This window comes from Battus philenor, unplaced genomic scaffold (assembly GCF_028537555.1).
Source record: "Battus philenor isolate CCGP_79_NKW_IND1 unplaced genomic scaffold, ilBatPhil1.0.hap1 SCAF_7, whole genome shotgun sequence".
Classification (NCBI taxonomy): domain Eukaryota; kingdom Metazoa; phylum Arthropoda; class Insecta; order Lepidoptera; family Papilionidae; genus Battus; species Battus philenor.
In genome coordinates, this window is record NW_027181737.1 from 10792909 (window position 1) to 11034473 (window position 241565).

Genomic DNA, 241565 nt, shown 5'->3' on the forward strand with positions numbered 1-241565 from the left:
ATTACAAAAATATTATTTATTATACCCGTACAGCAAAATATCGATAACGATTTCGTTACGAGTTACAAAGATCTTATCGATATACGATTTAGTTAGTTCGTAATGATTTAACAGGCATTACAAAGTTCTTCATTAGCTTAACTGTCGTATAATTGTTTCATGCGTAAGGGATAAGCATTCTTCTCACAATCCATCCGATCATAAAATTGATATTGCTTATTCGACATAACGCCCGAGCAAACGCGGCGAGCAAAATCTTTGTCAACGTATTAAACTTTGACCGAATTATCATTTCGAGGGATGGGTTCACATCGTTAAATGTTTTCGTATTGCAATAAATATGTCGGTGTTCCGCGTTATGCGGCCGTGTTTGGTAACAACGCAATCCGTATCGAATGTTAATTGTCGGACACTAATAGAGCGTGCAGGAGGGCGTGCTGCACTTCGTTGTGACGTCCTTCTGTATTTTGCAGGGTTTCATACTACATTTTATTTAGAACTAGCTGTTCCCGATATACCTCTTACTGTATTAAGTTATTGACCGGTTTCAATACAGTAAAAATAAAAAAGAAATAAAACATATTACAGCGTAGTTACTTTATTTATCGATTTAATGCGTTAATGATGATAGCTGGGGCCTTAAAGCTCTGGAGTAGAGATTCCGAAGGTCAGAAGACGCTGGTTGCCAGCCGTTTCTTACAAGCCTTATTGGAAATTTATGGGGAGAAATATTTACAGCAACGAATAACCCAGGGCTTATGTCTAAATGTGTATTTTTATGAATCAGTTCTCGAGTTATGCGTTTAAAAATACTAGAAATGAATTAAAGATCATTTTTATTTGTATAGATTATAATTAGTTCATAGGCTAGTAATTTTGAAGGCTGCGTTCCAAAATTAAAGTTTAATAAATTGTTTCAAACATAAATTGGTAAAACGTTATTTATATATTTATATAAATATACCTTCCCGTTCATGTGTATGATTGTACTGAGAGGAAAAGACGTTACGTATTTATTTTGTTATACAAAATATATGATTTTTTTTACAAATAAACTCTTTATAAATAAATTCTTGTACAAATAGAAATGAATATATTTTAAGCGTAATATTATGAATTTTACTTACCCTGACAGCGTAAAATTCAATTATTAATTTTTTGTGTAACCCTTGAAGCAGTTGTTTCGTAGACAAAGTGTTCGTACGCAAAAAAAGGCTACAAATATTTTTTTTTAAGATTTGCCACCGTTAAGTGGCAAGGATCATCATTTTGAAGTACCTATGGTACAAACAAAGTAAGCAATGCGTACAGAACAGTTTTTTTTTATAATAATTTGCACATATTTCTATTACGAATTATGATTTAAAATTATTGTTGTTAATGCTGTGGTTTGGAGTCATTTGAAGTGTATTTAACTATATAGGATGATTAGTTTAGCTTTAAAAAGGTTGTATGTTTAACTAATTTGCCAGTTAAAAGCTACAATGCTCTTGTACCTATTTACAAACAGCATGTATAAAGTGATCATTATGATATGTTATGTCAAATTTACTTTTTTTTCTATTGAAATGCAACAGGTCCATAACTTCTAGTAGTGCAAAATCTGCAGGTACAGTAAACAATAATTAATTTTATTATATCGCTGTCCGAGTTCTGAAAAAAACTTTTTCTTACTATATTATGTGTTATCTTTATATTATTATTATCTCTGATATCATTGATTTTTGGGTAAGCTGTATCATACATTAATTGACAGAAATTAATTATTTCATAACGCTTTTTACACGTATTTCAGTTTTACCACTATGTATAATGTGTAAAGGTTAATGTATCTTTAAAGTCATCAAGATTTTAACTCGATTATGCAAACTTTGTAGTAGTGAAATTTCGCCATTATTATGTTTAATACATATCTATAAAGGCATGTTAAATTTTTTTGCAATCAAGTAGTTTGTAGAAAATATTTAACGTGAACATCAACAAATAAACAGTTTGTGCACCTAAACAAATAAACACCGTTATTGTTGACCAGTGTTACCATCTATTGGCCTCTGTTGTCACATCGCCGGTGACAATAGGAGTCAATAAATCTGTGCACAATGTTACGTCACCGCATTTGTTACGCAATTAATGGTAACTTATTTATGAATAGTAATTTTTAATACACATGGGATATATTCGTGCAAAAACACATTTGTATAAATACAAATTTACGAGGAATTTTTTTGGTTATTATTATAAAAATTAAAAAAAAAGAAAGTTTTTGCAGTGGTTTGAATGAAAGATGTGTGATGTTTAACAATCCACACTGAGTCCCCGTAATAGATTTCGGAGCGTATATCCTAGTGGGTTGGCAAGTTGTAGTGGTTCTAGAGTGGGCACCACGGATCAACAGGCGTAACGTAAGAAGTCTCCCCGTAAGGAAAAAGACCTTGTTAAGGTCGTCGGAAGAAGCTGAATTCATGTCGCTTCTAATCTGCTCTTCTTCAGCTTCTTTTTAGCCGATAGATGCCCACTCCCACACATCGGTTGCACGAGCGATCTAATCGGTCCTATTGGAAATCTATTGGAGAGGCCCACTGCGTGGCCGGACCTCCGAGGACGCTTCTCCAGAACCTTAAGTGGACATCAGCTCTGCGTGCTATGTGGGTTGCCCACGCCCACTAAACTTGTCAATACTTTGAGCTATAGTGGTTACTACTAATCATCTAAGGGTCTCCGTATTCCTGATTCAATATCGTGGACAAAACAAGAGATCGTTCAAACTATTGGGATATTCAGCATGTTTATATCAAATTATATGAAATTCTGTACTTAATCTGGATATATTAATGTAGCATATTAGTATAAGTCATATAAATATGTAAATAGTAGCTATTTTCTAAAAATATAAGGAATCATATAGAAATATCATGAAAATACTTTTTGTGCTGGCTTTCTCAATAATATTGTACAAACATCCATTGCTTAGAAAAGAACAATAAAAAATTCCAGTTCAGACCTTAAAACAAAATAGATTAGAATTGAAGCTCGTTGACATTACCGCCCTTTAAGAAAGCTCAAGGAACTCTGAACAAAGTTCAATCGATACAATTATTGTAATAAATAGAACCATTAATAAATGAGACTTTAATATAAGTTTTATACATGTTACTAAATTATATAAAATAATATCAGTTGTTAATTTATAGTGTGCTTGTTTAAAATTAAAAACAATTTTTTTTTTAATTTAGAAATTTCGTGAAATATTTGAATAAAGTTTTCGTTGTAAAATCTATTTAAAAATCATTAACGTATCATTCGACTCATGCCCGCCTATTCATTATCTTGTCAAAATATTTCACCGTGCCATGGAGTTTTTTTGCCATATTCCTGTGAATTTGTTCAATTGTTGCTCTAAAATGGTTACGTCTCTATCCAGTGACAAAGGGATACATTTGTCATTGTCCATTAGAAGATATTGTTAGGATATATATAATAATAATATGTTATTGTTGCGAGAATGAGTAATCAAACTTGCGAATGCTCAGTATTTGACTAATGTCTATTATCGATATAGTATAAAATTTGTAAGCTTTCCTTTTAATACAAATAACAAGCAAGCTGTTTACGTTTTTCTATTTCACTAAGAGTCGAATTGTGTCTTCTGACATAAATATGTTTATAAACAACATACTTTATCTATTCAGGCCTTTATAATTAAAAAAATTGCACTACAGCGTATTTGTGCTTTACGCACAAAGTGGTTGGAGTAATATTATTAGGAACGCCCTTCAAATAGTAATAATGCAAATAATCATTATCACAGTACATATTTGGTTTATTTTCAAAGATAAATCATTTAATTTTATTTATTTGTGTTACCTTATTGTACGTCTCATAAACAACTTAGAATCAATACAATTTTTTACACAGTAGAGAAGTGTAAAAAAGATTTTTATTTTAACAGAGAGGTGTCGTTGTTTCAGCACATAGACGCCTACTACAAGGCATAGACCTTCCTAATGATAGTTATTGTGGAATAAGCCATAATTGCCACGTTTGACAGGCGGGTTGGCGAATGTAGAGTAGGTTTATCTTACGCAGAGGACGCTGCTACCTAGCTTCCGGTGACTTGTTTGTAAGCAGTGGCAACTCTATATAATTAATGCACAAAGTGGGAATTACATATAAGACTGTATCCTTGGAATCAAACCCGTCACCTATGATTGTAATTCTTAATTGTCAACTGAAGGACAATCACAGCTTGACGGATGTCGATTGATAATAAGTTATTGACATAAATATATTTAAATTTAAATGGTCATTATGTTGTTTTAATTTCTTTTTTTTTAAAGTTATGACAAAGAGTGTATTTACTTAATTTGATAGCAGTGTGTGAAACCAACTATAGGCATAATGTGCTAAAAATTCTTAACATTTATAGATAAAAGTTATTTTTAGTAGTTTATGACGTAATGCGAATTTATTTTAATACGCCTTTGTAAATTTGTACATATGTTTTCTAGAAGTATTAGGAATGGGGGTACATCGCAAATATGAACAAACCAATATATGTAACAAACATTTATGCCCTTGAAATGTAGTAATGATATCGATATGTTATGTTTACAATTATCTACTAAGTTATCCATATTATCCGAAGTTACGAGTAAATAGACGGATGTTATTTGCTATGAGATGATTGTTTTTTTTTTCTCATAACAACAATTCATTACAATATGCACGATATGTAGTAACGGGAAGTAAAAAAGTGACTTTGGTATGAAATAAAAATCGCATTGTAATCCGGTATTGGCTACAGATAAGGAGGGTTTGTGACAAGGCAAGAATTATGTGCTCTAGAGGGCAATTTTTCTTTCCCGGGATTTATTCGCGTAATTTATTGAGGATCTGTCTGTATCTGTACTAACCCGGTGCTGGCAACGTTTGCAATTAAGAATTAGATAGCGTTCGTTCTAATTACTATCGCGCTAAAAGTATATCCAATAACTTTGCTATATATAACTTGAAAGATAATGTAAATAGCATGATATTACTAGCTCTATCTTTATTCTCTTAACGTAGTTATTAAAACAACATAAAGAACCTGGTATGAAACTTTAGTAAAACACTAAATTAATTAATTTTCATTGTTTTTAATCAAAGATAAATCATTTGCAAATATGAATAATGTTTCAGCTATGGAACTATTTTCTCTACATATGATAATGTATAAATAACCAATGTATCTTATTAAATAGTGTAAAACTGATATATTTACTAACATCTCCAATCTCAAATCTCAAATTTACATAATAATCAATTAATTAATAACTTATGTGTAATATACGTTACTAAAATTAATAATAAGATAATAATTAATTAATTAATAACTTCTTATTTCGCATGATGTTTTTGTAATCCATATATAAATGTTTAACCAAAAAGTTTAACAACTCCGTGAAATAAACGAGTGCCCCTCGCGTAGAAATTGAACGCGCAGAATTTTTAACGGACGTGCCTCGCCATGAATTGCTAGTGACAAAAGTGTCTGTAACAGCAAGCGTCGAGAGTCGGCTTAATGCCGGCTCCCACCCCTCGACCGCAGTCGTAAATTTAGGGTTTCATAAAACCAGATCCGAGATAAGACACAGTGCGGAGAGAGCGTCCCGGATCAAATGCGAATAGCGAGCCTCCAGATCCCGCTCCTCATAGACAATAAAAATAACACCCGCGCATCTGCGGGGGCCATTTACATCGATGCCACGAAATTTGTCTTGTTTACATAAAATACGTCCGAGCGATAGCGATCGAGGATTCGCCAGAACTCGCGGCGAAAAAAGAAATATGTCATTTTCACAGCGAAATACGCACTAGCCGAAACACGAAACCGCGCCAAAGCCTAGAAAAAAATAAACAAAGTGAACTGTCAAGAGGCGTACAAAGGAGCATTATGATTTTAACAAGTTTCGGAATTGTTACACTATTATGAGGCGTGTATTATGCTTTTGAGCCATAGTACGGGTATTTGGAATCCTTTGTGGCTCGGTATTGACAAATAGCGAAGATTTACTTTGAATGCAAATATAATGGGGATTAGGGAGAGTGTTTCTTTTTTCTTTGCAGATCTTAAGAGGCGCCAGTAGTCTGGCGTAGCTTGAACGCTCGCAGTTTGTTACGGTTCCGTGTACAACAAGTAAAAGTATTGTAAATTATTGAAGTGGAAGCTGCAAGTAGCAATGCTATTAAGAAGCAAGGAAAGTAGGTTGCGCAAGATGCAACAAAAGGATTCGTTGTGGGTGTATTGAACAAGCGTAGCTTTCTAGTTGCGTTATTAAAACTTTACTTTTCTTTCATCGACCAACTCGTAGTTATCACATTAATCGTAAAAACAATCTAATTCAGTCAAGTCAAGAAATTCTGAAATAACATGTAAAAAATACAGTTACGTAGGAGTTAAAAAATGCGGCTTGTGAAAATATGATCCAAATATTTATTCTTTCGAATAGGCTTTGATAACTATATACGAGAATTTAAGACATTAGTATAATGTACATTAAAATTTATTATATACATACACCACAGCCAAGTTTAAATCTACAAAACCAGGCTAGAAATTCGATAGTTTCTCTATGAAAGCCAATTTAACAAAAGAAAAAACCTTTTATAACTATATCGCCTGTTTGTCACCTGAAATTCAGCATGACACTAATGTGGGGCATATTTATTCAGATATATGTTTTTTTTATCTGCTCAGAAGAGCCAGCTACAAATTCAGCTTTTTTCTATTTTAAAATAAAATTTAACAATGTTTGATGTATACGTCATGATATCATACACGCAAATGAGTCAACTAATCAAATTCCACACATTTAGATGAACTAAAAATACTTGAATACTATTTTACTTTACTTAAGTAATTTTTAGTTTTAAATAAAAAACTACGAAAAACATAGGTCTAAGATATGTTGTGAAATTCTATTACAAATGTAATATATACATACACTTAGACACATAAAGGATTTATTAACTTATACAAACGATATGAAAGCGTTAGGAGTATACTTTTATTTCTTGTATTTATTATGTGTGTAGTGACACACATTTCTATGTAAGTAATCTGATTTTTCATAATCATCTTTTGTTTAATTTTTTGTTTGTTATATATTCTTAGTGTATTTAGCCCTAAATCGGGTTGTAGGCACAGCTATGTGTCGAGGACATATATTTAAAGCTCCAGTAGATAGGGGTGCAATAATTTTGACAATGACTAGCAGCCTTGCCCGGGCGAGGCGTAGGCGCGGGGCGGCGCGCGGGGCGAGGGGGGCAATCTGCGCACTAAATCACGCTACGAATAAAATTTATGGCGCCGAGATAAAAACTCGCAGCTTTTCTCTTTTACGTTCCTTCCCCGTCGCCTACCCCACCCGCTTCGCCTCTCCCGTGCGGAAAATCCATAGGGATTTTTCCAAGTGTTCCGGCGACGGCGTGTGTGGGGTCGAAGCGATTTTGTTTTATGCTTATTGCCGGCTGCGATGTTTTGTTTGCTAACTCGCGCTGATAAGGGACGCGAAGATCGTCTCGGCCGGACTCGGCGCTTGTCACGGCCGAGGGTTCTCTGAACTTATTAACGCGCAGACGTAAACAGAGACAGCGCTTTTATTTCATTTAAACCACTTTGTTTGAATTATAAAACCGTTAGACCTTGAATTAGTAATTTAATTACCCTCAGACGAGTTTATTTACCTACGTTTGGAATTTAAATGTTTTTATATTCGAGTAATCTTGCGAAAAACTTCAGCATTCCAAATTTATAGTTATACATTTTATTAGGCTATGAATAATAAATATTTTAAATCAAATTCTCCAATGTCAATAGTTGATGAGAACTGAATATATTAATCATCACCATCATCATCATTTCAACCACTGTTCGTACTCTGTTGGACATGGGCCTTCCTCATAAGGTTTCATCTTTCGACGACCTTACCTATTTATTAATTTTTCAATATTATTACATTTTTGAAAATAAGTTTTTATATTTTTGTTTGTTAAACTAAAATTTTAATTTATACCCATTAAGCAATTACTGAGTAAATTTTAATAAAGTATTATTAAAATGAATGTTAAAAGTCATATTGTAAATGGTAAACAGTTGAAAACGAAAAGTGTTTTAAGAGTTATCAGGTAATCGGTATATATTAATCGAAGAAAACGTGGACATATTGCATGTAATATTTAAGTTGGCCGACACGACCTTGTCTCATTATCGTAAGAATATTAAAATTGTTAACATGACCAAAATAAACAAGGCCTGAAGAGCTTATAGCATGTTATAGCTTGTAGCATAAAATTATCGCGTATTAACAATATCGACATCTTGCAATTGACTTGTGTCTTATCAGAAAACATACATAAATCACATTTTTTATAACTTTTAAAAGTATCATAACAAGGTAAACGCATAAAAATATACAGCGGATATATAACTATATATTACTTCCCTCAACAATACAAGCAACATGTATAGAAATGACTTTATTAATTACTTGTTTTCTCTAGTTATTTATATGTATATCAGTAATGGAGATCTGTTTTAGTTTATATAAGTCAAATAAAAATTAGTTCACCAAACCGACGGAAGTGATATTAAAACAAATAGATTTCCGGTCAATAAATTTTTAATTTAAATTATTGGTAATATTAGTTTTTCACTCTGGGACCTTAGTCTTTCAATAAGCCATGGAGTGAGTTATGGTCGAGATCTCTTTGAAATCGAATTTCAATCGAAAAGGTTAGCAAAATAGTCTAGAGAAGTGGCAAGTCGGAGTGACAGTGAGCAGACCAGAAGCGCGGAGAAGAGATGATAGTTGCAGTCTTAAGGATCTGAATTGGAAACTACAGACCGGCAAAGGTAGCGCAAGACGTTCATCCATAAGGTAGACGATATCGTTAAGATTGTCGGAAGTGGCTTCATGCGGGCCCTTTGAAACCAATTCTACTCAAAATCTATGGTAGAGGCCAGCAGTGAACATCATGAAATTAAGTTTATGACAAACCCAAGATCAACACGGTCCTCTCAATGAGAAAATACAAAAATATCAATATTAAAACGAATAAACTGTATATTTCAAAAGTTTTTTACTTTTACATAGCCTTACAGTTTGCGTTAATGTGCTTAATGATTCAATAAGAACTATTCTTTGCTATTTGCTATTTATTAAGAGAGAAATACCAAGATCCTAAATACATAAGAAAGTGACAAGTCGTCAAAAACAATGTGAAAATATAACAATTTTAAAACAATTAAAAGCGTCGATGATTAAATTCTAAGATATTGAGTATTCATAACTTTAAACAAAAAGATTCCGTGCCGCTTATCGAAAGTCAACGTTCGTTCTGGACGCCATTTTTGTGGCGTGATGTTGCCAGCTTCGTACAGCTCGTTAGTTAGACCGATACATTTACTTAACCGCTTAATTTAATGTCATGACGTGTAATGAAATTGTACTTGTACAATTGACATTTTAATATCGTTGTGGCTATTCAAAACGGAAAGTTGAATCTGGGCACAAACAAAAACAGGTATTTTATCAAGACGAAAAAATTTGATTCAAACAGAAGCAATTTATATAGAAATTTCATTGTAATATTACATAAAATGGTATTAAGTTTATTAATAGACAAGTTAGGATTAGTAGCTTCATTGATTAAAAACACAAAAGATCGAACGTTAAAGACAAAGGATCATATTTTAATATTAGCGTATTAAAAATGTGAAAAATTTGTCAAATGAGTAACATTTTATAGCAGCTGCAAGTACAGTATTTGAAGGTTTGGCTGTAGCAACGCAAAAAAATCTACATTCATGTCATACCGATTGTTTTATTATCTGTACTCAATCAGTGTTTACATTATGAGGACGGCGTGATCCACGTCAAAATAATGTCCTTATTAGACTACAAAGCGACATTTTCAAAGGAGACGGCAAAAAATGACAAAAATAACCACATCGAACCGAGAGATTACTCGAGAGCAAGGCCATCTGTGGATATTGAGACCATCTTACACGAGATAGCTTATCGGCCGATCTCGACTCAGATTTTGTGAAGAAAAAGCGAAAGAAAAGGCTCCTATTTATAGATGAAGAGCCATAGAGTACGGCGCGCACGCCACAATCGCATTAGGTCGGCGGCTGTCGAACGACGATGATTTGAATTTCCATTGTTTATGGTGGCAGACATGTGTCAAAGTTCGATTGGAATTTAAATTCGGCTCCTTTGTTATTAGTTTTTTTTGTTGAGTTGTAAACACGGCACCGTGATGTTCCAATTGGGTTACCAGCCTGCGCTGATGGAAGGTTGTATCTATGACTCCTCTTGTAACTGGGATGATATTTTTGACATTGGTATGCGGTATGAATAATTACGAATCATGTTCCGAATGAATCGACTGTACTTTTCTATTTTCACTGAACGAATATATCACGTTAGATATAATTCCCTGATCGGGATATCAAAGCAAGTAGGCATCTGCCAAATTACAAAATTTAAGGCGGTCATGAGCGAGGGCACGGTACAAAGCGTCTACCATTTTGTTCCGACACTTTTCAAAATTGGAACGTGACGGTTGCAAGCGCTCCCGACCAGAGACAATAACACGAAAAGGAAAAACGTAAACGGCCCTATTTTAAATAGAGATATTGCTAACACGGAGACATTAAAGCGCATTATGCGGTCAAGGAATAATGAATTATGATATTTTGTATTCGTTTTACGAGAAGGTTGATATTTGTCTGCTGTGTAAATGTATCATAAGTCGTTATGGAGTTTTGCGTTGTTAATTTAAAAGTGCGTTCTTGAACCCTTTCAGAGGCATTGTATCTTTGTACGCTTTGTACGGGAGATGGTTTATCTGCGTCGCGGGGTACATAAGTGCTGTTTTTTCATTCCCGTAATGCTTTTACATTTCAAAGGGGTTAAATGTTATTCAGACTGGCTGCCCGCTTAGAAAACGTGTGGGTGTCGTGGGGACCGGGAAATACTTATTTACTTATTCTTTAAAGGGTTTTATGTTTACATTGGTATGTTTATATCCAGGTGCAAATTGTGCAAAATTTGCGAACATTCGCATTTTTTTCTACATTCAATTTATTTAAACACTCTGATTACTTTATTTATTTATTGTTATATCGTACATCCATAGCACATCTTACTATCACATTTTAAAATAATAAACCTAAACAGTATGTCTGATTTATACGACTAGCTGTCCCCCGCCCGCTTTGCTTAGATTGCCGAGCGTTTTTGGGTAGGATGACATTAAAATCCATTCTTCGTAATTTTTACCATAACCATTCGATTTTTTTACCCATAAGAGCTATACTAGTTTCAAAATATGCATTTTGTATGAACCCCCTTGTAGGTACAATTTCATAAAATCATAAAGCTATATCGAATTTTATGTAACCCTTATGGTTCCAGATATATCACTGATGACTTAATTAAGAGTCACCAGACAATATATATATATATATACAAATATATATGTATATATATATATATATATACACACATGTATGTGTGTTTCTCAAATGAAAATATCAATAGAACTAAAACATAATACTGTTAAGTTGAAGATAGTACGACATACTTAACCTGAGGCATTATTGAGACGGTAGCTCTGTATATGTCAGGAATATCGTTATATTTTAAATTTAAATTTAGAATATTTTTGAGTTAGATATTAGTCAAATATTTTTTTAAATAGTATTCTAACGCCACTACAGGAGTAGTAAGGTGAGATATCCTATAAAAGTTTTGATTCAAAATCCGCTACTGAAAAATATCGCTACTGAAACCATTTCAACACTACGCCACTTCGCGTCATAGTGTAGCATGGACAAGTGGTGGCTAAGCAAAAAAAAAAAACAAATCAAATCATGAGGATACCCTCCTACCTGATTTCATCTACGGATATCGGTAAAAGAAAGTAACTAGCATACGGTTTGGCAAGTTAAAGTAGCAGTGGGCAAATCACACCACGCAGAACAGATGACATCTGAGGTCCAAAGGGTCTGACGCATCACTCACAAGGTGGAGAGACGAGAGAGTCATAGGAAACGAAAAGCCGGTTTTATCAATAATCTTTGTGGGAAGGCTATGTCTAGTTGTAGATCTCGTAGGGCTGAAATGGCGATGACGATGATAGACACTGATGACATTCGGGCACTGTGATAGTACTAGATAAAAAGGTGGTTTGTGGAAAAGTGGGACTAAGTAAGCATTTGTACTTAGAATGGATATGTATGAATTGTAAGGCCATGCGTGTTATGTATTATGAACATTCATCTTTTAAATTATTCCTTTCATTTTTTTTCGATAATTTGAAGTTTCAATAAACTATAATATTACAAATCTTTGAGAATATCCGACGTAGGCACAATTACACTTGTTCGAAACCATTTATTTTGACTGAAAATTGAAATGCTTCTTCTATATGACAAAAAATTGACGATGGGATGCGACAAATCGTTTCAATTTGTAATAACCAAAATGTCAATGAAATCATTAATCATAAAAGACGACAAGTTGACAGTTGTGTTTTAGAATATTCTATTTTTACGAATTAAAACATTGCCATTATAAAATATATGTATTAATAAATCTACACTGAGTCCACGTGATGTATATCGATTGGTATCTACACTCTAAGAGAGTAATGTATTCTAGTAATGAGCGCGTTACAATGTTAAAGTAATATAATATTTGTTTACGGAAAAATTATTACCTTTTGTTGAGACTAGATTTCCAATGTTAAACTTACATAAACATTGCTATATATAATAACTAATAATTACAATATCATTTCGTCATTTTTAAAACCATTGATTTTTTGGTGTAGTTATTGATAACAAAAGATAATATATATACATTCACCCTTTTGAAGCTTTTACGCCTACAACCAATCGCACTTAATATTTTAATATAAACTTTAATTTATTGATTTAAATTTTATGAAAATTATTTCAAATAAAAATTTTTGAATTTTACCACGCGAATACTTTTAAATTTTGAATTGAAACTTACTAAATATTAGGAAATAAGGACCATAAAAGAAGTAACTACTTCAAGATCTTTACGAATCAAAGAATATAGAATCTTAGTTTTGTTTGATGTTTATTTAGTGTATTGTCATTAGCTATTAATGCCCAACACTAGCGAGATAGTGTTGTGCAGAGTGGATTTATAGCGCGCGCTATGTGAAATAAATCATGAGGAGCAAATTAAGTTTTTGCCTTATACAACGTTTCTGAAAGATCAAGTTTTTGTATTGTTTATTACGAATTATATTCCTCACTTTGTTAAACCCTTATTTTGAAGTTATATAGAGTAATTGGTTATAAGTAAACTATCAATATTTAAAAATGTATTGCTTGATTGTCAGCAAAAAGCTTGTATACCTATTTTCAATTAACATGTTAAAAAAAATCACTCTTAAGAATGTTACACTAATTTAATTTTTCTCTTGAGTCATGATATTCTAATAATTTTCTGCAGTATAAATCTTGCGAGGACAGGTAGTAAAAAATATTTTTAATGTATTATAATCCGAATTTTAATAACGCTTTTTACGAAATTTCATTATTTATTATGTTTAAAACCATTGATTTTCAGAGAGGGTGAATATTAACTGACAGTAAATAAGCAATACATTCAGGCCTTTAAAGCTTATGTACCTGTAACCAATCAGCCTGTATATATTGCTCTCACAATATTCTTCTCTATTTTAATAATTTATTAATTGTGATAAAGTCTGTATACAAATAAAGCTTTTTCTTAAATAAATCATACGGTTTTAGTGTCATAAATCAAATTTACATAACAGATAAAAATTTTAATAATATAAAGTAATCGTTGTCGTTGTTTTAATCCGTAGACACCCACTGCAAGGCGTAAGCCTCCCCCAAAGATATCAATGTAGGGATATACCATCGCCATGCTTGAAGGCAGATTGCCGATCGCAGTGTGGCATTATGGTACGCAGACGACACTGCTACCCATCCTCTGAAAACTTGTTTGTGAGCAGTGGCAATCTTATATAGTTAATGCACAAAGTGTGAATTATATCTAGGACTGAGTTCCGGGAATCGAACTCGCGACCTACGATTGGAAGTCACAGCCCTCTACCGCTGGGCTACCATTGCTTAGTAATAAAAGATAGCTCCGGTACATTTTGTTTCTACTTTCTTATATATTTAAAGTAGACATAAGTAATATTTTTTATTTGTTTTCTATCTAAATTAATAACAATTGAAGATGTAATATATAAGTAAAAGAGTACGAAATATTTAAAATTATATGATTTTTCTCGCTTTTTTACTAACTAATTAATTGTCGTCGAGATACATTGTAAGCTTGATATTTGCAATGTTCTCAATGTAATAGTTTAACTGATACTGTAGCGGTAATGTAAAATGTTCAACCATAATCATCTGTTCTGCGTCATATGTAGCCTGCCTATTCAAATTGTTAATCCCTTGGGTCATATCGGTACTTTCGTTTGTTTAAGAATTTCTTTATCCCTGTTAGAATATCGTAGAGAAATTAGGCGCATAGCCCTCACCATCTCTAAATACATATTACGGAATTTGTTTTTTTTTTTAAAACTTAAACATAAAACTTTCGAGGTGTAACTGAAGCTATTAAACCACTTTTGGTTAAGTGCGCTGAGAAATAATAAATAATAAAAATAGTTAAAATAGAATACACATTTAGTAACATATATGTAATGTAAAGTATGTTTGTAATCTAAGAATTAAAAGATCGATTTCATTAACGCGCATGCGCAGAGAATTTAAGCAGTATTTTCTTCTACGAGTATTTAAAAAAAATGACTGTCTGATGTTCTGTAATTCACCGAGCGCATTTATATATTACGTTGAAGACTAAGTTAATGAACTTTAATAAAAACTTCTTGTTAATTTATTCAAAAAAATGTGAAATATATTTCAACAAATGTTAGATATTTTAATTCTGCAGTGAAATACTCGACGTTTCTATTATGGAGATAAGTTACGATTTAAATTCGTGCTCCCTTTGTGGCGAGAAAGAATTATCTCTTTTTTACAATTAATCACGAGTAAAATGCGTCAGTTAAATAAGATTGGAAATCCAAAAGTATACAAAACGAAAGAACTCTTATTATTTTGCCGCTACATAGGTACGTAATGTGTATTAAAAATAAGTCATGAAGTATTTTATTGCCTGAATAACGTATGTAAGCATTTTTATTTATATTATTATCGAGATGGAATCAAGAATGAGGTTGAAGTGGCAGGCCACACAAACTGATGGCCACTCGAGCCCATAGATTCTGAAGTGGAGATCACGGACCGACAAACACTAAGTAAGACGTCTCACAAGGTGGGCGACAACCTCTTTAAGGCCGGAAGAGGCTGGAAGCAGTCCGCTTCAACCTGTCGTATTGGAAATCTAAGGGTCAGTCTATGTTCAGCAGTGGTCTGTCATCACTCATATGATGATGGTGATGATTTTATTATAAACATACATATAGAATTTCGAATAGTAAAATTATAATCAAGGTAAGTATGGCAATACAAAAATTAAATTATTTTCGTTTTAAAACAATTTCAATATTTAAAACCAAACATTTATAGTTTTCTGTAATATTGAGTATATTGTTCCAAAATTCACTAATTTGAATTTATTATATTTAAATAAGAACAGGGTATCACAATATATTATGTACAGTTAGTGAATGGCCGCAATTATATGCAATATTAATAGTATGTTTATTACATATAATGAACTCACGAATTTATGTAAATGTTGGTAATTAATTTTAAAGTAATGATTACAATAAAAAAACGAGTTTTAATAATAAATGTAAATAGAAACACTTGGAGTAGAATTCTAGTTTTACTTAACAGAAACTTACCTGGCACTTGAATTAATATGTGTCAATTACAGATTATATTTATATATCTTCATATGCTATCATTTCAGCGATAGGTAGGCAGTCGAATTTTACGCCAAAGACTGTTTACATGCCAGCGATTTTGAATTTGGAATTAAATATATTTTATTGTATTTTTTGTCAGCATCATGCACTTTTTATTACTTTTATGCAAATAAGATACAATAACGATTCTAAACTTGGCAATATATGATATCAAAAATAATTAACGTTACCTTATTCCAAATATAAGAAATATTAAAGTTTTTGCTGTAAGAAACATTTTTAATTGTAATAATGTAGCGTAAGTAATCGCAGTGTCAAAAGATCGAATTCTACTTATATTGCCGCGAACCTTTTGGCTCATAACGGTAATAAGATGTGACCAATAAAATAAAAAAAATCACATAATTTGTTAAAAGTTATATGGACATTCAAAATGGATTTTTATTACTTTGCTTTTAAAATGTTACTAGTCGTTGCTTCGAATGCCATCAGTTTGACCACAGAGGATTTATGACATGAATACTTGATATTAACAATCTATTTAATTAAAATCTTCACTTAATTTGAAGTTTGTTTTTGAACGATGGCTCGTATAAAAAATCCTAATTTGTAAAAAATTAATACATTATTCAGTTTCAATAATTAAATTTCACCTTAAAACAGTCTTAAAAAATCTTGAAATTGTTAGGTAACTCCAATAAATATTGTTTAGATATTCTCATATTTTGGCAAACATATAAATGATATCTCAATATTGTCACTTGAATAAATAATAAACGAAGATGTATGTAAGCTACTTTATGAACTTTACAAAGTAAGATTTATTCATTACGTTATTAATAAATTGTAATAGCTGTACACGTATTAAAAAAGGGTGGAAGTCGTAGACTTAATGGTTAGGTAATTTGTAAGCATATAGTATGAACTATATAAAAATCTCTGATCGCAGTAACAGCTTAAATATTAATATTGTTATTGGCGTCCGTCTGAAGCATATTGATATTTAAAATCATAGCAGAGAGTCAGTGGATCTAGCATCGTCAGACATCCATAACGAAATATAAAAACGCCTCCATTGTTAGTGTCTCCCGCCATCCATCAAACGCGGCGCGCGACTGACGCACACCATCGCACTCGCCCGCCCAAAAAGAGAAAAAGAAAATTTAAAAAGAGAACACTCCCATTGGCGACGCCCTCATCGGCCGCCTGCCGAGGAGCCGACCAATTGCAAGCCACGATACCGAGTGCGGAGTTCCATAGCCGAGCGCCTCCGAGGGCAGCCGAGCGCGCTCACAACAAAAAGTCACACGACTAGTTTAGTGTCGGGTCGCGTCCCAAAGACGCCGCTTCACGTATCGCGCGACCGGAGCACGACGCCGCGCTTGCGCTCTCACATGGACTACATCTCAAACAAAACATTGTTATCCCGTTCCGATCTAACTAGGAACTCCCATCCGACGCCGCTGTGACCTGTGATATTATTTTTGCACTAAACAATCCATCAAAATGGACCCGCTAACGTCATGGAGCGTACAAATTCTGTGTGTTTTTATGTCTCTACGTTTACAGTGATAATCAGTGATAGTGAACGACGTTTGAGTGACGCAAGCTACTTAAGGACACTCAAGGTAGAGCATGATGTACTTTTATTCTTTAAATTAATCAAAAATACAGATAAATCTTTAAAAATAATGCAGAGAAATCTCTGGATAGATCTGAAAAAAGATTTGACAAGATATTTTTTTTAAATGTAAAATATGTTATACAGTTACATGCTGTGTATTTCACTATAATGATTTTTATACTAGGAACCTTCTTACGTTAAAAAATGTATTTTTGACAATATAGTAATCATTATTAAATCAACTAAAGGCACTTTGAATAAAAAAAAATAAGATTTTTATAAACCTAAATAATGTTTTAATATTTTAATGTTGGTAATTAATTAAAGATGTCGATGTATACACGAAAGTGTACACCCGACGGGAAATATTTATTACTTTAGCTGCACTGCATCTGTGTATTTATAAATAGAAGGGGTTTTAATGTCCTTCAATATAAATGAACAATAATTATTATATATTGATAAGTGAAATTATTGGAAAAAGTGTATTCTATAATTCAACACCGTATATCAGTGGAAATATTACAAATAGAGCAGCAGAAACAAGACCCAGAGTTTTCAAAGATAATTAAAAAAAACTAAAGGAGTAAAATAAGAAATCATTATAATTTAAATAAATTGACATTCGTATTAAGTAATTCATATTTTCTAAAGTGTAATCTATAATAATTTTATTATTCTATACAAAAGACTTAAACGTCATTTGCAATAAATCAATCACGATAATTTGAATGATGTTTCATTTATTTAGAATTAGAAATGGAATTTTTGAACACCATTTAGACAATTTGCATACAATACGAGTATTTTGGCAGAGTAATTAAAAATAATAATAATATTATACAGCGGAATGAATATTAATCTTGAAAATATATGCATCGCTATTTAATGTAATATGGGAATTCTTATAATTTATTTTAGGTAATGTTTAAAAGTGATATTTAAAAGCAATAACAAGCCGTAAAAAATATAAAACCTGTACCAGGGTATATATTTAAAAATGTTTATTTTATAGACATCTTTTATCTATAAAATATACCTGTTATTTGTAGAAGATACTCGGATTTTTAAGTTTAATGTAAAAATTGTCCAATAAGATTGTAACAGCAGCAAAATTATTTTACAGATTTTCGTATTATCTGCTCAGTTATTGTTAAACAGTTTAAGGTTTCATATGGTGTTTGCAATGGGGTTGACATAGCCTAACAAGAATAAAACTTCAAATTAAAAATAAAATAAAAAATAAAAAAATCTGGTAGAGTTGAAAGATCTGTTTTGCTTATTGAGAATTGTAATTCGCTCCGCAAACGAGATCACAAATAAGCAACAAATCAATGTCAATGTCATGAAGTTTTTCCTCGAGTACAGATACAATATTTTGGGACGTTAGGATTGGCCGCCATGACGATTCGCGTTTAAAATTTGAATGCGGCGAAGATGCGCGAACGCTGCCATCGATTAGCCGTCGATAAGCCTATGCTTGTGTGCGTCGGCTATGTAAATGTTTCCGTTCGTTTTATATATGTATGAAGGCACTTGTATCCTGTCTGAACGACGATTTTAATAAATCAAATAATATCGGATTAAAGTTAAACCAACTCACGGATGGAGTTCAGTAACATCTGTACTTCATAATGTAGTTGCTTTGTTAGAATACTTGTTTTTTTTTAACTTACAATCTTTGTATTAAGATGAATAACTTTATATTATTTGTAATAAATTTATATTTTACGTGAGCCGCATTAATTTACACTAATCATCGGTGGAAAAAATTCTACTATATTGACGATTGACAAAATATATTTTACATATACTTACGTACAAGTATTTTGGTTTTATTTGCAATCCGAAAGTACACATATTTTATGCCGCTGTACTTTACCATCTAGGCCTAGAAAAAAAAGCCTCGTGTTAATATTCTGCATTTTTATGATAATCATAAAACAAAAAAATATTATTTTAAAGTTAATATGAGTTATAATTAATTTAACAGATACGGCTTTATTTTAAAGCTTTATTATTCAATGCGCGTGTATTTTTATGAAGATGTAAAAGCTTTACAGGGATGGATGTATAACTCATTTGGTGTTAATTAATATATGTTATATCCTACCCTAAAATCAATGGCTACAGATATAATAAATAATATAGTAAGAAAAACGTAATCCAAATACAAATAAATGTATATTAAAAAAAGAGCAGTGATAGCCCAGCGGTAGAGAATTCAAACTTGCGATCGTAGGTCGCGGATTCGATTCTCGGGATGCAATCTTATATAATTCACACTGCGCATAGTGTAAAGGATTACCTACTTATAAACAAGTTTACAGAGGATGGACAGCGGCGTCCTCTGCTGATATAATACTGCAATTGCCATCCTACCTGCCAATCTTTGGGTGAAGCCTATGCCATGCAGTCGGCATCTAACGGCTGAAACGACGATAACAACGACATATTAAAATATTTATTGTTTGCACTTTGTCCTCGCACACTTTGACTTCGACTGAAATGATGATGATAATGATATTAAAATTAATATTTTTTTACTTTAGTATTACTAATAATATAGTCACTAGGTTACTTGTTTAATTATCGACGTAGTACGGGTTAAGATGTAGTACAAAGCTGAGTAAGGGTTTCAATTGGTACTTTTTAACACATTCAATGCCGCTGTCCCTGTAGTCTATCAAATGCCGGCTTTTGTTAAACGTACAAGTGTCTGTACAATTTGAGTGTTTGTACTAGTTGTGATTAAGTACTTTGTGTATTATGCGCATGTTTTGATAATTATTATATGGAAGCCATCTTTTGTAGAAAAAAAGAAAAATCACGGCGCTGTGTACTCAGACATGTACATCTCCACGGCGCCGTATATTTGGCATTAAATGTGTTAAAGTGTTATATTGGTATTACTTTTATAATTTTAGGCTTAATTTCACAGATCTTACTTGCAATAACTTGAAAAGAATTAACGTTTTATTAATTGAATTAATTTAGTCAAATAAAAAGTCATTTGCTGTGTGTAAAAAAAAATAGCCGAATCTGGTTCGATATTCTGGTGTTTCAGTATAAGTTATACATTAGAGAATCATGCAATCTGTATTTTTACAGTCAAGGTAATTAATGTGTTAATTAGTGATTAATTAAAGCTTCCCTTCTTGTTTCTGCATTTATAAAATAGATATCATGGAGGGATCACTAATTACTTCGCTGCCCTTATTAGGTAATACCGATCAGTAAGCAATTATTAATTAAACTTTTTGCTGTAAAAATTTCCCGTCATATGATTGATTAAACTACTGACGTTGGCTGTGTTTTTTTGTGTCGTCAAAGGAGTTCGCGATTTCGTTATATTTAGATCCGCGAAACAGATAAGCGGCAAGAATTAACTTTATAATTCAATACGTTCAAGTACTTATAGATATGAAAGTGATATCATTTGATTTGTTTCGTTTTATCGTCGGTATTTACAACGATTACATTTCCGCCGCTTACGCGTAATTAAAATAAAAAGCAGATATTGTCCTGACGATATCGTATCAGTCGGTAGTAACTAACATTCTAATTCAAAATATCTTTATTTAAGTAGGCATTTACAAGAGCTATTGATTCGTCAATTATTTTAAGGCTATATAGCGTGGGCTACCATCGACTCGAAATTCTGATTTTCTTAGAAGAACCGACCAGAAACTTAGCAGTTGCTATTTTTAATAAAAGCAATGTTTGATGTATACTTTATAATATTAACCGTGTAAATAAAGCAAGTTCGTCATTTCGTTCAACAAAAAGTCTTGAAAGCTATAATAAGATTTATTTGATGATATCGTTTTAATTTTATATGTAAAACTAAGAAAAGAAAGGTCTTAGATATGTTATGGAACTTTATAATTGGACCGTGAAGTATTTGTTAACTTGTGAATGTGAGCTTTTAAAACTAATTCGTTGATGTTGATCGAAATGTTCATTAATTATAAATAAGGCATGTTTTAGTTATAAAAACGAATGTTATTAATTTGTTACGAGATTAAAGATTGAATATATTGAATTAAGTAATAAACATTGTCTCTGAGGACATAGGCCTCAATCGTAAATTACTTATAATTTTGGTTGAAAGAGGCCTGCATGTATAACGACCTTAACTAAGTCGTTTATCTTCCTTATGGTTGGACGTCTTATGCTGCGCTTGCTGATCCTTAGACTTAAATAGAAACCTTTAGGCCCCAGCGGCCATCTGCTATGCGCGCTACGTGGCATTACCACTTTAACTTGACAATCCGCTGGGTTATTTCAAAAGAAAGCCCGAGCAAAGACCGTTTAACAAGAAAATCATACACCAAATAAGAATGTCGCTGCTCAACATAGGCGAAATATTAGTAAAGAATAAAAAAATATATAAATATTATTGTAACACAGTTTTATAATAAAATGGAGTAATAAAAAAATGTACAACCATATTTCCTATTGTCATATCTGTAGCTAATCTTTTTAATGTAGCGCGTAAACTCACAGCTAACTAGTAGCTTTTGATTTAAGACTTAACAATTATTTATATTGTCTCACAAACAGTTATTATCTGTTAAATGAATTTCTAAACGCTCCGATAAACGTCAATCGAGGGATTAAACGTTGTCCAATAAAAAACTGAAGCAGATCCCAATAAATTATTCAATCTGGTGTTCATTTTAAAAGGCATCGATCAAGCCCTATCGGTTGCGCGTCGTTGGAACAAAAATAACGTTCGGGTTTGTTACTCCCGCTAAAGATTAACTATAAACCGCTTACGCGTCATCTTTTTTCGTGGCCCGACAACGATTTAAAAGACTTCCGATCCCCGCAGTTTCGACACCTCGGTAGTCCATTATTATCTTGTAGTGTCCTAAATTACAATAATTCATAACGACTACGTGGACGTTTTTTTAAAGAATATACTTTAGTATCATTTAGTTATTATATTTAATATTTTTTTTGTTACAGCATGTAATTTAAAATTGACAATATATTGTTTTATTATACGGTAAATGGTTTGTCATATGGACAGTAAAAATATTTTGGTCGATCCACGGAACCTATCTATGGTTGAATCTCGATAGAAGCCCGAGATAATGTCGAACACATTTTTTTAGATTTGGGCCTAAACGGCCGGAGGCCCGGAGGTCTCCGAGGAATCAATTATCTTAATTGGAAGCTGGTCTAATCTTATTAAGAGTACGCAGATAACCCGCGAGGTGTAAGCTAACATGTTTGTATTGTACCACCATTATTATACGATACTATTAATTTTCTAATGCGCTACGTGGAATGTTCAGCGGACATTTTTCCGCTATTAATACATTGTTATCTATAAATACGTGGGAGAGTTATTTTAAAGAAGTGAGACTAGTTGCTTACTTTGTTTAAAATAAAAAATTAAAAGGTTATTATTTAAACGTTAATTAAAATTATTTTTGAGTACTAACTATTAGTCCGTTTCCGTTCAGGACCTATTACTAGATTGAGATTTTCGAAAACTCACTATCCCTTGAGAATAAAATGACAAACGGATAAGCCGCCGTTACAATTTATTACCTGTCATGATTTTTAGCATCTGCGCCTACATCTTGTTAGTTTTTTTTAATATTATTTATACAGGTATTGTGTCAGAAGATTAATAAAACAATGATGTAAAAAAATAATGTTATATTGCTACTGAAATTGCTGAATCACATCTTAGCTATGCGCGGGGCGAGAGGGGGGGGGGAGGTCACAAGGAGGTACAAGGCTTGGGCCTCCTAAAGACGGGGGATATACCGTAATCGCTATAGTGGTGGGTTAGCGATCGCAGTGATCATCCGCAAACTTGTTTACGAGCAGTGGCGAACCTATATAATTGATGCGTAAAGTGTGAATTATAGAAAAATGTATCCGGGAATCAAATCGGTGAAGTCTCAGTTCTCTACCGCTGGACTACACTTTTGTTGTACACAGTACACAGTATTTACACACACACATACATAATAAAAGATTATCTTTGTAAATTTAAATCTCCTTAAAATGTATTACTACACTTTTGGAAAGTATGTCTAAGTAAAATTTTAACGAATTAGATTTTACAACACAAACGCAAAGGACAGTTTTTTTAGTTTATAAACCGGATCTAGTGAAGTGGTATTAGGCAAGCCACATAGCGCGCACAAAACTTTGGATGCAGGTAGTATTTAATTGGTCTTATTGCAAAATCTAAATGGGAGGCCTAAGTTCAAGGTGTCAGTGTATACATCCTACGTATAATGATGATGAACCGGATCTTGACTAAAAACTTATTATTAAAGTTAATATTTCGTTCTTAATTTAAACAACTAATGCTTTAGTTTAATAGAAATAATTTAAGGAATTTACTGTCTTAATAAGTGATTGTAATTCGATAGTACTGCGGCCGAGTCAGACGGGTATGATAACTTTTTTACACCTCGAGTGCAGTGATTATGTTACGCCTCAACTGATAACGTAACGCAGTCAGTCGAGTCGCCGACTAGCGTTTGTATTTGGTAGCTTCACAAATTGACTAACCATACTTTATTTCGTTTTTGTTTTTTAGTAATTTTATTTATAGTATTTATGGATTTTTATTATAAAATCAGCGGCCTCAACAGATTCACAAGGTCATAAGTTATTGATCTATCGTGTTCCAATAAAAAAAAAACAATTTTCTTTTCATTGTGAATCAGTTATTTATTGATTTAATGGCTTTGTCAAGAAATAAGTCTCCAGGCCTTCACACGACAGAGATGATTTGTGTAATCATACAAGCTTTTTTTTTTTTCGTGGTTTTGATCGTAGTCAAATTTTTAACACCTAGGGACATGTTTTAATTTGCTCCATGGTTTGTATGAAAAGAGTGTTATTATTATTTGTCCATGTTTTCGATTTTGCATTTTTATGTTATAAAAATCTCCTTCGTGCTTCCATTAAACTAAAATTAATTAAATTGGTTCAGGAGTTCTCAAGTTTTGCTCTCAGCAACATTTTTGAAGAACAAATTTTATTTATTTATATGTAATAAATTGACCAAATGTGCTTAAAGCGTAATAAAAGTACTATAGCAAAAGATGAAGGTTTTATAGTGAACCAAGCAAATTGTAGAGAGGAGACCATAATGTGTGAAAAATATAAGTACTTATCATTGATATCAGAGTTCGGGCAATCGGCAACGATTTACAATGTCAAGTGTGCTACTGCGCGTCGTGGATGCGATCACACGAGCGAGATTCCGATGATCTAGATACCGATACAGGCGCCTGTAGACGGTAACGAAGTACGGTGGCATTAGTAGCGCTGCAAGCGAATATAAACCTTAAGGCTTTTCTTACAAGCACTATTAGTTACTACAAAAGACTCAATACTTACATCGCATTATTTTGTGTCGGAAATTAATTTACCATATGATATTAGATACTTATAATCAATTTATATTACACAAAGGTAGAGGCGAATACGGTATTACCACGATACCAAGTGATCCTCCTTACATATTGGCACTACAAAGAGGTATCATCTCATATCTCGTATTATGTGTATAAAATTTGGGCAACCTGAACACTTTTAGCTAGTCATTGTCATTATTTTAGTCAAAGAACGTCCTCAATAAAACTGGTAGGAAGCGGTGACCATTTAGTGTCTTACAATGACTTAAGCAAGGTGGTCTGTCCACCTTTTGGGCAGACGTCTTCCGCCGTGCCAGCTTAAGGATCCAGCGGACTTCTGTTCTGTGTGCTATGTCGCTAGGCCACTGTCACTTCAACTTGCCAATCCGCTATGTTGGTTACTTTAAATCGTTTATAGATCTCCTCAATTCTCATATTATCTTGTAAAGAAATCTTGAGGATAACCTTCTCCATGGCTCGCTAAGCAATTGTTAGCCTGCCAATGATGATTGAAGTGAGAGATCACGTTTTTGTATCGTAAGTGTGGTATAGTATGTTTAATACAATGAGTAAAATTTAAAACAAATCTCTATCCTATACTGTATCGTAGCACGTTCAATTGTTTGATTTATTTATACATTTAACAATGAAGTTGTATCAAAATTTGATTGAGCGATGAATAGTGGTTAATATTTAAAGTAATGTTATTCCGAGAGCATGGCCGGTTTCTGCGACTGTACGTACGTGTCCGTGAGGTATGCTATTACCGCATGGGTTACCATCGATCACCGGTATCGGTTACACGGGGCCGTGATAGAACCAGTTGTCACATGCGCCTTCGCACGGAGCAAATAAAGTCGTGTACTTCGAATTAACGGCCGCACTGAGAACCGTGTTAGCAGCGGCTAAATTTAATGACGTCTAGACCCGAGCCTTTTGGCCTCTTATGTATACGTGTACGTTTTTACTTTAAATATGTTATAATAGTCTCGTTGGCTGTTAATATTTTAATTACGTGGTATTCTTTTTTTAAATTCAAATTTAAAAATTTATAATTAAATCATTAAAATAAGTCAACTACTATTTCGGATGATAAATCACTCAGAAGACTAAGCGAAAGAAACTCAGCTAAAAACATTTACAATACAACATCAAGAGATCTTCTGAATGTTCATTTGATGTAAATGTTGTGCCTTGGAAATGTCACCACGGTTACTGAAGCTTTAGAGAAATTACAAAAGTCTCGCTATAAGAAAGTCGCAAATGCCTTTTTTATTCTTCAACAGTAATGACGTCTTTGAAATAAGTAATTATTCCTATGAAAGTCCAATTTTGTTTTGGATCATTAAACAATCCTGAGTTCTATCATCCATAGGTACTACAACGTTAGTGAATAATATGTCTTTAATCATCATTTTAAGTAAAGAATCAGATTGTTTGAATAGTGATGTGTTTTGGGACCAAAAATATGAATCCGTGATAATTACATTAATATGCACTAGTCTTGCATTGTAGAAAATCGCTTTGGCCCACTCTTCAAGAGTAGGCTTGTAGATTGAGATTGCCTATTACAAATATTTTCCCACCAATTGTTCAACGAGATTGTAACTAAAAAGCAGTTTATATTGAGTAAATCTATATTGAATGGTCGAACAGCTGTGTTTCATTATTACCAATTTTAAATCTGTAATTTTATTTGATACTAGCGGTCCTGTAACACTTGTACTGTCGAAATTTATAAGCTAGTCGAACTCCAATAGTAAAAATAAATTAATGTTAGATGTTTCAAAGTGATTACTTTATTTATTGATTTATTGTAATTGATAAATATTAACGATTTAAATAGTAGAAAACATTTACAACTATAAAAGAATTAGGTAGTCTTTCTTAAGTTGTACCGTAATACTGGGTAATAAGGATTAATATTTATATATGTATAAATCCAATCCGAAGCTTACATAGAATCATGCAGCTTTAAAATAATCGATTTTAATTATTCAATAAAAAATAATATTCGTTTATCTTCCTCTATAAGGCATTTGCAGATAACAATCTCAAATAGATACAAGGTGTTTTTAAATAGTGGCATTAGATTTGGAAATAGCTGATAAGTGCCCGAGCGTGTGTAAAAGATACGCTTGTATGTTGCCAATGATAATTTACTTTATCGAGTTTTTTATTGTCGTTGTTGCTATCACTTTTGTGCTATATTTATCTACATATTCAGCTGAAACTATGCCCTTATGTTCAAGTATATTATAAAGGTTTTATTCTTCTTTAAAAATATCATAAGAAATTGTTATTATTACAAGTATTTTAGTTTGAAATTAACAAGGTAAAATATTAAAACTCTTTGTTTATTTAAGGTCACCTATGAATGATGGAATATCTTTAAAATATAAAACAACACGAACGGCTGCGTTTTATGTGAAAAGGCAACTCCTGTTGTGAGTTATCTCATACTTATCGCCGATATTACCAGGAAATAGCACGAAATGAAGGCAATTTGCGATAAATATGTGATTTCTTTTTATTTTATCAGCAAATCCTTTTTTCAGTCGATTGCCAGATTGCGGTGTCACCGGTTGTGATAGACATTTGGTGGACGCTGTATAGTCTGTTGAAAATTATCTTCATCGCCGAAGATCCCATCTTATCAGCACTCGTACTGGTGAGATTTAATTTCAAGTGTTTTGCATTAATATCTCTAGTTGATTATGATCCTCTAGACTATAAAATGTTTCACATATTTTTTCGTGGATAATATCAGTAGAGTAAAAATATTCTATTTTTATGACTGTTGATATTGGATGCAGTAAATATTAATTTTAAATTACTTTAGATAAAGTTTGAAATAAGTCGACTTTTTTAGAAATTTAACTAATAGTAATATACAAAGAAATTATATTATAGAAAGAAATTAAATTATATTACAGATATAAATCTAGTTTTATTAAATTATATTAATATTTTTAAATAAATATCTAAGGTTTTTAGCAAGTGAATATAACGTACTTTTGGCTTGAATCTTGAAGAACTCTAGCAAAGTTTTTTTTTCTACAAGAGAACGAAAACGCAACGGAAATATTTGGTCGCTGATGATAACGTTAGGCATATGATCTCGATGATTTAATATTGGCGAACAAATACTAAAGTCGCGGTTATCGATTATTATCTATAAGATGTTCGTATCTAAAACGGTTATTGAAAGAATTGTATCTAATCGATTTTAAAGTTAATATTCAAATATAATGTAGTATATTTTTAAAGAATATAAATGATTCCTAATCCCATCACCGATGGTAGACGTGTCGTGGTAGCTCCTCCGACTAGGTTGACTGTACTGTCATTACATAGCCAGGGTTGCGGGAATTCGCTGGACGTTGGCAGTTGAAATGATGATGATTTACAATAAGACCGTTTGAAACTGGCCTCCATCCAGCGTTTTCCAACGACCTTAATCAGGCCGTCTATCCATCTTGTTGGAGGTGATCTCAACTCCAGCTCCTTAAGGCATCTGCGTTCATGTTTTCTGTGCGCTATATGGGCGATCCCCTGCGACTTCAACTTTCTAGTCCGCTGTGATATAAATAATAAAAAAAATCAACTATCAATAGTGTAAGGAATGGAACCAAGTGCATAAAATCGAAAATAAAATCGGTTAGTTTTATTGGCTTTAAGCGTTCGATTAAAATCATAACATATTAATTTTAGACACTAATAGCGATAATACAAGTTGATACTATCTCTGCGTATCCTTTACATATCTTATCTTGACACAAATTAATGGACACTATGTAGTTGCCAATGTTACTATTTTAATTACCGCAAACAATTTTATTTTAACACAGTAGCAAAAGAGTTAAAATTTCATCTATCAATTTATGCAGATCATGATTCGTTGATTATTTTTTTTAAACAAGTAGCAGTTATGTAATTTTAAAATATAAATTACCGATGTTACTAGTTAAACATGGGTCATTTTTAAATTTTTTTGTCAATTTCTATATCAATATGGATCTCTATAATAAATGATTTCTATAATGAATGAATTATAATCAATTAAAAATATATCCGTAGATGAACTAAAGTATATGTCACTACATAGCCCAGAGGACTGGCAAGTTGACGTGGCAGTGAAGCACATAGGGCGAAGAATAGATGGTCGCTGGGGCCTAATGGCTCTGGAGTAATCACGGATCGGTAAGCCGGACAGAGGATACTTTCAAATTCGTCGGAAAATGGTGGATGCAGAATACATCCGGGAAACCTATGTTCAACAGTGACCGTACTATAGTAGACATAATTAAGACAAAGATGTTGATGAATCAATAAAATATATTTTTTTGTCTTGAACTTTGCTTCTTGCCGACAGCTTTGGGCTGGCAGAGCGCTGAAGACGCTTGACCTAGACCTCTATAAAGTAACAGAAGTGAAGGGCTCTCTTTGGTGCCATAGCATAGGCCTATATGATATTTATTTCTCCGGATTGATAGGCTGCCTAGCTGTTAAGCTTAGGTAGACGTTCCCTGTCGAACTAAACAAACAACATTAAAGGATTTAAAATAAAATTGTTCTTTTGTTATTATTACTCAAAAATAAAACATTTATTTTTGCCTCTTTGTTTTGAAGTCATTGGAAACCTAATTTAATACTTTCCTTTTTTTAAACAATTACAATAGTTAGTTGCCGCTTTGTTATCATTAAATTTGAATTTATATGAAAGTTAGCAATGTATTGTCGCTTGAGACGTCACCTGCTCGGTCGTAATTGCATCTAAAAAACTTGAACTACAGAATAATTGCGTATGTATGGGCAAATGCTTCAGTATTGTTAATTGGTTTTATTTATTTTTTATAATGATAGCACTTTACCGCGATTCAAATGTCAAGTGATGTAGCCTTCGTTGATAAATCGTATTAGCCCAGTAATATCCAGTTGACTGTTAAACACACTTTTTAATGCGACGGAATTTTGAACAAAGAAATTAATTCAAACCGTGTCATAAATATAAACATTTCTCTTTACATTTTTATGTGATTTTTGTTATCTAAGTTCCATCGTGTAAATGTCCTTTTTACAAGTATTTTTGCAGTAATTGACCACTAAAAAATAGCTAAAATCGGACCATATAAGTAACAGACAGTAACGGACAAATAAGCTTTCATTTAAGATTATAAAACTATGTCTTTTACAATCAAAGGAACTATTTTCATAAAAATTCTTTATTTTATTGACATTTGGAAAACTGTCGTTAAACCCTTATTATCATATAATGTTATAGACAGGGCCTTATTGGCGTGCTCAATTAACGAACAGTGTAGACTATAGATTTATCTAAGAGATTGAATCAAAAATAGGGTGATTAGATGAATGAATATGAAGAATGCAGGGCGCATAAAGCGCAGAACAGGCGCCCGCTTGGGTCTTAAATTCCGGAGTAGAGGCCACGGACTGGCAAGCGCAACGAAGAACGTCCACTCACAAATACGACTTACGGCTGGATAGACAGAACGAAAGTCTCTGTTCAGCAGTCTTCAGGACGAACGGCTGAAATTATGATGATATACTACCTTCACGATAAGGAATTTTATAATGTTTTATTCCATCTATGTTTCTATGTATTGATATTGAACAGTTTTTTTAATTGAAACTTCTAAATTTAAACAAGAGCGCTATAACCGCAACTGTTTAAACGTTTGCCAAATGACAATTTTGTGTAATGCTAAATGTCAGTTGACTGATTTCGACAAGACGGTTGCGGCAGGTGGCATATAACGCTTATTGTTTATGACGGAATTAAGAGATCGTCGCTGCATCACAACGACTACATTAGAATTGAACACCGATATAAAGCATCAAATATTTACGCTCACATTATAATACGAATAACGAAGCTACAGGAGTGCACAAGTCAAGTATAAGAATCTATTTTGTGGGAATAGTTCATTCATAATAAACGTTTATTTTTGTTAAGAATGTTACTAATTTTTGAATCTAATACTATACCAGATGGATAGTAACACTTCTATTCAATTTGTATTGTATTGATATTAAGTAAATATTTACAGCAATATATTAACACAGGAGTTGTAATTGAGTAAAAAAAGTTCAATCTTATTAGAGGGATTGGAAAGTAATATCGCTTACATAAGTTACAATCACACGACTACATTTTTAACTAGTTTTTATTTCTAATCAACAATATATTCACCTTCGTTATCAACAACCTTTTGCCATTTAGTTTACAACGTGTTCCAAGTACGTAATAAGCTACCAAATGACAATAAAATATCGACATGCGCAGAAACTACATTATTTTTCGGTCCCCCTAATAGTTAAGTGTATAAAATATGGTCAGTTACTCTTCGTTGTACAATTAGTGAGTAAGCCTACCAAAACATAAATAAATAAGGAAAAAAATTGATTGAAAAAAGGATGATAAAAAACTTATAAATAGAATGAAGTCAGTCTTGTGTACTTTTTGTGAATATATGACCTATGAATTAAATGTAAAAAATTATCGTAAATTTAATTCTAGACCAGACTTCTTGACTTATTTGGAGTATGAAGACCAACTTGTTTTAACTTGAATTCTCATCAAAGTCAAATGGTATATTGCAATAATCAACACATACTTATAACGCAGAGTTATCACCCTGGTGAAATTATAGTACATAGCGGCCTGAAACAAGAATCCCTATGGAGCCCATAAGCCAAAAAGAGTTTTTAGGCTAAGTGACCTCATCATCTTACCCCCTACTGGTGGAAACCAGATAAAAAAATTCAATATCATATATCTGCATATAAAAATGTTACATATAAATTTTAAAAGAAATAATCTGATATATTCGAAACGAATATGTTATGTTGTAATTTTACATTAATGTCTTATTATATTACTTATCTTTGCGACAATGTATTTATTTGCGGTGAATAATTTTATCGTGTGACAACATTCGTACAACAACTATGCGTACAAGAGACACCGTGACAAAGCATAAAAAAATATGTAATCTTACTCTAATACAATTCTTTTATAAAAAATAAATTTACTATCCACGTTACAGATTGATATAATACAGATTAATAGATTTAACATTTGAAATATATGTAGATAAAGAGTTCACGTTTTGATAATTAATGTGATGTTTATAATAGTTATCTCTTATAATTAGAACTACATGCTAATTCTAATTATAAGAGATAATTTTCGTTGCTCGTATAAAAATGGTTTTATATAGAACAGATTTGTAAATGTAATTTTTTTTTTATAATAGTGTAATAAAAATAAACATTTTCATTTTTAAATCTAGCTTACTGAGTTGCATTTATAACTTCGTTTTGTACAAATAAACTATTACACTTAAAACTGCGATCGTCTTTAGTTGCATGCTAATCGAATTACAAAAGATTGATTTGGTTTAATGATTATAATAACTAATAACGAAATCATAGTTTATGGATTTTCAAATATAAGGCGAATCAAATAATCCGTCACTTACTCGTGTGTTTCTTTTATAAGTGCGTGAGGACTTAATTGTACATTCATGACGCGCACGTTTTGATATTACCATGTGGACATCAATTTACAATGCGATTTGTTTCTAGGAATTTTTCATGTACATAATTCAGTTTTTAAATTTATCTTTAGTTTTAGTACATAAATGAAATCTCAATTATTCTTAATATGAATTGATGATGACAAGTTTAAAAGCTATCACCTTAATATTAAATAATCGTTTTTTTTTTACTTTACCAACAAATCGGTAGCCTTTATAGATATAGGCATGTTTGTAGGTATATTTGATACCTAGATACGCCGCAGCGATATCTATAGTTGAGTTTAGTGGCAATAAAAATCACAGCTCGCTTGGCTAACAACGCATAATGTGCGGTTCCACTTTATCGCAGCCGTATCGAGTGTTGTTTGTGGTATATCGGTTAATCAAATTGGGAGCGTATCGGTATCGCGGACGTCTTTCGATAGCGCACCACCTTTATCTTAATTGATTGTCGGTTTTTTTTGACAAAATACCGGCTTAGGCATTACCGTTTCGTTTTGTTTGATGTTGCGCAAACGACGTCGCCTAATACTGCTTGTGTGTTTCAGGTTCGATTGGGGCACTTGGGCCGAGGCAGCGGCGTTTGAGCGACTATGGTGCGGAAACTGGGCACGGCCGCGATCTAGTGCTTGACTATTGCCATGCGGATGGAGGAGTGGACTGTTAGTGCGTGTTTATAAAAGCGATGCATGGTTTGTGAGGTCGGAGCGGCGGTCATGGACATGAGTGGCGAGGGTGGAGGCGCGGGCGTTGGGGCGGGCGCTTTACAGCAGCGCTGGTACGACAGCCGCGTGAACGGCAGCCCCGCGGCCGCCGACGTCGGAGACACCAACGGAGACGGCTTCTTCCACTCGCCGCTAGAGGGCGGGCACCACAGTCGCGCCCGCTACTACCACCAACAAATGCACGCCCCCTACTCGACCGCGGTCGGTTCGCACGGTAAGTTCCTTCAATATTTCTTACATATACTTTCTCGACTGTAGGTGGGGCAAATAAAAAAAATAATACCACTTCACATAAATAACTGAAAGCTAAAAGGCATCGCGCAATACCGGTCATCGTGCTATGTGGAGATCTGCAGAAGAATCAAAGTCATTACCGTATTTGGGTGAATTGCTCGTCTGCAGTGCCAGGCAAGTCGCCAGTGCAACCGACGGCCGGTGAGGCTGAAAATTACTCAAGTGACAACCACGACGTGGCGTGAGTAGACCCCTTCACTAGGTGGACCGATTACATCGTTCTCTCTTTGCGGGTGGCCTATGCCTTGCAGTGGTCGTTTATCAGCTAATATTATGATGAATACGATGACCCTTTTGACGTCACTATGGCAAGAATTTTGACCAGTAGCTATGAAGGTTTAAAAAACAAAATTTTCTTTAGATATCTCTTAATATCATAAAATCTCCGACGTCGGATTTGGACCGTTGCTTTTAATAAAGTGGATTAATGGTGGTTAAGGAACAGTGTATCGCGTAAGTTCAATAAATCACCGTCATCTCTTTACGTTAAAACGTAAGCAGACGTCGGGTCAGTAACAATTAAATATGTGACGGCGGGCGATTGCGCGAGGCTGTCAGTATTCAAAGCAAATTGGAGCCGCGCGAAGCCGTCCTGGAGTTATCGCACATCGCACGGTATCTCTCCTGACGTCCACAATTAATTCCACGGACCCGACCACTCAAAATTGCCATTCTGTAAGTTGACAGCTTAGGTAAACACGACCTAAAATCGGCCACGGCCGTAAAAGAGAAAAAAAGTATATTTCCATAGTTTTTTGTTTTTTCCATTTGAGGTTTAAATTTTATGACCGCTATAAAGTTTTTCGTGGAGACAGGTGGCTCTTCTTTAAAATTTCACTGCTCGCTCAATGTGGGTCCTTAAAGGCTAGATTGGCATGCGCGGTCCGCTTAATTTATTAAGCGGTGCTTCGGTAGTGACACTTAAGAAACTGTGTCACTTCTCGGAATCGGAACTGGGAATCGATTTGGTCGCGTTCGCTGCAGTTATGTGCTGTAGTTTATGTGCGCCCTCCCTTAATCCGATTTTTAGCCTGTTTGTAAACTCGACTCGTTATCGTGTTACGCGAAGGGCGTTGGCGGCTTCTTCTCACTTTGATTATATCTAAATCTGGTAAATCCGACCGTCGACATACGGCAGCGGCGTCGCTATTGCCCGCAATAAAATTACGTAAAACATTGATTTTCAACTTGTTTTTTATTTCGCGTGTCAACGTTCATCAAATAATCGGTAACATATTGTTGTTAAATCGTTCTCTTTAAATGTTTATATTTCAGTTTCGGAGGCCGTTGTCACTTGAGAATGGTCGCAGATAGTATAATATATCCTCACGACAGCAAGGTTTCAATAAACAAGTACGATGACAGCAAGAATAAAGAGTGCAGTATATTAAGTCTGAAAAAAGTGTCAGTTAATATTATTTTTAAAAGCTACCAAGGCTGCGGCGGAATATGTTAAATAATTCTTTGCACGACACTTTGTTTACATAGGGAAAACTGTTTTTTAATAATATAATTTATAAACCGTAAATTAATAACTGTTAATAACGACACATTTGATTTCACTATCAATGTCATTAAGTAAATATTCAAATAAAGAATCTTTGCTTCGCTTGGATTCCTACCACGACGCCTGTAGGTACTTGCTTCGAAAATTGAGAGCTTTGGAACGCAACAACTTAAAAAAAAACTAAAAGCAGACTTCTACATTCCTCGGATTGGGTCTCCTTTTTTATACAAAGTGTGTCGTCTCTGTAATAGGTGAGTGTAATGCGATACGAGCAGAGGGCATCCGATTTGACACGCACTCTTTAATTTATGGTTTGGTGACGCGATTGATGATATGGATAAAATTATTTATTTCACTTCGTTTAAGATGAAACTTTTATAGGTTACTTTTTATTTAAAATACTCTTATTTTAATTCAAAGTTAAACTTAAAACTATTTTTTATCTGTACTCTAAAAGTCACAGGAGTTTATGTTTCGGAGGGTCCTATTAGAATATTTTTGTTCCAAAGCCATGCGTGCGTCGTCCAATAAGACAAACATATTTATACAATTCGGCGTCCAGTATCAGCCGTCCATCGATTTCACGCGTACTGAGCAATGACAGCCGAGTTCGCTTCCTTGGCTCCGTACGTCTTAATATCAACTTTACATTAACAGAATATATTTTAAAATCCCATCGCTGTATTTGTTTTTAATTTTCTGCTTTTCGATAATTGTAAAGGAAAAATTCTGGTGTGTTTTTCTTGAGCGCCTAAAGTTCAAAACTAAAATTCATTTTTTTATGTACTAAGTGTAAATAAAATTTAACGACATTCGTGTGAATCTTGTCACATGTTATGTAGTTGAGAAAGAAATAACGGATAATTTGTTTTTGAGTACCATTAACGGATCCTCTCCAATTACCGTTTTCATAGAGGTAAGTAAATGAATGTCGTATCGAGACCAATCATCACTATACCAATTAAAATCGACTAAACATTCGTTTTACTTAAATTGCGGCGACCCGGGAACAGGCATTACCTGTCTATTTTAAACTTCTTTTTCTCCTCATTTCATTCTCTGTCCTCTATAATTCGTTAGCGCTGTCTTCGTTTTCCGATCATGCTTTTTATTCTTTTAAAATTCTCGTTAAAACTAGATGTTGTCTTTAGTTATATGGCGCATGTGAGCATTATAGCGATGGCTATTCTATTTATTCGTTTGTGTTTTAACAATGAATTACAATTACGAAAAAAAAAGACGCCGCTTTTGCCTAATGCAGCGTATGCCATTATGTGTTGAGGTGAGCGAGGAAATGCGTATGTGGGTACGTGGAAATGCGTGTGTGCGTGTTCGTCCCGCAGATTGGTGCAATTAAAGGCAGGGGCGGAGCCTGCGCCGGCGCACGCGGAGACATCTCCTCCCAGCCGCGCGATGTCTCAGCCTCGTATAAAAATAATGACGCTTTGAACCATTAATTATTTCCTCCCTGTTCGTACACGAATTAATAAGCCGACGGCAATTCTGTTTGCGAAAATAATCACTAAATTACCCTCGGTTTCGGTTCGGCGAGGATGAACCTACTTATTACATGCAAGATGTTATTTTATACGACCATTTTTACTTATCTGCAAACGCGTTGCACGTATACAATTCATAAAAATTTATAGAGGAACGTAAAATAAATATTAATCAAATGTAACTCTAGCTTAGTTAAGAAAATATAATTTCAGGTAACAAAAAATTAAGGAACTAATTCCTAGTCTGATGCATAAATTCAATTAATTTGGGTTTCAATTAGTTTGTTTTTATCTTTTAGTAATTATAGCAATCATTTAAAAACACAGTTTTAGATTATTAATAAAATTCGTAATAATCAATAACGTGAACACAATAAATCAAAATTCGATTTAAAGTTAAAAGCTAAAACTAACGTTACTTATCTTTATATACGAAGAAAGATCTAATTTCACCACGAATATACCAAAAATAAAACAATGTGAAACTTTATAAGGACTTAACACCATCTCATAGATTTTAGGAAATAAAAACTGTTTTCCAGTTTAAGCTGTGCAAACTTTTTCGAAACCTCTTCTATTTACTTGTATAACAGCTTGTTTAATGAACTATTTCTCATTTTATTACTCATTTTCGTAAAACAAAAATCTAGATAATAGTATTGTATTAACTTTAACAGATACAAACCGCGTGGGTCACTAAACAGCAGAAAATAAGGAAACTTTACCTTCAATCTTATAGAAAAATTTCAGGTTATACAAAATATATCAATGTTTTTCTAACCTTAAATATTATTATCACTTCATATAGAGAACATTTTTTTATTTGTAATTTCAAGTTTTTTTCTACTAAGGCACTCTCCTATACATAAATAAGCTCAAGTCGGGCGTTTGGAACCCTTGTGGTTTTAAGTTGAAAGATGCATTTATAGGCGAGCTCAAATTGGGTTCTTGTGCCATTCTTCTCTTGTCGTACACAAGTCGTCACTGGTAATGATCCAATGGAGAAAATAATATGAACAATTGAATAAAAAATAAAAAATAATATAAACAAGTTTTTGTTCTACGAATAAAGGTTGTAACAATGTTATTCTGCTTGTTTATGTTTAATTCTCTTTAAAAGATAAAACTATAGAATCCCAGATTGTTCTTAATAGGACTTAATTTGCTAAATATCTACGACTTGTAGACTTAATTTGAATTATACGATAGAGTAGTGCTAATTCAATTAGCTTAATACAATATATAAATAAAGGCTCCTTGGAATACTAGGCATTGACATGCCTTCCACTAGCGTAGACCAAGTTGGGCAACCCTACAAGAAACCAATATCACCACTGTCCATTATTTAAATGATCCGATAACATTATTATTTTTATTCATGCATTTCTATAATCACGCTGTAATTTAAGAACGACTACCGACTAAATTAATCTTCTTTCTATAACTTTGCTAATACTTTGTAGAAGATTGTATAGAGAAAAAAATTGAAAACAGTGCAGAAAATTTAAAAATTATAATTCCTTTTGAAACTTGCGCAATGGACAGTTCTCTATAAGGTTCATATTGATTCATTCCTAGGACAGGACGTCGGTCAGGTTAGCTAGTATGAAATAAATCTGAACGTGTATTTAATCATACTGACAGTTTGTTGCTGTTTGTTAACTCAGTTTACAGAAAATAGGTAGAAAAAGTATTCATAATTTAGGAATATTTTAGCAAAATGTATAATTGACTGATTGTACGAGAGCTATGATAAAATACTTAATACAATAAGGCACCCGGCTTTTGGTTTTTGGAGCACATGTAAATACTCTTACCTTTCCACTAAATGCGCAAAGCAGATTTTAGTTTTTCGGTTATATAGCTAGGAAAAGTGGTGACAACTTGGAAAAACTTTTATCATCGCATAGATGGACGGCGATCATGAGGCCGCAGCCCCACACGTTGGTTAGATTAGGTCCTAACAAACATCGACACCACAGTAACGAAGTAAAATAGACCGTCGAAGACCGACACAGATGACATAAGATAGAAAAATCATAAGAGTCACGACGAGGGATCCGAAGCAAGGAGGCGTAAATACGTAACAGACAAACTAAAGTTATATAATAAAAGAGCTAAAAAAACTATAATTTAATTAAGAAAATGGTATGATTGTATGCCGTTTGCGATGTTTGCATAATTATAAAAAGTTAACAGTTCTTGGCAGGAGTAAGTTCGCGCGTAATCGCTACCGGGTAATTTATGAAATTACTCAATTTCATTCAAAAATCTCATTACCTACGCCGCGCCGGACTGGAATTGCAACTTGCAAGAACGTATACACAATTACTTATTTGTGTTTCGTGCGGTTTATTTACGTCATGCTATGTCTTCTGGTATTCGAGATAAAAACTAGAATGCGAATCGTCGGTTTGTTCACGTATTCCTATTTCTTAAACACATTTGTGCAAGTTTTGTCTAAATTGTCTTAATTTGTTATAATTTTTTATACTTTTCACAAAAACATAGCCTTCACGCTACGTTCACGTTCATCGTTCACGACAAAAAATGAATTTTCTATAAAAGAATTATATGTTTCAAAAATCATTACGTACACGAGTAAAGTTTCCGCTGTACATACACACAGTGCAAAATTTTTATTTATTCTTAAGCAATTTTCATTTTACACCCCGAAACTCCATAAAAATAGTATAGTATAATTTAGTTTTTCAATTTTATTTTTTATTCTTTATTTTTAAAAATTAATGGTGTCGGGAAGAAATTGCCGTTAGCGAAAATTGATGATAAAAAAGCTACACTAAAAGGAACATGACAAAATAAGATTAATAATTAATTAAAATCTGTAGGTAAAATTTATGTGTGCTGTAGTAGACACAAAATAATAAATACATAGTGATTCAGTGATCAGAATCACCTAGTGCGTGAAACACTGAATTTCACATATGACCCGTCAAACTGTCACTGTCAGTTGACAGCTGTTGAGGCTGAAAGGTTCTTGACTGGGAATTGAATAGAGGTGGGCTGCCCAAGACTAGTCAACGTGATGATTTTTGAAGCAGGCTTATGCCTTGCAGTTGGCGTCTATCTGTTGAAAAGAAGAAGAAAAGACTATCATTAGCTGATCAGTGGAAAAATCTGTGTTTAAAAAGTAAGTAAATATATAAGGTGAACTGTACGAAAAACATATTATTAACTTTGGATATATACATATTTCACGACATCCCCCGGTTAGCATCGCCCACGGGCGTTCGCGCGGAAATCGAATATTTCTGTGAAACTTTCCAGACTCGGAGCATGTTCGCTTGCAAACTCTACTGAATTCGATTTCTGTGCTTGAGATCTCTTAGATTTTCCATTCAGACGATTAATTTAATGTAACTTTGAGTAAACGTTTCGAACATAACGTTTTACTACTCTTTTAAATTAGTTATCTTAATTAGCTGTTGTACAAATTAAAATGTTGTTAAAGGTTGTATAAAAAACGAATCTCATGTCATTTTTAACTTAAATATTTATTTATGTTTTTAGGTTTAATTATTTTAATAATTCTACAGATATTTAAACGTAGTTCAGATAGAAGTAGTGTTGTTAAGTATTTTATTTGCAAAAATCGGTATAACATTGATTTTATATAAATCTTGAAATTAAAAGTAATACCTCGCTTAAATTTATGTTTAATACTATGATATAAAGAGTTGTGTGTACTAACTAAACTTATTAAAATAAGTCAAGATAAAATCTGTCGATTGTTGATGTGAGTATGTAAGTGCTATTAAGATTCAATTTGAGTTCCTTTCAAGGAGCGTGCGTCGATACTGCATGCTCTACGGTAGGATCGTAAGTCCATAAGCAGAAGCACCTCACGTTTAATTAAATCAAAGACGCCCGTTAGAACGGCCGTTTATACACCGTCACAATACATTTAACAGCGGCCGCTTTGTGGCGTGTAAAAAAACGCTGACTTGATTGCGACTGCGTGTGCGTGGATTGCTATAACATTTCTTACGACCTATTAAACGATTAAATTAGTCAACCCTAGATTGTTGATTTCTGTTTATAATACATTTGTTCACACATATAAATGAATTCACACATAAGTGAAACCTTTTTGTTTGGTTCTAAAAACAAAAAAAGAAATTTTTATTTCTATTTCATCATTGTTTATTTTAAGAATGTAAATGATTAGATGTTTTTATTATCTATAGGAACTATTATTTAAATAGTGAATTTCACAAGAAGACCAATTTTAGGCCTATTATTAAATAATAAATTATCGATTTGATAAACTTATTTTAGTATATTGGACGAGAAAGATATCCTAGTAGATTGAAAAGTTGAAGTAGTAAGCTAAATAGCTCGCAGGATAGATGGTCGCTGGAACCTTAAGTTTTTTGGAGTGGGACCACGAATCAGCAAGCACAACAGACGATTTTGTCATTGTCGTTAAAAACGCTGAATGCAGATTTCAAATCTGTCCTGTTAGAAGTCTAAGGTAACCTATGTCTAATAATGTCCTATGGTAGAAAAAATAATGACGATTAGCGAAACTAGCGTAGATAAAAATGTTTTGTAATTATAAATATAAATTAAAATAATGGTATAGGCATTGTAATATGGTCAGTAATCAATTTGAAATAATTCGTTGCGTTAATAATTATTCAGTTAGACTGTAGGTAAAGCTTGCATGCATTGCTCCACTGACGTAAACTAGAAACTAAATTATACCATAGTTTCACTGTGTGCTGCCGGTTCGGTTACAATTAGAAAAATCGATCGCCGCCTCGCTACCAACAAACAGCTAGAACGGAAACCAGCGTCGGGTTTTATTGGCGCTCTTTGTGGAAACTTCGCCCTCTCTGTTGTATCGATTGCTTTTCAACACGGGACGAGTTGACCTAATTACTTAAGTTTTTAAATCGCTTAACATTTGTTTTTAGATCAATTTGAAACTTGCACAAAGTTGCACCTTATGTGAATGTTTTTTTGAATAGTTTTACCGTACATTTAAGGTTTTTATTATTTGATTCAGGTTTGTTATCGTTATAATTGTATTTATTTAAGCTCGTATAAGAATACAGAACAATATATATATATATTGTTCTGTGTTGTTAATGTTTCTGACTTTAACAATGATGTACTCTTTTTAAAATATTTTCTTGATTATTATATATTATACAAATAGCGTACCAACATAAATGAGTTCATAATATAAATAAATCTTTAAACAACGTATTTTCTTGTATATTTCTTGTAATATGCCCTGGTTTTAGCATGTTGAAATAAGTAATATTAATATTAAAATATTAATTTTGAACTATTATAAAAACTAATCGAATGATATATAACACATCCTCATCTTGCAAACACTTTAATGGCTAAAGGCGGAGGATTCTATGGAGGCTTTATACCCGTTATGTACTTATAGCGCAAAATTATGGCCTATAACTGTAGGGCTGGTGCATAGTTCGAAGGCAACTCGGATATCGACGAAGAGAGCCATAGGACGTTCACTGATGGATATAGGCTTCCTCAATATATTTCTAATAAGGTCGAATGGAGGCGGTCTGCACCCAGCGTCTACCGATGTTCATCTTGTGGATAAACGTACTGAGTTACTATTGCCGGTCCGTGGTCTGTGTGACTTTAGATCCTCAAACACTTAGCGGTTGTCTGTACTGTGTGCTGTATGACTCACCCACAGTCAGTTTAACTTGTCAATCCGCTGGGCAATGTTGGATTAAAGAATTCGAAAGAGAACTAAAGTTGTCGCTACAGTTTTCAAAATCTGTGAACTGTCGTATTAGTCGTCCCATCATATTAGTGTTTAAAGTGAAAGAGTCATGGAGTGGAAGCTTCATATAGGCACAAGAGGTGTAGACACCACCAGATACCACCACCGATGAGCTCCAAACACGTTTTACGTAAACGAAGACAATAAAGAACGTGGGGAAGAAGGTAATGACTATGTATGTCTAGCAATCCGTGGACGTAAGCTAATGATGATGAATATAAAATATTTTACGAAATATCTTATTTTGCAGTTAAAGGTTTAACAAAGTTTTCTTAGTAGTGATTGAAGAAAACTTACTCTAGAGTAAAAATTAACAAGATGCACAAAATAATTGGTTATAGGTGTTAAAACCTTTAATGAGGTTAATGTATAGATCATTTTTCTTTACAATTACTTTCAATAATCCTATGATATATTTTAAATATGTTACGTTATTTTTTATATTGGAATGCGGATGGACATATAACTTCTTGCAGTACAAAGTCTTGAGGGATGGATAGTAAATAATAATTAACAATATTTAGTAAACTGATTTTTAAGGTATTTTCTTACCACTCATTGATTTTCGGATAGGATTACCAATATATTAATTAACAGCTAATAAGATATACACTCCTTTAAAGCTTTTACACCCATAACCAATCATCTATTTTATCTTCTGCTACAATGTGATTATGTTGTGCTACAAACTCCCGATCAATAGCAAACACCGTTTGTAATAAACAATTTGGAAACAAAGTAGCTACGTAGATAACTGAATCGAAAAGTTCCACGTACCCGCACTTTGTTGTGAGTAATTAATAGATTAAGCATAAAAAATGATCCCTCGGTAGTTGGTTCTCGCGCCATTGCACACACGGTTTACTAAAGAACTTAATGTATTCATATTGCTTTTATATCTTTCGCGTGATTAACTTTGATTGATCGCATCCAAATATTGATATTTGATATTAAAATCTGATGATCGTCGCGTGGGAGAAGTACACAGCGATTCATTCATATATCTCAAAAGTGTTTTTTTTTTCAATTATCAGAATTTTTTTAATATTACTATTATTATTCACAAAAGTTTTAATTAGAAATTACTACATTAATACTTTGTGTTAGTTATAAGTGTAAATGTTTCAAAGAGCTAAAAGTATAGCTTATTTACGGCCAACGTATGGAACACTATCTAAATAATTTCTAAAAAAAATAATAATAACGTAATCATAATATAGTAAGAAAAAGCGTTTTAAAAATTCGGATTACTACGTATTAAATAATTGTTCTTCAGATCTGCTTTTGTAGACTTTGTACTGCCAGTAATTATTAGCATGTTACATTGCAATAGAAAAAAGTGATGCGTATATTCAGAGTGATCACTTGAACCATACTCTCTCTTTTAAAGCTTTCTTATATAAAGAAATTATAATATTGCTAACCAAAGACTAATTCCTCGTTATTTAGCTAGGTTAGTGAAGTTACTTTTAAAGGTTTTACAAAAGAATATTCAGTCTAAATGTTTTTATCTTAGTTTATTTTTTAAATATGTGAACAGCCCGATCAAATTTAGAATTTGGTATGGGTCTCGTTTCCGGTCGATTGGTGCGCTGAAGGTGATGTGGACGGAGCTTGATCGATGAAGGTAGCGAAGACGTGCGGTGAGCTCGCTTGAATTCGTCCTTTCATCGCAAACTTAGTTTAACAGACAACAGTGACACGAATATTATATTTTAGATCTTCGTCCTCGGTAATAAGGACATTAAAATAATAATATTGAATTATTTAGAGGTAGTATCTTGCTTTTTCATAGTGTGGATGAGCCGGTGGTTATGTCACGATTTGTCATACATAGCAGTGCGGTTACGGACGGCACTAGAGGAATGTCCACGATTTCGTCTTTAAGCAGAAGTTATGACAAAAATGCCATGGGAACGGCCATTGAACTACGGTCCCTTTTTAATTGATTGGCCTTTAAAACCGCTTAATGGCGATCGTGTAGTGAGCCCGAAGCGGCTTGCGGTTTGGCCTACAAACTAGCGTTAGTTTCGTTTTGTAATGAACGTGACTCAGTTGTATTTAAAGTGAAAGTTATTGTTATAATGCTGTATTCATTTGGTGCTTAAAGAGAAAAAATGTATATTGAATTATGAGGACCTAATTTATAAAGCAAAAAAAGTACAATTTTAGTCGCTCTAATGAATTGACTTAGCCTCTAGCATAATTTAAAAATACCAAGTATGGAGGAGTTCATTCGTGGCTTGTTTATACGTTTTTAACACTTATAACAAATTATAGCCGGGCAATTTAAAGAGAACGTTCGCGTTCAACGTGCAAGCGAAAATTACCTTAAATGAAAAATTTATGTTCTCATTGCACCGCAATTTGTACTTTAAAGCGTTTAGAGCAGAGGGCGTTAGCGTCGCACCACTCCGTTCCGAGTGGAAGCCTATTTTCGCAGCACATTACTGAGGATGAATGATTTCCTGGGCCGCCATGATTTATGTCCCGTTGTTTTGTCCGCGCTACCAGCGGCCAAAGAGCGGGCGACGTAGACTCATTACTAGGCGGCTGGTAAAGAATGGACAATCCTTTGTGTAAAGAAAGTATCGCATTTGTCTTTCTTTGTTGTGTTCGGGACGCCGTATCGCTGACTACAAGGGGTGTTATCGTTGATCGGCCACCGAGAGCTGTAATTAAAGTACTATTCGTAAAACGCCCGCGTTCTCGCCCGAAACATCCTTCCTCGTGTGCCATTACATTAATCACAACACGTTCGGTTTATAGCGTCGTCTATGTTCGGAAGGCTATTCCTTCCGACAATGTTTTTCTTATTACCTACTTTCTGCACAAAGTTAAAGATAAATTTATTTTACATAAAGTAGATATATTCGTAAAATACACTTTACTTTTCAAACATTTGTTTAAATAATTCTCTGGCTAGTCGTTAACTAACGTTGTTCGGGTATTAATTACCGGTTTTTTACATGTCTGCAGTTTCATTACCATTATTTATAAGTCCTTAATTATTTCTACGCTATTGTTTTGAAAAAAAAAAACGATTTAAAAACTAAATATTAATGGCGTCTTAGTCGTAAATGAATAATCCGTGATAACGCTAACTTGACTTGCATGCTAACAAAATATGTACTGATTTAGTGTTAATAAATCGTAAACTTTCTAAAAGGCACTTTGTCGCATAAGCTTTAATTAATTTAAAAAAATGTACCACAGGTTTACTTTCGTGAATTAGTGTCGATTTTTTTCGCTTGAATGTGTAATATGGGGTGATTCGTATCGTTCAATTTATACGAAGAGTTTTATAATGAAATACTTTCATTTATTTTTTTAATTAATCATGTATTATTTAAAACATAAATGTTTGTGTGAATATCTTTCATCAAAGGTTGGTTTTTAGATTAAAGGTGTTCATGTCCAACTAATATCGTTTCAATATTTACTACCTGAAACTATTTCAACATTATTACGTAATATTTCCGTAGACAAATAAGTACATAAACCAAAAAAAATATTTCCTTATTAAATAATTGAACAATAATTATTGGATTCAGATGTCTAACGTTAAGGTCAACATAACAGCAATAATCTATCAGCATAGTCCGAACACCGACCGAGTGACCGGCGCAGGGTACAGTCGCCGACACCGCCGAGATAATAATTTACAAGTAAAACATAGTTTTACATGTTTTGATAATTCAATCTTAAATCGATAACATTGATTTGTCATAAGTTAATTTATAATTCTTTTTTACATAAATGTTGATTGGTTATAATGTAAAAACTTTAAAAAGGTATATTTTTAACTCAACTGTCCGCAAAAAGTCTATTTCTAATCATTCTGTATAAAGCGATAATTGAGAAATAACGTTTAAGTTCCAGCATTAAAAAGTCTGGAGGGTCAGATATAAAACAATAATTAATTTTAAAATTTACTTAATCTAATTATGAAAATGCTTTTAATTAATATGTTATTTATTACTTCTGAAACCGTTAAGTTTTGGATGAGATGTACCATATATTATTTGACAGCAAATGAGCTATATATTCAAAGTATTAAAGCTTTTGCACTCATAACTAATCATTCTGTATACTGTGCTTAAACATTTATGTTCTCGAGTGTACGTTGTGTAATAAGTGTGTATGGCGGTTTGCGGACTAGCTCGCAAAATAACTGTTATCAATGCAATTGCGCTTCGGGTGCATCCTGTAAGTATCGAATAGTTGTAGCGATGAGTTTGTTACATCATGAATATAATATGGTATTGTTACCCATTTTCAATAAAAAAAAAATTTCAAATCTACAAAGAAGATACTGAACACAAGCCGCTTCCAATCGATTTTGTTGGAAAACTATGGCAGCGGTCCATATAGCAGTGGAGGAAATGAATTTGATATATGTAAAAACAAAGTGAGCAATCAGCTCTATTTGGATGCGACTTGCATTAAAATTTTACTATACATATCTCTGACACCGAAAAATTTTTGAGAATGTCAAAAGTTATTTTAATTATCTGTAAAATATCCGTTAATTTTATAATATTTGTCTGTTACAAAAAAGAAAAATGGTGCATACAATTCCAAAGATTATGTATATAAGCGCTTGTGATGTGAAGAGTGTTTAAGTTTGCCAAGCATCGACTATCACAATCTTCCCCGACCGGTTCATTCATTTTGCGAACAATCACGCCGTACTGTGTCCACTGGCAACTCCTGACAAACAGTCTCACTACAAAACAGATTAAAATGTCCAATAAGTATACCTAGCAAATGATTTATCATTTCATATTCCAATTATCGAAGCATTAGCGAATTGTCTTTCTCTCCGCATTGAATTGTATTGACATTGGATAACTGCGCAGTTAATCATTCTACGGCTTATTGCTATACATGACAAGGTGTTACTGGGATCTTATTTATCAATGTCGTAATATAAAGAGATTTACCTAACAATACACAGTACAGCTGTTTCTCCACTTCATTAATTTGATTCAGATTTAATTTATATTCACATGTATAAAGGTGATTGGTTATAGGTGTAAAATCTTTCAAGCAGTTAATGTATTACACATTTGTAAGCAAAAGCTTTAACTTCTTCACATCTTACATAAAGTGATCGCACCGAAATTGATTTTATTATTTAGAATATGACTGGTCAATAACTTTCTGACAATACAAAATCTGCAATGACAAACAGTTAACAATAAATACATTTAAGATCTAGAAATTTTTAAAAAACACTGTTTTTACTATATTATCATTATTTATTACTTTTGATGATTTTTGAGTAAGATGTCGTCGTCGTTTCAGTGCATATATACCCATTGCAAGGCGTTGACCTCCAAAAATATCTATGGGGAAATATACCATAATCACCACGTTTGGCAGGAAGGTCGGCGATCGCAATGTGGTATTAGAGTACGCAGAGGACGCTTCTGCCCATTCTCTGGAAATTTATTTGTAAGAAGTGATAATCCCTCATAATAAATGCATAGAATATGAATTATCTTTAAGACTGTATCCTAGGTATCGAATTTGCGACCTACTATCGCAAATCTGAGTCCTCTACCACATGGCTACCTTTACTCATAAAACTTTTACTCTCCTTTTTACAGTCACCCTGTATAGAACAAAGCCATTATCACCGTACTTATTTTTATATGTAAATGAGAAACAAAACAAAGGCTCAAGACTAATTAAAGCGTTCACAAAAAATATAAAGGTGGTTTTTGTTTGATCGACTAAGCCTGTATTAAACAAGGTTATTGCCTGAGGGTAGACACTCTGTTGTCACATTATCAAGTGAGGTCAGTAGACTCTGTTCGCGTAAGTTTTAAAGGATTAAATTATGATGATCGTTGAACAGGCTGATACAGGTATGTATTGGGCACATATTTAAACATAAATCTACTAACTGTGATGTTGTGAATATATATATAGGTGTGGTCAATGATGGTGGATTATATTTATAAGTCGCGGATTGATATAATTTTTTAATGTAAATAGATTACCATGGTAATATATATAGATATAGAAAGATCAGGTTCGCCTAACTAATAACCACTGATAAGCAATGGATTTGTGTTATTGAAGTCTCTATACTAAGAATGTTTCTTCTATTCGGTTCACAAAACTAATTGAGTATACAAACTATAAACAATAAATAATTTAGGGACTTGTTGTTACACTGTGATTATTGTGATCTAGATGATTATTTCGACCTTTTTAAATTGAGATATTTTACAAAATGACTATAGAATAACATAAGTGCCGTTTTATTATATTACAGACGGTTGAATCTTAGGATCTATAGTTTTTTTTTACGATCTTATTTCATGTTTAGTTGTTTTTTTTTTTAATTTTTAGATTATTTATCATTAGTGTAGTTGTTATTGTTCGTAATGTTTATTGGGTTAAGACAGTAAAGTTTGTTTTCTTTGTAGCGTGTGGTAAGTAAGGTTTAATTCGATAAGCGGTAGTGGTCAGTCCGTCCCTGCGGTCTTCGGACTCGTATTTTTGTGGCGATGCCGTAATGCGCAAGTCACGAGCGGTTATGTAAGCAAGCTGCCGAGCGGCGCCGTCATTATAGGCATTATTACAGGAACACTCGCCATCGCCCAGCCATTGTCAAGATTGTGGGGTCAGAGAGACCCCGGTCCGATGTTAACCAACTTGTAATTTCGCAACAAGTATTCCTATAACCCAATAAATCGTAGCTTGTAAAACAATTTACCGGCATCCACGTAGGAGCACGAGATGTTGGCGAGATCACGTCCGATGATAGACATCGTGACCGACGCACGGTTATTAATTATGGAAATTACTGCGACTCATGTCGAGCGCGTCCTTACTTAGCCGCGGCTCTATTTGTTGTGTCACGGTCGGATTTTAACTGTTCGCTGTGCTTCTTAAATTGATATTGTGTCTACTCCTTTATTTCGTTCAACGAGTGTCCGTTGAGTTGCCGGGTGGTCATTTTATAGCTGTAGATTGATATGCGATACAAAAAAAAATTCACCTGATAAACAATGTCTGTAATCGATATGTATATGTAGCCTTCCCATATCAAATATAAAAAAGAACGTCTTATTTCAATTTCGAATTTTCTCATTCGCATATAATAACATAAGTAGTATGATAAAAAAAGAATTGCTGTAATAACATTACACAAAGCTGTGTGAAAGTTTGTTTACTGGACTTTGAGTATAACGAAACTACTTTGTTTATGACAAAAACAACTGGCCAAAAAGTAAAAAAAAATATAGTATTCACACGAAGACAATCAAAGAGCTGAAAGAAAAAATCAAAGAAATCCAGTCCGAAACAAAAATGTTTTATTGGTTAAATAAATATGAATTATTTTAGCTTATTTAAAAAAAAAAAAGATTTTACGACCAGCATTCCATAATAGGCGTACATATCATTATTTAACTGATAATGATAATAACAAATGGGAGATAACGGTTAAATTTTCTTGTAATGATATTTGTTATTGGAGTAAGTATACAGGGTGCTTGGATATTGGTGTTTGAATGGGTGAAAGTATAGCTCATTTGCTGTCAATTCATGTACGGTACACTGTGTTCAAAAATGAATCGTTTCAGAAAATGAATAAGGTAATGGTAATACAGCATAAAATTCGCATTACTATATATTAACTATAAATATTCTCAAAAATTTCTCCCTACAGACTTAGTGTTGCCAGAAGGTATTGTCAGTCTTAATGATATAAAAAAAAATTGTAATTTATTTTAGAGTGGCCACCTTTGTAGCTTTTACACTCAAGTCCCTGTATCCCTTGTGCCTCATCTTTAGCTTTGTACAATTTATCCCCGAAATCGTCTCATACATGACTATCCAGATTTATCAGACACTGTATTCGCTGGCTATAGCGCTCCCAGAACAATAATAGTAACATGTATAAAGCCATCTTTTTTAGTTGACGCAGAGATAACTTAAAAATAACTGAATTTATACAACCAAAATGTATATCGAGATTAGCTGAAACACTAACCATAAATATGTTTTAAAAAACTGATTACATGAAGGGAACCCGCGATCACAAAGCGGCTATTACAATACAGGCCTTATAGGAACTCGTCACTGGTTTAATGGGATCTACGATGAAGATAATGCAATAAAGACGAATAAAATAGGTCAAAGTCTAGCACGTATGCGCTTTATGCAATTTGACGTAAGCACTTGATGCATTTAGCGATTGTAATAATCTTTCTTCGTTGCAAATAATTTTCCATAAAAGGTTTTTTTTCCGAGAATAGAACACATAAAACGTTTCGTTCTAATTTAGTATACCCATATCTTCTTTATATATTTAAATATTGCGTAATAGACCAGTTAAACTAGTTATGAAGACATTTAAAAAAATAATTATGTCAGTGATTTATATTTTTTTTAAATCCGCTGTTAGTTTAGTTTATAAGTGGGGAGCACCAGCTCTGCTGTTTAGGCTCTAGGAAAAACTGATGAAACTATGGTAGTACGCGAAAGTTATCCCGTAGTTTTTAAAACAAGTAAGAAAAGGACTAATATATAGCTACTTCCGCTATGTAGCCGTATTCGTGCAATAAAGTGCACCGCCCGCCAGCCCGCTGATAAATGCGCATGCGGCAAACAATACGAATTACACAACTACGAGTACTTCCTTTAATTCACTCAACACGTGTATCACCCCTCCAAGGGGCATCCTCAGGAGTAATGTCATACCGACCAGTGCCAAACACCGAGTCAAAAAAAAGACAAATGCATAGTATGTCGGAAATAAAAATCATTTCGCGGAAGATGCTAGTAATATCTATATAGTAGTATCTCAACTGGTGGCTTCAGTATCTCAACATTAAACTGTCGCATCAAATGTAGCGGAAATTTTCTAGAGGCAGGTTGTTCGTAGTGCGCCGGCATAGCAAAGCGTCGGTCTGTTTGATGTCGGGAATCACAAGTGTAGCGTGACATATCCGACGGCCAACGGTTGCCGCAGCCATTTTTTTTGGATCTATGAACTCTTTTTCGTGTCTATGTCACGATTACTGAATGATGAGCACTGGCGTTGCTGTCGTAAATTAAGTTTCAAGTGGCTTAAAAATAAAATATATAACTTTCTCCTACGAATTCTCTTTAATTTTTAAACGTGCGTAATAGAGTAAAAATAAAAATTAAAAGATTTCACAAAGTCGACATACTGTGATATCAAATTTCAAATTTAAACTCAAAACATCTTAATCCAAGTAGACATTTACACTCACTTTTAAATCGTCGATTATTTTAACATTAAAGGTGGTAAACTACTCTCAGCTCGGAGTACTGATTTCCTGAGAAAATCCGGCCAAAAACTTTACTTTTTTATATAAAATGTAACAATGTTTGATATAAAGATTATAATCAACATAAAAATCAATCATATAAATGAGTTAAAAATCTTCAATGGCAATATTCACCTTAATCAAAAAATTGTTTTAATTACAGTTTAAAATTTTATCTCTTTCTCTCTAGGTTCTAATCCTATCTCTTTGAAAATAAATACCATCTATCTGCATCGAAATTTTTTAAGTTACGTCATCCAAAACCTCGATTAAAAAATTAAAAAGTAGAGTGCAAACATTAATAGGACCAAATCCGTTCGACACTTGACACCGATGTCATGCACGATGCGAAAGATAGGAACGGGTGCGGCAACATAATAAAGATGAAGGTTTCTCCGTGTAAGGATCACGATCCTCAAGCAATAGGATAATGACACGAGGTGACAATTCTTTGATAAATTTAAATGTTTTATTCACACAAAAAAGTTTGACAAAAGTACGCAAGTCAAACAATTCGTAGATATCAAATTTATTATGCGGCACCTATTCGCCGAATGAACCCAAATTCCACCTAAAAATGAAAACACAAGATGCCACTTCCTTCCTCGCTCGGAAACGAGAGAGAGCCATTGACAAGCGTTCGAACAATGAAAATTTATTAAAATGCAATAACAATAAAATTCATGTCCGGACATTAGTGATGTAAAATTATTCTTCAAACGCCACTTAATGAGAAGTGATGGGTTCGTAAGAAAATAAAAAAAAACAATGTACCCACCCCGGGTTCCAGCGAGTAGCACATTGTGTATGCAGGGCGCATGCACTTAAAATTACATGCCCTGTATGCAAAGAAATTCCTTTCACGGTGTCGCCGCGGCCGAGAAGAAATTGTGGTGTCGTCAGCTTACATCATTATCGCGACATGTCTATTTTTTATATTCCAGTTTAAGGAGTCTGTCGACGCAAAACTCGGATAAGTTTTTTAGCTCAGCGGAATTTATTGCCTCAGATGTTTTTCAGTAGTACAGAGGTGTAAACTTTATATAACGTTTTATGGCCGCGTATATGTCAATACCAGCTAGATCTTTTATTACAATAGATTTTTAAACAAACAACTATAACGCTGTTGAAAAAAGAATTCATTTTAATTTATTAATATAGTATACCGATCTCTTTCGGTTCGGCTTTTATTGGCGATATCGATGTGAAATTAATGAGATGGAGCTATTAGGCGCGAGACACCCACGACGACAAGTATTCGACCTCCGATCGGCTTAGCGGCTTCTGTCGCCTTGAAATCTCGACTCGACGAAAGCACGATGGACACTACGCTTAAACACGATATGCAAATGCGTAAACCATATATTTAAACTAAATCAGTTTCATTATAATATATCCAAATAGATGGCATATAAATAGTTTATTAATTTCCATGTAAAAGGAATTTTAAAGATTATTTAAAAACTGGTATCAATGGTGTTAATGGTGAATTTAAATTATAAATCAAAATGGTTAATTGAAAACGGGCAGTGTTACGTAACAGCCGAAATGCAATCCGGATATAAAATCGGATGGTCTCCAGCGCCGGTACGACGGTTCGGGCGGCCGATTCTTCCGCCGCGCCTAGTTGATATTCCCGGGGCCGCCCGTCACACGTCAGCCACCCGTAATAATAAGAATTGTAATATAAAAGCATTATAATCCAATCAGAAGTTAACGCGAGGTGTGACCGCCCGCGAGAACGACTTACAATTCGAGACGCGCCCGATGGGGTCGTAAAACATTTTTTGGACGCACAACACTTATGAGAATTACAAGGACAGTGTATTGATTCGGATAATGTGCTACATAAATGTGAACGGCGACGTCATGTGTGGCGCAACGGTGAGAACCGAGCATAAACTACAAGCGCATGTGGAAAATTCTATTAAAATTCTCGAAACGATTTTGTTTCATATTCGTAAATTGTAAAGAAATATTTTTCAAATGAATGACGCATTATACGTAGTTAAATAAACATATTTCGTCGGTGGACACTCCAACTTACAACATGTCCGATGACTTGCATACGTGTTTTAGTTCAGTAGTTTGTAGTATCATTTATGAATAATGGTTCATTATATAGCTGTATGGACTTAACGTAAATAGTTTATTGTTAATAAACAGCTACTATTTTTATAACATTCTCGTAGATGATGTCGTTACTAATACAAAAAGTTTAATCATCACAGCTTTTGTAGTGGCCAGGTGTTGTAGAGCTTTAAATATAAATACAGCGACACTTTCACACTTCTGTTGTAGATCGACAATAGCAATTATTGAATTCGGTTCGGTTTTCGGCATTTTTGGATTAAAATGATTCGTATATTGAGTGGGCAACTCTAGACGAGACGAGACTTTGCTTGTGTGACCAAGCACTTCGCCAAAGTGATCCATGAGTTCAGCGGCCCCCTAATCCAATAAAAAATCAATATAATGGTCCGAGGTAAGTTCCCCGAGTGAGCTTTCGAACTTCATTATCATCATTTTAGTAGTAAGATGTCCACTATTGGACATTGTCCTCCCCCAAAGATTTATAATACACGGTTGAAAGTGAACTATATAGTCTACATAGCGCGCAGAACTGATGATGGCCACTGGGTTGGCTGATTGCTTAGCGTTCTGCTGTGGAGACCACGACCCGAAAGCACAGCGTATGGCGTCCACCCATTTATGGTTTAAATCATAATTATGATGTAACTTTTCGCTTGTTATCTTGAATAAATTTATATATAATATATGTACACCTATTACCTGCTTAATGTTATTGAAATATCATATCAATTTTGGCTAAGATTTTTGGTATAAGAAATTTAATTTTATTAACATATTCATATGCAAGAGTAAATACAAACGTAAATAAACAATAATAGTCATAACAACTTTAATAACGATTACGTTTGTTATGATTTATTTTTAACCGCAAAATATTTTTCCTTATACGTGATTAACATCATAACTTCCTCATAAATCACTTTAATCAGGTAAACATCTCGAAGTTTGCACTGTGTGCGGATTGATTAAGTTGTTACTGGCAGATAACAGCGACTCAATAATCATATCGAAGTGAATGAATGCCATAATTCGATTCATAATGGATTCTGACGCGTGAAGTGTTAAGGGCCGAGAAATAGACTGGCATGCGAAAAACACGTCACAGTTATCACAATTATCCGTGTTACGTACTTTTAACGTTAGTAGCGATTATATTTAAATACATTACAGCCAATAATGGCGACTTCAACTTCTTTTTCTCTAGCCTTTCCATATTATTATTGTAAACTGGAAACGCTCTCGAGTAGCAGCAACTTACGTAGTAATACCTTTGATCGCAGATCGCGGGTTCGATATGATTATTACTACACAAAGATGAAAGAAATAGCGAAGAAACCTAACGTTTTAGAGATAAAAATCCTACATATTATATCTGGCAACAAGCGCATGTGGTGAATTTAAACCCAGTTTTTTGTTCCAACAGAATGTTTCCAAATTACGACTAATAACAAGAGTAACAGAAAATCTCTTTAGCAGAAATATTAGCTGGTGACGGCGTTAGTTTGTGTTGTCTTTTTATGATTTGTGTAGATGTTTAAACAAGTTAAGCATGATATCGGTTCAAAACGGACGCTGCATTGCGATGTTGGTAGGCACCTAAAATACTCTGTGCCGATACGACGATCAATAAATTAAAATTAATTCGGCGTGCGAACGGCGAGATCCGATGCGCGATACCGACGCCTACATTTATCATTCGCTAACACGTCGGACATTTCACAGGGGACGATTGCTAGAGGAATTGAACCTCTAATACAAAGCGCGAGGGGTTAAGCGGGCTACAGTTGCAATGCGTGTAATGATCCGTCGCGGGAACAAAGGATAACACGTCTAAAGACGATATGTGGAAGGGATAAGTTGGCGTATGTGCGGGGGTCCAAGAGCTGGACACACGCACGCGCACGCTGCTCGCATGCGGATGCGAGGTGTAGCGATACGGGCCTGAATCGCACAGACCGGCCGACGCTGCCCGGCCTTGAGCCCGACGAGGAAAGTTCTCACGATACCATCCACTACGCTGACCTTTTTAAATTAGATCAGTAAATCACGTCTTTATATCCGAGTTCTTCTAGGAACTAATACCAACCTATGTGGTATGTCTACATCATCGTACAGAAAGAAATAAATACGAATATCAAGTGGAAAGCCACTTGACGAGACAGAACTTGTTTACAGGGTTGTAACGATGTTTTATTTTTCTGTTGAAAAAAGATATTAACTCCCGGCGCATTCTCGCTGTTATTCAACGAATAATAACGAGCGTTATGCTTAGGATTTCTCTACGAGGACAAAGAGGGCATGGGACGCATGGAAGTAATCGATATGGCCTAGGAGATTGACAAGTTGAATTGGCAGTGGGCAGATCGCAGAGCAGAACAGGGCATCAAAGTTCTAGAACGAAGACCACAGACTACTTAGAAGTAGCAACCGTATCTTAAGACTTCTAACCACAAGGACAGAAGACCTTGATAAGACGCGGAATACAAGCCGTTTCCATTCGGTTCTATTGAAAATCTGCGCGCGGCTAATGTCCAGCACTGAACGTTCTGCGGCTGAAATTATGACGATACTGCGAATTTTAGTGCGCAAACTGTACTTATTGAAGTCTATTTTGAAAGGCGTCGTGGCTACGCATCCTATTCTTATGGACTGGATCTATCTATATATATTTATAAAAAATAATTTGTACGATAATGACGTGTTGGCCATGCTCTTAGTATATTAAGAGAAGAAGCACAAACTTCATATAGTTGTCTTATCTCGTATCAATGGCGTGGCTTATTATCACACTAACGTACATATAAATGTAAGAGATATGCGAACAAAATCTGCATAATATATATAGAAATGGTTTTTGTTCCTCCTTCCACTCAATGTGTTCATATAAAAATATTATTTTATTGATGCTAATTTTGTTAGTATGATTATGATAAACCATACACTACGTATAATAGTAAGTATTTACAGAACTGTATACTTTATATTGTAAACGAATAATATTGTTGTAAGAACATATACTAAGGGTGGCCTTTATCGATGGACGTTCTACCGAAGTTCAAGACAGCAATAAGATGTTTTCTTTTTTTTTTGTGTGGTGGACTTCACGGTTTTTACAGGGACTTTTCTCGGCATAGTATCACCTGGAGAGCACCGTAAGGTACCATAAGAGGTTCTGACGTCCCTAAATCAGTTTGGATGAGAACCGCGATTAGCGATTTAAAAGGGTAACTCTGGTATCTCCCTAGAGGACAGGTTATTATGTTTTCGAAGGATTATCTCCAAAGTAAAAAAAGAAACGAAATATATCTTACAAATAGGTGATAAGATAACGTTTACAAATAAATTACATTATTTAAGACAACTTTAACTTTAACTTTGTGGAATGAATGCCAATCAAACTCAAAATATTTTGATTCAAATAGATATTTACACAAACTTCTTCAAGTTAATTATTTTATATAAGTTGTAACCTACCACGAAGCTCGAAATGCTGATCTGCTGAGAAGTGTTGGCCAAACTCAATAGTTACTTTTAAAATGAAACTTAACAACGAATGAATTTATATATCATTAATGAATAAACCATGTAACTGAGTGAACAGAACAAGTTGCATTTTCCTGAGCCAAAAACAAACAAATATGATTTATTTAATAATATACTTTTAATTTGATATTTCATTCCGCAACATGCCAAAGTAAAATCGTAACTATTTTTAGTTAAAGGGGTTGTAACGTAACCGTTACACAAACAAGCGAACGCATCGTTGCTGGCTTCAACAACACTTGCAGAGCCCTGCAGCGCGGTGTACAGATAAGATCTGGAGCTGCATCTGCCGTCGAGGGTTGCATGAGGGCAGGGGTCGGGATACAATTCCGGTGCTTTGTTTCCGCACCGACTGTGAGAATAAACGTGTACATTGGTTTTGATTGGATTCCGATTTATTTTTATACATTATGTTTATTATTTACAATAGCTATTATATAAGTTAAAACAAGAAGAAAAAAAGTTAAAACAATTCCATTATATATATGGACAATTATAAACTCTAAATAAAATTAGTGAACATTTCTACGTCATTAAACTTTAGTTGTTCCTGAAAAATCGATCAATTCATTTTCCAATATGCTTTATTTTGTGAAAGTTATAGTATTTCGCAGTTTATTAGAATAAATAAATTTATCGTATTTCAGTGTGATGGTTCTATTTATTGATTGATTACACGATGATGACTTACAAAAATAAATTTTCTGTTTCGAACACTGTAAGACTAGTAACAAAGTGATTATGCATTCCACATTTTTTGTTTGGTTAAGCCCTAGCCTAGTCAAATGCATTGTTTTAATTTACATTGAGGATCGTAACGAAAAACAAAAGTGTTCTTTTGGTTTATTCTTTGCAGTTTTTTCATTTTTTGCTTTATAAAACCATACTCGTACTGAAAATTTAAAAAGAATATTAATGGAATTTGTTGGGATATTCTGAAGTTTAGTGTTTATCGACTCAATTGGCGATTAATTTTTATTTACATACATTAATCACGATACTTCTATATACTCCCTACACATAATGGGTTCATAGTACACTGTGTATCTAGCACAAAGGCCGAAACTTTACAGCTTTCTAATGAATAAAAAGCGCCGGTAGTAGCCGGTACCATGAAACCGTTCCAACTCCCGTTTAAAAATGTTTCGAGGGTAAAACCCTTGGCGGTTGTTTCGCAGTTTGTAGTATCGTGGTAGAAGGCAGGTAGGGCATGTGGCAAGATGGAGCGATAACAGGAATTATTCATACGCGTTATCGGTCCGCCATCGCTGGTGGCATTGTGAGCGAGGGGTAGCTACCGCTTGTGGACGCTGTCACAACGCTGCCGTGTGCGCTCTGTCTAATGTGACGTTGTAGATTGATTATTGTTTTTTTCGCATAGTAATGAACGGAACGATTTTTAATCGAATATTTTCATTCATTATATTTTAATTCATAAAATAAAAATGAAATCGGCTTTACTACTTTTGAAGTGTCAATGTAATTTATATTTTTTATATTCACATCGCTCGTGCAACCGCCTTTGGGTTCGAAAAGTTCTCGAGCGGCAATTCAAGAGTTGGTAGATCCGCGACTAGGCCCTTCACTAGGTGGACCGACGACAGTAGGCAAGGTCATGGGAAGTCGCTAGACGCGGGCAGCGCTAGAGTGATCATCGAGGCGATCTTTTGGGCGGAGTCCTATACTTTGCAGTAGGCTTTTATCGGCTAATATGCCGATAATGATGATATTATTATATTTCTAAAAATTATTAAACAACTTAACTTTATGTAAAGAAGCGAATATTCTGTTCGTTCTAATGTGTCCTGGAAAATTTTGTTCATAATTAGTTTACGAAACAATTAAATTTTACTTATTCATTCCTCGTAAAGACCATTTCTCTGTGTCACGCTCGTAGTTGGGACGCGATGTACGGGTGCCCTTGCGATAGGATCGCTGGCTATCTCCAGTGCGATCGACACCTGGGTGCGAGCCATGCGGGCTGTAGCAAATATTCGGGTAACATTGTTCGCGACATGTTTTGATTCTTCTTTTGAGCTTTGTATTATTAATTAAAGTGCACACATGCATATCATTAATATATTTACTATTTAATTTTGTTTTAATAAAGAATGTACGTGCTAAGTGCAAACCTTAAATCCCTACGGCAATCTGGTCCATGTCTTCTTGAGCGACTGTGGCTTAGAGACCTAAAGTGAGCGATCATGTTTCTGTGCCGTAAATTATCTCTCGTAACATACATTCGACGAGAAGACCTTAATAACGTTAATACAAATGCAGTAGATATGTATATTCTCTCATACCAAATTAATATATAATAATTATTTTTTTCTTCTTATCGTTTTAAGATTTCCAAGGATTAGCTCGGAAGGAACAAACGAATGCGCGCATGATTTGCGATTTAATATATTGTACCAATGTATAAGTAATATCGGTAATGGATTTATAGACCGTAATCTCATCTTATAAACATAGGTTGCACAGTGAGGTAACTGTTACTAACTAATCGTTTGGTACCCGCAGCGCACCGCGGGGTTGCGTCAACAGCGTACGCTCTGCCGCACTAGCGCAGGGGTAGTGTACTCCCTAGGGCAGAGCCTCACACCCGCCAGCCAATCCGACCTACCCACCGGCCAGACAACACCGGCACCCTAACAATCATCGCGCCCGTACATATGCTCGCTTTCACTTCTATAAATAATAATTGCCGAATGTATTTTGTTAAATTGAATGGGGTGTGAGTCGCCTCTCCCCTAAACTTTATTTAAAAATTGTATATAACCTTCTCGGTTTCAAGTTATGTACCGCTAATATAAAATAATTAATCAAAAATTATGCTTTTCACTATCAGTTTATCTCTGATATAGGGTGATTGGCTAAGGTGTAAAAGTTTTAAAGAAATGAATGTATACCTCATTTGTCAACAAAATCTTCAAAGCCTAAACACCTATTTCCAATCATTTTCTACAAAGGTATCACTGTAGAATCTAGAGTCTAGAATATATGACATTGAATTATTCTTCTGTTGGAAGATAGGTCAATAACTTCTAACAGTACAAAGTCTGCAGGGACAGCTGGTGAACAATAATTAATTTTAATGTGTAATAAATGGAATTTTGATGAAGCTTTTTCCTATTATTAAGTTGTTTCTGAAAAAGTAGTTTTTTCTACAGTGTGTACCATACATTAGTTATTATCAAATGACATACATATCCACAGACCCTTTAAAGTTTCTACACCTACAACCAATAAACGTGTATATTTCGTAACTTAGGATGAATTACAGCTTTTATTTACTTCAAGCTTTATACCTGATCGGATGATAAATGGCTCATATGTCAAAAAAGCTTCAAACAACGAATTCAGATGCATAGGAGAAAGAAAGCGTATATATTTTTATTAAAAATATACAATTACATATTTAATTTACATTAAAATAACCTAAAGACGAATTAATACTGCTATCTGTTGTATTGTCCTATAGTCGTGTATTACTTAAATTTTATAATAGATTACTTAAATTGATTTTGTGTTAATAACAGATTTATCGATTCGATTTGATATCGAGAAAATATTAAAATCATTACTGGATTTTAACTCCTGCAATTCAAAAAAGTTTTAAATAGAATATTAAAACCGTTATACAATTACTCTGAAAAGGAAAATAAATGTTAATTATGTTTATGAGTAAAATCAAAACCGCGCGGTGTAAATATTAATCACCTTTTAGCTGTCTAATTAATAAAATTTTCAACTGGCCCACTATTTTAATTGTCCGCCGTTATGACACCGCTTTTGTAATAATTTCGGTAAGAGCGGCCTCTGAGCGGTTCAAACAACCATTATTTGTTTATCAAATACACATTAGAGCTTGCAGTGGAACGGTGCAATTATAATTTTCGGTAATAGAGATGTCGTGTGAAAGAGCAGTCGTTAGAGACGAATGATATTAATTCAGGCGAGCGACAAAACGTCTCGGCTGTCCATTGTAATGATGGGAGCGTGCATTTAGCCGCTGCCCGCGTCTGTAGCGACGGTTGTGATGCTTTTGCCTTTAAATCAATTTAACATCGTTGTTTTGTCTTCTTTCTTAATGTTCCATTTAACATGTTTAAATTATAATCTAATATCAAATCAAATTGCGCAGAATCTTTATTTTTAGCAGGTAAACGTGCACTGCAAAATATGTCTCCCTGAAACAGTAAATCGATCTTGCGTTACTCGCCTTCACCGACATCCCGCGACCTTGAATATTTTGTATGTTCACCCAGTAGAGGCCTACTCACGCCGCGTCTACCGACTCGTGGTGGCTACTAACCTTTCTGCCCCAACGGCCATCGGTTCAGCGAGCGATTTGCCCTGCCCACAATAATAAAATAAATAGCGATCACAAACTTTTTGTTAAAGTATATTCTTCGTTTTCGGAACAAGGTATACATGCGCTTCTATAACAAAATTTCTGAAGAGTAGTAGTAGTCTATTTGCGAAAGAATTCAAAGCTTTTTATGGCAACATTGATCAGTTAAGCATATCGTAGTATTAAAGTTTATTTAGAAGATAACCATGGCTCGCATTAGGATCATGCTAAGTTTCAACACACGAACAGACGATTTTCTATCGAGCCTCTTATCAAGTTGTTCGCGATGTTATCAACTTTTCGAAACTGGCATAGTAAAAATAAATATTGAAGTTTACGTTTGAACTAATGTCTTAACTTATTGTCAAAGTGCTTAGCAAAGCCTATTAGAAATTATAAATATTTTTTCATTGTTTGATTGTTTGGTATGTCTACAGGTCGGACGCTGAGCGGAGGCGGAGGGCAGGTGTGTCGACCGCACTTCCACACGCCGCTGCATCCCTGGTTGGATTCAAAGGCGCTAGGCGGCGGAGCATGGGGCGGGGGCTTCCAACAGGACGCCGCTCAAGCCGATAAGCCCCTATCACCTGCTCAGCACCACCATCCCCATCCCTTGTTTTCCTTCCCTCCGACGCCACCCAAGGATTCGACCCCCGATTCCGTAGCGGCTGCGGCGCTCGGACAACAGGACTACCAGGCAGCAGTCGCACATGCGACCGCAATGAGCGTCGCGTTCATGCAGCAACAGGAGCTGCCATTATGCGGCGACGTGAAGCCAATGATGGGAGCGCCGCCCTCCAAGCAGCGAGAAGGTGCGCAGACCGACTCGTGTCCCCAAGAGTCGAGCCAGCCCTCTGGGGAGTACAACGCGCAGTACAACGCCGCCGGCGGCGACTACTACAACTACCAGGGCAAGGGCTACGGCCAGCAGCCCAGCAAGCCGCGACCCAACAAGACGCGAACGAGCGCCGGTGAGTCCTTGCACCGCTCCCGCTCGCACGCTCCGCACGCTCGTCCGGTCACCGTCCGGTATCTCTAAAACTAATCACTAATTATTCGACAGTCTTCAGTAATCGTCAAAGTGAACTACAATTAGTATTTTGAAGCGCCGTTCAAATTAGAAAGTAAGCTAACAGAAGGTAACATACCGTTATAAATAACCGATTCCCGTTAAGAAGCAGTGTAGTATTTAAACACGAAATTGTTTTTGATCTATTGTTTATAAAATAATTAAAATACCCGTTTGTCTTACCTCAATATTCTTCTTATCAGAATATCATGAAGCTTTAACTGCTGTATTTTGAAAGCTAGTACTGACTGAATAAAAAGTGAATGTAATACGAAAACAATGGCATCTAAATTTTAGGCCCGGGACAGTTCATGTGCCCGTGATCAAGAGAAAGAAGTCTGATTAAATCAACGGCAAGTTCGAACTTTAGTTTAATTCGCGAACATCGAGAACTGGAACAACAGAGAGAGAATACTGTTGTATAAAACTAAATTTAACACCGCGTTAAAATAAGAGAACGGCCTGCACTTGGCTGGCGCAATAAGGCTTACGCTAACAAAGTCTATCCTCGCTAATCAGACAATAAATCAAGCGGACCTTAAGCCCGTTAATAGGCGCTGCGAAACGGCAGCAGCGACCGCCTAATTAGAATCTCACCGCGGATTGTCCCATCGGTTGCAGTATTCTTTACGATAAACCTATCTAGATTATTATTTAATTTGACGTTACTGAATGGCATTGTCGAATAATTATTGGACGAGATGTGATCGGATAAGCGTGTTATCTCGCACTGGGGGTTGTGGCGCTATCATATCTCCTCGTACATCGCTGCAAAACCACGCATTGGGAAGTGGTTTAGGATTTTGTTCGTGACTAACGCTTTTACTAACTGGTCTGGTGACGGTGCAGTCTAGATACGTATATATAGTTAGAAACGAAACTGATGTCTTTAAATTAATACGTTCGATTAGTAAGAATTATTAGGTCTATGGTCTATTAGCAAATAAACTTGAATAATGATATGGTAGCTGATATGATGATGAAGATGAAGGAGAAGGAGGAGCTGCTACTCCTTCGTCTTCACCTTCATATCAGCCGATAGACGCCCATTGTAAGATATAAGCGTCCCTCAAGGATTGTCATGAAGACCGGTCTTCTGCCTGCATCCAGAGACTTTTCGCAACCTTGACTATGCCGTCGGTCCAACTATTGAGGGGCTTAACCTCGCCACGTTTACCGTTTACCTCCTTAGTGTTATATAATCAAGTTCGGATTTATTGCCATACAAAAGATAGTTCAAAAATTTCACAGGTAATTACAGGCACACAATAGGTAAAAGCTTATAGGTGAGCCAGAAGATCCTTTCGTAAACACCTAGTACAAATACCATGTCTAATTCAAAACTGCAAGTTGCGGACGGTTTTCATTGTTTCACGCGACATGTGAACCGGCACGGCGGTACAGAAAACCGGCGGTTCCCATTACTTATCTAATTGAACCGCGCTATTGTTTATACGCGAGTAATTAAACAAATGCTTTTAACTAGATTTCTACTAAATTTCCGAGAGGATTTTCGTAATCGACGCGATGAGGTATTTGCCCATTTCATTTGCAAAACACTCGTATGCATTGCAACATGCGCTGTTGGCCGCTTTAAAAACTTCTGTTCCGTGATATATGGACTAAGCGAGCGGGCAGTTGCGGGCAGTCGCGGGCCTCCGCTGTACCGTTCAATCGACCTTTAATAATAAACCGACCATTGTTACTGCCGACAATTGGATGCAAAGTTTTCGCAACCGTAAACTTAAAGTTATTATGACGAATGTAGTACATTGCTAAGAATTACTCAACAGTAATTGTATTACGGCGGGCTAAAGTCGGCGTTTTATTTTATGCATAAATATACAATTATAACTCTCGTTGTTGTTGAGCTTCGACAATGGAGAGAACAAAAACTAACGACCGCTTATTGTTTCTCATTGCGATTGCTAATTCGGGCTACCATTGACGTCATTATGTTTATTCAATATTTTGTGAAATTTTTAAGTGAATCAACATTACGTTTCCATCTCACGAGCTTCTAATCTAATCTAATGTAGTTCTCAGGGAGTAATTAGGTGGGATGCAAGGCGGTGTGATTATGCAGGAAAAGGAAAGCTCTTTTGCTCTTTCATCAAAACGTTGAAAGTAATGCATTGTATATTATTAAGCACCGTTAATGTCAAGATATGTTTGTAAAAGAAATGTTTTGGCGTATCAAAACATTATATCATGGTTAAAGATTTAAAATAACTCAAAAATTTACGATATTCTTGCGATAAAGCATTTGTTAAGCCATCGATATAAAGAAATAATCATAAAAATAGTAAATGTAAATTTAAATGTTTTAAATGGAATTGTCAAGTATTTAATTTTTTATTCGATTTATTCTTACACTATCGAAGTACTAAAAAAAGTACAAATCTCGGTACGTATTAGATAATTGTTTCTTGTTTTGTTTGTTCTATCAACTGCATATTTCTGTAAAAAACTTAACGTTAATATAACAATGTAATATATGTTTGTAGATCTGTATCTTTTATAAATTTCCAATACAATAGATTTAATCTTAACATACAACATGATTTCTTGCTTTTAAATTTAATGTTTCAGCGAGTACATATTTCATTAATGAATATGAGATATTTTTTTTTATTCATAGCTTTCAGTTTGCAAATAACGTTTTTTGCTTTTACGCTATTAAGTCTGCTATTTTTACAGCAGAATTGGTAGCTAGCGAATAGAAGCCAAGTTTATCAAAAAGTTTTAGTTATCCGAATTATTAAAGCATACCCATAGGTATGTGCACAGATAGCAAAGTAAGTGGATATTCAAATAGGTCGCGTGTACCGCGAGTGGCGGTGCTAATGTCGGCGTATCGGGCGCCGCGGGTACGGACTGCTAGTTCCTTAGTGGAAGCAATATTATGATAATGCGGCTCGGCCGGATGTGGCCCATTCCATTGTTGCCGATCGCTTGACCTCGAGCCTCCTAACGCTATGTGCTGTGGAACAAGGCGCGAGAGGAACTTCAAGCCTTAGAATATTGTCACCTACTTTTTTGTTGAGAATTTTACATCTGATATGCGAATTAGCTTAAGTAATTTCAATGACGTAGCAAATTTATTTCTTATTAGCTGCTCCGACATGCTACGTGCTTTTAAAAGCCGTTGGCCTGCAGAGCATCGATTTAGTACTTTAATAATACGAATACATTTATAAACAGGTTTTATATTTCGTACACTGTTAGATGTACTAATATCTAATTAGAAGAAGATAATTCTTACGGGCTCTTTTTTGTTTACTTACTTATTATTTTACTTTGCTCTTTATGCTTGTGATGAAAAGAAAAATGTTTTAATTTTCATATTTTTATTAATATAGATTTGGCTGTCGTTGAGATGTTATTCTATATTTGACAAAAATATTAAGTTAAAGATAGAAGGTAACATTTTTAATATATAGTTACTGCTATATTTGGTTTAGATATTACCTTAGAAGATAAATATAGAACTTTGAATTCCATTGCATCAATTTTCTACTTTCTTGACTTTGTCTGCGTTGACTTAAATGTCATTTGTTAATATATTCAACAATAAACGTTCTACCGACAACGTAAAGCAAAGGGTTCTGTTTATTCCGCGCAGTGCGGTCACGTTGAATCTTAAAGTTATTGTAATATGGCTTATTGTCTAGTGTTACATGCGTCATAAAATTATATTATTTGTCTGGATGTCTGTATGCACCTCACGTATGTTGCTGCAACAAAGATGTTTCGCGGAGAATTGCGCAACCAATTAGCCGAGTGGTACATTCGGGAAAACAGTTGATGGTACTATTCCATTGTACAACTTATACCATTCTAGTCCTTACTGCTTCGGGATACTGACCGAAATTGCAGGCGTTGTTCTAAGTAGTAGTTAGCTAAGTTAGCGTGTATATACTCCACGGACGGCCGGGTAAGAGGAATGAAGTCGAGACGGCTCTCTTAATGCTACTTATATTATTACTTTTTCACTTCTTATATTGTTTAGTAACAATTATTACATAAACTATATTGGTATGAATCGATAAGTAGAGCTGGAACATTTTATTCGGAGCATAACCTTGTACTCTAAAACGTACACTAGAAAAAAAATGTTTTCGAATTACAAATCGTAATTACAATTGTATTTAATTCAAGAAATAACTACTATTTTTGATTCTTTTCATTGTTTCGTTCTCCTTTTCATTTATACTGCGTCCAGCTTTAAAATAATCTTCCCTCAGTCAGCAAATCGCTATATGTTCAAAGAAAATATTCGTCATATTATATACTATTTGTTTATGTAGTGTACAGCATTTTAAATGTATTGTTTTAACACTTTTTCTATCATGACTGTTAATTTGTTTCTAGTTATCGTTGCCCCACTCCGGGTTCACTGGTCAAGGATGCCTCTATGGCAATTCCAAATATGTATTAAAAGTGCAAATAAGGGAATAAATAATTGTTAAAGTAAGCGCGTTGGAAAATTAACAAACGAATGTATCTAGTCGATTTTATCTGCTCGTAATAATTTAAGCAAACGAGATCCTGTTAGCACAGAGGAAAAAATGTTAGATAAACAATTGTTTTACGTTTAATTTACCATTTTGATTGTTTCCAAACAGCACAATGTGAGCCGTTAGAGCGACGTGTTTCGAAACGAGCATCTAATGAATGTTTTTGTGGTTGAAAATCGTACCGTAGGTACAGTGGAGCCGGCACGCTTGGCTGCCTCTGCTGTGGGATACAATTGCACCGAACGAAATTTGCATTCGCTTTCGGCGGAACTTCAACAATTAATTCAGTAATAAAACTGTTATTAGAGGATGACCTGCAGTATCACACGTTTGTAAAACCGTTGGAATTTTTAGAGATTCGTAATGTTCACTGTTGGGAACACACGACCAAGCGACTAAGTCTACCACGCGTAGTACGAATTGGTTAATGTCAAAAAATTTTCAATGTTTTTTCTTAAAATAAACCAGGAATGAACCTGGTGTTTTCCTTCACACGTTAAACATTATCAACATAAATATCATTGTATCATTGCGCAACGGATTTTGAAAAGGGCTGTGATCGGGATTTCTTTCGGAGATTGAATTAAAATTGAAGAGGTTTGTAGACGAACAAATGTAACCAACCAGCCCAGTAGATTATCAAGTTCAAGTGGTAGTGGTCAAGCCATATAGTGCGCAGAACAGATGGCCGCTGGGAGCTTCAGCTTCTGAAGCGGATGAAGGCCGCTTCGAATCAGTCTTAAAAGAAATTTATGGGAGAGATTTATGCCTAGCAGTGGACATCTTATGACTGAAACGTTGATCATTGTAATAACTGCACAGTTTGTAGTAGTAATATGCACAAATAGTGACTCAGATTTCCGCAAACATTGCTCACGAAATTAAACTTTATTCGCTAAGAATATTGCAGATTATTTTTATATTTTGTTCCGATATTTTTGAGTGATTTGTAGTAATGATGGCTTAGGTGAACTTATGTTTCCGGTAACGTCCATGTAGGTTGTACTCAAGACCTACTCGTGATGATGATGCAAGAAACACTTGAAACGTGACAACATAAAAATAAGTTATAAGTGTAAAAGCTTTAAAGACATGAATGTATAGCTATTTTCTGGCACTAACTTGGCATTTTATCGTTTTGAAAACATTGGCCAGTTTTTTATTCATTCTTTCAGTTGTAGGATATCCATTGCTAAATAGACCCATATATTCATAAGAGGCTCTGTTAGAAGCGGTTTGCGTTTCTCGACGTCCTTAACAAGGTCGTATATCCAGCTTACGGGTAAACGTTCTAATTTGTGCTACGGAACTTTTATATATGTTCTTACAGTTGTTCAAACAGCGCTTGCTTGATGTTCTTAAGTAGAATCTTCTGAGAATATCAAGTTGAGAGTTGTGAAACTAAGCATCAGAAGTTACACTCTACGAATCCTGTATTCGGGCAGCAAAGCCTCATTAGCCGCTGGTGACCGTGCGAGCGGCGAGTTTAATTACAGCAAGCCGGTGCACTGCGCTCGTCACACGTAATTATCTGAATGTATGCTAATAACAAATGCAAATATGATCGCTCGCCCGGCACCGCCGGCGCTGTGAAAAATGACTTCATTTCTTTACGTTGGCCTGACGATTTAATTTCAGTTACCACTGTCAAAATAAAACTGCTCATCCCGAAGTCAAAACGCAGCGTCAGCACGATTGTAATCCCAACAGATTGGTTTCCATTAAATTTCAATTAAGGCGTAATAGCGGGCTTTGCGCAACAGACGAATAATTTTTGAGCAATAATTTAATGGTTTGTATGCAAAATAGCCTCACCGTTACATGTTGATGGGCGGCTGAGCGCGTCACGCTACGCGGGATCGGACTAGTCCTTCATTTAAATTACATTACACAGGAACACATTAACGTGTCTGCTGCCGGGCGTCAGTCGTTTTTCTCGCGTCTAATAGCGGACGGTTTTTATTTATTTGGAACGCATCGATAGTTCCGTAGGGTTTGCGCGGTCAGCGGAATTGCGGCGTGGATTAACCGACGGGTCGGTTTCCCCACGCGCGAGGGGCGTGTGAAAAGTTCGGCGAGTACTCGTCGGCTCGAGAGTGCTCGGGAAACTCTCGAAAAATAAAAACCGCCCACTCGGCTACGTAAATACGGCAGATGAAAATCTTTTATCGCGGTCACGTAGCGCCGTCGCGTCACGAGCGTCACTCGGGGCAATAAAGACCGCGCCGCATTCTAATTTTGAACAAACGCTGGAATTTTTTCGTACAAACCTCATTCTTTCTGCAATGGCTCTGGATAGGTTTATCTCTAGCTGGACGGGCACCGTTGCTCGTGTACTAAATCATATCTTTATTCACCGTCAAACTCACGTCCGTTATCTCGGACGGCACTCAGATCTGTCGATAGCCGAAACGTCGGTGGAAATAAAGAAATAATTCTCACAGTGTTACCGAATTAACACCGTTACGATTGAGATGGAACCGGCTCGGACAATTATACGGCCGGTAATTAATCAGAAATTCTATTCTCTTTAATAATACGTGTGATTCCATAGCAGCGCGGCCGGTAGTAAATCTTGTAAAGCACCGCTGGCTGTGCCAGTACTTTCCCGGCCTTTGTCAATAGAGACGTAACGATCGAACGGAGTCACTCTCGGAACGAGAGACACCTTCATAAAACTCCGAACTGTGTAATATCCTATCATTTTTCTTAATAATCGTTATTGGTGTTTATTTATTAGAAACTTCGGAACAAATTATAGGCTTTGTCGACGGAATAAAAAATAAAGGGTTAGCCCAAAAAGTGAGTCGTCGGTTCGATCGCAATAAGTTTTCGATAAGGTCCGGGCGATTTAATTGCCGGTTGTGATCTGGTTTTACATAAAAAAAAGATGAATGGCCTCAGTGCCTTAAGCACGAAGACCATTTTATATTTTAAGATGTTTTTTGTATAACGTTTATTGGAGCACTTTCACCTTCCTTGTTAGTTCCTGCGCGGTTTTCATTATTTATTCAGTGCATCGAGTGCTCTACCCGGGGACTTGGTAAATCAGATCTAAATACATAATATTATAATGTTTTAGATACCTATCGAAACCCATGTGATGTAATCTGCAGGGCAATAAACTGTACGTATATCCGCAATACGAGAAGCAAGGTATTTTTATTATTATTGTTAGTAGACCGTATCTTTTTTACATCTTTAAAATCTCTCTCTATATATATAAAATGATAAGTGAAACAAATGAGATTTTCATAAAAGATATGTTTTTATTATATATCCGATTAAGTGTTAGTAGTTATTTCTTTGTTTAATTGGAAATAAAAGATGAACGCAAAGGTGTAACGAGATGAGCTTTTAAATTCGATCTCGGTAAATCATCGCTCTTGTAATGGAGTTTAGAGAGAGCTTGTGGGCGGTGCAAGCGCATCCCATATGCGTATACATCCTCTCGGTAACAATGTGAACACTCTTGTGAAATGGCTTGTTTTCTTTAAAAAAGGATTGAGAGTAAAAAACTGCAATGTTTCCCGGAGGGCCGCTCGTCTTGGGGTCAAATTAAGTTTTACGATATTATGCATGAATTAATGGAGAAAAAATTTAGAGCATGTATTCCGTAGATAACGTTTTTCGACTTCGTATTCTGTGAGAACAACGTTATTGTTTCGTATCAATTGATCAATCTATAGAGCTTATTTTTAAATGATTTTTTTTAATTCTTAATCTGTTTACGGATGAGATGTTATGGCTTGCGTTGAATATTGTTTAAGACGTTTGTACCTACATCAGTATATAATTACACATAGTGAGAATTAGCATGTAGGCAATACTTTGCTTTATGGCTTCGTTTCTGCTCTGTTTCCCCGGTTAGACGCTCTCCAACATTTTTGCAACTGGCATTGTTTTATAACTATCTGCTTTCGTTGCTACTCATTCTAAAAGTATAAAGTACTTTAATTTAGTACTGGTATTATAACACATGAAATTTATATATTTTATTATCCCATATACCTTTAACTCAAAGTAAAACAGTTTCGAATGACAACCATTATAAATATATATTCAAAACACTAAGTCAATGCACAAAAACGACTCTACACATTTAAAATTAAAATTGATTACAGTAAATAATTAATTATTAGTTAAAAGCGAGGAACGACGTCTTTGCATACTTATAATTACATACAAAATTATTTTGGGATCGCTGGAAGTATGGTGTTTGATTTTTTTTTGTCGTAGTAATATTAAAGTATGGTGTTGATATGATTGAATAGGCTATTTTTTTCATTAGACATAAAGAAGGGATGTTTGCATGTAGGCAATGGAATGTTATAAACTTTCTCCTTATTTTACTTTGCGTGTAAAAAAATCTTGATATTTTCGTAGGAGCGCATCGTGCGCTTTCCCTTGTTAAGTATTTATTACATTATAATTGCGATATAATTAGTTTACATTGCTTTTAAAATTGTTATGATGTATTTTTTAGAATAATAATTGAATGTGTTATTTATTTTTGCATGATAGTTTAGTTAGTAACATTCGATTTGTATTGTTTCTGAATGTGATTTTCTCTCGTCTTCCACAGCCTGCCAGGAGACAGGTAAATTAATATAAAGAAACGCTATCCCTTTTTATGTTTCCGTATTTCATTATTGATTTGTTTTTTGTTTCATTTTACAATATACGTACAATATACGTTTCCTTTCATTTTAATACACAAAGAAAGTCCAATAATAAAACATCCTTTCGCTTTTATATATTCCTACATAAAACTTGTCACCTGTTTATTTTTATTTCAACTTTATTTATTAAGGATTGCTAATAAAATTAACAAATACAAGGCAATTAGAAAACACAGCACTAATTGCAATTTCAATGACAGGCAACCATAAGACAGGTTAAGTTAACAAAAGAATTAAAAAAAAAAACAAAAATCAGATTAACAATAAATCTATTTACTTACATACCATAATCTGACCCAAAAAGTTAGTAGGCAATTATTATTCTTTAGTTAGCTTACTATTGATTATTTATGTATATACTCGTATTATGTCAGAATGTTATATATCAATATATTCTAAATCAATTCGTTTGAATGAAAATAAGGGATCATGGTAAATGTGTCAATTATTACTTTCATACACTGCTAGTTATAAAAGGTTTTATAAGAGGATTTGACTGTTATTTGTGTGGTGACAGAGGGCCGGGAGTGCGTGAACTGCGGCGCGACGAGCACTCCTCTGTGGCGGAGGGACGGCACCGGCCACTACCTCTGCAACGCCTGCGGCCTCTACTACAAAATGAACGGACAGAACAGGCCTCTCATTAAGCCAAAGCGAAGATTGGTGAGTGTAAGAATCCGACCAATTTGTTATATAAGTGTCGAAGACTTTTTATACAGATTGATTTATTATTTGTGTCTAAATTAATGGGATTAGTCGTTTACTTAGTTGAAGATTTCGTGTGAATTAATTTAAGACTGTGTTTAATATTGAAAAATGGTTTAAGAATTATTTTGTTGTTATTAAAACTAAAACTAGTAACTTTACAAAAGAGATAGGATATTTTGAAGAATAATTAAAGTTAATATGATGACTTAACGCGAAAAGTATTTTGCCAAGATTTTGGGAGCTTAATTTTGTTAATTACAGAATTGAATGTGTGTAACGGTTTATTATTATTTGCCCGCTGGCCCTTCAGAGCCACGTTGGAACGTTGCGTTACTTATCCTATTAGAGACAGCCAAACTTTTAGATTGACAAATGATAGTTTCCGAGAGTGATCTTTTGTTTTGGCTGCAACTCGAGATGCATTTAGGATTATGATTCAAAAGTGCTTGTGAACATTGAAGTCCTAAAATCTGTTAGCTTGATCGACTCCTGTGACCAGTTTATTATAATACCGAAGAGTTTGTGTCATGGTCTTACTGTGACGAGTAATCGTAAAAAATATTCAATTAGGAGAATATTACATTAATAATCATTTTCATTATCACAAGAGTCGTACGTAAGTCGTGTTAAAAAAACATAGAGTGAAATTGTTAAATTTGTAAGTCGTAAACGTTTTATAGTTTTCTCAAATTGCCTTTTTAAATTTACATTAACCTAACGCTATGATCTATGACCGCTAAGGCTACGTACATACAAGATAAGAAATCGCGGTAAAGTCGGAATTGCGCGCGTTGAAGACTCACAAATTGGGGTCTAAATAGAACAGACGGTTCGCGGAAACGGACGTGCCGGGCTTTGTGCAGCCGCGGCATCACTAGCTTAACGTTTAATCTAAAGTCGCTGGACAATGCGACAGTCGGCTGGACATCAACCGGCCGGCGCGAGCCTAACGACTGGCCCGTGTTCGTAATAGTACAATTTACCTCGATACTCCTCGTAGACGTGAACCAGCGAAATTACTGTATATTCATTCTACTCTCACTAAATCATGTTATGCTAGTATAACCGCGAATTTCGATGAAAGGGTTTCTTTAAAGTAACGACTATAAGCGTAGATAAGCTTGTTCAAGATAATTTATTTACGTATTTAAAATAGCTATTGATTGTCAGATGCTTTTTGCTAGAGCACCATGACAGTAATATAAATAATATATTGTAATTAATTATTATCTGTTTAAAGCAGAGAAACTGTCTTTTAATTTCGAATCTTTCCTCAAAATTAAAGAAAAATTAGACCATATGGAATCGAATAACCTCATTGTAGTTTATTTTTATATAATTTGAAGTTTTGTTAAAGAAAATAAAACATTAAAAGTCATCGAATAGATGATAATAATTATAAAAACAAAACATGTCTGATAATATTATTATTCATCACTTTTGTGAATCGAAATACATAAAATAGCTTAAAAAAACGCGCATTGGTTTGAATGTGTCTCTGTATCACTCGAAATCGTCATTAGACTAAGTCACTACGAGGTATGGTCTTTAGTCTTAGGACTTGCTTTTTTAATAATCGCCTAATTTTTACTTGGTAACATATTCATAATGACATTACCATTGTTGTCTTTCCAATTCGGCTGCGGTATAACAACCTCATCGAACGTGATATTTTTTGGATTTCACCTGGAAATATCACGTGAAGTGGTAATCCAAATTTAAAATTACAAAGTCCTGAGCAATATCGCGTCTGAAGTATACACACGATTTAGCTAAAATGAGACATAAGATAACGTCTCATTGAACTACTTAGTAATAATTTTAAATTTTTGTTTTAAAACAGGGCCAGCTTACGTAGAAGTAATGTTCAAGTCTCGGCTAATTAAGTATAGTCATGGTTTTTAAACTCTTATATGCACGCGGCTCACTTTTAATATTTAAACCCAGTGTACTGTACCGAGCTACCGTTACGTGCCCACAGAGATTGAATCCTCACTCTTAATTTCATCGTGGGCACTACGAGGCGAAGCCGGATTCGCTGCAACATACATTTTATATGCTTCATGCATATTTTTAACATTATAACCTTTAATAGATCACAATAATCTATGAAGCTACCTTCTATAGGGTAAATTTGCTAAATTTTGCTAATTATTGCAACAATTATCCAGTAATTAACCCTTTTAAATTATAAGATATACACAGAAGATGATTTTCAATCAAATGTGACCGCGATGAAGTATCATGGATAAAGTATAGCCTAAATTACTGTAGTACCAGTTGTTTAACCTATTTAACTAATTGGCTTTCTTCTTTTTTATCGTAAACATAATTGCAGTTTTGTTTAAACCTATTTTTCATATCGTAAACCTCAATTAATCTCCTTTTGTTAACTAAAATGTTTAAACTCTTCTAAAACGTTTTATAATATAAAATATATTCACCGAATGAATTCACGAATGCGATGTATAATGTAATTATATTAACGCTCAGAATTAGAACGGCTGTTGTAATAGAATATTATGAAATGCGACACAGAGCAAACCGGCAAAGAGATTAGAACGTTAAAACAAAGAACCAAAAAATAATTTTAATAAAGACAATTACACTAAACTAATTGCGTGGACGCACTTGTTTCGAAACATAAAAGTGGGAATCTTTTGACAATATCAATTAGATGGCTCACTCTTTGACCATGGAGCTTAGAGTCATCTAATAAAATGTATGGACAATGGGTTCACATTATTACATTAATGAGACGATTTAGATTGTTTCTCTGCTTGTGAGTTTCGTAAATTTTGTTATACACTAGAACAAGGGGAATGTATGTTTGTAAACGCGGTAATAACTCCGGAGTTGAATGATAAACATTGTACAATAAAGTACATTTAGCCACCGACTTGTTTACGGTAGAGATCGCATCGCGATAAACTTTTTATAGTACGAAAGCTTTGCACACTATAATTTTTTTTGTTTAATATGAGTATTAACAGGGACGCGATCGTAAACCGCTTGTCCTGTTAAGCGTAATTACCTTAACCGATGTACTAGGCAACGAGTAGGTGATATTGCGATTCTACAGCTATCGGTTGTTTTTATTAGAACATGCTCGTTTTTACTCGGCGGTACAATTTACATAGAAATCGTGGTGCTACTGGCACAAAAAGTAATCATTTAAATATATTCTAGTTTCTGTTCAGACGTGCGCGTTCATTGAGAAAGAAATAATAAGAAAAAAAAAAACAAAAAATTTTAAACACTTATAAAAGTTAATTAAGATGTAACCAGGGCACCTTTGCACAAATTAAATACTTTAAGGTTTTATATGCAAGAATAGATGAGAATAAAAGATCTACTACTCATATACCCGTACCGGAACCGCTGTACCGCGTCTAAGGACTGCCCAGCGACAGGGGAGCTAAAACAAACAGAATATGAACACCGCCGTCCCGAGCGTTAACCAAGGACTTGTGTAAAGGAGAAGCCGTTTTTTCCCCCTTTCTCCTCCCTCTATCTCACCGCGGGCATTCCCAAGGCGCGGTATAGTACGTCTCAGTTGCACTATAGTAAAATGTGTGTTCGTAAAGTTTAAGAAAATATTGCAGTTGTAATATATCATATATTTTATACCGTAAACGCATTGCTTTAAACTTAACAAGAAGAAACAAGCTTCTTATATTCTTTGGATATTATGCAAATTTAAAATTATTGAAACAAAAGTTTGCGCGTAATGTTACCGCTTCTGGTTGAGGTGCTTTAAAAGTAAGGAATATGCTACATTAAAAGCAGAGATAATTACATCGATAATTTTTAATGTTAGTATAATAAAAATGTATGCAGTAAATTTTTAGTTTTAGACACATTTTATAAACTACACTATCAATTTTAATTATGAAAATTTTCTTTAAATAATCTAGTAAGTGTTAGTACGTGACTTCATCATCATTATTATTTTAGCTGCGCGATGCTAGTTGCCGCACATAGGCCTCACCCTCAGATTAGATGCGGCCAGCATCCAGTGTTTTCTGTCGACCTCAACAAGGTCACCTGTCCACCTTGGAGGACGTCCTTCGCTGCGCTTGTTGGTCCGCAGTTTCCACTACAGAATCTCAGCTGCAATTCAAGCGCTATAAGACTTGCCCCTTTCTACTTCAACCTGCCAATCCGCTGGGCTATCTGAGTGAATTTCGTTGGTGGACGGATCTCCTTATTCCTGCATAAGCATATTGTATATCAATGTCGTCATGAATACAGATGAATGAACTCTTTGTGTATAATTAGAAATTAGTTGAAATCAAATTATATGTTCGCGTTATTATTTTGAAAATTTTTTTTCCTGACGGGTATCGTTTAGTTTGTAAATGCTTCCTCTTGTTAGTATTAAACAATAGTGTGATCGCTTCTTTATACGGCAATAAAATTGTTCAGAAGTGTACGCCATAAAGAGGGCTATGTGTTACGAGCGTTATCCAGCAATATATTTGCAATGCGTTTGCGCTACTCGTGCGGGAGCTGGGCAGACGTACGCGCATGCGTGCCGACTTATCGCCTTTTATTTGTATGTACCACAGACGTGAGCCAACGGGAGAAATGTATGTTGAACTTTTAACCTTATTCTGTTGCCGTAAGGTACAAATTCATTGCGTGTATGTATGTAATACATGCAGTATATCTTCCAGTGTAAATGTTGGTTCACGGACGCGAGAAATTTTTGATGTACACTCAGATTTATTTTACCTTACTGCCAGGGTAAGTCGTTCACTAATATTGCAATAAGTGAGAATAAGAACACGTAAGCGGCAGCAATTTGCAATTTATTTTAGTAATTTTATTAAATATATATTAAAATATTTATTACAATTTCTGTTTTCTTTGAATTAAAAATATATCTATAGTACAGACCATATTTTGTTATAAATACAGGTTACGTTTTCACGATTGTTGAAATTATTTTAATTTATTAATGTTTTTATTGTCAGGATATGTGATCACATGTGTACCCTGGAATCCCGCAACTTAAAATACTTGTTAACGACGATTTCACAAGCGCCGTGATCTTAGAAGAAACTATCATAAATTTACTCGATTTTCTTTTATGATCACTTTCAATATTCTGAATACAGTAGTTAAAGCAATACATTCCTAAGTACTGTACTCTAATATAATTTTTGTGCTAGTTTTTGTTTGATAAACTTTTTATATTTATTTCATGATAACTCTGAGTTATTTGACAAGTAACAGTACACAGTTGTCTAAAATTTTATTAAAACCTAATAAAATTGCATTTGTGTTTCTTATTAGAGCCGTTAATTGAAATGATATGAAAGTTTATATTTCTGGCATCAGTCTAGCATAATCACTTGTTCGCGTCTTGCTAACTCATTCAACATCGCTCCATTCAGCGAATCGGCTTGAATAAAATATATCCCACGCCTCCTTTCGCGGTGCGCATTCGTTAATAAGTGGTATTAGGTGCTATCTAGTTTTATCACAACATAATCTATACCTCGTACCTACTCCAAATGCATTCGCAATAACTCGAATCGGAGTGCTAGCGGTCATGGAACTCGCCTATTTGGCATTCACCGACCAAATAAGTGCCAAATATACTATCACAATGCGAATTCTATGGCCTTACGTTGACAGGAATCGGTCCCACACTGTCTGACGTGCGGCTCGGCTGACGTCATCGCAGGCTTTATATCTATTTGTTTTTATGATGTAACTCTTCAATATGCAAAAGCGGGGCCTGTGTAAGGCTTTTGTAGTTAAAATTCAAGTCCGTATTCGAGAGCCTTAAAAGTTCTAATTCATATTACTTTTGACACCAACTAAGTGCGTTGTTGAGACATGTAACGTTTTTAGAATATGATATTAGTACTAAACAGAAATACACAAATTTTACAATAAATCTCAGGGCATTACTCGAAAAGAATCACTAGGCATTATATTTATTTACAAAAACCTTTTTACAACTTATCATTAATAACGTAAGTTTAACAACACTGGCCATTAAGTAAATGGAATAATTCGTATTATATTACTAGAGGACAATGATTTACTAAAAAGTTTTTAGTGTATTTTTATACTGTAAACGGTCAAAGCTATTTGATATTTTCTGGTCATTTTATTAAGGCTTTAAAAAATCTCGCTTTTTATAAAATAAAAAGTTAGTCATTAGATAACGCATGCAGTTCACATAATAATTTTTCTAACTAAATCTTAATTTACACCGAAGCAGAGCTATGTTTGCGGTTTACTGTACAACGTCAAAATTTGAGACACCGTGCTATTCACCAAGATACACTCTTGCGAAAGGCCTTCAGTAATGACTTGTCGTCACATGTTCTTTTTTCCAAACGACAATTATAATACAATTTAATTCATAAACGAAAACAAATTTACCTTCACGAAGTTTCTGTTCGATTGATATTTACTTGTCACGCGAAGTCCTGTGGTATTTTAAGCTGTGGTGAACAAAGAATTATTTGGAAGGATGGAAAAATTAAAACACACAAATCAAATTTAGTACTAAAATAAAGATAACCTGTCTTTAAAAGGATTAACGGATGCGGAGATACTTATGAATGCATGTTAAAGTTGCAGAGGGCGAAGCCCTAAGGTTTTGGAATTGATACCACGAACTGGAAAACGCAGAGTAGGACGTCCATCAACAAGAAATCTTTAGGGGGAGGCCTATGTCGAGCAATAGACGCCTTGCAGCTAAAATGATGATGATAAAGAAGATTAATATCGATTTAATTCACTCGGGACTTAGATTTAACAAACGTAAATATCTGTAGTGTTGATAAGTGATCTAAAAATCTGAAAGCCTGTTTTTGTGTTGCTCTTAAACTTGTTTTAATAAGTAACTTTCTAGTAATGTATCCAAATCTTGTTTTGTCAACATTAGGCATCTTTGATTAAGATTTTTACGTTTTTATTAAATGCTATCGAAACATTTTCTAATCTTACTTTAATTCCCTCATTTGTCGATGGTAATTGTCATTACATGTTTTAACACAGCACTTAAGTTGAAAAACAAAGATGAACAATAACTTAATTGGATGCGTTTGTCGGATTCGAGTTGTTGAGTATTTTTATGTTTTGGTTCGGTAGTGACGGTCGCGTTGTCGCGGTGGCGGGGCGACTTGCCGCCCATCGATCACCGCCACCCGTCGTATAAATCCTGCTTTTTGGTGTGGCACAAAGCATAAGCTGAAGCGATACGGCTTTTCAATTTTTTTTATTTTATTGAATATGACTTGCAAGCCTAGTAGAATATTAAAAATTGTAGTGGGTGAATCTACGCTGAGTGTACAAGTTGATTATAGTTGTAAAAGTGTTAAATGGGTAAATGTATGGGTCATTTGTTAACTACAGGCTTTAAAGTTTTTACACATATTTACACATACTTTCTATTGCGGTACGCCAATAACTTCTGAATGGAACAGATAGTAAACAATAATTATTTTTAATATGTATAAATCCGTATTTTTATATATGAACCATTCATGATTTCATTTTGGTAAGGATATACCATACATTAATTAACTGCGAATGAGCTACATATTCACCCCTTTAAAGCTTTTATACTTATAATCACCTTGTATACAGAGCAAGAAGCACTTTAAATTCTATTTCTTCAATTCTTAAAGAGTGTTTGTACTCACTAAAGTCCGTTTGCGTTAAGAGTGAAGTAAATCATCATTATTTACTGACCTACCACCACTCATAGCTTATCAAATTGTCTTTAATTCGCGTACATTACATTACATATGCGTTCAAAATTATGCATTGAATTGGTCAGTTTAAACTTAAATTTATATTTAAGAAATACTGCTTCTGCAGACATTGAGGACTCTATATTATATCTGCGGCGATAACTTTAATAATAAGCTAACATAACTCGTTTGAATTCAGATAGCCTGGAGAAAAGAAATCCCACGCTAGAAGCCGCAGGCAATGATCTGATAGGGAGCCACTCGGAATACATCACTCTTTGATGCCTTGTAAACTAGAGAAGGCAGAATAGACTGATGAAACATCACGTCACATCATCACATAAATGGATAAGAACTAAAAAAAGTTTTTAGAAGAAGAAAAAATATAAAAGCGGTAGAGGACTGGGATTTGCTATCGTAGGTTGCGCGTTCGATTTCCTGGTTGTAATCTTTTATAATTGACAATTTGTGCATCAATTATTTACGATTGCTATTGCTCACTAATACAAGTTTCCCGAGGATGGGCGGCAGCGTCCTCTGCGTATCATAATACCACACTGCGATCACCAACCTTAGGTGTGGTTATGGTATATCGCCCCCTAGACATATTTGGAAGAGGCAACGCCCTGCAATGGGTGTCTGTGACCTTAGACAAAGACGAAAAGTAACTGGAAATTATCAAAAAATGTCTGTTGGTTTAGCCAACTATTCGAATTATGAAAATTTCGTAACTTGACACAATGGTTTGGATTATGTAATGGTTTCGTTACAAACTTGTTACAAACGTCATTGTTATTCATCGCGGTATAAGATAAGTTTTATAAATAAATTTCGCTTATTTCTTAAATTATGTCATATCTTGCAACGTTTTATCGAAAAAGTTAGGTTTAATATAAATTTAATTAAATAAAATTATAATAGGTATTTCTTTGTCCACGTTTCTGTCTCGCTGTACGGCACGATACAAGTTTTTAAAAACTGGTTACAATGTTAATTATATATGTAATTGGCCGCGAGCCATTTATATGAAATGACAAACATTTGGTCGTGTGTCGCTGCGAAATTAGAGAGTTTGCGTGTCACGTGATCTGGGCCGCCCGCGACCTCTGACAACAGATCCGAAGATAAACTGCCTCACGCTGATCTGTCATTGTTGTTGTACCGTTGAATTTATAATGCAATTTAAATATGATTATTGTGTTGCTTGTCTAATTCAGTTGCTCAATTTTAATTAGCGAGATTCTATCAAGCAGCCTCGACTGTTACACGTCGGTAAAGGATTTTATGATATACTATCATCATATTTTACTGTCAGAACTGATTTGGTATTACTATTGCTATGTATATATTTACACATTTATATGTGATATAAAAATATGTAAGAATTTTCATTAGCGAATTTGTTATAATTTCATTATATTCACTTTCAAATAAAACGTAGGCTATTAGACCTAGTGTAGATAAACAAACGATTTCATAATTTGATAAACAATTCTGATATAAATTATTGATTTTTTCTTGTTCAGTAGTAACTTGATAATATTTGCATACCTAATTTTGAATCATATTCCACGTTATACGTTGGTCATGTTGTTACAAAAATTTATAGTATCTGAAGTTCAAAATCAATTACAACTAACTAGTCGATAGTAAAACAGTTAATTTATGTAATAAAATTAAGCTCACTGTTTACAGCAAACTCCTATTGAGTAGTTTAATAACTAGGAGAAGGTTCCAGATCGTTCGTAGGTATTTATTTATTAGTTTCTCACGGCGGAGTATGGACGCAGCTCGTGCACGGTGAGTGACACTAGGGTCCGTTCGCACCGCGGGGGCTCGCACTCACATTTTTATCATTCCCGACTTCGGATCTTCTTACCTGCATGAAGGCTGTGTATCGATTGGTCCTGCAGAAAGAAGTCACACAGATTCCAAAGTTCGATTCCTAGTAAAATTTATTTATTTTTGTATGATATTAATTTCGAGGCAAACATTTTAATATATTTTTATCATCAGCCAAGAGAAGCCCATTGTAAGGTATAGGCTTCTCGTAAAGATTGCCACAATGACCGGATTCCCAGCACTGGCATCTAACAATTTCGCGCGATTACAGTTTAATATCTTGACATAATTATTTATATTATCAAAAAATGTGAAGACACAGACGGTAATGACATTATTATAAATAGGTTTTTATTCATGTTTATACGATTAATTTTATTGTTTTAAACACTGTACAACAATTTATGTAAATTTAAATAGAGTTGTGAAGAATAAAGTTTGAGCCAAACATCGATATTCTAAAAAAGATTATAATTAAATTACTTAAGAGGGAACACATTAAGTAAAGCTACACCGCTGTAGTTGCTCCGGCGCACACTCGCATCTCTTTTATTGCATTTCCATAAACACGGACCCTTTTTTTATCCCACGAGTTGGGCTCGAGGAAAAAAATTCCACTTTTGTCAACGCCTTGATTGATATGGTAACCTTCCCTTGTTTTAGCAATAACCCAAAGCTCTCTCGTTAGTTTTTTTCTACCCTCGCCTCGTACATTTTTATTTGCCACGTCGAACAGGTTTGACATATCACTAAATTTTGTAAGAAAAATTACAATTCCACGGACTTTTATACCGGTGGCCGGGTATCGGGAGGTGTTATAAATTTTCAATTTTTTTTATCTCCGAGTCACCGTTCATTGTGTGGAACTGACCGTTTTTGTGTACGTATTTTTATAGTTTTGATCCTTACCTGTGCTAGGCGCCAGTGGCTGCGTCGTTTATGGTCAGGATATTGGGACTGTATTAATGTCCATATTAATAACAGGGAAACGAACCTTGAGGGTGATCATAAATTGTTGCCCGGGTCGCTTTTTACTGTCGTGTCAAAATATGGGCTGACATTTTTTAATGGGCGTATCTCATCCTATTGATTAGTTTTATTACAACGTTTATTAGCCGTGTGATTATTTTAAGCTACCGCTCTTAGTACAGGCGGTGCGATAAAATTAACATAACTAAATAGTCGATTAGGGTCGTAAGTATAAATGCACTTTGTTAGCTTTTAAAATGTAAGATGTACTACTTTTTTGTACATAACCCTTTTTAAATTTGGATCAGGTTTACTTTTATATTATAATCCGATAAATTTCGAATACAACTGGCGTGCTATGCAAGCGCGAGTAGTCGATTTCACGCCATCGAGCGGAGAGAATCGATTGCCCGCCTGTCCCACGTGTCCCCGTTCGGGATAAGCAATAACTATGCTGCCCTACGAAATAATTACACCGACTTCTGATACTACATGTTTAAGACATACGAAGAATTTGAATAAAAAAAAAATCATTAATTTTTTTGCGCTATCAATTGTGCGAAAGATTTCTTTGTCGTTTCTTCAACACAGCGTCATAGTCAAACATGTCAGTTGCTGTCGGTTTTCCTCAGACTTTTCTGTTTTCAGTGTGAAAGTATAGTATATATTAATGCGCGTTCAGCAATTGTGTTCCAAGCGCAAACAACAGCCGCGCACAATCATAAAGTCATCAAAATGAAACGTTCTTGTGTTACACACTAATCGTTTCGTGCGTTGTGCTGTTATTTATCGGTAGCAGTGGCCGACCGACACCAGGCCTGCTGATTTAGAGCCTCAAATTGCACGGCTCGGGAGCTCGGCCCTCTCTTCAACTTTATTTATAATCAGGACTCAATAATCTGAGTCGATGTTTATACTGACTCTTCAATAATCATGCTTTGCTCTCACTTCTTTATTGAGTAAGTGTTATTTAGATAAATTTAAAGCAATTTCTTCTTTGAAGAATGATTCCTTAAAAACTGACATACTTCTCAACGGTAGATTATAGCGATCAAAATAAATTTTCTAGAAACCTAAGTAAATTATAAAACCTGTCTCTAGATGTAAATCGAAAAGTGGCGTAATCAAACAAAAAATATAATGATATTATTAAATTCAGGAATTATATGACATGTGAAAGTTATTTAAGTAATCTATAATTATTAATATAACATTATATCAATAAATAACCTTTTAGCATATGTTAATTTTATCAATTCAAATATGAAGTCTACAGGTAGCTAGTATTTAAGTAAATGTATAACTAACTTATGTAATTTGAAGGATCTTAAAGCCGAATCTTTAAACATCCTTTAATTGTGCTGCATCGTCCGTTGATACATTAAAGCAATTAAGTTTCGTGCGAGTGTTTGAATGACACGGGAGACAAGCGAACTACCGTATTACGTTATAATCTGGCCTAAGCCCCCGGTCCGACTGACAGCCGCGTAAGTGGCCTCACTACCGAGCGATGCAATAACCAAAAGTCGATCTAATAAATAATTCGATGCGTCCATCGACTTCCTGCCGCCAATTAACATAGCAGGAAGCGTGAGCTATCATTAGGCCGTCAGTGACCAACTGTTCGCCGCGGCCCGAATCACGGCGACCGCTCGTATGCAATTAGCGTGCTCTATAAATACAAATAAATAAAGAAGCGCTGCGAGGTGGCAGGTCGCAATTTGGCGGTGTCGGACGCGGCCAAATTGTCGGCTTGTGTGTGCCTCTGACTAATGACCTGACTTTCCTACTGCGCATTGCTAGTAACACCAACTAAATTATTTCCCCCTTATCTTGTGAAAATATTAATAACATTTTTATATTTTCGTAAAGTGAACTCAACATTAATGTTCATTTATTACTATTTCATTCATTAAACATGTTACCGTCCCCAACATCGACCTAATATTGACCGGTTTTTTTGAAAATCCATTCTTCCTTATAAGGGAGGCCAATAACATGTAAGTGTTTTAAGACTGAAATAATAATGAATATTACAAAGAAGAATTACAATTTTTTGATTCACGAACTCGTGTCGTTTCTTATGCGATTGCATCGAGCGATTGATTCGTGAAATAATTTTAAATGAATTTAGACAACAAGAACGAGTGAGGAAGAACAAGTTGAAGTGGCACTAATTATGAGTATTTGCATTCAAGTTCGTTATCAGTTACATTATTTAACAGTTTTATGTAGAAGTATACATTACGTATCATATATGTAACGGCAAGTATTACATACACAGTGTCAAAGCATACATATCAAATAGCAATAATTAAAAATATATTTAAACGTTTTGCACTGACATATAATTTTAATAAAGTTGAAAATTGACGAAATTACGATAATGATGAAAATTGAAGAAAATACGATAAATTGTGATAACTTCCTTAATTTGAATTTTATGTAACAGTTTATTTATTTAGCATTTGGAATCCTAAAATATTTGAATTTTCGTTATTCTAAAAACGTATTTAGGTTGTAATTGAAATTTTAAAATATTATAATGTCAGTTTTTGGTTATTGAAACGAGATACTTTTATTGATTTTATTTATTAAAGTCTGTCGTTAGTGTTACACCATTTACAATTCCAGAAAGTTTGGATTAATGTTTTTAGTAATGTTTGGAGTAATGTTTGGATTTATTTTTGTGTTTTTACGTTTATTTTTGTCCGGAATCAGTTAATAAATATTAATATATGATATTCATCAATAAAATATTAACATTAAAAAAACTCGTCGATGGTTTGTCATAAATGTTCTATAACAAAATGCAACTGACAGCTTATGTAATGTTGTCTATGTTTTGTTTAAAAAAATACGTAAAATTAACGTAAAATGAAGTTTACCGATCGATTGACCGATCGATGTGAGCCGATACTACTGGAAAACACTGTTCTAAAGATCGCCACGTTAACTAGTCAGTGACTTTTTTGTATAACCAAAGAAAATTTGAAGCTGCTTAAAACCTAAAACTTATTATTCTGTTTTTTTTTTTCTAAATTTCCTGGAGTTGTTCAATTATGATTTGAATCTTTGCGCGGTAGCGACGACATTCTTGATAAGGAAGCTACCGCGGCCGCCAGTTCACTTTAGTCCTGAGTTTCGAGGTCTATCGTGAAGTGTATCTACTTAACGGGACCCGCTAAACGTTAGCGGTCGGCGCAGGCCTCTATTTTGTCAACGTGTGGTGTTATCGGCCCACGCGCGCCGGTTACAAGCCACCGGGGCCTGCTCCGAGTCTTTTGTCGCTTCCGCGTCTCTTCTTGGAAAATCCAGACGCCGTCCAATTGGTTCGGCACGTTCTAACTCATTCCATAAGATTTTTCGTAAGTTAAAATATGATTACGATTATACACTAATCATTTCGGTGATCGGTTATAGGTGTAAAATCTTTAATGGGTTGAATGTAAGGCTAAATAATATATAACGTAATAATAATACAGTAAGAAAAATGGTTTAAATTCAGATTGCTGTATATTAAAATTAATTATGTTTACTATCTGTCTCTGCATATTTTGTACTACGAGTAGTAGTTGACCTATTACATACCAATGGAAAAAATAAATTATGTAACGTATTTAACGAGTGGTAACTTTACACAGGGTGATTGGGAATTGATGTAAAAGCTATCAGCTATATATTCACCATTTTAAAGCTTTTTAATAAATAGTCAATTACCATGTAAAAAACTAATAGAATATTTATATTCTCACATTCATAATTACTAATGAAGGAACTAATTAGATCTTCACGGTATCAATTTTTTTCATAATACGCCAGTCTTATAAAGCGCTTAATAGATAAAGCTTGAATATTAAAGAAAGTTCGTATCTTGACTACGAAAAAATATGTAACAATTTATATAAGCACAAAACATGAGTGCGGTCTTTATTGCGATGTAAATCATGTTTTTGTTATCGTACGTGAAATAAACACTGTAATTAATTTAATGAGACATAAAAAATGATTATGAGGATTATACTCGGAGCTTCGCTGCGAGATCAAATGAGAAATGAGAAGAAGAAAAACCAAGGTTACCGACGTAGTTCGAAGAAATACTTGCCAGAAGTGGCAGAGGGCGGAGCATATCGTTCGTGCATCCGAAGTCCGTCGAGGTGAAAGGTTTTCGGATGGTGACCACGAGCTGATAGAAGCGTCGTAGGCTTTCCTTCTACTAGGTGGACTGACGACACAGTCAAGATCGTGGAAAATCTCTGCAAGCGTAAGACCGGTCACGGTGGCAATTGGGGGGGGGGGGGAGGTTGTACTTGCAGTGGTCGTCTATCCGCTGACACGATGAAGGTGATATTTTATCCATCCATTTAGCTCATTTTATGTTCATAATTATTTACGATAACTAATTTAAATAATGTATAGAATAAATGTTATTAGAAATTCGACTCAATTTTCTTGTAAAGACTACAAAAATATTATTATTTGATTTATGCGCAAGTAAAACAGTCTCTATTTTGCAGCGGAGGCGGCTGCATACGACACATTTATATGTATCGCCAGATCGCAAGGATGCCCCCGTAATTGACACAGAGGGATATTATTCGCGATGCATCTCGATGCCGGGATAGTATCGATTTTCACAGTGATATCTCGACAGGTTTAACACACATTTCAACACTTATTTTTTTGTAAAAAATCGATACCATCAATTGTTTTTAACAACTTAATTATTATACACATAATAAACTTATGATAATTTAAACTAATAATCCTGAATATTAATAAATTATTTATCAGGATTATTACTTTAAACTATCATAAGTTTATTATATCTAAGAATGTCTTTTAGGAAATCAGAAAACAGATTTTATAATACGCACTTAACAAGTAGATATTGTAATGAAAAATGTAATAGTTATTTTAAATCTAGAAAAAGAAAACAATTAAACAAAAATAAACAATTATAGAATAATTTTTATATCTGTGGCTTAATTGATATGACCAAATAAGTTAGATAGAACTACAGCTTTTCCTTTATATATACGTTTTGAATTGGTGATAGGATTAAGAATACAGGCAAAAGATACAATCAATAGTGTTTAAAATCATACTTTACAGCTGTTTATGTAATACCGTGTATAAATCATGTAACCATAAGAACTACAGAAAAACGGGACTCGCTAAAATATATAAACTTGTTTCCTTCTTTCCTTAATCTGAAAATAAATTAGATGTGTACATGCGTTGTGATCACATTGTTGCAGCGTGTTAAAGACCGGTCCGACGCCATGTAACGAGGCCTCCGTATACAATAGACCTCTTAGCGTCATGTGGACGCATGTCAATCCAGACTCGGACTTTGACGACGCCTCCAGTTCCAGCTTACCCTTATTATCCTTACGCATGACACGGTTATCTGAATCGAAGCGACTGCTCAGTTATTCTGCCATTATTAATAAATTAAAAATTAAATAATTACTGCATATTTTTAATTAATATTTGTAAAATTACGGTGTACATGTTAATTGGTTATAAGTAAAAAATATTTTACTCTTATTTCCAGTCACCTTTTATATAGTGATGATCAAGAAATACGTTACATTAATATTTTTTTATTGGAATGGAACAGATACCAAACAATGATTTGTTTTAATATGTAGTAATCCAAGTTTGAAAATGTTGTGAAAATAATTTTTTCACTATATTGACATTACGTTTATTATTTCTGAAATTCCATTAATTTTTCGATGTGTACAATAAATTAATTAACAGCAAATGAGCTATACATTGAACCTTTCAAAGCTTTTAAACTAAATCTATCACCTGTATAATTTGTGTACAAACAGATGGTGATATTGTTTAAAAGATATCGTTAAATATTAAAATATGAAATGGTTTTGCATCAAAAAGACACTACAAGGATATAAATAATATAATTTAAAAATTATCAGAGTAGAGTCGCGAAACGTTTATAAAATTGATCGCATACGCGAGTCGAACAACTATGATGATAACAAAAAACAAGGCGAGTCAGCTCGATTCGTATGAAAATAAAACATATCCAGGGAACTGACGTGCGTCCGGCGTCACTTAGCAGCGCTGGAATGATGTGACAGGCCTTGCCGAACCGAATTTCTTTTTTATATTTTAAAATTAAAAATAGAACAAAAACGAATCCACTCACTGAATCTGTTCCATTGTGTTCACGTTTAGGAAAAATTTAAATGACCGAACGCCGTCCGCTTTTTTGAGCTGCTGTATCTCGAGTTCGGCGTTTAAATACATACGGTTTCGCGGTTTAGCGCCATGTTTTTTCCATTTTGTGCGCATTTCGTTGCGCTGGATGTGTCGCGATTCCGTTCATTTTACACGATTGAGCCCCTGGGGGGCGGAATAAGTCGTACGTGTCAACGTTTTCACAATCCGAATCACGTCCGCAAATCCAGTCCTTCCCGGGCATCATTACCGCTACATTTTAATAATCTTTTATTATCCTCTAAGTTATTCGAGTGTTTAAAAATAAATCATGTGGCCGCGTATCGTGGTGTATTTAGCACTGATTATGCGGGAGCGTTTCATTAATCATACAGTTTTTTGTTTGTCGGCATCTGAGCGAAGGGCGCATCCATTGCAGATATTTAGAGTGGCAATATGAATGTATTTATTCAGGGTCCAGGGCGGCCTCGGCCTAACAATGCTACGCTTGTCGCTGCCGCCGTGCCGCGACCAGGGCTGGCTCAGGAACAACGATGTATGGTTATTGTTATGAGAACTTAAGCGATAAACTTGCCCTAAAGTATGTTCAAGACAAGTTGTTTCAATAATGTATAATAATTGTTAATGGATATTGAAGCTTATTGAAAGATTAGAAATCGGTATAGTTAAGAAGCATTTTACTATCAATTACAGCAATGTGCGATTAAATACTACTTATTTTTTACTTCTTTATTACTTCTTGAGAGCGAATGGCGGCGCTGAGGACGCAAACGTAAAACCATCTTTTCTCAAATTTCTCGTGTGTGACTTGTGAACGCATTCCACTGTCTCACCGCTCACATACCTCAGGCGGTAACTAACACTTTCGCGCACGCTTGAGAATCTTACTTTTATGTACACAGTTTTATCAAAATGCTCAAAATTCCTCGTACCTAACTTGTCTTATTAAAGTTTTTCACCACCAAAAGATAACTTTAAATATAATTATCTATACTTTTATACACTTCGATTTCTCATTTCTCTAAGGAGAATCTTTATGTCATAAGAAAGAACTTTGTGAGGTTAAATAAAATATTGAGATTTATTTTCGTTTCTGGCATCTATGAATAGTTTTTCGCTTGTCAAAATTATCAGGTGATAGTTTAGCTGTACTAATTGACAAAACAGGGCAGCCCTATATTTGCTGAACGTGAATCAGGGCTGACACCGTAGCCCGGTGGTCCGCACGTCACCGAACGCGCGTGCGCGGTTTGTTCAACCCTTTGTATTTACATAAGCCTTCTCAGTGTTTTACATATATACTATATATAAGTGTTAGGTAGAAAAATAAACATAATTTTTTTAAGACAAATGCCGGAAATTCCACAAAGCTTTGAAAAACCTTATATTTCAAATCTACATCGATTAGCCTACCGTTTGAAATTTACAAGTTATGGAGCTACAAGTAGCACTTATAATTTATGTTAATAGCAGTTCTTAAGTTCAAATTTTCGGTTGATTTAAATAAGATTGCTAAGTGTCAACACAGTTGCATAAGGCAGTTGTTGTGCGAAGCGACTGCTATATAAATATCATTGTGTTTTATTTTAACACGGCAATATTGACCTACATAATATTTTGTCACTGATTATATATAATACTTATAAGAAATTTCTGTTTTCGTCCTGATTTATTACAATTCATCTGCAATTTGGAAAGCTTAGAGTCGTGAAATATGAGATTGTTTTAGGGATAGTAATTTCGCTAAACAGCGGTTAGCTAAGAACGGATATTAAAAATTCTACATCCAAGGGAGTTGCAAGGGTGTTCAAAAACATATTTTCAAACTATATCTCTTCTAGATATAGTAAAACTTCGATGGGATATTTATTTTGCCATGTAATGTTACAAAAAAATGATTTTCCGTCCGTGTGAAGCGGGTGGGAGACAACTAGTATTCTTAAGTATTAAACATCGGATGTGGTAAAATAATAATATACAGAGCAATTGAAATAAATGAAAAAGTTTTAAAGCCTTTTGCTGACAAATGAAAAATACATTCATCCCTTTGAAGCTTTTATACCTATAACGAATCACTCTGTATAATGAGTAGTTTGTTTATTAGTTCATAAACTATTTTTGTAATTTTTTGTTGAAACACTAAGTTTAAAACTTGGTCGAATGATAGAGATAGAGAAGTATCTAAGCTAGTATTAAAGGTGTAATTACAGCAATAAGCTTATAGCATGCTACAACTGTTGCTGTTGGCGCTAAGTGCTATTTGAAAACAATAGTTTTGGTGCGGCGCGTTGGGGCGCGGGCGGGACCCGAGGCTTGCTCATTTCGCGGCGTCCGCCATTGTGTTCGCAGCGCTCGCCATTGTCCGCGGACCCTATAAATTGGGCCGCGTCGTTCTACACCGGTGACAGGTATATTTGAGTGGTCGATTTTGGTCGATAATTAATCCGTATTGTTAACTGGATGGGCCACCCTTGTTCGGATGCACCGCCTTGGCATGTTGTCTTGTTTGGCCCTTATTTAATTCGCTGCGACGAATGTTCGCTGAAGAATTTTATGGCTGCCTGCTAATGTTGGATGACTTTTCATTTAAATGATGCTCGACATTTGTTCGCGACGTAGGCCTCGTCCTCTCATTAAAAGATATTAAAACATACGAATACCAACTCGCATGTATAAATTTAAGTATAATGCACAAGTCATGATTACTCTGTTTATAACTATAAGTGTATAAGTAAGATGAAAATTGAAACATTACTTCTGCTAAGTTATTTTATATCTTAATTTTATCTAAACGGAACGCTCGCTTTGTAATTGAAATACAAATGAAATTTATTGTTGTACAAACCTTGATATTTGTTCTATACTTTTGTGTACTGTATCAAACGATTTACACGTTCTTATTAACTATATATAATTATTGGTAACCATAAGGTTTACAGACTTGAAATTTAGTAGGAACATTCCTTTTGCCGGATATAGGTCAGCTAAAAATCGGGGCGTTCATTAATTTCGCAAAGCGTGGGTAGATAGCTAGTACAAAATAAGGACAAAGCTATTTCAAGACGAGCGTTGTATTTAGCTATTTTTTTTAAATTACCTATTTGTTGTCTTAAAGTGAGCCAACATTGAATATAATTTCACGGTCACTTTAAGTCAGCAAAGCTCTCCGGTTAACATAACTGTTGTAAACGCGCGCTTTTTGCTCAAGTAGTCGTACATTCAAGTTAACTCATGTGTTACAATTGCAGGAAACTTTTAATTTGCGGAATGTTCACAAAACATCAATACATTTTTCTTTCGTGTGGCTATTTTGCTGTTAAAACCATTCGCCCGGTCTCTATAGGTTCTTTTATTACTTAATATTTCTTTACTACATCTACTAAATTATTAACTTCTGGTTTATTATAATTATTGTTCAAGAATAACATGTGCCATGAAGAGTCCTCGGTTCATTTTCAATAAAACATATTAATATCTTGTGTAACTTACATTGCTGATCAAAAGACTACTTCTTCTGGATGTTTTATTTAATAATTTTTATTACGAAGTATCTTATTATAATGTTAGGAAAACAATCATCGTTATCAAAGAGTGACTATTGATATTTCTCAAACAACGTGTTTTAAATTTATTATTAAGTCTGTCAGATTTATTGAAATTGTGTGTTAAACTATCGATTTACTGACAGTTTAAAATAAATATTTCAATATATAGATTAGCTTGTACTCTTGTGTGAGCAACCGTGTACGGTAATTATCATGATTGTTAAGATATTTCTTAAAAAAAAACTTGCATAGTGTGAAGGATTTAAGTGATAATTAAGTTTGGAACTTAATTGCATTACGGATATTGTGTAAGTGGCCACGAAAAAAAATTATCTAAAGGATCTTTTGAGATCAGGATGCGTTTGGAACTCTGGAAGATTTTTATGCACATCGTCATAGAGGAGCTCAATCTGATATTAGTTTCTCAAATTGATTCCTCCTGGCATTCTTCACACGATGTACACAGGTGGTGACTGATCCTCTTAAATAATGATATTATTAATGAATAAAAATACTCGTTAATATAAACCGTATTAAAAATTAAATTCCTGGTCAGAGCATCTTGGTCAACGTAACTGAACTTAAGCGCTATTACAAATTAATGCTGAAACAGGAAGCCTTATTACCTATCTCTTGGTTTGGTCTTGAAGTCATTTTGTGATAATTGTTTGCAGTGATAGAGATTAATATTTGGCTCAGAGCCCCAGCGGCCATCTTCTGCATTCTATATGGCCTGCCCACTGTCACTTCAAATTGCCAATCCACTGGTCGTTCGTCTATGAATCGCCTCAATCTCTTCTCTTTCGTAGAGAGATCTCAAGCATAGTCTTCTCCATTGCTCGTTGAGCAACAGTCAACTTAGTTTCAGTAAAGATGTCTAAGTTAAGCGCCTTCATAGCTCTCATAAGTCACATCTAGTGAACTTGCCGACAGGAAAATAAAATTAAGGCGTAACAAAAAAGTTGATTTATGGCCATAATAAACATTGCTTGAATTAGGCGAAGCATAGTAAATACTCAGGAACGTAAAATGGCCTTTGCACTATTACGGAGTTTGCACCTGTCTCATGTTAAAGCTAACCGACTTTCTAATTGTATTGATTGTGCTTTGTAATGAACATTATACATAGTTGATTAAAATTCAAATATTATATTAATTCGTCTAGCGTTACACAAGCAAGTCGATTGCCATTTTTTTAATTTTATGTATATAGAAGGGGTATTAATATAAGCGGAAAAATAAACAATGTGTTTTCTTTAATGAATATTTTCGGGTTGTTACGGAGACCTGCTATATATAATAATATCTTGTTATAAAGGCTTTAACAGGTACTTTATAATATCTCTTTTGTATAATCTAATAATTTATAATTGCCATGTAATTCGATAAGTTTAAAAAGGCTTCTTAAACAAAAACTGGTAAATGATTTTTAAGTAATGGTAGGACTTGGCAAAGAACTGCTCAAAGTATAGTATTAATTAAGTAATTAATTTAGTATAGTACTGATTACGAAAATAATTATAGGAAAAAATGACTGGGTTTACAGTGGTCTCAGATCAGGCCGTGCTAAGGAAGGGTTCCAACCTCGTAATCACTTATTTTAGGTTGAAAGTATGGGTGTACCCAATTTGAATATTGAGAATTGTAGTTACTTTAAAAAAATTTTGCTCTTCTAGTATTCTTCTCGTGAATTAAATAATCTAAAGTGGATAAAATTGAGGCTAAATAAATATATATTTTTTTTGGAGAAACAGTCAAAAAAGGAAATTCTAATATCCTGCATGTCGAATATAGAATATATTTAGTTTACATAAACATGAAAATACAATTTATGTAATGTTATTTTTAACAAGTTGTGTTAATATATTTTTATATGAAACCTATCTATCGCTTACTATAGACATACAAAATCAAAAAATATTTGTCATAATTTTTTATCAAAGTGTAATTACTTGTTTTATTGTGAAGAGAGCCAGTGGCGAGGCGCTCATTAGTTCGGAGGCCTGCAGAGGCCACGTCATGTGCATTAAAAGAGCACCGGTCAGTATTACGTCGGAGCGAATGAGTGGCTGTCAGGCAACGACGCGTGCACCGACTACTGTCCGATGGACGTCCCTTGCCACGCGCATTCGTCCCGGACGTACGTACATGCGAAGAAATACTTGACCCGCGAGGTTATTGTGAAGTTAAAAACCTTATCCAACGACTTACTTTACGAAAAAATACCTTCAGATATTCTCCTTCCAGGGCCGTGCTTTAATATTTAACTACCATATTATTTGCTAGTGCAAAATTTATTATTAATATTATTGATAGTTATTATATTATAAAAACAAAATTAAAATAAACTCGTAAGGACTAAATTTCGTCTTCAAAAATTTAACAAATCCTTCATCGGCTTGATTGTACAAATGTATAATAAAGTTAGACAGAATATCTTAGACCGTCCTTTTCTTACTTTAAAAAGTATATTAATTAACAAATCTCACTACGTCATGGAAAAAAATTTGCAGTCCGAAATAAAACTGAAAACCGAAACATGGTTTGTTGACTGGTCTACACTGTCAATATGATATTACATATTGTTAAGTTTTATCTAAACTTCAAAAAGGTAATTGCTTCTGGCCGGCTTTTCTCAGCATATCATCATACTGAACCGATGATAGCTTACTATTTTAATTGTTAAAATAATTGACGATTTAAAAGTGCGTTTAAATGCCTACCTACTTGAACAAATATATTTAAAAATTTAAATAAAATTGCTTTGAGTGACAAGACCGCCCATTGTACTTTTTTGTTTATTATAAATACAAGTATTTATTTTTGACGAGTATAATATAGATTATAAAAAAAATGTTTCGGAGTGACTTACGATCATAGTTCGCGGGTTTGATTCCCGGGATGCAATCTTATATAATTCTCATTTTGTGCATTAATTAATTAGGACTGCCACTGTTCCCTAGTTTGCAGAAGATGATCAGCAGCGTCCTCGGCATACCATAATATCACACTGCGATCGTCAACCCGCCTGCCAAGCGCCACGATTATAGTAAATTTCCCCATAGATATTCTTGGGGGAGGCCTATTCCATACAGAAGGCGTCGATGAGCTTAAAAGAGATTTTGTACAGCTGAACCAGTAACAAACAGTGTTACAGCTGACAGCGTCCTTCTTCTTAAAAAGCGAAATAATTAAATGATACATTCATATTTATGTTTATCATTTGTGTTATCATATATACTCGTATATATACATACCACATGTGTACGTCATAAGAATAATATTAGAGACCCTAATTTAGTGTTGACGATATAAAAATATTATAACTAGAAACCCAAATTAAACTTTCTCTAATCAGACTTTTGTCACCCGAACATCATTTGGAGTATTTATTGGGGGGACAGCATGTGTTTATATTGCCATCAGTATTTGCTGGCAGAATAGAGAATATTGTAAAATTCACGAAGTATCCACCAATGTAGGACTGTACATTGTACTTTATCGTCCCTCGTTAAAAAAATGATCCAATTAAGGGCGCAACGAACCTTCAATAAGTTACTGAAAGCGAGTTAAAAATCTCGCGCACACCCATTGTAATAACGCATGCGCTCTCAATATTAAATTTTAACAAGGTATTAATTAAAAAAAACTAAAGCGAAATATCTTTAAATTTTCTCAGGGCGCGGCCCCCTCTTTGTTTTGTTTTTAAATCATTTTATTCGGCGCGGGTAGAGCGGCTTGGAACGCCCACCGGTGATTTAAAATTTTGATTTATCGAAGCGAACGCAGCGCGGGAGAGCTTCGCGCGTGCGTCGGCGCAGGGTAATTATAAATATGACGCGGTGCTAAACTGTGCGAACTGACCCCTCGATCTATACCCAGGGCTGTCTTTCTATTCTTCCCCTTAACTCTATAAGCTTCACAAAAACATACTTCACAAAACTTTCACAACACATTATATGTATTAGTCTTTTTTAAACAATGTGATTGAACTAAAACTGTCCTGTTAAAATCAATAAAATTAATTTCATAGTAATATTGCATAATAATTCATTAGACATATCGTAATTTGACAACCCTACGCGTGGCTGGTTGCAGTGCAACTCGCAGTTATGTCCGCCTCAATGCGATCGAGTGTACGAATAACTCTTGGCAAATCGCATTATTTTTAATCTCGCTGTAGAACGTATATTCAAGAAAGAACGTACATTCTTTTGAAATTACTATATACACAGCAGGTAAATTTGATCCTACTAACTTACGGCTAAAATGAACCTTGACCATCTATAACACGATATTTAATACTGTGGCCAAAAAGTAAAGGGAATTTTGTTTATAAAATGTATTTTTTTTATTAATTCATTTAAATCAATTTCATCTCTTTCAAAGTATATATACCGGTATAGTCTTCAAGACTTTCTTTGTTTCGATTTTTATCTACTCTGTAGTGTCAATAATTTCGTAGTCGTCTATGCATTTGCCTTTTGAGTTTACTAAATAGCTAGAAGACGCACAGAGCCAAATCATGCGAATACGGTGGTTGCGGTTAGTGTGAGTGAAGTTATTGACGCCTTTTTTTTTAAAAGATTGAGTGGTTTTGGCACCAATCGACCCACGACGCGTTTGAGACTTTTACATCCTTCAAAATATTTTGAGCCGAGCCAAATGATATTCAAACTTTTGACATAAAGATGCCTGGCAAATATTATAGAGTTCTATCAACCTAGGAAAAAAATATTTGTCTTCCTAAGTTTTAAATGACAATTTCACCTTACCTTTTCACCACAGAGTATATCATTAACAGATAACACTTATAAAATGTAACATTCAAAACTGTCATAAGCTTTTATACTCATGACATTTTACCTAAAAAACGAATCGCTAAATGCGTTATTATGCGCAAACGTTGAGAACTGTTGGACCAATTCAGCTATTTTTTTCTTTCGTGGCTCTTCTTGCACACAAACACTTAGAGTAAATGAAGATACCTGTCTCTTGCTATCAAACAAAAATGACATGTACCGTAAAGCATTACAAGAACAAATAATATAACCACATTGTTAAAGTCATGGGGTTTTCAGAAATTTAAAATGAAGTTAAGCTATGACAATGAGTATAATTTTGAAGAATTAGCAAAATTACACTGTAATTGAAATTAATCGACATTAAATCTATAAAGTGACAATTGTTAATAATTTTCCACAGATCTGCAGCGTAAGTGTTTTGACAGTATGAAGTCTATCACGGCACTAGTTATATATAGTTTATAAGTAAAATTTGTTTGGCGAACCTTCTCCTTGTGGTTAAGTACATTTTTAAATATGGCTTGTCTTTATGTGGCTGTTAATGCATATTAAGCCGCCACGGGTGCCGGAATAAAATATAGTTTGCGTTCTTTTCCCCGGATCACCAAGCAAGTGCCTGCACCGTCGGTACGTCGGTCGCGGAGGACAGCTGCGTATTCGTATTTACGACTTCCCTGCTCGCAGCTTTGCCACAAAACCCGGCCACTTTACACTCGCTACTCTGCCTGCACCTGTTTTGTTTGATTAATTGCATCGGTCAATCATACTGTCGAATGATTACCTTAATAAACAGAGTCACGATTGCCACAACATATAGCGAAATTTTTTAACAAAACAATTACATTATCGTGTTATTTTCTTTAACATATCACTTGAACAGTGTTAGCCAAGTTGACTTAATTTTGTTTTATAATAAATAAATAAAAATATTACTCCGCCCCTCTAACGAGGAACGAAAACATTTGTTTTTAGTCACACAGGCTTATTATCCTAGAACCAGAAATATCAATGATGTGTCAGATAGGCCTGCATCGTGGATTCCGATCGTAGCCTTTCTTTGAGAGGATGCTATTAAGCTAATGATGTAAACATTAAGCTAATATTTAATCGCTTCTTTTATGTAACATAATTGCGATCTTAAATAATTTTAGATCCATTTTCGTCATCATCATCATCATTTCAGCTTTACGAGGTCCACTGCTGAACATAAGCCTCCCCCGTAGACTTCCAAAAGAACTAGAAGTAATCGGCCTACAGTCAGCGTCTTCCGACGACTTGATTGTGGTCGTGTATCCAGTTATTTAGCCGCATTGTTTCTACATAGTACACACATTCTATCTAATCTGCTATTTTTAAAGAAACTTACACAATATTTGGAAACTCTTATAGTAGTAGACTGTAGAATGTTTTTGAATTATTTTTTCTAATCACATTGCAGTGGATTCCAATTTTCGAGATAGAGACATCAGAATCTTATTAGATTATAAGTAAACAACTTTATAAGTATGTTGTTGCTAGAAATAAATTGTCTTATTTATTAAGATCGAGTGTAATGAATTTATAAAGGTCACAACGCACTGGCAATAAAAAAGACAAACGTTATTCGGTGTGAAGTGTATCGCAATTATTATGGTTGTTAAAGGTTACCGCAGGAGGTACCGATATTTATGTAATTAAAGAAAAAAAACAAACACCATAAATACGGTAGTCTCTTTGTAGTTTATAATGAGTAGCTTTTGAGTGTGTTAGATTCACTGTGGATCGTATTCAACTATCCTTCCAATTAACTTTGTTTTTGTGTATATCATCTAACAAACGCTTATTTTTTCGCATTAATTAATCTTTTTAGAAATAGGCATTTTTTCAATTGTATAATTATAAAATATTTTGTTTAACTTGCGTAAAGCTCAAAAAGAATTTCATTTCGACATTTTTAATGTTCGTATTATAAAATATTTCATATTATAATGCAATAAACACAAGATAAACACCAGCTTCGATACGGTGTTTATACTCAATAATGTTATCTTTCGATTACTTTTTGCTTAGTTCTTTTAAAAGTCAAAACATCGATATAAAGTAAATTGAAATATATATTTTCACATAGAGTATTGCCAAGTCCGTAACGTTGATTTTAACTAGAAGGATCTGGGAAGAAACTCAATAGTTACTCTTTTAACGCCAGTTTTACAATTTTTTTCTTCTAATAAATCGTCTATTTATCACGTGACAAATTATAATCAGCAGTTGTTTAATAACAAGAGGTTAAAAATATATCGAGCCTTAAAAAAACCTAGTGAAGACCCAAAACTCGTATAGTTCTAAAGAAATTGTTACCTTTGCCTATTAATTACAATTAAATATTCATACTTTTATATAAAAAAATATAAGAAGATGAAAAATACGTAAATTTAGCGAAGAAGTTTGCTGAATGAACACAGGCAGGTCAGACGTAAGAATGTTAGAAACACAGTAGTGCGTGAATCGATTGCCCCCCAACAACCGAGTCGCTGTTATTCACGAGATCGCCTTGTATCCAATTTGAAAACGCCCGCACTGTCCTCTTCCATTCAATGCAAATTCACACGTTATAAGAAGCGATGCCACGCAGAATTACCAACGTTTAGTCGCCTCCGGAACATAATTTTAAGTAACTCGCTTCTTTGTAATTTCACCGAACTCGAGCGTTCTGGATATATTATTGTTATATATTCTACTATAGAACTGAACTTTTTTGACAACTGTTAACTATAAAGTATTTATTCATATTATTATATAAATTATAATCCACAAAGGATGATACAGTCAGTATTTATGCAGGTCACGGAGAATGCCAGAAGACCCCAATTTGATTGAAATTAGAATTAGGTTGAGCTCCCCTATAATGGCATCTATCTACTTAAAGCCACGACGGTTCCAAATGCGTCTTGGTCTGAGAAGAGTCCTCAAAAAACACAGTCGGTTTTTTTGTAGTCATTTTCATAATATTTTTAACACAGTAGTAGAGCAATTTATTCCCATGCTTTATTATCTATTTTACTTTAAGTTTTAGTGTAATTACCTTCTTAAATTTATAACATGATATTTTAGAGGCATTACATGACAATATATTATAATACCGTACACAGATGCCCACAAAAGATTTACTTATTTTATGAAGCATATAGAAACATATAATAAGCTAATTTTTATTTCTTATCTTTGTACAAGCCCATAAACAGGCTGTTGTATATTAATTCTAACATAAATACAACAACTATTGATTCTATACCAGAATGTGATGAATTAGATATAGTGATGGCAATAACGGTGCTAGCCCAGCGGTAAGGACTGAAACATGCAATCGTGGGTCGCGAGTTCGATTTTCAGCATACGGGATAATAATTTACATTTTTTGTGTGTGCATTAATTAGATTGATTGCCACTACTCATAAACAAATTTCCAGAGGATAGGCAGGATCCTTCAAAGCACCTACCAAATGTGGCGATTTTGGTACATATATCTCGCCATAGATATCTTGAGAGGCCTATGCCTGGCAGTGGGCGTCTATGGGCTGAAACGACAACGATGACAAGAATTATATTTATAAAATCACAAAATGCTTAGACCAGCTTCAGATATTATCATATGGTTAGTATTTCTAAACCAGAATCGTAATAATGTTTTGTGCCATTGTTTCGCAGCACGCTAATTACAACTATAATTAGTTCTTAACAGTAGTTCTTACGTGAAGAAACATCTAATCACTTTTATTGGTCTGTAGAGAGAAAATTACCAATAATAGAATTAACAATATAAATCCTTATAATACATTCTGACATCAATAAGACTAACCATCAGTTTTAACCATGTGTAACTGTAAGCTAAGTTAAAAAGATTCTTTTTGCTGCAAACCGCATTGAACAATTATTATTGTATTGTAAAAAGTTGTTTTGATCCAGAAGTTTAATTATTCTACTTTAAAAACAAGAACAATTAAAGTTTCAACATTTTCAACAGAAATACGTAAATAGTATCGTAAGCTGCCACACCATTATAGAGTGGTACGCGATTTGCAATTAAATTGTTCATTTTATCGCTAATTGGTACTTTATTTTCTTCCTTGTGCTAAATTAATGTAAACTTGGTCATAATTGGCAAGGGCCGTCAAGTTTTTGCGGGTGAAGACTATGATGTACGGGTTCGGTTGGACGCGCGCTGCGATCCATCTTGCGCCCACGCATGCGCCCGTCGATTCTGTTGCATTTGAAATGTGTCCATTATATTCCCTGCTATATCACTTCACTGTTTTTAACACGTTGATTATCAGTCCTTACTCCATTATTGTTTGACAATATTTTTATACTGACAGGATATTTTAATAAAAGTCAATAAATGACAACGTATACGACACACGTTTATAAAGTGAACTACTATTTTTGTTACGTTAGTTCCATATAATATAGCAAAACATTGCCATTATACTACTGGGGTGATTGATTATAGGTATAAAAACTTTATAAGAATCCACATGTATAGTACGCCCTAATTAATTTATGGTACACCCAATCCAAAAGTTGGTTAAAGAAATGATAAATAACTTCATGATAATATAGTAGAAACAGTGTTATAAAAGTTGGAATTACTCTGCATATTAAAGTTAATTATTAGTTATTATCTGCCCCTGCACACTTTGTACCTGTAGTTGTTGGCCTGTTGCATTCCAATAGCAAAAAATAATGTAAAATATTCCAGAATGATCACTTTATACAGGCTTTAAAGCTTTTTTTCTGACAAATGACCTGTACATTCAACCATTTAAAGTTTTTATACTAATCATCCTGTACGTACATTAAAAATATAAAGAAGTTTTTATGGTGTATAGTAAACTAAACACTATGACAACTAACATACTGTAAGCTATCCGTTTTAAAATACCTATTTTATTGAAATAAAAAATCAATTTTGCGTGTGGAAACGCTGCGTGTGTTGTCGACGCGACATCCTTTTATTTATATTATACGGTGGCGCCATCCATCAACGTCCGTGTGAAATAATTGCCTGGAATTCTAATAGTTTTTCTATCAAAGCGGGTAGTTAAAAAAGTGTTATTACTTTATAATTTAAACTCCAAATTTTAATAACATAGTTACGGTCTTCGATATTCGCAGTCAATATTTTTTTTGTCAAATGTGTAAAAAATCCCAGTGGTATCTTCATATCTAAAAGAAGATTCCAATGAACATTTTTCTTAATCTTAACAACTTACATATTCAAGTAGATTTTTTTAAATTACAATTCATAACAAAATTGGATATAATACACTTTAGTCTTTATTTTAATTCATAAATAGTTCCTAGTAAACATTACATGACAGAGAGCCGAATAGCGACGGCAATAATCAGGTACTGTTATCGGAATATAGTATATTATTTCTGGTATGGTTATAGTGTATCCGTAGTACAAATCTCGGGCAACATTCAAATTAAATAAGTGCAAAATGGTTGGGCAGAGTTCCGAAAAATACCATCCATCTTCTCGTCCAGTATTCCCTAATGCCTAACGACAAAGGTCTGCGACTACTACAACTTTATGAATTACGGCACTGAAACGTAGTCTCTAACTTGGGGTCTCATTGACAAGCTTACAGTCGCTCAAGGATTATAGAGAGAGATGATCGGGAGTTCTATGTGAGATCGAATACAAAGGTTCGTAAAGGAAAGAAAGTAACTGATAAAACTGAAATGAATAGTGGATTGGCAAGTTGAAGTGGCTTTGGGCAGGCCTCATAGCACGTAGAACTGAATGCTGATAAGACCTTAAAGCTTTGAAGGATACCGCGGACCGGTAGGCACAATCAGCGTAGGACGTCCATCCACAAGAACAGAAGACCTTGTTAAACTCGTCGGAAATTATTTTGGATATTTATGCGGTGCCCTATACCCAGCAATGGATGTCGAAATGATAATACTGTACGAAACCATAATTGTAACGAAAAAGGATAAATTTAGATAATTGTCGATAAGTACAGATTTCGAAAACTAGAGCTCGCGCGAGATGAATCATCAACGTGACGTTGGCGTGACGGCCGCGTGTCGATTACGATTACGATGCCCGTCGATAGTTATCTCATTCGGCGGCCGATTTGACGTGTCAATCCGAGCGCGGCTCGTATCGATCCATCGCTATAGCCAGCAGTCGCGCTTTGTTGTACCCATCGCTGGAAATTCCTCGTGCAAGCGGTTTGCCTATTTAGACACCAAACGAAACGATGAAGAAAATATTAGACAGCATATCTCCCCTAGCTATTTTAACAGAAAGTTTAATTTCCTCTTACCTCATATCACTCACTACTGTGGAGGGTTACCGATTTTGGAAAGTTTGTTGTGCATTAAGTACCGGTCTTTGCTTACTCTCAGTTGATGTTGATGCTATTAGTCAGAGGACTTTTATTGCTTCATCGGGACTGAACTCACGTAGCGGAAGGGTCCGTGAACTTAGACCCGGTCTTTGGCGGTGTGTATTGCTTCGGTTACTGAGGTATGGAGCATGGTTCTTACCTGATTGTACAAATGCGTTGGGCTACCGGCCTCCGGTTATCAAAAATTTTTCCAATTCATCACAGCTTTTCCTGTCAATATAACTGAAAAACTAAAATATCAACTTTTTGCATATAGGCGAGTTGTGATAAATCGATGCGTTAGTTCCACGAGCAGGCTAATTAAGCAGTTAATTCATTCGCGCACTTAATTTCAATATTTTGTAATAAATATAGTCAGTATTATAAACAAATTGTCTCGTGGTAGATCAGTTTAGCTAAATTGACCATGATTTGACTGTCGGTTAGAGCAACGAGAGATTCTAATTCTAAGTTACATCATCGTTAGTTAAAGCACCGTTATGTTGGTAATAAAGTTAGGTTAAGTGAGCCCTAAGTCTTTAAAAGCAATAAAGAAACCAGGAGATTGTACCAAGTTTTATTGTGTCGATTGTGAATACAACATAACCTTTATTTGATATCAAGAAAAACTGAATTCGGATTATTACAAAAAATGAAAAAAAACGAAACGAAAAGGTATTGAAGATTTTGCAAATCACCTAATTCTATATTTTACGTTCTACTTAATGGATAGTTCTTTTGTAAATAAATTTTATATTCATCACCATAGATCACTCTAACCTAAATACATTTTCTTCTTTTGTATTATATATATGTTTTGTAACGCATAACTATGTTGTTAATTCACAGAGAGTTTTGGTTTTAATTTCTTTCAATACTATGTAATAACTGCTATCTCCAGAAAAGCTCGCTCAGTGAGCTCAATTTAACAAAATGAACAAAGTTATACAAACATAAGAACATTAAAATGAACATAAGCGTTAATTATAACATAATTAAAGAAATTATAAACGATATATACTTAATTGCACGACAAGCGCTACTTATCGCAACGAGAATAACATGTCTATCAAAAAATTATACATTTGACACTGTCAGCTTAAGTTTCTATAAAACATATAAATACGACATAAAGTAATAATGAAGATTATCAATTCAATTAAAGTTGCAACCCTGCTCGAAGCGAACGACGAACTAAAATTTATACACACGCACCTACATTAGTCAATTAAATTGGCGTAGACGCTAGTAACGTGGAACACGTGGTCGCTATCTCGCGATAGCATTATTTACAAGGTCTAGGGCCGCACGACTCAAAGGTCACGTCTCCAGTTAATACCTTTACAAGTCGCAAGTCAAATGTTGGCGTACAACGTGATTCAGTTTAAGGAGCGGCCACGGGCTCTCGTGAATGTCATTTACTTTGTACTTTTGTCACGTTCGACTCGATTCATTTCGGTTCTGTTCTGATCAAATACGAATCCGACTTTAAATACGTATTACACGCGATTTTAAACTTGCAAAACACAACTATGTAGTTACTATACAGGGTCACTGGTTATAGGTGTAGTTTTAAATGAGTTAATGTATAGCCTATCTGCTGTCAATTAATTTATAGTGCATCCTATTCAAAGTCTAATTCATTAATCAAGGTGTCAGAAATAATAAATAACGTCATGCGTAAAAATAGAATTTACAATTTGGATTACTACTATATTAAAATTAATTATTTTTTTACTGTCTGTCCCTACAAATTTTGTATTGCCAGAAGTTAGTGGTCTGTCGCATTTTGAACAATAAATTAATCTTACATATTTCTGAGTAATTACTTCATAAACGGTCATTGAAAATACGTGTAAAAGCTTTAAAGCATTTTGCTGTAAAATGAACCATACATTCACGCCTTTAAAACTTTTACATCTATAACTAATTACCCACTATTCATATTGATTGTTTTATAGTATTATTAAGGAAAGAGAATTGTTTAATGAAAAACGCAATGAGGTTTTCGTCGAAAGTTAAGTAAGCGATCGATTTCCGTCTTGATTTATTTAAGCGTGCTTAAATAAATAGCTTAGTATTTTCCCAACATGGCTACCATTGCGACGGCCAATAGGAAAGTCGGGCGCTAGCAGCTTTAAATCTTCGTGTGAAAATGTAACAAATTACGAGATCCATTCTTCGTTTTATCAGTTTCGGAATAGCCTTATGTTATGTTACAGCATTCTAGGCAATAATTATACATTACGATAATTCTTTTTAATTCAGATATTAAGCCTTCTAACCGATTAACGGTAAAATAAGTTACGCTATTAATATAGAATATACTCATAAACAAGCTAATGTTTATCAGATTGTATTCTGGTGTAGTGTTGAAACAGCTATATAAATTACAAACTTAGTTCAGCTTCAAGAGCCACCCCCGACAAAGCCGAAGTTCTGTCGACCCCTCTATTATAAGAGTCCTCGGGTACATACCGTTTATGCCTACACAACAGCCACTATACAACCGCCGTATTGCTGTAGATACAGTACAAACTCTGATGGTGTGAGTGAACACGATGAAAATCTTTATTTTCACGCTATATCTCTCTTTATCTAATCGCCCCGGTCAGATAAAGACAGAGCGCCGGAAAAACTGGCGAGGGGTGAGGGGTAAAGGCTACATCGATTCCGCGCTTTCACTGCTAGGGGCCGTGTAAACCTTTAAAACAGCACTGCTGCCGCCCGATTGTCATCTCTAATGCTATCACACAAGAAGGAAATTTCCGTGCGCGGAGATCACTGGTAAATGGATTGCCTCCCTCTTGGGGGTTCTCATAGTGGGATCTAGATGGCGTAGATATGCTGATATGCGGGTTTGTGTGTGTGTGGTAATGTGAATGGTTGACTCGAGCGTGTGTGTGTGCGACGGCGAATAGGTGTATTTTCTGGGTACGAAGTTATATTGGTATGCAGCATGAAGGGACGCTTCCGATGGGTTAAATTTTGCTTGTGTTAGCAAATATATGAGGGGTTGTAGGTAACATCCCTTTTTGTAATATAATTTTATGTTTGAGTGTAGATAGGTGGATAGATTAGGCAAGACGGAGGCTGTGATTTGATTTGATTAGGAGGTGTTTGCGTTAGGGTCGGGAGAGATAAGGCTGATTGGATCGCGAGGAGGTTGGGAGGGCCCGCTCTTTATGGAAATATGTTTTTAATGCGGGTGGCTCATTGAATTAGTTAAGTTTGAGGGACGTAGGGCGAAAATAATCCCTTTAAGTTGCGACAGTGAACAGACTACGTGTTCAATGAGTACGTTTAATCAATTTCTCTTGTTAAACTCTAATTTGAAATTTAATTACAATTCTCGCAAAACAGAATGTGAATTGTATCATGCAAAATCATAATATGTTTTCTATTAACTCTTTTGTACAATATACGTAGATTTTTGTATAAGCCAGTAATATAATTTGGCTTTGGTCAGCAGAACGCGAAGAATCGATTTGGCTATTTGTCGACGGTCATAGCTTAGAAAGGTAAACATCAATATGAGTTATGTAGATATTAATACACCATAAAATAATTGACAAATTTCTTTTTTCAAGCTAATAATTTCAATTCAGTAGTAGTATGTAATATTTACGTTATGTTCGTTTACAGTGGGCTTTTTTATTCGGCTAGTTAAACGATTATAAAGATATTTACAAGAACTTTGATGGTTATGGAAGAAAGCCTGTCCACTTCTACGGGCAGCATCGTTCCATTATGCTTTGCTGATTATATATCCGTCCAAACTCACAACAAAGGCTTGTTTTTGTTCCTGTCGCAGTACAAAGGCGGCCCTTGATGTTGTCGCAGCGCCCGCTCCTTTGAGTTTACACTACACTGAAAATTAGAGTACTACGATAACAATATGTACTGAATTTTGTCTAGTTGTTTGTTCGTGCTCTTTATCTCAGCGGCGACCGCCGCGAGGAATGCAGCTGACAGTGAGGCGGGTACAACAATTAATAAAATCCGGCGGGACAAGTGCCCGCGCCTGGCATCCCGGCTCACGTATTGGTATTTGAGTAGAGCATGACATAACTTACGAAGCTTTCACAAATCTCGCGCTACGAGCGACCCGAGTAAAGAATAATTTCGCTCGTAAAATTTACGACTTTTTCCACCCATTTCAGTGTTTGAAGAGCGAAAGTAATTCGGTCATAAAATTACGAGTAAACAGTCGTTTTTTCGTGGAAATAAAAACGCCCCCACTGATGGTTGACTTCTGTAATCGGCTTAGCCCGGACCCCTCGATTTAGGCGCTGGTCTCCCTCGGGACTCCCGTGTGATGCAGCGCCCGTAAAAGCTTGATGAGAAAATCTTATCTGCAGATTATAAAATTGGTTTCGCGTAATTGACTCATAAAATTCGGACTTCGCCGTGGATCGCATTCGGATTAATCGTTTCCGTGATCCCTTTTATTTATTTTTTTGTAACGTTTTGTTCAGATGTAGCAGATTTAAACATAAAACGTATTATTTGGTGATAAAACTGGATATATTTTTTAAAATCACGGTTAGAACTGAAGTGAAGTAAAATCCGTGACAGTCAGGAGAAAAAGTGTTGTCCGTTGCCTTAGCCAATATGGCGAGCTCTAATCTTGTTCTGGCACAAAGGAGCTGCCATGACGCGGCGAATACACACGCGAACCATTTAATATTTAGGTATTACAATGTACAGGTACATTTGAGTACAAATCATTTTAAAAAGTTCACTTTATTGCTTTATTCTAGAAACAGGTTTTTTAATGCACTTTACAGTTCTTTGCTAAATTACAATTTGCTATTGTAGTGTATTGGCAGTTATCTTGTTTCAAATGAATATACTATGTTATATATACTAGCTATGATCCTAGCGTCTCGAGGTAACCCCTCCAGCCAAGCTGATCTTAATTGGCTACTTGTGACGATAATGAGTGAGAAATCTAATCAATACTTGTGCCATAAGAAAATCTTCCGCCTCCAACGCCCGTTAGTTGCACGAGCGATGTAACTTCAAACAAGCAATTCTTTGAATTGTTTTCTTCTGCGGATTTCCTTATTTTCAATATCGATTCGAATACTGTCCCATGACAGTGTCAATAAATTGATTTAAGTTTTAAATAAAATAAAGATGCTTTTGTGCACGATGGTACTTTTGGCGGGCACGGGCGAGTCACTTATGATATTAAAGCTGACAACGCAGCGGCACGGTCACGATGGTCTCCGCTAGCTCGACTCTAGTTGCGGAGAGTCGATCACAAAGGCTGCCGAATAATTCGCCTAACGTTAAAGACTCGATACTATCCCGTCGATAAATGACATGACAAATTAATGGATTTATTATGAGCGCGATTGCGCGGCCGTTTTCTTTTTTCTCGCTTCGGGTTAGGACGAATGCATTTTTAATTGAGTGAGGCACTTTTGTGGACTGTATAAAACGGCCACCGCATGCCTGGGATGTTTTTTGTTTGATTGACGGGTGGTAATGGGCAGGTGCGTAAGAGGGGCCGACGATAGCTACTTCGCTTTTTCGCCCCGATGCCCCGATGTTCGCTTTTTGTCTGTCGCATCGTTTTGCCGATTCAGTTTTGTACTAACGTGATTGTTTTACCAAGTTTCATTGAGTTCTACTTCTTTTGCTACCTATTTTTGCTTGTAAAATCAATCAACGGCGATAAATATGTATCTGTACGAGACCGTTTGGAAACTATATGTCGTCGTTGATAGATTAATTTTTCCTGGGAATAAAAGATAAGATTTTGAAATAAAAATGTTTTTTTTTTAATTCAATTAAATCGGGAGGCAGTATTTTTTTAAGCGTTTCAATAAACGTTTCACATTAAGTTATAAAGTATTCGTTTAATATAAAAAAAACTTGTCGAGTAAACTAATAAATGACTAAAATTTCTATAGAGAGTTTTATCTGTGATGTCTTATATTGATATATTACAAAACTATGGCATAAGCTTTTCATTTTACAATAATTGACCTATTTATGTATAGTTTTAAAACACCTCGTATACAATTACAATTTAATTTAAGAGATTTATAGTCATAGAATTTGATTGTGTTAAGTACACGACAATTTTCCTGTACAAATATCGTAAAGTAACGTTAATAACATTTTTCGACGCATTATCGTGCAGCTAGCGCCATCTAGATTGAACAAAGGATATTACTGTTTATAACATGATTTTTGAAATCACATAATTTTAAAATTTAATTATCGTCATTGAAGTAGTAATAGTGATATCATGCTTATATTTATAATTTAAAATTTAATAATTATTTAACGATATACCTAAGTTTTTACAGACAGTTTCAAAGATTTTATACATGCTATAAAGGTTTAATGAGTTAGTCATAAAGCTAATTTTATATATAAGATTATGCCTTTCGTTTAGAATGTGGCGTTCCTTTTCGTTTTTATTATATTTTCAGTAACAACATATTTCCGTTGCATACACATATTTTTATTGTATGTTAATGAAAAATAATAATTTACACTTTTTTAATTTTTAATTTATAAGTTTATATATGTGTGTAAATAAAGAAAAAAGAAAAAGTAAAGACGTGGAATTCGTTAAGGTTCTATTTATGTGATAAATACTAATATATTGATATCGGTAGGATATTACGGTGGATGAAGATGCCGGTAGGAGAAAATAAATAAGCCCAGTGATATAGAAGATGATAATCAGCAATATATTTTTGGAATCATGAAATCGAGCGAAATGAATAAGTAGCAAAGGGAAATAACTATATATTGAATATTAGGATTTTAACTATAATAATAGGTATGTTTTTTTTAAATTATGCCAATTCTTATACAAATTATCTACTTGAATACAATAGGATTTATTTCATTCTACAGTCAATTTTTAATATTGGGTTCCAAAATAAATTCTGTGAAGTCTCACTTTTTGTAGTACCAGGTCTTATTCCAAAATATGATAACTAGAGAAAGAGTTTTCAAACTTTGCTACCAAAAACAAGGTTTAGACTAAGTGTTATCTGCGCCATGCCTTCACAAACTCTGTTTTGAAAGAGCAACAATGATCAACCGAAACCAAAAAACAAAAACAATATTCACAACTCGTCATTGTCTTTTATTATCTTGTTCGGATTTAATTTTGTGTGATGTTGCTTTTATTGTTCTTAAATAATTTTTGATGTTCGTTTATAGTATTTTCACCTGTAGTTTAAGACTAGCTAACATAATTTTAGACAAGGTTGAGTATGCTATATTTAGACAAAAATTAAAAATTCTACAGTGTTGTGTAAAACCAATGAAATTATAAACGGTGATTGGTTATAGGTGTGTAAGCTTTACAGGAGTGAATGTATAGCTCGTTTGCGCCAAATAAAGTACGGCCAAATGTATTCAAAAATAAATGGTTTTAGAATTAAATTCAAGTTTTGGATTATTATTTATTAAAACTAATTATTATTCCCGCACACTTATTTTCCAAGAAATTAACGTCTGGCGCTTTCCACTACAGAAAATAAATTAAAATTACCTATTTCAAAATTATCAGTTTATACTGGTTGGTTTAAAAGAGGTGTAAAAACTTTAAAGTTATTTGTTGAAAAATGAGCTATACATTATTTCTCTAATCCTTTTACACCTATAACCAATCACTCGGATATGTCGTTGTCTTAATATAAAAAAGTGAGTAAAGTCGCTATCTTTCGACAATGTACCTACTACATGTGTAGTAATGTACTTCTAAGTCTTTATGAATATCGGTCTAATGTGATATGTTTGTTTGCAGTCGCTACAGAGCGCAGCCCGACGGGCGGGAACTTCGTGCGCCAACTGTAAGACCACCACCACCACGTTGTGGCGACGCAACCAGAACGGCGAGCCCGTTTGCAACGCCTGCGGCCTTTACTACAAACTACATAACGTAAGTAAACATACGCACTTGAACAGCACTTTTTACGTAGAGCAGTGCCCTTTATTGTATATCAACGATAGATTTCCTACTGTCCACAATTAAAGACAGGGCGCCGTCAAATAAACAAAAAATATGAATAATTATTCCGAGGGTAGAAGCCAACCAGAATCAAGATCTTTAGGTATAATAAAACAAATTAAAAGCTGGACAGCAGTAATAGTAGACTATCGTTGCGTTTCGTATGGTGATTGCACCAGAGTAAAAACACGAAATAAGACAGCTACACTTTTACAATCAAAATACAAAATAGGACCGGATGGAAGAAGCTGCGGTTTCCCAGGACCTTTACAAGGTCGTCTATCTACTTTGAAGGTGGACATCCCACCCTATACTTACCGGTCCGTGGTCTGCACTGTACGAACTTAAGGCCTTTACTGTTCTGCGCACTTTAGCTGCTACTTCTACTTCAATTTGCGCAGTGGACTTGTCTATACGGTTTTTAAGCTTTTCTAGTAAGGGTTAAAAGGAAGTTAGATATTTCATTTGCATAGAGGTTTCTACCTCTAAAAAAAAAAATGAAAAATGAAAAAAATGTTTCCGCTAATTAGCAAAAATGTGGAAACATTATTTTTTCCTCTGGAGATCTTTCATCGCAGATTTACTCTTTCAAATGCGGCACCAGATATAGTCTACTACACTTGTAATTGATAGTTAATTTATGGGGTAATAAATATTTAAAATACAAATTTCTCAATAATAACTTAAGCGCTGCATAAAATTATTTAAAATAAACTTCATGTGTGCGCAGACTGTTTAATAACGTGATTAAAATATAATCTTATACATCCGTTAATGGCAAAATTTACACACACTACAAATTTTTATACGATTTACAATCGTTAAAAGTCATGTCGATGATCTGATTATTTTCATGAGCGTAAATGTTTAAATGTAAAGATTTAAGATAAGCCAAATTTAAAATTCTTTTAAAGATATTGCAGCATCGTTGGATATTACGCGTAATTAAAAGAATTTGTTGAATAAAACTTTGGTAAAGAAAATTGTCTTCTGTTGTCCCTCGTCTATGTAAACGGGCATCCTCGTGGGACGGGTTCCCTAGCGATGATTAGACATATATTGCTGAAAGATAACTCAGCCGCCACACCCCTAACGTCAGTTAATGTGTCATAACACCCGAAGATCGTCCCAAGTGAGTTGATTTTGGCGATTTAATCGCGGTGTGATTTATTGTTACAACAATAAATGTAAAGTTTAAGTGATGTTTAAATTCAGGTTAGTAATAACAAAACTCTTGAGGAATTTTTGTTTATAATTAGTACATTCTGGAATACCAGAAAAATATTTTTTAAACGTTTTTCTTTCGTCTTTTCTTTCGACGTCTGCTGGCTTTTCCCATAGATTTCTATCAGGGCCGGGTAGAAGCAACCTCCTTCTATCGTCTTCAAGATCGTCTGTCCACTATGTGATTGGACGCCCCACAATGCAATTGTTGGTCCATGGTCTCCACTTCATAATCTTAAGGCCAAAATTTGCTAATTCGGTGCGCTATGTCTATTACTTTCGTTCGTTTAGAGATCTTCTTGACTCAATCTTGCAAAGAAGTCCCCTGTGTTTCTTTAGTACTAACAACTTATTTAGCACAGTAGCAAATGTTAGTAATAAAAAGCACTTGAAACAACTCGACCCTAAAACAGGCTGCAATTTCTCACGGCTCTTGCAGCCCCGATATGAAAAAGCGATCGACAATAGCCTTATGCAATCTCAGTCAGCGATACATTCGTAAAAGAACAAACGTGACGGAACGGTAGCTCACAATGACAGAAATTAACAGACCCTTCGCAGAGGATACTTGAGGGTTTTTTTATTCTGAAATGTATACTTTATTGCCGTTCAAAGTATCGAGGCAACAATGTTGTTTGGTCTAATTATTCGGAAGCTGCGACAATAGTTCGAAGGGTGTGCCCGCTGCTCTGCCCGTCGATGGTATAATGGCAGGAGCACAATAAGGGAGTACGGCGGTAGCCTTGTCGAAAAACTTACCCGCCTCTTTATACATATTTATTTATTTCTTTGTATTAAGTTACATGTTTGCTACTGCTACATGTTTTGCATGGCAGCAGTCCGAGGACATTGTAAAGGAGAGGAAATTGAATTTCAGTTTTATTAACGATAATAAAATCACGACCGATCACAATTTAATATTTTCTATAAAATCGTTCAAAATTTTCTTTACCAAAAGCGTATTACGGAATACTAATAAAACGAATGTGCCGTAAATATCGCCACTAAGATAAAATTATGCCTAATAATGTGTCATATTTTTTTATAAGATTCCGTATACATTGTTATAATTTGGCGGGATTCAAAGCGGATACATCGTGATCGATTTCACGCAAAAAACGCAATTCATACAATAACGCACGAGCCCATTGTGATTCACCGACGTCAACCTTCTGCACGCGACCCCATGATCTTGATACGTAGCTTTCCATGAATAATAGATTCACAGCATATATTGAATATTATATACGAAAATTCAATGTTCTCATTAAGGAATAACATGAATAATCTATATTTTTAATAAAATAAAAAATAAAGACCTGGTCATTAATTTTTTAATATTATAATATTAATTTTATCATGCCAGTGGATTAAAGATATATTTGTCGATATATATCTACTTGTTTATAAATGGAAGAGTAACGGATGTTAAATTTTGTTAATAAATGTATGTACGTAAAACATTAACCGCTAGAATTAATGCGCTAGTAAACTATACATCATTGAACTAATAAAAATACAAGCAATTGTGATTATGTGTTTTAGTAATAAGAAATGTTTACTTGAAAAAAGACCAAAGTATCAAAATGAGTGCAACGTTGTATAAAGAAAAAAGCACTCGAGTGTGTTTACTCACAATATACCTCTTAAAGGTTCTATAGTATTGTTTGCTGTGCACGCTTAAATTGCCCTCATAGAGTACACAACGCGAGACCGACAAGGATCTTGTTCTTTTGGTCCTTGTAGCCTTTTGTATTATTGTTTTTAATAAAAATATTTTATTGGTACTTTGTGATAGTTTGTTTGTCTTTGATTGATATGGGAACGGTTTCGACTCTGTTGGAATGCGAATGAATTTAATAAAACAATTTCAACTATACAAAATAAAACAGAACGGACGTTGCAATGGTGCCGCGTTATATTATTATACTCAAGCATATTCCTCATACTTTTCTTTTTATACTGTAAAAAAGTCAACGCATACACATTTAAGTGTGGCATTGAATCTCTTATACTTACTTATACTATCATAATCATCATCATTTAAGCCGTAAGAGGTCCATAGAGTTGCTACAGGATCGCGGCTAATGTTTATTATTCTTTTATTGCAAAGCAAGTACATGTACTGTAAAATACTAGAAAGGTTAAATCACAAAAATAATTACTTTAGGTTATAATAAGTAGAGATGACATTATTTGAAATGATTCTTCGTGTCGATTAGGTAATAATAACTTATTTAAAATAAAAAAAATGAAATTATTAATAAAATTAACTTGTCGGCGTACAAGTTATAAAATAAGTTTTTAATCATTAATTTAAACGAATTGAGTTTAAATCGTGCAGTTACCCAGTTGTCTTAAATCACCATAGAAATGTATCGTTGGAATGATAAAGCAATTCTTCAACAATTAATAATCGCTCCAGGCAGAGCCGAACCCAATTGGTATTGAATAGTATCGAAAATAAATTATTTATTTGGCCATTTACAATAGCCGAGTAATAGGATTACCGTAGGTGCGTGGGCTCGAATCCAGGGCCGTACCTGGCGACCGCAATATACCCTAACAAAGACCCCCGTCAGCTTGCACGTATTGCTTTTTATAAATTTGTTTATTTAATTTATCACGCTCGTTTATTCGGTACTTCCTTCGCGTTAAACGCGATTAAGTTTTTGTGGTTTGTATTTCCCTTTTTTTTATGTTACGTTCCTCCATCATCTATCGATGAGTCGGTAATAACTTTTTGCGACCGCTTCTATTGTTTATTGTTTTTTTTTTTACTTGAATGCATCCGATCACGCTGAAATGATCTGCGCAATATTAATATTCCAACTTGGTTTATTGAGTAATATATTAATTATTTTTGCGTAACAAAATATATTCCTATGTAGACGTTTTAGACATAAGGTATAAGACAAATCTATGTTATGAATCGTTTAAAATGTGTTAACCTTGTTTTACGCTTTTTGAATAGAGAAATATATCTAAATGTCACAAGGAAAATTATAATATTTTCGACACAAATTAGATTGTAGATTTTACTGATTGTATTTGATCGTAAGTTAGGCCTTATAATAGATATATTTTGAGGTTACAATAATTAAGTTATTTCAGAATATATATATATATATATATATATATATATATATATATATATATATATATATATATAAATATAATCTTTAGTTTATTATATTCTTAAAATTTGAAGTAAAAGTTAAACTTTACTTAAATTATTTTGGCTATTATTTTGAACTGTTTTAAAAATTTTCCAAATTAGTTCTGGAATTGCTTTAAGATAAGGCTACCGCTTACTTAGGCTAAGTTAATACACATTAACAAAAATCAATGATGGTTTAGTTAATTAAGGTGCGACTTATGAATAGATTTTCTATTATCGCTCTCCCCGTGGGCAACTTAAATCTGCTTGGCCGACCTCTAGACACTCACATTTAGGGTGTCTTTGGTAGTACGGTTGCGACTTTGAAAAAGACCAATCGATTGCAATAATTTGTAGTGTTCTATTTCTTTTGTTACGAAAGACTTTTAATTAGCAAATGTATAGCTAGAATCAAATGGAATTTAACCGCTCACCTTATATTACGAATGAGAATCAATTGTAGACAAAAAACGTATGCAATCGCTTTCAATAATTTGAATACCTGTCAACAGTCCACTTTGCTTGACCGGAAACGCAGACAAAAATATAGAAATTAGTTAATACAAAATAATATAATACTTATGAACTAGTTAGTGCAGCGAGATCGGCAGCCAATGAACTGCGCCTTATTATTTCCTGAATAAAACTCTTAATATGTTAGTAGTGAATATAAGTCGTTTCGGCATCCGTTGGGCCCATTAAGTGCCTTCCATACAAAAGTATTGGATTACCGGGCTGCGTAGAGCGTTAGAGGGAGAGGCCATAATAACAGTTCAAATGATACATTTGGAATACAATGGAGCGATCAATTCAATTTTGGAATTGAGAACGCTCTCCTAGTCTTCTTTTTTATTTCGTCTAAAGTGCTGTTTTGTTCAGCCAACATCCGAGGGATTCTGACAGTCACTGTTTTTTCACCCGTTTTTCTTTCGCGATAGATTTTAATGCTCTTTTATCGATAAAACTTATAGTTTGCTCTACGAAACATTTTTTTTCTCTACCTAGGCAGAATTTCTAATTTTTATTACAATGTTTTTCTTTTGTATTTTTGCGTGAATATGTTTTAAAATGGAAGTAACAGTAATAAAATCATTAAAGTAAAAGTAATATTATTAACCGTTTATATTTAAAATTTATTTAATAAATGATGACGATATATAGCATCTAAAAATCGCGGTTAATTTACTCATTACATTACATGCACTGGCTGGTGGCCAAACGGCCGCTACGTTTGGTCGAATGTTATAATGACATCAATTTGAATATTCAACATTGAACAACGATGCAATTTACATAAGTTCGACCGTTGAATTTTGTGCCAATGTAAAATGTCCCCTGCCTTACTAATTATTGTTAGCCATAATATTATTTCCGGGTGAAAAATTTTAACCAGCTACGGAACGTTTGTTTTACATTTTTTATTATAATTGAATGAGCTTTACAATCCGTTTATGTAATTTTTATTTACAATATAATACGTTGGTTCCAAATGTTTCAGTTAGCCGAAATCATTATAAATAAAATAAAAGTGGGCGTCCGCGCAGTAGGCCGGAAAGATTTTATCTGTTGGCAATACAGAAAAAATGGCGCCCACCGGAAGTGTCCGAGCGCGGCGCGCGGCGCGTTACCATTTTTTTTCTTTTTTGTTTTAAATGGCTTTTTCCCGGCAGCGTTCGACCGGAAATGCGTTTGCGTAGAGCTGAGTCGCATCGACTAACAGTAATATGTCCAATAAATTCAGTAAACAATTAAGGCACTTGGCAAAATGCTTGAGAGTTTCATTTCGGGTGCCTCGTGTGAATAAACACATTTCGGTTGGTCCGAAAACATGGTGAGTGTAGCGCTAAATAGGATGTTTTTATTCATGAGACTCTCTTTTATTTGTGAACGATTCCCAGCTGATTTATTGTATTCGTAATGTATCTTGTGAAACTTTTGTACTTTGTAAAAAGTTATCAACCCAGAAAAGCAGTTTAAAATTTATATGATAATTATTAACTTGTTTTCATATACTTATTATTTAATTGCCGTTTTAAAAAAATCGTGAAAATAGTATTACGCTTTGTTATATATTGTCTTGTTATAAATTATATGTTATCTAACAATATACTTACCTTTTAATAAATAATTTTTTTGTTATTTTAAAACAATGAATATTTTTTTAAAAACTTTATTAGAGTTTTAAGGTAGTCTTTGCTAATTTGTAAAAAAAAATTAACCAATCAGCGCACGAGTTATAGAAAGTACATTTTTCATTTTGATTTTTAAGTTAAAAAAAGAACAAAATGGCAGCTGCACGTCAGCCGGGCGATCGTCGGGGGTGATAAGACTGTCCTTCTACAAAACAATTACCGCGCTAGGTCGCTCGCAGCGTAAGCGAGATTTTCGCAATGGCTATTGTCGAGAGCTTTTGTCATTGCCGATGGCGATTTGTAAACATCGATATCTATATTTCCAATATTCGAGGTCTGTTTCCAATACCTGTTTCGTATAACTAGGGTTTATAATATAACCCACTCTCAAACCACTCGATTTCATTAATACTAGAGTTAAAACGATTTATAATCTCAAGATCTTCCCATGTCAATTTGATTATAGAACAAAAGAATGATGCGTTTTTGTATATTTTCGAACGTTATTACAAATAGACTCATAGAACAGCTAACAAATTTAAATATTAAATTTGAATATTATATCTGTATTAACATGCGAGTAGGTAAAATTATTTAAGATGATAATAATTATAAAACATTTTACTAATAAAAATAGGTTGCTAAAATATATGTAAGTTTTTTTTTGTTTAATTTTATAAGAGAAATAAAATTTTATAACAAATATGAAAAATTATAAAAATATACATTTATTGCAATTTTGAACAAGACCAAGATATATAGTCAAGATAGAGTAATTGAATAATGATGGCATGAACATCAGAATGTAAATCACTGATCTGGCAAACCGCCACCTAATCAGCGCCATCTACAGTGATCTACGGGCGTTCAGAAATAATCTCGGCAATTCATAGAAATACATCATGAAAGCACAATTTTTTTTTATTTATACACATAATTGTTTTGTCATAATTTTAAGAACAAATAATTTTTTTTAGTAAAGCAAATATTGTGTTCGTTTTTCATCGCGATTATGTAATAATGTTAGTTAGCATTTTAAATGATTACAGAATGAAGAAAATAGAGAAAATGAACTTAAAATAATATAAATTGGTGGTGAAATAGTATTGCCTCGACTGCGTGTTAGAATTAAATGTAATTGCGTTGTACTCTATAGAGTACATTAGACTAGTTCGGTCGACTGGGTCCGCGAGAGAGTTTGGGCCGTTACCCCTCCGGTACATCTGTAAACATCTTAGAGATAAGCATCTGACGTTTGACACAAAGCACGGTTGCGAGAGATACTATCTGAGAACTATCCGAGAATATCCCCCGCCCGCCCCGCGGACACCACCTCCTCTGCACCGTCTAATTATTTATTTATGGCTGCCTATCACACCATCGATGCGCTTCACCGCAAAGCCGAACGTTTTCATGACTTCAGATACAGAATGAGAGCAGTTTCGTTATCATTTGGGTGATCTCGGCGACGGCCCGCTCTCAAATTGCAACGATATTACGCCATTCTACTCCGCACACAAGGACTCGTATTTAATTCTCGAAATTTCTATTCGTATACAGGTTATTTAGAACAACGCCTGTATGCAATTGAGAAAGTACATTCCTTTTGTCAATGGGCGTTTATAATCTAATGCTACGATCTTCGTATGTAGCTAAATTAATGCTGCAATAACAATTCCCACTGGTCAGTAGTAAAAGAGCACTATTAACTGACTGAATAATGATTCTATAACAAGGACATTTTCAACTAGAATTTTAGACAATTTAAATTTCCGTTTTACACCGTTATCATTAAGGGCATTGGTAAGGGGATATAAAAAACTTTTATGACATCTCACTTCTATAAATTGTTAAGGACAAGGTGTAATTTGATTGAAAGCACCAAAAAAAGTCTTATAATCATATAATAAGTGGTGGAATAATTACTAGGGTCGTAGGGCAGGTGTTCTTCGGATCGAGCGCACGAGCGAGTTCCCGGTCGATGGTAGCAACGATTACATTAACGAAATTCCAATTGTACTTTGAATTATTTCATTGTTCTTAGAAACCTCTGTTACGTACACCGGACACTTGGGAAATGTAGACCCATTATTGTATGATAGACATACGCTTATTTTCAGCTGTCTTGTCGTAATTTAAGCTTGTAGTTATTCTTGAGCACTTAAATTGTTATTCATAAGTAATTAATTTGAATTTTGACCATGTATAATTAAATTTCATTATTTTTTATAATTAATTAAAAGTACATGCGACGGTGTTATGAACGTAAAATTTCGCCGTTACAAAACATTATTAAATTTATGTTATTTTTTTGTTCATAGCTGTAAATTATTGTATTAGAAAATTAAAACGAGGCGAGCTTGATTGTCCGCAATTGGTTGACAAAGTTCAATTTAACATCTCTGTTAAACTTTCCCCTAAATCCAAATATTTTACATTTTACGAGTATTTGGGTTCCTCCGAAAATGACATCGCTCAGAATTGTACATTTAACAAATTGTTCACACAATATAACTATCTCCATATGTCTAGTAATATATAATATATGTCTTTGTAAACCTAAGAAACGTAAGAGTAAAGTTTTGAAAATCGTTAAGGCATCGCGAATATACCTCGTCACCTTGTTCTTGTGTATGCTGTTACCCTGTTATAGTAGGGACATTTACATTGAAATTAATACATTTTGAAAAACAAACTGTTGACATTAATGTATGTCATAGTACCATTCAAAAATAAAAAAAAACGCAAACATTTTTTGTAAAATAGTAATTTATATTTCATATGACAGAATGCATAAAAAGGCAGTTCAATCTGTATCTAATTTTTTATGAAATTGAACTCTTCTGGCATTATTAGTGACGTGCCGTTTTTTTATAGTCCTGTGTGGATATTACTATGAATAAATATATTTCAAACTCACAGATACTCCGCAGTGTATTGGAGAATGTTATTAACAATTTCAATGTAAACACTTGATTGTTTCGCTGTAATATCAGAGAGTATGTTTATGAGGGACGGCGTGTTCTGTTCGCAGTGTAAAACATATCGATAATCAAGAAGCTGTTAAAGTCCTTGTCGGGACCGACAGCCACGAGGCAGTCGGCGGGCGCGCATGAATTAGTGTAATGTAGTAGCCACTGGAGATTTAATACCGACGCGGCTTCATTCTAATTGGACCGGGTTCGGTGCCGAGGGCGCGAAACATTTAAATTTATCGTATTCCATAATTGTTTTTGGAATGAGCTATGGAAAAAAGTATAGTAAGAAGTGTTTGATATTGTAGACTCGATGTATTGCTAAATGAACAACGCCGTTGTTACACTTATACTTCCTATTATCACTACTTCGAGGTTTTGATATTTTGAGCAGTATTTTAAAAAGCTTGGGGTTTTCAAAAATTACTGGCCCGTCGTAGTCTAGTAGAAAAATTAATAAATTAAACGTATTTCAGACATCATTTTATTTATCGACAAAAATTAGTTTTCTGTTTCATACATTGAAAGACTTAAATAATACTTGTGGTTTATGGATTTTTTTTGTTTATGTTCATCCTATGAGATCTTTTATTTATTTAACATTGTCGTCAAATATTTGACAGCAAGTTACAGATGTTTTACCTTATTATGAGCAAAAAATATTTTTTATTCCAATAAAAACATTACTCGTTGTTTCAAAAAATCAATTTTTACATGAACAATAAATACTTTATTGATAATTGATAATAGTTATAAGCGTGTTGCATTCCAATATAAATAAATAAATTAATGCAACATATTGATCACATAACACAGGGTGTCAACAGATCGAAAAGAGGTGAAACAACCTCGAAGTTTTTAACTGACAAATGAGCTTTAAAACCCTTTTAAGCCTTCACACATATACCGCTCTGTGTATTTGTAAAACAAACAGAACAACAACTAAAACGTTACATTCATAACCAGACTTATAACCAAGTCCGTGCTCTTCATATAAATCGTTGATGTCGATAAATTTGGCGGGTGAATAAATCGTTTTTTCAATTATCCCGAGAAGTAGCAGCTGTCCGCGAACTTGGACTACTGCGTCAAGTATTTATATTTATCGCGAACTCTCATCAAAAACAACACTGCTATTTATATCGATATAGTTAGTTTTTAATTGTTAAATGTTTGTTAAACTTTAAAAAAATGTTTTTTTTTTCTATTTAGGTATAGCTATATTCATCGATTTTTCACATACGTTAATTCGAACTAGTTTATTAAATTTCGAATTTTTATTTATTTTATTTTATACTAAACGCTAAATGTATAAGCCTCTTGCAGTGCAATAGAAAAAACAAACATGATTTTTGTTTCTTTTTATTTTTACGGCGCATCAACGACGTATATAGATATTTACAAAAAACGTTACAGCAAACCCTAAAACTAGTTTATACATTAATGACAGACGTGCACAACATCCTTATTTAAATTAAATACTATAAAACATTATCCTTATTGAAAGTAAGCAAAACAAATAATAGAACATAAAGAAATACGGAATTAAAACAAAAAGTGTAAAATAAAAGCAAAATATACAGTAAATGAAAAATAGGAACAATGTAAGTTTTTTTAATGAGTATTTACTGTATTTTATACATCAATTTAATGACAACAGTAAGCAACGATGAAACGTAAAAATAAGTTTTGTATTTTGTACGCTCTCTAATAATAATGTAGTATACGACTTTTCATGTATATTTACAACTATTCTTACGTTTTTTATGTATTAATTTTTACACAATTTATACTATTGAAAAAAACCTTCTATTTTAACCTTTAAAATTAATGAAGATAGGAACAAAAATCGTTCAATTTGCCGCACCGTTCTCAAGTTTTTTGCTTAGCATTTGCATTTTTATTCATAAAGAATATATGCGAAAGTTATGCACTAAAGTCACCAATGTAGCTCGAAGAATTTCTCGTCTTAAGTGGCAGTGGGCGCGGTACATCGTTCGAGCAACAGAATACTAGCACGAGATAGGCTCCTCACCAGGCGGAGCAACGACTGAGTTAATCGCGGGAAGTCGGTAGATACGGACAACGCAAGACAGTTCATCTTTCAGGCCTTTGTCTTGCAATAGGCGTCTATCGGTTGGCATGATGACGATGAAAACTTATGACAAAACACTTATCACTATCTTTGATTTCAACCTAAAAACATTCAGCGATGATATTAAGAATAACTTGTTTACTTATACATGTATAATTTTAGTATTTCCTTTGTGCTGAAAGGTGAGGTAACGCATTCGTGTATTAATTTTAAAACAGTGTGGTCGGATGGGTTGCGCGCAGTAGGCGCCGGCGGCGAGACCGATAGCTTCACGTACTAACTACGCGGAACTAATTCACTGACATCACAAAAAGTAACCGCTTTTTGTCTTTGCATCACTAAACGTATATTTTCGACAGTCGCCTCGAGGGTGGTTATTTAGGGATCCACAAAACGAATTTACCGAGGGTTCTTAGAGATACGCAGTTTAATAACATCATTTTTAACTTAAGCAAAACAAGACTTTACCATTTTATCGTGAATCCTTTAATCCTATATAATAAAATCACTTATTCGCCAAACTTACGCAATTACAAAAGCGTACCAACCAATCGTGGAAGGTTCTTTCAAATTTTAGAAAACAGAAAGATCAAACAGGACACACAGGCCTTGGCCAGGTAAATAGGGGAGACGAACATGCTTGGTCACGACCTTCAATCTTCAAAAAAAAATGCTGCCATGCGACCAGAATTTAATAATTTCGCCGCTAATATGGCAGATATAAATATAATACTCAGATCTATACTATGTTGTATAAAGAGAATTAGATATTAGAGGGGCCGGAAAGTTATGTCGTTTCTGTCGATAGAAAAACAGATTGAGTTTTACCGCTCAGGCAATGAAAATTTGTGTACTAGATGGCAAAAGGTTGTTAATAATGCAGGTGAATATATCGTTGATTAGAAATAAGAACTCGTAAAAATGTAGTTTTGTGAATTTAACTTAGGAAATCGACATTACTTCCCAGTCCCCCTAAATAAATCTAGTGTATTGAATTATTAGTTTTAGATTCGTTGCCGACTTCAAATACTTTGGACTATGGTCAACTGAGAAATAGATTACATACATTATTCCATATATCAAATTGAAAATATATCTTTTAATATTTTTGTTTTTTAAATTCTGCTGAACCCAAGTTCGTTTAACACATACCTCTTTCAATTTTAAACCACTAGAATCCCTTTAAGAAACACTCGATTGATTTTATATGATCCGTTGCTTTTGTGCATTAAAATATGAACACGTGTCTAAGTGTGTAGTGATCTTATTGTTCGTCGCTAAATTTGTAATTATATATAAATATACAATTATTCTATGCGATATATGTATGAAATTATAATTGCGTATATACTATTGTCAATTTTATTAACCATATGATTAATTACTTTGATAAGTTGTCTGTGGCACTTATGTTAAAGTAATGATACAACTTTTGTCGGTAAAACGCTTCATTTTCATTCTCTTCATCGTCATCACGATTTTAGCCTAATGACGCCCACTGCTAGGCGTCCTCCATAAATTTTTATTGCACTGATCGGAAGCGGCTGGCATCCGGCCTCTTCCGATCTTTACAAGATCGTTCGTTACCTTTGGGGTGAACATTCTGGCCTTAAAGCCTCGGCACTATTTGTTCCGCACGCCAAGTGGCCTACTGCCACTTTAACATCCACATTATATTTAGATTAAAACACTGAGTCCGACAATCTATTCTATACCTTTTCTATGTTTTGCCAATGGCAAAAGCTTTTTGCCAGTTGGCATTTCTAGTTTCTTTGAAGGGAAAGGGCGCTGAGGGTGCTTTCTTAACTTCTCTATCCGCTCGGTCGTTTTTGTGACCAGATTGATGAGCTAGGGCCCCCTAGAGAAGAACTTGGCTTGGGCTGACACTCGATATACGCGTTTAGCATTTCGATTTGAAGGTGCCTGAGTGGACCAAACTTCAGCTCTACTGGTTGGTATCATTAGATTATTTAATTCTAAAGTAGTATTCTTTTTTTAAAAACGCTTTCTCTTACTAACCCTATTTAATATATTATATATTTCTGAAACCATTGATATTTGGATAGCACGTAACATACATTATTTAACGGCAAATGAAGTATATGTTCACCCCTTTAAAGTTCTTACACCAATCATCAGTAAATCAAAAAATGCCTTTGAGTAAACTATCAACTTTTAAACAATATTCGTCATTCGCAAAGAAGAAAAAGTTGGCTGACTACAGAATTCCGTCTGATTCTCCGTAGTAGCGCGTGTGTGGCGGGTGTGCGACGGCCCGGCGGTGGCCGACGCGCCCAATTGCAAACGCGTACGTTTATTTTTCCCGCTTCGCAACATTTCTCCTGTCTTCGAGGCCATTTCGGGTTTTAATTGCGACTTTCAACACTTGACTGATTGGTCGAGAAGTATTTTAATACGGAATCGTTCCTTTTTAAAGCAAACCTCTGTTGAACGTCGCGTGAAAAATTTTAATCAGACATTTTAAACTGAAGTATTTCTATAAGAAATTACGTGACGGAAAATATAAAAAAGTGTTAACTTCATTTTTAATTAGCACGCTGCTCAGTTTTTTTTCCTGCAATTATGAATCTGGCTATCCATGTACAATTTTCGCACGCTTAGAAAACTCATTGTAGACGTATTTGTATTGAATAATGCAATCCATTTTAAAATACAAGTGAGAAAAAACCAAGTGTGAAAAATTACTGTATTTAGGTATTGTAAACTATCGCCTTTATTTATGGAATAAATTTCAAAAATCTTTGAAGCGTGGCATACGATGTAAGCGAAATGCGGGAATGTTTTAGTTATAATCGATATTATATTAGCCAGTTAATTTGATAATGTTATTAATGTTTAAGACTTATTCACGATAGTTTAGACGGTTGCGCTTAATGAACTCGACACCATGTTTCACTACACGGTAAAGTTGCAGAAGCCGGGAAATATTAATCAAATTGAGTATGTTGGTGCAATTTGCATGCCATGCATATTATCTGCCGTTAGACATGGATGCATCGGGTGTTGGCCGGGCAATTGTGTTGAAACTACGACGTTTCGAGTCATTAAAACGTTAAATTGACTCCGAGATTAAAACGATACAGAAGAAGTGGGCGAAGAAATATTTCGCAATGCTCCGACACAATTGTTGTTTAGGTACACATAGAAACGTTCGATGTTAACCGATGGATAAAAACGAAATTCGCATGCGATAACACGATCGGTTTCAATTGAGTCATTTATCGTACTTTTTGCCCGTTAATGGGTGTATCGCATTTTTTGCCGTGTAATTGGTTGCTAATTCTCAAGTTTTGTCGTGCACTCGTACGCCTGTCTAATTTATCTGATCTTTATCGATTGATTTACAGCTACGCGGCGTGTGCGCTGCATTTCTCTCATTTCCTGCGCTGGATTTATTGCATCTCGCGGGGAAGTTTTGTTACAATTAACACTACACGTTTTCTATTACTTACTATCTCATACTTTATAACTGCATGAGATAATACCTGGATTGCGTACGGAAACTTGAACAATTTGCTGGGCTTGATTTAGCGCAAAAATCAATTGGAAGTAGAAATAGTATTTGAATTCATGGTTTCATTAAAAACATAAGCTTAAAGGTCTGTACCTTTAAAATCTTTAAATTGAATTGTTTATTTATTGACCTAAGCTCTATCAACAGTTATTGTGGTAAACTGGGTGTTATACGTATAGCACTTTTATCATAGTAAATAAAAATTAATAACTATCTTTACTTAAATATGTAGTTTACTAGATTTCTGATATCATTTTTTATTATTGTATTATATATTTAATTCATTATTTTAAAACTTAGCAAATGATTTCTCCAGTCATTCAAATTGCAATTAGTTCAGTTTACGTTTTTACTACATTGTATTTGTACGTATAATTTTAAAATTTGTCATCATCAATATTTTGAAGCTGGAATAATTATCAGCCGCAGGACGTTGATTGGTGAACATTGGCCTTTTCTGTAGATTTTAAACAGGACCTGTAGAAAGTAACCTGTATCTACCGTGTTCGTATTAACTCAATAAGGTCCACCTTACGGGTCCCTTTTTTTTTTTGACCCCCGCTATTGGGGGCCTCTCGTACCCCTATTTGTGGTGGGAGAGGGACTTTATTAGCATTTAATTTATTCACTTAATTATTTTATTTTCATTTTCTTCTCTTTCATTCTTCACATAATCTTTCATTCTGTTCTTTTATATCACAATTCTGCTTTCTTTCTCTTTTGCTCTGTTTTACCATTCTTTCATCCTCTTTTCATTTTACATTTTATTAATTTCTAGTTTTGTTGTATCACATTTTTATCTTTATCTTTATCACAGTTTAATATTATTTATTTTTACATATCTTTTTTGTTTTTGTTTTTGTTTGTTGATGCCTGACTTTTATTTTTTCTATTGCATATTGTCTAATTCTTTTGCAATAACTGAGGAATTCTTTCATGGTTTCTGTTCCGCCTATCAGGGAGGCTATTGACTCCTCCTACGGGTCTTATTCAACCCTTGCCAGTCCAAGGACTTTTCTCTAGAAATTTATGGTTTCAGCAGCCATTAATTCTACACAGTAAGGGGCCTCGTCCCTGCCATTTCAACTTGCCAATCCGTGAATATATGGCTCAGTTAATTAATAAAAAAGACATTGGTAAATAAAGTTAAAGTATTAAAAAAAGTATGTGTATAGTATTTAGTTAAAAATTTGTACACGAGTTTATAGATATGCGTAATAAAGGGCTTATTGCAACAATTGCTTTCAATGTACATAAAGCTTTCTCGCTGTTGGAAAAATAACATCGGGGCCGTGTGCAGCATTTTCCATGGTATTGTAGTGCGAGCCTGTTATTTTCCCATTTGGCTGGCTTTATGTCTGTGGTTGCGGCGTCCCGATGGCAGATAGCCTCGCTCTCTGATCTAGAAACCTAACGTAATTATTCGCACGCATAGCGGAGTGCATCGTGTGCTAATATATTTTTTAAATTCGTTGCTATTGTGCTTTTACTTCGAGCTCTTTTTCTCTATATTTTATGAGCAGATTTGTTGATAGACCATTCAAAATGTTTCTTCGAGGACAAGAACACCTAGTTTGGGTAAGAAATTTGATTTGGAAATATTATCATAATAGTTCACTTTCGCGTGTTAAATAAACAAGGCAGTGTTTAATTCCTTGTTTGAACTCTACGTTAATGTGTTGAGTTTTAGTACATTTTGAGAGTCTGATTGAAAATAAGTGTAAAAACTTTAAAGGGGTGAGTTTAGTCTTTTAGTTGCTGTCAATTAATGTTTGGAACACAATATCCAAAATCAATAGTTTCAGAAATAATAAATGACATAATGATCATAAAGTAAGATACAGCGTTTTCAAGATTCTAATTACTACGTATTAAAGAAGTTATTGTTTAATATATGTCCTTGCAATTTATGTCCTACAAGAAGTCGCATAAACTATTTCCAATTACCCTGTATGTCTGGTAAAATAAATGTTAATATTCATGAATCGAACTTTTGTTTTATACAGTTTCTATTTCACTTTATCCAAATTATATCAGATATATGTAGCTATGCAAAGTTAGTGAACGCCTTGGAAACTAGTTTTCACTGAAGTTTCATACGATCGGTAAAAGCGAACACAAATGCTTTATAAAATGTCTGCCAATCACGCTAACTTAAAGGCAGTTACACACTGTGCTCGGTAAATATAAAATTTCAATAGTTAATGCTATAAGTAGTTAAGTATGTACTCACCATCATTTTCATTAAAGTTACTATTTATTGCAATCCTTCAATTAAAAATGACCATAACGATAATATTTAAATATTTAATACCAAATGATTTTATCTGTACTTACTTAGTTACTTAATTACCGATCTTTTGATGTATTATAATAAATATACCTCACTGTCTTAATACGAACGTGTATGACGATTGTGTTGTGATAACAGTGAAACATCAGTCACTTCAGGCCTTATTGACAAGCTTTCAGTCACACAACGGACTATGGAGAGGGCTCTGCTTAGCATTTCAGTGGCCAAGCCACCTAGCCGTAGGAACCTCGGCATTCTGGAGCGGAGATGACATACCACATATGTGTGACGTCCACTCACAAGGTGGACATATGGACATGTTAATATCGTCGGAAGAATCTAGATGCCGGCTGCTTCAGGCCAGTGCTACTGGAATTCTATGAGGGAGGCTTATGCCCAGTAATGGACATCTTGTTGCTAAAATGACAATGATGAGAGATATTCAGTTTAACAATTAGGTAATGAAACATATCATACAATTATATCATAAACTGTGATAATTGTAGACATAGAAGTCTAGATAAGATAGAAGATCACAATAATTTTAGCATTACAATCAAGTCAGTCAATAGATTATCTATATAAGGATTCGCTCGCTAATTTCCGGTCTAAACAAAAAAACCCCGTTAAGAACAGAGATTTGTATTGGTTTATGAGTAAAAAACCTATTACGTACATCGAAATGGTCTTTAATACAACTCGCAATAAACTAAATTGTGGTATATGTGTTTTAATAACGTATAAAACATTAAAGTTCCGTCGACGCTCCGCATGTATGCAACTTGCACTGGAAACATTTGCACGATCACTACAGGTTTTAAAAAGTTTGACCGTTAACCTAATAAACTTCTTTATTTGTTTGCCCACTTTCAAGACAACACTTTATACACAGTCGAATTGATGTTTTTTAGAATTCATAAATTAGTTTTTCGAAGTGATAATTATCGAAATGGTATTTTAATTTTTTTTAACTCGAAATATTTACTTTAATATCAAAAGTAATCGATATAGGTACGATATACAATTAGAAGTGACCATGTAGTACTCAGAACTGATGACTACTGGAACCTTAAGGTTCTGATGAGGAAATTACGGATTGACAAAAGTAGTATAGGACATCCGCCTACGAAGTGGACAGATAATCTTGTTGAGGTCGTCGGAAAATGCATAATAAAGACCTCTTCCAAATAGTCTTAGCAGAACCGATGGAGGCCTATGTCCAAGCCTATTAACATGGGAGAGATTTATTTAGAATTTTCAATTGTATATATACAGTAGTAATAAGTAAATAAAAAAAAAAACATTATGAAATATGCTGTTGTGACCGCAAATATTCGCTTTGTAAAACCCGCGCGGACAAATCTTATCATAGAAATTGTATACTCGGTTCCGCAAAGGGAAACAATCATAATTACGCGAAGAAATATCGCGCAAGGGAACGAATCCGCTTCCTTGCTGTAACGATAAACGCACTTTACATGCAACATTCTGCCGTCATACGTGGGACTATGTCGGGCTACTGCCTGTATCCGTGATAAGGCAAGGACTTGTTGGAATAAAGTTATGGATACTTATTAATAAGCTTTGCCTGTTCTACTGGTTTTCTTTATAGTGTTTCTATCTGTATGCCTAAAAAAAACGAAAAAAATTGTAGAAGCTCATCCTGGTTTATTCTTAAATATTTGAAATTATTTAAAGTAATCTTACAAATAAAAACTCAATAAAACATTATTGTAAATTTTTAAATCGAAATAAATTAAAAAAAAAAACTCATCTTGTAAGAACATTATTTATAAAAATTATTACAATCATTCTCCGTCTAGACATCGAAAACTCAAATTTAATTAATTTAATTGTATCTTGCATTTCCAACCAAACAAATGTGGATTACATTCGGCGAATAACGAAATTTTGATTTCTTTATTATAAAGATATATGGTGATTTATTATAGTATTTATTTATTCAAGTGGTTTCCAATTTTAGAATAATCATTTATTACTTATTGCGTACATAGAAGAATACCAGAAGAGGCCAATTTGTTAACTTTATTAGCTAGATCAACTTTCCTTACGCTTCTTCGTCCCTTAATTTCTTCAGGCAATTGTTCTCAGGGTACGGCTAAGTTAGAATGCCTTAAGCCAGTCGCAAATGGAACACGAGGTGAAAAACGATCTCCAAAAAATAACCGATTTCTATCGTGACTTTTTTGCTGACTGACACCGCAGCGAAAATTTTCACGATTTCAATCCATAACAATGCCGAATTTCTAATTTGGAAAATTTTCGTTCGATTTTTTTAATACAAATATTTTTTAAATAATTTTTTAAACTGGTTGATTCTAAAATCTGATTTCACTCAATGTTATCAATGTATTGTTTAATAATAGTTTAGAATGTAGTAAAGATTTTTTATTGGTTTTAGTTTGATAAACTTTTTAAATTTATTACGTATGTTAATTCTGTGGCAGTACATGAGAGTTTATCCTAAAGGCGTAAACAGTTATTTACCAATGAATTATTTTATGGAGCCCAGAGAAAAGTGTACGTATAGTTTAAATTTAGGTACAACCAATTGTTCACGAGCTGTCGAAATCAGCCAAGAGAACATCCTTTGTGGCTCGCATGGAGATGTTAATTCACTGTCGTGTCCAATTTATACGACAGTATAGTTACTCCGTGTACTCCCCTCTGACAAACGCACGTGAAGGCAGCGTGTTTGTGGTACGAGCGTACTTGTACACGTAGCGGGAACAGGTGGCGGTGTAATTAACTTCATCTAATGAACAGTTATTAAGCAATTTATGCACTCAGTCGGCAGGTAGCTTGATTTAACCACTCTGTTTGCCTTGTACATATGTCACGTGTCTATTTCGATTACTTTCAAATAATTTGGTTGCGACTTCTATAGACACATGTCCAATCATATGAGTTAGATTCTAGTTTTGATATACAGGATGTTTGGTTTTACGTATTAAAGCTATTACAGGGTGAATGTGTAGCTCATTGGTCAGTCATTAACTTGTCTAAAGTGATCACTTCGGGATATGTTTAATTTATTTATTTTTCTATTGGAATGCGTCAATTTCTGACAATACAAAGTCTAAAGGGAAAGATAGTAAGATGTAACTGATTTAAATATGTAGTAAATCGAATTCTGAAAACGATTTTTCTCACAAAATTATTAGTAACTTATTTCTTAATTTTGAAACCACTGATTTTTAACAGGATGTAACATATATTAATTGACAGAAAATGAAATATATGTTCACCTTTTAAAGCTTTTATGCCTATAACCAATCCCTGTATAATTGGAGAAGTTCTTTTCTGTAAACTCGATGGGCATTAGCGTCTCTGATATCATCATAAGGTATTAATTTTTTTTGACTTATGAGTAGTTCAAGACCTAACTCAAGATGTTCACTTCTTTAAGTATGTACTCATTGAACCAGAGTACACGGTGTACTTATAAACTATTGTACACGGACTTACGTCTTCCGCGTACGCCGGTTATGGTAGTATAATCCTTAAAAGGTCCCACATTTTGCATGCAAAGTACGTCCAGCGATGACCATTGCAAACTCAAGTATTTATTTTCCTGTTTGAATTTTTTTTTTAATTTTTGTAAAGGTCTAGAGTGAATGGATAGTCGAATGCATTTTGAATCTTAATTGTTTTAATTTGACATGAGCGGCCTATTTGAATACGGCGCGTGGGAAACGCAATTTTTAAGACTAATTATAATTCTACGCTTGCAAATTTTCTGCTTGCCTTTTAACTTTTAATTTATGATTTCACGTGACGAAATACCGTGAACTTCCACCACCACCACTACCACCATCATCATTATCATCATCATATCAGGCTATAGTCGCCTATGCAAGGTAGAGCCTACCCCAAAAATCGTTACAATGACCTCTGACTTCTCGCGACCGATATAGTTAATACATCGTCGGTTCACGTAGTAGTCGCTATTCGAGAACTTTTCGACAACAAGCGTCGGCTGGTGCGACGGGCGAAGTGCCCCTCCCACTACCACTACAGGCTAGCAATTTTTCGAGCTAAGTCAGTGACCTTGCCATGAACCAACTAAAACAAAATCGAGTAGTGTAATGTGTTAATTAGAGTATATTTAGAATTGATCCCGAAAGAACAAGGTACTGTCCTTAATGAAAGGAACGCGAAGGCTTCGCAATGACCCAATTCGGTTGCAACGAGCCGCCGAGTGCGCTGATGTTAATGCATTTTATATTGGTTCAATTGGGAGGAGCGACGGCGCGGTATGCGCGATGTGTGGGCGATTCGCGGGAACGCATTAGGGGCAGCTCCAATTGCCAGATACTACTCTTAAACTTCGTGCACCACCGGGAGTAATAGAAGTGCTTTGTAGCAAAGCAAACATTATTATTGACTAGTCAATAGACCCATAAGTGCAATGTTCTGAGATTACCACGCAATATTAACATAATTTAGTTTTAAGAATTAGATTTTAATATCTTATCACGTCAGCCTATAGACGCCCACCGCAAGGCATAGCCTTCCCCTAAAGTCCTTCCGAAGACCACGACAATCCTGTCAGATCACCTAGTCGGAGGCCGTATCCCATACCAATGGAGAATATTTCTACTTTTTGTTTTATTGCCATTTTAACGAAAAATATCAAGTATCATGTTTGCACAATGTACACGATACTCGAAATTGTAAAAGAAGATGACCATCAATTTCCAAATTTAATTTTTGAATGTTAATGACAATAATAAGGGCAGGGCACACGCACGGGCCGGGCGTAAGCGCAATGCAATCGTGCGTTTAGGGCCACATGCCGACACCAAGTTCCCTGGAAGGCGATGAATAACTCATTGTCCGTCCGTCCGTCCGTCGTGACGCACGCTTCTCGGAAACTAACGATGCAATGCAGAAAGTGACCGAGATAGTTGACCCGCGAGATGCGTGCGATGGTAGAGTTCAAATTTGGCGATTGCACTCATCCCGGGTTCACTTTTAATGCAAAGATTCCGTTTCGACTGTGGAATTAAAAATGTACTAAACTCTGGGCAGCTATCACGGAAGGCAATGATGAACCTTCTTGGTAGAGCATACGTATTAAAATAGGCATAAGCAATATCCAAAACTCATTTCAAAATTTGTAAATTCTTCAATTTCAATTATTGTACTAACTAGTTTCTGTTTCTTAGGTGAATTAACAGTTCTCCTTACGATGGTTACTAATACAATGATGTAAAATGAACACATTTTGCAAAAAGTCTATCTTTCATATTTTTTTAATGTATACTTTTTCCTGGTTGTTACAGAATAAAAATAACAAATAAACACAAATGTATATAGACAGCATTTTTTTCATGTATTCAGAGGTGTTGTGTAAAGAAACGCTAAACCTAGGTATGGTAATATATATAAAATAGCAATTCGGTAAAGTCTATGAACACAAAAATAAAAAAAAAACAACTCGAATCGCCATTACCATTGAAGTCACGGTGTGTTTAGCCTAAGTTATAGGACAATAACTCCGAATATAAAACGACACGCCACGAGGACGTCGAATTCAAATCGCTCGCTTCGATTCCCACCGAAAGCGAGCGAATGCACTAGTGCAGTGCATCGATCTAATTAGGATTCGAGTGACGTTCGCTTCACGCATGTCGGCATCGGTCACCAAACAGCTGAATATTCGCACATGACTATTGTGATACCAGTTTATGGTCTCGGCTTGCCTTTATACTCCTTAGTTAGCATTCCAAATTGGTAACACAAACGGCTTTTTTTTTTCATACCGCTTAATGTCATGTCATAGTCATAAAGATGGGGCACGTCCACACAAAAGTTGTGAGTCAAGCCGCTGCCGTTACGATTGTTAACCTCATAATTGTAATTGTCTCTCAATTACCATAACATTTAAATTGTTGTTAGGTGTGGAATTAGTTAAAAACTATTATTCAATTGTTTGTATTCGATAGACGAATGGATTTGTATAATGGTTGCAAGTAAATTTACAGCCGTGTTACGAATGCTATGAATCATCATTGATTGGGTTAGCCACTCCCCGTAATCAAATCGTTCTTAATTAGAAAGTAAAGTTTACAGTGTCCAGTTGGAGGCACTATTACGTATTCGAATTACAGTATCATTATCGCGAACAGACAGGTTTTAAAAGACTTTCTTTGTTATTTTGAAGTGTAAAAAAGTTCTGACAATCTGTTTCCTTTGTTGCAGGTAAACCGACCACTGACTATGAAAAAGGAGGGAATCCAAACGAGAAATCGTAAGCTGAGTAGTAAGAGTAAAAAGAAGAAGGGAGGGATGGGGATGGGTGGCGGAGGTGCCTGTGCGTTGGCACTTGGGGGCGTCATGGGTGACATGATCAAGCCACTGGGAGATGCAACCAAAGGGTTTGGCGGTTCGGCCTTCCCTTCCGCTATGGACTTTGGTAAGCAAACTTTATAAAAGCAAACACAATAACCACATTAAATCCATCGCCATTCTGAAAATTACATGATGATTGGTTGTAGGCGTAAAAGTTTGGTTTGGTTTGGTGACGTAGGGGCCAAACTTTCACTTCTTTGAAGCTTTTACACCTATAACCATTTACTACATATATGTAGAAAAAATCGTATTACTGGCTTATTACAGCAAACACTTTTGTGTATATGAAAAAAGCACATCTTTTTTATTAATCTATTAGTTACTCATTGAAACCTACTCCATAATATCTTAAGTAAAACAACTTTGGTTAAATATGCAATCCAAATATCTGGTCTCTGGTAATCACGTAACCAGGAAAATTTGTGCAGTGTGTTTCTTATATTGATATATCACTATTTTTTTAAATAAACATTACATTTTCGTGGTACAGGTCAGCATCAAGTGGGACTGGTGCACCCAGCCGCGGCGCACATGTCGCACTGGTATGGTGCTCCCCACCAGGGATTCGCGCCGCCGCCAGCGTCTCATAATCCCTACCACCATCATCACCTCGCACAATTAAACTCAATGGTGAGTACCACATTTTGTACAACTTTCTTTCGCATAAATACTACTTGACTTGACTGGTAGATGTCTATAAGGCAATAACTATTCAGTTATTACATAAGTTATAAAAATTATCATCAATAAAAACTAAATTAATAACTATGAATTATGGTAATAGCAATCAAAGCTGTTGACATTACGTACTAAAATTTGAGGTATATCACGTTACCAGACTAATTTGTTTGAAAGTGTATAACACAAAAAGAAATAACACACAAAGAATCATTAATATCGATTTAGTTTTCTCTCAGAACATCTACCTTGTCAAGACCGTCTGTTTACCTTATGGATGGTCTTATACTGCTTTAACCGGCTCGCGGTCTTCACTCCAAAATTACAAGGCAACAGATGCTATCTGTTATGCGCGATATGACCTGTCCACTGCTACCTCGCAGGGCTACCATATTTCTAATTCGATCTCGTAGGGAAATCCCGAGCATAGCCCTCTACTTGGTTCGTTGAGAGACTGTGACCATAGAGGCTTGAAGTGAGAGCATACGTATAAAGTATGATTGTTATAAATTCTAAAATAGAAATTTAAATAAACTGTCTGTGTAATATATTTTAGGCAATAATATCACAGGACGTGGATGTATATAATGTTGCGTGTATTTTAATGGTCGTTGCTCTTTTCAGACTGGTTGGAGGAGTGAGTACACGTGATAAGTCAATCGGATGCGAGAGAACAGTACGACATGTCGACAACACACGTCACGACGTGGTCTTGGCCGACGGCACCACTTATAGAGAGAACGAAGACATCACAAACTAGACGCTGTGATTTCACTTAGAGATGATTAATTACAGAAACTTAGTTCGTAACTTAATCACAATCCGACCCTCGACACATCACATTAATTTAATAAGACTGTTAAACTGAATTGATGTTTGTAAATTTACACAAACGTACATGTTTACGTTCGAGTCGTATGGATCGCCCGTTTTAATTGTATTCAAAACCTGGATCGATTACAAATTTATCGCGCGGACTTTGATATTTTATATTCAGTTCGCAACAAGTATTAATTTAGGAGCGTTTTACAAGAACCTTCATGAAACTAGCGAAATTGTACAGTATTATAATGTAATTTAGGGTCGTTTAATATGTCCGTTTAGATGATTTATATATTATATATATATATATGTGTATGAATAAGTAGGTATTGTTAAAAACGAGAACAATTTGTGTATTTTGTACATACATATCTTATTAAGTTATATACCGTTCCTGTATAGATTGTTTTTTCTTTTATTATTTAATATCAAAACGTGCGGATCGCTATGGGAATTGTGATGTGTTCAAGGAATTATTCCACAGTTTTGTTTTGATGTACATTTGATTTGTAGTCTTTATTGAATGAAATGCAATAGTAATTTATATAATAGTTATAAATGATGCAATTTGTAAATAATTATATTGATCCCATGCGGAACGGAGGCGTCCCGTGAGGTTTTAATTATTGAATCAGGTCACCGCTCCATTGGTTCCATTGTTTCGATTTGTGTGTCGTTTTGTAAAACACGAACATAATTTTTGTCGCTGTACCTATGTAAATTTAAGATATTGTGTGGCCATAAATTGATAAGGCGATTACATTTGGGGAAGTAGCAACACATGATACTCTAAGATTCATAAGATTTTGAAAATTTACTACCTCCTCAAACGTAATCCCCAAAGACCGGAATGTACATATGAATTGTAAATGACACTGTAGAGAATATACCTATCGATATAAAATTGTAAATTCACTCGCAGAACAGCCTGTAACGATATCCCGTACCTAAAGTTTTTAGTTTTTAAAAATGAAACATTGTGAAGTTGTGTATTTTAAATAAAATTGCAAATAAATTATCAATACATATTGATATTTAATGCGACGTTTTTCTTCCCTTTCAATTGAACCTGCACTGACCCCTACGACGAGATAACTTTAATACGTGAGTTACTATCGCAAAAAGCTTCAATAGACTAAAGTTCTGTTTGAATTCAATATTGATGGAATTGACCATTCATTCGCCATCTCCCGTTTGCCGTAAGTCACCGGATCAATTCCGCCATTCCGCAGAAAAAGTCGTCCAAAAGTCGCGCTTATCTCGCGGCAAATTGAAAATGCAGCCGGCCGTGTGATTGTGACGCAACGGAGCCGCGACGGGGCCGCTGCGGCGACATATGGACCTATTCAATTTTAATCGTATTTCAGAAGAAAGGACATCGGATAAAGTGCCTATAAAACGCTCCCCAGTACGTTGATAGAGCCCAGTTAATAAGTTGGTTTTATTTGCGGTTTGGGATTTTAAGGGTGGCTCATTGTTGCCGAACAATTAATGTTTGGGATTGATCTTTTTAAATTGCAAGAAGATTTCGTTACTGTAAGCGTTTACGCTCGGCTGGACGAATTTTAACATTCTTTGGACAATTTTTTTATTCCATCTCCCTTAGAACACGAAATACGTTTCATATTATTCTCTATATACGCCATGGATTAAAGAAATACGAAAATCACAAAAGAGATATGCGGTAACACATCCTGTTGGATAAATCCGCGGTCGATTTTGACCTCGCAAAAATGGCGGTGTGTATTTTTAGCGGCGAACTAAAGTCAGATTCGCATAAGTCATTATGTAAGGGCCGGTGACATATGGGCCGCTAGCGCGGGAAAAAATGTCGTCCAACAAAAAGCGCGCCATCACTCCGTGCGATTTATAGCGCGCGGCAACACCGCCAAGTATGCGGGGCTTACAACACCGAGGGCGAATATTCTTACACCTACCCGCGCGGGAATGCGCGTACCCCCCGATGTGACGGAACTTTGCACTTCGCTAAATTACGACCGCAAAGCGGTTGTATTTCGTTTGGCTGCAGGCGAGGACATTAATAAGTCTTCTCCTTGTTTACACGTACGCCCGTCCTCAGCTGCGGCCGGCCCGGCTGGGCTACCACGCTGGGCTTTTCGAATTATTTAAAAGATAATAAATATTTAATTCTAATATTTATTTATCAAGTCTTTCACTTAAAACACCTGTTTAATAATTATAAATTCTTGGCATGTAGTTATTTTCACAAGAAAGACCTACTCAAGGTTATAGGTTGGTATTGCTACCAATTACTAACTACACTAACTTCTGATACACTCTGTCCAAAAATCAATGGTTTAAGAAATAATAAATAACGAAATAGTAATATAGTCAGAAAGGGCAGTTATAATTGTTTACTATCTGTCACTGCAGACTTTGTGCTGCCAGAAATAATTGAGTTATCGCATTTCAACATAAGAAATAAATTATCTTATAACCTTTTAGAGTGATCACTTTATACAGGGTAATTGGAAACAAGTGACAGCTATAAACAAAACAATCAACCTGTATAACAAAGGCCCTTGATATTTTCGGTTAGAATGTACACATAAGTATTAATATTATTATTTCACATAAATTCTGTGGTTATACTGTATTGAGTGTTGATGAGAAATGCAGGTTTCTTTACTAGACAATGGTATATTGCGGGCTTATGTCGATTTAAACTAGATGGTACATTCTGAAAATTTACAGAATAAATAAAAAAAAACGAAGAGTTGGTAATTTATTTGTTATACTATTTTCAGAGCTAAAGAAGTATTTTTTGTAGACGGCGTTACCACAAAATTATTTAGGAGGACATCTGGTATAGTCATGGAAATACACAAGATTAGATTATAGTTCAAAATTGTAAAAAAATGACTGCAAGTTAGTTTCTATACAAGAAAGAAAAGGTTATCTTCGTCAGACCAATTCACAAGCATTAGTCTTCCGTGTCTGATGGAGTTACTGGGTTAATTAGGAGTTCCATAAAATGTAACAAAACTACAAGAATAAATGTGTAGTTATGCAAGAGAATTTTCATTTCATAAGCTTATACTTCAACGTTTTATTATAGATGTACCTTATTGAGTTGTTTCGTCATTGACGTTTTATTCCATAGACGCCCAATGAAAGACATAGGCCTTTCCCAAAAATCTACGAGGAGGGGAGGAGGTTGGTGTACCATAATCACTATGCTTCACAGGCGGGTTGGCGACCGCAGTGCGGTATTATGGTACGCTGCTGCCCATCCTTTTCAAACTTATTTTTGAGCAGAGGCAAGCTCGTATAATTAATGCATAAAGTGAGAATTATATAAGATTGCATTACGGGAATCGAACCCGCAACATATGATCCCAAATTTGAGTCCCCTGCCGCTGGGCTACCACTCCTCTTGTTTTGTTTACGCCTTGCTTAAACAAAATGATGTTAATATATAAAAATAAAAGAGCAATAAGTTGTAACAAATCGAAGGAGTTATAGTTAAACAAAGAAAGCGTTGTTGCGTTAATAAATAGTTAGCTTATATCCCAATATAAAAGTGTATGAAACTACCATCACAAATCCCATAAGGAGAGTCATTGAGGGTCGCCGAGTCGTGAGTAAAGGATCGTCCACACTTCACTGAGTGCGACTGAACGTCTGATCCGGGAATCAATCTCGGACTTAGTCGCGCTTATCTCGCTGACCCCGGGCCAGGCGACTGTCACGGCACATTGCTTTTGAATTTTCATAACTATTTTTTTTAATACAGTACAGTCATCAACAAAAATTTGTGGGTTCCCTGATATAGGAGGTTTGTTTTTAATATTATAAAAAGAGTTTATTACTTAATTAAACTCTGAAAGCTGGATTCTGATAAGCATTATTCCGATTTTCGGAATAAACATAAAAAAGTATTAAATAAACATGAAAAACTGAAATGGGAATTGTTTTTACCCCCTACTTCAAACCGTTTAAACTATATATAAATATATATTAACTATACCTTTAAATGGATGACAGTATTGAATTTTAAACAAGTTTACAATAGAAATATAGTCACAATTATAAATTAAAAATCGGAATTCATTTAAGTTTTTGAAACGGACACTTACTAGGTTTGAGCAAGCGAAGGTGGACGTCAGTCAATTGCCAATAAAAGATATTAAAATATATATAAATATAAAAGACAAAACGTATAGATATAAAAACAAAAGATCAAGAACAACATTGTTTTGAACACTTTTAAGGGAACTTACTGGTACAGTTAGCTATAGAAATAATTATAAGTTCTTTTGTTCTCCGAAATTGACATTATTATTTTTTTCTAATCTCTAAAAAATATCTCAAAACGTCTTGTGATAAATATATATTGTTACTTTATAAGGATGTCTGTTTCGCATGTCGTAATACCGCATACGGCGATCCTACTCTACTGAAGTGTGCACAGTGTTTAACTGTCGCAAGTTTTTTTTCTTTTATTGATCCTTTTAGCAAACGATGAATATTATTTCGACTAGAATACTTGTATAACGAATACAAGAGATTTTCCAAAATTAATGGACATTTTAACATGACTTTTGTTTTACGACAGATATGTCAATAAAATCTGGTATCAACAGGACTTTGCCACATGTCATGGAGCCACCAAAACAATTAATTTATTACAAATCAAATTTCCCGATTGGATAGTTCACAAAATTCAGCTGTTAATTATTCGTTTGATAATGCGACTTACACTACTGAATTAAAATATTTTGTGGGTTTATTGGTTCATCAAATTTTTGTTGGTGCATCCAGCGAATTCCCGCGACTACCGTTGACACTGCACATAATGGAATGGCTACCCAGGCTGCGGCTACCGGCTTGTGGCCGCTTCTCAAAATCCTTTCGACCACAACGCCCATGGGTTCTATGGGCGTCGTGCTGCGCACTGCCACTTAAGACGAGCAGCTATGTTTATGACCTTAGTCCTTCTAAGGATCTCCTCATTTGTGATAATATATTAAAGTAAATATCAAACAGATATTCAATCTCACAATCTTTGTTTATTTACAAGAGGTGGCATGAGAAGAAGGTCATGCCGAAATCAATAAAGATACAATATGAACGGTTATTATGAAAAATCCTCGCGCACCGGTGTTATGTAATCACTTTATGTTCATTACATGGGAGCACATACTAACAGTTACACTCAAGGAATAAGCATAAAACGCACGGGACTGTAAATTCGATCGTTAACAAAGCTATAAACGTGGGTACAACTCGCATCGCTAGCCGGAATCAAAGAATTCTGTTCTCGGAACTACTCCTATTAGATAACAGATAAACTATCGTTGAAATAGTTGAAAACTATAAAGAACGTATGAAGAAATACTGAGATTTCGACACAAATACTTTAGTCATATTAAATTATTTACAAGATGTCGTTAATAAAAAATCTAGTTAAAAAGATAAAGTTGATATTTGACTTTTTTATCGTTTTAAGTAAAAATATCGAAACGTTTCTTCTTTTCGATGCTATCCTGTTTTACACCTTTTGTTGATTCAATATTTAAACGTTAGTATGATAACAAGTATCCTAAGCTTTATTTTCTTCAAGTATCGCTGATCTATTTTATATTATCAATAATTTAAAACTTATTTCGAACATTAAATTTAATAGATTTTCTATGAAATCCCTAGACGAATGAAAGTGGCCAACCTATCCCAGCAAATTGTCAAGTTGAAGTAACAGTGGGCAGTTTGTATAGCGTCCAGAAAATATGGCTGCCGGAGCCTTAAGGTTCTGTAGTGGAGACCACGGGCCGGCAAGTGCAACGTAAGACGAAAATCCCTAAAAACCGATGTCTAGTAGTGGAAGTCCTAAGAAGGCTAGTTAATGTTCTAGCTTTTTTAATTAATTAATTTAGAGATTTAATTAATTTAGAGAGTGCAAAAAAAATTTAGCTTTTAGCGAAAACCGTTAATTTAAAAAAAAATTTACGGATTTTATGTGGTATACACTAATATAAATAATTATAGGTCGACAAGATTTCACATCGTATAAGTTGCTTTATTTTAATTTTAAATCTCTTGACAAGTCAGCGGCCATCGTCAAATACATTAAACCCTTGAAGTTATGGATAAATAAAAGGTTCGTTCCCTCTAAACATCTTTAATACGTCTACAGTATTTTTTAAATAAAAATATTTTTATAAAGAGCTGAAACTTGTTCATATTAAATAAGGTTATACTAGAACGTGTCACTGGTAGTGTTTGTAATACTCTTCTAAAGATCACAAAAATATAATGTCTATAATCCAGTTTGTATATTCCTAACAGAATCGTCGGTTCTCATAAAATAAATGGATAGAGTATTGAATATCCAAAAATTAATTTGAATTCATCACCTGCCGCATTCTCTAACCTTTAATACAATATATATGAAGATCGAAACTTAACGCATTTGGAAGACGAGCTAACGTAATTATTATTTGAATGAAAAAGTATTGAATATTAAGTTCGAACATTAAGGCAAAAAATCTTATTGTTAAAATAAAAATATGCTAATTACGTGGGCCGATGTAACGGACTTAAAACAAGGGGCAGCGGCAGGTGACCTGATAAAAAGTGACAGAGTGGTAATAAATGCGACACGAAATTGTTAAAATGCGTTTTTTGACTGGTAAATGAGTAAATTGAACGTAATTCATATTTATTACTTCTCACGTATTACCTCTAACTGTATAAAAATTTGACTACAGAAATATTTAATGAAATGTAAGTACCGATAAAGATTATCGTAGTTTAAAAATAAAACTATGGCTTAAAAATTTAATTTCGTTTTTAACATTATGAATATACACGAAAGTAGAGGAGCGGTGGTTATTTTTAGTGATGCTTCCAATAGGTGTTTAATCTATGAATCCTTTTTAAATAAACATAAAGTGAAGGAGTATAAAAGTGGTACGCGGCATAAGAAGGCGAAATTACATAACAGAATATATAATAATATCCTATGTTCCGTGCAATGAAAGAAGAACCGTTGTTACAATAGTCTCGTATTTTTATTAAGACTGTACAAGCGGTGCGTAGAGTGAAATAAAAAAAAATGGTGCCCAACTTACTTTAAGCAGTATTTAAATACAGGCGCTGTGGGCACCTGCCCAAAGCTGCAATTCACGCTCCACGTTTATTGCCCCTGATTGCGAACCCCCGCCTTTCGGTGTTCGAACGGAAATTATGCTACGCACCTTTTCGCTGCTTTTAATTGTTTAGCTTTGTTTAGCTCTGGCCACCTAATGAATATTTGGCGAGAGATTTCTAAAACTTGACAGCAAAATTAAAAAAATATTAACTTCAATAAATAAATACATCACTATGCAAAATTATTCCTTTTTTGTCATTTTTTTTCCAATATATTAGATCTTAAGTTAATATTACTCAAACTTTAGTCATGTTGTATTTCGTTACGAAAATAAACTTAAATAAACTTTTATTTATTTTTAAATAATCACAGAGTAAATTAGTTTCAATTTTGCTTAAGTTGTATGTAGCGTTAATTTCTAGAAAGTCCATACTTTTTTAATTTGCAGTTTGTATAATCGACTCGTTTAGTGAACCGAATGAAAAAATAAGTTCAACATTAATCCAAAATGTCTGTGCCAAAATTACGTTTAAAATTCTCGATAAAATCTACAAATTAAACATCATTGTTTGTTTTAATATCGACGAAAAGATCAATGTTATTTTAAGTTACAAATTGAAGAAACATAAAATTGCTGATAAAACTTAATGGTCAAGTCGGAACTTCCGCGTAGGTGTTTCATAACAGCTCTCTATACCCTTGGGTCGTATTAAAAATTTCCTCGCGTAACTTGTTAGTGATGCAGATCAATAGTTAGTCGTTAAGATCATTGCCGTCATCGAAAAGCAAGATTCGAATGCGTCGATATGCTACTATGAGGAGAGAAGCGGAACCAGTTCTCAATAACTATTCACCGAGAATTGGATGCAGATTGAATGATGGTTTATCTAAATCGCAAACTATTGGAGTTCACACGTTATGGTTAATTGGATATAGACTCTGATAGTGCTATAACAAATGTCATTAATTTGATAGTATGATTTGTTGTAGATCGCGCTTATGTTAAATTATCTAACCATGCAGGTTAGATAGGAAAGTATTCATTTCAATCTGATTACAAGCTGTTCTACTATTACGCATAATTCTCGCATAAACACATTCTTTGTCGGTTTTGATATATATGTTACGTATAATTTATTTATAGTTCCGATTGTTGCTTATATTTATTACTTTGAGAACCACTTGTGTTATTTTTTACTTAGTTTAAGTTTATTGTTAAATGAAAATGGCTTAAAGTGTATGAACTAAAATCATCATTTTTTCAGCGGTAGAATATCAACTGGTGCAAAAGTTTTCCCACAGATTTCCGTCGTCATTCGACGGCCTTGGTCGTTTGAGTCCTATGTTGGTCTTGTCGGTCCGTGATCTCCACTCCAAAACCTTAAGGCCCCCGCTGCCAACCATTTTGCGCGCTATGTTGCTGTCCATTGCCATTATAACTTACCATTCCGCTGCGCTACATAGGTTACTTTCGTTCGAGTAACTGGGAGCTTCTTAATAACGCCTAAAGGAAGAGACCGCATTTCTCTACCTCCTGTAATATGATTAAGTCTTTAAAATTATACTAATAAAATACAGAAAAGTTTATATTTATGTTATTATAAATATGTGTCGAAAAAATAGTTAATTAAATAAAACATATTAAACTAGGAGTCCATATAAAGGAAGTGATATTTTAATATTAAATAAACTAAAACTATTATTGTATTCAATTGTCAGTCAGATTGATTCAATCCATAAAAATACATACTTTTAAGAGAGAATATCTGTGTTAAGCTAATTCCTTCTAATTTAATCGAAACTATGAACTCATTAAGTAAGGCATTATGCTTCCAGATTTGTAATCAATAATAAACATTTTGTTCGAGAAATTAGATATACTCTAACACGCCTGTAAATCATTTATTTAATTATATACGTAGGTTTAGTTTATAATTGAAGTTGCCGTTTCGGTCCAACAATGTTGTCAAGTATGTACAATAAAACAAGTCCGTGGAAAATTTGTTACATACAAGATATCATTAAACAAACACATAAGATGATTGGTTGCGGATGAATTGCAAATGATTTCTAGTGACCCCTTTATGCGGGCCGCGCCATTAGAATATTGCATATGCATCTAAGATCGTCTCCATTAGGTAAATTAATTTGTAAGCATCAGATATGTATTTAATTGTAATGTTGTGTTAATTATATGTTATTTACATATTTACCGTTAAAGATCTAACCAAACATTTGTCATCGTACTTAGCAAAGCTTAGTTGTTGATAACGAGTTGTGCTCAAATACCAAAGCCGGTCTATTAAGTTATAAATTTGATGGTACACGATTCTTATCTTAACGGACTATGATAATTTCAGGGTTTTGGAATTTTAAAGTAAGTTAAGTATTTATTATTTCGCTTGAGTTTCTTTCTTGTTTATATTTTAACATAATATGTCTGCTACAGATATTTGTAATTAACTAATTTTGTAACTGAAAGAAGAATATTATAAGAAGCTAATAAAGGACACTGAAACAAGGTCTCACACTTTGGGCCTTATGGCAAGTTTATAATGATTTAACGAGATGGAGAAGGCTTTGCTCGGGATTGAAGGAATCCGTAGGCGAAAGCAAACGACATACCATACAGGGGATTGATAAGTTAAAGTGATAGTAGGCAAGCTAAATCGCGCGTAAAACTATATAGCTGCTGGGGTTTTAAAGTTCTGGTAAGGAGACCACGAATAAGTAACGCAGCGTAGGACCTACATAGCAGACACGTGACCTTGTTAAAGTTGGAAGTGCCTGGAAACAGGCCTTTTCCAACCGTTCTTATTGCAAATCTAGTGGAAAGAAACGTGTCGATCGTTGGAAAAGACGATGAAGATGGCGACTATAGGGCAATCAAGAACTACCAAGAATTGGCATATTTTGTTTCATATCTATAATTGATACAACGACGAACCCAAGATTATTTTCATTTTTTTTATGATTAATAAATTCTGTCTGTCTATTGGGTTCACAGTTTAATCGGGTTTGAAATATCAGAGCGATGAAAACTCTTAGCCATATCCTTTGTAACTGGTGTAACGTCGAAGTGTAGGTATTGAAATATGATCTTAGTTTTTTTTTTTAATAACTCTCAGTTACATATTATTAAAATACGAATTATTGTTTAGTTAGTGCTAGTGGAGTAAGGCTTTGAAGGAGTGAATGTGTCCTCATTTGTCGCCAAAAAGCTTCAAACAACTATTTTCAATTGCCCTGTATAAAGTTATCACTCTGAAATATGTTTCATCATTTTATTTTTTAAACTGGAATATAATAAGCCAATAACTTCTAGCAGTAAAGTCTAAAGAGACAGACTGTAAACAATAATTAATTTCAATACGTAGTAATTCGAATTTTGAAAATGCTTTTTCGTACTGTATTATTATTATGATATTAATTATTTGAAACAATGGATTTTTGGATAGGGTGTGCCATATATTAATTGAAAGCAAATGTAACAAGTCACGCTAATATTAAAGATAATAACGTCTATTCAATGTAATTCCTTATTTAAGATAGACCATTGCAATTTTCGATCCTCAAGGTTAGTTTTTGTTAAGCAATTGCAAATAGTATTCAGTAGATCATGTCGCATTTCAACTTTAAGTGGCGTGGTAAAAGTGAATTGTTGACAAATAGCCCGCATTTTTAATGCTTAAAGTTTAATAAAATTAGCCATGGATGTCACTTTTTTCATAACTTTCTTCCTTAATATCCAATCATGGATGAAATAATAATTATCTTTACAGTTAAAAACCTCATACTATCTATATGTATATATCAGAATTATAAGATGTAGAAGCGCTGGCATAAGAAGACAGAGAAACAGGCGATTTGAATTAATAATCAAATATCTAGAGCTCTTTATAATATTACTTACAATGTTTTGTCCAGCGCCGTTGTGTTGTCAGACCGCTGGGGCTTTAAGGTTTTGTAGTGAAGATCACGGTTCAGAAAAGTGCAGCGCAGGAGATCTATTCAAAAGGTATAGTCGTCCACCGTCTACCGTCGTTATGGTTATCGGAAGACCTTGGATGCAGGGAGCTTCCGACTGGTCCTATAATAAATATAAGGGGAAGACATATATCTGGCAGAGGATTTTCCTACTATCAAATAAAATATTTGATTATATTATTAAGCGTACAATAATTTGTTTATTCGGTATGCCTAAGAAGAAAGTAAATATGAATATGACTATTCCTATATTAAAATTTTTCAATGTAACTAATTTTGAATACTGCATTTTTAATGCAAAAAGCTTTCTATAAAAACAATAGATGGAGCTGTTAATAATAAGTGAAAATTATTTATTAGTATAATTTGATAACTTAGAAATTTGTAGAAGTATTCGTTCTTCCGTGAGGTGACTATGTTGTAATAAAGCATCCAAGCGGACTCGATTGCAAAAGCACTGTTGCTCGCATGTCCGTATGAGGCGGTCAATAAACCGGACATAAAATGATTTCAGTTCATCCAACGGTTCGCGTCGGAACCGAGTAATTATTAATTTTATGACAGTCCTTGAGACGGTTAGGGAGCACCTTGTTTAAACAAATACACCTGAGCGGTTGTGTTGCTTGCACCTTGCTCTGAATGCGGACGACTCTACACCTGTCTCTGTTCGACTAGTTGACGCCTGCGGCGTGCCTTTCGGTTATTTATAATCCCTTGTTTTCCATAATCAAAATATTGATAGTGTAATACTGTGTTATAACACTTGAGTACAAAATTTCCTTGAGAAATAAATTTTATTGAGTTGTGATTTCTTGAATTATTTACGAAAAAAATCTTTAAATAAAAAATTAAATTAAGTTTTCAGTAATAGTAGTGGCTCGTATTTAGTATTTTGTTAGAGAAATAGATATACAATTATCATAGTTAAAAGTGTTAACAAAAGAATGATTGGAAATATCAATCGAATAATTTGTGGCATTATAACACAAGCGGACAATACAACAGTGTTTATATATATGGAGTTGTCTATCCATTTTAACGCGTTGTTCGTCCAAAGCGATTATAGAGGTAGACTAGTAAATGTAAAATAGCCGGGGCCCGCGGCGATTTATGTGGGATTATCATGAGATATTAAAGTGTTTTGCCTTCGTGTTCGGTATAATGCCCACGTCTGTCAGTGGCCAAACCGACCAGGGTTCGATGTCAAGTCAAAAAAGGTGTTTCCTTTTTTTAATTTTCGTGTTACCAAATATTTAATATACTATCATCACATTTATGTAATACGCAGTTCATCATCATCGATTTAACCGTTGCCTTCTCTAAGATTTAGAAGCGAATTATATCAAGCATCTTCAATCCTACAATGCGCTTACCGATCCTTGGTAGCTGTTCTAGAACCTTAAGGTCATTTGTTCTGCACGCTAGGTGGCATGCTCACTGCAACGTCAACTAATCAGCTGGGCTTTGTCATGTACTATACGCTATTATCTGACACTATTTTTTGGGTACACTTAATATTTATTTTAAACTTTGAATATACTTAATTATTATTAAAAAGCTAATATGTTCTCTTTAATGAAAAGAAGTAAAGGAAAAAAAAAGAAGTAAAACGTTTCTACTTTATTAGAGCGAATGGTTTTAGAACGAATTAAATATTTCTTTTCTTGGAGATTAAGATAACCGATTCTTAGATAATACTCTACATATTTAAGTTCGCTCGCATTTTGAGTTGTTTCACCTCATTACCCACCTTCATAGTGCAAAATGTAACACAAAATCCATACAAAGCGTTGAAAATTAAGTTCTAATCCGTTTATGATAAAGTCGATATTACATTAAGTATAGTTTAAGGTACACTGCCAATTGACAAAAATTTGCATGCGAATATAGACTTAACTAGCAACTAGGTAGGTTTAAATTGTAACATACTCGCATTTCAAACTATTGTATGTTGTTATTTAAAGGAATTTGAAATCTAACACTATTTGCATAGAGTTCTAAAACTTTTATAACAATACGATCTTTTTCATTAGGAGCGGCAAAAACGCAAACTGTTCGACGAATGCGACAATTCCGCTCATTGAAATACTGAAACTGGGACTAATGCCCACTATCCTTTATGTCTCCAATTAAAATAATTCTGCACATGTACAGAACAGTGTTTATTTTATTATTTTTCCGTCCGTTTCCTGTATCGATACAATTAACATTTAATCTACGATTCTAAACGAATGAAATGTTATATTACTTTCAACACGATCCCGAACAATATACAACAACATAGACGAATATGTTTCGATGTTAATTACACACTGATTGCGAATTTAATTTAAGACTTTTGCATTAAATTTAATTAAAACCTTTTCAGTTAGATGCATTTAAAAGGAACGCAATGCCACGTGTACTAAAAGGGTCATTCCACCCTTTTAATTATCGATTTAATTGAGATTTTAATACGCGCCGCTGTCACTAGCGTTAATTAATTAAGAAGTTTCAGTAGATGCGTGTAAAATTTGCATAAACACAACGTTCACTATCGAAAAACGAAAAAATCGCGATTTCAAACTCGAGGCTCACATGGGAAGAAATCGAATAAAAAATCGATTTTAAGCGTTCGATCTGCGCCGGAGTGGATGCAATTAAAGAGTTCCGAGAATCAATGCTTCGGGACTGCACGGAACCCGCACGAATACAGGGACGCGCCTTCCAGACATCGCCTGAAAACGAGTTAAAAAATTGTTTTTAACTACCTCAGAACTGAAATGACTAATATAAATAATAGTGGATCACCAAATGCTTTACACGTAATATAATAATAATACATGATAATGATCGATTTAACAGATTTTTTTCATATTGTCGTTAAGTTACGAATAGGGAATCTTCAGAGAAAAATAAACAACAGTGAAGAAAAAAGAAAAATCTAGGTTTTTCTTTACACTAACAAATCACAGAATATTTAAAAAAGAAAAAGGTTCTAACTATGAAACATTTGTTGTCAATTAGAACCAAAAAAGATGCGTAAACGGTCAAAAAACATGTACCACTAAGCATATTTCAAAAATTTAATAACGTTATTATTGAAGTCTTGCAGTTTACGAAATCGGCCAAATTTTAAGTTTTTTTTTTATTTAAATTGCAAAAGGCGTATAGATTTTAAGTAGCGCTGTCTGGTCAGCTACATTGCAAGTACAAATATCTTTAACCGATGTACAATTTAGCAAGCTAAGTAACGCAACGACATTGCAAATTGTGAAGAATTGCAACAAAGAATTGTAAAACATTTTATAATTAATTGAATCTTCTTTTTGTGACATTTCATGATACTAAATTTTGTAATAAAGTGGCTTCTGATATAGTACGGTTACATTTTTATTTGCATCACATCATGGAGTAGATACATAGATATTTTTTAATGTTATCGAGGGCACTTCTAACGTTAGCCCCCGTGACTGCATATGAACGAAGGACCGGGGACAACTAAACAAGGTGTTTACGATCTCGATTGCGATCGAACAAAAACGCGCAACAAAACGAAAAATCTTTAGCGAATAAATTATAAGGAGAGAGTCCGTACATACGGTCGTCCGTGTCGCCGCTTTAATTGGGCCATGTTGCTTGGACGGAAAAAACTTAACATTTGTTAGGTATTCCGAGAATTATACACTTGTTGCTTTCGACGCGGGCCGGTTTTATTTTCACCCGTGTACACACACGTCTAATGGGTGGACTTGTGTGCGGGTGTATGAGCGGCTATGGGGTCGTGTGTGTGAGCGGCCTCAGTTTATTATTCGTCGAAATTGATTTAATCGTGGACTGTGCGAACGCGTAGGTATTGTTGCACCTTTTTGCTGCATTCGTTACGATACAACGGAAGCGCGTGTAAAATCTTAGATCACGCTGTAAAAATATTTGCATGTAACAACATTTCTACCGGCGAAGTGGATGCAAAAAATGTATTACTCATTCCCTTATCTCCAAAAGTGTTACAATTTGTATTCTAAAAAGGTGTACTTACTAAGTTTACGAGCGCCAGCAGCCCAGCGATAAGATAATGCCCGTGAAACTGAATTGAATATTATACAACACTATTGACCGTTAATTTAAAATCTGGTTAAGTAGTCCGAGTCAAATACCCTTTGCTTTTTAAAACATTGGATTATTAACATACTGTTATGAGTACTATGTAAATTTGATTATCAAGATTATTATAATGTTGATAATAATAATTTTAGTTCAGATTTTTTATTTTATTTCATGTGATTTACACACTTTTCACTTCGGGCTTCATTGGCAACCCCACAGTCAGTCAACGTGCGGTGCAGAGGGCTATGCTCTGGATTTCTTTACCAGAAAGAATTAAGAAGGAAAAAAATTAAGAAAATCCATAGAAGAATGAACCATATAGCGCCTAGAATAGTTTATTACTGGAATCTTAAAATTGTGGAGTTAAGGCCACGGACCGGTAAGCGCTGCCTAGGGCCTTCACCCGTAAAGTGGACTGATGATCTAGTTAACGTGGTCGGAGGAGGCTGAATGCAAGACGCGTCCAATCGGTCCTATTGGAAATCAATGGCGGAGGCCTATGTTCAGCAGTGTAACCGCTGCTATAATCGTAATGATAATGGGTAATATTTCGCATTAAATATGCCATGCTATTTCTGGCAGTACGCACATCGACATTTTAGTATTGTATCGTATAAGTACAGGATACAACATCATTTAAGTCGATGTATATATTTGGGCCGATAAATTCGCAATTCGAATGCAAAAATGTTTTAGAAATGAAATTATAAGGTAAGGAAAATTGTTGTGTAACGTTAAGTGAAGTGGTTGGGGGTGAAGGCACCGAGATTTCCCGTCTGAGAAGCGTTCGTGTAAAAATCTCTGATGGCTAATACTTAGCCGTAACGACGCGGCGCGCGTGTCGGAGAACGTAAATTGTTTATTATTTTTTATAGGATTTTCATGGGAGTGCTTCTCGCGCTCGTTAAGGCCGGTTTACTGCGGCGCTTCGTGGACGGTTCGCTGTACGCGAATACGAACGAACCGAATTCATCGTGAACTATTAATCAAGCTTCTTACTAGCGAAATATTAACTTTGTCATTTTGTGAACGCAGCCTAATAGTTGCAATTATTTTCGATTTCTTATTTCATTGTCATTCTATAATTTTTCTCATTAACCAAGTCCATCCAAAGGTTTACTGGTAGGTATTGCGGTTGCGATGAGACCGCCATTTGCACTTAATTTTTTGTCTATTTCTTTTTATGTCCCGTTGCACACATAAAAGTAAATAAATTAATAAAACAATTTTAATCAATTCTAATCGACTACTGTTGGCCGTATGATGCTCAGAGTCACTTAGCAGTAGTTTTACACAAAAAAATTGGCTAACGTACGATGGGGAAATGTGTGATACAGATAGCTGTATCTTTTGCACAGGCCTGCTGTTCCGGCCGGACATAGTGTTAATAGTCAATACGATAATATTTCAAAAAGTGCACAAAGAGTGATAGACACAAAGACAGATATTAATTGACAATTACAATATTAAACTTTCTAAATTTTATTAATAGTTATACGATTTTGATATTGTTTTAGTTGATTTATTTATTTATTTCAACGCTTCTTATACAATTATTGTATAATGGATATCGTAATGTTAGTAGTAAGTGAACCGTCAGGGTGGTGCAAAGATAAATTAATGAAAGCAGGTGAAATAAGTAAAAATCATAAAAGACGAAGAAAATAAAAATCAAAATAAAAAGAAAAATAACAACAAAGATTAAAAAACACCTCACTTAAATATACTAGTGGCTACTATTAACTATAATGATATATAAATATAATATAACATGTATTTTTAAATATTTATATATACTTTTAATATAAATATAATAGAATTACCATTAGTAATAAAATAGAATTACCGTCATGATTACGTCAGCTACAGCTTTCTGATCATCCTAATATCGAGGTGGAGCGAGTTCCAGAGGAGAATAGATTGTATTGTGTTTATATTTAAAATGGCAATCATTGGATTAACGATATGCACATAGAGTGGAAACTTTAACATTTTTGGAAAGTGATATGTCAAAAAATTATGATTTAAGAGGAAGTAAAAAATAATACTTTTACTTTTACAAAAATATAAAAACAAAACATCCATTGCGATACATACCGACTCTAAGTATACATGCTGTTACTTAAATTTACGCATGTTTTTGTACCCGTGCAGTAATACAGATAATAATTGTGCATTGACATCGTGTGATATTTAAATAATAGTAAAATTAACCAGCAATTTTATTGCAAAAGCAAAAAGTATCAAAATTTAAGTTTTTAATTGATTTCCTGAATTTTTAATTTTATTTAATGAATTGCAACCTTAATACATACGCATATCTTTTTTGCGTAAAAATTAAATACTTATGTTGAATAATAATACGCATTACAAAAACGTAGTTTTACGATTAAAATAAAATATATTAGAAATCTGTCGAAACATGAATTTAACAATTATAGCTCATTGCATGAAAAATTGCACGGTTCTTGGGATTTCCCGAGGTGATCGCTAAGCTTTGCCAATGCCTGAGGATGAGGAACGAGCGGAAAGGGTGGCGGCGAAGGGGTTCATATCTCGGCGGGGGTTGTACTGTAAACACAATTACCACCCGCGCCTCCCCCGGGGGCAACAAATGGCGGCTTAACGACCTATTCGCCTGTGATTTGTTACCAATATGCTTGAGATTTGGAACTTCAATGCTTCTTTAAAATGTGCCATGATATAATAATTTCTGTGGATCTCAATCGAGAGAATTGAGGGTAACAGTTCGGTTGCGTAATTACAAACAGTGAAATATATGAACTTTATTCGCGTATCGTAATAGACAAATCAATACATGCTCTGTGCTTATTATTTTTTCTCGTCGTTTCAACTTAAGCCACTTTCACTGATTTGCGATAGGACAGTTTGAATCCACTTTTACAAGGTTAGTTTTCTACTTTATATAAGAAGTCTTACGCTGCTCTTGTCGATCCGTGGTTGCTGCCACAGAGCCTTAAGGTCACATGCCACACGTTATACGCGTTATGCAATCTGCTCATTGGAATTTGGAAATCATCTGGGCTATATTGGCTACTTTCGTTAATCTAGGAATCTTTGCATCGTAGATTCAACCTCATAGAGAAATCCATAGTATAGTCTTCATGGCTTGTTAAGAGACTATGAATTTTTCAATGTCAAGGCCCAAAATGGTCTCTCATTTTGGGCCTTGACTGGCCTTTCATTGCCATGCTAACATACATTAGTCATAGAGCTTCGTCTTTAGGTACTGAAGAATATTGGTAACTCTACCTTTTTCTCAATTTTACTATACCATTTGACATTACTAACTGCTGCTAGTCGTTCACGTCGATAAATAAGTAAGGAAATGTGAAAATGCCAAACATTATGTAAATTAAAATCCACCCACGAAGTGACTGCCATCGTATAAACCAAATACTATCGTAATTAACGCAATTTTTATAGCACCGGAAATTAAGAACTATTTTGTTCTTTGAATTAAGTGCGACAAGAAGAGGCAACGCTCGTTAAGGCGGCCGACGCGGGCTCCGTACGGGGCGGAGCGCCCGCGCCCTTCGCCGTATAAACAACGCGCCTACAACATTTAATTATCGCTCTTTATTAAACCAGACGCACCACGAGCGGATAACACCGATATCAATCGCTAACGATAACGCATTGTTCCAACGAGTTATCTCTCACACCCACCGATCTACATACGTTTCCCTTTGGAAATATTTTAACTGAGTTCTCTACACTATTTTCTTCTTAGTTGTATACTATTGGCAGAGATTAGTCGTGAAGGTCGTTGCAAGGACCATCTCACACACTCCTTCTACCTTTTTTGACCTTGATTACATTCATACCCAAGTGGCACTTGCAAATTCCGCACGTTCAAAGGTGCAGGGCGCAAAGGGTATTGAGCCTAAAATCTCTTTTAAGGTAGCGAATCTTGAAGGCTTGATACAGAACGTCAGCACAAGCTGCTACATACTGTTGTTTCAGAAAATTACGACGTCGCAACCTCATAGACATTTTGAGAAGCACCATGGAGTGTATAGGCTCAAAAGCCCCCCCACAAGGGGACCTTAGCTTGGACTGACACTCATTGATAATAAATTATCGCTCACTACCACCGATTTGCATATGATTTCCAATAAAATATATTTTAAATGTGTCATCTGTTTTTTAAATATCAAGTTATTAAGTATTTTTATTAAACATAGATACTAAAAGCGGCAATAGTCAAAACTGGAGTATTCCATTCGATAGAGTGTATAGTACTCTAGCTTTTTATAGGTCTGCCATTCGATATTGCGCTCATTAATTTATATATTTCACATTTGAAATCAATTTTAAAAAAATGATTACGACTATATTACAGTTCTGTAATAAATATAAACATGTACAAATACATCCTTAGTAATCGATCATTCTAACAAGAAGCTTTCCTGTAAATATTCCGTCTCTTCTCCTCGGAGCGCTAATGTTTTGGAAAGCCACTTTGGTAACAGTGTAAGTATAAAAAATCTTAGCAATAACATCTTTTGTCTGTGTTACATGAATTTGATTTAATTCCATTAATGTGTTTTTAATATATTATTTCATTAATTAAACTTATAAATAAAATTAACTTTACTCGACTTGCTGTACCGTTTTAATTCTGTACAAAATAATGTACGCTTAACCTAAAACTGACGCATGAATACATACTCGTAGGTCAGAATTAACGCCATCTATGGACTACCGCAGAAGAAATTAATTATCGGTCACTCAAGGTTATTTGATCAAACTAATTTTAAGCAAATTTAATTTCCTTAAAGTATAACTTCTGCGCTTCACGACAACTAATATTAAAAAGGTATCTCGTCGACAATAACACTGGCTTTTATAAGCGATGTGTCGACTGCTACTTTTTCTAAGATTATCTTCTAATTCCAAAAATATATTCCAAGAAAACATATATAATTTTAACGATTGATGAAAGCATTTACGATTTAATGATTATTAGCATTCATTTTACGTCAACAAGTAGTTTGAGCCCTTTGCAATTACCAATATTTTCTTTTTTACTGAAGTCAGTATTCCATCAAGAATGATACATGAAGCACGTAGCGACACACATGTACATTTCATTCATACTAGCCTACTTGCTTTTATTGCGCGTCTTCTAAGATTATCTGTATGATAACTTTGTAGAGCAACAGAAACTCTCAACATAAATGAGTAAACGCTTAAAAAGGATATACAGAGTTTGTAATAAAAAAAATTGAAAACACGTTTACTTTAGTATTATATGACAAAAACGATGAGGCTACATATTTTCATTACGTTTTATATAATTGTTATTATTCAAGTCAGAAACTGAATCGACACTTTTGGTTGGTAAAGCATTTATACTGTTAACGAATTTTTAAACAATCAATTATTATTTTATATAGTGTCTTGAATATTATCATTATTAACATTGTTTATTAATTCGATTTTGATATTTTAAATTTTATTATTATATAAATAATATGATGGTTAATTAAAATTTGAACAAATAACTGCCCTTTTTATACCTTCCTATATAAAATTTATACGCTGCTAAGCAGATTACATTTGGAGTATTTATTATCTTTTGTTATCACCATATTTGACATATGTTTCACGAAATAAACGACTTGATATGAAATTTAAAAAAATCTTCAATAGAACTGGCTGAATTATTACAATCAATAATTTAGAGGTTTAAAAATGAAGTTTCGTAGGTGCGCAAAGGCGTTCAAACGCCGGCGGGTAACTTCGAGCGGGCGTTATCAGCGCACGCGCGTTTAAACCGCTCCACGCCCGCCGCCGGCGGCACCGGCTGACACGCCCTGCGCAGGCGCGGACTGGAGCGCTGCCAAGCTAGTTGCTATATCCGAACCTTATTTGTCAGATGATAAACTCAGATTAAATGCAAGCAATGCATAATAAATATGTTAAAAACATAAACATTACACTGCAAAATACGTTATATTATTTTTTTGTTGGAGTACAACTCGTTAATAACTTGTGGCAGTATAAATCTGCAGGAATAGGAAGTAAACAATAATTAATTTTAATATTTGCTAATCCGCGTGTGAATAAATTTTAGATACATTTAAAAGACAATAGGTTCAGCCAACATTACATTTTCGTTTCAAAAATAAATTATATTATTATAAGAATATTTGTTTTTTAATTGTTTTCTTTGTCAATAGACCTCGGTATCTATTGATCTTATGCAATATCGAAGCGGATATGCAATAAATTAAGTTTTGAAACTGTAAATCCTACCATTAGGTATACAGGGTGATTGGTTGTAGGTGTAAAAGCTGTGAAGGGGTTTAACATTCATTTGCTTTCTTTTAATATATGGTACACATAAAATCAATAGTTTTATAATGATAATATAGTCAGGAAAAGAGCTTTTATAATTCGGATTACTGTATATTAAAATTAATTATTGTTTACTATCTATTGCTGTAGACTGTTCTGCGTTAAAAGTTAAAGCTATTGGCTTGTCGCATTTCAATAGAAAAATGTATCAATGTAATATATTTCAAAGTGATAACATTATCCAGGGTGATTAGAAAAAGCTAATTATTCACTTTAACACTTTAAACCAATTTAAACAAGTCGATAATCGGTTCGTAGCTCTTTAACTTTCGCTTCAATTGATTTAACAAATAACAATTGTATTGTTAGTGTTGTTACTTCGCTCCGATTACGTCCCTGCGATTCGCCCCTATACAGGCCGAGGGCGCGTGAAATACGGTACAGAGCGTAGGCCCGTTGCGGCCGCGAGGAGGCATTATAATGAGACGTTATTTATTGGAGTACCCGCTAACTAATCACGGCGGACAGTTCGCTTAAAGGATAAACGAGTCGGCTGGATGAATCCGATAAAAGTTTCAATACATAATATTTTTCTATGTAACTCTTAGCGTCCGGTTTAGCAAGTCCGTATCGGCACGTGGGTGTTGTCGATCGATAAATCAAAGTAAGTGAAACAAACTTGTATAATGTGAATGGCGATCATTTTATGATTCTTGTGTTTAATAGGAATTGTATTATATTTTGGAACTAATCATTAAGAATCCCATGAAGTGCATGTACCATTTATTTCAATGTGTGAAAAGTCGAATGGATTTTACTTTAAAAAAAACTTATTGTTAACATAAAAAATTCAAACTATGCTGTAATTCATAAGTTTTGAACTCTCTTAAAATGTGTCTACCAGAGATGCCTACCATGAATTAATTACATAGATTGACAGAGTTACACACAAATGTAAAAAAAAAGTCAAAAAATCTGCGCGCCCCTACCCCAAAGATATCTATGGGGGGGATAAGCCATAATCATTATGCTTGGCAGGCGGCTTGGCAATCGTAGTATGCTACTATAGTACGCAGAGGATGCTGCTGCCCATCTTCTGGAAACCTGTTTGTAAGCAGTGGCAATCCACAATAATTAATTCACAATGTGTGAATGATATAATATTGTGTCCCGGGAATCGAAAACGCGACCTTCGATCGCAAGTCTCAGTCCTCTACTACTGAGCTACCACTGCTCGAAGGTGAAATCTGCATACAAGGAAGAAAGTCTTAAATTTGAGGCCGCATATGACACCAAGAAAATCCGACAATGGTCGACTCTTCTGAAAAGGGGGTTCTCTCTTCCTTTGTTGTTGTTGAAATTTCAAAAGTTGATGGAATGTAAGTTGTTGATGGTGACTTTATCATAAGTTGTATATGTTTATATTACAACAAAATAAAAATAAAATGCCGAATGTACTTCCAAGAGCAAAACTTGAGGACTAGTCAACAATTTCAGATTTTTTTTAAATGTTCGTTAGGGATAAAAAAACAAACACACTTATCTTTTACCCCAGTGTTAGCCTTCATCTCTTTAAGAGCATTAAGGGGAAGTACTGACGCTCTCTAATCACTTCGTAATAAAAATAAACAATAAAGAAAAAGAAGCGTTTCAGTTCAATAAAAGTATACAAATATTATACTAATAATTAGTATAAAAATACAAGTAAAAAAAACTATAACTATATCAAGTATTAATTAAATACCTTAAAAAAATTTTAATCAAAGTAGACTAACAATAAATACAAACAAAAAACACTAAAAAAAGATGAATTAAATTAAGTAAATCTTAGTTGACCCGAACGGAATCATGTCCGTGACCTTGATTTTAATTTACAAAGATATATATTTACGGTGGTGTTATGTAGTTTGTTATAAAACCGTACAGACTTACGAATAAGTGAGATACTATGGATGGTATAGCGGGCACAGCAAGTTTATTTTTATTCCTTAGATTACGTTGATAGAGATCACTATTTATATAAAGTTTGTAATACAAAGATAGATATAGATACTGAATAATGGAGCACAATTTGTGTGCATTGAGTAAGTCATTATTGTTATCATTCCAAGCGTAAGACGCCATTTGCTGGACTATTATTATATTAATATTTTTTTTAATAATCGCTAATAAACAAGACTTGGATTGATTAACTAGTCTAAAAAGAGGTACATTAATCATTAATGTGAGGTACATTTTTTAGACAGTTATTCGCAGATTATAACCGTGATACCAAATATTCAATGTCGTGGTTTTTCTTTTACAAGTCACAGTGTAACAATAAAAAAGTGCAAAAATAACTTTTCATGTCACAATCGATATTACGTAGCCGAGTTGGAAACTAGATATTAGATTGGGATTAAGACGTGTTAGCTCCGAATGTAAGGTTGAACGAGGGCATTTGGCACGGCGCAGACGAACTCTGGCCCGGGCATCAAGCGATACTACTAACGAGGTCTATATTCGCGATCGGGCGAAGTAGTTCCTTACGCATTACCGCACTCTATCGACCGTCAGCATCACTTCACACTACGCCCCACTAGCTCTTTTCTTACTTCTTTAATATTAACTCTAGAAATAGTATTATTAATATATAACTTAAAAGGACTATAGTACTGTATGCTGTATTATATTTCAGGAAAGTGTGGCGCGTTGGTGGCCGTGGAACAGAGAATTGACGGCGAACTGACGTAACTGAATGGAGTCGCCAATATTCTCCCCATCTCGCTGCACGCATGCCTAAGGTGCCGTGCAGCAGTTTCTTTAAAACTGTATTACACACTGTCATAACATTCATGTTCATATCATAGACTAGAGATTTATTTCTAATAAGTCTCCCTTGATATCGAAGCTGCGGATCTTAGTTGACCTGATCAAATGTGTATGTGTATGCTGTCATCATCGGCTTGAAGGAACAGGGCTGAACGGGATCGATAGACGACAGATCTCGCTCGAAAATGATGTCATCAGGGCCAAAGCCTCGCGAGGTCTTCGGAGAATGGTGTTCCTTAGTAAAAACAGGGTCTGCAGAGCCGCGAGTATTTAGAGTTGGATGCCAAACCACGACAAGTTGTAGCGACTTGGACTCGGACGATGGTATCCACTCGGTCTAGAACAATCGTAATAATACAACCATGGTTTCAGTTGTTTCATAAACAACGCATACCCAGAGACAGGTTTTTCGCAAAACCACACTTGGAGGGTGGGACTGCTGCGACAATCTAAATTCCTCGAATCGTCACCGTGACTGTCCATTTAAGCGCCTATGAGCTTCACGTCCTAATCCAGTGGACTATGAAATGTAATAACACGAGCCGAGGCTCTCGAGTGAACCCTCAAGCTTAGTTGATGTAAAGAGTCCAAGGCTTAATGCTTTCAGTGTTCTATCATCTGCAACACAGTGAGACTGTGAATGCCACCTGGTAAAAAGAGTTAATTCGTGCCTTAAAAACACACTTCTACATGAAGAAATAAGTAAAGACTATACATTAAATAAAAAAGTCAGAACAGGTAATTTATTTAAAAAAAAAAGCTTTACTTTATAACATTATACAGCAGTTAAACTTGGTACGCAAGTGAAACGTGATATCTTTCTGCGAACTTCATTAGCAAACTCACAATCCCTCAACGAGCCATATAGAGGGCTATGTGGGGGATTTATCTAGAAGATCGAATCAGGAACGGTGAGATTTGTAAAGACGAAACTAACCGACATTACCCAACGGCAAGTTTCAATAGGCAGGCAATATAGCACGTAGAATATATGGCCGGTGGAGCCTTAAAGTTCTGAAGTGGAGAACAAGGATCGAAAAGTGCTGCGTAGAACGTTGAATGACGCTGAATACAGGCTTCTTCCATTTGGTCTTATGGGAAATCAATATGGGAGGCCTATGTCCAGTATGGAACGTCCTATTTTTATATGTAAAAAAGTAATTCATTCAAAGTTGCTAATACAGGAGGCTACGGAAGTCCATAAGTATACTAATCAAAAAAAAAAGTATTAAACATTATTTTTTTTACTAACAAAAATCTAAGGCGATACAGTTGGCTGTTTGAGAAAAAAAATTATATTGTATAATCTGTTCATCGAGTACTGTTTCTTTTTGAAATAATAAAAATACGGTAAAACAACTCTCCATATAAATCGAAGAATTATGAAAGATGCTAAATGTTTAGTTTAAATTCAATGTAATTTATGATAAAGATATGTTAATCATGAATAATAAAATGTAAATATAAAAATAAATTACTATTATGTAATTTAAAATATTCTTGTAAATTTAAGATTCTTATTATTGGAACTTCCGACTGTTCTGTATTAATAACTTCGTCACCGTTATAAACAAAACGTATCGAGTGCAACAAACAAAATAAATCTATTTAATTAACAAAGGAAAAAATATGTAGTCAGCTGCCTGCCTTGTTCACTTGTATTATATGTAGGCTGATTAGATTTTTTGGGAGGCAATTAATCTTTTACTAACAGACGCAATAGATTCAGTTTAATCCACCTAAAGTTTTTATTGTTTTTTCTTTTTACACCACATCTTTATTGTTTTAAAAACAGCCACTCCGGCTAAACCTAAGGAATCGTAGATTGTTAAAAAAATGTTTTGGATTTTTTTACTACTTTATTTTCCCTGATATGAAATAAAAAAATTCTATAGATCGTTATTATGTTGTCATATATATATATATATATATAAATATATATATATATATATAAATATATATATATATATATATACATATATATACATATATATATATTATACACACACACACTTATATATATATATGTGTATGTGTGCGTGTGTGTATATGTAATAAAACAATAACAACACGTCATCATCACCATCATGATTTCAGAGAGGCGGAAGCTTCTCATCTATGTATTCTTCTTCATCTATGTATTTACCATTTCACCATTGGAAGTTTTAAAGCCTAGAGGTCTAACTTTTTATATTTCTAATTTCCTGTCGTAATTATAATTTCAACTGCAGGACGTCTACTGCTAGACAAAGTCCTCTCATAAACTTCCAATAAGGCTTCGTGGAAAGCCTGCATTAAGCGTCTTTTGACGACTTTAACGAAGTTGTTTGTCTACCTTATTGGTCGACGTACCATGCTTGTCGGTACATGATTTAAACCAAAGAACCTTAAAGCCCCAGCAGCTGTCTTCAGCGTACTTCCACTTCTGCTACCCCATATCCTGAGTGATATCGGTAACTTTTGTTACGAATTTTCTCATTCCGGATCTGATCTCGTAGAAAAATCCTTAGCATAATCCTCTCCATCGTTCCGACTAGTGGCGTATCACGTCCACCTACAAGCTAGTAGACCTTGTCAGCAGACGGTGGATGCAATTTCCTATAAACTAATCCTGTTAAAATATCTAACACATTACGCAAATCGAACAATTGTTTTACGCTTGAGTTAAGTTTAGCCTATATATAGATACAGCGGCACGAATCGATTCCCATAACAGCTCTACAGCGTTCAAAACAACAAACACGGAAAGCCAATCGCCATTCACTAAACCTATTATGTTAATTTAAAACACATCAGGGCGGCGATAGCATCTCGGCTCGTTCACACCACACCTCCCGAAACAATAGTTAATAAGATGATTTATATCGAGCCGGGATCGGTGCGCCCGACACGTCTCACGTCGCTTTAGCATAATCTCGGCCTCTGATCGAGTGCTATATCGATTCGTACAGATGTTCTGAAATGAGTATCGCCTGCGCCGACGTGTGAACTATCCTCCGACTGTTTACTATCATCCGGCAAAAAAAAAATTATACGAGAAGACGTATCCTGCGTTGGCTGAAAATATTAAAAATGTCGTCTGTCTATCTTGTGGTTGGACATCCTACTTTAACGTTTTTATTGTAAATCTTTGGGTAAGGACTATGTCCAGTCGAGGACGTCCTGTGGATGTAATTATAAGGATGAGAGTTGAATGGAAATTATAGATATGCGACGTCGTAGGTAGACAATCACCATCAAATAAACCTTTTCCTTATATATTTGTAAAGTTTTGATCGAGATCTGTAACTTGTTAGTTAATTTTTCTTCTATAAGAGGAAACAGTTTAATGAGATGTTTTAAAAAAAATACAGATTCTCATCGACTCGATAAGTCGGTCTCAAAGACTTCTCGCTTATCTCAATCGCCTATTTCGAAATCAATCGCAATTTATTGCGTCAATCGCAAATTTTAATCAACAACCTCCACTTCTTAGTGCTTCCAATAAATCTCAAACGGTGCAAAAAGCAAGTGGATAATAGACAATGATCTGTAATTGTTATCGATGGTATCTCGGCGACGGTCGCGGAAACGACAATGAGCCGCTTGATCCGTGGCTAAGCTGCTCTGACGAGTTACCGCCCAGACCGAGGCAATTAATTCGGTAAGAGTTTGGTTATTTGCCGTGGCCCGGGCCGCGCCATGACCGGACGTTTCTCCTTGCCCTCTATACGAGTTATTATAAAATAATGAGAGACTCGCCGCCCGCTGCGCGCCACAATTGCCCTGCTTAGTGCTATCGAGGCGGGGGAACCCCGTTTAACTATTTTAATTTTTAGTTTGTCTACTAACGGTCTTATTTTTGGTAAGCCATTATCTACGTAATCAAAATCGGACTCGATGCTGGGAACGGATACGTTACACACCGTTTGAATATCAGCAAAAACTTATATCTCTTTACTAGGCGATAACACAATCTTATCTTAAACAAGCACCAATCACGTGAATTGCAATTTAACACCTTTTATCTACGAGGAAAACCGTGTACGATGACTGTACGTTTTCTTTGCTTGGTTTAGAAATGTTTTTATAAAAGCAATTAAAGTGTGTTACGTTACTCCACAAAAACTTAAGTCTTGGTCGGTCAAGTTTACTTACTATGCCATAATTAGAATAGTCGTTGAATATTTAAAGTACACGTACACTTATCTGAGAACTAATAACATTTTACTTCAACAATTTGTTCTTAGTAAATTTGACAGGAAAGCTAAAATATATGGATTAAACACCTTGGCATAATATGTATGAACTTTTTGATTCTGCTAAAAAAGAAATTTTCAGAGATTACGCTATACCACAATAAATATTACAAAATATATGACTCTGTAGTTACCTTATTGGCTAACGACACAATTTTTGTGTTTAAAAAAATCGAGTAGCACTATTAAGCAGTGCTTAAGTTAAGAATATAATTCACGGGTTTGAAAGCCGCGGATTAAGCTCTAAAATCCCTAAAAGAGAACATCACTAAATAAAAGTTAGTAGGATTAAAGAATTTAATTATTTATTTATTTTAATCTTTTTACATTTGGTACAATGTCGGATTACTTCGTCGGATACATATTCTCTACCCTGTTATAGATACAATGTGATCAAGTGTAGTTCAAGTATTAATGTGATTGTAAAATAATACATAATATGAAATTATATATACTTTTTACACAGAGGTATGTTATAGGTGTAAAAGCTTTAAAGGTATCAATGTGTAGCAGTCACTCTATATAAAGTTATTACTCTAAGGCTCTATAGGAGTACGACAGGTCCTTAGTTTCTGGCAGTATAAAGTCTCCAGGGAGCGAATTTTGAAAACATTTTTTGTTACTAAAATCATTGATTTTTGGATAGAGAATAGCATACATTGACAGTTAATAGGCTATTGTACTTATGTTACATAATAAATAATACACTAATTTTATTTAACGTGTACCACTGTAGGTACAAAAAACAACCAGAGAATGAAACATTAATTTGAAATTGTTTCAATAATAATTTTTGTTTTATTAAGGCCACCAACAATAATTGTAAAAAATAGACGCCAGTATCAACACGTTTGCTTTAACACTTCATTAGTATTTCCAGCGAGCGAGGACATCGTTGCGAATTAATTACTTCATAAAGCTTATTATACACTGGTGCGTAAGCAGAAAAAGTTACAATCAGATTGTGCGATCGTACACGCACGGCGCGGTCGCGTCATGTGGCGGGGCGGTTGGCTATCGCGGCATCTTCACGCGTGGCCGGTCGCTCCAACCCCTTGCGCCAACACACGCGTCCGCGACCGACTTGATTAGTTATTACCCTAAATGCGCTTTTCGTAACCTAAAGTTTCATCTAATAATTGTCTTAGACCAGTGTCCAAGGGTGATTTAAAATGAAACATAATGCGACTAGAAGAATGCTAAGAATATTGCTGGTAGATAAAGTATAAAGTGTATTAAGCAGTCGACGAGACAAAGGAGTTGAACATTATAGATATTCGAAAACTGCCATTATTAAAGCAGGGTAAATTCAAAGAGTCTGAAAAGTGATGGAAAACTCACCTAAGGACAGAAAAACATCAGGACTTGGTTCTTTAAAGTATCGTTAAGACCTGAACAAATAAATAGGACCCCAAGGAAGCAAACCCTGCAGGACATAATTCCATAAGAAGGGAACAATTTAAAAAAGGTGCATATGTCGTAATCATCATCATTTCAATCGTAGCACGTCCACCGACAGGCACAGACATCCCACCTCCATAGATAACTGATATCATAGCTTAGAAGTAGATTGCCTCCAGGTTCTTCCGACAATCTTAACAATGTCATACCTATATTGTGCTTGCCGGTCCATTTCAGAACTATAAAGTGTTTGCGGCCATCAGTTCTGCGGACTTGCAGACTCCCTACTGCCATATTTAAGATGTATCAGGCACAGTTTAATATAATAATGTACATTTCATCTATTCGAGTGTTATATAAATTTCTTAACTCAACATTTCATGAACCAGGGACGTGAAAATAAGCATCGATCAACGTGAGCTTTAATCAATGAAGTTATGTCGGCCTCTTTGCAGTCTAACTAACCGCACCGATCTACGAGGAGCGAATTTATGGATGTGGCATTAGAAAAAAATTCTTATAAGCATAGCTACAATTATAATATATTTTAAGTAAGTTTCTGATTATAAGAGTTTGGTAAATTAAGTGTTCTTTTTTCTTCCGATGGGGTCTTGGGAAAACAGAGAATTAACTCGTAACAGGTATTGGCAATTAATTTATGATTAAGTGGTTTCAATGCCAAATACGATATAGTACAGATATTGTAGGTGACACATGAGGTACACTAAGGTGCACACAGCATTTATTGCGGACGACAATTAGTCTATGGAAACACATAGCACCTATTCCGCTAGTTTTAAAGGGAAATAATTTTTTTTAACACTTAGACAACGATATGTTGTATTTTATTGAGTTACAGCAATCATGCAATGATATTAACAAAAAATACACACAAATTTAAAACATGTTTATTTTATTATACAGTTTCCAACGTATAAAGCGTGTAATAAGTTTCGTCGGCAAGTCAGTAGTTGTTTTCTACATCTATCGACAAATATTATATTTACGTTCGTTCTTTTTAGCCCTTAGACGTTCACTAGAGGGTATAGGCCTTCCCAAAGATGTCTATGAAGGGGTAAACCATAATCGCCGCGCTTGGCAGGTGAGTTGGTGATTACAGTTACATATTATAGTACACAGAGAATACTACAACCAATCTTCTGGAAACTTGTTTGTGAGCAGTAGCACCCCATTAAATTAATGCACAAAGGGTGAATTATAAAATTAAAAAGTTTATATCTCGAGAATTGAACACTCGATCTATTATCGTTTTAATCCTCTGCTGTTGGGCTACCACTGCTCTCTGTTTGATGTTTTGCTCGGTTCACATGGTCACATTGTCCGAAAATAAAATTTAGGTCCCAACAGTGGAAGTATTATCTGGATATAAACAATACAAACAACAACAACTAATAATTATAATTAGTACGCTTATGGAATGTTTTAAACAATAAGTTCGTGGATCCGCGACGCACTCGGCTGAATAGTTACAAGGCACGGCCGAGAAGTTTCTTGCTGACTCAGCGTCGTCTCTTTAACTCTTTCCAGCGATTGTTACATTCAGCTTTGTCATGTCAACGTCTCGCCGCTCCCCCGCCGCCCGCGCCCCTCGCACGTCCACCAGTTAATTACTTTTCATTAGACAATAACCCTGCAATGTTAAGAATTGTCCGCCGTTGTGTAATCTGTTCGTTTGGTAGATCGAAACTGTCTTTTTTTTATTTTACCTAATCTACTTTCGCATACATAATACTTCTTGTTGGAAGTTTGTAGAAAATCAAGGATTGTTTTTTCAAAAATCAAATTACTTACGTTAATCGTCAATTATTTTACCATTATAAGTAGGAAGTTACCCAGGCTCAGTGTGCTGATCTGCTGTCAAGAGCCGGCCAGAAACTCAACAGTTGATTTTTTTAAACGAATTTTTAAACGAAAAATGAATACTGTACATTTAATTTTAGATTTGAAACTAAAAAAAGGAAAGGCAAAATAAATACAAGTTTTTAACCTCAACCCTCAATGACATTTTTACTTTATAATTTTATAATAGTGTACTGTAATAAATAATATGTTCTCTTTCCTCTACATCGTGCTGTATGTATGTAGTAAGGGATGCATCGCAGATTCATCAATTATTTATTGGAAAAAAAAAATCTTTTTGACATTGTACTTAGCTTTGCCTTGGATCCTGTTATAACATTTTTTTTCGTTTATGTGAGCATTACCTATTAACCCTAATTGTACACTTTTCTGTCTTATTTACATTATTCATTTTATTTTATGCTTTTGTAAGTTATATACTACTAAGTTATATCTACATATAATATACGAGTATGTGTAAGTGCAATTTATTTTCAATAAATCGATGGCATTGTGGTATACTACACACCTGTAATTCGTATTTCGTAAAATGTATTTAATTTTTTTATAATAATGATACTTATTCTATGTTGACTTTGTATATTTTTTCTTAGTTTGTGTGCATATCAGCTATTGTTGAAATAGATGGAAGTTGTCTTTTGCGCATCTCTTATATATACAACAAAAATAGGTTATAGTCATGTTAATTTTAGAATAGAGGGTTAATTTATCCGCGAAGTGACATGCCTTTGCTCATTGGACCATTATTACTTCGGCCACAGGATCTCCACTGACTGAAGATGCGACTGTGCTGGTATGCGAAGATTATTTAGAAAATATAGATAAGCTTATAATGCCTTCATCCGAGCTTCAATAATATAACAATATTTTTTGAGGCAAATGTGCACACACATAATAATAAATCTCTGAATTAGTATATATTAAAATCAAGAATACGAAGAATCCATTAACAATGTGAGTGATTATGTCCGGTAGAGGTATAGAGGTAGAGAAGTATTAATAGCTCAACGGTAGAGGACTCCGACTTGCGATCGCGGGTCGCGGGTTCGATTCCCGGAATTCAGTCCTAGATATAATTCACACTTTGTGCATTAATTATTTAGGATTGCCACTGTTCACAAACAAGTTTCCAGATGATCGGCTGTAGCTTCCCCCACGTACCATAATACCACACTGCAAAATCCAACCCGCATTCCAACCGAGGCGAATATGGCATATTCCTCCGTAGATTTTATTGGGAGAGACTTTTGCTGAGGACACCTATGACGATGTCTAGCAGTGAACGTCTTATGGTTGACGGTGAAGAAAAAAGCTTTTTTAATTGCTATATTACTATATTAAAGATATTGTTAAGATGTTGTTTCTCTTTTTTGTGAACGCTATATTTGGTAAATTCGTAGTTTGAAAAGGATACTATTATAGGAAAGCCAAAATGCCAATAAGAATTAACAGCTTCCACGAGCTTTCAGGGACAGAGCGCGGAAGATGCAGAGCTTATACCTTATTTAAATTTGCCGCAGAGCTCCTTCGGGAATATCAGCTAGAGCTGTTACATCACATGCAATATTAGTGGATTGGGTTGGACTAAATCTTAACTAGGCGCAAGAACCGCCTACAGAGGCGAATTTGACCTTCATACGCTTAGCATTCCGATTCTCCGCTTATGTTTAGTATAAACTGATGTCATTTAGGTAATTTTCCGATACGATTAAAAATTAAAGATTTCTCTTTTCTTTTCCAGGTAGACGCCCATTGCAACCAATAGGCTTCGCTGCTCGCAACCTAAACTTCGTCGTCGGTTTAACAAGCGGGGGCCTACCCACGCTGGGTTTTTCGGCTAGTGGTCTCCAGAACCTTTCAACCCCATTGGCCACCGGTTGCACGAACGTTGTGCCCCGCCCAATATCACTTCAGACGAGCAATTCTTCGAGCTACGTCGGTGTTCTTGGTTATTCAGATCTCCTTATTTCTCATTCGATCTCGCAGCGAAACTCCAAGAATAGTCTTCTCTGTTGCTCTCTAAGTAACCGTGAGCCTTCCTATGACGCCCGTCGTAAGTGACCACGTCTGGAACCCGTGTCATCACTGGTAACAAACAATGATCAATGACTATCTTCAAATATTGCGATATTTTAGACGAGAAGAGGTTTCCGAACTTCCCGAACGTTGTCAAATCGGAGTTGGAGTCGGCGAGTGATTTCTTTCGGGAAGTAGGACTTATCAAGTTGGATTGGATATAAGATTTCTCTTAGTAAATATCCATTGTTATAGTAAGATAGTAAAAATTCATTTTGACTACATTACAACACCCATAAATAATTTAATTAATAATTTAACAAAAGAAAACTGTCAATCATTTGTTGTTGTTACTTTGTAATCTACAATTCGACTATTGTAATTTAATTACGCCGAACTCTTTATTTATGTAATGATCTTTTTAAACGTATTTAAAAATCTAAAGGTATGCGTTACTAAAACGAATCGCGCCGACTGTCCGATTTAATTAACCATTGTATGAGTCTGTGAATGTAATCATTGTACCGGACGTCATACCACAGGCAAACTACAACAGCCTACATTTTGTTACGAAGTGAATGGAAAAGTTTGTTTGTATCGAATTAATTATAGCCTTCAATATGTACATGTATATATTATTAGACTATTTGATAAAAATTCATTTGATAATGAATTTTCACTTTCTTTACCTGGTTTACACTGCTGCTCAAATGGCGTTTGCAGATTCCATGGGTGCTTGCGGGAAAAGCGCAGAGGCACTTAGCTTACAACCTTTTTTAAGGTTGCGAAGCTACAAGCTGCCTGGGGAGTCTCGTCTTGGAACGTACGCTGCATTTTACTGGATTGGGATAAAATTTTCATTATAACACAAAAGAGGAAAGTAAATAATCCACCACACGGCTCAGTATGTATAGGTATACATCACAAACCTTGCAGATTTTTATTTGTAAGATTATGCTAGTTCTCTATGGTTTTATTTACATCATCTGAGTTATAATTAAATATATACAAAATAATCTGCATACCGCGAACTAATAATAAATTACCATTATCGTCATGTCAGTCGATAGACGTCCACTACCAGTGGCAGGCCACTGAAGATCACTACATTTACTGGTCTCGCGTTTTCCGGGTCCAGCGAGTTCTCACAACTTTGGCTATGTCGCCGGACTGCCTTGTTGGGAGCCCAGAGTTACGTCTATCACCTCATCGCCATTTGAAAACCATTAAATAAGAAAATAGCTCTGAACAAAAATTTAGCAGTAGAGACAAAGATACGCTCGAAAGATTTTTATAAGCTTCATACAATTAATAATTTTTTTGAGGGCGACTACGTATTAAAATATATTAGTACATACTAACATGGAATGCCTCTAAATAATCATATACTAAATTTTTATATATTGAGAAAGTGATCATAAAATGAAACCCATATGTGTTTATGGTGGACTATTCGTAGTTTTAAGTTTAATGATGCCATAAACCTGATTGCAATTTCTACCCAATTGAGCTCTTTTGGCATTCTTCTCAGCTTCTCAATTATAAATGTATATATAGATATGAATCTAAAAAAGTGTTGCTAGGAGCCGAATTCGTTAATGAATTATGTATATTTTTCATCCATTCGTTAAAACAGAAAGGTACGGATACGGAACGAAAAATGGAAAATTTTAGAAGAAAAACGAAAAACTACACATTTATTTTCCTTTATATACCACAGTGTAAATAAAGCACTTATCCCAAGTTCAACATTTGTCGTCAAACAAAACAAAACAGCAACTAAAGTTGTTATAAAATTCAAAATGACTTGTAAAGCATTACAGTTAAAATATAATTACAAGTCATGAATTATGTAAAATAGACAATTTACTTTGTGATCGTTGTCTATTAGTTATACTTAAAAATAATATATAAAGTGATAGCTCTGAAATACATTTTGGTTATATTTTTTTTGAGTGCGACATACGAATAAGTTTTTATATTACGCAGTCTGTTAGAGCAACTGACTTTATTCTATAGTAGTATAATACTAGTAACTAAATAAATAATTTTAACAGACATGAAACAAGCTGAATTTTAATTCAAGACACGTTGATTCTTGGCTACGAACTGATGGCCACTGACTACGCGTTATAAACTGAGCTGTGAAATGTTTGGTTCGGAGCCAATATACGCCTGCCAAGTGCTTGCCAATCAACCTATGGCATTCCTTTACATAAATACTTCTTCGAATTGGTTGAAAATAGCTTTTCTCTGGCTGGTCTCTTTTGCATAAGATCGTCTAGGATTGTGTTACAGCTTATATGTGTCCCCAAGCAATATATAAAAACGTTAATACATTTGTTTTTTTATGTCGTAGTTTAGTGAATCGACTAAAGTAACTAAAGACATAGTGTCAGTAAATTAGTGGCACAGAATTTTTCCTCTTAAAGAAAAAGTATTACGTAAAAAACTTTTATGAATTTTTATTGTTAAAAAACTTGTTTCTATTCCTTTTTTCTTCTGGGTTTATCAGGTTTAGACTATGTCGGCTACATTCATTAGCCTTCGGGTTTCCTCATTCCTGATTCAATCTCGTAGAGAACTCCTGAGCTTGAATATGCCACCAAAAGAATTATTATAAAAAGCTAATTATTTTATTTGTTGTCACACTTGTTCGTTTTAATAGGGTTTTCCGAAAAAGTTAGTATTGCGTTTTTAAAACGGATTTGTCGAGGACGAAGTGAAAGTTACCAAATAGAACATAACAATGGAAACTCTCCAAATGTTCGTAAACATAAAGCGATATATTAAGCCAATTCAAATTTAACAACAATTTAACTAGTCTTTACGGGCGTCCGCTAACCCAAGGGTTAGTTAGCGTGGATGATCGTGCGCCGTGGACATTACAAACCAGTATTTGCATAGTAATCGCATCGGACGCGGTCAGCTTTTAATAACGCCCCTTCTGAGGGCGGTAAACTTCGCCATTAGGAAATTTGTATGAAAGCGTTATCTGGGCCTGGTTTACTGGTTTTAACCAGTTTTACGAGCGGGAGTTTGTAACGGTGCACCGATAGAGTGGAGATGCTTATCTTGTTTAAGTACTTTTGTCTATTTTTCGATTGTTTGTGATCTAAAATACGTTAAAAAATTCACGATCTTAATTAGTGACGATTATATTTTTAAAAAATGTCGTTGACTATATTTAAGTATATATTATTAAATCTAGACAAAGAGGGTTAAAATATAATTACAAAAATTGATTATAAATAGATTTAGATAAAGAATATATAAATAGATTTAGAGAAAGAATAAAAAGATATATTTCCATTATAATTTACACAGTTAATTTATAAAGGTATAATATATCTTTTTCAGTGGTCATATTCTATAATTAGTGACAATTTGTTCATTACTATTAAGCTATGTTTGTGAATCTAAATTTATTAATATTTATGTGCTCTTGTAGATTTCAGTTAACTGTAACAGTATTTTTATCGCGAATGTATGTAACCGATTTTATTATTAAATACTGCAACATTAAATTTAAATATTTAAATTCGGTTCAAATCGCATATGTTCTTCTAAGAATAGAAGATACTGTGAATAACGCTTAAATATATGGTTTCTATGTATACTCAGTGTAGCCTTAAACACCGTTACAATTTAATAAAAAAGGCAATTTTATATTTAAATTTGGAATATGTCATTATTATATTAATATTTATTGTATTTTCTCATATTTGCGCAGATCATTGTTATATATATTCATGATATTCAAGTGAAGTGGGGAAATAAAGACAGCTGCAGATGTTTCAGTCCAAAGACGCCCACTGCAATCATAGGCTTTCCCTAAAGATATCTATGGGGGATATGATATATGTGGGTTGGCGATAGCAGAGTGGCAGATTGTATCCCGGGATTCGAATTCGCGATCTACGATTGCAAATCTCAGTTCTCTACCGCTGGGATACCACTGCTCATTGAACTACTGTAATTACGATACAATGATGATTTTGGGTCGGACGGTTTATCAGTTTTAAAGATTATGCCTTGCTTTAAAAGCCACGATAAGTCTCTCAAGTTACCTATAACATTGACAGTGAAGAATTTTCCCTTGAAAATAGTGCATGAATATATTTATAACTAGTAAAGGTTAAAAGACTGTATTATATCGACTGAAGACATGAACCTCATATACAGGATGATTGATTACAGATGTAAAACCTTTAAAGGGGTTGATGTGTAGCTTATTTGCTATTAATTAATATATGTTACAACGAGCCCCATGGAATAACAACTGTCGAAAGTTAATTAACATATTTGTGAGAGTGATCACTTTATACAGAATCTTTTGAAATAGGTGTGAGCTTTAAAGCTTTTTGTTTGCAAATGATCTATACATTCAAGACTTTAAAAATTGAATACCTTGAATGAATTATCCCTGATTATTTAATGTTATTATATTAATGTATAAATTAATACGCATTAAAATAATAAATAGTTAATGTGCTAGATTTTTTTTTCTTGTAAGTGTTTATGGGTTAGACTATGTAAAGCTATTATTAGAATTCTGCTTGCGGTGTCCGAAAATTCGGCTACAACATTTAGTTAGAGCGATATACGTTCTATTGGCGGTGTTTTATAACAGTAGAACTCCTCGGTTTTCATGCCACCTCGTCGTTTGTGCCGCGTCTTGACCCGGCCATAACAATTAATTAAAATACAACGCGAACCAGGCGCGAGTACGTACCACCCTCAAAACGTCAGCCCGACGAAAAATATTGGACCTTAAAAGGCGTAACAGTTCCAGTATACGCAAATAAACCTCAACTTGCTGTACTAAAAGCTCATGGAAATTTAAGTGAATGAAAGTTACTGTTGCGTGATATGTTCATGCACCAATTTTTTACTCGCATTTTTGTGCAATGTTTTTGTGCCAAGCATATAGCAGATAATTTTTGTTTATTAGCCTTGGAACGTTCCCGCAGTTGTGACACCTATTCTTGGTGAGAGACAACAGACCATATTCCACAACTCAAGTCTAGTAAGGTTTCTAGTTCCTTCGCGTTAAAAAAAACAATGAGTCATGTGGTCCGCCGGCCTAGGCAGTCTCTTAATCCAATCAAATTATTCCAAATTAGAAAGCCAAGTTCCCAGTATATTCAAGGCATTTTAAAATTGTGAATATTTTGAATTTCCGGTTTTTGATTAAAGAATTTGCGAATTTCCTTCAGATATTTTTTACTCACTGTCGGCCGCATTGGTACGTAATTTACGCAATAATATATAAAAAAGATTAAAAATACTGTTATTCAAACTGTCAATTGAAAAAAAAGATTAACTTTATCTCTTTTATAAAAAGAGTAAATGTAAATCAAAGATTTCTTTTTTTCCTTCTGCCGCATTTATGGCTACGATTTTTTATGCATTGGCAATGTTATACAACATTTGACCCCCCGAAACCTTGACTTGCGATCTTACCGTCCATTGCCGCCAGTTTATTATTGCTTATTTTGAAGATATCAATTGAGAATTTCATTCATCCATTTAATATACTGCAACCATAGAGGTCGAGGTAATCAATACAAAAATAAAATATGAATCACACAACAAAATAGTAAGATATAAATAAAACATAAGTTATGTAAATACATTGAAAATCGTATTTGTGTAAAAATGCGATAACCTGTATCATATAAGTATAAAAAATAAGAATACAAAACAGTATAACACAGAAATAAAGTTAAAAGCAGATAATGTGATAATTACCTAAACCTGTGAAATTTGAACGGAACGAGGTAAAGGAAAAGAGGCGATGCATGAAAGGAAATTAGTATGTAGAGGAATGCTAGAGAATTGATAAAAGAAGAGTAAATAATTAAAAAAGTGTGTAAAACAAAGTATTTAAAAAAATGGAAATGCCCTGTACAAAAGGTCACTAATAACGGAAGTAATATAAAAAAGCCATAGAGGTCAATAACCGACTGCTTTTCTTAAGGTATATAGTACATAAGATAGTTCCTAAAGGTGAAGACCAGATTTTTACATTATAAGATTTAAGATTTTTAATTTTTTTTTTGAAAAACGGTTTACTCTGGTGCTTTAAAATTAATATTATTAAGTAATAATTTAAAATGTAGATTTTCCTGTGTTATAGGTTTTTTTGATAATTATGTCAAGCTTGTTTTGATAGAATGCAAGCAATAGTATGGAAGGCGTTATAACGCGCGGCGAAAGATGTAGGAATATTTAAAAATAGAAACGAAATTGTTAACCTTTGTCGTCATAATTTTAGTCGTAAGACGTCCACAGCTGGACGTAAGCCACATATATTTCGAAAAGCGGTTAAAATCTCCCTACATAGCTCAGCAAGGTCTCTGTCCATCTTGTATTGATAATAATACTAACGTTATCATTGTTGTTATTTCTTAATCTTTCTTTTCGCATATAAATAGATATTCGGCGGTCAAAACGAGCACTGCACAAAATGTATGACATTCGATTGATTTACTGGTAAAGGATTATTTACAAACGCCAATGGGCGACGTAGTGTAAAGTTTCGATAAAGCAGCAAACGCAAAAACCTGACCGACCTCGCCGCCACATGACGATAGATAAAAATACACGCAAATATCAGGAAAATTCTTTCGTGAAAACAGTTTATGTAAACTATTCGTTTACGCTTTGACTTTTTTGATATCTTTGGTTTAGAAAATCCAAGAAACTTAATAAAATGCTAATAACATAGAATTTGACCCTCGTGGAGGCGTGTTTGAAAGTGGCTTGTACTGAGTATTTCCTTCTGACATAAACAAGGTGAACTGTCCTCATTGGTGGACATCCTACGCAGCGCTTGCCGATCCGTGGTCTCCACTCCAAAACCTTAAGGCCTCTAGGTGAGCATTGCCTACTCCGTAGGTCGTTAAGTAAATATGAGCTTGCCAATGAGACCCGAAGCTGGTCCAGTTGTCGTTATAAATTAAGTTGCCAGGCTACCAAGTTGTATTCTTCGATCGAACTTTTTCTCAAAGTTGGACTTACCTAGTTTGACTGTTTGGTCCAAGTATATAAAACTGTAACAACAAAACTAAAATAAAAATTCTAAATGGTAGTCCATGAATTATATGTTTTAATTTGAAATTAATTATAAATAATGGAAAACAAAAACAATGCAAGCATTATATTCCCGTCGCGAACGCAGAGCAGAGGGCGCATCGCGAGCCGCCGGCCGTCTCCCGTGAAAAATGCGAATTACTTTTGAGGATGGGCAGCGAGTCAGAAAGTCATTGTTATGCCCGATAACGATATTCAGCGATGCGACGCTCCTCCACGTACTGTCGAAGCGCCATTGCTCGTGAAATTATTATGGATGTGGAAAAATCCAGAATAATGCGAAATAATGTGGTTCTTTACATACTTTTCAAAACCACGCCAACCATACTCGTTGATTTAAAGTCTTAATAAACAAAGGTTTCATTTATGTCAGTCGATAAAATAAACAAATGAATACTTACATTAGAATAAGTTTTAGTTATCATACAATGTAAGGTTTAATGTTATTTAAAACTCCAATAATATAATATCATGGATAATCTATGCGGTAGACCGAAGGAAGATCGACACTTTTTCGAAATGTGGTGCTGGCGAAGTATGCATACCGTGAACTACCAGGAGAACCAACAGGTCTGTTTTTGATTAACTTTGTATAAATAACAAGTACTCCACCATATGCGACAAGTGGTTTCTGAGTTACTACCATATAGTCCGGAGGCAACCAGAGATTATCTATAAGAAAGTAGAGGGAAAGAGACAAAGAGGGTGACCACTAACCTAACGGGCGGAGTCTATGCGGGTAGTGACGGGCCTTACAATAACGGAAGCACGCTGAAAAGCAGTTCATAGAGATCAGAGGAGGCAGCTCGTTGAATCCTTGACCAAGGCTTTTCAGGAAGGGCGCTACCTACAGCTATGAAAATAAACGAAGGAGTGACTATATATTTTCATAGTACGCTTTATGGTTCATTATATTTTTAATTACACTATATCCTAGCAGCTCCTATTGGAAATATATAGGGGAGGTGGTCGTCCTACAGCTGAAATGGTCTTGATAACATACTTCATAACCTTTTTAATGCCAATGACTTCAAATGTCTGAAATAGGTGGTCAAGGAATGTTTTATTTAGAGTAGATTTATTTACATATTTGTGTGGTAAAAGAAAAGTGTACTTTCGTATCAATCATAATTGTACCTTTTTTTATCTTCATAGGATATGGTACCTTAGCGTAAAAAGAAAAAAAAATGCAGAACTAGAGGAGCTGTGAGCTTTGCGCCTAGTAAAACATTAAAAGATTTTTTTTTTTATTTTTAACTATAATATTAAATAAAATTTAATTTTAAAGTACTGAAATATCAATTAACTGTACCTGACTTCTACGCTATAGCTCTTATTTTTATAAGGGTTAAAATATGTTTTTGGAATGTCAAAAGTTACCATGAACGGATTTCATAAAATTAAACTCAAAAAAGGTAGTGCTGGCCAAGCGAAGCGGCCGGGGGATAGCTAGTGTATATATACGTAACACCTATAATATAATCCTGCCAATACCTGTTTGGCTATGTTTACTTCCAGTGCTGAATTGCAAAATTTCGGGAATTTGATAACGCACAGTGATCACAAGTCAACCGGCAATCCGCGCCTCTACAGAATACGCAGTACACCGGCAAATCTAACATCAAGCACTTGACTATGTTAGACAATTTTTCCTCTGTCATTAATCTCTACTTTGCTATCTTTAGCTAAATCCTTTCTCCGTATTAAATAAGCAAGCGTAGTGTAGGATATACGTCCACAATGTGGACAGACGATCTTGTTGAGGACGTTGGAAGACGATGAATACTGGCTTTAACTAAAAGGTCTCTTAGGAGACCAAAGGGGAGGTCTGTGTCCAGAAGTGGACGTCTTTTGGTCGAAATTATTATGATGAATAACATTAGTACATGAAGTTTATCCATCGCGATAATTTTTAAAATCTATAAATTATTGTATTTTTATTGCTTATAACTAACTTTAATCTAATGTTAGTAAAAGAAGATCCTTAGGAGAGGCATATGTTTAGCTGTGAACGTCATTTATACGTAATGATGACGGTGAAGAATAACACATGTACATGAAATGGACCGGTCGGTATTGTTTATGTTCATCAATCTTTATTTTTCTCATTATCAATAAGATGATATGAAATTGGATATGAAAAACTTTTCGTTCGGTAACATTTAGCATGTGCGTGTTGTTGGCGTACTACGTTATCAGTTTGTTCGGTTCCACGTGCCCGGACCCCGTTTGTTAATTGACTTTTGGCTCCAAGTGTTTCGGCCAGTCATCGTTCTAGTTTTATATTTTTGGCGCCTATTCCCGTCCTAACAGCCCTCTATATTTTTTACATGCCAGATCAATTATGATTTCGAATTGGTTTGATGAATCTGAATAAAATTCCATTGCTGTTGCTTAATTGCCTCTTTGGCTATATGAAAAATGGTTAAAGTCAATAACAATGGCCGAGCCTTCTGACACTAATAAAATATCGGTTGATGTAATATTTAAACCGGTAGAATATGACTATGACGAAACAAGAGTACGAAGTAGAAAATACGTATACACTAAACAAATATAAAGAAAGCTAATGAAAAATGAAATAATATTGCTAATTAGGTAACTCCTAATCAGGGTGTAACATAAACTAAGGAGATTTTAATTTTAGGACACTCTTGTCAATAAACTTTTTCCGAATTAATAAGATTAACTAAACGCCTACAACTTTAACACAATTAAGTACTTATATAGACACAACACAAAGGGTGAACAAAAATTGTATACAGGCGATTGTTTATAGATGAAAAGTGTTAAAGTAGAGAATATATTGGCCATTTGATGTCAATAAATATAATACACTAAGAAAATGCGTTTTCATAATTAGGATAACAACGCATTAACATTATATATTGATTACTCTCTGTCCATGCAGATATTGTACTGCCAGAAAATATGGGTCTGCCGCATTCTAATAGAAAAATAATAATTAATGTAACATATTTCAAAGTGAATCGCTTTAAAGAGAATCTAAGGGAATTGGTGTAAAAGCCTTAAAGTTTTTTTGCTAACACCACTTTAAACCTTTTATACCTGTAATCAATAACCGTCTAAAAATTTCCGTCGTTTAATAAACAATTGGAAGTAATGTGAGCATAAAAATATTTTCAGCATGATGCAAGAATTCAAGATCCTTTATTTTCCATACTTTAATTTATAAGTACAATAAAAAAGTTCACAGACCTAATTAGACATTCGTTACACATATGCGTGTACGCACGTCGTTATGTATGCCCGGCGACCGTTAAAAAATCAATTTCGATGCAAATAATAACGAAAATTACACTGCGCCCACCATTGTTGCTTTAAAGCCTACAATGATTCAAGATAATGGTTGTATATTTGTTTAAAAAAAATAAGTTTAAAATAAGTTTAAAAAAAAAACCTTGCTTCGCATCCCGATCGTTCGCGAGAAGGAACTGGGTAGATATGGATTTTGATAAATAAAGCGGCGGGGGTGGGGGGGGGACGATGGCAACAAATTGTCCGGCAGGAGTTACAAGGGCCGAGTGCCGGTCGAATGCAATCTGGTCACGCGAAGTCGGGTTACCGTGTTTCTACCGCTCCAACGAGCCTTTGTTTGCCTTTGACGTTTCAACTTTGAATTATGGTGAACTATTTATTGGTAGCCTATTTGTTTGATGTTTTTTTATAATGATTTATTGATGTTAATAATATTATTAATATTAATAATAAAGTAATAAATGTCTCCTCTTAAAGCTTTGATTTACGTCAGTGATTTGAGTCGCCTTTTAAACAAATGCCTGCAACATGTGGCCTTAGTTTTGCATTAAAATTATAACTATGTTTCGTTTACATTAATAAAGTTACAAATAAGAAAATTTGTACGAGAAGATGAAAGAATTGCTTATTTGAAGTGGCATTGGGCGGAGCACATCGCTCGTACAACCGATGGCCGTTGGGGCCGGAAGGTTATCGAATGGTGACCAAGAGCCGGTAGACGCGGCGTGGGTAGGCTCTCCACTAAGTGGACCGAAAACATAGTTAATGTCGTAAGAAGTCGCTGGATACAGGCAGCGCAAGGCCGATCTTTGAAGGAGGCCTATGCCTTACAGTGGGCGTCCATCATCTAAAGGATAAAAAAAAGTGAATGCTTACATCTATGGAATGGTTGGTTATTATGAAGCGTTAAAGGGGTGAATGTACAGTTCATTTCTTAGCAAAGTCTATTACCAAAGACCCTGTATAATATAACCACACGAGCAGTGGTAGCCTAGCGGTAGAGGACTAAGACTTGTTTCCTTTTTGGACTAAGGATTGTTTTCTGAAAAGAAATCTTCTATAATTCACTATTTGCATTAATATATAGAATTACCATAAGGCCAGCAGCGTCCTTTGCGTACCATAATATCCCATTGCGATTACCAACCTAGAAGAGAAGAGAGAGAAGATAACGTGATCACTCTGTAATTTATTTATTTATTACACTAGATGCGTTAGGCTAATAACATCTGACAATGCTAAGTCTGCAGAGATAGATAGTAAAAAATAATTAATTTAAAATATGTAGTAATTCGAATTTTGAAAGAGATTTTTTGATAAATTATCATTACCTTATGTATTATTTCTATAAATTGACAACATTCATCACTGTAAAGCTTTTACACCTATAAACAAACATTATGTATAAAAATCTGTTAAGTATTAAAAGTGTATTACATATAATATAAAATAAGTTAAAAAAATATATGCTTTAAATAACCTTTTTTTAAAGGTTTCATTTGATATGTAGGTAGTGATATAGACCTTTGTAAAACACACTGATAGCAAAACCTATTTGTTTTTTAATTAAAGGCACACACTTCGTCAGAAGTGTACGGAACAAAAATTACTTTAATTTATTATTGTTCTTATAAAGAACGAATGAACCATACGATGAACTTAATCTTTTTTGTCTTCAACTGTGTAATCCTTATATTCATCTAAAAGTCACATCAAAGTCAATACAATTATTGAAGTATTATAAACGTCATTATGATTATTCTCCGTTTTAAAAAAAATATATCAAGACAATGACGGTGAGGACAATTTACCATAGCAAAGGGGAGCAACAAAATAGTATTCTAATAGCAAGCAATTCATACTCCCATAATTAGGTTTATGGAAGTACAGGCAAATTCATTAGAGCATGAGCGTATGCAGCCGTAACGGGACGTAACGTAGACGATGCAATCGCCTCTAACCTAGGTACGGCTGGCAAAACAACTTCAAGCTACCGAACGAATTGTTCCTGTTTTCGTAAATAATTAATAACATCATTTGTTGCAGTTATCATCATCATCATGCCAGCCGATAGACGCCCACTGCAAGTCATAGATAGGCTCCTCCAAAAATCATCACAATGAAAGGTCTTTTGTGTGTTTTAACAATTAAACAAATTATTTACAAATAAACACATTTTAATCAGTGAATTCCAGTAGAATTTTTAGAGAATGGAAAATTTTAAACAAGACGTCATATATGTTAAATTATGATGATTTATTAATATAACTAAATCTAAATAGTAACAAATGAAATGTTTTTCGTTACATAAAATTATTGATTAAAATTACTTAAACAAATATAAGAATTATGGTAAACTCACGCAGCAGATCGGCAGAAAAAATAAGGCTTTTGAAATCACCTGCTTTGTCTGATGCACGTTCATTTTCGACCAAATTAACGTCAAAATCAGGCAATATATCACCAATAATGCCAAAAATAACACTTTTTTTGTCACATCACTTGCAAAGAACCATAACTTCAACAAACTACTGTTTTTATGGAAAACACCACGAGTACGATCACCTATCCGCGGGTCTAATTAAGTCAAATCAATAACTATAGTCTCTTAGCACAGCTCTGAGGAAAAACATAGAATACGATGGCCTGAAAAGAGTTTGTCATCTAATCCGACAAAATGCTTAAAGACAGATACTAGCGTCATAAATTAAGTAACGACGAATAAAAAGAAGAAGTAAATGTATATATATGATACATGAGTTTGTTTAAATAATAGATGACAGTAAAACGGGGAGTCGCCGGATGCGGGCAATGTAAGACAGGTCCAGACCTATGCCTTACTGTGGGCGTATTTCAGGTGACATAATTGTGATGATGAAGTAATATAAATCAATCACATTTATAGTTATTCCAACATAAATTATTTGTTGTTAAGAAAATTAACACAACCGATTTATTTATAATTCTGTCAACCTTATTTTCATCGCAAAAGTACCGGTCAGTTTCGATATTATCGCATACATAGCTTGATTAATTAAAAACAATACAAAATATAATTAATTCAATGCATCAGCCGAGTGTGAGTTGTCATTGATACGGACCCTGTTTTCTTTAGCATAATTAATAATTTGTTATCTATGCCATCTTTATACACAAGTTGATAAAAAAACAGCCTTAGAATTCTTACGTGCTATTGGTTTTATTGACTATAATTTTTAATATTAACTGCATATGTACTACTTTATTATGTTTCTAATTAAGATGACAGCAGACGTATTTAGCTACTTTATACTTAATTAATGTCTTCATTTATAATAAAACAGGTGTTGCCAACACCGTTCTATGAAGGTCTAACATTTTATTGATAAATAAACAAACAACTAGTGACATTGTTTGTATAGATGGCGTTAAATAATTAGCAATTTGAATACTTCAAATAAGATAGTATTATTTTCATACTACAAGCAATTATTTTCTTGCTAACGATAGAAGCGTTGCTCGATTTTCGCCCGTCACTTCTCCCATCGCGAACGCTCTCCGAAGGAACAGCAATATCAACTTTAAAAGTTCTCCCTTTAATTCAATAATAGCTACCGATAAAACTGAGGTTCGGCCTAATCGGGTACTCTCGAATATTTGTCATAAACGCATTTCAGTAAAATTCCAAACCGAGATACCCTTATTAGAGTCTTTGAGCCCTCTCATACTGTGACATAAGATATGACGTAAGATCTAGGCGGTTTCTAAAGCCGCCGAAATTAATTTTTAATTAAATTTAACATGGTGTTATGCATCAGGAGTGGTTCGTCAGGAAGCTTCGAATTTGATTATTGTAAAGAGGCTGTCTTCAGTGCTCTGCAACGTTAGAAGCTGCGGAGATATTTCCTTTGTGGAAAAAATCCCGTTTCCTCGGCCGCTTTTTCATGCAGCGCTAATTCATTCCAAAGTGATAATATTATTCAAGACAGATTGAGCGTCCTTGAATCGAAATGCTTATCGGATATTATTGACAAATAACAAGCCGAGGTCTTCTCGAGTGTATCACTTGAGTTTATCGATCCCTTGGTGCGTCTGCCCAAGTGATTTAAGAACACGGCTGCTTCCCAATCAGGTGAAACTGTAGCATGTAGCGGCCCGAACAGTGGGTCCCCAGGAAGCCCAAGTGTCTCTCTTATACTTTTAAAGAGGTTTTAGGCTAGGATTCTCCACCCTGCCAACTTGAACGTGTGACTGATCGATTGCTTTTTATAAATTATTTCAATTGAACATCACTGTACTAAAGCATGGCTTCAAATTTTGAAGCCTTTCCTATGAAGACAGCGTCTTTAAAAAAAGAGGCATTAAGCGATTACCCTTTATATTTACAAGTTAAATAGTTAAATTGACGCCTGATAGCAACTGTTAGAAAATTTTGTTCTAAGCATGTGTTGATACATTTTGGGAGCCATAATTACAAATTAAAACGTTTGAACAACAGAAATCGATTATGCGCTACGACTTCAAATTACCGAGCAGCTTGTCGACAAGTTGATTGCTCAACCAATTGTCTCCGACCACAAAGAAAGTTCGCGTGACTAACACTTCTGCGGTTTTTAAACGTGTGCCGCGCCGGCTACTTGCTTGATGCTTTATGCAATTTATCATTGTGATAGGCAAATATTTTCCTTGCCCATAATTAAACTTGCGTCTACAATGCTCGCTCATTGTTTTATAATTGCAACCTTACAATTGTTTATATTTCATACCATGGTAACATTAAAAAGAGCAAGGGTAGTCTCACAATTAAAAATACAAACTTATGATCGTCAGTAACAGGTTCGATTTCTAGCAACGCTGCTTGTGAAAATTAAATTACATCGCTGCCACTTACAAATGATGATTGAAATTTAGGAACCGAACATTGTGCAACTGAATATCAGAAATATATGTGAAGTTCACTAACCCATACTAGACTAACGTCTGAATGGTTCTTTAATTAAATCGCCACTGCTCATAAATAATAACAATAAATGTTGACACTAAATAAATTAATATAAAACAATAAATGAAAGAGAATAGGACAAAAATAAAAAAGATATGTGACTTAGCATTTTCCTCGGCAAGCTAGCAAGTTTTGAGTTTTGGCAGGAGATATAGAAAGAAAAGGACGCTATCTGTTCTGCGCTCTATATGACCTGAAACCTATACTTACTAATCTGCTAAGCTACGTCGATTGCTTCATTCGTTCACCTACGGATATCTTCGTTCCTGACTCGATCTCGTAGAGGAATTCTAAGCATAGCCACCATGACTGATTGAGCGACAGTGAGCTTGCCAATGAGATCCAGAGTCAAAGACTACGTTTACGGTCCTTAACGTGCCTACGGTCTACCAACATCACTGGTAACACACATTAGTCGTAGACCTTCGTCTTCGATATTGAAGAAAATGTAAGTATTTAAGAAAATGTAAGTCGGTAAATAAGACATATTCAAATCCAAGTATCGCTAAGATAAGGAATGTACACTAATGTATATATGAATCTGAAAGGAGGCTTGTGTCACCTTTGGGCATATTACAATCTAATATATTAATTAAATGAAACATCTGCCCAATACACGCCTTTGCAAATCGCCTCTTGTTTCAAATTGCCAACGACTGAATTGATTCTTCTTATCATCTCTGCATATAATCGTTTGTCCACGTTTTACCGTGGGTATTCAAGATTTAAGACTCACGTTAAAAACATTATAAGACTTTTAAAACAAATGGTTCAAATAAATTCATACAACGAACAAATAATAATCATAGTATGCAGTTTTCCGACGTCGATTTGTTACTGATTGCTATAATTAGTTTAAAAAAATATATAAAATATTTAAAGGGAAATTGATCTCTTAATTCTATGTGTCAGTCTTTCAAATAACTTTACATTTAAATTTATTATATGTACATTAACCTTGGGACATATAACTATAGGCTGTTGCTTTTATGAAAATATTAAATCAGCTAATAAAGTGGGTATGGTATATTATATTTGCTAATTTATTTTTTCTATTCGACCAATAACTTTTGATGATCGAGTCTGTCGGAGCAGTATCATCACGTTGACGGCCATTGCAAGGCATAGGCCATCCCCAAAGATCGCTATGATGATCGTTCCAAGGCTTGGACTATGTCCACCTAAGGGGGCGAGAGGGCTACCCATGTCGCGTCTACCGGCCCGTAGTCATAACTCTAGAAACTTCGGACCCCAAAGGCTGTCGATTATACGACCTGTACTTTGCCCATTGCCACCTTGGTTCTTCTGCGGATCTTTTAATTTCATTTGATCACCTAGTATACAATCAATTAATAAAATTCTAGCATATTATAAGAAGAATAAACTAAATAAAGAATGTCGGGTAGCATAATTCGAATTTTAAAGTCAAACAAAAAAACTGAAATTAAATAATAATTTTATTAATTTTTTTTACAAAAAATAAATTATGCGGATCTTACTTTTTAGAAATTATGTTATTTAAATACTGACCACCAAGTCGGATAAACTCTTGAAATCTGGCCTCAGTATTTCATAGCATTGGGATAGCACTCTCGCGTACGATATTTTTTAAAACCCTTTGATGGTCACTGGGTTTGTTTTATAGACTTTTCTCATAGATGCTTCATCAAGAACAGTTTATAATCTATTTGTGAATTATGATAAATGGCTCAAAGCTATATATAATAGAAAATTATCTAATATTTTGATTCTGAGAAAAAAATCTTCAGACCTACAACATCCTGTAGACCAATAATTTTTTTATAGATAGACTGTATGTAATAATTAGATGAACAACCTTTTCGTCTCCACACAATTGGATAAAAAAAGAATAAACGCAACATTCTTTCTAAACAATTATGAAGAACGTAACTCATTCGCGAACATTTCCTTTCGCTCGTAAATAAAATTCCACAACAGTAACTATTTCGATAACAGCGTAAATTTAAATTTATGCTCGCGAAATGCATTTTAAGCGTGTAAAGGCAGGCATCGGGCAAAAAACATGGCGTACGGGCCGCGTCTAATCTCACGTGATCTCGGCTCTGGTTCTACCTTCAAACATCTGGTGATGGAAGGCTGCTCATGAATAACATATTGCGTTAAGGCATTCACAAACCCCTTTTACTTTACACACCTGTATTCGTGTGAAATTATTTGTTAATAGAGGTATACTGTACAGGGGGATTAGTTATAGGTTTCAAATTGGTGAATGTATAGCTCGTTTGTCAGCAAAAGGTTTATATAAAGGTTAATATATTTATAGCTTTTACACCTATTTCCAATTAGCCCGTGAAAAGAGTTCTAAGATCTCTAAGATCTCTGAAATAATCAATAACTAATCTACAATTTACAATGTCTGGAAGGACAGTTAGTAAACAATAATTAACTTTAAAATATCGTAATCCGAATATTGAGAATACTTTTTTACATTACCATTATTATTATTTCCGAAACCATTGTTTATAGATAGGGTGTACTATATTAAATGACAATATATGACTATTTTAATGCTCTTACACCTACAGCCAATCACCCTGTATAAGAGATTTCCATCCATGTACTGACTTATCACGATATCTCTGAAACTTTACAATTTTGTAGAAATATGCCTTTTGTAGGACAATCGAAATCAAATTCAAAATTTGATGAAAATTTACAAGCAGTTTTGAGTTACTAAACATTTTAACGATATAAGCAGTAAGCTACCACTGGCTGACAAGAAACTCTGTTAGTTTTAAAGATCGGCTTTTACGAAATTCTTCCGGCATGGATGCGTTCATAAATTTGTCAAAACAGATAGTGGACAAAATAAATTATCTTATATGCCTTTTACAATTATTTCAAAATGAAGCTATAGCTCTATCTTTTTGTAATCAATATACACATGGAGGTAAATGTTAAAAAAAAATTAAAATAGTGCACACTATTTTCTATTTCGCATGTACCAGGATAGAAAGTACAGAGGTCCACGAACTACGTAATAATAGAAGTGATCTCGTCTCATACTCTTAATGTGCCCAATTCATTATCATTGCGATTCTCATCAGTCCGTGCGTCGATGACGAACGCCGGACAAATATGATGTATTGGCCCGATGCGCGATAACCAGGCCCAACTGGAAAAAGGAAACCGATCGTAGCTCAAACATGGTTCGATGTTGTACAATAAACTCTATCACCTAGGTGATAAGGATACGGAATTATAAATACAGGAGCAAATGCTGGTTGGATGTTAACTATTGCAATTAACTGAAGGGAAATCAATGAGGCCTCATTTTGTAGATTACCGTATACTCTCGCGTAATGAGTGCTTTCATCTTTTACAGTGGAGTGATTGTGCTCGTTGGCGCTCGATTCATTAAACTTCAGTGCCAATATCAAGTCTATATGTATAGCAAACATAAGAAAAGTTATATTTAATTTAGAATTTAAATATTCGTTTTACTTTGAATTTTTTTCACTAAAGAAAATCAAAAATCAAATCAGAAATGAGGAGATCCGCAAAAGAACCAAGACTACCGATGTAGCTCGAAGAATTGGTTGTCTGAAGTGGCGGCTGGTGAGTCATGTCGCTTGTGCAACCGATGGCCGTTGGGGCTGAAAGGTTATCGAGTGGCGACCACGAGCTGGTAGGTGGTAGCAATAGGTGGACCGACGACATAGCCAAGGTTACAAGAAGTCTTTGAATACGGGCAGCACAAATTCGGTCATCGTGGCGTTCTTTGAGAGAGGCCTATGCGTGGCAGTGGGCGTCCATCGAATGAACAGAAGAAGGTATCAGAAAAATACCATTGACTTTATTCGTAGCATAACTGACATCAAAACTTGAGCTAAGTTTTCAATAATTAAAATATATCAAATTAACCTTAAGGCAACCTAAAAAAATAAAGTAAAAAGTATAATCATCAAAAATAGTTAATGTTAATACATGTAGTTATGTAACTCTGTCCGCCTAAACGATCTAAGAGCTTTGCGACATCTCAATCCAATGACGACTTGAAGGTGACATATTCATTATTTAGGCGACATATTTTAGAGCGGCTCTTCGCCACAGCCGGTTCATTTCATAACATTATACCAGCCTTCCAACCCAATGAAAATGTAATTTGCAGCAGCCTGAGCTGAGACTACCCAGGGAGCCTTCGAACTTCCCCACTGTATCTGATATTTCAAACTAAGCATCATCTACGTTCTGCCCCATTGATCCTTTGGAATTTACAAATGGCACTAGCGGAAAAGTGCCAGTCAACGCCAAAAATAAGCGACTCGTGAAGGTATAAATCTTTCCAAAATTTAAAAATTTTCCCCGCAAAGTCAAACATGCGAAGAAATTTCGTCTATCAAAGACAAAAAAGAGACAATTAAGAATAGGCACATATCCGTGATGACTGATTAAGCATTCTAAACAGTGTTTACGTTGCGAGTGTGAGCGATGCGCGATAAGAGCATGTCGAGCGGGTGCACAGGCGGAGGCGGGCGGTGGCCGCACACGGCGCTCGCGCGCTTTGCATAACAAAGGGCGCAATTTGGAGGAAAAATGGACGCAATCTGGTAACATCTCGAACATTCCCGTCCTTATCGATCGTTGCGCCCGCGCCTACTAATGCTCGGATTCCGCTAAGGAGATTATCTACATCGTACTCCCTAGAAACAATTTCCTGTTTTTTTTTAAGTAATTAGTTGATAGTTCGAGCTTGGGAGTAAACGTTTATTGTTTATAGGTTTTGTTAACGTTTGATTTTCTGCGAATACTGAAAAGAAAGAAACATTGGTTTCTTATTTCAATTAAAAAATATTATTTTTAATTATCTTTCTTTAGATACTAGATTATTGGAACTTAATGGGTGAATATATAGAATTTACTGGCAATTATTGTACGGTAACCGTATTTAAAAATGAATGGTTTCATATATAATGCCTTATTATAATATATTAAGAAAAAGCCTTTTCAGATTTTAGATTAATACATATTAAAATTAATTATTGTATGCAGATCGTAATTATTGTTTGTATCTACAAACTGCAACGCCAGAAAGCAGTTCAAAGCTAAAAATTATTGGCTTGTCGCATTCCAATAGAGAAAAAAAATAATATAACATATTTCAGAGTAATTCACTTTATACAGAGTGATATGAAATGGCTGTAAAAGTCTTAAAGCTTTTTCCTGACAAATGTACTAAATATTCAATCCTTTGAAGTGTTTACATCTATAATCAATCGCCCTGTATAGTCCCGTTGAATTTCCTTTGCCTGTTCTTCTCAGGTCTAAAGCATTCATATGAACAGGTGGTAGGCTTAATATGACGTCTATAAGAGATGTAATCTATCGTTAGTGGAATAAAGAAGTTTTTGAATTTAAATATGTTTAAATACATAAAATATCATACATTATTTAAACAGTAAGATGGCCTTGAGGTCATAAAAAATTCTATTTTGTGGTTATTTGCGGCCTGTGTGGGAAATAAATTTTATTCTATGACATAACATCTAGAGGAAACATGATCTTATGTTACAGAAAAACTGGAATACTACTATTTTCTTTAACTTATATAAACATTTTTGATTATCATAGCGATAATATTAATAATGCTATTCGATAATTAACTCTAACGAAACTAAATGAAATGTTAAACAGTTTCAGGATTTAAATAAAATATTTTTAAGAATAAAAATCATTTCAAATCAAAGTTGTACAAAATGTATTCTGATGCCAGGCACGTCTCCGTAACAGATTAAAAATGAGGATTAGTTTCCTGATATTTATTATTCACCTCAACAACTGCACGACTTGCATTTCATCTAACGAATATTTTAAGATCATTTGTATCGCGAGATAAACAACTTGTTTTGGTAAACACGAGCCCGGGCTATTGTGAGAGTTGAAAGGCAACTTAGTTATTCGTAAGCTCGCTCCATTTAAATTAATTTAAATATGGTATTTTCAAATGTTAACTTAGCGGGTCTTTGCCTAGGTCGTTGCAACTCGCACAAGTTGCATTATTTGAGATTCCTGTAATCTGTAACTTATGTGACCATCTCTACAAACAACATTCATGGTGAATGATTATAGGTGTAAAAGCTTTAAAAATGGTGCATGAATGTGATGTGCATTTGCTGTCAATAAGTTTATGTTAATCATATCCAAATATCTAACGTAATTATAACGTAGTAAGAAAGAATTCGGATTACTACATATTAAAATTAATTATTATTTTCTTAATCCTTCACGCTTTAAAAGCGTTTACTAATCACCATGTATTATCCTAAAACAACATATTTTTCTAAAATCTTGGAGAATCAAAAATAGTCATTAGTGGGAAATTGATGTTTTAAATTTCAAAGGTAAATGTTGTTGTTATGTAATATGCCAAAGAAAATATTTAAATGACTGATTGCGAAGTAGCAGAGCTATTGTGCGAGGCACAACAGCATATAGTGGTAATTAACAATGGATGGCAACGCTTGCGGACTCCTGTGCAAGTTGCAGCGTCGGGCATCGCGTGTTTTTCATAACAATCGTTAGTTTTTAGTGTATTTTACATGCGGCGCCGACAGAACAATACACGGAGGAGACGCTGTTAATATCACTGAGAATTAACCGGGAGTGGATTGTCGCGCACTCGAACACAATAAACAATACAAAACGGAGCCGAGCAAAAACAGACTATAGAAACATTGCAGCAACAAGAAGAATAGGAAAATTGCTTTTGTTTAAAAAAAATCTATTTGTTGGCGTCTCGAGACGAACGCGTCCGTAGCCGGGCGGACCAATGGCGTGGCCGCCGCTTCCCGCCCCCGGGCGCGCGGCCAATGGCGGCGGGCGCGCCGTCGCAAGAGCAGTTTCCTTTTTTAAAAGTTTCATCCTCAACTTCCATCCGATTTCCCGCCTCGGAACCTCAACTTGCCGTCGAAAAAAATCGACTGATTTATTTATTGAGGCACAAGTTTTTATGTTGTTAAATTATGATGTCGACCAGGCGAGATCTCCCTGCCCCGTCGGGCGTCTTTTGGGGCACTTTTTTGACAGTTTTTAAGCGGACACGCGAAAGGCGCGAGCGTTATAATGATTTGATTGTATTTTTTATTAGCTACGACGTGATTGCAATGAGCAAGCGCGGGGACGATCTAGATTCGCCACTTTCTTGGTCGCGTTACAGCGTCGGCCGCACATCGGCAGTCTGTGCACACGCAGCGCGGCGGCGGCCATTGATACGCTTCACACCGACTGCCTCGAACTCTTAATGAAGCTTACAAAGAACTAACTATACACTATTATTTAGTATATATCATTGGCTTAATAATAAAATGAGGATTGTTTACATAAATAATAAATATAAAATAAATTATAATCTACGAGTACACTTGAGCTGGAAACGAATTGTACGAAATTGTTTTTACAAGGGAAGCTGAGAGGTCGTTCAATAAAATTATACCTATAAAATAATATTTTTAAAATATTATGTTATAGGTATAAAACTTGACCACAATTTTTTTGGCATGTTAAAAATTACCAGCAATGGACTTCATGAAATAAATTCACAAAAGATAGTGCGGGCCATACAAAACTGGTTGGGTACAGATAATAATGTTATAGATTTTTTACAATCGCCCAATAACATATTTCAAAGTTAAGGGGGAACCTTCGAATCGTAGTGCTAATTTCGTATTAAATTACAGGCTACATATATATGCCCCTTCTGGGTCTCGTGAAACAAATCAATACATAAAGCGCCCTGAAAGTGATACAAGACCTTGGCGGTCTCTAATGGCTTAAGTCGAAGGCCGACTGAATGCTCAACTTTATTACTATAAAAATGTTTGGGCTAAGCGCCTTTAATGCGTTGCTAACAAATACGATGAATCAATAAATTCCATTGTCGTACATAATTTTAAAATGAGAGAAACAGATAAAATAATTAAATAATTAAACATTAAAGCGTAGCACAAATGTCCGTTACGGCCTTGAGGTTCTAGAGTGGAGACCATGTACCACCAGTATGGATGGACAACTTAATTAGGATCTTCGGAAAACGGTGGATGAAGGCAATTTATGTGTTAGGCCTATATCCAACAATGAATGCTGTTCGGTCGAAAGGATGTTGAAGATGTCAAATTAAACGCATAAGCTTCTTGGGTACTAAACTAAACAAGAATCACATAGAAAACTTGATACATTATAAACAGCTTCCATTGTCAGAGATAACCTTTAAGAAAATCAATTGAGAATATTATGTGACAAAATTAAATAGCACGATAATATACGGGAGAATTCATGTCGGCAACTGTTTTTATATTTCGTGTACTAATCAGACACCATGAAGGATTATGAGTTGTCGTCTGTTGCGCATACATGGTTTTTGGTTTTCACGAATTTCGTTAACTTTTGTTGTTAATTTTAATTAAAGTCATTTTTTACACTCTATAAGATTCATTTTTCGTATTAATCGACAACTTTTTGTATACAATTCTTTTCCCATTCATCTACAAGTGGTCTGTAAGAAATCACGCAATGTAATAAGACAGTCAATTGTACTTCTGTATTGTTATTGTAATATTCCTATTTTACGTTCATAAGATTTACAATCGACTGATAAAAAAATAAAAACCAGATCTGTACTTTTGAAGAGCTTACTTCAACAATTCCACGTGAAAACGGTTTTCTAACGTAAAAACAATATTTTTCTAAATGGAATTCACTGGTAGTTTGTTACAAAATCCACATTGAAATACACTATGCATGGTATTAGCTTTTTGCCCGTCAAGATATTGTAACACTTCTTAATAAATTTATTGTAAACGACTATATAACCTTCCGAAAAACGACATTTAATAACTCATAAACATAATTTTTTTTAAATAAAACATCGCATAAAAATATACATTTTCATTAATCATGATATATTATCAGAGGACATCATTATATTAATAGAAAAATAAACTCTAGCAATAGTTACTTCAATAATACATCAATGCGGTTAGGTTATTAAACCGAAAATTGAATATACAGCAATTCTCCTTTAAATGGCCAATTTGAGAATAACGTCTAAAAACTAATTATTGGTTATTATTACTTCTACAGTATTATTTTCATCATCATAAACGTTGTCATTGCAGTCGCATCTCCAGTCTGACGGACTTTTGCTGTAAGACATGTGCCTACTCCACAGATTTCCAATAAGACCTGTAGGTAACTCCCAGCATTCAGCGTCTTCCAATATTATTATTATATAAGTTATCAATTCAAGTAATAATAAATAATCACCTAAAAGAAATTAAACAGATTCATCTACGTACATGAAATATGTATGTGTCTAATAAATCATATTTTTCAATTACTTTTATTTCAGTCATAAAAGATGTCGATGAATATTCGTGAACAACAGATTAAGTGGATCCATATTCGGTATATAATAAAGTATTTTGTCTATGCTCATAAGAATACTACTAGATATAAATATATGACTGGTTACTCTAAAGGCTCTATAGAATTTGTAACTTTTTAGTAGGCAACTGTATACGGTTACAATAATCAACTTATAATGTATCGAAATTATCGTGTGATAAGTTAAAAAAGTTTAGTATATTAAGCAAAAACTTACAAAAAATCATATTAATGTAAATGAACTGTTGGAACTACTTGATAAATGATATTTATAAAAGCTTTTAAAAACATCATACGTTTTTACGGGCCCCGGATACGTTTAAAACCATGTATTTAATGATGAAGGATTCTATTATAAAGGAATTCCATTTGATCCTAGTTTCAATCGAATTGGGCTATTCTGGCATTTTCTCGTAACTATGGAGGGTAATATTAATAAATTTATAAAAATAACGATAAAATAAACAATATATTATAAAATTAAATTCAGATTATTAATTAAAGTTTCTCGTTCTTTTTTATTTCTGCCTTAAGTAGACATCCAATACAAAGCACTTAATAACCTGTGAAACATCAACATTATAATGAGTAACCAAATACTAAATAACCTGTATTTTCCATCGATAGGTAAAGTAAATGATCAGTTAAAAGTACCGGCATTTTTACTCGATAATTACTATGTTAAGATGCTACTGACACGTGGCAAGAGAGCCGTCTAATTATCTTTATAATCTTGCAATACAACCATTGATCATTTTCTCACTTGTCTGTGTGATGTAACAAATAGCGGCAAAGGAAATTGCATCTATGTTAAATGTACCTCAAATACCGAAGTTAATAATAATTTTCGCTTTTACTAACAGTTAGCCGATTTTTGTGTTTTTAATCGAGATTAGTATTAAATTATATTGTTCGAGTGAATACAATTGTACAATAGGTTATGCAATAAGTTATGAAAATATAACAATATTATAATATATAATTTTTAAAAATAAAATGAAAATACATCTGCGCATGTCACCCTATAGCTTTAGTTTATGAATTGTACATCAAATGTTCTGGATTTAAAATGTTATAATGTAACAAGATTATGTCATTTTAAGCAACTTTGTCTAAATGAGAATAAATTCTTTAAACCTAAGTGTTAGTGTTTGGTTTAGTAAGAGAGCGATGGAGAGGGCCCAGAGTTTTGCTGCGAGAAGGAATCAGAAATAAAGAGATCCCTATACGAACCGAGATTAGCGACGCAGATGGAAGAATTCTAAATCACAAAGAGACACAAAGTGTCTATGAATGATATTATTATTTTATTATATTTAATTTTGGCGTTAAATGAATCCAGAGTGTAAAGTTTGAACACACATTAAATGCCTACGTATTTCAGCTGGTTTCAATTTTAAATGTATAACAGTAAAATTATATTTTTATTCGTTCATTTGCATCAATTAGACGTATTCGTGTAAATGTGGTTAAAATTAAATTAAATAAAAATACATATAAAAAATTGTGTTCCGGATCTCAAAAGATTAATTAAATAAAAGGGGCCTAAAAAGTATATATACCTACGAATTTTTTTACACTGTTCACTTCTAAGTCCACCACATAAATGACTGCAAAATCAAATTAAATTCGCCGTGTGATACACAAATATTATGATAAAAGGAGTTTTAAAACGTTCAATTAGAAATCAATCAATTAATAGAGCGTAGCTAATCAAAAATCGATCTATGACCGAAAACACATATCATTTGCCTAATTAGATTGGGCGTTAAATCGCCAAACAACCATTTATAATCTGTTCATTTAAAAATAATGCTGCATAAAAAACTCGTCAAAGATATTGTCAGGAGATACCGGGCACAGTCTGTTCGCAGGCTTCGGTCGAAAAAACTAAAAAAAACACTCGAGGCGATCCGTGACTCCTATTTTTTTGTTTTATTATTTTTAATTCATATTATCGTACGGCTATCCCCTTTAATTTTGTTTTTAAGTATGGCCCACGGTGTGCTGGCAGCTATGTTTATGGATATTCAGTATTCCGTGGCGTATCGTCCACGGGGCGATTTCATTTTATGTAAATGCGAGGCCAAGGACTGCAGGTGTGTTTTAATAATTGTGACAGATGTACCCGCTTTTTTCCTAACTACCAATTCCCAGTACCAACCCTTCGCGGATCAGGAAATTCGAAATTTTTATAGCCATTTCTTGGAGTTCATTGACTTCATAATTTTTAACGGACTTAAAATTATAATCTTTTTAATGGGTGCGAGTTTAACTTGTGAGTCATTTGTATCAACTTATTCCGTTACAGAAATTATATTCTTACTTAAATTGATCGAGCAGCATTTTTGTTATTATTGCAGAAACTTTTTTAAATTCCTTATTTTGTCTTAATTTCGGGAGAAATATTATAGTAATAATATTTTTATAACATTATTACTATTTAACATAGAGCCGTGTTAGTCCAGCGGTTGAGGACAAAGGCTTGCGATCGTAGGTCGCGGGTTCGGTTCCCAGGATATATTCTCAGTTATTCACACTTTGTGCATTAGTTATATAAGAAAGCTACTACCTACGAACAAGTTTCCAGAGGGTAAGCAGCAGTGTTCTCTGCGTACCATAATGCCAAACTACGATTGCCAATCAACCTGCCCAGCGTAGCGATTGTGGTATATTTAGCCATGAATGCCTTAGAAGAAAGCCTATGCCTTCCAATGGGCGATTATTGGCTGAAGCGACGGCGATTATTATTTGTGTTGGAAACTTTTTACGTTATGAGCGATTTGCGCGTATGTGTACTATGTTAATATACTATGTTACTATGTATACTATATACTATGTATACTATGTTAGTATTTTTTATTTCCACTTCTTTTTAGTAAAACTTGAAAAAGCCTTTTTTCTAATAATTTACATACCCTTTTATATATGAGTTTCAAAAATAAAAAAAATTAAGTGACATGTAATATTTTCGTTACAATATATGTATAATTAATTTTCAATTATTAAGTAAGACTTATTATGATGTTTTTGTTTGACTGGAAAATACTAAGAATTTTCGAGACCATGCTATTATTAGCATAATGAGGTTTATTTTGATAAAAACAGGATTTATATCAAATAAAATAATATTCATGTAAATAACTACAAGGAAAAAAGCTCTACTGTCGTCGATGGGCATTGACGATGGGATTGAACGATAAGTTTTTACCTAAAATAGAGAAAGTGACAACCAAATTTTTATACCTACATTTTCTTGTTCGGATTCGTGTTTTAAACTAAAAGAAATAGATAACCTTGATAACATGTTTTATAATGATTACGTGGATAACGTCAAATGTTGAGAGTTGAATATAATATACCAACCTAAAATAATTTTATTTAAGAATAAAAAAACACAAACATTTCATAAATACGTAACCGTCATGCGAGTATATCACGTGTTTTTTTATTCTTGGAATAATGGCTAATGCCAATTAAATCCAGCCAGCCAGTCTGTATGTACGAACGCCACCTGTCCATGTTGTATAATGCCTTGTTCCAAGTTATCATTTTATTCCATTTATTTAGTCTCTGGAGCAAATGCAGTAGCGCTGAAAACTAGTTGCAATGTCATCCTATAAGGAGCGGTGGTATTATTTTTATGTAGTTTTATTGTATATTCTTGTGCCTTACCTTGCTTACCACATGTTATATAATTAAAGGAAATAGTATTTTTATAGGTATTTACTCTTCTCAAACAACCTCTGGTTGTATATATAAACACGGTTTTTTTATAACGAAACTTAACATAAATGTCCCAATGACTAAACTAGTTACTACTCATTTATAATAATAACAAATCATTTATTATATTTTAGAACTATTACCACCATGAAGCGACATCGTTCTATATTTAAGTTATAATAATAAAAGAAAAAAAAATTATAAAGCAGAAATGTTAAAAAAAATACAAACAAAATAATAAAATACCAAAAAAAAAGTTTAAAAAGTTGTATAAGAGGAGAAAAATATGAAGGATAAGAGGTGATGTATGAATAATAATGGAATAAAGGAATATATGAGGTAGAGCGAGAAATTAAAGTTAGAAAGTTATTAAATTCTTTGAAAAATTGTCTCTGCGTACCCAAAAAAGGGAAGTTTACGAGAAGCCCCCAATAGCCATTAAAAACACTGTTTAAAATGTTGGACCATTTGAGGGTTTTGGTTCTACAAAATATTAGGAGTATGTTCAGAAGTTTCCTGGCAAGCGTGGCGTGAGACTTCACTATAGACAGATGAACTGGATAAGGTCGTCAAAAGATGATTCAGCGTCTCCCAACCAGTCCTTTCGAAAAACTATGAGGATAGGATTATGTCCTGCAGTGAACATTCTACGACTGAAATGACGATGATAGTTATGACTGAATTTACCGAGAACACAATTTGTCTTAGTAACAAGGTGTCGAAACAAATAATACAATCATGTAAAATTGTGCCGTTTATTGTAATTGTGCTACAGAGAGGTTTCAAGTTCGCTGTTATTAGACAAAGCTTGTTACAGGGTGTCCAGTAATAGAATTTTGATTTTTAATTCAAATTAAAACAAAACCTCTTTAAAAAACATTTATTTTGATAAAAGTAAAAACAGAAAATTATGCGGATTTAATTTTTTAAAAACAATATTTATTGTCTATAAGCTGTCCATCATGTCGAGCACACTCTTGGAATATTGCTTCTGTATTTCGTGCCACTCACTGCAGAAGTGTTACCTCTATTAACCCTAATTAATTTCACTACTTTTTGTACTACTGAAACGAGAACGATGCCTTGTATATCAGAACTTAATATTCATTTTATTAATGATTGTTTACTTCAATCCGGAACCATCATAATCTAGACCTAGCTCACAAAGGCCTAGCCTATCGTAGCTCAAGCTCTATGCTTGCCTCTTAATGTTTTAGCCGTTTTATCCATTTATTTATATAACCACGTCATTAAATGGTTACTGTAAATTTTACTTTCTATGATAATTCACTGCATTCGTAACGCGAACTGATACTATTACCAATTTTTATATTATATTGTACATTATTATAAACGAATCCGACGTTCAGGTTTTAATAAAGTGTGTGGTTCTTCTTAGTATCTTTGAGAAAAACTACAAGTTTTCTTTGTGAGATCCTTAATGAACTAATTGTGTAAATCGTTTGTAATAAAAATATGATCCCACTCCATTTACAACGTGTCAGTCAGTCCTCAGCAAGGAGAAGAATAAACCTTTATTATTTTAAGCACTGTAAAATGTAGTTATTATTTGTCCCTCCTTGTATGGACAAACTAATATTGTCACTCTTATGTTGTCACTGTTAGCTATACAAATAAATAAAATTGTAGTGTCTGTTTGTAATATTAAACTGCTTTTTACTACATGCATATGTTTATATACACGGTACTTACAACAAATTTATTTTGTTTAGCTTTGTCTGTGTGTTGTTTGTTTCGGCTAATCTTTGAAATGGCTGGACCGATTTCGACTGAAGTTATGCTGGCAGGTATCTGATGTAATATATAGTAAATTAGGCTAATTTTATTTTAGAATAATTCTTATAATATTGTAATATAATGGCGCCCACAAAATTAAGTGCGAGCCACGCGAAGCGGGCGGTTGACGACTAGTCGATTATAAATTTTTATTTAAAACTGTAACTATCTTATTAGCACTGCAGTTCCTGTTGGCTAATCTGTTGCTATAAGATTCCTATAAGAGCAAACTTCTTATTGGTCTTTCAACTAGTTAAGAGGTAATAAGTTTTTCATAGTTGTAAGTTTTTCAGGGGTTTAATAAATAATAATAAATATTTATTTAGGATGATGTGCAACCGACAGCCGTCGGCTCATAAGGTGCTGGAGGCGATCACTGCCCGGCAGACGCGGCGTGATTGGACCTCACACTAGGTGGACCGTCGATATAGGCAAGGTTGCGAGAGGTCGCTGGTAGCGGGCAGTGCAAGACCAATCACCATGGCCACCTTATGGGGAGACCTATGCCTTGCAGTGGGCGTCTATCACCTAATATGATGACATAAGGTATCAGGTTATTAGAACGATATGTATTAGGTAATTAAGATTCCCGCACGTCGTGGTGATCTTTGTGGGAATCCTATGCTTTACAGTAGGTGTCAATGGGCTGGCATGATGATGATGATAGTCAATGTAGAACTTTAAATAAAATGATCAAAAAACTAATCTAAAAAGTAAATTATCTCTACAAGATCTCTGAATAGGAATCGTTAAAAATACCGTATGTTATTCCTATTGCACAACTAAGAATGCGACTCATCCGTAGGAGTTTATAACACGAGCATTGAACATTACTTTGATAGATGCAATTAATTGAAACTAATAGAGTAACTAAACGAGAGAAAAAGCTTGTTAGGGTTCATACGAGATGAATCATCGTTATGAAGGATCGAAGCGCGCAAATCGTACTCGCAATCAGCCGCCCCGCCCAGCGCCTGTGAGCCTCTTTTTGTACGCTTATTGCTGAAGGAAAGATGAAGTGGGAAATTGGTCGAATACTCCGACTAATAGTTTTTAGTATATAAAACTTAATACTTTAAAACGAGTAACCATAATAGTATACCGTTTTACTTTTAAAACATAGATACTTTAGCCTTTATAAAGACACTAGCTGATCCCGCAAACGTTGTTTTGCAAAAAAAAATAAAGTTTTTAATTAACAAATGTAAGATAAAGGTTGATCGTAGACGGGTGAAAATTTAGTTTTGTATGTATTTTTGTATGCTGTATCATAATAAAATAAAAACCAAAAAAATTGTCTAAAAAATTAAAAATAAAATTTAGGGGTGGACCACCCTTATCACTTAGGGGTATGGAAAATAGATCGTAGCCGATTCTCAGATATACTGAATACGCATGTAAAATTTGGTAAAAATCAGTCAAGCCGTTTCGGAGGAGTTCAAGTTCGAAAACCGTGACACGAGAATTTTATATATTAGATGTTATCTTTTCTTCCGTGTAAATGTTTATTTCAAAATTTATTGATGAAAATTTGGTTAAATCAAAATAAATTGTAAGGAAACAAACTGGGTTTTTATTTGATAGTAAGCAATAGGTCTTACCTGTAATGTTGTAAACATCGAGCGATGTCGAGTATCTTTGTTCTTAAACAAAGTAAGTTATAGTTTGATGGCAGAAATGCGTTTTTTTTTTTGTAGTATTTATTCAAAGGAGACAAGAGAATGATCTCTATGATTTAACTTAAAACAAATTTAAGAAATTGACCACTTCGTTGAACGTAGGTCGCTTCTTTATCTATTGGAAATCTATAAGAGAGGGCTATGGCGCTAGTAGTTAGTATCCCACCGCTAAATAATAATGATGAAGACTTTTTTTTAACAATTTCTAGAGATTTCTAACATACTTTCAGCTCATTTCCGCTTCTGTTTTTCGTTTCAGTTTTGCTACATATGTAATCTATCATGCACTGATTTTTCTTTTTCTTTTTGAAACTATTAAAGTAATGAATGTATATTATGTTGCGCAAACGTATAATTACCGTTAACCCTTTTCTATTTGTCAAAAAGGTTACATTTTTAAAACTGTTTTAGTATTTTATTGAAATTTAGTTGATGAATAAATTAATACAATCTTCCAGTTTAAAATTATTGAAAGATTTTGTAATCACATGAATTAGATTTTAAAGTGGATTTAAGTTCTAGTTTAGTGTTTTCATAAGTGTCTTATAAAGCTAAATCAGTATTAATTAGTTTTACCAAATGTATATCAATATAAAAAGAAGATTCGAAACTCGTCCGCTAAGCAAAGTCCGTTCGAGCGGCATAAAATAACTAAAAGCATAACGCGATAACCTTATAAAATATTGGTAATACAATGTTAACGAGATCCGCTTATGTAAAGATGTAATATTTTGCATTTAATAAGGGCCGTACATAGCGTGGGGCGCGTGGCCGTCGGCGGAGATGGACCTGAAGATACGGGGCCTCTTCGATCGGGACTCGCTGAGTATGAAATTATTGGAAAACTCGGGTTCGTGCCCGATGCATCTGCCCGCGGACGGAGGAGGCCTCATGTTCCTTGCAAACGACCCGAGAAATCCGAGTAGGTTTTAAAAGATAAATCTTCGAGATAGTGGCCAGACTTTGACTTTGGCTCCGCTTTTCGCGTACTGCCACAACTCGAGGAGCTCGCGCTATCTAAAATGATAATGCGCGGCTTAATGTTCGAATTAGAGCAGTTGGAAGCCGTGTCGCAACTGTTAATACGGCATTTTTTTCTCTCAAATGAACTTTGAATAGCACAATTTAAAAATTTAATAAAAGAGCACATTTACCTTGAATAAACAGAATTTCACAAATTACTATTTTTTTTTAAGAAATAAGGATTATCATTACAGTTTAATGTATTTATTGCGTTGAGCATATCAATATTTCTTATTAATTTAATTCTTTATTTATTTTAAATGCATATCAATAAATTAACACAACGAAAACATTTTAGCCAATTAATAATATCTGTTTAATGCTTAGATTCAAAATAATATCGCGGCTGTATTGAAAACATTCCCGCAAGTTGAAACGCAGATTATACCTGACACTCGATTAATAACATATATTACGGATAAATTTATGACACCGTATTGAACATTGCACTTTAGAAGCGTAGGGGCCCGCGGGCGGGGCGGTCCCCGCCACCTGTGCTGTGCATTTGAATATTCTTCCAAATCGATATTTTATGTGTTCGTGTGTTATTAAGTTTCGATTATGTATCGTTTTTTTATAATCGCGTGTTCACGCCTAGGTGTTGCCATCGACACTTTTGTTTTCGATGCGATCGTATTGCGTTGCAAATTTTGATTTAAAACCATTTTAAGTTATTGTTTATAAACGAACAATAGACACATAAAGATTTTAATTACGGTTCGATACCTATATAAAACTGTGGACATCTGAAATCTTTAGTTAAGAACTAGACGAATAGAACTAGATAACCCTTTATTTTTATTTCACTTAACACTAACATGTTTATCGCAAAATATATATTAATATTCTAATAGGAGGTCTTATCGCTGTTAGCAATATCTTTATGTAGGTTAGGTTTTTAAAAAAACGCCTGCAAGCTTAAACTATTTGAGCCTCCGCCATTTCTTCTCGAATGTTATGCTTTAATCAAGCAAGTGTTCTCGAAAAGTAACAGAAAACTCTGCTTTTAAGAGAGACTGTAAAAATCACAAGACAACTTACTTAGACTTCATTGTGGCTACTCAATGTGGGTGACTCTTCGATATGACTTTTGGAACATTTTTCGCACGACTTGGCGCTGGTATTAGATCTATGACAAGTGACCCTGCCCTGCTGGAACCTAGCCTTGGTGTTTTAATTACAAATTTTTTACTTTAGTTACGACATGTTAGTTAAAACAAAATTCTACTTTTGACCCACCCCATATAATAAAAGTATAGATCCTGGTAAAGATGGGTAGTGTTGTCGGACATTTTGAATCAATCTTTATGTTACTTGCTATATGTAGGCAGTGGATATATTTGACTCAACTGTTCTACTAAAAATGTCGCCAGAAGACTCGTCTAAATAATTACAGAGGACAAAGATAAATTCGTCACGTCGTTAGTTTATTATCGTCACCGGCATCCACCGGCTGAATCTATAGATTTTGCAATAGTGCCGGCTGAGAGCAGCCTGCATCCGGCGTCTTTCAAAAACCTGTGCTGCGCTGCGTCAAAATTCTACATTGGGCGTTCCTAACCGTGATTTCAACGCCAGAACCTTAAGGCCTCAGCGACTATCTATTCTGCGCGCTCTGTAAGCCGCCTACCACTTCAATATTCCAATTCGCGTGGTATATTATATAACATAACAACAACTTAATATTCAATCTTCTCAAATTGCATGAAAACGCCGGGATTTGCTTTATTCATAAACTATGAACCTCTTTGTATATCTTACATTTCTAAACTATAAACTTTTTTATTAATCTCATAATATGTGAACGTATAAATATGGCGGCTTTCCCAAACCGTTCAAGCCCGTAAATAAATAAGATCGAACTTAATAACAAGGTTGAACCTAAGTAATGGGCGCCAGAAGGCAGCGTCACATTTATTACAGACACCGCAGCTTCATAACTTCGGGTACAGTTTACAGCACCATATTGAGAAAAACTTAAACACTGTAATTTAGAGGAAATCAAAGGTCTTTTTTTGATATTGCCAAGCCCACGCTGACTTGTTTGACGTATGGCTCGGTGGACTTTACGCAAATCTTTAATTCAGATCAATGTAGCAGCCAAATGTGCGAAAGATTCAGCATTCCCGAGTGATATCTTAAAGGGCGGTTATTAGAAGTAATACCGTTTATTTCCTATTTCTTTTTCCGTAATATGAATTCCAACCCATTAGAAAACTAACAAGACAGTACATTTTATTATTTAAACGCAAAAATGTAAAAATCCTAAATATATACAGAACGATTGGATGAACGATAATGATTTATTGTCGAAACTTAACTAAGCATTATGTAGCGACGCTTCGGTATGGACATTCTTTAACAGTAAAATCTAATAATATAATAAACCTTTAAAACGCAATTCTTAATAATGACAACATTTATGATGTTGATAGTAATAGTTTGCAGAAATCTATAACCAGTTAAACATTATAATATTGTCGCCCGACCGGGACCACTGTTAGGTACACAGCTGTACTTAATAATGTATTTAAATATATTCATTAGTAACACATAATATTGCAATTAAACTTCATATATTTTCAGACTTTAATAATTTTTTTTTTAAATACACAGCAACGCTTTACTTTGATTGCTTCGGAAGTAACTTTTATAAGTAAAACGCACCAGACGAGTTATAAAATATATATTATTTTGTAGTTATCCCGTTATATTTGTAAGGAAACTTCCCATATTTTGGCAGAAGAACACTAGCGGATTAATTTGCTTGAAATTTTGATAATTTTATTGGAAGTTTTTTAATGATCTTACGGTCACAAATTTTTTCGAAGCCAAGGGCACAAGTACATATTATTATGATTTATTCATATAGATAGCAACAAGAATAATCTTCATCGCTCTTTAAGATAGCAGCTACGTTTAACGAACTGTAAATAGCAGTTTCGCTGCCGTCCGGCACAATTGATTTAAAAAATTCAGATCGCTTAATCGTTGCATGCGTTCATCAAGCAGTTTTAAATATAAAAATGATATAATTACACAGCATTAATCGATTGTATCTGCAAAATTCACACGAGGATCGGTTTCATAAATTGCAAGACAAACGAGCATTGAGACGGCAATACGATAATTATAATTGTGCGACCCGAAAGACTAATGTGCGTTCGGCCAAGTTAATTATTGCAGAAAAAGAAAGGAATCCGTATTATTATTATGTAAGGTGGCGACCGACACCAACGCATGTGGCGAATCCGACGCCGCTGGTGTCGAAACTCACAAAGCATAAAAACACCTTAATAGCATTCCGATAAAACAAATTGGGTTTGTTCATTCTCATGTCGTACATTTTGTGACAGATTTTCGACAGCCAATGGACCGGCCGTGGCTCGGCCGCTTTACTAGTTTTTGTCGGACGCTCGGAAGATGTACGAAAAAGTATCTACCTCGGATATCTAATTAGGTAACCATTTTTCATCATTAAAGTCAATGCGAATGAGGCGAGCGAAAAACGCGTCCTAATGAATCGACGCACGGCCATTCACGACGGGAAAAAACTTGGAGGTGAGCGTTGAATAGTAATGAACGATTTGCTCTATAAGGACAAAAAGAAGGTACGCAACGCGGCGAGCACGTTTCTTGTTGCAGTTTCTAGCGTGCCTTCACGAGCGGCGGCGGTCGCGAATAGGGTTTTTCAAAGGCATACCTCATGCGGGTGCGCATGTCGCCGGTGAAGACTTTATCCGTCGAGGCCGCGTCTTTGGTGCGCCAGCGCCGCGATCTAGATCGGCGCCGCGCGGCACGATGCTATCGCCAAGGCTCGTTCGCGCGACAATTGCTAACCGCGGCGCGCGGACAACGCCCGGAATTATTCAAGCTCGATGAGGGGACCTCCCCCCGCGATCACATGCCGATTTCTACACTATTAAATTAAGCTTTCCGTCTGTCACGTAGCGGAATGCAATTCTCGGTGAGACTAAGGAAGCGGGAATCTAGGCGAGATAAACGAGCGGCCATCTCCGAAACGACTCACGCGCATCCCATTCCGAGCTGGCGGCGTTGGCTGGCGTGCGCTGCAGCCAAACGTGGAGACACGCAGCTTGCTGCAGGAGATGCTGTCCCGTTTCTGGGAAGGCAGTCGGGGGCGGGAGGCGAGAGGCGGGGCGGGATGCCGTCACGTGCGTCCGCGGATCTGATAAGCGGCGACGCCGACGCCGTCAGGGAATGCAGCGCTCGCGAGCTCACTTCGACACGCAAACGAACTGCTCACGTAAGAACTTAATGCTTGAAATAGGCTCCGCGTCCATTCGCACATCTCACATATCTACATTGACACACCGCCTCTGATTTATTAACGTAGCACGATTCACATTGGTATGTCTATTTTTATGATACACTTTACTATAAAGATGGATGTTCTTGACAATTTTTCTTATTATCAAACGAAATTACTGAGTTATTTTAAAAGTTAAACTAACGGCCAAAAACAAATTCGTTGTAATGTTTTTATTCGAACATGGTAAAATTTAAACGAGTCAAAATATCGATATTGTATTAAGTTTTGAATAAAGAAAAAGCGTCACGACACGAATACGCATGCCCGCCGGAGACCGCCGGGCGCGCCGAATCGCGCGCATTCCCGCCTTTTTGTCTGTCAACGGGACGTATTTATTGCATGGTGACGTGATGGGCGATGCTCGAGGACACAGATACCAGATACCAGATTTGACAATGATGCCAGCACATCGATATTGATGCGCGTATTGTATCTGCTCACGTTTTTTCGACAAAATAAGAATTTTTATTCGCGCGAAAATTGAATGAAGTCTTGTAGACTAACTTTCGTTTACATGAAGTTGACAGCTTACTCGAAAATGTAAACATTTTCCGCGTTTAAAAACATGTCAAATAGCCGTTAATAGTTCTCCTAACATATTGCATTGTATTATAATATTATAAATAAAAGTAATTTTGAAACTTTTATTTATCTACAACATTTAATGTTTTTCTGATGAGCGTACTTACTCGGGACTCGACTATTTGAAAATACGTTTATATAAAAACTTCAAATGCGTAGTTATGATATGTAAGCTTTCATTTATTTAATTAATACGAAAAGGTTCGCTGGCGTTTTGGTCGTCCGTGTTAGCGGCGGTCCCGCACAAATATGAATAAATTGCATAAATATTTAGCAGCGCGCATAATGGCACCGCACCATCGGCGTCTGGAGCGAACAAAGCGAGCGACACAAAGACAAGATCCTGGATCGACATAATTGTTTTTGCCGGCGCGCGAATGGTATCAGAAGGTATGCACACCACTAGTGCCAGTTATGAGGCTCGCAATGATTTATGCACCAACCTTTCGTCTTCTTTTTTTATTTCTATTAAACTCATTTTAATTTCAATTTAACCCACCAACTAAAACCTACAGTAATCTTGTAGTAGCGCCCATAATGTCTCTGACTCCGATTATATTCATGCTTATTCGCTAAATGATTTTTAAACTTAAATGAAATCTTTTTTATACTAAAGATTAAATTTTGAACTCCCTTAAAAATTATTACTTTCGGTACTTATTTTGTGCGACTAATCTCTGGATGATGATGCCGGCAGCTTCCTACCGACACTTGAAAATATATGTAGGAGTTCTATGTCCTTTAGTGGACTGTCTAGGCCTGAAATGATAATTTCTCTAGAAGACGGTAAGATTGTGCTGCTTAATTTTGTAAGTCAAAATCTTTATTTTCCGTCGACAAGCTGTTAGAGTACTTTATGGTAGAAATATATTCCTAATGCTTTAATTAATATAGATTTCATAATAAATTTAACGACCCATATTACCAGGATAGCTCTAATAGATAATTACCATCAATGAGAAGGTAACCGCTGTAGCCTAGCGGATTTGCAAGTTAAAGTGGCAGTAGGCAGGCCACAAAGCGCACAGAACAGATGACCGCTGGAGCCTTAAGTATTTGGAGTGAAGACACGGGCTGGCAAGCGTAGCACAGGACGTCCACCTACTATAAGGACAAACGTCCTTGTTAAGGTCGTCGGAAGACATTGGATACTGGCCGCTTCCATTTAAATATCCGCAGAAATTTCCAAAAGGAATTAATTTATATGGGAGCCCTGTATTCACCTGTGGATATCATACGACTGAAATGACGATGATAACAGTTAACCGCCGAGGTTTGATCATTTCTTCAAAAGGAATTCTAAGCTCGCATCAAGTGACAGCCCTGGACGATGTGATTCTAAGGCAGCCCTGTCACCAGCTACACTACAGAAAATTTTGGCAAAGCGAATGGACTTGGCGGCTAGTGAGCCAGCAACTCGGTAAAATGTGAAATTATACAACCCGAGCAAATGTTCTTGTAAGACCCTTAGATTAATGTTTCTGTATAGATATTTAATATAAGTAAAGCACCATTAGCGCTCTGCGGCTACATACCCGGTGCAGTTATTAATGACATCTAGAAAACAGTATTAATCGTGTCAAAACAAAATTAGGTTGTATGTAAATCATCATAATTTCCGCCACACTGGGCCCCCCTCTTTCTTTAGATATTCAACAAAATCATCGGAAGCGGCCTGAATTTAGAGTTTTTCGATTTTAACAAGGTTGGCTGTCTATCTTATAGGTGGACAGGTGATCATAATAATAATTAAACTTGTTGGCATCTATTCTCATACTCATCTATTCTGGGCGCTATGTGACCTATCCGCTATTGCTTCAACTTACTAAGCCGCTGATAATGTTGCTATGTCTGTTACCTTTGTTCATCTAAACATCTCATTCTTGATTCTACCTCGCAGAGAATTCCCGAATATACCCGTCTTCATGGTCTGTTAAGAGAATAAGTTATTACAGTGAGGTGGACAATGAGGTTCGGAGTCTAGTTACTGTATAGAAATTTAAACCGTCGAACAACTGAACATCAGTACTCTGTCAACACAGACCTTTAAATGATAAAGGATGAACAGTATTCAGAGATTTATGAATCTAAAATATGAACAACACACCCCGAATGAAAAAAAGAAATGGAAGCAATGTAATTATGCAGAATAATTATGAAACAAAATAATAAAAATTACGTTAAGCAGTACATGACTGGTGTTTAAATAAATTAACGATACGTATCATGCACCACCAATTAACTAAGCGTATCGAATCCACTTCTGCAACATCATTATGCATTATAATACATTAAGCAATTACAGTTTTTGTTGGTAGCCTTGTTTTAAGATCATAAAATTCAATTAACAACATTTTGAAAATTAAACGCATAACTCATCGTTTCTTGTTAATGTATGGTATTTAAAATATACACTCAAAGACATAATACATATATTTGACAGTGGAAAGAGGCTGTGAAAATAAAGTTCTATTCACTCGATAATAATAAATATATATATATAAAAAAAATAAAAACGATGATAAATTCTACACTAAGTTAACTATAAATGAACAGTTTTTATGTATATTTAGAAACAAATGGTATTTCCTCTAAATATTTTAATGATGTATAAGCAATAATCTTGTGTTATCCTATCTACGAGATATATTTTTTCTTTTAATCATTCATCATATGTTACAAGTCATTTTAATAACCGTGACACTACATCTATGCAAATTCAGCCAAATCATAATAATAAAACATTTGAACCAATGAAAATGACACACCACAACACATACAAAACCTTATTTGTTGTCATAAAACTAGAAGCAGTTCAAATACAAAAGTACAAAGTTTAGCTTAGCTTACCAAAATCAATAAGGATTTTATTATCATCATATGTATTAACTAAAGAACTATTAATTCCAGATATAATTCTCAGGCAACATTTTCACATCATGTAGTTTCTTCGTCACGAGCTACCAATGTTGCGTATTGCAATGTATGGTGAACAATGTTGTACTTTATCGTCCAACATTGCACCTCCAAGAGTTGTCCTATCCTCGTCGGGCACAAGGACAACCCTTGGAGAATCATATTGACATTATAAATTCTTTGGCGACGGCAATAGCTCCGGTTCTTCTATAGATTTTCTCATTTATAATTTCAAAATATTCCGAGCATCACTGTTAATCCATCAACAGCTATTTATCCTAACAATAAAGCATATAGGTGATCACAAAATGGTATAGAATACATAAAACAACATTTTAACATACTCAATCAGACTAGTTTTTAGGCAGAGAGGAATTCTGGACCAGAAGAAAAGAAGAGTTTGAATGATTCGACGTTTCTTCAAATTGGACCTCCTTGGCAAGGTCAATTTTTCGAGATGTTCAAATGTTTTTATGTGAGTACCGAGTCCATCAATTACTTGATAGAGAAAAATATCTACGTCATATTTTTTCTTACGTATACGCCTAATTATTGTTAATTTTTCAGAAATGTTATGGTATCTTGGAGTCTCCTTAATATTGTAAAGGTATATCTAAAAGTACTTTACCTTTAAAATTGTAAATAACAAATAATGTAGTGATGAATGTATAACTACATTGTCTATAGATTTACTTCACTTAACTAAGTTCTCGAGTCCAGTAACCGGATTGTTAGATTTTTAGACTATAATCTTAGAATACGTTAAGTAACGAGAAAAGTCATTCGTCGTCGTCGTTTCTATTCTTACCATCGATGTCTGTTCGGTCCACGTTCGAGAACAACACGGCCGATCGCCCAAAGCATTGTCCCTCCAATTGATACCGTATGCAAATACGCGAGCCATTGTCATCGTTGGACGACGATAAATCAAAGCAATGCTCTATCCGTCGCGCGCTGCAATACGGGCGTCCCGCTGTTAAACCGCACAAATTTACGATCGCACCCGAACGTTCCCGAGCGAACACGAGATGCCGATCGTATTCCCGCGTTATTTCAACAAAATATAGTGATTTATACAAAACTCGCGGGGACTACGTTCTTTCGCAAAACTAATATCTCTTATAGTGAATGCAATAAATTATAAAATGGCGTATTCAAGTTGTACCGTGATTGTTCGTTGATCGTTGATGTTAAGGGTATGGAGCGATCTTATTAGTTTTAACAGAAAAGCATTTTACTAAGTGAACATTTACTTTGAATTTAAATGTCGTAAATCGTAGAAATAATAGTTCCTACACAACATTTACAAATAAATACCATTATTTATCATTTCATCGTGTATTAACAATATCTGATATAATTGTGAATGTGATTTATCTCAATTTATTTAATACTTATTCAAATTGTGCGTACATCATAAAGAAATGAGGTGGTCTTCGAATATACATACATATATTTTTGAATGAATCGCATTTAAAATCTCTGAATTAAAAGGTTATGGTTGGGTCCGCAACTCACTCTATGGCCTCTTTCACATGGAAACATCGCAATTCTTGTGCACTTCGCTCTTGTGGCAGAAATGAACATGGATGTGGTAACGATAAAAATTGTCAACGTCTTCTATTTCTTCTTCTTTTAGTATATCCTCATGAACTAAATATGGACTATCAGCTTTGCAAACTTATTTTTGCTCTTAGCGAAAAGAAAAAGCTTGGCTGCACTATTATGTCCGGTTCACTCTCTGATGATGCACAGCCACTCTTCATTATAAGCAGTTGAACCGGAGATCTCTTCTAAAGAAATATGAATTAGATTAGTTTCAAACATCATCATTACATTTATAAAATAATATCTGTTTTCATTTTCTGTCAGTCAGTATCTGTCTTCAATATTTTTGTTTCCAGGAATAATATTATATTAAATTAAAATTAAGGTTGTTATCGTTTTGTTGTAGTCAATCTTTAAGAATATTAGAATACGAAACAGCTGCGAAGAGACATGAGCCTGCCATGAGGTAAATCCCGGGCCGTGATTTCACAACGCCAACACGAATAAATATTCCTTTTATTCCAATTTGTCAGGTGAGCCACTCTCAACGGCGACCTATCTCTCGGAACGGTAAGCTCCCGCCAAAACAATACGGCAGTATCGTTAAAAAACGTGCTCGAATGCGGCATTTATCATCGCTGATTAAATACCATTGTTTTGTATCGGACGGAGACGCAGTGGCGTCTTGCTCCTTTTGGCTCACCCCGCTTCTCGCATTGTGGCCGCATGGAGACAATAAGTCTGTTAAATTGGCCTCCGATGCCCGCTGGACGACTGTTTGTGTTTGTGCCTGTGCCTGTGTGCTTGTTCGACGTTTGCTCGCAGTCGCGTTGTAAATTCTTGGCGGGGACGGCTGAAATTTGTTTTGTGATATTCTCGAGTTATTGTCTATGGATACTCATATCGATTTTCTTGTTTTAGATTACATTTTGTATCTTTCATCAAATGATTGTAGCTTTGTATTTTTTAAGACATTGTAAACTTCAACGAAACGTTATACGCATCTACACGGTCATTGATTTTATGTGTAGAAGCTTTAAAGGGGTGAAAGTATGGCTCATTTGTCAACAAAACACTTTAAAACTTTTATATATATTTACAATCACTCTGTTTACATGATCATTATGAAATATGTTACATTCATTGATTTCTTCGATTGGAATGCGACAGAATAATAACTTCTGACATTATGAAGTCTGCAAGGACAACAATAATTAATTTTTACATGTAGTAATCCGAATTTAGTAAACGCTGTTTCCTACTGTAGTATCATTACGTTATTAATTATTTCTAAAAAAAAATGATTTTTGATTTTTGACAGCAAACGAGCTTTACATTCACCTCCTAAGGCTTTTACACCAATAAGCAATCACTCATTATAAGAAGATAGAATTAGTGTTTAAATTATTATTTATTAGATCTTTACATAGATAATGAATTGATGGTTACATAGTTAGATGAACTTTGAAATACATGTACCCTTTACCTTGGCCAATAAATGATTTCGTTAGTGTATCCAAATATTTGGATACTCTAACAAAACTGATATATATATATATCAGTGTTGGTTAAAAAGTAAGCAATAAAAAATAACTTTCAATGGTTTGTTGGACATACATCATTTCGTCACACTATTTCTGCATCACATCACTTTTAAGACAGCTAAATAAAACTTTAAAAGTATTGCAAAATTTCACATAGTAGCATTATAAAGGTGGGCAAGATATAACGAATACATATATTTACGGATATCTCGAAAATATTCAACGACTTAAATAGTAGTATAAACCCGAAATCTCACCGCGGAAGATAAAAGATAAGAACCGTAAAACAAGATCTTTAAGAAGACACGCGATTCCTATATCTAGATCTTAAAACAAGTGACCGTGGTTTTTAAATATGTAAGTACTTTCAAGAAATGCATTCAGGTACCTACGTGACGGTTTACACTTAAATTGCGGCGGCGAGACTTCAATGGACGATGGCGTACTTCTACTCTTGTCTCTGATTCAACGAATGACATTTTTTACGTGACGGACAATCGTAAAACATGCCAGCACTTCTTCCGGTTACATCTGAACATCTGTCACTACTGTAGCAATGAACGTCTGCTGTTAAATATTAAAATAATTAATATTCTTTATGAATACTATTTAATTAAGTTTATCCAATATCCGGTACATTTTCTTTAAGCTCTGAATCAATCTTATTAACAAAGCGCTGTAAGGTTCTCGACTGGCGACCACTTGCTGGTAGATGCGGCACGGGTAGGCCAGACAACCCACTAGATGGACCGACGACATGGTTAAAGAAGCAGGGAGCCATTGGTTGCGAGGAGCCAAGACCGGTCATCGTGGCGATTTTTCGCGGAGTTCTTGCAGTGTGCGTCAATCAGCTAATATAATGATGATGATGAATCTAATAACGAATAGCTAGTGCCTCTTCAAACAGCCGTTCACATCCTACAATTCAACGTCATTTTAAATTATTTAATTTTATGTATTTTTTTACTCAAAATCAACTGCGGTAGTTTAAATATAAACCCAAGTGGTTAATTATCGTAAATACTAACCGAATAAAAGTAAATCTTAAAAATTATTTAAATAAAGAAGAAGAAAATTACATTCCTAGACAACAATTTGTCGTATCTTCATAGGTCCTCAAAGAAGCTAGTTGGCCTCTTAATACTATTTTCTTATAATCTGTTAAACGAAATAAAATTTGATAAATATTTATATATAATAAAAACTTTAAACGGCGTTTCAACTTTTCAGCCCGTGTTTGCAAATGAAGTTCATTAATTAGTTATTAACAGGCTCAAAGTTGAAATAACTAATGAAATAAACATTTCATTTCCCGAAGCTGATTGGATAATCTTCTACTTCGACAAGAAACAATGTCCTCCGCGGCCCGCAAGAAGTAAACGCTGAACAGGTCGCTTATCTCAGACATATGAACGGCCTGGACAAAACCTCATTCAAAACTCGCCTCCCATTAATAAATTACAACGGAAACATAATGCGAAAATATGACATAAATAATAACCGAAGCGGCGGTTCAATTCTTTCGATATGAATGAGCGCCATAACGGAGTCGCAATTAAAGAGTCTCGAGGTTCATCTCGATTCCGATATTGGTTTTAATAAATTTCGTCGCGAAATATGAAATGCTCGGCGGCTGGCCAGTCCGGCATTCCCAGTCCGCGCGACAAAAACGAGGAATGCTGCCGTAATAAAAATGTAGTTCAGACAAATACGTACGTGGCGGAGAAAAAACCGGAGTCGCTCATGCGTCCTATTAACATGGTTAATTAATTTATTAATTAGCATTAATTAATCGTAATACAGCGGCGGAACGAGCCGACGGTGCGGCCCGATAGTTTTTCCATCGAAGCTTAGTTATAAACAGACTATTACCATGACTCTTGTTTGGAACTAAAACCTAATTCTTAGGACGACAATGTATTTAGTATCCTTCCAATGGAAATCACCGTTTGTTTGAATTGCAAAGAAATATTTCGCTGTGGTTATATAACACACGAGCGATTTTTGTTTCGATGTCAATGTACATAGATATCTATACTAATTTTTTTCCTATCTACAGTTTGCAAGAATTGTTAATATGATCTATGCCCTTGTCTTTTTTTATACGCATATTGCAAAACTAAATGTTTATATGTATACAGTTTATATATGATTGCTTTTATGTGTAAAACCTTTAAATGCGTGATTTTACTAATGAGCTATTAGTCAGCAAAAAGCTTTAAAGCTGATCACTCTGAAATATCTTGTGTATATTTGTTTTCTATTGGAATGCATCAGACTTATAACTTCTGGTTATATATTACAACAAAGTCTGCAAGAGATATATAGTGAACTATACATAATTTTACTATATAGAAGTGCACATTTTGAAAACACTTTTTCTTAGTATATTGTCTATGGTTTTGAAATCAATGTTTTTTGGATAGGGCTATACATCCATTTTAAAGCTTTTACATGTAACCAATATTCTAGATTGTGAGAGTGTTAAATTTATGTTGTTTCATGTTTGAATTTGTTAATTATTAATTCTTTAACGTAATTAATTTTTTTGTCTTTCTTTTTTTTTAAATACAAAACGGTTAATCTGTGATTCTAAACACATTTTAAGCATTAGTTTCTGAAATAAAATATAGAATGGCTACAAATATTTCTTTTATATTGCTTACTTATAATACTTAGTAAGAACCAGATGATATCAGAAGGTTTAAAACAACAAGGAACACAAATCTCCCACAATGTTTCGATGACTTGACAAGGTATAGCTAATAAGAGTTTTAGTTCTGTTCCGTAAAATTGAAGTCATATTTAATATTGCCATGACATCGTGGGACTTGTCACAGTTTGGTTCCTGTACTGCGTGTGCATGCTTACTTAAGCTAACTTGTTTAGTGTTAATTAGTTAATTAGGATGTTAACTTGTAATTAGAATTAAAAATTATTGTCACCGGCGGACAACTCAGATCAGCTCGGTTGGAGTTTCATACATCGAGGCACTCGGATCCCAAAATAAAAAAAAATGTTATTAAGATGAATATAGAACTTTTTTTTTAACTAGAGAAAAACTTTAATAATGAACTCGTAAACAAATGTATCATCGTTTCAGGCCACAGACGCCCTCTGCAAGGCGTAGACCTCCTGCAAAAATATCTGTGGGGTGGGGTGTAATACCATAATCGCGATGCTTGGTAAGCGGTTTGGCGATCCCGTTGTCGTATTATGGTCTGAGGATGCTGTTGCCCTCCCTCTAGAAACTTGTTAAAGAGCAGTGGCAATCTTTTATTTAATACACAAAGTGTAAATTACGTAATACTGTATCCCGGTAATCGAACCCGCAACCTATGATCGCAAGTCCCAGTTCTCTACCACTAAGCTACTACTACTCAATTAATTATATATCGTTTGATAATACTAGTGGTACTTTATACGTGGTAAAATTGGCCTAGGAGTTTGACGAAATGGACAGACGACTTATAGTCAGAAGTCAGACTTCTTTTGTGGCCCCATATGTCTTGGGGGCCACTCGTACTTCCCTATCGTGGGTGGACAGAGACATTAGTGTAATAATTATTTTCACACTCTTCTTTGATCTATCTCAACATCTTCTATTCATTCTTCTATTATCCAACATATTTTCGTGCATTTCTTTCCAAACCTTGTTTTCCTTCCATATATCGCCTCGTTTTCATCGCCATCCATCCAGAATACTACTAGTTACAATTTTAGTTTATTCCTTACTTTTGGTTTATTTTCTCAATTTTAACAATTTGTATCTTTAATTCTTTAATGACTATATCATAATGTTGTTCACGCCGCAAGATATTGAATACTGGCTGCATTCTGGCTGAAGTCCCTAGTGGAGTTTACGTCTTTCGGTCGAAATGATGAAGTGGAAGAAGCTCATGTACATCATCACTATCGTCATCATTGTCATTTTCCAATCTGCGGTCACTGTCAACATCATAAACATTTAAAATTTAACATAAAATTCGCAACGTTTACGTAACTATAATATTCTTGAATTTATAATAAAATATTTCTGAGTAGGAACCATGACATTTCTCTTTGCACGCGAAATATTTGGCTCAAAGTTCAATACCGTTCACTTGGCCGCATGATGTTCTCTCAACATAAGGCACATTAAACAAGCCTTTTGCATTATTATATTTTTATACACGATTATCATAAAGTTTTGAGTTGAAAACAATTAAGTTTTATTGTGTTATTCAAAGCGAGGCGTTGAAAATATCGGCATTTCGGTACCCGTGGGCGAATGCGACGATTAGGGCCCCAATGACGGCGTTTTGCGGTCTCTTTTATGGATCGTATACTTGGTTTACAGGCTTCGTTGTAGATAACGGTGTATTGATGTGTTTTAGATTAAACACCGGCAGCGCGTCCTTCTGAGGCGTTTAAAACTTCGTAAAATTAGCACTGCCAGTACAAACGACATCAATTTTTATTTCATAAAAAAACACTTTGCTTCGCACAGTAAAGGTTTTATAGCTTCGTTACTATATCGGGTGTAAATAGGTGTTTTGATGCATATAATAATTATAATAACTATTGAGTTGTTTGGCTATACCTTTCACTGATATTAAAAACAAGTCTTTCCTTACGCCTTTTTTACTGCTGTACTAAATCTTTACCTTTTAATATAAAAGTTAAAGAAAAATATCATTTGAGAAAATAATTTCATATTGTATTATATTTTTTATTAAAAATAAAAAAAATCGTGCTAGTTTAGCGCATTTTACACGGAGAATTGTATATTCACACCTACAGAGCCTTTTACTCTTTCTCACTGTAAAGCTTTTTAACTCAAGTCAAAGGCGGCTTTCATAGCTAACTTTGCTTTTCAAAGAGTACTTCATCGAGTTGAATATTTTATAACCAGATTTTCACAATTTAAGTTTAAATTAATTTCAGCTTTTACTCTTCGGTTTGACTGTCAAGTATTTATACAAAATTATTTTCTGTGATTGCGGCCATTAAACTTATATAATGTACAGCATAATGTAATCGCTTACAATCCCCATCCCGTTGTAGGATGATCAATAGGACCAGTTTCCAGTACCTTGTGACAAGTTTATCTGTCCACCTTTTGAGTGGATGTCCTATGCTGCATTTGCTGGTCCGTGGTCTTCAGTCCAGACGACCAGACCCAGAAGACCCAGCGGCCATCTCGTACTTGGGCTACGGCGGTTACTCTTGTTCGTCTAAAACTCTGCCTATTACTGATTCGGTTTTGTAGAGAAATCTTGACTCAATCTCTCTCCATAGGTCGTTGGGCGACTGTTAGTTTACCAATGAGACTCCAAGAATACAATGTTATAAACATCTAATTTAAAAAATCGGCATAGCTAACGATTGAACTTATGATTCGGCCTTCTCTCCAACCCTTGGGTTGGAATATTAAACACTTTCGAACAAAAAAGTTACTTATTAAGGGATCTTGAATTAAATCATTCCATGAAAAGTCCACCAACGCGATTGATAAGCTCGTCCGCGTCCTTAACCAGTGAAATAAATAAACTAATGACCATGTAGCCTTCAGAAGAACAGTTACTATCGTGAGGTCTTGGTTTTTTTTTTGTTTGCTTTTGGGTACCTCACGTACAATCCAGGGGTTCAAAGGAACAGTTTTGCTTATCAATCACGTTCTCGTTTTTTTATTTTCTTACTCTTCTTACGTCTTTCTTAATAGCTTACAGTCATTCTTCTTTTATCCATCACATTGTTATACATTCCTACCCATTTCTTTACCCTTCATACCTTGCCTCTTATCCTTCAACGTTCCTCCTGGACTGCTACTTTACAATTTTGATTCATTTATTTATATACTTTATTTGACATTTTGTTAAAATCCATTTTTTTTATTTTTATTGCGTTACTTGTGCATATATCACAGTATTATTTCTTCATCACATTTTGTTACCTTTTTTGTTTTTAATTACTACTGCATTTTATTATCTTTAAGAGGTCTAGCTTACGCGCTTCCAGAGCTTCCAGCGCTCTCACTGTCCATTCATCATCATCATTTCAGCCGTAACGCCGCCGCTATATAGGCCAATGCCTCTCCTATAAATTTCCAAGTTTTGATCGGTGCTATCACTCAAGAACCATAAAACCTCAGCAGCAATCTGTCCTGCGCACTCTTTGACCTGCCACTACTTGCCAATCCGCTGGACTATGTATTACTTCGTCGACTATGTATTATTAGTATTACTTCCAGTGCCACTTTCATTCGTCAACCGACCTTTAAATCCTGATTCCGTCTCGTAAAGCGATTTAAAGGCTGCCAAGGCTCCTAAACACATTAAATAAATAGTGTAGTGACGCCGAGACTTTCAGAAGCACTTTCAGCTGGATTACCGTCAAGAGGTCTAAGATAGGTGCCTGCTGTGCTCACATTGTCCATCGCTAAACAAAAACATAATATTTTTGGTAATAAAATAATTATTATTATTGTTAAAGGCGTTCGATTAGTAATTTTTAACTTCCGCAACCCGAAAGGTTATAAATGAAAAACTTTAACGGCATGTTTATTACGACCGGGGGATTCCCGTAATGGAATTCGATTAACAGTTTGATATTGCTACCGCTGTCTATCAGATACAGTGGCGTTCTATCGCAGCCATTATTTTACCATCTTTTACGGAGTTGTCCCCGATATAAGTCGATACTTCAGAATACGTAGGGAGATTTTTATGGCCCGACGCCAAAAGTCGACTGTCAAACCATCTATTTGGCTGCAGTGTTTAATATTCAAAAACACTGATTTAACGATACGGTCAGTATGCAGAAACGTTATTGTATATTTACGTCAAGTTATATCTTACTTTTCATATTGGATTGTAAAGCTAGCAGAAAGTGTTTTAAAATGATGCTCCTATTTTGAAGAATCATTTCAACTCTATTTAAAAACTTGACATATTCATATACGAAGATGCGTTGGGACATAATATATTGAATAAATATTTCGAGCGTCGACCACGAGCCGGTAGACACGGTTTGGGTAAGCCTCCACTAGGATCTCCGCTGGATGTGGGCAACACATGATTAACAAGAAGAAGAGGGTTTTTTAAGTGATAACAGACCTTGTAATTTATTTCCCTCTCGGTTTTAAGTAGAAAGTTACCATTACAGGGAAGATGATTTTCTAATTTCTATCAAATTCCACATTTCTATCATTCTTTTGATGACGTACCCATGTGGCCACTGTAAATAACCATATATAAATGACCCTTTGTAGCCCTATGTACATGAGTAACTGCATATATGTACAGGTATTGGTAAAAATGTCAATAAAATCCAAGTGGTTCTATCAAATTAGTCACTTATCGTCTAAGCGGGCATCTATAGATATATAAATTATTATCATAATATCAGCCGATAGACGCCCGCTATAAGGCATAGTAAAGATTAATAATTATAAATATAGGTAGTATAATCATGCCATGAGAGAAGTATAATAAATTGCCACAACTAAAAGAAAAAAATAATAAATAATAATCGGTAGGAGCTAGTTAAGAAAATTCGAAATGACATTGTTTCGTGTTTAATGTTAGAATATATTAATGCTTTAAGGATTTATAGTTAGTCGGTGGCTGGGGGATCCCTGCGGGGAGCGGGAGATCCCGCGGTAGCGGCACCAACCACCCGCCGTGTCCTTGTCACTTTCTATAGCCCTATTAGAGATCCAACGTATGTAAGTACCTAATTAACTAAGGGTTCTTAATGTATTTAATTAAAAACCTTTACCTCATTATGGTCATTAATATTTTTCATAAATGAAGCCGTATGAATTTAAAAGTTAAGGTAGCACTTTGTTATTCTTTGTAATTAGTCGAGTTTAACTTTGTATTAAAAATACTTTTTACGTCATATTGAATTATAACTAGAATTAAAAACGTACATTTGGAGGGTTTTTAGTTAATTTTTTAATTTCCTGATTTAATAATAAAATGTCAATTAGTAGCTAATATATGAATTGTATTTAAATATTTTATTACGATTATATTAAATGAATGCACCGTAGCAAAGGATTGGTGCGTTTAAAACGAATGCGATGTGAATAATAGTCGTGCAGTAGCAGCCGCCTACGCGACGTCCCATTTCCCAGAAGCAGCTAAGCCTTCTGCGGCGAACGCAGTGACCATCAGTCACGCCATTTCACTTATAATGATGTCAAGAGCGTTACCTAACAGCGGTTCATGTCCACCCATTGTACCGCTGCTCACTATCCAAACAACAAAAAAGGAGTCCCATTTAAAAAATGACTTCCAATTTATTTGAAGCACAAAAAGGCACATTTCCCATGACACCGGCCTGGGCGTTCCGTGCGCTCGCCATCCTTCTTTATATTATTTCTTGTTCGTTTTTTATTTGAATGGCTTTGACATTTGGAAGTCGGGCCACTTATTAAATTAGCCTTTGTATTTAAATGTACAGATGTAATTATGTGTGGCTCCGATCGTGTCTTCGTTCGGTTAATCTGTTTCGAGGGTAGGCATGCAATGGAGTCCACGTTTTAAGACCAAGTCGTGACTTTTTTATATATTGAAAGAGTACATTTTGCACTGGAGAAAAAGTGCATCGGTAAACAATCCTTGCCTTGATGTTTCTACTACTAGTTAATAATTCATTTAACATCCTTTACCAATTTGTACATAAAAAGTTTCTATGCTTTTAAAAAAATATCATTTAATTTACATAATTATTATCCACGTTAATTTTAATTAAATAAAGGATTAGTTGAAATCTCAGAAACCATAAATATTATTATTTTATTTTTAGATAAAAATATAAGCTTTTTAGGTATTAAATCATTTAATAACATGTAATAAAATTTTACTATGAATTCTTTATATCGATATCAACCTAAAATCATTATCTAAATCGTAAGAAACGTTAAATATAAATCAAACGAGAAAAATGTTGTGTGACTAAGCGGTCGTTGCGTCGTTATAAACGACATCAGTTTGCACAAAGTGAATATCGAGTATCTACTCTTTGTTTGTAGACAAGAATTAATCAAAATCATTATCGATGATTTAGTCATACCCAGTAGCATCGGATGCTGCGCCGCAAGTCGACGACATCCATCAAACAGGACGTATCTCATCCACGTATCTAATTAGGAATGTAAGTAACAAGTAGAACTGACAAACTCAATGGAATTTAAAGATAATCTGCTACACAATTTTAAATTCTTCGTGAGTTCCTAGTAAACTCGTTTCATTCGTCCATGAAAGTTACGTCGTTAACTTTTTTTTGTTCTAACATTATGCGAGTCGTTTTTATTTTTTTTAATAGATATAAAATGCCTTTCATTATACTTAGTATTTAATTTTATATTTTCTTTATTATGTAGTGTTCTAAAGATAAAATTTAAAGCAATTTTTAGTACATACTGTCAAAAGTCATTGACTTCGCGCCAAAAAATAAATCAACACAGCGTTTTCTAGAGTGATTATTTATTAATTTTATGTAATGTCTTAACAACAAAGATTACATACATAGTATTGTATTTCATATTGAATTGAAATCAGACCGATTTATTTAATAGAAACTGGAATATTTATTTTAAACGTTTTTGTTTTAATGTATAAATTAAACTTTTGTGATGATTTTATTAGGAATCTTATTGTTTTATTGCGCTTCGCCAGACCACACTGTCTAGAAAATCTATTGGAGCAACTATAATGAAATAAAGTTAATTAAACAAAAAGAAAAAGTATTGAGACATTGTTACCGTTCTACACTCATGATACAATCCGGTGGCAGTACGTAGAGAACACACCTCGCGTACATGTCCGTCCGGTAGCGGTCCGCTGGCAGCGGTCGTCCATCACCCGCGGAATATATCAATCGATCTCCGTCCATCGGATTCCCGAAACGCGCCGATCACCGGCATTCCGATAATATACGGTAATGAACGACGTGATAGACGACCCCGCTATCACGAGCGTGCCTCTTAGAAATAGAACCAGTATTGTTTAGCCTGTAGATTACTTAACGGTACCCTTGATATGGTGACTCGAATTTGACCCCACGACCGTCATTCCCCGTAGTTTACTTATCTAAATACGACGATATCGTTCATTCGAATCCAATCAAATTGCAGGTACGTTGTTTATTTGACAAATAACTTAGAAAACTGTGATTTGATTATTGAATATATTAATTAAATACTAAATTGTATTCTGTTCTGTATACTCGGTGGTCTGTCCTCTGCCACTTTGGCTACGTCTCTCTCTAACCCGCTGGACTATGTTACATTCCAGTTTCTCTATGGATCTCCTCATTTTTTAATTAATTTCAAAGAGAAATTCCAAAAATAGCAATGGCTCATTTAGTGACTGTAAACTTGCAGGTGTGACCCGAAGTGAGACACTACGTTTCAGTGCCGTCAATAATCATTGGTAATGCACATTGGCTTTGGTGCTTCAAGGTTCCGAAGTTGAGATTACGGATCGGCAAGCGCAGCCTAAAACTTCCATTCATTCTTCATCCTACTTTGTGTGCCAAACAACAGTTGGTTGGACAACAGGCCTGGTCAAGGTCGCAATACGCTGGATGTAAGCCGCTTCCTACGTGACGAAGATCTACGAAAGAGGCCACTGTCCAGGAATTAAAGGCCTACGACTAAATCGATGATAATGATGTTATATTCGCGTTAAAAACATAGCTTTTTTCAGCCTAGTCACGTCAACATTTAGATTATAAAAAATGAGAAAGCCGTGTTGACATTACGAAATGAAAATAAGCCTTTAAGAACTTTAAATTAATTTATTATTTACTTTCTCGGGTCAATGCAAAAGAGCTTGAGTGTGTTTCAATTACATATGTCGCCAAGCGTGATGCAAGCTCTCCTTTCTGCCTTTTAATTAAGGGCTTAGCTAATTACGTTACACATCTAACACCTTACATAGTACTGCATAGTATTAAGAACAGGATACTGTATTATAATGTAAAAAGAGTTTTTTGGCTGAATGCCGGTTCTAACCAATGCTATTAGAAAGCCATGTACCCAGGAAGTTCTATGTTGAAAATAGGCCTTATTTTCAGCAATGGACTTTTTATGACCGAAATAGAAAACACGATAATAAAAATAACTTTTAAGCTTTTAAAGATCGTAACACGGTGTTATGCGGAGTTTGTTGAGAGCTCTTCTCTGACCAAGACGCGTTTAAATCAAGTATCAGTATCAAGTAGCTTTAAGTTAGCGGAAGCCATTATAGGAGAGTTCAGTGCGATTGGAACTTCTTTCAAACGGGGCTCATCTAGCTGCTGGCGTTATCCTTATGGTGTATAAGAGGTTAAAATACGAGTATATGTAAATCAATGAATATATATCTTATTATCGCGGAGCACAAAGTTTACTATGAAAGTTTTTTTATTTCTAGTGTGCAACTACACATTATTTTACATTGGAGCGAATGACATGACAAGTAATAAATAATTGAATATAAATATAAAAAATAACCTTTTTCCATCAATATAGTTTAAACGGTAAGTGTGAACGTCGCACTATCGTTAACTATCTCTCTTAACGAAGGATATAAAGGTTAATAGCCCAAACGACTGATATAGGAATAAAGTATTCCCCTTTACAGAATATTAACTGAGTTTTTATGATGCCCTAGTAATATTTTGGATTCAATAAAACACAGAGATGATAGATATTAGATATGTGTCCTATAGACAAAATGTACCAATAGAGCATACACCCACAAGGTATCAGATATCAGTAGAAGAATTCGATCTAACGACAGGCCGGCGGTGGACTGGCGATGCGCCGGCACAAGCAGTAAATGATGTCGGACATTAATCCTAATGTACCGGCCAACTCACTAAACGTCGTTTAATCTAAACAAAAATATTTCAATGCGCCCAATAAAACTATGAAGCGGAGAAAAAAGCCCGGTCAAATGGTGCACGGTGCTTCTAAGGTATTCGATGAGTATGACTTCTGGGAAGCTGTACCTTCCACTGTCATATCACGACCGCTAGTGATGGCCCGCGATATGCAAGGTATTTTATTATCGATTATGTACACATATATAAAACTAAATTATTTATACTGTTATGGACTGTTAAATAAATTGCCATTGAAATTAAATCACCATTTCAACCGTAGGACGTTTACTGCTTGATAGGCTTCTCCCACAGATTATAAATAATACCGTTTGGAAGCGGCATGTTTCCAGCGTCTTCTTTAACAATGTCATCTGTCAAGTTTATGGGCGATGTCATACGCTGAACTTGCTAGTCGGTGGTCCCTACTTCAGAAACTTAAGGCCCCAGCAGCCTTCTGTTCTGCGCACTATTTAACCGGTTAGTTTTGTTCGTTTACGGATCTCCTCATTTCTCATGATCGATCTAGTAGAGAATTTGCAAGAACTTACCCTTTCTATGGCTCGTTAAGTGATTGTGACCTTGTCAATGAAGTCCAAAGTGATAGACCTTGTTTTATGCCGTAAGTCATCACAATAACGCACACTATCATGTAAATAAGCATTAATTTCTTATGTAGCGTTACAATTTTTGGTAACTTTGTGTTATTGAGAATAACATCGATCCAATATTACCTATTTCTCCCTGTATAAATACGTGTAAATCAATGATTTATTAAATAAATACCAATAACATTTTTATCGAATAAATAAATTCCTAAAACATTTTTATCGATCAAATAAAAAAGTTTTGTTTGCACTTGGCACCACTACCGACGCAGGCGCAGGCCGCACGACAGATGATCAGTCATGCGCCAGATGCAGCGCGATAAGCTCGCGGTAGCTGCTCATTAATCTACCCGATCCCCACCATTACCCTACCACTTCAATAATTAAGCGAGCACAACTATACATAGCCACAAATTCTATGAAAGTCGCGCTTTACATATATTTATCTAAATTATAAAATAAATTTATCTCTTTTTTAAACGGTATTTCTACACATTTTTGATGCTTTTTTACATGCTTCTGATAACGTCGGTCGCCAGTAAGAGTAAATGAACTTTTTACACGAAATTTTTGTTCTAGCACGAATCCTTAAAATACTTTTAACTGTACATGGAGCGTGCATTAAAATTTCAACGTAATTTCAATAATAATAAAATAATTATAATTAATATCAAAAGTGTATAGCAGACTTTATAATAACATAAAATAGAAGCGGTTTATAACGAACGAAATTCGTCAAATCAAATAATTATGCAAGACTTATCAGACGTATCTATTGATGATAGCATTTTTGGTCCTGTCCGTATTAAACATACACGCTTGTTATCAAGAAGCGGTGAACAGTTGCAAAATAGACTAATATTCCTAATTCCAATTTGTATTTTTATATGTTTTGTACTTAAGGATTTAATTTTCACTGTGCACTATTTTAGCACGCTTTTCTAAGAAATGTATATACCGTGTAAAAAAAAACAGTTGCGCCTATAAATATGAATATTTTTGAAGTGTTGAAAATTCTTTAATTAAAAAAAACAGTAATCTTAAATCTACGTAAATAACTATCTATCAGATTTCATCTATTTACATTGATTGTATCACAAATGGTCCATAATTTTTTATTACCAAAATATTAACACAACTAGATAAACATCTACATGAATAAATATGTAAATATCCGTACGTTCAAAATTAAGAAAGTTTTATTCTGTCGCTTTGAAGTTTAACACTATAGCAGTGGTGCAATGATTCAATATGTTTGGAATACCCTATATTATCATTTTTCTTATATAAATAAGTAATTTAAAAGACATGAAAATTCATACATAGAACAAGGTGACGTCAATTAGGTCTTGTGTGTTTCAATTCTGAAGACTTTTGCATGGCCGTCATCGAGAACAATATAATAATAATATACCAGTGGAAATTTGACATTTTACGCAAATTATATAAAATAATGAAAATAAACGTAAAAGTGTCTCCCCTGTACTTAAACGATTATTAGTAGAATGTATAACTACTATAATTAATATTTATAAATATAAATTTACAGGAAGATTAGTTATATATATATATATATATATGAAATTTTGATGGATTGAATGTATTACTCATTTATCAGCAAAGAATTTTAAAGCTAAAAGGAGTACTGTTTTAAACAGCCTGTATAAAGTGATTACTCTAAAATATGTTACATTAATTTATTTTTCGTATCAGAATAACCAATCACATTGGATACTTGCAGAATTTAAAATATATAAAAAAACACTTTTTATTTTTATTTCTTTGTATTAATTCTTTTCGCGTTGTAAAGTTAAACAAAATGCACACGCATTTCGCTTTGTGCTCGGCGCCGTATCTCTTTCGTTTTACAAATTTAAAATCACCTGACAACAATCGGCTAACAGGTTCCGTCCGAGCGACATAACATCGCCAACTTACTGATATTGCCGAACGTTAAGTGGCCTACTTCGTAACGCATGCATTTAACGCCGAAATGTTGCGCTTTTGGAAGCTTTCAGTAGCGGACTCACAAACTAGTTACACTGTGCTACAGAAATTCCCGAGACACTTTAAATTTTTCCTTTTCATATTCCGACTTTTATTATTAAATACTACAATACACTAACGTTTCGTACCAAGTACCGAAATAATAATGTCTTGTGTCATAATTTCAACCTTAGGATGTTCACTGCTGGACATAGATTTCCAAAAGAACTCGTTTAAAGCGGCCGGAACCCAACATCATCCAACTACCTTAACAATGTTATCTACCTACCTTGTGAATAATCGTCCGTCCTATGCTGCGCTTGTCGATGCATGGTCTCCATTCCAGAACCTAAAAGCCCCAGTGAATATCGGTTCTGTGATATGACCACCCCACTAACACTTCACTTACCAATCTGCAGTTCTCTAAGGTATATCAGTGCAGATGCTGTCATTTTCTAAATTATGAAATTGTGAAAAAAAAATTGTAATATGAAAAAAATCATGTTTATATATGGAAAAAATCTTAAATTTATGGACACCCTAGTTGTAAAGGGAGCATCGCACCGGTGACACGTGCAATTCCTGTGCAGACACGAGTTTATCAATCAAAAGAGGAGTTTATGAGCGGCAGCAGGACACCGCAGGCACGTCATGGTCGCCGTTAACTCGCCTTTTGCTCTAATGGCTTCCCAGCGTATAGCTAATTGAAGGAATTTAATCCTCCGCGGGGGACCGCTGCCGAGTTCAGCCTTAAACCGTTTTACGGTATTATTTCGATTGTAAAACGAAAACAATTCTCAGAGATTTATATAATGACAGTCGATCCTTTAGAAAGAAAACACTGTTTACTCGGAAATTGACTACGTAAACCCCGCTTTTTTAACCTTTATTAGAAAAACTTTACAATCTCTTTTGTGTCGTATAATAAGTTTATGGTGATGTAGGCAAGTTAATAAAATTTTAACGCTTAGTGGAAAGCTGGTTTGTAATGATCGCAGCAATTCTAACTATTGAAGCACCTTGGCCGTTACGAATGTAAAAAACTGTTCGACCTCTAACCTCCAGATCTGACGATATGCGATATCAAAACGGGCAACTCTTGATGAAAACGTGATTTTAAGAATGCAAGAAATATGCGCGTTCTTTTTTTAAAATTATACAGAACGCCAAAATTGACCGTCTCGCAAGTTTTACGACCTATAAAGATTTTAAAACAGAATCTCCCTGATGACATCAATTCTGGCCCGCGTCAGGAACGGTCACGAGCGGTCACATACACCTAATTTAATTTAGACAATTTACCGTTTTTAGAAGAGCGCCGCGTCGTGCCTTACCTCTGCTCGTTCTCGGAACTCGTAAAGGACTCGACCGCAGGCGCATCGTTTGTACATATCATCCCACTTTCTACATAAGGACGTGCATACACTTTACGGCACATCCAACGTATCTCAACAATTTATTTAGTTGTGTTGTTAACCTTACGATGTTATATAAATCTGACGTAAAGTGAAAAATGACTTTAAACCGCAATTTACTTGGTATATAAATAGTTTTGAACATATATTAAATAATACATTAGTTTTATTGTCACTTTTTATTAATGATATTTTAAGACATTTGTATTTTAATTAATATATCCTCATAGTAAAGGCCTACCCACGCCGCTTCTATCTAAGGACCGTCGATTGCACGAGCGTTCTGCACCGTCTACTGCCATTTCAAACGGTCAAATCTTGCTTGTTTCTTCTCTGGATCTCATTTCTGATTCCATCTCGCAGCGAAACAACGGTCATAGCCATGTCCATTGCTCTCTGAGTGACTTAGAACCTACTTGTAAGGCTCATCCTAAGCCACCGCATAGTCGCTGTGATGTTACTGAATGCGGGTAAGAAAAGACCGGTCATCGTGACTTTTATACCTTTCAGTGGGTATCAATGGACATGATGGTGACATTTATGTCGTTATATCATTATATTATTGTAATTGTTCGTAAACATTTTAAGAATATCTAAAAAATATATAGCTCCCAACAAATATACGCCGTAAGAGTCAGCATTTCTAAATGCAGCTTCAGCCTACGGTCGGTAACGAAATCAAGACAATGTTTTATTCATAAGCCCCCGCGCACATCCGCGTATATATGCGATCTGCTTTTGCAAGTTCCTACAATGCAAAAACAATAACTTGTATTGTTAATATAAATCTTTCTTTTCCATTTATCTTACTATAAAAATTATATCATTGTACTTATTTATAATAATAATTTAAAATTTAATTTTAGGAATCTAGTGAGTCCATAGAATATAAGTTAGTAATAGTAGTTAATAGTAGTTAGTTATAATAAGTAAGTTTATAAAAGTAACAATTACTTTTAAAACTTTTACTGTTTTATACCGTCTCAACTAGTTCAACTTATTAATGTACGTGTTATATTTTATAAGAATCTAATCACAAAACCGTTCAATCACAAAATACGCAATCTTTTTAACCAGCTGGGTTAAACTGTTTAATGTTTTCGTAAAAGCACGAAAATATTTCTTATGGAGAGAAATATCAATGTTTGCGAGGAAAATTGTAAAAGCAAGTCTTCTCTTTTTCTTTCGTACATACCACGTGTAAATTAAGACAATGGTAGACCTATTTTGACATTAATTATTATTAATTCTTTATTTTTCTGTAATGATACCAAAACCGCTGTACCGCGTCTGAGCATGCTCTTGGCGAAAGAGGGGAGTAACACGCGTTTCCTTGCTTCAGTCTGCCGACAAAACTTGTATGGTTTGTCTTCCACGGCTTCGCCGCGCGATACAGGTATGGATACTACTATAATTTTTATCACAAAATGTACTTGCCATATGTGAAGTATTCGAGCCACATAGGAATGATTAAGGCAGTGTGTACCACGAAACAGACAGGGGACAGCTAGTAATAGGTAAAGAATCTCCGCAAATTACTTTGTGCTACTCAGAGCTTTAAACAATATACTCCGTGCAGAACCAACCTCTAATGCTTCCATTGCTTGGATACGAAATCATACATCGGGTTACCTTAGCCGGATCATATTAGCCGGATGCCGTATACCAAAATCCGCTTTTCAGTAGTGTCATAAGCAATGTTTGAAACATAAAACCATACAGCTTTTACGCGCGAAATTCAAATGAATCAATTAATCACATAAAAATAGTTGTCTGCTTAAGATTGTATCGTTTTATTGTCCCTTAAAAAAGCAGGACACGTTTTCAATCTACAAATAAACGGAGTCCATTGAAGTCAATAAATCAACGCAGCAATAGCGACGGCCCGAGAGCTCGAGAGCAGCCTATTTCCATGTCATTAAAGGAGTGGAGGCGAGCAGTGTTGAATGGACAGCTTATTAATATCGTACTGCGGTCAAAAGTTAATCGGGTTTAAGTCGCTCGTATCGCCCACGAAGATTCATCACAATCGTCATTATTCACACACAAATTATGTAATTTCAATAAATGGAACTTATTGAATAGTGATGAGCGTCGGTAGGCCGCCACGGAACCCCCGCCGGGATACCCGCGCAACACGCTCTTATTAATGTTCTTTATTGACTTCGACTCTATTTACAATACATCATCCATCCCCGCTTCGTTTAACGCACATCGGACAACATCACATAGTAAATCAGCAATGAATGCTTCTTTTAGTTAACTACTTAAAATTTGTTCAATGGTATCGTTGTAATTTACCAGCCGGCACTTGGTTTCTCATTGCGCAGAAGAGCATTTGTTTAAATAAATGAAACCGTTGCTAGACGAGGTCGCGATTAGTGTTAATGAACTGCAGAGTGGAGAAGGAAAATTCAAACAATCGAAGAGATTAATATAACAGAGCGTGCTTGAAAATGTATCCAATAGACTTCGATATCCATTCCAAAGTTCGTTAAGAGAAGTTCAAAGTTTACGTCTCGCTCCACGTTACATTATTTATCATTACCAATAAAGAAAGGAGCTCCGTAATAGATCGCACGAACTCCCCGCACGTCTGTAATTGATTTATAGGCAAATATTAAATCTGTTCTCGCCGGGACCCGGGCTGACTAATGATCGCTTGCACACCAACGCCCGCGGACCGCTCATCAACACCGAGCCAGTGGAAACAGGCGACCGAGAGGATGAACACGCGTATTATCTTTATTATAATGTAAGGATAAGGTTTATCAATCACATGTGTAAGATGTCAGCGCGGCGGGCGAGTGCAGCGGTCGCGATCAAAACAATACAAAACGCGGTATGTACGGCGATACCGATCGGCGCAGGCCGGGCCTCTAAGCCCATTTTTTGTCGGTTGACATCGCGCTAATAATACTTATGAGAAAAATGCGCTCCGGACCCCCGTCATCCTCCTTTTGTTTTTAATTTCTACCTCAGTGGCACCGATTTAATTGGGCTCAACTCGAGCGAGCGCACCTTCGTATTTCACCTCGGCTCGCTTCATTTGAATATTTAAAGCATTTCGGGTCCGTCGCGTTATTTTGTTTATTTACTCAAATACAATATTTATATATTTATTTGGTGGCCGGTGTCATTTATTCGGTGACGTGACTTACCGATGTCGCGTCCTTCCCAGTATCGGCATAGTTAACGCGGCGGATTCTCTCGCGTTCCATTTAAAAGTTTTAGGTCGTCCGTCGCGTTCGTCTTTTTGTGGTGGCGTGCGGCGGTCGCTGCTCTTCGTTGTTTTCTCGCCAGCGCTTATCTCCGACAAGATTGCTCGTTTTTAAATGAAGTTATATCGTCCCGATTGAACACCGGCCACGGAGGCGAGGCGAATTTTTAATTAGTTTCCGAAGATAGAGAATTTTAAGGAGGAATGCGGGGGTCGTGTTGCGGGTGTGCGCGGATTCCTTAATTGAGACGTGGACGCGCCGGCTGGACGCGTGCCGATTTGTTAAATTCGAGCCGATTAATTATCAATCGAGGGCCCGAGTGAGACTCGCCCGCCGCCCGCTAACGAACGCTATTAATGACCGTACCTCTACTGCCGCTGGACGATCGCGTGATACCACGATGCGAAGCCGTCACGTCATCGCCGCAATTCCATTAAAGGGTGAATAGGCATCCAGTTACTTGGCCATCGTGAAAGAAAAAAAAAACTATTACCTATAATTAACTGTGCATTTCGTCTTTGTGTACCTGACAGAGTCGTATGTCTTCAGTTGCATAAATATAACCGTTTACTTAACTAATATAATGAATAAAAGCGGTAAAATATAATTTTTAACATTTATTCAAATTAACAAATTTCTAGATCGGTTGAATCACGAACACTATAAAAAACTTCAAAAACACATAATCGAACGTGTAAGCAATACAAATTCCTCGCGTGCTATGGAATTGAACCCATAACACTGCAGGCAAGGAGCTATTCTCGTTAAATACAAATTTTTATAGTTAAAGTAACGTTATAGAATGAAATTTATCACGCTATTAATTAAAAAAAAATGCTTCAACAACTACAAACTTTATGGTAATAATTAACATAAAAGGCTAAAAGGTTTAAATTGTTGTACGTGCAATTGTATCAGAGTTAATTTCATTGATCTTGAACGAGGGCCATTACATTGAAGCCGATGTTGTTCGGCTCACGGGAGATAAAGTCGCGCAATATCCTCGCCGCGTCTTCTACGAACTGATCGTCTGTGGTCGCTCCATGGTCAATGGGAAATGATTTCCTACCATCCAATTCATATAACGTACCGTCTTTCTGTACAAATGTAACGAAGTGATTGCTTACGGCATCCGGGCTGCTGACATCATCCTGGCTACTGCTTGCAACAATGTCCTTGTACGCTTCCAACATAGGCGCAGAATTCTCTAGAAGTGCCCCTTTAGCGGCTGCGTCTAAACCATCAGCGTCTTTTAAATAGTTCTTTAACAAACCCTCTTCCAGCTCGATATGATTTGTGTTGTTAGCCACGCTGTGCACAAGTGCTATTGTCCCGCAGATATTACTCAATACTTGCTTTAAATGAAACACGTCTTTCGGGGCCTGGTGACCTATCTTCGCTAAATCTTCCTCCTGCTGACTCCTCAAGTCTTCGTAAGTCTTTGATAGCGGAAACAGCAGCATCATGGCGAGTACTGGTCGCGGTATCCAGTTCAACGCATCTTCGTCGAGGCTTACAACGTCCACCATACGCCATTTATCCGATACTCCTAATCTCTTCAAATATTTATTCATGATGTCAGGATTGGACTCCATTGCCAACGCCGCTGCCATTTTGTAGCGTTTATTAATTTATTCGCTTTATTAATTCAGATAACTCCGTGACAATTTTTATTAGACAAGTCTTTTTTTCTTATGACAGTAAACTTTAAAGAGGTCGACAATTTCACACTTGAATTTCGGATTGATATCTTTTTCTTACAAAAATATTTTATTTATTTAACTCTCTGAGATATTGGTTGAGAGGTATTGGAGATATAATTGATTGCCGTTACAATTGTAATAAATCTAACATTTTTCCCATATCCCAGTATCACCGTTTATTTCTAGTAACGTTAAATCATTCTTATCAAAATAGTAATCAATCAAAAATATTCATCTTCTACGATTAAGAAAACTAGTTTTTTTTAACTTACTAAAATTTATAAAGATGGACATGTTTAATCTGTGCCATGGCGTCAAGTTAGAAGAAATAACTTGTCAGTGAAAGTAGAATTTTTCTTAAATTTTACACCAACATCGGCAAATATTTTTATATTGTATTACTTATATTAAATAAGTCCTATAAAATTTGATAACTGGGTTTTTTTACTTTCTATTATGAATCCTGGTATGGTTAATTGAATCTAACAATAAAAAATCTGATGGTATTTGTGGCAATTACTTTATTGGTCACACTGTGACAATAGCGGCAGAAGATTCAGAATTCCTTATGCGTGAAAACTCCGTAACATACGTCATGGAATGATTGTATTTTGTCAAAATTGTAAGGTTAACCCGACGTTTTTGTGTAGAAATCTTCATTGGCAATAGGGTCTATGGTGCTAGTAGCGACTGTTGAGAATTTCGTAAACTGTTGGTCCATTCGCCTTTCCACTATGTACACAAAGTGGGTTTGTGAGTTTTAAGTTCATGTATTTCAAAGAATTGCTCGTCTAGAGTGGCAATGGGCGTAGCACATCGCTTGCATAATGTCCGTTGGGGCAGAAAGGTTCTGGAATGGCGACCTCGAGTCGGTAGACGCAGCGTGGGAAGACCTCCCAGTGGACCGTCGACCTCGTTAAGATCGCGGGAAGTCAGTAAATGAGGACAACGCAAGACCGGTCATCGTCACAATTTTAAGGTGAGGTCTATGCCTTGCAGTGGGCGTCTGTTGGCTGAAAAAAAAAAGCAAAAAAGTCACATAGAAAAGACAGTTATAACTAAGAAAATGTATTTATCTACGAAAAACTGGATGGATTTCGACTATGGGCTGGTACGATCAGGTTCGAACCACTCTCGAAGCCATAATACGAATCGTAGCAATACACACCACCGAAGACCCGCGTAGATAGAATAAAAGCGCACGACAAATTTTTCAAAAAGTGTACCAATCCTCATAAATGAGCTGGACATACAGTGAAAAGGTGGATTAAAACGTGGGTGGTCAAATTATTCATGATATAAAGTAATGAAAAATAGACATCACATAAAATTTATTTATACAAGAACAATAATTATAAAGACAGTTATAGCTCTCCCCAGGAATTACAAAGTAAACAAGGACTCGGCGATTATATCGACGGAGGCATAATTGGCGTGTAAAATGAAATTGATATTAATTGCGATGCGTAAATGACTAATCCTCGTAGTTTGTTACTTAAAAAGGCTCGGCTATAAATTTTTTGTGAAAATCTTTATCGACAATTAAAAAAATGGAATTAAAACGTTGGCTCTTATTAAACGTATTCCATATAATATAAATCAAGATGCTGGATATTTGAATTTGTTATTATAGTACTGGGATTGCGACCAAAAATATTTATCACTAACATCATTTTATTGGAAACCAGTATCTTGAATACCTTATTTCACGTAATTTAACTGTCAATCGTTCGCCTTGTACACGCGTTTCAAAACCACTAGAGTATATTTGAATGGACTGCAATTTATTCAGTGAACGAACTTAAAATTCGTATTCATAATTGTATGCGTGTTCGTGGTGAACATCTTTCCATACTTGCCATTGAAAAAAAAAACTATAACTGTATAAACATCTCGAGACTCTACTGTGCCCACATTCACTTATAAACTAAATAACTAAACGTAATCAGTAATTTCAATAATTCTATATATATGTATGTGTATATAAACATTTTTCATTATTTCACAGTAGGTAACTGAGAACCACTTATAATTATCGTTACAATTTAAATTATAATTTAAATATAATTTTCGTTACAATTTAAAAAAAATAAAAAAGAATGAACTACTTGTAATACTTGTAATGTGTTCGAAAAAGAAACACGATTGTAATAATTTACTATTTTGATATGCAATATGTCATGCGTAATACTTTTTGTTCATAGCTGGTTGCTTTCATTCAAAGGTCTATAAACGGCAAAAATTTTTTTTGTTCGACAAAAGCTATGACCCAAAAGCGATTATTTTAATCATTTATAAATTCAGTACACATTGAAAATAACTGAGGAATATGATCTATAATGATCTATGAAATAATATCATAATCTGTAATAATACTAAGTAAATGTTAAGAACGGGATCAATAGAATGATAATGAAATAACTGCTGTCAAGTGACTTTTCCCGCTACGTAACTTGTTTACCGTTAGTACATATGTATATTGTCGTCGCGAAATACGCGATTTTCGGACGTGATGTTAGTGCAATTAAATGTATTACACCTCTTTTGTCACCCTTACAATGTGTTGCCGCTATGCTATTTTACTTTTCATGCCAGATTGTGTCAATATTGAAAAAAGATTAAGACCGAGCTTTATTCGGGAGAAAAGCGGATGGGCGTTTAAGAGGCCTGTGTACGCTCCATGCGCGCGTGAGAAGTGCAAAAGTGGAGCAATGTGAGAGAGTTGTGCTGTGACTGATTAGTAAGACGGTCACAGGCCTCACGTGGTAAGATTCTTGCACGATGACGGTTGGTTAGTACTTACTCTTGACCCGGGTGAGTTGCGTAAGCCATTATACGATGATGATGGTGGACGGATCATCCTGTGGGAAATTGATTTTCTATTTGAACCTAAACTTGATATGCGAAGCAGATTGTAGTTTCCCTATTAAGATGTGTCTTAGTGTATAATCTTCTTATATAGTATTAAATGTATAGCGGCGACAATTGTCTTAAAACAAAAAACAAGCCTATGGCGGAGATTTCTCTACGATATTGAATCAGAAATAGCACAAAGCAGGTGTTAAGGTTCTGAAATGGATTACGAATCACGGTTAGGTAAACGTAATGTTGGACGTCCACCGAGAAGTTAGACATATGGCCTTCTTGGGGCCGTCGGAAAATAGGCAGGCCGATATCAAGCGATCCCATTGGAAATCAATAGGCTAACCTATGTTTGAAAATGGTAAAAAATAAACATTAAAGAACAAATAATTTTGTTTTTCTTTACTCCTGAATGCAAAACCAGATGTCAATTACAGCTGCACCTGGTTTGATTGAGTTAACCAAACATTGAGGGTGTTCAGTTTAGACTTGTTTCCTGTAAATAAGTTTGTGGGTGACTTGGGCAGTAACATTTTGAGGTCGCAAAGTTAGGTTAGTCATAGGCAACCGCTCCAAGAAATATTATGATGCCTCGGTCGTGTTGTCATTTAATATGCGTTTAGCATTCTGATACGTGTGTGAGAAAGATAGTTAAGCCGTGGCACGGTCAGTTGCTAGAGCTCTATTAAATTCAAATCGAAACACAGTAACTGTCAGGTACTTCTGATTAGCGGTAAAACTAGGCGCTGCAGTGTATGCCGAGACGACATCAAAGTAAAAAGATGTTATCATCGGTGAAATATAATTAAAACTTTAATAAATTATATTTGCCTTAAAATCTAAGACAAGCTAATAACTTATTGGTAATTTTATAATTATATTTCGCAATGTATTTTGATTACTTAAAAATAAACTACAAAAAACTACATTCGTTTGCATAGTACTGTTTCAGTAAAACAGTTGCCAATAGGTGCGATCTCTAAAGTGTGATGTTTTTTTTTTATTTCATTTATATTACCTCAATCCTTTTCATAACATTTCCCTTAAGGCTGCATTTTGATTAAGATTGTTTAAAAAAAATACCGTACCTGTTTTAATGATAAAAGTGTCACTCTGGAGCTTATTTTTTCAAGTTTTAAAAAAACATATTTTTTAAATAAAAATTCATTTACGTTTTCAAATGCAATGGCTTTGAATGTCGCTAGCGAGTGTTAACTTAAATTAGTATAAAGTAAAGGGCAATAGTAATATTTTTAAATACACAAATAAATCCAAAATTTTTATCAAACGCATAGAAAGTCTTCTCTATATTTAAAATTTATCTAGTTTCTCACAAATGGTTTTATAAAATAAATGATGGGTCTCATGATGTTGGTATATAAAAACGAATGTATACAAAGTCCTATCGTCTTTACATTAGCGGAAATAGTAAGGTTTCTTTTATTTTAAGAACTAGCTGCCCCACATAAGACTTCGTACTGCCAAAAAGATTGGTCTGTCGCACTCCAGTACAAAAGTTATTAAATAAAGATTACTCCAAAACGATCCCTTCATTTTTGATTTAATGTCTTAATAAATACATGATTTTTTATTTATTTTGTACACTTAAAATATACCAATGGTAAAATGATTATATTTTTATAATAATGCGTCATTTTATATCCTAGCCTCTATTTAATGAATGACAATAAATGTTTGACAGTTATGATATTTACTCGGAGATTTGTATAGAACAAAGATTACTTTTCTCTTCGTTTTCTCGCAACCTAATGAAAATAGACAAATTGGTACAGCTATTCTGAACATTTAAGGTTAACAACACATTTGACTTATAATTTCGTTTTATTTAGGAGATTATTTCATTTACATTAAGGTGCAATATTAAGTGCTATCATTTTATTATACACGACATCAAATTGTAATTATTACATATTATCATATATAAAAATTTTAATGATGAATACTTAAAGGTACATTTAACCTTTCACGTTGACATTTATAAGTGTCAATAAAAATCATCGGCTTGCATAACGATGTGGCAACATTAAACTATAATTCTATAGCATCTCCGATTAGCCTTAAGGTTGCCAGAGCGCTGCGCATGTCGTTGATCGTGTTGTAACATTCTCGAGGCTACCTCCCTCTTATTAAGGTGTCAAATTTTGTCAAACATTCTCTGCGTCCATTAAGGACACCGGACGGGGCGGAGCGAGAAATTATCGATCGTGATCTACAAGAGATACGGATCCGAAGATCGTTTCCTCGATATACTAAAATTCTTTACACAGCTACTTTTAGAACCGTTTTATATTAATGAACAATAAGATTTCATCATCATCATCACTATTTCAACCGGAGGGCATTAACTGGTGGATACAGTTTTTAAATAAGATCTTCTCATGCTGGATTCGATCTTGCAGAGATATCCCAAGCATATTCCTCTCCGTGGCTCGTTTAGCGTCTGGGAGCTTGCTAATGAGGTCGTATGAAAGTCCACATGTTATTGTCTTAAATCATCATTGGGTAACACAACAACAAATTGTATTAAAGCCGCACGCAACTAATTTTATAATGATCTAAATTTAAAAAAATAAGTGAATTTAGTAGGAATAAAAATAACGAACTGTTGTCAATTTAACTGTAAAAAAATTAATTATAATTATGATAGAAAAATATAAATAATAATTTTATATACTA

General features: G+C 34.6%; 2 protein-coding genes across 4 annotated transcripts; one reads left to right on the plus strand and one right to left on the minus strand.

Annotated features, from left to right (window-relative positions):
• The first annotated feature begins 17305 nt into the window (after nt 1-17305).
• LOC137930896 (GATA-binding factor C-like) lies at nt 17306-138472 on the plus strand. 3 transcript variants are annotated; one of them, XM_068774246.1, is made up of 9 exons: nt 17306-17594; nt 27549-27661; nt 33104-33494; nt 62123-62656; nt 72474-72625; nt 111929-112063; nt 135775-135988; nt 136415-136554; nt 137227-138472. In XM_068774246.1, the coding sequence occupies exons 3-9, from the start codon at nt 33245-33247 to the stop codon at nt 137251-137253; spliced, it is 1452 nt and encodes a 483-aa protein (XP_068630347.1). In that variant the 5' UTR covers nt 17306-17594; nt 27549-27661; nt 33104-33244; the 3' UTR covers nt 137254-138472. The 3 variants fall into 3 exon arrangements, with proteins under 3 accessions (XP_068630347.1, XP_068630349.1, XP_068630348.1); XM_068774248.1 differs by having other exon boundaries at nt 72474-72619; XM_068774247.1 differs by lacking the exon at nt 27549-27661.
• A 96757-nt stretch (nt 138473-235229) lies between these two features.
• LOC137931310 (ubiquitin carboxyl-terminal hydrolase-like) lies at nt 235230-235916 on the minus strand. The gene has a single exon (XM_068774764.1). The coding sequence runs from the start codon at nt 235914-235916 to the stop codon at nt 235230-235232; it is 687 nt and encodes a 228-aa protein (XP_068630865.1).
• Between the last annotated feature and the right edge of the window lie 5649 nt (nt 235917-241565).

What these genes read in the sequence shown, in the direction of transcription:
- LOC137930896 (XM_068774246.1), top strand. Translation starts at nt 33,245, where the DNA reads ATGGTTTGTGAGGTCGGAGCGGCGGTCATGGACATGAGTGGCGAGGGT. An exon ending in GACCGCGGTCGGTTCGCACG is followed by an intron (nt 33,495 to 62,122) that starts GTAAGTTCCTTC and finishes GTATGTCTACAG; the next exon opens with GTCGGACGCTGAGCGGAGGC. An exon ending in CCCTTCCGCTATGGACTTTG is followed by an intron (nt 135,989 to 136,414) that starts GTAAGCAAACTT and finishes TTCGTGGTACAG; the next exon opens with GTCAGCATCAAGTGGGACTG.
- LOC137931310 (XM_068774764.1), bottom strand. Translation starts at nt 235,916, where the DNA reads ATGGCAGCGGCGTTGGCAATGGAGTCCAATCCTGACATCATGAATAAA.